The 288,358-nt window shown below is 39.1% G+C and overlaps 4 protein-coding genes, 1 non-coding gene and 2 pseudogenes across 9 annotated transcripts in view; 4 read left to right on the top strand and 3 right to left on the bottom strand.

The window, feature by feature from the left end:
• Positions 1-19,653: 19,653 nt before the first annotated feature.
• Positions 19,654-19,760, top strand: LOC122744883. Its single transcript, XR_006355220.1, has one exon. It is a non-coding gene; the product is annotated as a U6 spliceosomal RNA (small nuclear RNA).
• A 30,520-nt stretch (positions 19,761-50,280) lies between these two features.
• Positions 50,281-113,485, bottom strand: NDFIP1 (Nedd4 family interacting protein 1). The gene is made up of 8 exons (XM_043980158.1): positions 113,307-113,485; positions 85,822-85,909; positions 78,577-78,707; positions 65,553-65,640; positions 63,832-63,956; positions 62,496-62,562; positions 60,226-60,331; positions 50,281-51,302 (listed from the first exon to the last, which is right to left on the bottom strand). The coding sequence occupies exons 1-7, from the start codon at positions 113,349-113,351 to the stop codon at positions 60,228-60,230; spliced, it is 648 nt and encodes a 215-aa protein (XP_043836093.1). The 5' UTR covers positions 113,352-113,485; the 3' UTR covers positions 50,281-51,302; positions 60,226-60,227.
• Positions 79,202-79,549, top strand: LOC122738097 (annotated as a pseudogene).
• GNPDA1 (glucosamine-6-phosphate deaminase 1) lies at positions 112,677-240,255 on the top strand. 3 transcript variants are annotated; one of them, XM_043980156.1, is made up of 7 exons: positions 112,677-113,090; positions 225,046-225,175; positions 228,012-228,113; positions 232,757-232,939; positions 234,486-234,670; positions 237,174-237,348; positions 238,343-240,255. In XM_043980156.1, the coding sequence occupies exons 2-7, from the start codon at positions 225,052-225,054 to the stop codon at positions 238,435-238,437; spliced, it is 864 nt and encodes a 287-aa protein (XP_043836091.1). In that variant the 5' UTR covers positions 112,677-113,090; positions 225,046-225,051; the 3' UTR covers positions 238,438-240,255. The 3 variants fall into 3 exon arrangements, with proteins under 3 accessions (XP_043836091.1, XP_043836090.1, XP_043836092.1); XM_043980155.1 differs by lacking the exon at positions 112,677-113,090 and adding an exon at positions 223,053-223,152; XM_043980157.1 differs by lacking the exon at positions 112,677-113,090 and adding an exon at positions 223,307-223,421.
• On the bottom strand, positions 189,954-222,770 carry LOC122738786 (annotated as a pseudogene).
• A 2,067-nt stretch (positions 240,256-242,322) lies between the features above and the next one.
• Positions 242,323-266,287, bottom strand: RNF14 (ring finger protein 14). Of its 3 annotated transcripts, none has more exons than XM_043983971.1 (8): positions 266,200-266,287; positions 257,675-257,836; positions 256,551-256,702; positions 252,523-253,050; positions 251,782-252,010; positions 246,608-246,780; positions 245,293-245,423; positions 242,323-244,082 (listed from the first exon to the last, which is right to left on the bottom strand). In XM_043983971.1, exons 2-8 carry the CDS (start codon positions 257,826-257,828, stop codon positions 244,025-244,027), a joined length of 1,425 nt encoding a protein of 474 aa, XP_043839906.1. In that variant the 5' UTR covers positions 257,829-257,836; positions 266,200-266,287; the 3' UTR covers positions 242,323-244,024. The 3 variants fall into 3 exon arrangements, with proteins under 3 accessions (XP_043839906.1, XP_043839905.1, XP_043839907.1); XM_043983970.1 differs by lacking the exon at positions 266,200-266,287 and adding an exon at positions 265,948-266,182; XM_043983972.1 differs by lacking the exons at positions 242,323-244,082; positions 266,200-266,287 and adding an exon at positions 265,948-266,183 and having other exon boundaries at positions 245,291-245,426.
• Positions 266,288-285,042: 18,755 nt separating this feature from the next.
• Positions 285,043-288,358, top strand: part of PCDH12 (protocadherin 12) — a 16,317-nt gene continuing 13,001 nt past the window's right edge. Inside the window, exon 1 of the mRNA XM_043986621.1 lies at positions 285,043-287,907. Within this exon, the coding sequence (XP_043842556.1) occupies positions 285,043-287,907 (2,865 nt within the window). The remainder of the gene's footprint in view (positions 287,908-288,358) is intronic.

The following is a 288,358-nucleotide window of genomic DNA, read 5'->3' as shown; positions in this document are numbered from 1 at the left end:
CATTCTATAAATTGCTCCCCTAGTTCTGCTCACTTCATTCTGTATCAGTTTACTAAGGTTTTCCCAGTTTCCTCTGAAACTGTCCTTTTGATAATTTCTTATGGTATAGTAATGGTACACCAAGATTTTTTTAGTCACTAGTTTTCAATTTTTGGCTACAATGGAAAGAGCTGATGTAAATTTGTTGTTCAGTTGTGTCTGACTCTCCATGACCCAATTTGGGATTTTATCAGCAAAGATACCTGAGTGGTTTGCCATTTCCTTCTCCAGCTCATTTTACAGATGAGGAAACTGAGGCAAACAGGGTGAAGTGACTTGCCCAGGGTTACACAACTAGAAGGTATCTGAGGCAAGATTTTAATTCAGATCTTCCTGACTCCAGGCCACTGAAAAACCTACCTGCCCTGCTGCTATGAATATTTTTGTACAAATATGTCCTTTTCCCTCTTTTTTTAAATTTCTTTTGGATATAGGCATAGTTATGGTATGGCTGAGTCAAAGAGTATGAAGTTAAGTAATTTTTATTTTCAAAACTCTGCCAATACAAATCTATTCTCTGCCTTGGCCAGTTATGCTAGAATTAATAGTTTCACTTTATAAACAGTAAAATCAAATCTCAACTTGAATGAGTTTTAAAAAGTTATGTTTATGGGGGTAGCTAGGTGGCACAGTGGATAGAGTATGGGCCCTGGATTCAGGAGGACCTAAGTTCAAATCTGGCCTCAGACAATTGACACTAGCTGAATGACTCTGGGCAAGTCACTTAACCTTCATTGCCCTGCAAAAATAAATAAATAAATTACGTTTACTGACTAGCTTTTGAGAAAGCATTTTAAGATCCGTGGCTGATTTCTGGACAAAAAGTTTACAAATTAGGTTCAAAACACAAAGGGCCTTTTGCTTCTTCTCAAAGCCCTCAGCCTGACCCCCATGGAAATTTGCACTATTTCCCCAGAACAGCTGCAATATTATTAGTTCAGATTCACCCAAGATCTAAAAGGTTTTTCTTGTGAACTACTCTGCCCCCAGAAGAACATCAAATTTTTTAATGACCTAATTGTGCTTTATTAATTATTAATAGTCCTATTGACAAACCTTTCTGGCTTAGTACTGCTGTTTTGTTGAATGTTTCCTATTTTGTTCTTCACTATGGTTGAGTGGCTGAAGTCCCCAAGTAAGAGACTTTGCAATCCCTCGTTAATTAAAACATTCCATCATACAAATGTCACATGAAAAAAAAAAGCTTATGTACAAATTAGACAGATCCAAATGGTCACTACCTACCCCTAGACAGGATGGCCAAATTTAACAATAAAATATCACTGGGATCTAGCACTTGAAATTAATCTTTTCCCTTAGAATCAGAGTTTAGACAATTAAAAAAAAAAGGAGTGGGTCTATTTCCATTGTCAAGACCATGACCAAAATTCACAAAGTAGCCACCTTGTGCCTCAGTGATTGGGAGATAATGTGACGGTGGTGCGGGATCTGGAGTTGGAGGACCTGGATTTGGTTCTTGGTTCAGACACTTACTATCCCTGGAACCCTGAGTAAGTCATTTAATCTTTTCTGGGCCTCAGTTTACTCATCTGTAAAATGAAAAGTTTGGACTAGATAACCTTAAGAATTCTCCAGACACTAAATGTATGATCTTCAAATACTTACCTTTCTGCAAATTACTTTTCTTATACTCACCCATTTGTTTAATAAAAATCACCATCCCCAGCAAATTTCTAGACAGCAGCACTGGCCAATGGGAGAACCAGGATGGTCCTGGGTCCCTCACCCAGACTTCACTTTCTAATGCATCCAAACATGTGTTTCCAGTCATGTTGTTTGTGGTCGCTTTCGTCTCTTATCACTCCCCATGACCTTTGCTTGTTATAGATTTCCTGGCTGGAGCCAGTTGGATTTATTTGATTTTTGTTGATGGTTATTAGGAAAAGGAAGTGCCAGAAGGGATTACCTCAAGTTAAAACCGATTTCCATTAGAGTCATCAGGCCTTTAATTACATATCTTGGGTCTGTTTGGTAGAGAAATGGTCAAAGATGCACTTTTATCTCCCCTGGAATCTCCTTCTATGCTTTGTGGTCGTTCCATTTATGCCTGAAGTTCCTGTAAACTCAAGTCAGAAGCTAATATAGTTTTTTGTATGGGAACTGTGGACAAGAGGTTAAGATCTGAGATTGAGAGAAAGAAATCTGTAAATCACAAGTGGAAGGTGGAGTGGGGTGGGCTGGGGTCTTCTAGATCAGGTCAGGAAGACTACAGGGGAGATGAGATACCTGGCAAAAGGTAACTGGAAATGACATTTGTTGCCATTCAAAAGTTTTGTTTCCCATCCTTAAAGGGCTAATTGTTGTAAAGGAAATAGCAGTGAACGTGGAGTTAGAGGGCCTGTTTTGAATCCTGGTTTTGTTACCTGCTACCTTCAAGCTCTCTGTAGCAGCTCTCTGAGGCTCTATTTCCTCATCTGCAAAACAGTGAGTTGGGGGAAGCTAGGTGGGCAGTGGATAAAGCACGGGCCCTGGATTCAGGAGGACCTAAATTGAAATCCAGTCTCAGACACTTGACACTTACTAGCTGTGTGACCCTCAGCAAATCTCTTAACTCTCATTGTCATGCAAAAAAACCAGCCAAACAAAAAACACACAAAAAAACCCAGTGAGTTGAACTCAATCATCTTTAAAGTACCTTGTAAAAAAAAATAATAATAAAGTACCTTGTAACTCCAAATTCTGATCTAATAATTAGCAGCACCTAGTACAACACCGGGTATCCAACAATTGCTCAAACACTCCTGAACAATGAGAATAATCGCAATGTCTTGCCATATGTTCTTGAGGCATGAAATCTCTGAGGCACATGGCAAGTAGATCTGCTCATCACAAATTTCAGCCATATTGAGGAAAGAAATGACTAGGAGTTATTAACCACTCAGCTCTGGACAGTTAATCTGTAGACAGAACTGAACTTAATGTCAAAATACATGAGTTCAAATCCTCACTCTAATAATTCTTATACAGTTTCCTTACCTGTGAAATGGAAAGAATGATATTTACAATTCACAGTATTGTCATAAGGGAAAGTGATTTGGGAACTAATTTTATGACATTGTTGGGGAGAATCCATCTGAAATATACCTCACAGGGCAGCTAGCTGGCACAGTGGATAAAGCACCGGCTCTGGATTCAGGAGCAACTGAGTTCAAATCCGGCCTCAGACACTTGACCAAAAAAAAAAGAAAAAAATTTAAAAGCACTAAAATATGCCTTATATAAATCTGATCCAATATTACTCCATTTATGTGCATCATGAATCATGGAGACAGTGCCCTTCAGTTTGCTGAGTGGAGATAATCTAATAATCTAATCTAAGAATGGAGAGCATCTAGATTTTGTATGACTGTTATAGTCTCAGAATCCCCTAATTTCAAAAAACTACTACTAGAGAGATAATAGAGTTTGATGGCCCATTTTTTTTTAATTAATTAATTAATTAAATTTTTTTTAGTGAGGCAATTGGGGTTAAGTGACTTGCCCAGGGTCACACAGCTAGTAAGTGTTAAGTGACTGAGGCCAGATTTGAACTCAGGTACTCCTGACTCCAGGGCTGGTGCTCTATCCACTGCACCACCTAGCTGCCCCTGATGGCCCATTTTCAATGGGACTTTCTAGATAAATTTAACCCAGCCTTCTCTGATATTATCCAGCAAGTAATAGAATTAATTTCATAGGAATGGGGAAATGAGCTTCTCCTTTGTGTAGGGGCAGGATGGTTAAGTTAGTTTTCTTTGAGTAAGTGGTTAGTTAGTTAGTTTGTGGCTATGGCTTCCAAACAATCAAAGCTTTGATGGTGGTCCTAAGTAGAAAGGTGAAACACACCTAAGGAAACCACTTCTACCTTTACCGAAAACACAAAATCAGGAAGCTCAGCTAAATAGGTTTTGCCATGATTAGGTTTGGCAGCAAGTTTGGGAAACAGTAAATGTTTCTCAAATGTTTGCCCTAAAAAGCATGTCAGGTGCTGCCCCAAGAGAATCTGATTTTTTTTCAAATATTATTGTTGTTTTGTTATCGGTTTTTTCAGTAGTGTCTGATTCTCCATGACCACATTTGGGGTTTTCTTGGCAGAGATACTGGAGTAGTTTGCCATTTCCTTCTCCAGCTTATTTTACAGATGAAGAAAATAAAGCAAACAGGGTCACACAGCCAAAAAGTCTGAGGCCAGATTTGAACTCATGAAGATGTCTTCCTGACTCCAGGTCCAGCAACCTACCTGTCCTCCTTGTTCATATGGATCCTTACACTAAGTTTCTCAGCTTGACTCCCTTAAGTAGTGCAGGAGATAGAGCACAGGATCAAAAGTCAGGAAGACCTGAGTTCAAATTCAGTCTTACATACTTATTGGCTATGTGATCCTGGGCAAGTCCAAGTCACTTATCTTGTTTTGCTTCAGTTTCTTCATTTATAAAATGGGGATTAAAAATGGCACCCATGGTTGCTGTGAGAATCAAACGTAATAATATTTGTAAAGCTCTTTGAAAACCTTAAAACTTTATATAAATACTAGTTATTAGTTATTAGATTACATAGTTGCAGATGATGGCCTTCCAAAGTTTCTCTTTGAATTTCAGTCCTGAAATTCAGATAACTGAAGCATCTAGAAGTAAAAGGCCTAGCTGGAAAATAAAATAAATGTTTGTTGCTAAGAGAAAAAAAAAGCAGGCACAATTTTGGGGAGCTGAAGGTTGGGGTAGACTCCCAGGAAGAACATTTTTGGTTGACACCCTTATCACTTTACCTTGTCTAAACATATCTTACCTGGTGCTGCTTGAATTTTTTTCTTGCATTTCTTCACTGTCTGAAATTTTACCAATTAGAAGTAAAAGGCCTCCTTTGGGCTCCCATGGCCAGTCCTGACACAATCCTTCCTTGAGGTGGTCAATTGGCCCTAAACCTTAACCCCATTCAGATACTCGCCCTGTCATTCCCAGGAGGCAGCCCACTATTGAGGGCAGCTTGGCTCCTTTCTAAGAGACCTGAAGCTTCAGCAAAGCAGGCCAGTCATTTTATTCCTCATTCTAATATTCTATTTGGAAAGAGAACGTAGCCACAGGGATAAAGCGCCTGGATGACAAAGAAAAGCTAAGGGGAAGTCAGGCTGGGGGAGTGGGGAGTGGCTCAGAGAGGGTTGTGAGGAAACTCAACTAAAACTTTTAACCAGGACCGACATATCCCTGGCACCACATTTCCTGAGGCCCAGACATCCCACCACGTGGTAAATTTGAGAACGGCTGCCTGCTGAAATTGTGGTGGTCTAAAGACTCCATGGATCCAACTACACATGCCCTTTAAAACTTGCATCATTCCATGCCTACTGACAATCAAATGAGATCATGCATGTAAAAGCAATCTGAAAAGTTTACAAGTGGTATACAAATTCAAGGTATCTTATTATCGATCCACGAACCTTTCCCTTCTCTCAGGAAGGTTTCCCTTCTTTATAAATGTTTGTTTGTCTCCAAGGACAATTACTTAAAAAGGGAAAGGCAGGGGCAGCTAGGTGGAACAGTGGATAGAGCACCAGCCCTGGAGTCAGGAGGACCCGAGTTCAAATCCGACCTCAGACACTTGACACTAGCTATGTGACCCTGGGCAAGTCACTTAACCCCAATTGCCTCATGGGGGAAAAAAAGGGAAAGGCAAATGGTGCAGAACTATTAAAGGAGCCTTGCCACAGGAAATCATCTCTAGCAAAACTAGAGTTCACTCGGGAAGATAAAATGCAAATGAACAGGGAACTGAGGTAACAAGTGTGTATGTGAGTTTGAGAGAGGCTATGGGAGGCTTCCCTCAGCTGACCTCCTCCTCCCATAGATAGCCTGTCACATAGGGGCAGATCCAAGCCAGGGGTTGGTTCTCTTTCCACGTCCATTCATAAAAAGGCTATCACAACTTTATAATTCCACCCATTTGGGTGGAATGCAAATAAGCTGGAGGATACCACACCCCTGTTGTTCAATAAATGCCCTGTTCCCATAGTTGTTTCTTAAGAGTGGTTTCCTACTCAGAAAGATCAGAGTGGCCCAACCAGGTGATGCATGTGAAATTTCTAAGTTCCCCCTGATGTAGTTGGGTAAACTCAAGTGACTGGTGAGTGTACATGGAAAAACCTGGGCCCTGATAAGCTGCCGATACAGTGTGCCTAAGCTTCCGCCAGCTCTATTTAAACACTGATAGACTCTTGGGCAAACAAAAACGTTTTTGTCCTCAATGCATCCACAAACTGACATTCTCAGTTCTTTCTGAATATGGCACAGGCTTGGCAGGGGAAGGAGAGGATGGGATCAAGGGGGAAGCAAACTCTCTTTCAGATTAGATCCTCTACGTTTTCTGTATTTGAGATAGAGGCAATCTCTGGAACTCAGACATATGCTTGCCCCCAGATTACTACAGGTAGGATGTTTGAGCTGAGGACAAAGTAGTTACCCAACAAAGGAGTTACCCCTACGACCACCCCCTAATAAGAGGCAGTCAGAAAAGAGCTGGGAATCCAAATGGTCTGTATACATCTAATAAGGTAACCATAAGTCAGGTTTAAACCCATGGAAATGACAAGATTTCCAGTTTGACATGGTGCTGGCTTCATAATCTTATTAGTTCTGATTTAAGTGAGTGGATGGCTTTTTTACATTTACTATTTGAATTAAAGTAAAAAAAAAAATTCTTAAGTCTCTAAATTCCTCTCTCAATAAAGTGGTGATATATAGTTTGTGCTATAAAGATATAGGAAAGGTTAAAAAAATACCATTTTGTTGTTTTTGAATTATCTAGAAACTGTTTTGTCCATGTTCAAGGGTAAAGAGGAAGATTTTCACTTCATAGTGGTATAGAGAAAGCATTAGACAGAATTGGAGAGGTTTAGTAATGTCATCTTGAGCATGGCATGTTTCCTCATGCATAAAATTAAGGAACTGGACCAGCATTTAGAGTTGGGAGGGGCCTTAACGATGATCTAGTCAAATTCTTTCATTTAACAGATGAAGAAACTGAGGCTCAGAGAGATGAGATGATTTGTCCAAGTTCACAGATAGCAAAGAGCAGAGCCAGGATTAAAATCCAAGTTATTTGACTTCAAAATTCACAGCTTTTTCCATTACCACAGCCTGCATCTTTAAGGTTCCTACAAGCCTGTAATTCTAAATAAATGATATTGTGAGTGTTCAATTTTAATCAAGCACAAAGAACAACATGTCCTGATGTTAGCTCAGGTTTCAGCAAGCGGAGAGAGTTAGGGTGAAATCACATCCTTTAAGAATGATTCAGTAAATATTCTCACTTAGGCATTATAGTGTTGGACCAGAAATCAGAACAACTCTATAATTAACTAGCTATATGACCTTCGGCAAATCACTGATCTTGGGTCTTCTTTTTGGGGGGATTTAAAATGGAAACAACAAGAGTTTCAACTGTACAAGTGGTAGGTCTTAGGAAGGAGATGCCACATCTAGCGGGGGGCTGAGCCTAGAAAACTTGTAATGTGAGTAGTGAAACCACAAGGAGGTATCTTCCCATTTGGAGATGAAGTAGTACTAGAGATCAGTGGTAAGGGCAGAGAGTAAGGGGGAAATGCAAGGAAAAAGTTCAAGGGAAGTCAGGAAGGACAAGTTAAAGCTACACAAAGATGGCATAAAGTATACGTGGAAGTAGGACAAGCTAATACAAATAATATAAGAAAATAGATGAGAGATTTGAGAAGATTTGAGAAAGGCAAGGAATGGGAAAGATTAGAGTTTCCTGGGGGTGGGGGTACTGGGAAAGTTTCTTGGCTTGGTTCTTTGGTTGCCAGCAGTCACCAAAGCAGTGTTTGGAAGGGACAGGCTTGGATAAACTTGTAAATGTAAAATAATTAAAATAATTGTAAGGAACATATTAAACCTTTTAATTATTAAAACCACCACCACCACCATTCTAGATTAAAATGAAAAACGTGGAAGGGCTATGTAAATTCAAAGTGGCAGGATCCCACTTCTCATTCCCAAATGGAAAAAACAGCGAAAAAGATGGGGGAAAAAAGTGTATTCTCTTTTTTTTTCTTTTTTTTTTAGTGAGGCAATTGGAGTTAAGTGACTTGCCCAGGGTCACACAGCTGGTAAGTGTTAAGTGTCTGAGACCGGATTTGAACTCAGGTACTCCTGACTCCAGGGCCAGTGCTCTATCCACTGCGCCACCTAGCTGCCCCCAAAAGTATATTCTCAAAGGAGCTGGGGGACTTAGAGAAATAGATGGGTTTGATAGCAATTACACATACACACATACATATGTATATTTGCATGTGTATACCTACATACCTATATATGTACTATGCCTATGATTTCATTGGTTTATGGAACTATTAATAATGAAATTCCTTTAACAATGCAGATCAGGGGCAGCTAGGTGGCACAGTGGATAAAACACTGGCCCTGGATTCAGAAGGACCTGAGTTCAAATCAGGCCTCAGACACTTGACACTTACTAGCTGTGTGACCCTGAGCAAGTCACTTAACCTTCACTGCCCCACCAAAAAAAAAAAAAAGAAGGAAAGAAAAAAGAACAATGCAGATTAGCACCTTCTCTGCAATTATACTCTTTTTTTGTGGGGCAATGAGGGTTAAGTGACTTGCCCAGGGGTCACACAGCTAGTAAGTGTCAAGTGTCTGAGGTCAGATTTGAACTCAGCTTCTCCTGACTCCAAGGCCAGTGCTCTATCCACTGCGCCACCTAACTGCACCCTGCAATTATACTCTTCAGAGAACTGCCTAGGATACTGAAAGATCAAGTACCTACCTGTGAGAATTAGAGTGCTACCAACATGCTGAGAAAGATATTGCAGGGAAGCTCCGCCATGAGGAGAAAGCATGTGACTTGGCATCCACATGTGACTTAGTGTCCAGAAGTTACCACCTGTTAGTTGTGTTAATCAGTGCTACCAACCAATTAGCTTGGTGCTGTGTGTGGACGGCCCTGTTTCCTGTTTCACAGGAGGCTTCTGGGAGAAGGAGGGAGGAGTGAGGCCTTTTCGGTTCCTGACTTGGGCTTGGCAGGAGGAGAGATGCTGGGCTCTCTTAGAGATAGTTAGATGAAGTTTGCTTTTTTTAAAATTTAATTTAATTTAATTTTTTTAGTGAGGCAATTGGGGTTAAGTGACTTGCCCAGGGTCACACAGATAGTAAGTGTTAAGTGTCTGAGGCTGGATTTGAACTCAGGTACTCCCAACTCCAAGGCCAGTGCTCTATCCACTGCGCCACCTAGCTGCCCCGAAGTTTGCTTTTGACCTCTCTCTCTATTCACTAACTTCTTTTGTTTTGTTTTTTTTTTGGTGAGGCAGTTGGGGTTAAGTGACTTGCCCAGGGTCACACAGCTAGTAAGTGTTAAATGTCTGAGGTCGAATTTGAACTCAGGTCCTCCTGACTCCAGGGCCGGTGTTCTATTCACTGTGCTACCTAGCTGTCCCTATTCACTAACTTCTAATGCACTTTAATAAATACTTAAAGTTTAAACTCTTGCTAAAGCTTCTAATTTAAGGCAACCACTCATTAGATTTTAGACATCATAGCTAGAATTTCAGGCCCTTACATGCCTAAAGTCTCTGTTAAGGGTTAAAATTCTAGCTAGTCTGTCTAAAATATTTAATGAGTGGTCGCCAATAAATTATAAGCTTTAGCAAGAGTTAGACTTTTAAGCATTTATTAAGGAGAATAAGAATTTGGTAAAGAGAGAGAGAAAGGTCTAGATTCCTATCTATTAAAGGGAGAGCGCATTTCTAGCTCCCTTCTCCGCCAGAGTCCAGAGGAAAAAAAAGGCCCGAGACTCCGCGCCAGTCTCTTCCTTCCTCCTCCCACTAGTCCGCGTCACTTCCTGATACCAAAGACAAGACTCCTGGTCTTGCCCTCAAAGACCTTCGCTTCATGGGCAGAACTCTTCTACAGTTAGTATCCAGCAGGTGGCGTTATTCCAATCGTTACAGTCCCCCCTGTTGTTCCTCAAGAAGCAAAATGTTTCCTTGACGGAACAGTAAAAAGAATATAATAACTATTGATAACTAATAATATGTGAACAACAATATAGAAAAGGAAGAGAGGAAAGTTTTGTCCAGAGGGGCGATTTTTTTTTGTCCTCATGAACTGACGCTTTGACATTAGTCTTGCAAAGGGAGGGCCTCTGCAGAGAATACATATTACAGATGGTGTATATTATAACAGAAAGAGAAAAAAAAAAACAAAAACAAAAACAACAAATCAAAACTGTTCATTTAAAGTCTCTGAAAGTCTTTTCTTAGATGTCCTCTAGGTGTAGTCGTGGAATGGAAGTCTTTTCAGGGGTTGATGTGTGGATACTGGTAATCAGCCAGGAAATTTCCTACAAAATTGAGCTTAACACAACTTTAAAATAGCTTTGTCAATAATCAAATCAAACAATGAAAGTTCTCAAAAACATGTCTAAGGGAATTCAGAATCTTAGTTGTTACACATGAAACATATAATAAAACAAAAATTGAAACATTCTTTAAAATTATAATATTACTATAGTCCCCCCCTTATGGAGGGTAATTGAGAAGACAATTGCTGCGATATTAATTATTAAAAATAATTTTTTATCTTTGTTTCATCACTTTTTGCATCATCTGCCTAATTATCCTCATGCCATTATGAGAAATTAAAAAATCTAATATAATTGGTAACAGATGTCAAGGCCAAATTCAACACTGTATTTATCATGACACCTGAGATAATTATGGGGGTTACCATAAAAGAACAGAGAAATGATGGGATATGAGCATTCCCACACTTGAGCAGTATGTACTGCCCATACAGTATGCCAGGCTTAAAAGAGGTGGATGGAATATATGTCCATGCCACCGAACATATTGGAAGAAACTGAGTCAGACTTAATCAGATGCATGGGATTGAGATGTCCATGGCATCAGGCATATAGGAGGGAGCATAGAAGCCAGGTGTAGAAGTGAGATGGGTGGGATCAATACTTCCAGCCATCTGTACAATATTGTGGGGAAAAATAAAATAAAATATTAAACCAAGAGAATCCAACCTCAACATTTGTCAAAAGCCGTTCCCTTGGCCATACCTTGACTTCATGCATGTCTCCCCTCATGTGTATTCCTCTTGTGATTGGATGGCATCTTGGCCAACTGGCATCTGATAACTCAGAATAAAGGCAATTAATGTCTTAAATGATAAGTTCCCATAATCCAAGTCTCATATGTATTTAAAAATTGAGGATAATAAATGATTGCAAAAAATGTGAATACATCTTGACTCAGAACACAATATATAATTATGCAACAATTTCAAATAATACCCCTTTTTTAAAAACTTAGTATACAATTACTTTTGTGAAAAATCTGAATATATTTAAATACAAGTTAAAGCATAACAGAATCTCAAAGAACTTTTTTTTTTGAAAATAGAAAACTTTTACAAATGTTCCCCTCTTTTTTTTTTTTTTTTGGGAATATGCTTATCAAAAATAATACTTCTAGAATCAATTTACACTTGCCATGGCAACCAATTTGCCAGGGAAATGCTTTAAAGAGTTTGATCAAATAATCAGTTGAGAAAAAATAACAAAAACAAACAACTCAGAATATGGGAGCACAATACTCCTAGAATTAACATTGTATAATAAAATCAAAACCATCTTGCAATGTTTCAAAATTAGATAGACAAATGAATAGAAGAAAATACACATGGAACAATAAAAGACAATGAAATTCAAACTAAGGAAGTCTAAATGAATGTGAACTTAATATTAATAAGAGTATTATAAAATATAAACTTGATCACATGACTATAAAAAGCTTTTACAAATATTCTCCTTGTTTTAAAAACTAAATATAAAACACAATCTCAAAAGCATGAAAATCTCTATGAAAATAAACCCATACCATTAATTTCAAAATGTATATGTAATAGCATAGAAATCCTATGTAACCTCTGAACTGATATTAATACTCTGAGTGAATTCAGAACACCTTTGATTCCAATATCTAAAATCCCCAATACTCATATCAATACCTTGCTGCTTACTTCTACATTTCTGTAAAATATATACCCTTCCATGGCAAAAGAGGCAGAGTCTTGAACTATGTTGATTGTCATTCTTATTCAGCTTAAGTTTTTCTTCTTTAACCCCTCTATATTGTCTGTCAGTCTTTTCACCATACAAATGCTTTATAAGATTACTAATTAAAGACAAAAGCAGGTTAGCAAAATTATGAACAAAACGAGCATATCTGGAATTTAAAGAGTTTTCTAAGATTGTCTCAAAAGCACAGCCAGGCCGGGGAAGGGCTGAGCCTGAAGCTGCAAATGCAGGTAGAAAAAGTTGAGCATGCGCATCAGATCTCTGGACTTCCCAGGCAGGGGAAGCAATGGGCTTGGCCATAGGAGGAGTAGAGGGTGGGGTCTGGAGAGGAGGGGAGGGACCAGAGCAATTTGAATCAGACTTGATTTTGAACTCAGGCCTGGATTCCTCTTCCCCCACTTTGCCTCCAGGTGCTAGGGGATTAAAAGCTTCTAGAGGGTGGGTCATTGCCTCCAGGCATGCAAAATTAGAGCAACAATTAGTGTTAGAACTGGGAAAAGCTGCGGGAATCTCTTCAGGTTTCTCTGAAAAAGCATGGTTGGGAGAGGGAGAGATATTTCCTTGTGTGAGTAAGTTGCTGGCTCTTTTAACAAAAATAAAAAGAAAAATAGAAAATCCACAAAAACAAAGCATTAACATGATCTTATCTCCCATTTGTCTGGTTAAACAGACCAAAATCAAAAATAGGATAATTAGGGAGTTTAAAAGGTCCATTCGAAAAAATTCAAAGGAAAAACACAGCCAGTACACCAGTACTTAGCAGTTAAAGGGAGAGGGAGGGGAAATTTCTTACCCAACCAGCAGATCAGAAGAAGACTGAGGGTTAGCTTTCCTCTTCGTGGTCAGCCATCTGTTAAGGGTTAAAATTCTAGCTAGTCTGTCTAAAATATTTAATGAGTGGTCGCCAATAAATTATAAGCTTTAGCAAGAGTTAGACTTTTAAGCATTTATTAAGGAGAATAAGAATTTGGTAAAGAGAGAGAGAAAGGTCTAGATTCCTATCTATTAAAGGGAGAGCGCATTTCTAGCTCCCTTCTCCGCCAGAGTCCAGAGGAAAAAAAAGGCCCGAGACTCCGCGCCAGTCTCTTCCTTCCTCCTCCCACTAGTCCGCGTCACTTCCTGATACCAAAGACAAGACTCCTGGTCTTGCCCTCAAAGACCTTCGCTTCATGGGCAGAACTCTTCTACAGTTAGTATCCAGCAGGTGGCGTTATTCCAATCGTTACATCACACAGCCAATATGACTGAGGTGTTTAACTTGAACCCAGATCTTCCTAACTTCAAGGCTTACTCTCTATCCACCATACCATGCTGTATGTCTCAGCAATAATATTCCTTAAAACTTTTAATGTCTTCTTTTGTTTTTATATTATTTTCACTTCCAGACATAGAGCTATAGAATAGATATACCTCCTCCTTCTACCACCACTTGCCCAGAATTTTCCTAAAGATTGGATTTTGATCCTGGCTCTGATATTTAAAAAGAAAAAAAGGGCAGTTCAGCAAAATTAATCAAAATGTCACTAAAGTCAGATAATATATAGGATATTCCACATCACAGTCCCCATATCTCTGCAAAGAAGGGAGTAGAGGTTCAATTTCTCATCTCTTTGGCCAACCATAGTAATTATAACTACACAGCATTCATTTCCATTTCTATCGTGATAGTCATTGCATATATTGTTTTTCTGGTTCTGCTTATCTCATTTTGCATTAGTTTATGTGTTTTCACCCCTCCCCTTCTTTGAACTCTTCATCAGTTTAGCAATATTTTGCTTATGTAACATAATTTATTTAGCCATTTGTTGACTGATGGGCCCCTACTTTGTTTCTAATTCTTTGCTACCAAAAAGGTCAGCAATAATATTCAATAACACCTTTTACTAAATGAAAGCTATAAGATGTTAGGAAGAAAAATAAAACCCTCAAAGGTAACTATGCAAAATCATTTTCTTCAAGAGACTGGATCATTCATTTGTGTCGGGTTTTTCTTTTTTTTTTTTTTTCGGTCTTTTCAAGCAAAACAGGAACTGTTAAAAAAAAAAGAAAAATAAACATTAGAGTCTTTTTTAGCTTCTATCACAGGTAAGTTTAATATCATCAGCATTTCATCTGTAAATCTTTTCAGGAAGGTGAACAGGAATAAAGATTCCAAACTGAGGCAAAGCCAAGGAGAATGTGGGAATAAAAGGTCTTGGGAAGGTTTCTTGGCTTGTCTCTTTGGTTGCTGGGAGTCACCAAAGCAGTGTTTGAAAGGGACTAGCTTGGATAAACTTGTGACCTTCATCTGGCCTTGAATAGCTAAAATTTGGGAGAGTTTTAATTTTACTTTTTTTTTGTTTATTTGTTGTTTTTTTTTAATGGGAAGGCCACTAATAAACTACTTGTGTAAATCCTTCATCATCTAGTTGAAAAAAAAAACCTAATTAGACTGCTACTGGAGTTGGCTTGCAGTACATATTTTTTGCAAAACACATTTGTTTACCTTTCCCTCTAATAAACTACACCAACCTATAAATAAAAGGCGGTAAAAGTATCCATGGTGCTATTAAAATTTGTTGTAGTTAATGAAACTTCAATGGACTCCCTTTGAATGGGTCAGGTAATATTTGGAAATCATCAAGGAATGATTCAGATTGGCAACAGGGAACAAACAGAATCATTTGTCCCTAAATACAGTCTGTTTTCTTATAATTTAAATCTTCCCCTCTGACATATCAGATTTCACTTTAAAAAGGCCAATATACTTGCAGGAGTCTAGTTATGAGTCATTTATATTAAAAGCCACCATAAAACACATTAAAGTCTTTTTTTCTAAAAATCTACAGTTCAGTGAATTCCATTCACCACATTCTATTGCTTAAGTGCTACTGTGGAGGAATAGTCTTTGGAATTTAGGAGGGGGTGGGGACAGGGAGCAAAACTCCAAGAGGACCCAACCACTTCTAAGACACATAATCATGTTTAAATAAAAAATGAAGGAAAAATCCTTACTTTCCCACAGATTTGTTCTTAAATTGAGGCCAATCCTCTCTGGTATGGGGACTCCTAGCAATTAGCTGGCAACCTTTTACTGTGAATTTGAAGGATTAAAACATAAGGGAGAACAAAGGAACAGATTTTCTAAACTTCCCCCCTCAGTTTATCCTTTCTTCACAAATAGACTTCATTTCCTCTGGTGTCCTCCTCATCCATTCTAATCTCCTTCCTCCTCCCATACTTCCCTTAGGGGATTGTAAAAGATGACTTTGGGGAATGTTACCTGAATAGGATTGGATCAGAGTTCTGTGATCCTTTTGAAAATGACTTCAGAAATTGGAATCTGGCCAGTACTTCTTACAATGAGAGGAAAATTATACTTTATTGGGAATTTATCACTAATGTATCTATGTAAACAAAGTAACAGGTAAGAAGCCACAAAATTAGCTTGCCAGTGGTTTCAACTACTGCTTTCTTTCTCCTTGGAAAAGATTCAGGGCAATACTCCCAAAAGATGTCAGCTCTTAAAGGGAACGCAGATTAGAAGTAGTAGTACATCCCCAATCTGCTGCTCGCTGACTTGGACCACTGCTTTGAGTAACACACAAAATCCTACGGTTGTCACTGACATCTGACAGGTCAGCTAATCCAACCCTCTGCCTTTACCCTTAAGCCATTACAAAGGAATGAGAAGCTGTCCTCTTTTTAAAGGCCTCCAGAACAGATTTCACAATGTTCTCAGCCATTCACAAAGCCAAGTGTCATTTTAAATCTCCTAATGAGAAACTGACACAATAGAGAGTTAAGGGTGTATAACCTACACAAATTTGTTCTAATCAACCCTCTTCTAAAGGGGAAGTGGAGATTCAGGATGCTCACCCATTAGCCTACTTCTCTTGTTGGTGGAAAAACTGCAGCGAGGTCTGACCATTAATACCACAGAAGGCTAAGTGCTGGGGAAAGCATTAAAAATGGATTCTTGAGAACTCAGTCAAACAAAGCTTGGGAAACCATTAAATTAGAAAAGGGAGGGTCAGGTCCCATCTGTAAAAAAGACCCCATATGTAGACACACACCAAGGTCACATGTACTCTCAAAGGCCACTGCAACTATTAGAAAAGAAACTACTTTCTATATAAATGTGTGCTATCATTATTATTACTACATATGTAAAGGGATAACATAAGCCTGTTATTACTTCAGCATTAGAAGTTTTCCTTTACCCAAGCTGATCTATTGCAGATACACCAATCCATTCCTGATTTACTTAAGTCTTAGACTCTTGTTGCCTGAGGAAGAAAGAGGTTAAGTAACTTGCCTAGGATCGTACATCTAGCATCAGTACTCAAACCTTCCTAATTTAATTTACAGACACTAAAGACCATGCTGCCTCTATGTCATATGCCTACCTATAGATTATTATTATTATTATTATTAGCAGGGCAATGAGGGTTAAGTGACTTGTCCAGGATCACACAGATAGTAAGTGTCAAGTGTCTGAGGCCGGATTTGAACTCAGGTCCTCCTGAATCCAGGGCCGGTGCTTTATCCACTGCGCCACCCACCTGCCCCCCTATAGATTATTTTTTAAGACCTTCCAATGCCATACAAACAATCATGGAGACCCACAACCAATTCTTAAACAGAATTAAGTCAGACTAAAAAGTTATCCAGCTTAGAAACTATCTAAGAATGAGCATTTGTAAGGATTTACACAATGCTTAAAATCAAAAGCATAGGATATCAGAATTGGAAAGGGTTCTTAAGAATCTGGGGAGGGGGTCATCAATATCCATTGTTAATAGAGACATCATTAAATGACACAAGTAAGAAAGGGAAGGGCTGGTGAAAACACTGGTTGCCAAGGACAGTTGTAACAACTTTAATAACAACCTAAATTACAATACAAATGTTAGAAACAGTTGGAAAAGAAAATCCTAAATTGGGAAGGTAATGAAAAAAAGAGTGTGTCATTTAGTCCAGGGCTACTGTGCTTGAAAATGTCCTGTCGAAATAAAGATATAGAATCAGGAAGCAGTTGGCAAAATTCTTGTTAAAACCCCCATTTAAGGAGTCCATTTCAGGTATTTCTAACTGCTTTGCAAATGAAAAGAATGCTTCTTCATCAAGGGTAACTCTATCCCTGCTACGATAATGGGCTGTCTGAATCTTTTCTACTCAGCTCAGGAAGTAACTAGCTTAAATGGGGGAAAATAGACCTCTGCAGGGGGTATGAAAGCAGACCCCAAGGAAAGTAAAAATCATGATAGCTCTAGGATGATTTTCCATATGAAGCAAAGCGTTATTCTATAAGTGTATTGAGTTAATTTGGCTGTATAGAGAGTCTGGTAATGCTAAATTGAGAAACACCTGTAAGGTTTGGGGACTCATTTTCATATTTCTATTGATGGTGGGTCTTTCAGACAAGTAAGGAATAATCACGACTTTTGCAGCAGTCCTTTCTGAATACCATCTCAAAATCTTATGATTTACAGAACTTCACCTCACCCTCTAGAAGTCTGTTATTATGTGTAAATATTACATATTAAGGCAAGCTGTGCATCTCACAAAGCTTGTAAAATACTAATTTTTATAATCTTTCATATGAAAAACAACCACTTCTTTTTTCAGGAGGAGTACTAGATAAGCCAGAATAGGAAATTGCCTATTTTTCTCATAATTCATAGGTCACATTCTCTCACTTCTGCTTTATTGAAAGAAAACTCACTACACTCTAGCTGTACTCAAGCTTACAATCAAGATTTTATATTTAATTAATCTGACAAGTGGTCATGTTGAAGGCATAAATGGCTCACAAAAATTAGGGACCATAGTTTCTAATCAGGAGAAAAAAATAGCCTTAAGTTAGAGCTCAACAAGGAAAATGTAGAGAAAATATATTCACACCTGCACTTACTTCCATGAGAAAAATTGGGTATGTTAACTGAAGTGCCAATGGAATAAAAATGTTACTTAATAAATGGCCAAAGTCTGACTGCTGTTTCCTTTACATATTTTCATCAAGAATACCCTCAATATATACACAGTTCATTCTTAAAAAGATTGCAAAAGGCATATGGGTTTGTGGTTATCACAAGCCTTATCATATCTTTTTTGATAGTGTTTTTAGTATTGTTCATAAGCACTTCCATACTTTCAAAAATTTTTCTTTTGATATGCCTTTAAAATTCATCCCTAAGGGCCTTTAAAATTGTGTCAGTGCCACCCAATTGGGAGGAGTAATCTATCTAACCCTCCAGGGAAGTAGGAGGGGAAGAGGATAAGGAGGGAAGGGTGAAAAAAGGGAGGGCAAAGTGTGTGTGGGGGGGACAGTCAGAAGCAAAACACTTTTGAGGAGGAATAGGGTAAAAGCAGATAGAAAATAGAGTAAATATCATGGGAAGGGAATAGGATGGAGGGAAATAGTTATGATGATTGATTATAATGGCAAAATGTATGGTACCTACTTTGCTGGGCTATTGTGAAGAAAATTCTTTGTCAAATTTAAGGTACTATATAAAAGTTATGATGAACAGGATGCTATCAGAAAAACCTGGAAAGACCTACATGAACTGAAGCAGAGTGAAATGTACTGTATACAAAATAACAGCAATAGTGTAAGATGATCTGCTGGGAAGCACGTGGTTATTTTTAGCAAGACAATGATCCAATATAACTCTGAAGGACTTATGAAAATTGGAATCCAATGATGGTATCTGAAAGCAGATTGAAGCATAATTTTTTTGACAGTTCCTTAATCTGAAGTTTTGTTTTTATCTGTTTTCTCTCACAACTTAGCTAATGTTCTCCATGACTACTCACATATAACATATTGAATTGCTTGAATTCTTGGGGGTGGGGAGTGGGAAGGGAGGGAGGAAGAGAAGTTGGAACACAAAGTTTTTAAAAAATGATGTAAAAATGTGTTTTTACATGTAATTTGGAAAATAAAATTCTAAACAGAGAAAAAAATGTGTCAGTGCTTGTGGACTATCACCTTTATGATAGATTCCTTTGTACAGGATGCCCCAAAAGTCTTAGTGCATTAAGACTTTTGGGACAATCTGGATTTAGCTAATTCTAGACATGCTTCCTCATTTCATTTTCTTGAGTGCCATTTTTATGTCCTCATATAGCATACTAGTACAGGGTGTTGAGTTCAATTGTAATTCCACTATCAATAATGAGGCTAGTTATAGAAACATTGCAGATATGTTCCAATTCACATCTAATTGTTGTCTTAATTTCATAAATAAATGTTCTTGGGATAAATTGGTTTAACTGAGAAGCAACGTAGTATAATAAGATGTGACAAACATCAGAGCAATACTCCCTAAAGTCCAAACAAGTTTAAAATGTAATGGGGGGGGGGGGCAGCTAGGCAGTGCAGTAGATAAAGCACTGGCCCTGGATTCAGGAGGACCTGAGTTAAAATCTGGCTTCAGACACTTGACACTAGCTGTGTGACCCTGGGCAAGTCACTTAACCTTCATTGCCCTGCCCTCCCCCCAAATGTAATTAGGGGTGCTTGCTTTGGCAGCACATATACTAAATTGGAAAGATACAGAGAAGATTAGCATGGCCCTTGGAGCAAGGATGATATGCAAATTCGTGAAATGTTCCATATTTTTCTGAATACAGATTGAAATATAATTTTAATTGTTAATTCTTCTTTCTGAAGTTATTTTGTCAAAAAAAAAAAGGTTATTTTGTCTTTTTTCTTTCACAACCTGACTAATGTGAAGATGTTTTGCATGACTGCACATATATGACTTATATTGAATTGCTTGATTTCTTAGGGAGAGTTGAGGAAGGAGGGAGGAAGAAAATCTGGAACACAAAGTTTTTTTTGTTTTGTTTTGTTTTTTTTTAAGTGAGGCAGTTGGGGTTAAGTGACTTGCCCAGGGTCACACAGCTAGTAAGTGTTAAGTGTCTGAGGCCAGATTTGAACTCAGGTACTCCTGACTCCAGGGCCAGTGCTCTATCCACTGCGCCATCTAGCTGCCCCTGGAACACAAAGTTTTAAAAAAAATCAAGGTGGGGAGCCAAGATGGCAGAGGAAAGACATTAAATGCACACAAAAAATCAATGTAACTTGGGTAAAGCATCTATTCAGGAGGACCTGAGTTCAAATCTGGCCTCAGACACTTGACACTTACTAGCTGTGTGATCCTGGGCAAGTCACTTAACCCTCATTGCCCTGCCAAAAAAAAAAAATGTAATTAGGGGTCACGTCAACAACAAGATGGCATACTAGATATTTTCTAATTCCATATGACCTCTTAAATCTCTCCAAAACAGAAATTATATACTGAAGACAAAAGCAATTTCAGCTATTTCCATGGTCTAGGACACCCAGAATCCAAAAGAAGGTTAAAAACAAAACAAAACAGGAACAGATGCTCACTGACCCTGAGTTCATTCAGTACTTCCCCTCCCATTTACCATGCTACTGGAAGTGATGTTATACTAGGAGACCCAAGGACATCATACAGGTTTATATCAAAACCCACCCCCAAACCATGGTATTCCCCCCACCACCTCCCTTTTTCTTTTCTTTTTTTTTTGAATAAAAGTATTTTATTATTTTCCAGTTACATGTAGAGATAGTTTTCAACATTTTTTTTTTTTTAGTGAGGCAATTGGGGTTAAGTGACTTGCCTAGGGTCACACAGCTAGTAAGTGTTAAGTGTCAGAGGCCGGATTTGAACTCAGGTACTCCTGACTCCAGGGCCGGTGCTTTATCCACTGCGCCACCTAGCCGCCCCAGCAACATTTGTTTTTATAAGATTTCCAATTTCCAATTTTTCTCCCTCCCTCCCTTCCCTCCCCGCCCCCCCCCGCCTCCCCTAGACAGGTGATCTGATAAAGGTGTTATATATATATATAAGAATTAATTGTTATTTGAGGTTTTTATGACCCCATCTTTTGGCTAGAATTAAAAAAAAAAACCTTGGCGCGCACACTGGCCTCTGGGGCTCCGCAAATGGCACGGTGCTCCACCCACTGGTTGTAGCCATCCCCATGGTGCTGGCACCTCACGTCATCACTACTAGCTGACCCCTACATGGGCCTGGCAAAATTATAATGATTGGAAGTCCAGTGAGGGCAGTCATGTGACTGTCAGAGCGGCCAGCCAATTGGCTGGGGGACTGTGTGTGGTCAACCTGGGGTCTGCTGGGAAGAAGGGAGATTTTTTTTGCCATTCTAGCTTGAAGCTGGAAGGCAACAGGACACTGCTGTGTGTTCTCAGCTGATTCCTGGGCGGTTGTGTTGTTCAGGTTGTATAATTTCCCTTTCCCCATTTTATTTCCTTTCCCTTGATCCTACTGATTCTGTTTGTGTTTTTTTAAGTTCGTTCTTGTTAAATAAATCCTGCTGTTTTGAGGGAGGCTGCCAGTCTCCTTCCTTGCCCCAATATTGCGGCGAGCCACTTAGCTAACAGTCCCCAATTAAAAATTGGTCCCCACTATATATATACATATATATAATAACATCAAACATATTTCTGTATTAGTCATGTTATAAGAGAAGAATCAGAGCAAAAAGGTAAAACCTCAAAAAAGAAAAACAACAGCATCAAAAACAAAAGAAATAGTATGGTTCAATCAGCATCCATACTCCACAGTTTTTTGGTTTTTTTTTTCTGGATTTGGAGATCCTTTTCCATCATGAGTCCTTTGGAACTTTCTTGTACCATTGTTTTGGTGAGAAGAATCTAGTCTATTACAGTTGATCAACACACAATGTTGATGATACTGTGTACAATGTTCTGGTTCTGCTCATCTCATTCATCATTAGTTCATGCAAGTCCTTCCAGGTTTCTCTGAAATCTGCCTGCTCATCATTTCTTACAGCACAATAGAATTCCATTACATTCATATACCACAACTTGTTCAGTCATTCTGCAATTGATGGGCATCCCCTCAATTTCCAATTCCTTGACACCACAAAAAGAGCAGCTATGAATATTTTTGTACATGTGGGTCCTTTTCCCTTTTTTACGATCTCTTTGGGAAAAAGTCCTAATAGTGGTATTGCTGGGTCAAAGGGTATGTGCAGCTTTATAGCCCTTTGGGCATAGTTCCAAATTGCTCTCCAGAATGATTGGCCACCTCCCTTTTTCTAATGCCAGAGAGTCTCTGGCTCCAGACTATGGAATTATGGGCCTCAATAGCCATCTTGGCCATAGTACTTCAGGAGCAAAAGCCTGCCAGAGGCTGCAACCAGGAAGAAACAAGGCTGTAAAGCTCTGAACTGTTGGTGGTACAGGGAGGGGGAATGGGTAAGGGAAACAGGTTCCACCAGTGTCAGGGAAAGAATGTTCTGAACTACTCTGCCAGGCCAGAGAACTAAGAAACAGAGTAGTATAGGTCATCAGGGTAGGATGCTGTGCATGTAAGGAGCTGTGCAATACTCCATTAAGCCTGAGGGAAGAGTGTAGCATCCAGGTGGGTCCAGTTCAGACCACCTAAAAGTTAGCTGGGGCAGAAACCTAGGACCAGTGTGGGAGGAAGATGAGACACTTTGAAATGCAGCCCTTAAGGAAACCATAATCAGAGAAGGGGAGGGAGTTAAAAGTGAGCAATAAGGGAAATTGGGGGGGGGGGGTAGAGACTGAAAGTACCAAATATTCCAGGAAGAAGAAACCTCAAAGACCTTGAACATAAACAGATAAATCAACAGGAAAAACAATAACAATGGAAGGAAATATGGCCTCTAAGTAGTAAATGAGTTCAGGTATCTATGAATCAATACTGCAAAATCAAGTAAAATGCTCCAACATTTGATGAAACAGAGAATCCCATGGAATTTGAGAACATGAAACCACAACATGCTGTTCTTGGGTGGTTGAAAAGAGAAATGAGAGTTATAAGAGCACAATTTATGGCCAGCATGACAAAAATAATGAGCTAGAACAGAAAAATTTGAATCCACAATGACAAACCTCATGAAAGAAAGAAAGGAGAGAACAATATTTTGGGAATGCAAATACACAGATGTGAAAGCCAACCTAGAAGAAGAGAAGCAGAAAACAAGAACATAAAAAGAAAATATCCTCATGATTCAAGCAAAACATATATCTCAAAGAAAGGACATGTAGAAACAACCTAGGTGTCCCAGAAGAACATGACAAGACAAAAAATCTCACCACCATAATGAAGAAAATAATAGAAGAGAACTGCCCAGAACTTCTGAACCTGGAAAATGAAATTCCGACTGAATGAATCCAGATTGCCTCCAGAAAAAAGGCTGTAAACTTCAAGATACATAGTGGTTAAATTTAACAATTCAATTTGGTTCTCGGGTCAAATGGAGGGAAAGCAATGAGGGGAAGGTGACCTCTGTGGTCTGAGAAAGAAGAGTTTGCAGTGAAGTAGGTGAGGAGGAAGATGGAAAGACTGAAAAATGTAGGAAAGGAAGGATACCTTACTTTGGAAGCAAAAGGGAGTTCCACAGATGAATGCTCCCATGCATGAAGGTAGCTGAGTATCTTACATGAGATGAGGCCTGGGGGATTTGGTGCCTGAAAAGTCTACTTGCCTTAGGAGGAGGGAGACTTAGAACCAATGAGGGCAACTCACCTAGAGGCATAGAAATACATGGACACAGGGAGGAGACTGCCAGACAAATGTAGAGGGGGGAAAAATCAATAAGAGTGGATATAGATGGTGGGGGAGGGCATGCCCTACCAGAGGGTTGTGTCTTTCCTGATATCTGCAATAATTGGCATTGTTCTGAAAGTGAGGCACAATGGAAAAGCAGAATCCATGGGGTAAGCTGTTACAAGCAGTGCCAGAAAGTACCTACATGGCAGAGCCTATGGTGGATACCTTGGAAGCTTTGATTGTATGAAGAATATAGAGAAAAGAGAGAGACCAAATAATTATAGGGGTCAAGAATCAGAGAATGAGGGGCTAGAGTAAATAGGGAAAGAAGATAAATAATGAAGAGAATGAAAGAAATTCTTTTTGGCAAAGTGTCCAAAAAATTAAATTTTGGAAACTAATGAACAGGACTAGATCAAGGGAAAGAGAAGGGGGAATTTACCTGATGACTGAATGGAAAAAAGAAAAAAGAAATATATAACCAGATAAAAGCAGGAAAGTGGAATTAATACACTAAAAAGAAAGGGGTAACAAATGAAACAAGGAAACCAGGGGTAAGTGGAAAAGCACCAGTGAAAACAGGACCACCTTTAAAAAAAAAGGTGAGAGTAAAGCAACTGAAGGAACATAATACTGGGCTTTACAACAAAGGTGGGGGGATAATCATAACTTGAAAAAAAAATCACAATTTTAGGGGCGGAGCCAAGATGGTGAAGAGAAGCCAGTAAGCTGCCTGAGCTCTCCCAAATTTCCTTCAAAAACAACATTAAATCAAGCCACTAAACAGATTCTGAAACTACAGAACCTACAAAAAGAAAGAGGCTCACAATCTTCCAAACGGAGATAATTTAAAAGACTTCAGGAAAGGTCAGTCTCACTCAGGAAGAGGAAGCACAGCGCACCTCAGTGCAGCATGGAGGGGGTCAGGGCAAGTCAGCGGGAAGCAACTGAGGCCCCTTGATCCTGGCAAGTTGGGCTAGTGGAGCAGCAGGCCAGTGTTGAGATTCACCAGTGCCAGCTGAGAGGGCAGGCTGCCAGCTAGGGGGCCATGCACAGGGCGGGTGCAACCAGGCCTGGCCATCCCAGCACGCGTCGGGAGCATGCCTAGGATGGTGAGAAATCCACAAGCCATAGAGACCTCAGAGCAGAAAGCCAGCAATACAGCCCTTATCTCCCAGCACAAGAAGCTTGAAACAGTGACCCTGGTGCCTTAGGAGTGGACCTCAACTTAAAAAAAAAAAAAGCTGCAATATGAACAAGAAACAAAAAAGAGCTCTCACCAATGAAAGCTTCTGTATCAAAATGGAGGAGACAGAAACAAACTCAGATGAGAACAATACTCTCAAATGGCCTACATGTGAAGCCTCAAGAGGGAAGATGAATTGGTCTCAAGAACAAAAAGCCTTCTTGGAAGAGCTCAAAAAGGATTTTAAAAATCAACTGAGGGGGGCGCAGCTAGGTAGAGCAGTGGATAAAGCACCGGCCCTGGATTCAGGAGTACCTGAGTTCAAATCTGGCCTCAAACACTGGACACTTACTAGCTGTGTGACCCTGGGCAAGTCACTTAACCCTTATTGCCCCCCCCCCAAATCAACTGAGGGGCAGCTTGGTGGCACAGTGGATAGAGCACCAGCCCTGGAGTCAGGAGTACCTGAGTTCAAATCCGGCCTCAGACACTAAACACTTACTAGCTGTGTGACCCTGGGCAAGTCACTTAACTCCAATTGCCTCACTTGAAAAAAAATTTTTTTTAAAAGAATCAATTGAGGGGGAGCTAGGTGGCACAGTGGATAGAGCACCGGCCCTGGAGTCAAGAAGACTTGAGTTCAAATCCAGCCTCAGACACTTGACATTTACTAGCTGTGTGACCTTGGGCAAGTCACTTAACCCCAATGGCCTCACCCAAAAAAAAAAATCAATTGAGAGAGGTAGAAGAAAAAATGGGGGAGAGAAACGACAGCAAAACAAGAAAATTATAAAAAAAGAATCAGCAGCTTGGAAAAGGAAGCACAAAGATTGACTGAAGAAAACAATTCCTTAAAAAATTCATTTGGCTGAATGGAAAGGAGGTGCATAATTTGACTGAAGAAAACAATGCCTTAAAAATTCGAATTGGACAGTTGGAAGCTAAGGACTCCATGGGACACCAGGAATCAGTCAAACAAAATCAAAAGAATGAAAAAATAGAAGAAAATGTGAAATACCTCATTGGAAAGACAGCTGACCTGGAAAACAGATCCAGGAGAGACAATTTGAGAATCATTGGACTGCCTGAAAGCCATGATCAGAAAAAGAATCTAGACACCGTATTCCAGGAAATTATCAAGGAGAACTGCCCTGATATTATAGAATCAGAGGATAAAATCATCATTGAAAGAATCCACTGATCACCCCCTGAAAGATCCCAAAAGGAAAACTCCAAGGAATATTGTAGCCAAATTCCAGAATTACCAGGTGAAGGGGAAAATACTCCAAGCAGCCAGAAAGAAGCAATTTTAATATCATGGAGCCACAGTCAGGATTGCTCAGGACCTGGCAGCTTCAACATTAAAGGATCACAAGGCATGGAATGTGATATTCTGAAAGGCAAAGGAGCTTGGATTGCAGCCAAGAATCTATTACCCAGCAAAACTGATTATTCTCTTTCAGGGGAAAAGATGGACATTCAATGAAATAGGGGACTTTCAAGGTTTCCTGCTGAAAAGACCATTACTGAATAGAAAATTCAGTCTTAACATACAAGACTCAAGTTTAAAAAGGTAAACAAGGGGGGAAGAAAGTCATTCAATAAAGTTAAACTGTTTACATCCCTACACGGGAAAATAATACCTACAACTCTGGAGAATTGTAAATATATATATATATATATATATATATATATATATATATATATTTGTGCAGACAGAAGGAATATACACAGAGGGTATAAATATAAATTGTCTTTGAAGTGATGATGTAAAGAAAAGTAAGGGGTTAAAAAGTAGTTTATGGGGAGAAGAGGAAAGGGGAGGTAGAATGGGGTGAATTACATCATATGAAGAGGTGCAAAAAAGCTATTACAATAGAGGGAAATAAGGGAGGGGGAACATTGTTTCAAACTTATTCTCACTAGATTTGATTCAAAGAGGGAATAACATATAAGTTCATTTGGATAAAGAAACTTAGCATATTCTTTAAGGAAGTAAAAGGGAAAGGGGAAAAGAGGGGGCTAATAGAAAGAAGGGCAGAAGCAGAGGAGAAAAGGGTAAAGAAAAGGGAGGGGGGCTGATAAAAAGGAGGGCACATTGGGGGAGGTAGGGGTAAGAAGCAAAACGTTGGTGAGGAGGAATAGGGTGAAAGAAGAGGGGAAAAGTACAAAGGGGGCAAATAGAATGGAGGGAAATAGACAGCTAGTAATAATAACTGTGAATGTGAATGGGATGAACTCTGCCATAAAATGGAAGCAAAAAGTAGTGTGGATTAAAAACCAAAATCCTACAATATGTTGTTTACAAGAAACACATTTGAAGCAGAGAGATACACACAGAATAAAGGTAAAAGGTTGGAGCAGAATATATTATGCTTCAGCTGAAGTAAAAAAAAGCAGGGGTAGCAATCCTTGTCTCAGACAAAGCAAAGGCAAAAGTAGATGTAATTAAAAGAGATAAGGAAGGAAATTACACCTTGCTAAAAGGTACTACAGAAAATGAAGAAATATCCATACTAAACATGTATGCGCCAAGTGGTATAGCATCCAAATTCTTAGAGAAGTCAAATGAGTTATAAGAGGAAATAGACAGAAAAACTATACTAGTGGGGGATCTGAATCTTCCCCTCTTAGAATTAGATAAATCTAGCCACTGAATAAATAAGAAAGAAGTGAAAGATGTGAATAGAATGTTAGAAAAGTTAGATATGATAGATGTCTGGAGAAAACTGAATGGGGATAGAAAGGAATGTACCTTTTTCTCAGCAGTACATGGCACATGTATTAGGGCACAAAAACCTCATAGTCAAATGTAGAAAGGCAGAAATAGTAAATGCATCTGTGTAATTTAAGATTCTGAATATGGGTTCTAATCTGTTCCCCCAGTTTTGAGGGAAACTGACTAAAATCACTGATAAAACGAGTTTAGGTTTCTAAGGGTTTATTGAAAGATAGAAAGAGAAACACTGAGAACAGAATTCCAACAGCCTGGCATTCCTATCTTTCCTCAATTTTCCTGTGAAGTCCTCTGCCACTGCCACCACCACCATGAAGTCAGGAACCAAAAAGACACAGAGCTCTCCGCACAGGCCCTCCTTCCTCCTTCCTGTCCCCTCCCAGAAAATAGGAGGCTCCTCAAGTTGATTGGCTGGTAGCCTTGATAGACAGCATCCATGAGCAAACGTCACTTCCTGACGCCAAGGAAAAGGCGCATGGCCTTGCCCTCTGAGGCATTCTCCTCATGGTGGAGCTTTCCTATAGTAAGTCTCCAGTAGGTGGCGTCATTCCAATCATTACACATCCTTCTCAGATCATGATGCAATAAAAATTACATGTAATAAAGAGTCATGGAAAGGTAGACCGAAACTTAATTGGAAACTAAATAATTTCATTCTAAAGAATGAGTGGTTCAAACAACAAATCATAGAAACAATCAGTAACTTCATCCAAACAATGACAATAATGAGACAACATACCAAAATCTATGGGATGCAGCCAAAACAGTGCTTAGAGGAAATTTTATATCTCTAAATGCTTACATCAATAAAAAAGAGAAAGAGATCAATGAATTGGGCATGCAACTTAAAAAGCTAGAAAAGGAACAAATTAAAAATCCCCAATTAAATACTAAATTAGATATTCTGAAAATTAAAGGAGAAATTAATAAAATTGAAAGCAAGAAAACTATAGGATTTATCAACAAAACTAAGAGCTGGTTTTATAAGAAAACCAATAAAATAGATAAATCATTGGTTAATTTGATTAAAAAAAGAAAGAAAACCAAATTACCAGTATCAAAAATGAAAGGGGTCCTGGGCAAGTCACTTAACTCCCAGTGCCCTGCAAAAAACCAAAAAACCAAAAAACAAACAAAAAACAAAAATGAAAGGGGTGATTTCACCACCAATGAAGTGGAAATTAAAGCAATAATTAGGAACTATTTTGCCCAACTGTATGCCAATAAATTTGACAACCTAAATGAAATGGATCAATATTTACAAAAATACAAACTGCTGAGGTTAACTTAAGAGGAAATAAAATCCTTAAATAAGCCCATATCAGAAAAAGAAATTGAACATGCCATTAATGAACTCCCTAAGAAAAAATTTCCAGGGCCAAATGAGTTTTCAAGTGAATTCTACCAAGCATTTAAAGAACAATTAATTCCAATATTATTCAAATTATTTGGAAAAATAGATGAAGAAGGAGTTCTGCCAAATTCCTTTTATGACACAAATATGGTGTTGATACCAAAACCAGGCATAGCCAAGACAGAGAAAGAAAATGATAGACAATTTCCCTAATGAATATTGATGCAAAAATCTTAAATAAGATATTAGCAAGGAGATTACAGCAAGTGATCACCAGGTTAATACATTATGACCAGGTGGGATTTATACCAGGAATGCAGGGGTGGTTCAACATTAGGAAAACTATTAACATAATCAACCACATCAATAAGAGAACTAACCAAAATCACATGATTATCTCAATAGATGCAGAGAAAGCTTTTGACAAAATACAGCACCCATTCCTAATAAAAACACTAGAGAGCTTAGGAATAGGTGGTGCTTTCCTTAAAATAATAAGCAGTATCTACCTAAAGCCATCAGCAAGTATTTTATGTAATGAAGATAAGTTAGAGGCATTCCCAATAAGATCTAGGGTGAAACAGGGGTGTACATTATCACCTCTATTTAATATTGTAATAGAAATGTTAGTTTTAGCAATCAGAGAAGAAAAAGGAATTAAAGGAATTAGAATAGGCAAGGAGGAAACAAAACTATCACTCTTTGTAGATGATATGATGGTATACTTAGAGAATCAACTCAAAAATTACTTGAAACAATGAACAACTTTAGCAAAGTAGCAGGATATAAAATAAATCCACATAAATCATCAGCATTTCTATACATGACCAACAAAGTCCAGCAGCAAGAGATAGAAGAGAAATTCCATTTAAAGTAATGGTAGACAATATAAAATACTTGGGAGTCTACTTGCTAAGACAAACCCAGGAACTCTATGAACACAATTACAAAACACTTATAACACAAATCAAATCAGATCTAATTAATTGGAAAAATATCAATTGCTCATGGATAGGTCGAGCTAATATAATAAAAATGACAATTCTACCTAAATTAATTTACTTATTCAGTGCCATACCAATCAGACTACCTAAAAATTATTTTATAGAGCTAGAAAAAATAATAACAAAATTCATCTGGAAAAACAAAAGGTCAAGAATATCAAGGGAAATGATGAAAAAAATGCACAGGAAGGTAGGCTAGCTATACCAAATCTGAAGCTTTACTATAAGCAGCAGTCATCAAAACTATCTGGTACTGGCTAAGAAATAGATCAATGGAATAGGTTAGGCACAGGAGATACAATAGTAAATGACTTTAATAATGTACTGTTTGATAAACCCAAAGACTCCAGCTTCTGGGATAGGAATTCAGTATTTGACAAACACTGTTGGGAAAACTGGAAGAGAGTATGGCAGAAACTAGGCACAGACCAACATCTTACATCTTATACTAAAATAAGGTCGAAATGGGTACATGATTTAGACATAAAAGGTGATACCATAGGTAAATTAGGAGAGGAAGGAATAGTGTACCTATCAGATCTTTGGAAAGGAGAACAGTTTATGATCAAACAAGAGATACAGAATAGTATAAAATACAAAATGGATGATTTTGATTACATTAAATTAAAAAATTTTTATACAAACAGAAGCAATGCATCCAAAATTAGAAGGGAGGCAGAAAGCTGGGAAACAATTTTTATAGCCAGTACTTCTGATAAAGGCCTCATTTCTAAAATGTGTCGAGAACTAAATCAAATTTATAAGAATTTAAGTCATTCCCCAATTGAGAAACACTCAAAGGATATGAACAGGCAGTTTTTTGATGAAGAAATCAAAGCTATTTATTGCCATATAAAAAAATGCTCTAGGGGGCAGCTAGGTGGCACAGTGGATAAAGCACTGGCCTTGGATTCAGGAGGACCTGAGTTCAAATCAGGCCTCAGACGCTTGACACTTAACTAGCTGTGTGACCCTGGGCAAGTCACTTAACCCTCATTGCCCTGCCCAAAAAACCAAAACCAAAACCAAAAACAAATGCTCACTATTGATTAGAGAGATGCAAATTAAAACAACTCTGAGGTACCACCTGACACCTATCAGATTGGCTAATATGACAAAAATGGAAAATAATAAATGTTGGAGAAGTTGTGGGAAAATTGGAACACTGATGCATGTTGGTGGAGCTGTGAACTGATCCAACCATTCTGGAGAGCAATTTGGAACTATGCCCAAAGGGCTATAAAGCTGCACATACCCTTTGACCCAGCAATACCACTATTAGGACTTTTTCCCAAAGAGATCATAAAAAAGGGAAAAGGACCCACATGTACAAAAATATTTATAGCTGCTCTTCTTGTGGTGGCAAGGAATTGGAAATTGAGGGGCTGACCATCAATTGAGGAATGGCTGAACAAGTTGTGGTATATGAATGTAATGGAATACTATTGTGCTGTAAGAAATGATGAGCAGGCGAATTTCAGAGAAACCTGGAAGGCCTTGCATGAACTGATGATGAGTGAGATGAACAGAACCAGGAGAACATTGTACACGGTATCAACAACATTGTGTATTGATCAACTGTGATAGACTTGATTCTTCTCAGCAATACAATGATCCAAGAGAGTTCCAAAGGACTCATGATGGAAAATGTTCTCCAAATCCAGAAAATAAAAAAAAAGAAGTGTTGAATCTGGATGCAGATCGAACCATACTATTTCTATTGTTTTCATTGTTGTTTTTCTTTTTTGAGGTTTTTCCTTTTTGCTCTGATTCTTCTGTCATTACATGACTAATGCAGAAATATGTTTAATGTGATTGTACATGTATAACTTATATCAGATTACTTGCTGTCTTGGGGAGAGTGGGAGGGAGGCAAGAGAGAAAAATCTGAAACAAGAAATCTTATAAAAACAAATGTTGAAAACTATCTCTACATGTAACTGGAAAATAATAAAATATTTATATGGAAAAACAAAAAAATTACAATTTTAGAGGTAGAGGAAAATATAAATCTAACTCTTATAATTTTAAATGTGAATGGATTGGGGCAGCGAGGTGGCACAGTGGATAGAGCACTGGCTCTGGAGTCAGGAGTACCTGAGTTCAAATCCGGCCTCAGACACATAACACTTACTAGCTTTGTGACCCTGGGCAAGTCACTTAACCCCAATTGCCTCACTAAAAAAACCAAACAAACCAACAACAAAATAACAAAAAAAAATGTGAATGGATTAAACAAACCAATAAAATGAAAAAGAGTCACAGATTAGCTAAGAAAAGAAAAAACCTACAATCTGTTGATTACTAGAAATGTATTCAGGACAGCTGCATAGCTCAGTGGATAGACTGCCAAACCTGATTTCAGGAGGACCTGAGTTCAAATGTGGCCTCAGACACTAGCTGTGTGAACCTAGGTAAGTTACTTAACCCTGTTTGGCCTCAGTTTCTCACCTGTAAAATGAGCTCAAGAAACAAATGACAAACTACTCTAATATCTTTGCCAAGAAAACCCCAAATGGGAACACAGAGCATTGGAGACAACCTAACAACAATAAAGAAATACATTTTAAAAAAACAAATGGTCACTTTTTTCATATAAAACTAAGGAGATGAGGGAAAAAATCCCATATGCACCAAGTGAATACAAAAAAGCAGAATTTGCCATCATTCTATCAGACAAGGCAAAACCAAACACTCAAGGATTTTTTTTGGGGGGGGGGGCGGGGCAATGAGGGTTAAGTGACTTGCCCAGGGTCACACAGATAGTAAGTGTCAAGTGTCTGAGGCTGGATTTGAACTCAGGTCCTCCTGAATCCAAGGCTGGTGCTTTATCTACTGTACCACCTAGTTGCCCCTCATTCAAGAAATTTTTTAAAAAGGATTTACATATATTTATAAGAATCGAAGTCATTCCCCAATTGAGAAATGGTCAAAGGATATAAACAGGTAAGTTTTCTGATGAAGAAATCAAAGTTATATGTTGCCATATGAAAAAATGCTCTAAATCACTATTGATTAGAGAGATACAAATTAAAACAATTTTGAGGTACCACCTGACACCTATCAGCCTGGCTAATATGACAAAAAAGGAAAATAATAAATGTTGGAGAAGTTGTAGAAAAATTGGAACACTGATGCTTTAGTTGGTGGAGCTGTGAACTGATCCAACCATTCTGGAGAGCAGTTTGGAACTATGCCCAAAGGGCTATAAAGCTGTGCATACCCTTTGACCCAGCAATACCACTATTAGGTCTTTTTCCCAGGGAGATCATGGAAAAGGGAAAAGGACCCACATGTACAAAAATATTTATAGCTGCTCTTTTTGTGGTGGCAAGGAATTGGAAATTGAGGGGATGGATGCCCATCAATTGGGGAATGGCTGAACAAGTTGTGGTATATGAATGTAGTGGAATACTATTGTGCTGTAAGAAATGATGAGCAGGCAGATTTCAAAGAAACCTGGAAGGACTTGCATGAACTGATGATGAATGAGATGAGCAGAACCAGGAGAAGATTGTATACAGTATCATCAACATTATGTGTTGATCAATTGTGATAGACTTGATTCTTCTCAGCAATACAATGGTACAAGTTAGTTCCAAAGGACTCATCATGGAAAATATTCTCCAAATCCAGAAAAAAAAAAAGAACTGTGAAATCTAGATGCAGATCGAACCATACTATTTCTATTATTTTTTGTTGTTTTTTTTTCATTTTTGAGGTTTTTCCTTTTTGCTCTGATTCTTCTCTCATTACATGACTAATGTAGAAATATGTTTAATATGATTGTACATATATAACCTATATCAGATTACTTGCTGTCTTGGGGAGGGGGGAGGGAAAAGAGAAGGGGAGAAAAACTTGAAACTAGAAATCTTATAAAAACAAATGTTGAAAACTATCTCTAAGTGTAACTGGAAAATAATAAAACATTTATATGGAAAAAAAGGATTTACATGGAAACTATATTATGCTGAAAGCACAGACAACAAACCAGTATCAGAAATAAGCTTATACACTCCAAATACCTTAGCATCCAAATTCATAAAGGAAACATTATCTGAACTTCAAGAATAAATAAACAGTAAGACAATAATGACAGGAGACCTCAATATCCCCTTCTCAGTTTTGAGTAAGTGTAGCAGAAAGATAAACAAAAGGGAAAATATGGAACTGAACAAATTTCTGGAGAAACTGGAGTGAAAAAAACTTATGAAATCTAATGAGATAAGAAAAAATATCCATATTTCTCTGCACAAACTGGAACTTTTACAAAAATTGGCCATGTACTAGGGCACAAAAATATTGCAGACAAATGTAAGAAGGCATAAATAGTCAATACATCCTTTATAGACCATAATGCAATAAAAATGGGAATTGGTTCAGGGACCACAAACAAAAGATACAAACCCAAATGGAGACTTAACAATGAAATCTTAAATAATGAGTTGCTTTAAAGTAGAAATCACAGAAACAATATCTATATAAAATAAAATTATAATGATGAAACAATATATCAAAATTTCTGGGACACTGCTAAGGCAGCCCTCAAGGGAGAAAATCATATCTTTACAATCATATGTTAACAAAATAGAAAAAAGAGAAGACTAATGAACTGATTGTGAATTTTTTTTAAGTGAAGCAATTGGGGTTAAGTGACTTGCCCAGGGTCACACAGCTAGTAAGTATTAAGTGTCTGAGGCCAGATTTGAACTCAGGTACTCCTGACTCCAGGGCTGGTGCTCTATCCACTGCACCACCTAGCTGCCCCTGATTGTGAATTTTTATCAACAAATATGCAAAAAGAAGATATATCAAAAATTAGAAGGGAAATAAATTGGAAACAAAAAAATCATGGTAATGATAAATAAAATTAAAAGCTGGTTCTTAATTGATAAATATTTAGCTAGTCTGATTAAAAAGAGAGCAAAAAATCAAATCAATAAAATAGCAAATGAGCAAGCTGAAATTACAGCCAAACCATTAGAAACAGAAAGAACATATGCACAGTTACATGCTAATAAAACTGAGAACACAAAATAAACTTCATAAATATTAAATACTCAAACTTTATCAGAAGACCAGATTGGTTGTTGTTTGTCCTTCACTCTTGAAGTTGGGATGAGGGTACTGTAGAGTCTCTGTGGCTAATCAGGCCAATATGAACTCAGAAGGCTCTACCACAGGTCAGGTACAAATAGTCTATAGGGACATTTAGAGTGCAGATGCCTTTAAATTTGCACATTTCATATTTCCTTTAAGATACTGCAATTCTGCTTAGCTCACAGAGAGCATAGTGCCAGTGTCTCCCATGTCTCACAATTGATTCCAAAGTTCCTCAGAAAGATCTTAAGAGTATCCTTGTATTGCTTCTTCTGACCTCTATATGAGCACTTGCCTTGTGTGAGTCCACCACAAAATAGCCTTTTAGGTAAATGTATATTTGGCATTTGAACACCATGGCCAGACCTGAGTTGCAACTCTCTTAAGTAGAGTTTGAATGCTTGGCAATTCAGCTCTAGAAAGGACATCAGTTTCCCATACCTAATCTTGCCAGATAACCCTCAGAATCTCCCTAAAACAATTTAAATGGAATTAACTCCGTTTCCTTGCATGTCTCTGGTATACTGTCCAGGTTTCACAGACATTCAATAATGAAGTCAACACAATGGCTTTGTATAGACCTTCAGTTTGGTAGGCAGTTTGATACTTTTCTCCCGAACTTTTCTTTGGAGCTTCCCACACACTGAGCTAGCTCTGGTAATGCATGTATCAACCTCATCTATGTGGACATCCCTGGAAAGTATACTGCCAAGTAAATAAACTTATCCACAGCATTCAAAATTTCTCCATTTACTGTAACCAACGGTTCCAGATATGGATGATGCAGTGCTGGCTAGTGGAGAACCTATATTTTCTTGGGGTTGTCAGGCCAAAATTAGCACATGTGTGTAACGATTGGAATGACGCCACCTGCTGGATACTTACTGTAGAAGAGTTCTGCCCATGAAGCGAAGGTCTTTGAGGGCAAGACCAGGAGTCTTTTCTTTGGCGGGAGGAAGTGACGCGGACTAGTGGGAGGAGGAAGGAAGAGACTGAGGCTGACTCTGGGGCTCTTTCCTGAGGACGCTGGCGGAGAAGGGAGCTAGAAATGTGCTCTCCCTTTAATAGATAGGAATCTAGGCCTTTCTCTCTCTCTTTACCAAATTCTTATTCTCCTTAATAAATGCTTAAAAGTCTAACTCTTGCTAAAGCTTGTAATTGATTGGCGACCACTCATTAGATATTTTAGACAGTTTAGCTAGAATTTTAACCCTTAACAGATGGCTGACCACGAAGAGGAAAGCTAAACCTCAGTCTTCTTCTGATCTTCTGGTTGGGTAAGAAATTTTCTCTACCCTCTCCCTTTAACTGCTAAGTACTGGCGTACTGGCTGTGTTTTCCTTTAAATTTTTTCAAATGGACCTTTTAAACTCCCTAATTATCCTATTTTTGATTTTAGTCTGTTTAACCAGACAAATGGGAGATAAGATCATGTTAATGCTTTGTTTTTGTGGATTTTCTATTTTTCTTTTTATTTTTGTTAAAAGAGCCAGCAACTTACTCACACAAGGAAATATCTCTCCCTCTCCCAACCATGCTTTTTCAGAGAAACCTGAAGAGATTCCCGCAGCTTTTCCCAGTTCTAACAGTAATTGTTGCTTTAATTTTGCATGCCTGGAGGCAATGACCCACCCTCTAGAAGCTTTTAATCCCCTAGCACCTGGAGGCAAAGTGGGGGAAGAGGAATCCAGGCCTGAGTTCAAAATCAAGTCTGATTCAAATTGCTCTGGTCCCTCCCCTCCTCTCCAGACCCCACCCTCTACTCCTCCTATGGCCAAGCCCATAGCTTCCCCTGCCTGGGAAGTCCAGAGATCTGATGCGCATGCTCAACTTTTTCTACCTGCATTTGCAGCTTCAGGCTCAGCCCTTCCCCGGCCTGGCTGTGCTTTTGAGACAATCTTAGAAAACCCTTTAAATTCCAGATATGCTCGTTTTGTTCATAATTTTGCTAACCTGCTTTTGTCTTTAATTAGTAATCTTATAAAGCATTTGTATGGTGAAAAGACTGACAGACAATATAGAGGGGTTAAAGAAGAAAAACTTAAGCTGAATAAGAATGACAATCATCAACATAGTTCAAGACTCTGCTTCTTTTGCCATGGAAGGATATATATTTTACAGAAATGTAGAAGTAAGCAGCAAGGTATTGATATGAGTATTGGGGATTTTAGATATCGGAATCAAAAGTGTTCTGAATTCACTCAGAGTAATAGTATCAGTTCAGAGGTTACATAGGACTTCTATGCTATTATATATACATTTTGAAATTAATGGTATGGGTTTATTTTCATAGAGATTTTCATGCATTTGAGATTGTGTTTTATACTTAGTTTCTAAAACAAGGAGAATATTTGTAAAAGCTTTTTATAGTCATGTGATCAAGTTTATATTTTATAATAGTCTTATTGATATTAAGTTCATATTCATTTAGATTTCCTTAGTTTGAATTTCATTGTCTTTTATTGTTCCATGTGTATTTTCTTCTATTCATTCATCTATCTAATTTTGAAACATGGTTTTGATTTCATAATACAATGTTAATTCTAGGAGTATTGTGCTCCCATATTCTGAGTTGTTTGTTTTTGTTATTTTTTCTCAACTGATTATTTGATCAAACTCTTTAAAGCATTTCCTTGGCAAATTGGTTGCCATGGCAAGTGTAAATTGATTCTAGAAGTATTATTTTTGATAAGCATATTCCAAAAAAAAAAAAAAGAGGGGAACATTTGTAAAAGTTTTCTTTTTTCAAAAAAAAAGTTTTCTTTGAGATTCTGTTGTGCTTTAACTTGTATTTAAATATGTTCAGATTTTTCAAAAAAGTAATTGTATACTAAGTTAAAAAAAGGGGTATTATTTGAAATTGTTGCATAATTATATATTGTGTTGAGTCAAGATGTATTCACATTTTTTGCAATCATTTATTATCCTCAATTTTTAAATCCATATGAGACTTGGATTATGGGAACTTATCATTTAAGACATTAATTGCCTTTATTCTGAGTTATCAGATGCCAGTTGGCCAAGATGCCATCCAATCACAAGAGGAATACATGCAAGAGCAGACACTGAACTGTCACACGAGGGGAGAAATGCATGAAGTCAAGGTATGGCCGAGGGAACGGCTTTTGACAAATGTTGAGGTTGGATTCTCTTGGTTTAATATTTTATTCTCTTTTTCCCCACAATATTGTACAGATGGCTGGAAGTATTCATCCCACCCATCTCACTTCTACACCTGGCTTCTATGCTCCCTCCTATATGCCTGATGCCATGGACATCTCAATCCCATGCATCTGATTAAGTCTGACTCAGTTTCTTCCAATATGTTCGGTGGCATGGACATATATTCCATCCACCTATTTTAAGCCTGGCATACTGTATGGGCAGTACATATTGCTCAAGTGTGGGAATGCTCATATCCCATCATTTCTCTGTTCTTTTATGGTAACCCCCATAATTATCTCAGGTGTCATGATAAATAACAGTGTTGAATTTGGCCTTGACACCTGTTACCAATTATATTAGATTTTCTAATTTCTCATAATGGCATGAGGATAATTAGGCAGATGATGCAAAAAGTGATGAAACAAAGATAAAAATTATTTTTAAAAATTAATATCGCAGCAATTGTCTTCTCAATTACTCTCCATAAGGGGGGACTATAATAATAATATAATTTTAAAGAATGGTTCAATTTTTGTTTTATTGTATGTTTCACATGTTAACAACTAAGATTCTGTATTCCCTTAGACATGTTTTTGAGAACTTTCATTGTTTGATTTGATTATTGACAAAGCTATTTTAAAGTTGTGTTAAGCTCAATTTTGTAGGAAATTTTCCTGGCTGATTACCAGCATCCACACATCAACCCCTGAAAAGACTTCCATTCCACGACTACACCTAGAGGACATCTAAGAAAAGACTTTCAGAGACTTTAAATGAACAGTTTTGATTTGTTGTTTTTGTTGTTTTTTTTTCTCTTTCTGTTATAATATAAACCATCTGTAATATGTATTCTCTGCAGAGGCCCTCCCTTTGCAAGACCAATGTCAAAGCGTCGGTTCATGAGGACAAAAAAATCGCCCCTCTGGACAAAACTTTCCTCTCTTCCTTTTCTATATTGTTGTTCACATATTATTAGTTAGCAATAGTTATTATATTCTTTTTACTGTTCCGTCAAGGAAACATTTTGTTTCTTGAGGAACAACAGGGGGGACTGTAACGATTGGAATGACACCACCTGCTGGATACTTACTGTAGAAGAGTTCTGCCCATGAAGCGAAGGTCTTTGAGGGCAAGACCAGGAGTCTTTTCTTTGGCGGGAGGAAGTGACGCGGACTAGTGGGAGGAGGAAGGAAGAGACTGAGGCTGACTCTGGGGCTCTTTCCTGAGGACGCTGGCGGAGAAGGGAGCTAGAAATGTGCTCTCCCTTTAATAGATAGGAATCTAGGCCTTTCTCTCTCTCTTTACCAAATTCTTATTCTCCTTAATAAATGCTTAAAAGTCTAACTCTTGCTAAAGCTTGTAATTGATTGGTGACCACTCATTAGATATTTTAGACAGTTTAGCTAGAATTTTAACCCTTAACATGTGGCAGAGAACAGAACTATATACTCTTTTGCATCTCAGCCTCAGAGGCTGCACTGAGTGCAGAACCATCTGTGAACAAAAAGTCATGCACCAACTCTCCCTCCATAGTCTTGGCTTGTAGTTAGTTAGTCTTAGCTTGTAGCCTTTTCAAGTTATGTTATTTACTGTAAGTGTGGCAGCTGTTTTTGTCCCTTGTTGAAGACGTCTGAAAACATCATGCTAAAAAGCATGGGAGCAATACACATCCCTACTTCACTCCATTGGTGACTGGGAAAAAGTGAGAAAAAAAAACCCGGACTTAATGGATTCATGAGAGAATTCTATTAAACTTTTGAAGAACAGTTAGTACCCACACTTCACAAGTTATTCTCAGAAACCGAGGAAGAAAGAACCCTACCAAGATCCTTTTATGAGACAAATATAGTCCCAAACCAAAACCAGGGAAAGATAAAATAGAAAAAAAAGTATAGATCAATACATTAATAAACATTAAAACAAAAAAATTTTAAACAACATCCTATCAAATAGATTATATCAATTTGACCAAGAAATCATTCATTATGATCAAGTAGGATTTATGTCAGAGATATAAGATGATTCGACATCAGGGGGGAAAAAATCAACATAATTAACCACATTAAAAATCAAAACATCCAAAACCACATGATCAAGACTTTGACAAAGTACAACACTCATTAATGCTAAAAACCCTAAAAAGTATAGGCATCGTCAGACCTATTTTTTAATGTCATGAAAGCATCTATATAAAACCAAAAGCAAGCATCATATGCAATCAAAATACACTAAAATCTTTTCTAGTAAATATGGGAGTGAAGCAAGGATGCCCAATCTCCCCACTATTAGTTTATATAGTTCTAGAAATGCTAGCAATATCAATAAGACAAGAGAAAATAAGTCAAGGAATAAAGATAGGCAAAGAAGAGATTAAATTATACCTGTTTGCCAATGAGATGATGGTTTACTTGAAAAACCCCAGGGAATCAAAAAAAATTTTGAGACAATAGATTTAGCAAAGTTGCAGGCTGCAAAATAAATCCTCAAAAATCAACAGTATTTTTATATAATAATAACAAAATGTAAGAGACAATAAAAGAAAGGGAAATCCCATTCCAAATAATGACAAAATGGATAAAATATCTGGGCACTAACTTCACAAAGTACACAAAAGACCTGTATAGATCAAATTATTGAGTGCTCCTTAAAGAATTAAAAAACCCCACCTCAAACCTATCAGATTGGCTAATATAACAAAAAAGGAAAATAATAAATGCTGGAGATGTGGAAAATTGGAACACTAATGCATTTTTGGTGGAGTTGTGAACTGATCCAACTATTGTGAAGAACAATTTAGAACTATGCCCAAAAAGCTATATAACTGTGCATACCCTTTGACCCAGTGATACCACTACTAGATCCATATCCCAAAGAGATGATAAAAAAGGGGGAAAGATCCACATATACAAAAATATTTATAGCAGCTCTCTTTGTGGTGGCAAAGAATTGGAAATTGAGAAGATACCCATCAATTGGGGAATGGCTGAACAAGTTGTGGTATATGATTATAATGTAATACTATTGTGCTATAAGAAATGATGAGCAGGCAGATTTCAGAAAAACCTGAAAAGACTTAAGTGGATTGATGCCGAGCAAAGGGAGCAGAACACTGTACACAGTAACAGCAACATTGTGTGATGATCAGCTATGATAGAATTAGCTCTTCTCAGCAATATAATGATCCAAGACAATTCCAAAGGACTCGTGATAGAAAATGCTCTCCACCTCCAGAAAAAGAACTGTGGCATATGAATGCAGATTGAACCATACCATTTTCTACTTTTTTGTTTTTCTTTCTTGAGGTTTTTCCCTTTTTTTCGGATTCTTCTTTCATGACTAATGTGGAAATATGTTTAATGTGATTGTACATATATAACCTATATCAGATTGTTTGTCATCTTTGGGAGGGGAGAGGGAAGGAGAAACATTTAGAACTCAAAATCATTAAAAATAAATGTTGAAAATTATCTTTACATGAAACTGAAAAAATAAAATAATAAGATTTTTAAAAACAGGTAGAAAAAAAGAAAAAGGAAAAAACCCTAAATAGCTGGAGGAATATTCAAAGTTCATGGCAAAGTCAAACCAATATAATGAAAATGACAACACTAGCAAAATTAATTTACACTTTTTAAAGCTATACCAAATAACCAAGAAGATGCTTTGCAGAGCTTTGAAAAAGCACTTTAAAATATCAATAAATGATGAAAAGTAAAGATGAAGATGGAATAGCCCTTCCAGACATCAGACTATATTATAAAGCAGCAGTCATCAAAGACAACAGCGACTAGTTAAAACTGAATAGAGAGACAGATCAACAGAACAGACTAGGCAAGGGAGATACAGAACAATAAAACTCAATAACCCAGAGTTTGATAAAGTAGAAAAAAAGAAGTTACTTAGGGAAAAACTTCCCATTTGATTAAAAAAAAACTACTGGGAAAACTGGAAAGTAACATGGCAAAAATTAGGCTTCAACCAACACCTTATACCACACTCCACCAAACATTCTAAATGGATGTGAAATAAATATTAAAAGTCATACTATTAAAAGAGAGAGAGAGAGAGAGAGAGAGAGAGAGAAGAAACAGACCATGTACCTCTCACAGCTGAGAAACATTCCTTAAACAAATAAGAGGTAGAGGCAGTTACAAAAGGTAAAACAGATAAATTGTATTACTTCAAACTGAAAAGCTTTTGCAGACACAGCATTAATTCATCTAGTTTAAGAGAAGTGATGGAAAGGGGAAAAAACTTTTGATCAAATTTCTGATATAGGTTTGGTATCTAAGATGCTTGTGTGTATGTATTTACACACATATATGTATAGACATATGTATATATGTATAGACAGCCACTCCCCAAAAGAATATGAACAGTTCTCAAAAGAGAAACGGCAAAGTACTCACAACTACATGAAAAAAATGCTTCAAATAACTAAGAGAAATGCAAATCAAAATAACTCTGATGTTTTACCTCACACCTCAAATTGGCATAAATGATAAAAACTGTTGAAGGTATTTTGAGAAGATAGGCACATTAATGCATTGCTGGTGGAGTTGTGAAGTGGACAGCCATCTTAGAAAGCAATCTGGAATTCTGTAAAGAAAGTGTGTCCATATACTTTTTTGGGGTTGTTTTTTGTTGGTTTTTTTTTTTTTTTTTGGCGGGGCAATGAGGGTTAAGTGACTTGCTAAGGGTCACACAGGTAGTTAAGTGTCTAGTGTCTGAGGCCAGATTTGAACTCAGATCTTCCTAACTCCATGCCTGTCACTCTATCCACTATACTACCTAGCTGCCCCAAGTTTGATACCATTGATGTAATGGACAATGCCCTAGACTTGGAAGGCAGCAGAGATTTGCATTCTAATCCTTCTTCACTTAGTAGTTATGTGACAAAACGCAAGTTATATAACCTTTCAGAGCCTGTTAATTCAACTTCACATGACATGAAAACAAAGTCTTTCACCATTCTGGTCAGCTTCCTCTAGATTCTCTCTATCTTACTGACTTTCTTAAACTTTGGCACACAGAACTGAATAGAATACTCCAGATATGATCTGACCAGGGCCAAGTACAAAAAGAACTATCACCTCCTCTTTTCAGGAATTATGCCTCTCATTTTCCAGACTAAGATCTCATTAACTTTTGGGGTTATCATAAAATACAGACTCACATTACATTTACAGTTTGCTAAAATACTTAAATTTTTTTTCAAACTGTTATATGATCATGTCTCCCTTACCTGTAAAGCTGATTTAATACCAATACAACTTGACATTTATCCATATTAAATTTTATCTTCTTATATTCACCCCAAAGCTCTCAAATGCCAGGAAACTTTTTGGATATTGTTATCTAGTCTATCAGCTATTTTCCCCCACTTTGTGACATCTGCAAATTTGATGAGCATGCCTTCAAATACTTTTATTCAAATCAATGATAAAAATGTTAAAAAGCACAGATCGTTTGAGCACATCTCTTAAGGCTTCCTGCCAACCTGACACTGAACCATTAAGGACTACTTTTGTGAGTCCAGCCATTTAACCAATTCCAAATCTTATTTTTATCATTCAGTCCCTATTTCTCCTCACCTTTTCTACAAGAATAGGAGAAGATATTTTATCAAATGCTTTGCTAAAATCTAGACCTAATAATTTAGTAACTACACTAAAAAAAGAAATAAGTTTAAGTAGCTATGCTTTTTTGCTGATGAAGTCATACTGGCTCATTACAGTCACAATTTCTTCATCTAGATGTTCAATAACCATCTTTTTTAAACAATCTATTCTAGAATTTCCCCAGGAATCAACATCAATATCACTGGCCTATAGTTTGCAGGCACTATTCTTCTTTTTTCTATTTTATAAAATAATTCCAACATTTGCCCTTTTTTCCAGCCCTGCCAATACCTGTCCCATTCGCTGGGATCTTTCAAATATTGTAAATGGCTAGAAATTTTATATAACACTTAAAGGTTTGCAAAGTGTTTTATGAATCTCATTTGGGCCTAACAACCCTGTGAAATAGGTGCTGTTATGATCTCCACTTTACAGATGAAAAAACTTGAGGCTGGCAGAGGTTAAGTGATATGCCCAGTATCACAGTCAGTCTATCTGAAGCTGGATTTGAATGAATACAGGTCTTCCTGACTCCAGGTCCAGTGCCCTACCCACTGCACCCCCTGGCTGCCAAATATTTCCATCGACTCAGCAATCCTATCTGCCATTTTTTAGGACTGAGGAGTAATGAAATCACTAAGGCAATGTCTGTGCTCCTTTGGTATCTTCAGTGTGGCAATTTTTTATGTTAAACTTCTTCAAGTGATAGTGATAAAGTCATTACTTTTATCTTCATCCATCCACTTCCCATTTTTCTTTGTTTAGATGTCTAGAGCTATTAGAAATGTCTACTGTTTTCCTAATTTTGTTTCGTTTCAAATGTTAATGCTCAGCTTTACTTTAATCAGTTAATGATCTAACCCAACAGAGACAGCCAATTCTAAAATGAGTCCCACATCATTAAACAAGCATTTCCCCTCTGCTAAGATAGTTTTATTTTTGTGTAATGCTTAGTGCTCACCATGTCTGGCACCAACCAACTCTTTTCTTAAAAGTAATCATGAGATATAGGTGGAAACCTTCTACATCGATAAAACTTTGGCTTTGTTCATTTTAAACTATATTTTCCATGTATTTTTTTTTTTTTTTGTCGTTCTCATGCCCACCTTTACACTCAAATCAACAGGAACCCAAACTATGTTGCACTTGGTTTGAAGCGGGGGTTCTCAACATATTTTGTGTCACAGACCCTTTTGCTAGTCATGTGAAACCCATAGACTTCTCAGAATTGTTTTTAAATGCATAAAATATATAGGAATACAAGGGAAACGAATTATATTGAAATACTTACAAAAAGATGTTTTTAAGTATATGAACAGGTTAAAAATATCTACTTTGAAGAATAATGTCAAAATTCTTCACAGAATTTAGCTAACTTTTCATCTTTTGTAGCAGATAAGTTGCACCTTTCTTTGTGGTGGTCTCCTTGTTTGCACTAATCAAACTTCCAGTTTGCACAGGAAGACAAGATGACCAAGTGCCCTATAAAATGTTTCTGCTTGTTCTTGAATGTACAATGAAACCAAGTTCCCTAACTGCTTTATTCATCCAAGAACCTGTGAGCCATTGTTCTGTTTACCTATAATTTTGTCTCTGGCTTCATTTATAGTGAGAATATATGTAGATGTAGTTCAGTTCCTCTAATAAGTACATCTCACTGATGATTAAAAAAAAGTTGTTGCATTTAGAATACTAACAATTCATGTTTCAGACAAAAACTATGCTAATTCTTAGCACTCTGTCCCTTTTTTGCCATTTTACTAAATTCTCACTGGGGAAGCATAAGTAGTAAATGGGACTAAATACCATTTTGTATTTTGATTTGCTTGATGAGTTACCATGGTCCAAATGATTCATTACCTTGTGGCCAACTTACTTAGTAATGAGCAGATATCAGATGTTTATAAAAGAGACAAGGTTTTTAAGAGTAATTTAAAAAGGTAGATTGACACATTATTTCAATCAACTCACCCAACTATACTTAACTAGACCGATCCCCGAATTCCCTGGGATCTTACACAATTTTCTATAGTAGGCCACATCTTCATAATCACCCAACTGAGAGGTATGAAAAATACAAGCATATACTGTACTTTTGCTGATTACAGAAAGATATTCAGTGAAATAAGATATCCCCAAAGCCTTGCCTACAATGAGTTCTCTCCCATGTTAACAGCACTAAGACTCCTTGCTAGTTGCAACAACAGATAATTTTGTTCAATGTTTCTGTTATAGATAAAACTTAAAAGACTAAATGGAATGGTCACTCCCTAGACAAATGAGATTGCATAGACGTTTTTTGTGGCTGACCTACTGATTGCATTTACTCTTTCATTCACACAAGAAAATGGCCTAGAAATCCACACAGGAAAGCCAAGTAGATGAACACTTACTGACCAGTTATTGCTCACACATGGACAACCAGCTGACTTAATTCATCAATATATCATCCATGGCCATGCCCTGGGTCCAGAATTAAATAGGGGGAATCCAGTTGAACTATATACTGAAATTAAGTAATACCACTCCTTATCTCTAGTACTTAAATGGATGTGATTTCATAAATTTGGGAGTTCCTGCAAACAATACACATTGCAACCCATCCATGCCTACCCATCTATTGTTACATGGGATCCACCCAACTTGCTAGAGACCACTGTTTTTTCCCTACAAGGACAACAGTGAAGCACTCTGGCCATCTACCTGATGCCCATAAAACCAAAACATCTTTTCTTTCTGAAATGCAATTCCTTGATGACATTCTTTACTTCTGTTTATCTTTGGTATTCTTCATTGGTTTATATATGGCAAATTGTTCACACCTACCATGAGTCATTGCATTGCCTTCTGTGTGATGCTTAACTTCACTTCTTCAGAGGCAGTGGTGTTCTCATTGCCATACAGCAATCCTGGTAAAAATGTTGCTATTGAAAAGATAGGTATTTGAGCTTATGAGAAACTTGGAGTCAGCCACCAAATCACTTTTTTATTTAACCTTATTTATTTTTTCACTAAGGCTATCTGGCTGACAATCATGGAGTACCACAATCTCAGAAGAATCAAAATTGCAGGTGACCACCAAGGGCAATGGAATGGCATATAAGTAGACCACAGCATATTATTAACATGGACTTGTATTAAGAAATGTCATAAAAGATATCACCAAGGAAATGTAAGATCAGAAAAGAGTAGGCCAATCACTTAGCGAGAACAAGATGGAGAGCTTAAGTATTTTGTACTAGTATCCACAAAATATGACCCAGACAAGGTCTTCAGACCATTGGGTATGGTCTACAGAGGTAGGATACATTCAAGAATAAGGAATATGCACAAGATGACATGGATCTATGCCACTAATAAATGGCTTACTTCAAATTTTATATAGTGAAAATTCCCAGGAGAACACTGTATTTAAAGATCACCTCCTTAAATAGTTTCATTATTGATTCATTTTTGATAGAGGTAATCATTGACTCTAAAACTACAGAAAGCAATTTTAAGATCAGGAAGGCATACAAACTCATCACATTCTTATGGAAAACCTTAACTTCTACTCCAAACTTCACTGTTCCCTGAGTCTTCTCTGTAGTGCTCAGTGCTCCAAGAGGATATCTATTTTAGTTTTAGGTAACTTGGAAGAGTACAATTTTCATTCACTTAAGATTAACTCACAAAAATACTACTTTTTTGTGGCTGATCAGTATTTGTGCAAATAGGCACATTTATATATAAACATATAGACATATACAAAAGACAAAAATAAAGACTAAGTATATTCTTAAAGGTATATTACTAGGGGCAGCTAGGTGGCGCAGTCAATAGAGCACCAGCCCTGGAATCAGGAGTACCTGAGTTCAAATCCAGCCTCAGACATTTGACACTTACTAGCTGTGTGACCCTGGGCAAGTCACTTAACCCCAAATTGCCTCACCAAAAAAAAAAAAAAAAAAGGTATATTAGTAAACATCCCCAATCAATTCAACTTTAGAGAATAACAAAAAATAAAATATAAAATGCATCCTCACCAAAATTTCAAGATAATGAAATATATATAGATATATTTCAAGATAATGAAATATATCTATATATACATATTTCAAGATAATGAAATATATCTCTCTATACATATTTCAAGATAATGAAATATATCTATATATGAAATACCTTTAGAAACATATTTTGGCACTACTTGTTCCCCAAATCACCTAAGAAAACCTGAAAGTATATACGAGAAACTTCTATAATGGCTAGAAAAGAAATCAAGACAATAGTAAACAGCAAGAGGAAATCTTAAAAGCTTAAACTTCATTTTGCAAATGTCATCAATATTCATTTGTTTTTCTTGAGAGCCAAAGCCATGTATAAAAGTTAGTAGAGTCACAACTAGATTTGCAAATAACTTTATATTTTAAATGATTACTGGTATTAGGGCCATTTATACCAAATGATTTGTCATCCTGTACAAATTCCCGAGGAAGTGAGGGTCAAGAGATCGTTCAGCTTTAAACATATATGCCAAATTTAGGGTTCTATTGTACCCCTTTCTAGGATCCATTTCTGCAGCCTCCCACCCCAAACCTCTATTCCCTGGAAAATTGCATTATATTATCCCTTTCAGTTGCACCTGAATAGGACTCTCCTGAAGTGTGCTCTCTTGACTTTGTTTTTTTTCCCGTCTCTCCTATACCCTTGTGTTATACTCATATAACACTATTAAGTGTACAGAACAATAGGCACACAGAGTCAGGTAAATACAAAGTGTGAGAACAAAAAATAATCCTGTTTTACTCAGGGACAGCCAGAAGTTGGTAAACAATAAGAGAAAAGCAAACAAAATTTTAAGCATTAGCATATTTATCACCTAACTCCTTAAATATCTGACTTTTTTATATGTGCTGAGCTTTTAAATTCTGATCTCAACAATCAATTTCCTTTATTTCAATTTCTTGGAGCTTACTATCTGAATGTAATTCCCTTAAAACCCTCTTTCCCCACATGATTTGGTGTTCCCCCTTCTAGCTCCCCATAAAAGATGATAGTACACTACTCTGCAAAACAACATGAAACTAATTCTACATGATAATTATAATTATATAAATGTATATATGTGTGTGTATATATATATAACAGCCTTCTGAAGTGGTGAATACTAGACTGCTATTTTACTCCAACAGTCCCAACTGCTTTTTTTGTTTGTTTTTTGTGGGGCAACGGGGGTTAAGTGATTTGCCCAGGTTCACACAGGTAGTAAGTGTCAAGTGTCTGAGGCTGGATTTGAACTCAGGTACTCCTGAATCCAGGGCCGGTGCTTTATCCACTGCGCCACCTAGCTGCCCCTAGTCCCAACTGCTTTTGAAAGCCCCAAAGCACAAAGTTACTCACAAATTAACTGCTGATGACTCAATTTCTCTTTTAAAGAAAAAAGAGGCGGCTATTTTCTCTGCCAAGAGTATTAGAGAAAGGAATCTAAAAACTGCAAAAATGATACGTGAATTTGCACCTAATTTAGGTGAAATGTAGTAACCATTTTACACACACACACACACTCTCTCTCTCTCTCTCTCTCTCTCTCTCTCTCTCTCTCTCTCTCTCTCTCTCTCTCTCTCTCTCTCTCGCAAGCACAAGACTTCAATTTCCTGGGATGGCAGATCCCATCAGGAAAAGCAGTTAAGATTACTTAACTGTTTAGGAGGAAAGGGATAGTTGAAACCAACATCTAGAACTAAGTACTTTTAAAGACCATCATTTTAAAGACCCAATTGCAGACTTTTATTTGACAGTCTTATGGCTCACCAAATGAGCAGAAATTAGGAATGTCAAATATCCCAGTTCTCTGAATATACCAGACCAGATAAAGTACAAGTACCTAGGAGAATAAACAAAGGTAGTCTACTATGTTTGAGTTTATGTTATTTAGTGTTCTCTATTTTGTCCTGCAAGATAAATTAAGCAAGTCTCCCTAATATTTGTATACGCATATATTCATTAAAGTTACCATGACCTAAACAGATTTTAGAACATATGTATCTTTAGGAATTTAATGAATACCTGACCATGAAAACAATTGCTTCTCTATCTAATCTAATGCAGAATGGGAAAAAATGCTTAAAGGGCTATTAATAAAATCTCCTTTCAAAATATAACTTCTGGAAAGGAAATACTATATATAATCAGTAAGCTGGTAAGAAAGATAAATGATAGTACTATAAATCATGAATAAAACTAAATATCATGATGTTTCTGTACTCAAAAACAAACATTTGATATTTCCTGACTCATTTAGTAAAATATTAGAAACCAGGTACCTCAGTCATCGCCAATTACATACCAAAAGTTTATATTCAAAATTAAACACTAGTCTACAGAAAAAAATTGCTACATAAGTAACATTTATTAAGGTTCTGCTGTATTTACAGTTTTAACATAGTAAAACTCAAATTTGAATTACCACTCCGCAGAAAGCACATCAGTCTACACTTACATTGTATCATAGTTTCTCCTAACACATTATAAAAGCAATACAATTTATTAGGGATCATCTCAAAAGTCCCAAAGCCAAAACTCTGTTTTTCCCCCAATCCTCTAGTCTCTATATCCAGAGACAATAAAGTAAAATAAAATAAGAGGAACCTGTTTTGTGAGAGATGTAAAGAACTATACTTACTAATTTTGTCATCTTTGTCCTTGATAATATAACAATACCATATATAGTGAAAATGTTTATGAAATCCCCAAAGTACTGAATACAAAAGAAAAGCGTACTGTAAAATTTAGGTTACAGACTAATACTTGTATTACCTTGCAAAAAAGAACACTCATTCTTGACTACACCTTAAGTGAATTTTGTACTATGACTTTGTTTCCAGGTGTACACAAAACACAATTTAAGATTTATAGATTTATTTTTAACAGTGTATACGTATCATGAGCAGAAATGGAGTCTTAACAGTTTTCTAAACTTTTGAGAACATCCCTTCAAAATGGCCAGCATTATACATATCTTACACTGAAATATTTAATTCCAAATTCATTTTAAGATGGAGAATTAAATAAAGCAAGACTGCCCCCTACTGACTATAGGGACATAGCTCATGCTATTTTAAATGACTACAAACAATATATAAGGCATTATTAGTACATCACAGACTTGATTGCAATAGCTTTTTCAAACATTAACCACTAATGATTCAATGATTACAGAATTCTGCATTAACTATTAAAATTTTACACCTAAAAACAAATAAAGAGAAATGATCTTCAACAGTACTTTATTTATTTTTTAAAGCAGGTGATTATTTCTTCTGTGTTTTGAATCTTGATTCACTTCCTGCAGGTGTCCTGTTGCTTCTTGAGAGAGAATTCATAAATGCAGGAAGGCATTTGCCAGAAAACATCTGTCAGAAAAGGATATTGAATATTGAAACTATAGTTAGAAAAGGATGTAGTGCACAAAAGAATGCAGGATGTTTGTAGACATACAAAATGCACCTTAACATTGTTGTGGGATTACTATACGCTGAGGTCATAGTCAACAGATAAACATTTATTATTAAATTAGATCATTTAAAAATCTAATAAAGCCTCCAAAACTGAAATTCATAGGTCTTTTCCCTAAGGTTTGAGACAGGAAGTACTGTGTAGCCAAGACCGCCAAACTTAAAAAGTTTAGAGAGACCCAGGTTTAAATCCAGTGCTCAGCAGCTGTGTGAGGACAGAAAGTCACTTGCCCCGTCTAAGCCTCAGTTGCCTCATCTATAAAATGAAGATAATACCTATGCTACCTACTTTACAAGGTTCTTATGAAGCTCAAATGAGATGATGCATGTAAAACAACCCTAAAATGTTAATGTCAGATACTTATTATATTATTTTCTTCTTTTCTTTTCAATGGGGTTCAGACAGAAACCTATTATTACTATTATTATTATTATGGATTGCTCCTTTTTTCACAACCTCATGTACAAGGAAATCATGAAAATAGCCATTCATCCATACTATATTTAAAGAACTCTGGGAAAGCACTGGCCCTGGATTCAGGAGAACCTGAGTTCAAATCTGGCCTCAGACACTTGACACTTACTAGCTGTGTGACCCTAGGCAAGTCACTTAACTCTCATTACCCTACCCAAAAAAACAAAAAACAAAAATCAAACCTTCTGGAACATTTTGAATTCAACACAAAAGTGAGTGAGTTCCTCATCCTTGGAGGTTTTCAAGCAGTCTATGTAAACTTTTGGTGATTATGTCCTAGTAGGGATTCCTTTTGTGTATGGACTGCTGCTGAAGTCCCTTTTGACTCACACTAAGTTTTTTTAACCTCCCACATAAAACCTAGGGAATACTGTAACCACTACCTTTCTGACCCAATTCTAAACTAGCATTAAATCAGTGGTTCTCAAGGTTTTGTTTTTGTTGGGCTTTTTTCTTTTCTCAAGACAAAGTAATACACTTTGTCATAATCTTGTCAAGGAATCTTGGCATAATGTGTGGGGGGGGAGTCAAGAAGACTCAAGAATGAAAATATGAAATTAAATTTTATACAAATGACACATCTAGCAAAATACACTCTAAAGAAATATATGTTATCAAATGAACAAATAAAGACTAAGTGAATGCCAAGTACTTGGGAGGAGGCTAGAAACAGATCTACACATAAAATGTGACAACTATCACCACCTCACAGGGCATTGGTATAGGACTACTTTTTCTTTTTCCAAACCATTCTCTCTCTGTCTCTCTCTCTTTTTTTTTTTTTCAGGGCAATGAGGGTTAAGTGACTTGCCCAGGGTCACACAGCTAGTAAGTGTCAAGTGTCTGAGGCCGGATTTGAACTCAGGTACTCCTAAATCCAGGGCCAGTGCTTTATCCACTGCGCCACCTAGCTGCCCCTAGTATAGTAGCTTTGAGAGTGGTTTGAAGGGGCAGCAATCTGGAGGAGCTAAATTTAAAGCTCTGACCCCACTCTGCTTGTGTGAGCTGAGGCAAATGACTCATTCTCTCCCTCAGTCTCCATCTGTAAAATAAGGTTAGAAGAGGTGATCTCTACGGTGTCCCTTTCCAATTCTAAATGAAGTAAATCATAAAAGGTTAACTTTGCTTAGGATGAAAACATGTAAGCACATCAGAAAAGGAACTGTAATGACATTTTAGGAAAACAAACTAGTACAAAGGACAGACAGATGAGAAAATGTACACTTTGCAATGAAATTGCTATTCATTCCTATTGCTGTTTAAAGTAAATTAGGGGGCAGCTAGGTGGCGCAGTAGATAAAGCACTGGCCCTGGATTCAGGAGGTCCAGAGTTCAAATCCGACCTCAGACACTTGACACCTACTAGCTGTGTGACCCTGGGCAAGTCACTTAACCCTCATTGCCCTGCAAAAAATAAATAAATAGATTTTTTATCAGTTTCCATTATTATATATTAACTCATGAAATAAGTACTACTTTGTCACAACATTAATGTGCACTAACGTATGTGATGTAGTCCAGAAAATGACATTAGCCCTTCACTCAAAGGCTCATACTACTTCAGTTCAGGTAAATTAGCTTGGCTGAATTTCTTAAAGTCAGAATATGCACACAGTAAACATTAAAGAAAATTGGGATAGCTTTCAAAGGGTGATTTCAACTACTATACTAACACTTTACATATGAAAAGCTACATGCTTAGTTCTCAAGCTAACATTCAAGCAACTCATGATTTCATATTAGCCAGGGCAATGAGGTTTCTTCTCTGAGACAGAAGTGTTCATGATGAAATTAATGACAAGAAAGGCTTATGGAATATTAATATTATGTTGAATCTATAGATGAAATAGATCATTGTGAAAATGAATGGATTTCTAAAGCTTTGATATACAGGGCTTAAGACTTGAGATATGTGGCTAGATCTCAACCTTCAATAGGAAAAAAAATACTTTTTAAGGGATTGTGTGAAATTTAATTTTCAGCAAACCTTAAATGGGAATTTAAACTTTTCTACTTTAAAGTTACATTTCCCAATAAATCATTCAAGTACAATATTGAATAATAATCGTGATAATGGACATCCTTGTTTAACCCCTGAACTTACTGGGAATACTTCTAACTTATCCTCATTACAGATAATGCTTGCTGATGGTTCCAATAAATCATTCAAGCCTGGAACAAGCTTTTTTCTAAAAAAGGGCAGAAAAGCATATATTCATGCTCAGAAAAAGAAAAGGGATGAAGGTGATTATGCCTTCATTTAACTAGAAATGGAACAAAGCCTTCTATTTGTCAGGAGGCAGCACTTATCTTTCTAACCATGATATGCCCTGATTCATTTTGTTTATTATACTCAGGGATGATAAACGTAAACTCTATCTCTCCCAGTCTGTGATGTAATTACACTGATGTTTAAAAAAGACTGATTATATATTTCATATATACAAAAGGTCTCAATAGTATGAAGTTATTATATTTTATTTCACAGAAATAGAGACTTTTTTCTAAAAAAGGGCAGAAAAGCTAAATCCTGGTCCATAAAAGCAGGCTTCATCCTCTACAATGTTACCAATCATATTCTTGTCAGAATTAACTAACCCAAATCTACAAAGGTAACACAGGAACTCCTTAATTCAATCAATCAACAAGCATTCATTAAACACCCTCCTTGTGCCAAGCACTGCTTATTATTCTGCTCTAGCACAGTTATTAAAAAAAAAGGTCTACCCTTGCCTTCTTCTCAAGAGTTAATATTTAAACCAATCATTTCTCTAACAAAGATCATCAGCAGTTTTAATAATGTTAGAACCCACCTTCCAAATTTATTGAATCTATTCTCTGCTACAAAGAAAGTGAATGTAAGAAGTAGGAAGGCTTTTACAAAGAATTTTCTACAAAAACTATGTCCTCATAGTCACAGCTAATTAAGAAGTACAGAAAATAAAAGATTCTGCTATGTGTTTATTGTTTGTTGATTATCCCCCCCTTTAAAAAAAGCATTTCATTCAATAGAATAAAATATACTTCAGGAGGTAGGGGGAGCACCACCTAACAAAGTGTCTCTTCAAGATTCCATGATAAATGTAAACTAAGAGATAACCTTGCTCTATGATACTGTAAGACTAAACATCAAGCAAGAATTTGAAAAGGAGATATATTTGATTAGAGTCATGAATACAAACAGAAGAGTGTGTATATGAACATATGAATAGATATATATATGAAAGTGTATATAAAAGTAGATGATAAGATTCTCTACTTCCTCCTATTGCAGATAACATTGCACTTATCACATTTCAGAGCCCTTAAATACTATAGGGTCTCATCAGTAAAATCCCAAGACCCTCAAAGTGATTGGCCTAGCAATCTAATATAAGAAAAAAGTGACAAAGGCATATTGCCAAGATTTTAACACTTAGATAGCATTCTACTGAGTCCATCAGAACGCTGAACAGGAGATGAAGCAGGATCACATTTTGGGAAAAACATAGTTGTTTCAATGATCCCAGCCAGGTTGTTCCCTGACATCAGTGCACACACCCTTTTACCAGCAATACTCTATTGAGTATCATAGGACACCACAATCTCAAAAGAATTAATATCTCAGGTGACCCAAAGAACAATGGAAAGGTTCACAGTTGTGTGTATACAGGATGAAATCATTCCCAATGATAAAAGTACAAGTTACAGGGCATAAAACACATCATCAAGGAAGGATATTGCCTGAAAAGTAGGGAAGCTGATCGTGTATGGAAAAAAAGAGGAGGAGGATATTCCAAGTGCAGCACCAGTATATGCAGAATATTAATAAAGAACCAGAGGAAAGCTGGATTCTCTATATAGGATACATGGGAAGATATGTTCAAGAATAATACAGATGAGAAGGTATAGATGGATTGTGATATACTATAAATAAGAACATCAATCCACTGGAAAAACTCCAATATTTTTAGAAGGCAATTTTAAACATGATACTGCCTATCTCTTCAATGGGTAAAGAAAAATCAATTTTGTGGCATAACACAGCTGTTCAGGCTTCTTCTAAGGCTTAGAAATAGAATTCCAAAGGCTGTTTTAACTAACCATTCAAATTTTATCTCTCTAAATAATCCAGGAAGCACAGAATTACATTTACCAAAGGATATTTGGTGTGGCTGTTACTTTTGCAAAAAGAAACAATTAAATGCAATATATTACCCCTCAATGGAAGTCTATCCTATAATTCTGGGAAATTTTCTAGGAATGTAGATAATCTTTAAAAATACTCTGGACTACTGCTGATTATAAAATTTAAATAGTAAATCTATCTTGAAGAACCTTATTTTCCAAAGACTTTCTATTTCAAATCATAACCATGCAGTATGATAAATTTAGAAATTAAGCATCTCCAGTGAAAAACCTCATCAAGAATTTTGTAAAAAGTTACTAATTAACAAAAATAGAATTTAGAGAAATATCTCATCAAAGCTAGTCTTCACAGAGAAAAAGAGAATGAAGTCAACCCAAATTTCCCTATTACCTGGATACCCACAATAAGCAATTTGTTGTAACTAAGCAGATGGAGGAATATAATCATCTGGTAACCACTGAATAAAGATTAAGTGTTTCTTCTAACTAAAGAATCAAGAGAAAAGACAGAAGATTGGTTCAGCCCATTTAAACAAACAGGATAAAACTGTAACCAAGCACCTGGTCAGACACATTACTGAGAAATTAGTCTTTCAGTAATACTCTAAGTTTTAAGTAGAAGATAAATAAAACAAAAGTAAAAGGTTCAAAACTAGCTTTACAGCCAATTTTAGAAGCTACCATTACATCAGGCCTACAAAATTTATGGAAGAAAAAGAAATATTCTCAGCTATTTGGAGTAACAGATGGATTAAGAAATATTTGTATAATTTTTGGAATGTTTTAGACCCTCATTCTCACTCTCGAGGAACAGAGCTACAAGCCCAAAGGTTAAAAGGGTTAAAGTATCAAAAAGGCTAAGAATTAAATTTAGACTTGAAAGAACTATAAAATACCATTGTGAAAAAATAAAATAAAATACTGTTATTAACAAATCTGCTTCTAAGCTTTTTTTCCTAAAATTTTTTTAAATTTATTTTTGGGTTTTTAAAAATTTTTTTTAATAGTTTTGTTTTCTTTCTCTTTTTTTGTGGGGCAATGAGGGTTAAGTGACTTTCCCAGGGTCACACAGCTGGTGAGTGTCAAGTGTCTGAAGCCGGTTTGAACTCAGGTCCTCCTGAATCCAGGGACAGTGCTTTATCCATTGCACCACCTAACTGCTCCTGCTTCTAAGCTTTAAAGTGACAATGAACAGGAAAAACTGCAAAGGTGTATTATTGGTTTTAAAGCCTATGCCAGTGATTCACCAATATCTGCTTGTATGTCTGGAATTAAATTAAATTAAAGAAACATTAAAATTTTCAAGCATGTAACAAAAAGCTTAATAAGTTTTCTCACAGTAACTTTATAGACTATTCAGCAGTAGTTACTCATCTGTCTATGAACATTTTCTAGAAATAACAGTTAATCATTTCCTTGAAAAGATGGTGTTAACTATTATATGAAATCTAGTTTCTTTGCATGATTTTTCATAAAAAGCGAGATATTACCTTCCCATATAGGTACCTGAACATACATACCTTTGTTGTAATCATGCTCTCATTTAAAAGAAAATTATAAATTGTTAACAAGTTAGCAAAATATCCCTAATGTCTTTCTCCCCAGCATGACCAAGTGGCTCCATGGTCTAAAAATAATTATCAAAAAGGGCACCCAGTAGATCAATGGAATAGGCTAAGCACAGGAAATGCAATAGTAAATGACACTAGTAATGTAGTGTTTGATAAACCCAAAGACTCCAGCTTCTGGGATAGGAACTCAGTATTTGACAAAAACTGCTGGGAAAACTGGAAGATAGTATGGCAGAAATTAGGCATAGACCAACATCTTACACTTTATACTAAAATAAGGTCAAAATGGATACATGATTTAGACATAAGAGGTGATACCATAGGTAAATTAGGAGAGAAAGGAATAGTCTACCTATCAGATCTTTGGAAAGGAAAACAGTTTATGACCAAACAAGAGATAGAGTATATTATAAAATGAAAAATGGATGATTTTGATTACATTAAATTAAAAAATTTTTGTACAAACAGAAGCAATGCATCCAAAATTAGAAGGGAGGCAGAAAGCTGGGAAACAATTTTTGTGGCTAGTACTTCTGATAAAGGCCTCATCTCTAAAATACATAGGGAACTAAATCAAATTTATAAGAATCCAAGTCATTTCCCAACTGAGAAATGGTCAAAGGATATGAACAGGCAGTTTTCTGATAAAGAAAGCTATCTATTCCCATATGAAAAAATGCTCTAAATCACTATTGATTAGAGAGATGCAAATTACCTATCAGATTGGCTAAAATGACAAAAAAGGAAAATAATAAATGTTGGAGAAGCTGTGGGAAAATTGGAACACTAATGCATTGTTGGTGGAGCTGTGAACTGATCCAACCATTCTGGAGAGCAATTTGGAATTATGCCCAAAGGGCGATAAAGCTGTCCATACCCTTTGACCCAGCAATACCACTTTTGGGTCTTTTTCCCAAAGAAATCATGGAAAGGGGAAAGGGACCTACATGTACAAAAATATTTATAGCTGCTCTTTATGTGGTGGCAAGGAATTGGAAGTTGAGGGGATGCCCATCAATTGGGGAATGGCTGGACAAGTTGTGGTATACGAATACAATGGAATACTATTGTGCTGTAAGAAATGATGAGCAGGAGGAGTTCAGAGAAACCTGGAGGGCCTTGCGTGGGCTGATGATGAGTGAGATGAGCAGAACCAGAAGAACATTGTACACAGTATCATCAACATTGAGTGTTGATCTACTGTGATGGACTATATTCTTCTCACCAATGCAATGGTACAGAAGAGTTCCAGGGAACTCATGATAGAAGAGGATCTCCAAATTTAAGGAAAAAAAAAAAGAGAGAGAGAACTGTGGAGTATAGATGCTAAATGAACCATACTATTTCTTTTGTTTTTGGTGCTGTTGTTTTTTCTATTTTGAGGTTTTTCATCATTGCTCTGATTTTTCTCTTAAAACATGACTAATGCAGAAATAGGATTAATGTTATTATGTATATATATATATATATATATATAACCTATATCAGATTACCTGCTGTCTAGGGGAGGGGGGAGAGAGAGAGAAAAATCTGAAATTGAAAAGCTTGTATAAACAAAAGTTGAGAACTATCTTTACATGTAACGGAAAAAAATAAATTAAAAAAAAAAGGCACCCAGGTCTGGTTAATAAAAGTTGGAGAAAAAATAGTTTTTGTTCAAAAGAAGCTAGGAATGGGGAAAGCTAGATGGTGCAGTGGTTAAAGCGCTGGCCCTAGATTCAGGAGTACCTGAGTTCAAATCCGGCCTCAAACACTTGACACTTACTAGCTGTGTGACCCTGGGCAAGTCACTTAACCCCCATTGCCCTGCCAAAAAATCCCCCCAAAAAACAAAAAACAAAAAGAAGCTAGGAACTATATACATATATTTGTATCTATAAATATACATAGACAAACATATACATGTATACATACACACAAGAAGTGAAAAGGCTACTTAGTCTGGACTGAAATAAGGAGCAGACTAGAACTCTGCAAACTTGTTTGGGGTACAAGAAAAATGGGCCTTGGACAAAAACTAGGTTAGTCAGGAAATGTAAGATAGAGGAATCCTATCTTGAAGGAGTTCAGTAAGACATCCTTTAAGTTGGGCTCTCTATCTTCTATATGTACATGTAACAGTTTACCTGTATATATTTTCTACTCTCAATACCAAATGTAAAGACAGTTTTATGGCAATATAGAAAACTGGTCTGATAATGTATTTTACAACTATGAAGAATTACCATGAAAAGGTGAACATGAGATAATTGCTGGGAAAATAAGTTTACATTCCAGGGGCAACTAGGTGGCACAGTGGATAAAGCACTGACCCTGGATTCAGGAGGACCTGAGTTTAAATCCGGCCTCAGACACTTACTAGCTGTGTGACCCTGGGCAAGTCACTAACCCCTCATTGTCTACCCCCCCCCGAAAAAGGGAAAATAAATTTACATTCCCTAAAGTCATAATTGCAACAAAGAGGTCCAAACTCTTGAGTAACTACAAAGGCAGGGAACCTAGTGCATTCCACAAGAAAGTCTTAAAATATAACAGTTCTAAGAGGCAAGTGCTAAAATGACTTTAAGTATTTAATTTAGATGAAGCCCAAAAAACTAAAAAGAAATGCATGTACTAAGAACGTGACTTATAAGCAAAACTTTAATACCTTTAGTAAATAAAGAGAACTCTGGTCCTGGGGAGGGTTGAAAAAGTATCTGGCATCTTCCGAACCTTTGCATAATTGATAAATCCTCTGAGAAACAGAAGAAAGCCTAAAAATATTAAAAAAAAAATACAAAGTTTCATCACTATTATAAATAACAAGCTCACAGAAATAAAGGCCAAATATAATTTCAGAAATTACTAGGCAAAACCAATCTCCCCTTCAAATACATTTTGTGATGGCCACATAGCAGAAATGTCACCCTGAAATGAAGGAGAAGTTGTAACCATATCTCTGCTATAAGAAATCAAAACACAGAAATCTTCCCTTTACATTTCCAAAGTGGTTTGCATATATAGTTTCTATTAACCAAAGAACCTTGGAACCAAATTTTATAGGTACTTTTTATATATATGCAAGAAAGATAGGATGTTATTTAATTGGCCTAAATGAGCACATAAAGAAAAAACAAAAGTGGTATCATTATTTCTTTCTGGAGACTCAGTTCAGACTCATAAAAATACCTTCTTAAGCTTCAAAAAATATTCTGAGAGTTAACCACTAAATAGAACTGATAAATTTACAGAGTTTTTATAAATTACATTTACCATTTTCCATAACATTCTTCTGCTGACCAGTCAAGTTATTTCTGGTCTTATTAATACTCTCCACTAGATGGCAGGATTCCTTTACCTACAAAGCAGTTTTGAGACCATTTTCTCACAATCTTTTACAAAGGGGTGAGGAGTGAATAAAATGATCACAGGGCAGAGATTTGGGTTCTTGTTTTGTTTTTTCAAAAACTTAGCCATACACACAGACATATAAAACAAAGAAATCAATAATTTGTCAATGCTCAACTAACCTCCTAAAAGTGATTCAAAGAATTCTCATTTAGTAAAAGACCTAAGGGCAATTTAGGAGTACATTAATAGAAAAAAGAAAGGGTTTGTTTTCAGGTAATGTGGTGGCAGCCTCTTCAAAAATCTGTCAAAGGCAATTCCAAAGAACTCATGATGGAAAATGTTTTCCACATCCAGAAAAAAACAACTGTGGATTCTGAATGTAGATAGAACCATACTGTTTCTGTTTTGGGGTTTTTTTTTCCTCTTTCTTGAGGTTTTTCCCTTTTGTTCTGATTATTCTTTCACAATATGACTAATGCAGAAATGTGTTTAAAGTGATTGTACATATATAACCTATATCAGATTGCTTTCTGTCTTGGGGAAGGGGGAGGGAAGGGAGGACAGGAGAAAAATTTGGAACTAAAAATCTTATGAAAACAAATGTTGAAAACTATTTTTTACATGTAACTGGAAAATAATAAAATACTTTTTATGATTTAAAAAAATCTGTCAAAAGGTAAGCAAGGCAACTGCTTTCTGAAAACAGTATTTGCTGCTCCAACACTTTAACCCTTAAATGAGACCTTTCTATCCTCCATTTAAATTTCTACAACTCCCATGTCCTTCTCCTGGTAAAAATTATTTACAACCATTACACCATGGAAGACTTTTCTTTTTACTAGTAAATGCTATTACAGAGGTAAGCACCTTTTATTGGGCTGGTAAGAGCAAGGCATGATGGCTCCACTAAATACATGATCAGGTCTAGCACAGGCCAAATCATCATCATCATCATTGCCACTAGTGATGGCAAGGAGATACATGTCAAGTATTTTGTGAGTGAAGACAGCAAAGACTTGCAAGTACAATATTAATTCAAAAAACTATGGGACTACTTGATAACAGACATAATTTTGGTTTGCTTTGTGGAAAATGATCATGTCACAGCATGATTTTTAGTTTTATAGACACCTTCGTACTTAAATCCATATGGTAATTTGCTTCTAAATTACACATATAAGCAGCTAGGTGGCATAGTGAAGAAAGTGCTAGACTTGGAATCAGAAAGACCTGACTTCAAATTCAACCTTAAATACTGTGTGATGCTGGGAAGTCATGTAAATGCTTTAATTTTCTGGTATTTATGGGGGTTTTTTTGTTTTCCATAAAAGTATTTTATTATTTTCCAGTTACACATAGAGATAGTTTTCAACATTTGTTTTTATACGATTTCTAGTTTTTCTCCCTCCCTCCCCCCTCCCCAAGACAGCAAGCAATCTGATATAGGTTACATTTGTACAATCTATTTATATGTTTTTTAACATAATACTATATAACAAACTCTCAGAAAAGTTTGCTAACAATAATCTAATTCTGAAAATGCAGGAAAATTTCTTTGGGTTTTTTTTTCCCCATTTGTACACTTACCTAATATAAGGAAAACCCACCAGAGCCAGTACTGACCATCAAAGTAGCCAGGGAAATAAGTGGAAAACTGAAAAATAAAATTTTAAAATAATTTTTAGGTGCGTTACACTACAACAGAATTTCATACTTTATTATAAATACAATGAAAAATAGCCAAGAATTTCAGTAGAAAGTGAATTTTGGAGGAAACATATCGAAATTATATATGTAGAAGTAGTCTAAATGTAACTGTAACATGTGCAGTAAATGTAACTGTTTGATACTGATATGTAATGTTGGATTACTTTATGTGGAAAATATTCATTTAATGACATGGTTTCCATTTTTATAAACTCTTTTGTATATAATTTTCATGAGGTATTCTGCTTTCAAATAATATATATTCATATGTTATGGATTTATAATGTGCTAAAAATGAAATTTTTTTCCTAGAAAATAACTTTTTAAAAACTCTTTCATTCATGAATTTATCTAAGATTTAATTTATATGATGCCAAATCAAATGGTTGATTCAACCACTTCAGTTTTCTACAAAGCAGTCAAAATGCTCACTAGGTAATTTTTCTTTTTTTTAAAGTGAGGCAATTGGGGTTAAGTGACTTACCCAGGGTCACACAGCTAGTAAGTTTTAAGTGTCTGAGGCCGGATTTGAACTCAGGTCCTCCTGACTCCAGAGCCGGTGCTCTATCCACTGCGCCACCTAGCTGTCCCTCACTTGGTAATTTTAACAACAAATGACTAACTACATTCCCCTCTTCAGTTTCCACTGCTTGTATTGGTATTGTGCAGATACCACACAGGCCAAAACAGTTTAGGAAAGGTATGTTTTTACATTTTAATAAAACAATTTTGGTGTTTACTTTTACATTGTATGCAACAAATATATAACTATACAAAAAATTGTACAGAATGGGAATATTTACAAGTGGGAACTTTTTGGTATGTTATCTACTTTTCAGAGAGACATTAATAAACCTTTTGGAAATGAAAAAAAGCTACAATAATAACTACATGAAGATGCACTAATGAATTTAAAATACCATCTACAGAAAATATTTTCACTTATGAAATAACTATGAAATTATCAAATTTGAAATTAGGGGAATTTTAAAAGCTTAATCTACAATTCTTTTCAAATGTGAGTCATTTGTCATAAGATTGCCAACTGACAACAATATCCTCAAATCACTTAAGTCAAGTGCATGCACTTACTCTAAAAGCAGTGATTCTAAAGCTCTTTTGATTACCTGGATCATTTTGAGGTAGTGAAAAACCCTGACACAAATCTACTTTTTTCTACTTATCCCCCAATAACCTTTTATTCTATCGAACTTACCCTGACAATCAAGATCCACTTAATTAAAGAAAGGCCAAAACCTGAAATGGCCCCATATCTTCCAGCAGCTGAGGTGGTCAGACAGAAAGACAGGAAAAACCCAATCCAGTTAAAGAGGAATGCCACTGGAAAAGCAAGAAAAAATAGATATGAAAACATACATTAATGCAGGCACAAGATGAAACTGTAAACTTTTTTATTTTAATAATGTTCCCAAGGACAATGTTCCTCCCATTTTCTCATACCAAAAAATTCACCAAGAAAATATCCAAGCACTCAGCCTAATCAAAAACCTTCAGTGTCCCTAAGGCTTCTACAAGAAAATGCAAACTCTACCTGACTATTTAAGGCCCTCCACAACATGGTTCCAACCTACATTTTCAGCCTTATTTCACATTACTCCTGTTCATACAGTCTATATTCCAGTCAAACTGGACTGCTAATTATTCTCCCAAATCATGCCATCTTCATTCTGTCCCCCATGCTTGAAAAGAATTCTCATTTCAACCTTTAGGAATCCTTTTCATTCTTTGAGCCAGAGCAGAAGGGCTACATGTTTAATGTGGCCTTTCCGAATTTGCCCCTTTCATAAATGTTGTCTCCTTCCTCAAATAACCCTTACTCCCTGCGACTGGATCTCTATTTTGCTCTCAGCACTCCCCATCTTGTTTTCATACTGATCTGCGTACAAGTTATACCAGTCACTCCATCCTTTGCACTCTTCTCCAGTCCTTCCAACCCCATTCCTCAAAAAAAGGCCCCAAAAGAATAAGGACTGTTTTACTTTTGCTTCTGTATTCCCAAGGCCAAGCACATTTTTAAAATGTTTGTGGAATTGAAGGGAAAAAACTTTATTGCTAAATATGTATATCTGAACTTCTTTCTAGTCTAAATTCTTAGGTTTCGTTTGGGGGGGTTTTCTATTCACCTCCTACAAATATCTCTAACTTTGATTAAATTGGTGCATCAAATAATTCACTGAGTATTTAAAGTGTTCAAGTTCTTAATATTTCTTTCAACTATGAATAGTGCATTTCCCTTCACTAAACTTCTAGTTCTCCAAGATCTTTTTTTTTTTTTTTTTTGGTGGGGCAATGAGGGTTAAGTGACTTGCCCAGGGTCACACAGCTAGTAAGTGTCAAGTGTCTGAGGGTGAATTTGAACTCAGGTCCTCCTGAATCCAGGGCTGGTGCTTTATCCACTGTGCCACCTAGCTGCCCCTCTCCATGATCTTTAAAGAGACCATTAGGCAACATTGTCAATAAAATCCCTCGCTATTAAATATAGCAAAAAAAAAAAAAAAAAAAAAGGATTGCTACTCTCCCAATGGATGCTCCAGGAAAAGGAAAGAAGGGAGGAAGGGAAGGAAGGTGGCTGGCAGGCAGGCAGGCAGGGAGAGAAGCACAAGGAATCAAAAGAATAGGGTCAACTCTGATCTCTTAGTCAAAAAAAAGAATTCCTGGGGAAAACTGCTCAGGTAAAGACACTGTGTTCCTTTCCTGTTCTACAGGTCAGGTAGGGGTAGGAACAGTAATGAAGCATAATGTGTAAAACGGAAGCATCTCCATAAAGACCTTAATTATAGTTTTCATAAATATGCATGGGGAGAGAAGAGGAAATGAGAGAATACTAAAATATAAATATGATAATGCTTCAGACTATTTGTTTCCTCTCTCTGGAATAAACACAATAAAATGGTTCTAATCACTATATATACTTACTGAAAAAAGTTAACATGAATATCCCATCATTTCCTATCCTCAGCTGGTCAGCATCATCAAAATCATCCCTTGCTACAAAATCATCATCCTAATATGAAAAGAGAAAGGATAATGAAAATTCATACTCAGTGCTTCTTAAGGAAAACAAAAACAGATACAAAAATCAGCGTTAACGTGAGATTTCTTTATTTTATCTTGAATTAAGATGTTTATACATTAAGAAAAAGTATAACCTATATAAAATTAAATATTAGCATTTGACTATATACAATAAAAATAACATTTCTTATGAATGGAATGCTTTAAGCTTAACAAAGCATTTTCCTCACAACTATTTTGTGAGGTATGTAATATTATTATCTTCCCCCTGTTACAGATGAGAGAACTAAGGCTGAGAGATGTTTAATGGTTTGTCCATGGTCACACAGTAAAGGATTAGAGCCAGCATGCTAAATCATATACTCCTAGACACTATACCATACTGTCATTTACATTGCTTTTAAATGAAACAAGTTAAGATTGCAAAAAGAGAGATACCTGAAAAAAAAAGTTTTAATATGTCTGTGCTTTGTTAAATTATTAAAATGTTTTGGGTTACTGAGTAGCAGCAAATGAATATTAACATATACGAAGAACAGAAAAGAGAATGTTACATGAAATTGCCAATCTCCACTACACACAGCTTGTTTTTTGAAGTCTTTAACACATTTAGCATATTACTTCCAGTCCTATCCTGTTGTCGTTCCTTCCATATCTGCTTTCTGTTCCCTTTTTCAAATGCTTTGCTGATGGTCTTTATTCTCTCTCTTTTTTTTTAACATAACCATTATTCTTCTCCCCACCAAAGTCCATTATAAGTATGTATAGTCTTTAAAAACAAATTTCTGCATTTAGGAAAATTCAGTGTTATTTTATTTTTCTGCATTTAGAAAAATTCAGTATTATTTTAGTTCAACCCTTTATTTTATGGCACAATAATATTCCACTGTATTCAAATACAATAATTTGTTCTTTATCTATTTTTGAACAAATGAGTCTCTTCCTTCTTTGTCTTAAGATAAAGTGCCAAGTATTGATACTGCTGGGTCAAAGGGTATGCAACATTTACTGATTTGGGAAGAACAGTTCTGAACTTCTTTCCAGAATGGCTTTATCAGGTTCACAGATCCTTCAAAAATGCATTATCTGGATTGCACATCCTGTCCAACAACACTCCTTTCCCTTTTTCTGGTTATCTTTGCTAGTCTGATGGGTATAAAGTGAAACCTCACAGTTGTTGGGGGTTTTTTTGTTTGTTTTATTTTATTTTATTTTTTCCATAAAAGTACTTTATTATTTTCCAGTTACATGTAGAGATAGTTTTCAATATTTGATTTTAAAATATTTCTAGTTTCAATTTTTTCTTCCTCCCCCCTCCCCAAGACAGCAAGCAATCCAATATAGGTTATATATGTACAATTACATTAAACATATTTCTGCATTAGTCATGCTGTGCTAGAAGAGTCAGAGCAAAAAGGAAAAACCTCAAAAAAAGAACAACAAAAAAGAGATAGCATGTTCAATCTGCATCTAGATTCCATAGTTTTGGGGGATTTCTTTCCCGGATTTGGAGAGCATTTTCCATCATGAGTCCTTTGGAACTATCTTGCACCACTGTATTGCTGAGAAGAGTCAAGTCTATCTATCACAGTTGATCAGCACACAATGTTGTTGATAGCTCACAGTTGTTTTAATATGCATTTCCCTTATTATTCATGATTTAAAACATTTTTCATGTGGTTATTAAAAGGTTTTCTCCTCTGAGCAATTGACTAGTCATATCCTCTGGGTCGCCTATCTATTAAGGTTCACTATATACACTATCCTATCATCTGCAAAGTGATAATTTTGTTTCCTCTTTATCCATACTTATTCCCTCGATTTCATTTTCTTTTTTAACTGTTATAGAGGTAGCCAGGGGGCACAGTGGATAGAATGCAGCACATGGACTCAGGAAGACTGAGTTCACATCCAATTTTCCAAGACATTTCACTAGCTGTGTGACTCTGGGCAAGCCATTTAATATGTTTGCCTCAGTTTTTTCACCTGTAAAGCAAGAATAATAATAGTATCTACCTACCTCACAGAGCTGTTGTGAGGATCAGATGATATAACTGTAAAGTGATTAGCAGAATGTCCGACATATAGTAGGTGCTATATAATGCTAGCTATTAAGCTATTATTATAGCTATATAGCAGGCATTTCTAGAAATATGTTCAATAGTAATATTTGCATTAATCTCTAATTTTACTGGAAAAGCCTCTAGCATTTCACCATTACACACAATACTGGATCTTGATTTAAATATTATTTATCATATTAAGGAAATGTTCATTCATGCTTGTGCTTTTTAATATTTTAAAACAAATGGTTGTTGCATGTTGTCAAATACTGTCACAAGAAGAGACAGTGTAGTATAATAGAGAGTTGACCTCAAAGCCAAGAAGAGCAGGATTCAAGTCCTACCTCTGACAAATACTTGTTATATGACACTGGACAAATTATTTACCTCTCAGTACTCTTAGCAATTGTAATTTTTTTTCTTTGATCCAACAATTCTTAGGATTACATTATTTGGTCTCCATTTAAATTTGAATATTTTCTTCAAAGACCCTTTATTGAACGTATTTTATTGCACAGTGGCCAGTCAATATGCTTAGTATTTTTGTTATTCTATATTGGAGTTTTTACATCCTGGCATTATCATCAATTTCTGTAAAGGAACTATATATAGCTGAGTAATTTGTATATTCATTTCTACTCCCAAGCAGTAATCCCCAGAGATTTATCACATCTAATCTTTTAAAGATTTTATTCAGGTCCTTAATTTGTTTCCTGTTTATCTTTTTGTTAGATTTATCTAGGTCTGATGGGGTACACTTAAGTCCCCAAATAGTATGGTTTTGCTATCTATTTGTCCCTGTAACTCAATTTACTTTTTTTAGTTAGTAAGGTGCTATGCCATTCAATGCATATATGGTATTTATTTAATTGTTTAGGGTTCTTTTTTTTTTTTTTACGGGGCAATGGGGTTAAGTGACTTGCCCAGGGTCACACAGCTAGTAAGTGTCAAGTGTCTGAGGCTGGATTTGAACTCAGGAACTCCTGAATCCAGGGCCAGTGCTTTATCCACTGCGCCATCTAGCCGCCCCATAGGGTTCTTTTAATTATAATGTATTCCCTTTGTTTCTCTCTTTTAACTTTGTCTATTCCGATTGCTACCCATACTTTTTTTTTTTTAAAGTTCACCTGAAGCATAATAAATGCTGTTCCAGCCACTCATCTTAACTCTAAATGAATCTTTATTTCAAGTGTATTTCTTATAAACAACATATTATTGTATTCTTCTTTCTAATTTGTTCCATTATTATCTTCTGCTTTGTGAGTTAATTTCCTTCAAGTTCAGTCATGACTGTTAATTGTTTATTTCCCTCCATCATATACTCTCTTTGCCCCCTACTCCATTCTTTACAAAGAAGGCAGTAAAAGGAATGCAATGTGATCAACACTAGTGCTCAATAATCAAAATGTCTGCTTCTGCTCCACTGCCCTTACTCTCTTCTCCTCACCTAGACCCCAGTCACTATTTCTTACACTTATTTTCCTTTTAATCCTCCCTTTACAAAACTGATCTACCCTCTGAAATTGAAATTTGTTTTGCTTCCCTCTCCAACACTCTCCTCCTTTTTTTTTCCACTCTCCTCCTTTATAACCTCACTTTCCTCTTTTTCTGTTAATGTCATCTTTGCCAGTCTGATGAGTATGAGGTGAAACCTCAGCTCTTCGAGTGTGTGGGTATGTCTGTGTGTTTGAACCTTCTTCATCTGTTCATTTGGTTCAAAACAGACTTAGTGAGATTCAAATAATGTTCTTTAGTCCATATATGCATAATCTGCTAGAGCACCCCAGTTTTCCCTTCCTTGTTACTTTTCTGGTATATTCCCTTTTTCATCACTTTTCTCTCCTCTCTTAAGACCACCAAAACAGAACAAAACTACTCCCAAACCTTCTGTTTGTCTTAATTCCTTATGTGACCTTGAAATTATTAGGATTCTAAAGAGAGATGTGTCTCTTTTCCTTGAATGTAGTATGAAGCCCTTAACTGCCACTTAGCCCCTTCCAAATGTTCAAATGTCTTTCTATTCCCAGCTTTTCCTTGACTTCTCTGTTTGGGTTTTAAAGTTTCTACTAAGTTCTTGTTTTTGTTTTGTAATCTGGAGTGCTCAAAAATCTTCTATTCCATTAAAAATCTATTCCCCCTCCCCTTATAGAGGGGAAATATTAAAGATTTTTAAAGCTCAATCTTGGGGGAGCTAGGTGGCACAGTGGATAAGGCACCAGCCTTGGATTCAGGAGGACCTGAGTTCAAACCCAGCCTCAGACACTTACTAGCTGTGTGACCCTGGGCAAGTCACTTAACCCCCATTGCCCTGGGGGGCGGGGGGGAGAAGCTCAATCTTGCAGGGTAAAATATTCTTGGTTGTTTTCCTGCCTCAAGTCTCTTCCCACTCCAGTTCATCCTCCTCCATTTGGTCATCAAAGTGAGATTAACCATGTCATCCTACATACAATAAACTTCAATGGCTCCCTATTATATCTCCAGGATCAAACAGATCTTGTTTGACTTTTAAAGACCTTTTTAACCCTGCCCCTTCCTACCTTTCCACTATTCTTACACCTTACCCCTCCCTCCTCCAAGTACTTTGTGCTCCCGTGGCCATCGTGGCCATCATTCTTCTCACATAATACTCCATCTCTTGACTGTTCCCCATGCCTGGAATTCTCTCTCTCTTCATCTCTCCTTCCCAGCTTCTCTGGCTTTCTTTAAATCTCAACTAGAAGCCTACCTTCTGCAAGAAGCTTTTACCATAGTACCTTCTCTATGAGATGATCTCCAGTTTATGCTGTATTTCACTTGTATATTAGCTGTTTATATGTTGTCTGCCCCATTAGACTGTGAGATCCTCGAGAGCGGGGACTGTTCTTACCTTTCTTTGCATCTTCAGTGCTTAGCATAAGGCCTGGTATGTAACAGATGCTTAATATATGCTGGTCTTGGGAGTTTTTATCTTTTGGAATGCTGTATTCTAGGATCTTTTGTCGCTTAAGTAATAACTGCCAAAATGTGATCCTGACTGATTCCTTAGTACTTGAACTTTCTTTTACTACTTGCAATATTTTTTTGAGCTGGAAAGTGGATTTTGTCCTATGACAATTCTGAAGTTTCATTTTGGCTGACAGTGAATTTTTCCATTTCCACTTTACTCTTTGGCTCTAGTAAATCTGGATGTTTTCATTTATGATTATTTGAAATTGTATCCAGGATTATTTGTTAGTCATGCTTTTCAGAGAAACTGAGGACGATTCTTAAATTGTGTTGCTTAGATCTGTTTTCCAAGTCAATTGTTCTTGACAGTAACTTTTATCAATCGTTTATTTTGTTCTAACATTTCTTGTCTCGGGGAGTTAAAAAAAAACAACCAACTTTATCAGTAGAAGATGGGGGAGGAAAAAAAAAAAAAGAAGATGGGGGAGGTATGACTAGATAGTAGCTCACCCAAAAACAATATAGATTTTTTTTTTGGTGGACTGCCAGATCAATGAGCCAAAAAAACCAAAAACCCTAATGTGATAAAGGAAGGTGGCCTAGCCATACCAGATCTCATCAAAATAATCTGGTACTAAGAAACAAGAGTGGTGGATCGGTGGAATAGAAATAGATACACAATACACAGTTGTAAATTATTTTAGTAACAGTGTTTTTGATAAACTCAAAGATCCAACTTTGGGGACAAGAATTCACTACTTGACAAAAATTTCTGGGAAAACTGGAAAGCAGTTTGGAAGAAATTAGGTATAGATCAATATCTCATACCATATGCCAAGATACAGTCAAAATGAGTGCAAGATTTAGACACAAAAGGTGCTATCATAAGCAAATTAAGGAAGCATGGAATAGTTTGCCTGTCAGATCTATGGATAAGGGAAGAACTTAGGAGCATTACAAGATGTAAAATGGATAATTCTGATTACATTAAATTAAAAAGGTTTTGCACAAACTAATGCAGCCAACATTAGAAGGAAAACAGAAAACTGGGGAAATTTTTTAATAACAAATTTCTCTAATAAAGGCCTCATTTCAGAACTGAGTCAAATTTGTAAGAATACTTGTCATTCTCCAATTGACAAATGGTCAAAGGATATGAAGAGGCAGTTTTCAGACAAAGAAATCAAAGCTATCTAACAGTCGTGTGAAAAAAATGCTCTAAATCACTAATTAGAGAAAGTACAAAATAAAAATAAACAACTCTGAAATAGCACCTCATATATATCAGATTGGCTAATATTAACAAATTGGCTAATAATTAATGTTGATGGGGATGTGGGAAAATTAGGACACTAACGCAATTGTTGGCAGAGTTGTGAATTAATCTAACCATTCTGGAGAATAATTTGAAAATCTGTTCTCAGATTTCCTCAAAAAGCAATTTGTGCATACCCTTTGACCCAGCAATACCACTACTAGGTCTATATCCCAGAAAGACCAAAAAAGAAAGAAAAGACAAAAAAGAGGGGCAGCTAGGTAGCACAGTGGATAAAGTACCGACCCTGGATTCAGGAGGACCCGAGTTCGAATTCGGATTCAGACACTTGACACTTACTAGCTGTGTGACCTTGGGCAAGTCACTTAACCCTCACTGCCCTGCCCCCCCCCAAAGAAAGACAGAAAGAGAGAAAGGAAGAAGGAAAGCAAAAAGACCTATACATATAAAAATATTTACAAAAGTTCTTTTTGTGGTGGTAACGGATTAGAATTTGAGGGGATGCTCATCCATTGGGGAATGGCTGAACTAGTTGTGGTACATGACTGTTATGGAATTGTGCTTTAAGAAATGAACAGGATGCTCTCAGAAAAACCTGTAAAGACTTACATGAACTGATGTAAAAGTGAAATGAGGAAAACCAAGAGAACAGCGTACACAGTAACAGCAATACTGTATGACAATTAACTGTGAATGGCTGAGCTATTCTCAGCAATATAATGATCTAAGACAATCCCAAAGGACTGATGATGAAAAATGTTATCCACCTTCAGAGAAAGAACTGATGGAATCTAAATGCGGATCAAATCATACTTTTTTTTCCTTTATCTTTCTTGGGTTTTTTTTGGGGGGGGTCTTATTTTTTACAACATGACTAATAATGAAATATGTTTTACATGACTGCACATGTATAAACTAAATCAAACTGCTTGCTTTCTCAATGATAAGGGAAGGGAGAGGGGGTGGGAATTTGGAACTAAACACTTTTTAAAAAGAATACTGAAAAATATTTTACATATAATTGTAAAAAAAACATTTCAAAAACAAAACAAAAAACACTAGGAAAAAACACAACGTAACCTTGGGCCACATTAAAAGAAGTATGGTGTCTAGGACTAAGGAGGTGATAGTCCTGTACTCTGCTTTGGTCAAATCACATCATAAGTATTGTGTTCAGTTCAGATCTCCACATTTTAGCAAAGTTGGAGAATGATCAGAAAAGAGGTTGACCAGAATAATGAAAGTTCTCAAGTTCAAGCCAAATGAAGACCAGTTGAGGGAATTAGACAGGTTTAGCCTGGAGAGGATTCAGGAGAGAACATGAGAGCCGTTTTTGAAGACTGTAACAAGGAAAACAGATTATTAGACTTGTTCTTCTTGGACTTGAGAGAAAAAAACGGAGTTAACAAAGGGACAGATTTAGACTTGATGTAAGGAAAAACTTCCTAACAAATAGAACTATGCAAAAATAGAATGGGCTGCCTTGACTGTAAGACAAATTATTGGATATGCTGTAATGGGACTTTGTTCAGGTATAAATTGTACTAGATGGGCTCTGAGGTACCTTCCAACTGTTTATTCTGTAAAGATTTATTTGACCTAGTATATAGGTCCAAAATAACTTCTATCATCTTATTCCCAAATCACAGCTTTCCCATTCTTTAAAACATAAAATATTTCAAAACTAAAGTTTATGTTGGTACCATTAATACCATCTCCTTCAACATAGCTTTCTTCCTAAGAATAGCTTCCATTTAAAAATTCATTTGCAGAGTAAGCTCAATACTTACTCAACAGAACTATTTAAGAACATTCAAAACCATAAGAATGGTTAATTCTAACTTCAGATAAGGATAAATAAGCCTTTACCCATCCAATTACTTTATTTTTTGACTAATTCATCAAAAATTTTCAAATATAATTCAAAATTCGTTTCCTAGTAACACTGTAATAATCTCCTAAAATGGTTTCCCTGTTTCATCTCTCCCTTTTCTGATTTAATTGTATTCATCAACTATTCATTGCCTAGAGAATAAAATCCATACTACTTAATCTAGCATCCAAGGTCTGCCTCCTCCTCCCACTCATAAATCTGGACCTAATCTACATCTTCAATCTTATTTTCTTTACGGAAACTGTTTCTGAGCCAAACTTTTTATACTTTCCTAAATCCATGTCTTTATTCATATCTTTCCCCCTTGGATGAAATCTGGAGAACTAAAAGCATGCTCCCTTCATCTTTCAGAATTCCCTTGATATCCAACAGGTCCTCATTAAATACCATTAATAATAATGACAAATGTACACCACAATACCACTGGGGTATTACCTAGCTTCAAGATTTCAAATAAGAGATGAAATACTCCATCAGAAAGTCTCCTCACTATCAAATTTTGAAATAAAAATCACTGTATATGCCACCAAATTCTTATTTAAATGTTGTCACCTTTCTGGTCCCAAATTCTTCATGGATATAGACAGGAGCTATTAAGATCTTTTTTTAGCACTAAAATAATGTCTATGGCCCTAAAATTCCATAAGCTCAACTTACTACGAGTAATTTATTTCCAATAATCTTTAAAAACATCGATTTCATTAAAACATATAAAATCTATTCATGAACACTATTAATTCAAAATATAGCCAAAATGGCACTACTAAACAACTATTAGAACATTCAACTATTATAACAGATTATAAAAGGAAACCAAGATGCAGCATCATAGCATATAAGAGTTTTATAAAAGGCCAATCTTAAGAGTCGAGGAGACATGAATTCAAGTCCTGCTTCCAAGACATACACTAAGCTATATGCCCATTGACAATTTACTTAACTTCCCAGTACTCAAGCAAAATGTCAACATGCACCAGTAAAGGGTTTTTCCCCCCAAATGAAATCAGAGATCCTAGCACACACCCCTCTAGCACACATATGTTCATTCTAGTGCTCAGAACAAGAGAATATTTCATATTGCAACACAGCCCTGTGTCTATTTCCCCCTGCTGGGTACAATCACTGATTCAGCTTCAATGCCTTGTATTTCCTGTGCTTTCTCACTCACCCATTCTATGCCAGGTCAGCTATCTGCATTTAAGTAAGTATAGAGGAAGATGGAGGAAGGGAAAGGTGATAGAGACAAGGCTACTTGTTCAATGAAACTGTTGAAGGTAATGTCCTTCTCAGAGATGCCTTCATATTAATGGGTACTCAGGGTGATCTGGACCTTTTTATATTACACTGAATCATTTGGGTTGATGGCTAGTTTTTCATCTTGTAGAGAGATTCTTGTCATGAACCCCCAAACCCAGCTGAAATCCTTACAGTAGAATTGCTTGAAAATGGCATCTCAGCCTTTCAACTCACTCTAGCCCACAAACTTGAGGTTAGGCAGCAGCTGATCCTGTTCCACATAAGTACTGAACAGCTTGAGGTAAAAGCTTTCTGGCTGCTCTAGTCATCTCATTACCATTTGGCTATGGAGAATGGAGAACAAAATAACTTGTTCCTCCCTGACTCAGTTCCTGCCAGAAATATAAGTATCAGGAGAGAGGGTACCAATAAGTCATGTCCTGACAAAATAGCTTTTTAAAAATTAACATGACTGGATCTTCTTGACTCAAAGCTGTCTTACTCCTTTAAAAAAGGAAAACAATATTCAGACCTTTCAGATCTGACATAGAGCTTGGAATGTAAAAAGTATGATATTGGCTCCAACCATCAGAGAGTACTAAGAAGGAGATTAGAGTTGTTCATTCATTTCACTCATTTCTTACTCTTCATGACCCTACTTTGGGATTTTTCTAGCAAAGATACTGGAGTGGTTTGCCAATACCTTCTCCAGCTCATTTTACAGATAAGGAACTTAGGAAAACATGGTTATGTGACTTGTCCAGGTCACATCACTAGTAAATATCTGAGGCTGGATTTGAACTCATGAAGATGAGTTTTTCTGATTCCAAGCCTAGTGTTCTATTCACTGCACTACCTAACTACCCCCAGCAGGTTAAAGAGATTCTAGAAAAAAATGAAGATAATTACTAGTCCACCTAAACAACAAGTAGTCTCTCTCTCTCTCTCTCTCTCTCTCTCTCTCTCTCTCTCTAGCGCTTCCCTCCCTTCCTCCCTCCAGAGTTAAATGTCTCTAAGCCCATTTGAATATAATTACTTATTAAATTTGTATGTATTCTTTTATTAAGAAACTTATCTATGAATCCAATAGGGTGCAGACAGCCAAGAGTCTTTTGTCTTACTTATAAAGATGTTAAACAAAATCCTTTCCCAAAAATAACTGCCTTGACAACTTCACAGAATCACAGAATTTGAGAGTTGGAAAGAAACTCAATGGCCACTGAGTCTAACCCACACACTAAAGAAATTTCCATTGTAATTTACCCGCCACCAAGAGGTTATTCAACCTCTGCTTGAAGAGCTCCAAGGAAGGGACATCACTCACCTCGACAGCCCATTCTACTTTTAGACAGCTCTAATCTTCAGTAAATTTTCACTGACATAGAGCTTAAAAATTTGTCTTTTTGCAGCTTTCACACTTTGCAGGCCATCACTGCTCCTGGTTCTGACCACTGAAGCCAAAGAGAACAAGTCTAATCCCTCTGACACATGACCGCCCTTCAGATACTTAGATGGTGATTATGTCTGCCCGGCCTTCCTCCCCTTCACCCCAGTCTTCTCTTCTCCAGGCTAACTATGGACAGTTCCTTCAACTGATCCCCGTGGGACACAGACTCAAGATTCTTCACTATCCTGCATGCCTTCTTCTGGATACTCTATAAATTATCAATGTCCTTCTTAAAATGTGGTACCCAAAACACAATATTTCAAATAAGGTCTAATGAAAGATTATCATGGGATTATCTAATGGGATTATCATATATCTGTTTCTGGAAATTATGCCCTTCTTAATACGATCTAAGACTCTATTAATTTTTTTTTAACTGCCACATGACAGTTGACTCATACTGAGTTTGCAGTCCACTAAAACCTCCAGATTTTCTTCAATCGCTATATAACCATGCTTTCTCTTATCTTATACTTGTGAAACTGATTTTTTTTTGGAACCCAAGAGCAAGACTTTAGCAACCCCTCTTGAATTTTTCTTACTCAGTCCAATGTTCTAGCTCATCAAAGTTCTTTTGGATGCTGACTCTGTTATCCACTGTTTGGTATTATCTTAAAACGTATACAATAAAATAAAACATAAATTTTATCTAGTGATAAAAATATTAAAAAGCATAGAGCCAAACATGAATTCCTGGGGTACTACATTGGAAACCTCTAACCCCAGTGACACTGAACCCTTAACTATTCTCTGGGTATAGCCATCCAATCAGCTCTGACTCCATCTGACTATATTATTGCTTAATCCATATTTCTCCGTCTTCTTCCATAAGAACAGTCGCAATATTTTATCAAAAACTTTGATAAAATCTAGGTAAACTATATCCATAATATTCCCCTCATCTACTAGTTCTGGAATCCCATTGAAGAAGGAAATAAGACTGGCAATACCTGTTATTGAGGAAGTCAGAATAACTACTTGTAATCACCACTTCCTTGTCTAGATGTTCCCCAACCATCTCTTAAATGAACTGTTCTAAAATTTTCCCATGAACTAAAGTCAAACACACTGGGCCTATAGTCTGTTCTACTTTTTGAACATCATAACATTTGTTTCTCTAATTTTTCAGTACAGCTTTCATTTTCCTGTGATCTTTCTGGTTCAACGATCAAGTGGCCAATTCTTTCAGAACCTGACAATGTAGTTCATCTGAACTAGGTAACTGGAATTTATCAGGGGTAGCCAAATTCTCTCCTTATTTTGGGCATCAACTAATTGCTAATCTATTTTGTTATATCATTTTCAGTGTAAAATTTGTTACCCTTGGCAGAAAAAAAAAAGTAGACCGGAACAGCTCTGGAAGAAAAAAAGGAAGAAGGAAGGAAGGACAGACTTAGTTGTCTTAGCTTTCCTTACTGGCTTTGGGTCATTCTGAGACTGAGCAACTCTGACACTATTTTTATAGCACTGTGACACATTTTAATATTCATTATTTTACCCAGTCTACTGTACATTTCATTTTTTCTGGACATTACATTCTTCAGTACATTTTGTTTTTAAATCCAGATTGGCTGGTCTTCAGACACATCCCACTTTTCCTTTTCATTGAAACTGTTCCCCTTTATGTCTTCCAAATCTTATCACTGAGCATCTCCCACATCCCTCCTGGTCTTACTACTCCTAAATAATTTTACTACTTCAGAGTCTATTTTTCTTCTGTATCCTTTAAAATCTGATTTCTCAAAACCATGGGTGCATGTCAAACTATGCTCAGATTTTCTTTCCTTCTCTAACACAAACTAGAGAATGGACTAATCACATCCTTCCAAGATCCCTATCATTGCCAGGCCAGCAACTAGGTCTTCCTTCATGGTGAAAGTTCGATCCAGAAAAGAATTTCCCCTTGTTGGTTCCACTATTTTTCTTTATATCATCATTAATAACAAGAGATGAAAGCCCATTCTTTTTAAAAGGCCGTAATTTTTAAAAAATTACTAGTATTTTTAGTAATCGCTTTCCTCATATCTAATAACTAACTAAATAAATGTAAGTCCTACACAACAATAATTATGTCCAATACTCACTCTCCCAGGAACCAAGGGGATGGTGGCTTCAGCCTTGGTCCTTTCTGCTTCATCATAAGTAGGCAATGTGGTAGCCACATTGTAAGAAGGGGGCTTGGGAAATCCAGATTCATCTTTGTAGTCAAAATATGCTGTAGAGAAAGGTTAAAAAAAAAAATCATATACAGAAAAGGAGCTTAAGATAGCATATTTATTGCTTATGCCATGAATTCTCTCAATGGGTATGATTTTTAAATGATTTCTATATAGATCATCAAAAAATAAATTTTGAATCTAAGATCATCTTCTCCCTGTTGTGTTTTTGAGCAACTTATTCCAGGGTTATTTCCTGTAATTTTCAAAATGCAAGCTACTTTTAAAACTAGCTTAAAGAAGAGGCAGCTAGGTGGTGCAGTGGATAGAGCACCGGCCCTGGATTCAGGAGGACCTGAGTTCAAATCCCGCCTCAGACCCTTGACACTAGCTGTGTGACCCTGGACAAGTCACTTAACCTCAATTGCCTCACCAAAACCAAACCAAAACAAAACAAAACAAAAAAACCCTAGCTTAAAGAAAAACATATCCAACAAGCTAACCTAATGTATAAAAGTAATACCACAGCTTTTTTCAGCTTCTGACTTACAAGATGACCAAGAAGAGGAGGAACAACGGGTGCGCCAAGAAGGGCCACGGCCACGTGCAGCCCATCTGCTGCACCAACTGTGCCCGCTGCATGCCCAAGGACAAGGTCATCAAGAAGTTTGTCATCCGCAACATCGTGGAAGCCACAGCTGTCAGAGACATCTCTGAGGCCAGTGTTTTTGACTCTTATGTGCTCCCCAAACTGTATGTGAAACTGCATTACTGTGTGAGTTGAATGATCCACAGCAAGTTAGTGAGGAATTGGTCTCATGAGACACAAAAGGATGGAACGCCCCCACCCCGCTTCAGACCTGCTGGTGCTGCCCCCAGACACCCTCCGAAGCCAATGTAAAGATCTATCTGCCTATCAAAATTCCTGAACTAATCAGAGGAAAATAAAATGGTTGGTTTACCTTAAAAAAAAAAAGTAATACCACATACTAAAGGAAAAAAGAAAATTTTTTTTTAGAAGATTATGGTTTTTCCTCCATTACAATAAAAAATGGATATTTTAAATAACTGGTAAAATTCATATGACAGTATAGTTGTTAATTGTAGGCATATGCATTTTGCATGTTATTTTGAGAAGTCATTATTAGATAAAATATTTAGAAGACGTTTCTAAAGTCATCTAATCCAATTCCCTCATTTTACAGATAATGAAACTGAGGAGCTTGAGAGGTTAAGGGACTTATCCAAGGTTAAAACAGGTAGTGATCTGAAGATAGATATTCAGACTCCAAATCCAACACATTTCCGTGGTGCCATGTTGATATTTTATGAGGTTTGTACTGCCATCATCACATAGATATGGAAACATTAATATGACTTCAGAGTCAAAAGACCTGTACTCAACTCTCACCTTTATTACTATCTGTAGGACCTCAAAAAAGCCAATGAAATTCTCTAGGCTTCAGTTTTATTATCTGAAAAAGGAAGCATCTGGAATAAATGTTCTCCAAATCTATGAACCTATCATACATCTGACATGTCTAATACACCGGCAGAACCACACTTTATGTAAAAAGTTGATAACATAGGCCCGGAACCCAAGCATAACATCTATTATCTTTCTTTTCTCTTTTTACAATGAGAAACTTCATGATCAATGCCCCTTATTATCAAAGGCTCAAAGAAAAATTTATTTAAAAAACCTAATCTCTCCCTACATTCATGCTTTTTTTTGGGGGGGATGAGGCAATTGGGGGTTAAGTGACTTGCCCAGGGTCACACAGCTAGTAAATGTTAAGTGTTTGAGGCCGGATTTGAACTCAGGTCCTCCTGAATCCAGGGCCGGTGCTCTATCCACTGCACTACCTAGCTGCCCCCATTCATGCTTTCTTAATTAAATTCCTACAATATCCTGTGGGGAAATGAAAATGTCCTACAATTCATCAAGATTAAATTTTCATTTTTTAAAATTTTTCTCTTGCTTTATTGAAATTAGAAAAGCTATACAGTTTCAAGACCTATGCAGCTTGGCTCTTATATTATTGTACTGACATTTAAAAAAAACTATCTGTATGTTTTTCTATAAAATATTTAATTCTTTTCTACCTGAAGACACAATCCATTAAAAATTAATCTAAAATTATCCAACTTCTACACACAGGGCTAAGAACATGTTTAAAACATCCAACTTTAAAATGTTTAAAATATTTTAAATAGCTATGCCAAGCTCAATGAAATTCCGCTACAGATTTTTTCCCTACAAAAATCCACAATAGGGGCAGCTAGGTAGCACAGTGGATAGAGCACTGGCCCTGGAGTCAGGAGGGACCTGAGTTCTCCTCAGACACTTGACACTTACTAGCTGTGTGTCCTTGGGCAAGTCACTTAACCCCAATTGCCTTAAAAAAAAATCCACAATACTACCTAAAATAAAATGTCAAATCAATATTCATATATTGCTTGATATCTTAATGATGAACTAAGATTCTGAGATCTGAAAAAGAAAGGAGTTCTAAAAATAAATAGCCTTTATGAAAACTACTTCCAATTCCAAAAGACATGTAATCCATTTTTAAACATCTAAATAAAATGCTTCAAATTACCTTAAATTCTTTTGTACATTTAACAACAATATTTATCAGCTATATTTGGCACTGCTTAAAAGGCAAAAATATAATCATTGCTCAACTAGCCAACACCATCTCAAGGTCCACATACTAGAGCACAAAGAAAAAAGCAGAATAATTTGAGATGTATTGTAAAAAGCCCTTTATACCTCAAAAGTAATTGTAAGCAATACTGTATTATAGCAAAAGCCAATAACTTATGTTCATGACAAAGACTCTAAGTTATCAAGAAAATATTAAAATATGTTCACTAAACTCTACATTTTGGTAAGATTTCCTACCAAAATAGTTAAATTTAAAAAATATGTTGGTACCCAAAGGAATACATTTTAACCTATTCAGAAAATGCAGTTGTCCAGAACAGTCTATCCTTCAAAGACTCCAGATAGTCAAGATAAAGACTTTTACTCTTTAAAATAATAAACCAGTTGTTCATTAACCAACTGAAAATTTTACAGCACTGCTTGAAGTTATAAATCAAAGTGTGTGTGGGGTGGGGGGTGGGGGGCAGCCCTCTGGTTGCTTTTTAGATAGCCTCAGTTTTGCTCTGCCTCTCCTAAACAAATAGAAATTTAATGAGGCTAGCCAAAAAAGCACTATTCAAACATTTTTTCCAGTCCCCTAATTTCAGGTCAGTCATCACCCTCATTCAAAAATGAAGACAGCTGGTAAATTCCCCTGTTACTAAGGTAGTTAGTTACTTAAAGGGGAAAAGGAAGCAAGAATCAGGGTTAGTATCTGGCCATTCACTTACAGTGGCAATAACAACTTCAAAAGCATTCCATGTAACCCACACAATCCCAGTGTGAGTAGACTGGTCTAGCCAGATGAACACCTGATTACAAGTTAAGGCTATTTGGAGGAAGGATCTACTAAGGCTCAATAGCCTGGGACCTAACAAAATGATGTTTTCCTTTTTCTTATTCCTCTCATGTATTTGCTGAACTCAAAAGAGATGTTTCAATAAGGGAAGATGAGAGGTTCAATATGGCCCAGGTTAGATTGGATATTGTTTTGATTCCTTTTGTTCCTTTTCAAGTGTTGTAAGAGATGATCAGTAAGTTGTATTTTTGCTCAAGTTTTTAATTTATTAAGATTCTATTAGCATAAAACATCATAAATAAGCCTATATACTGTAAGCATTAGAAATGAGTACCATTTCATAAATGAATCATAAATAATATGACTAATTAAACTATGAAAAAAAATTATGTAAATAGAATCGAAATAGACAAATCAAAAAAGACTACAGTTTCAAGGCTCTTAAATTTCTATTCAATTAGAGCATTTATTGAAGCCTTGACTGTATACTTTACTTTTTAGCATTCTGAATTCTTGATTTTATTCTCTTAACCAGCAGCATTAAAAATAAGCCTTTAATAAGTTTTATAAAAACATGGACTGAAATGTATGTCATAATAAAGAATCTTAGATACCATCTAAAGCAGTATGTTACTGAGGATGCCTTCATGTAAGATAATCATGGTCTTATGACTATTAGTCACTTCATCTCTGAAATTCTTTGTTCTAAGAATCCTTTTAATTCTTCATTTCTATGTTCCAAATATAGCTTTATCTAAAGTCCCCTCTGATTTTTTAAAATTAATTTTTTCCCAATTAATAAAAATCCAACTTCTCTCCCTCTTAACTCCTCAAGGAACTTCTTATGAGTTCCCCTCCAATTATTTTTAAACTAAGTTTTATTTTTTCAATTAACAAAAATCTGCTCTTTCCCCTCCCACCTCTTTCTTCCTCCCTTGAAAAAGAAAATAAAAACAAACCCCTTTTTAAGTCCTTCAAAAGTGATTTGTCTGTATAATATTATTATTATTGTATAAACTGTTCTTCTGGTTCTGCTCACTTCACTCTGCATCATTTCATAGAATTCTTGCCAGGTTTCTCTTGTAATATGCTGTATGTATTAAGTTTAAATCTGTTCTATATGAGTTATATTCTGAAGAACTCTCACTGTTTAATTTGATCATTAACAATGCTATACTAAAGATTAGTGGAAATCCAGCAGTTCAACAGCTAAAGAAGTGGAAGTATCCAGAGACAATAAGAATCCGGAATCCAGACCAGAATTCAAATTCCCTGATGGCATCATAACACTCAACGAAGACTTTAAATAGACATTTTTGTTTTTTTCCTTCCGATATTATATTCACCATCTGTAATATGTATTTTCTGCAGAGGCCTTCCCTCTGTAGACATTGTCAAAGCGAGAGTCCATGAGGGACTGCCCCTCTGGACAAAATTTTCCCTTTCTCCCTTTCCTACAGTGTTATTAGTATATTGTTTGTTAGCATAGGTTATGATATTCTGTTATTTTTTACTGCTACATCAAGGAAATACCCTGTGTTTCTTTTTTTTTTTTTAAGAAATATGTTAATGGCAATGCTTTACTTTTTTTTTTTTTTGCGGGGCATTGGGGGTTAAGTGACTTGCCCAGGGTCACACAGCTAGTAAGTGTCAAGTGCCTGAGGCCGGATTTGAACTCAGGTACTCGTGAATCCAGGGCCGGTGCTTTATCCGCTGTGCCACCTAGCCGCCCCCGTGTGTTTCTTAATGAAGCAAAGGGGGGAATGTAAGGAATTAATTGTGATTTGGGGTTTCCATAACCTTATCTTTGCTTTATTATGGTCAGACTGAAAAAATGTATGCTTAAAAGTCTAAGAGAGGATGGGTATATACTTTCAGAGACAATTGAACAAACAAGAGGAACTCTGGCCACAGGGAACATTTATTGAAACTAAGCAAGCAGCCCTCTAATAGTTTCCCCATGCCCACATGGGCCTGGCCAGATTATAATGGGGACAGCCCATGTGGGTGTGCTGAGCCAATTGGAGACTCAGCAGGACTAAGAACTGCCCCTCCCCTTCCTGTGGGGGAGTCAGTTAGATTCAGTTAAAGAAGTGGTTAGAGAGGGTTCTAAGGAAAACAGGGAAGGAAGGAAGGCAGACAATTAGAGAAGCTGCAGGTGTTTGACCTTTGGACCAAAATAGAAGAAACTGCAAGCTAATTCTCCTGAGAGCTACAGATTTCGGGTGTGGTAAGGTTTTTTGTTTGTTTGTTTGTTTTTAGGTAGAGCTAGCTATTTGGGGCTGGCCGGGCTGGAAGCAGGTTTGGGTGCCTGGGGCTTTTTTACCCCAGAGATTTATACATTGTTTATACATTGTTTCTAATTCTATTAATCTCACTTATGATTCAGAAATTGTTTTACATTTGTTCCCATTAATAAACTTGTTTTGTTTTTGAAAAAGGCTGTTTCTTTTCTTACCTCAATATTAAGGTGAGCCACCCAATTAACTCTTCCCGTACTAAATTTGGCCCTTACACTCTGAAACCATCCCCTTCATTGTGTCATAAACACAACAGTATTCTGTCACTGATAAACCATAACTTACTTCAGCCATTCCCCAAGTGATGAACACTCCCTCAGTTTCCAGTTCTATGCCACTACAAAAAGAGTTGCTATGTTTTTTTGTACATATCCTCTCCAACTCTTAAAAAAAGTTCTGTGCCTAAGACAAAAACAAAGTTTATTGCTAATGAATGATTTCTTGAAGGTGATATATGGAAGGAGAGCATTTTATTTAACTAGTCTGGGGATTATTAGAATCTTCTAGGGCAGAGGTATCAAACTTCCAAGTCCTGTAAAACTCCTGAGTGATCCCAGAATCAAAACAGATTAAAATATAATGGGGGGGGGCAGCTAGGTGGCGCGGTGGATAAAGCACCAGCCCTGGATTCAGGAGGACCTGAGTTCAAATCCGACCTCAGACACTTGACACTTACTAGCTGTGTGACCCTGGGCAAGTCACTTAACCCCAACTGCCCTGCAAAAAGATAGATAGATATAGATATGATAAATATAGATATAGATATATAAAATTTGGATAGGTTTAACAAAATAAATAAAAATACAGCATAGATAAAGTTAATTTGTGGTTTTCTAAGTCAACATTCAGCCTATAAACATCCTTTATAGTTGAGTTTGACACCACTATCCTAGGATACAGAATCAAAAGAAGAAGATATCATGGTCAAACATTACAAGATTTCTAAAGAACCAATAATAATCAACTGGGGATTTCTCCTTCAGGTAAAAATTGGACTAGGGGCAGCTAGGTGGCACAGTGGATAGAGCACTGGCCCTGGAGTCAGGAGGGCCTGAGTTCAAATCTGGCCTCAGACACTTGACACTTACTAGCTGTGTGACCCTAGGCAAGTCACTTAACCCCAATTGCCTCACCCCCCACCCCCAAAAAAATTGGACTAGATGACCAACTGATCCTTTCCAATTTTGAGATTCTATGTATGACTCTAATATTGTGAAAAGTAATTCGGGCCCCTCTCTAAGCCAAAATGTGGTAAGGTTATGAAATGGAAAAGTATATCCCTAAGGTCACAAACCAAAAATTAGGTCAGTTAAAAAACAAAAAACCAAAAACCTAACAGGGCAATCATTTGTGAAGATATATTAGAAAAAGAAAAGTTCCTGGGTAGTAAAAAGAGTGAGGCGATTCAGTCCTTTTCCATTTACCTGCACTCTCAGCAGAGATGCTGCTGTACGGGGGAGGAGCATCACTAACAACTCGCTCAGGCTCTCCAGACTCTTCCTCATTCTGCAACTGAAAACAAATGTAATTTTAACAAATGATGTAATTCAAAGTTCTCTGATACAGTGACAATGCTGTATATAATCTGTGCTTAAATGTTTGATAAATGAATAGTTCACTATCCCTATACCGACATGCTTGATCCAAGTAAGCCAGGTTCTCCAGAATTAAGTTAACATTTATTTTACATTCTACCTTAAAATGTTACAGAAAAATAACACAATCTAAAGCTTAAATACAGAAAGACCAAACCTATCTGTTAAAAGCAACCATCTCAATCCTCTATTTCCTATTCACTCTATGTGGTCATTTAAAACAAGATGCAAATTTCTAAGTGCTAACTAGTATTACCAAATTTTTCATTTCAAATTCTTGGACACAAGCCTCATTTTCAAAGTAAAGTCAAACCATATAATTATTCAACCACAAACATTTTAATGAATGAATGAAGCATTTATTAAGTGTGTTTGTGCAATGCACTAGGAATACAAATAGAAAATAAGACACAGTCTTTGCTTTCCAGGAGCTCACATTCTAAGGTGAGAGATAATACATATGGAAGGTTTCAGCTGCAGATGAGATGAGATGGAAAAGTCCCATGGTCTTTAGGGATATTAGCAAAGCACATGGTAATCCTTGTTTCATTAATGTCATTTCCGTTATAAAATGATATCCCTTTCTGAGGTTGAACCATCTGACAATGCCAAAGACTTTGGTAGCAAGAACCTTCTTTTCTGGGTCAGCATCAGCTAGGGCTGCAGCACGTACAAGAGCAGCTGCTAGGCTGCATATCCACAGGGGTCACTTCCCAGGATGATGGCTAAGGATTCAGTTGGAGGCTTGCCTGCCCTTTAACTGGCTCCCTTCTCCACAAGAGTTACTTCTCTGGATAACTGTGGTGAAGACGACTGTAAGCAGGATCAGTCGTAGTAGTACTGCCACTCCCAGGGACCCTGTGCCTAACATTAAACTTGAGTCAAGATATACCCCAAATTATTTAATTTTAACCAAAAATCAATCTTATAAAACACTCAAAAATATCTATATGTAAAGCAATAACTCCACAGAACACCAAGACGCAAACCTGCATATAAAAATGTACATATTTACCTTAATTAGCTTCTGCAGTGAGAACATGCAGCGTGCCCACAGCTCTGGCAAACATTTCAAGATCTAGGTGGAATAAGTCCCAGGAAGGCAGAGGATATTCCAGAGTTACATCTACCTTTCCTTTCTCATTCTTTTTTTTTTTTTAATTTTTTGTTTGTTTTGGTTTTTTGCAGGGCAATGAGAGTTAAGTGACTTGCCCAGGGTCACACAGCTAGTAAGTGTCAAGTGTCTGAGGCTGGATTTGAACTCAGGTCCTCCTGAATCCAAGGCCAGTCTTTATCCACTGCGCCACCTAGCTGCCCCCTTTCTCATTCTTGTAAAATCTTTCAACCTCCATTTTTTGCAATAAGATGAGACAATTTTTCAAAAAAGTTTGTGATAATACTGCCTTAATATGCTGAACTAGAATACCTCAAAATATTTGTAATTTTATGCACTTGCATACAACCTCTCCCTGTCTTAGACGAGTAGGTCATCTCTGAGGTCCCTTCCAGTTCTAAATCCTAGAATACTATTGCCTTCCAGATGGGCAATGAATTCTTAATTAAATAAAAATAACTGCTTCTAAACTTCATTATTTACATTTTATGACCATGATGCAAACATTAGTGAATTCTGCATAATTTATCTGCACAATAATTCTAAAAACTACCTAAGTTCATAGACTAAAGAGATTTTACATTCAATGCCATTAACTATGAGATAGAAGTTTCCTAATAATCTTTAAGAAAAAAACACATGATCTCACAAGTGAAAAACAGAATTCTGAAAAAAGATATTACCATCTCCTCAGAAAATGTCATCTTTTTGAAAAATAACAGAATGCTCATTTCCATGGAAAGTAAAACAATCTCTCTATGGTGAGATTAGTGTCTCCATTTCATTCAAATTTAACAAATATTTATTACATATACTATGTACAAGACACAGTAATAGGGATGGGAAGATAAAAATAAATGTGACTAGACTCTATCTCAAGGAGTTTTGTCTCTAAAGGGGATGAAGTGAATTGGGAAAGTAGAAGAACGATAGAAAAGAATGTTGTTTGTCCTTCATTCTCAAAGAGGACTGTGACATCGGGAAGTGATGTCATGACTTTCAGTGAACTGGATTTAAGTGAGGGAGGGCTGTGCAAAGTCACCAGCTTCACTCTCTCCTCTAGAGCCATCTGGGTCCAGTGTCAAAATAAACATCAGGGCAACTGAAGATGGCACGGAATGTTTGAGGCAATTGGGGTTAAGTGACTTGCCCAGGGTCACACAGCTAGTAAGTATCTGAGGTGAGATTTGAACTTAGGTCCTCCTGACTCCAGGGTCAGTATTCTGTGTCTTTTGAAATATCGGGGACTAGCCTTTTTCTGCCTAAATTATTGGGGAACTTGGCTGGGGTTTTCTAAAATATTGCTACTTATAAATGAGAGGCTATTGCACCAGTTTTGGCAGCAAGCATTTATTATTAATTTGACCACATGTCTGAATAACTTCCCCACTAGTTTTATACCCAGCGTGGAGTCCCAGGCTGGGAAGAGTAAGCCCAGAGTAAGGGAGTAAGAGAAGCAAGTAAGAGAGTAAAAGAGCAACTCTCATGTCCCCAGGGATTTTCATCCTACTTCAGGTATAGGAGGGTCACCACACATTGATCTAAGCTAATTGGTTAGCATCATTCAATTCCATTGATTGACATGAATTGGGGGGGTGGTCAAGGTATGTTTCCACCCCACCTAGCTGATCAGAAAGGTCAACCTACATTCTTTTTGTTAAACTGCAGGTTCTTCCCAAACTGGGGAATGGGAGAAAGCAGCTTCTGGATTTTTTCTAGAAATTCATTATTAATAATTATTTTCTCATAATTCTAACCATTTCATCACCTAGCTGTCCCACAAGAGAATGTAGGATAAGTGTAAAGGTTAAAAAAGTTATATGAGAAATAAATTTAGAGAATTAAAATCGTTTTCTTCTAATGTATTCAAATTTCACATAGTATATAGGTTTATGAATCAAGTACCACAGTTGCAACTCAAAAACTTAATACCTAGAGGCAGCTAGGTGGCACAGTGGATAGAGCACCGGACCTGGAGTCAGGAGGACCTGAGTTCAAATCCGGATTCAGACACTTGACACCTACTAGCTGTGTGACCCTGGGCAAGTCACTTAACCCCAATTGCCTCACTAAAAAAAAAACAAAACACCTTAATACCTAAAACCTACCACTTTGGGATTGTAACATATATTCAGTAATATATATCTAGCTGGAAAAATGTTTCCTAATCAATTGTTTTCCTGTAGAGTACAGCTGTCCTTGACAGTAAAGAACTCACCATAAAAATTTTTGTAAGGGGCAGCTAGGTGGCGCAGTGGATGGAGTGCAGGCCCTGGAGTCAGGAGGACCTGAGTTCAAATCCGACCTCAGACACTTGACACTTACTAGCTGTGTGACCTTGGGCAAGTCACTTAACCCCAACTGCCAAAAACAAAAACCAAAAAACTTTGTAGATTTTTTTTTATCTTATTTTCTTTCCAATTTCATCCTTAAACATCTTGTCTCAGGATGATAGCTAGCAAACTTCTTTAAAAGTTTTTATCTCTACTGTTATACCATGTACACCTAAATTCTGAACTATCTATATCCATAAGATTTAACAAACAATTTTAAAGAAAAAGATTTTATCAATTAATTATCTACAGGTCATGGGATCATAGCTTTAAAGATAGAGCAGACCTTAGAGACCATCAAGCCTAACTTCCACACTTTACAGACAAGGAATTTAAGGCCCACAGAAGTTAAGTTCCTAGAATATATAGTATGTGTCTTCATACAGAATTTGAACCATGCCTTCTTGAGTCTAAGTCCAAGACTCTAGTTAATACATCACACATTGCCCTTCTATTCAACTCTGAGTAAGAATGATGAAATAGTTTTTGCAATAAATAGTTTGACTTATTTTTCTAAGAGTCGTTTAGTTTAGGTGAGCCTCTCCACGTGTTTTGTCTAATCCACTTAGGTATTCGTGGCACACATTTATAAGGCAGCTGTGTAGTGAATGACTCAAAAAAAAGATTCTCTGTGTTAACCCTACTGCTTCATATTGGTGGCAATTCACTGACCTCATTAGTACCATATTTTTACCAGGTGAGCAATTATGTATAAAACATGATATAATTTGCTATTGCATATATACACACACATACATATGTACGAGAATTTTTAACAAGATTTGTACCATATAAGAGAAGACACTCTACATGAAATACTGCTGTTTTATGGCTATAAAATATAGCTCTATGTAACTTCTACAAGAGCTTTAAAACATGATTTACTTGATTTTGACACTTTTGTAAAGATGAGGAATGTGAAATATCACCATCTCTTCTGTACAGATTTAATAACAGCAATAGAGAAGTCGTCTGAAATGAGGAACACTAACAATCATTTTCTTTTATTTTAAAATACTAATCAAAGGTAACAGAATTTCTGCTGGAAAATTATTTTAATAGCTTATCTATTTAGTAGTTCATATAAATTCATAAGTCAGATTTCATTTTGAACTATTAATTATATTTTTGGTTTTTGTCATCTCTTCTTTTAAGAATTTTTTATTGCTGACTTTGACAAACATCAACAAAATGAACATTTCCATATACAAAAAGAAAAAAGCAGCAAAAGAACTACAAATAAAATGACATCTCTATCCCATACAGTTTGTATTTTTTAAGAACATAACAATTTCAATACATTCGTTTCAAAGTTACGTTGCTTGTCTTTTCTCCCTCTAAACTTCCTTCTGTTCCTTGTCTGCATTTTTTTTTCTGTGAGGCAACTGGGGTTAAGTGACTTGCCCAGGGTCACACAGCTAGTAAGTGTCAAGTGGCTGAATCCGGATTTGAACTCAGGTCCTCTTGACTCCAAGGCCGGTGCTCTATCCACTGTACCACCTAACTGCCCCTGCATTTTTTAAAAACCAACTCAACTACTCTTTCTTCCATTTCTCCTTCTTTTGGATATCATTAATCTCTTTTGTAACAAATTAGTAGAGTTAAAAAAAAAAAAAGGCAAAGTCAAGCAAAATCAACTATTCTATTGGCCACATACAAAAATGTACTTCTCTTTGAATCTCTAGTCCATCACCACTCTGTCAGGACACGAAAAGCAAGCTATATTGGTTGGAGTCATGGTTGGTTATTGCATCAACCCAAATTGTCTTTCAGATGATTTTCTTTAAAATGTTGTACTTACTGTATAAACTTTTCTCCTTACTTCACTCTATATTAGTTCATACATATCTTCCCAAGATTCTCTAAATTCATCCCTTTTGTCATTTCTTGTGGTGTAATAAATATTCCATCCATTACATTCATATACCATAATTCACCTATTTCCCCAACTGATCGGCAATCCCTTAACTTTCCAGTCTTTTGCTACACCACTAAGAAAGGCCACATTGAGTACACTATGTATGTTGTATGTAATTTATTTTAAAATAAAACTTTTGGAACATAATTTTATTTCCAAATAAAACACATGCATTATATGTTAAATAAAATGAAACTTGAATTTACAAAGCACTTTCTCTTTTCTTTCCCCTTTGAAATCTAAGGTATTTGGAGCCATGTATATAACTTGTAAATTAAAATTAATTGTGATAACCTGAGATTTCTAATAGGTAAGAAATATTTCAAACTGATTGCTTTTCCAAAAAATGTTATGACATAAAAATATTTAACTTCAGAGTACAATTGTGATGTTCATAGTAATTTATAATTTTTAGAGATATAATTGACAGCTTTGCTTGGATAATCTGCTCCTTTGCTTAAAGTATGATTAATTTTTTCAGGATGTAAGATGAACATATATTATCTGATATAAGAAATACAATTGGAGGTATTTTAACTGCAATGTTTTTTAAAGTTATCAAATTTTTAAGTTTTTAAAAGAAGAAAAGTTAAATTAATAAAGTTCAGTCCTGGACTAAATAGTTCTTCAACACCAAGGATTTTGTGAGGTTGATAAAAGTTTTACCTTTAAGTATTATGTAAACATTATTACTACTATTATTATCAATCCAAATATTCTCGACCATGCTTCCTCACTGTTTTCTGGATTTTCTCGCATATTCATGTAAGCAATAATATACACAGCTATAAAAAAAAACCCCAACACACACACACACACACACACACACACACACCCCAAAGCTACTCAGCTTCTTACTATATAATGCTACTCTACCATCCATTATAGTTATCCTACTCCATTTGAGTCAAATATACTCTTCCAGAGTACTTTTTCAATGAGTCCCATCCCATTCAACCAGGTCTGAGAAGTATTACTTCATGATAGCTAGTTTGCCGTGCTCATTATTCATCTTTGGTAAATGAGAATAGTCATTTGAAATCTTGTGTTTTATTGCATGTTTCTTTTTTGAATTTCGAGTTGTTCAGGTTCAGCATGTCAAAGAACAGAGCCCTCATTAACCTGCATGAGATTTTGTCTCTTGTGAATTTCTGGGTAATTCTCTACTGATACTCTTCCAATATTATAGTTACTCTCTATGGTATCTAGCTTGGTAGAGATACATAGATATCATGAAGATAATATCTGTCCCTTTAAAGTCTTCAACGTCTTGCCTAAGACTTCATAATCTTTTTTTTTTTTTTTGGTAGACAATGGGGGTTAAGTGACTTGCCCAGGCTCACACAGCTAGTAAGTGTCAAGTGTCCCAAGGCCGGATTTGAACTCAGGTCCTCCTGAATTCAGGGCTGGTGCTCTAACCACTGTGCCACCTAGCTGCCCCAGACTTCATAATCTTTAGGAATGTTTTCTAGGTTACTACTCTGTCTCTAAAATTACTAAAAGATTACCTTTCAACTTTTTCATTAAAGATTTTTTTTTACCATAACAGTAACATATATTAGTAAATTTAGGGGTTGAAAACCAGTTATTTCAATAAGGTACCTATTAAATGTAATGCTTTAGACATGCCACTATTTGTAAGATCATAGACTGAGAATCAGAAGATACTTTGGATATCAAGTCCAACTTGCTTATTTTACAGAAGAGAGAACTGAGGCCCCAAAAGATTAGGATTACATAGCTTGCTTCTCTAGTTAACTATGAATAACAAAATAGTTTTTGCATAATTTACAAGCAGGCCAAATTTAACACATTATCATCCTTTTATGTTAAAAAAAAGGGGGGAGACCACTTTTTGACTATGATAAACTTTTTCCTTAGGTGTACAGCTTGACTATATGCTTATTTTCCCAATGGGCATACACTGCATTTCCAAGAGACCACATACTCACTCTTATCAGTGAATTTCTCCAAAAAGGAGGATATGTAGCAAAGTCATCCTTAATTTCTTTAAAAGCAGGCATGGAAACCTTGTCCTGCAACACTGGAGATAAGGCAGCTAATTCTTAATGCTATGTATCTAAGCAATGACTTTAAATTAACTGAAACTAATCTCATTACTTGCTGAAACATCAAAAAACCCCAAATAACTTGTAGGCTAAATTACTGGGCAACACATGAAATGTAACATTTTGCATTACTGCTATAGCTGTAGAGGAAAAAATGACTAAGGTTCTACTCACAATTGCAGGAGCTCCACCCACTTCGCTCTTTCTTCCATCAGTTCTCAAATGATTTACCCAAATAGGCATAATGTGTATGGGGAGGAAAGGCCTTTTCAAAACAACTAAAATAAAAGCATCTTTCTAAATTTTCCCTTTCAAATTCTTTTACCCCTGAGCATAATAAAGTGGTGCTATGGAAGGAGTATTAAATGTGGAATCGAATGATGTTCAGTAAAATTCTTTTTCACTATGTTATGACCTATAAAACACTGACCAACTCAATTAACCCTTTTGGGCTTAAGACCCTTTTATCTGTAAAATAAGGGGTTGTACTAAATGATTCATAAAGTCCCTTTTAGATCTAAATCTATCTCATATCAACCTCCACAGAAGTCCCATTCCATAGTCTCATCATGGTATAGAGCCTACACTTCCAAAGGTTCTTGAAGATAATCCTACTGAGCCAAGAATTCTACCAAAAGAATGGAGAGAACTGGATTCCAACTGGAAAACTGCAATATATTCAATGACTATAATCTGCTCCCTAAAACAAATCCTCATCTTTTTAGGAGGCAGATCCGTCACATTTCAAAAGTGAATAATAAAACCTGTGTGCTCCACTGGTTCCCACTTAAATGTTAAAAGATTTACAGGAAGACTTTCAGCATATTAGGTAGATCCTTTTTTTCTATGAAGGAATTACAAGATGGCATGGACAACAGTTGCACAGAATAAGAAATCACTTATGGGCTACCATTGGAGAGGATACTCTCATCTATGATATCAGTCCCACTTTAGTACTGTTCACTTGAATACTATATCCAAGTAATTAACAGTGAATTCATTTTTTTAAAAGGATGACTGAGAAATGGAACAACAAACTACCAAAAGAAAGGTTAAGCTTCAAGAATGAATAATATTAAGCAGGAGAAAAAATTAAGGAACTGACAAAAGCCACGAGCACAGCTGACCCAGGTAAACTTAACACTCCCTTCCTAATAATTACAATTTTGATTTCACTAGAATTCCTAGAAAGTCTGAACTTCCAAAAATGTAATTAAGTTGTTGGCCTTGAAATTCTAAATTATTCCTGGAGGTACACTTCAAATGCTAAATGAAAGTGTACAATTATTAAAAATAATGGATAATCTTACATTAAATACCCTCTAAATTAACAGAACCCACTAAATCTGAACAAAAAGTATTTGTAGGGGCAGCTAGGTGGCACAGTGGATAGAGCACTGGCCCTGGATTCAGGAGGACCTGAGGTTCAAAGCTGACCTCAGACACTTAACACTTACTAGCTGTGTGACCCTGGGCAAGTCACTTAACCCCAATTGCCTTTAAAAAAAAAAAAGAGTATTTGTAGTTTTTCACACAATAACACACACACACACACACACACAAGGAAAACAATTTGAAAGAAAGAAAAAAAATACAGAGGGCTTTTTTTAAAAGTTTCAGGTTAGACAAAAAAAGACCTAAAAAAATGAGTCTTACTATATTATAAAGTTAACAATCCTGAGTTATTTTCTATATTTAATTTAGCACATGGAAATATTAAACTATATTTAAAACTTTTAACAAGCTAATTTGCACTAAGTGCAAATGAAACAAAATTTTTCTTGCATGTACAGCACAAAGATGTTCTGAATTCATCACCAAAATCTAAGTGCTCAGTAAAGAAACAGTGAGGGTTTATGTGGTAGGAAGAATAAATCATCATTTTTCACATAGACTAACATTGCCATGATTATAGTAGGCCAATATTTTCCACCTGAAATAGCATTTAATATGCCCTTTCTCCCCTTTAATTTCCTTTTGAGAGAGGGATAAATTAGGTTTTTAGATCAGGTTTAGGAAAATTTCTTTTAAATATATATTTTAGGTTATATAAATTTTAACTTCCAATGAAAAACCTGGAAAGACTTACATGAACTGATGCTGAGTGAAGTGAGCAGAACCAGAACATTATACACAGTAACAGCAACATTGTGTGATGATCAACTATGACAGACTTAGCTCTTCTCAGCAGTGCAATGATCCAAGACAATTCCAAAAAACTCGTGATGGACAATGTTCTCCACATCACAAAAAAAAAGAACTGTGGATTCTGAATGCAGTTTGAACCATACTGTTTCTACTTTTTGGTTTGTTTTTCTTTTCTTTTTGAGGTTTTTCCCTTGTGTTCTGATTCTTCTTTCACAACATGACTAATGTGGAAATATGTTTATTATGATTGTACATTTAACCTGTATCAGATTTCTTTCTTTCTTGGGGAAGGGAGAGGGATGGAGAAAAATTTGGAAGTAAAAATCTTATGAAAACAAATGTTGAAAACGATCTTTACATGTAACTGGAAAATAATAAAATATTTTTATGATAAAATAAAGTGTCAGTTCCTTAAGAAAAAAAGCATATACTGAAAGAAAACAAAAAATTCTAAAGCTCATAATTTTGTTTTAAATGCTCTTAACCTTTCCTATGTATTGTTACTGTCATTATATAAAATGAAAATTATAAAGTAAAACCTGAATGGAAATGTAAATAACCAAATTCACCCAGTCTTGCTAACACATATTTCCAAATATGTCATATTCCACTAATAGACATATGTTCGAGTTACTTTCTAGTTTATAAAACTGTAAGGGTAAATTTTTTTTTCTTTTTTAAAAGTTATACTGCATACAGTACAGTGTGTTCCCTTAAGAAGAATATTTGTGAAGTGAGGAAAAAACCTAGTACAGATCTCCAATTTCATCAAAAGCAGGGTTTTGTAATGGGAAAAAAGCACTAGATTTGGAAGTCAGAGAAGATCTGAGTGATTCCTGCCTCACAGTCATTTATTAGCTGTGTGACCCTGAACAAGTCCTTAACCTCTCTAGGCCTCAATTACTTCATTCATAAAATGAAGGTGATGAATTTAATAACACCAAAAGCTCCCTTACAGGTCAAATTTATTATCATATGATCTTCATATGCCAGACACTATGTCAGGTGCTGGGAATACAATGACAAAAATTAAACAGCCCTTATCTCTAGAAGCTTACATGCTAAGTGGGGCAGGGAGGAAAAGATGGCATTTACATAAATAAGTATATACAGATAAATACAAGGTTAAGTTTTGTTTGTTTCTTTGAGGGGGAGGAAATACATACTAGCACCTGGAGGGATTAAAAAAAAAAACACTTTGCAGAGGCAGCACTTGGGCAAAGTTATGAAAGGAACAAGATTCCAAAAAGAGATGAGGAGGTATGCACAACAGGTATGGGGGGGTTGGGGGGTGGGGGAGACAGCCAAACTGCAGTAAGGAGTAGGGAGATGGAGTTGGGCTCAATTGCAGCAAGGTACAAGTAACATATAACAAGATTAAAAAGGCAGGCTAAGAGGGCAGCTAGGTGGCGCAGTGGATAAAGCACCAGCCCTGGATTCAGGAGGACTTGAGTTCAAATCCAGCTTCAGATACTTGACACTTAACTAGCTGTGTGACCCTGGCCAAGTCACTTAATCCTCATTGCCCCCCAAAACCACAAACAACAACAAAAAGACAGGCTAAGGGTAGGTGATGATAACCCTTAAATGCCAAACAGAGGAATTTCTTGGGAATCAGACCCACAATTCAGATAATCTCATAAAGGAATTCTGTGCAGGATGGCTAAGGGAGAGACTTGAGACAGAGAGAGCAGAGGAGGTTACTGTAGTAGTAGAGGTAAGCAGTAGGTACAGTGAAAAGAACATTCAGAGGACCTGGATTCATAGGTTACCTATATGACTCTGGCCAAGTCACTTAACCTCTATGGGCCTCAGTTTCCTCATCTGTAAAATGAGAGAGCCCTTGAAGTCCCTTTTAGCTCTGAATCTGAGACAACTCAATCATTACCTGCTAGAGGAAGCCCTTCACAATCCACTCAGCTGCTACTGATCTCCTCAAAAATGACCTTTCCATTTACTTTGTATGTATCTTAGCTATATACTTCGATAAGTATGTGTTTCCCCCATTAGAACGTAAGCTCCTTAAGAGCAAAGACTATTTTGGGGTTTTGTTTTTTTCTTATCTATAAGCACAGTATTTGTTACATGGTAAAGCTGGTAATCAATTCTTGACTGATTATGATCCCGAGATCCAGACAAGAGATAATCATTTCTCTATGAAGCCCAACTCCTTTTATTCACTTTGCAAAGTTGCCTTCCAGTTAAAAAAAATTAAGGGAGAACACGAAGTTAAATTCTTGGCATATAAGGGGGCTTTAAATATGGAATTATTAGCTTTGATGATTTAGTTTACCTTCAGATAAACAAATCTTTCAGCAACTTAAATGGCGGTTTTAAAAATTATATGCATTTTGCAGGGCAGCTAGGTGGCGCAATGGATAGAGCACTGGCCCTGGATTCAGGAGGACCTGAATTCAAATCTGTACTCAGACACTTAACACTTACTAGCTGTGTGACCCTGGGCAAGTCACTTAACCCCAATTGCCTCACAAGAAAACAAACAAAAAAGTAAGTCAATTAGTTAAATTATATGCATTTTGCTACAAAATAAATAACAATGACTATGGAGAAAATGCTTAAATTTTTAAATTAATAAAACTATTAAACATTTCCTGAATATTCAAAATATTAAATGCAGATGATGATAAAAGTAGTATGTACTAAAGAACATCACATTTAACTAGAATTGTAATAATAAAAATGATCCAAATTAAAATAATTTTACAAGGAATTTAAAACCTGCTTTTCCAATTTTTAAATTTTATCAAAACATTAAGATAACATACCTGGCCAAAGTGAAATTTTAAAATAAATGCAGAATGTTAAAGTATTCCAAAAACTAATGCCAGTGTGACCTAGTAGCAGCCTCATGGAAGGGTTTGGAAAGACAATACCCAATCCCAAAGACAAGTACTCTTATGTTACTCTTCCTCCTACAAGTAAAAAGCTTCTGGATATAGAAAAATAATCACTCAAAATTTGAGGTATTTCAAGAACATGCCCAAAGAATGCTATAATGAATTGGAGATTTTTCTCCACACCAGTGTCCTCCAAAATATTGCTTAAAACATCAGGGGCAAAGCAAAGGACCTCGGTAATAGTTAGAGCACATTTTGCTGGAAGAATACCTCCACAATTATCTTAGCATATAAAAAATGTTAATTATTTAGGTCCTCTTTTCTAACCTTTCCCTTCTCTTTTACACCTCACTTACCAATCCAACCATTATTAAACACATACTACATTCAAGGCTCCCTCTGAGGAGCACAAAGTGAATAGAAGGGCTATGACCTAGACCTGTAATTTCATTAGTATTGGTAACTCCCAGGTGTGGAAACCCCTGCTACCACTGTAGATCTTAGAAAGAGCTGCCTAGAGTCCTGAGAAATTAAGTGATTTGTCCAGGATCGTATAAGTGGTATGTGTCAGAAGCAGCAGATGAATCCAAATTTTACCTGTTTTAAGGACAACTCTCCCCTCAATATACTAGTCTCTTTTTTGCCAAAGACAAAAACAAAATACTCCCTGCAATCAAGGACTTACAAGGATTTACAAGTTTATAGTCTATCTTACATGTAAAAAGTTAAGTTTAAATAGGATAATTTCAAAGAAAGTAACATTTAGCAAGATCAAGAAAGGCTTCCTTTGTACAGGGTGGTCATGAGCTGAGAGCCCTGAATGATGTTAAAAAGTTGAAGTAGTTGAAGTAAGGAGTCCAGGCATGGGGGACAGTCTATGCAAAGGTAGAGATGGGAGATGGAATGCCAACTTTAAGGAAAAACAAGATCAGTTGGGTGGAAGTAAATTGTGAAAGTCTTTAAAATGCAAAGCTAAGGGGGCAGCTAGGTGGTGCAGTGGATTCAGGAGGACCTGAGTTCAAATCCGACCTCAGACACTTGACACTTACTAGCTGTCACCCTGGGCAAGTCACTTAACCCTCATTGCCCCGCAAAAAAATGAATTAATTAATGAATAAACAAATAAAATGCCAAGCTAAGGAGTTTCTATTTTATCCCACAGGCAGAAGGCTCATGATGGGGGGGGGGGGGGAATCTCTCTAACACAACTTTGAAAAAAATCTAAATCATAAAATCATCCAAGAAGAGCTAAATAATAATTTTACTACCAAGAGAAAAATGCAGTCGACTAATTTTAAATATGTATAAGTATATAAAATGTGTATGTATAAATAAATATATACATACACATACGTATGTAATCGATATGGCTTATTAGAATACAATTACCATATACAGATTTACAGATTTTACAGAAAGCAAAGTATTATGGCTTAGGAAAAGCTTTAAAATGTTAATTCTAAAATCTATTTAAAATATATAAACTAAATCACCAAAGTGCTGTTAACCTGCCTAACAATTAAAGATGTTAATGACTTCCTTCTTTTGTCTGTCTTTCACTTAGCTGGCCATTTTGGCTAGAAGTGAATTCTATCAACATTATTCAAACTCAACATTACTCAAACTCATGAGACTCAATGTTCAAAATGCTATTAGTTATGTTAATTCATTCACCTAAGACAGAGCCAATGATGTAAAAATATCTCTCATATAGCTAATGTCTGCCTTTATATCAGCATAAACAAGTAGAAATGATGTTAAGCATATTTTAAGTATACCATGCAGGTTCCAAGTCAGCTATACAAGGACAAAATTTTACTGAAGTCTTTTACCGTTGACGCACAAGATTCAATAAGACTGCAGATAACCCTCTTCAAATCATCCATCTCTATGTTGTTACCATGGTAACTGGGTGAGTTTTCTAAAAATCTCAGGCAGACAAATACTGGGCCAAAAATGTATAAAAATCAATATAGACATGAAATAGCAATCCTCCCTTTTGCAAAAAATGAAATGAGAGAAACTTTGAAAAATAATTTCCAAGTTATTAATTGTTTCTAACTACTAATAAATGTTCCTATTTATGAGATTTATTATATTTCTTTGAAACTGAATTACTTTTTTTAAACACGATTTAGAACCATAATATCCTGACATCACTCTTCCCAAAATACACCACACATGGTTAGATAACTGCTTTAAAAATAAGTTTCATAAAACATGCTACACAGACCTTTTCCATTATTTTGCTTATTTTAAAGATAAAGAAACAAAGGCCCATATAGATGAAACTCACTTGTGACCTTAATTCAAATTTCAACCTTGCCATTTTCTGTTTGATTTTGGACAAACTACTTACCTCACAGTTTTCGTGAGGATAAAATGAGAGAATGCGTAAGGATTTTATGAACCATAAAATGTTATATAAATGTCAGCTAGCTATTACTATCAGAATCATAAAATTTCAGACCTGGAAGGGATATAATAGGTCCTCTTGCTAGCCTATACCTAAAGCAGGCATCCTTTGCTTGTCATCTGGAAAATGTCAGTTCTTTAGAAATTGAGGTACTTAATCTTGCTATCTTCCTCATTCAAATTTCCACCTAATAAACAACCCTCAGAAAAGTAAGTCATCAAGTTTCCCTCCAAAACACCCTCCCAAGAAGGCATTCATTAGGACTAAATATTTTTCCCTAAACAACTTTCAGAAGGAGGGCCCCATGGAAAAGGAAGGAGAGAAGACTTTAGATCATAAAATAATGATAGCTATTATTTATATGGGTGCCTACTACATGCCAGGAATTGTCCTAAGAGCTTTAAAATATTATCTCATGTAATCCTCACAACCACCTTGAGAAGTAGGTGCTATTATTTTAGAGTTAAGGAATTAGAAGCAGACAGAGGTTAAGGGACTTTTTACACAGGACCACATAGCTACTAAGTGTCTGAGAAGATAAAATAGTACTAGAGAAGGGTCCTGTGAATAAGAATGTTGGCTCTGAAAGGAATTTAGAATATAGTTTCAGGAGGAACTGAGTTCAAATCTGGCCTCAGACACTTTACACTTAGTAGCTGTGTGACCCTGGGCAAGTCACTTAACCCCAATTGCCTCATTCCCCCCCCCCAAAAAGTAAGAAGAGTCTCTTTAAGAAATAAGACAAGTAAAGGTCTTGGTGAAGTGGTATAACTTAATCTTAAAATTTTTTCAATGAAGTTAGTAAAAGAAAAAATTAGGAACTCAAAAGACTGAAAAATAAAATATATAACCAAAACTTCAATAAAATTGTAAAGAATTGTATTTGCTGTATTTCATATATTCCCAAAAATTTTTAATCTAGATTATAAGTGGAGTCCCAAAATGCATTCAAACATTAATATATAAAATTGTTAGTAGGGATAGACTGGACATGTTACTGACTTCATTAATCAGGTATCTCCTTGTGGAAACTCCTTCCTCCAATTAAGGTCAGCCCCTTCTCTGCAATTTACAGTCTTAAGAGAGCTTCATAGAGAACTGGGAGGTTAAATAATTTATCCAGGATCACACAGCCAGTAAGTCGGAAACAGGACTTGAATCCCTGGTTTCAAAACTAGCTCTTGATCCACTATTCCACAACAGTCTCAAGTTTTTTCCTAATAAATCTTAATGTTTTCCTTGATTAAATATGGGATCTGTTGAGTCTTTAATCTCTTTTAAGTCTACAATGTATATTAACTACTGACTGTTAATATTATACCAAAAAAAAAAGACAGCAAGGCCAAAAAAATGTGTCATATTGACTGGGGGATATGACAAATATTGCACAAAGGGAACTGTTTTAGCCAATTAGTAAATATTTTACTAAAAATGTCCTTGGACCTAGTCAGCAAAACTTTTAACTATCTATACTGCTCAGAAAAATAAGGTGACCCTAAATGTAACAGCAAGAGATACTGGGTGATGAAGTCAGTCATTAGAGTCAAAAAGAGAGCTGACAGATCCAATGATAGTCTTAATGTGGGTGGGTACTCTTCCAAAGGACAAAATGGGTAATTCCTCCAAGGAACCATGTGATTAACTCCTCCAAGTGATTATGTGGATAACTCTTCCGAAGGACTATATGGGAACTCCTCCCATCTTAATCACATCTACACACCTTTCCATCCAATGAGAATCTTATCCCTAAATCTTCTAGGAAGAAGTCCAACTACTGTACTGGTGATTTTTTTCTGTATCTCTTGACATTATGTTAATGCCACTCCTTCCCTTGTCTCCACCTCTTAATGTATAAGCATTTATTGAGCAATTACAATATGCCAGTCAAGGTACAAAATACTGAGGATACAAAGAAAAAGCAAAAACAGTCCTTGCTCTCAAGGAGATACAGCATGTATATAAATAAGTACATATTAGATACCTGCAGAGTGGGTATAAGGTAACCTTAAAGAAAAAGGCACTAGCAGCCAAGGTAACCAGCAAAGTTTTTGTGCATTTCAAAAGGTGGCATTTGAGTTGGGTCTTGAAGGAAGCCGGAGTCTAAGAGGCAGAGGTGAGGAGGGAGAGCATTTCAGTCAACAGGTCAACAGCCAGTGCAAAAGTACAGAGAAAGGAAGTGGAGTACTGCATGTGAGAAACAAGCATAGCAAAAGTTCTTAACACGGGATCTATGACTGATTTTGTAAAATGTTTTGATAATTGTATTTCAATATATGTGGTTTCCTTTGGAACCTCATATATGTCATATCATACATTCAAAAACATTATTCTGAGAAAGGGGTTCATAGGCTTAACCAGATTGCCAAAGGGGTACATAATGCCAAAAAAGGTTAAAAAACCGTGGTAGAGACAGACTGAAAAGTGCATGGAAGAGAGTAATTTGTATGAAGTTATTTACACCATGACTTGCCAAGGAAATAACTTTTGGTTTTTTGTTTTTTGTTTTTTTCGGTAAGGCAATTGGGGTTAAGTGACTTGCCCAGGGTCACACAGCTAGTAAGTGTTAAGTGTCTGAGGCCAGATTTGAACTCAGGTACTCCTGAATCCAGGGCTGGTGCTTTATCCACTGCGCCACCTAGCTGCCCCGGAAATAACTTTTAAATGCCAAAAAGATAAGTTTATATTTAATTCTAGAGGTAATGAAGAGCAACTGGAGTTTACTGAGCCAGAGATGACACATGATCAAACAAAGGCTTTAGGAAAATTAATTTTACAGCTGTGTAGAGCAGAGGTGTTAAAATCTCAACTCATAGAACTCCAAGTGTTGCAGGACCAGACTAAAATATAATCGGCACACCTATGAGATTGACTAACATGACAGAAAAATAAAATGATACATGCTAGAGGGGATGTGGTACACTAATGCACTGTTTTTGGAGTTAACTGGTCCAACCAATCTGGTGAACAATTCGGAACTGTGCCCAAAGAGCTATAAAACTGCATACCCTTTGACCAAACAATACCACTACTAGGTATGTATCCCTAAGAGATCAGGATAAGGACCTATATGTAAAAAAATATTTGTAGTAGCTCTTTTTTTTTGGTGTCAAAGAATTGGAAATTGAAGGGATGCACATCATTTGGGGGAATGGCTGAACAAACTGTAGCATATGATTGTGATGGAATACTACTGTCCTAAAAGAAATGACTAAGGATACTTTCAGAAAAACCTGGGAAGACTTAAATCAACTGATGCAAAGTGAACTGAGTTGGGGCAGCTAGATGGAGCAGTTGATAAAGCACCGGCCCTGGATTCAGGAGGACCTGAGTTCAAATCTGGCCTCAAACACTTGACACTAGCTGTGTGACCCTGGGCAAGTCACTTAACCCCTACTGCCCCACAAAGAAACCAAAACAAAACAAAGTAAACTGAGTAAAGCCAAGAGAATACTATACACAGTAATAGTAATATTGGAACTGTTCAAGACAATGCTCTAAGATAATTCCAAAAGACCTAAGATGAAAAATGCTACCCAGTTCCAGAGAGAACTGATAAACTATGAGTGAACATTGAAGCATGTTTGCATGTTTTTTTCACCTTCTATGTTTCTTGCTTTTTTTTTTTTTGGTAGCATGGTTGATAGGGAAATATGTTTTGCATGACTTCACATGTAAGATTTATATAATATTCCTTTGCCTCTCAATGGGAAGGGAAGGTGTGGGAGGGAATTTAGAACTCAAAAAAAATTTTTTTTAATGAGTGTTAAAAAAGAGTTCACCTTGAAGTGCTGGAGGTGATTCCCACATGACCCTGATGTTCAAACCCTGATTTAAGTTTTGTTTCTTGAAAAGTTATGGGGGGCAGCTAGGTGGCACAGTGGATAAAGCGCCGGCCCTGGATTCAGGAGGACCTGAGTGCAAGTCCAGCCTCAGACACTTGACACTTACTAGCTGTGTGACCCTGGGCAAGTCACTTAACCCCAACTGCCTCACCAAAAAAAAGAAAGTAGGAAAGAAGGAAGGAAGGAAGGAAGGAAGGAAGGAAGGAAGGAAGGAAGGAAGGAAGGAAGGAAGGAAGGAAGGAAGGAAGGAAGGAAGGAAGGAAGGAAGGAAGGAAGGAAGGAAGGAAGGAAGGAAGGAAGGAAGGAAGGAAGGAAGGAAGGAAGGAAGGAAAGGAAGGAAGGAAGGAAGGAAGGAAGGAAGGAAGGAAGGAAGGAAGGAAGGAAGGAAGGAAGGAAGGAAGGAAGGAAGGAAGGAAGGAAATGTATGTTTATGTATGTTAACATAGCACTGTTTTAGTGAGAAATGGACATTCTTGCCCAGAATAAGGTTATGGGCTGGTATTGTATTTTGTACAATCTGATTGGCCGACTGGTACCACCCGATTGACTCTTAGCACTACGATTGGTCTACTTGGTATAATCTGATTGGTTGACTGGGGGAAATAGGATGCAAATAAGGTAGTGTAGAATACAAATATGATTGGTCAGGAAGGACCTCTCGGTGGGTATAAATCACAGTGCATCATGGTGGGGGACCTCGCTTCAGTGCACTCTCTGGCACATTCAGAAGAGTGCCCACCTTCAGGAATATAAATAAAGAAGCCTTCAACCACATTCTGCTGTCTGCTTGGATTCTTTGAGCTGTTTTTTGGTTTTTTTTAGCTGTTACCAACACTTAAGCTGCTACTAACACTTGAGCTGTGCCAACACTCTTGGAGCTGTTAGCTGCATTCCTAACTACTTTTAAAAGTTAATATAGGAAGCACATGGTAGGGATTCAATTTACTGATTAATCCATTCCTCCTCCCCAATTCTGTTTCTTTTGGACGATTTATGAGTAATATGCAGCAACCTATTCATCTCCACCATGGACCACTCCATTGTCCTTTGATGATCCATATTTTAACTTCAGAGATGTTCCCTGATTCATACCAACATCATATCATTACCAAAAGAATACAGTTGTTTAAAAATGGGCCTTTAAAAAGAGAAATATGGGGTCATTAAAAGCATTGTGAAATTTCCTAAATTTAACATAGTCTTTTTTCTCTTTCCTTATATCCAATTCTGGGGTCAGTTCACTGTTCATCTGAAATGTCTGTCCTAAGCTATATGTACTAAAGGACCAGCTCTATGAGTTATTCATCCAAATGCATATGATCATCTGGACAAACTGGCATACTTTATCCCCTTGGATTTTCCCTGTATGAATAGTCAGGTTATATTCATTAAAAAAGATTATGTATGTCATTTAGGAAACTCTAATGTTCCAGAGCTTGAAGTAATCAACATAATATCATCCTACCCTATATCTAAAGAATCTCACCACATCTATAGGGAATTTTGCTTTCAACTGGAGTCTACCCTGATGGAATCTTCGACGGCAGGAGTAATCACCTTTGGGAAGGATAGGTAGCTCAGTTTTATGTCTTATTTGGTAGTAAAAAATCATTGGGTTTTCAAACAAAGTTACCTTTTGTTGCATGTTTCAAGGAATGTTTGAGTTTAAATCTTCTATGAATTTAGGTTATGAATGAGAATATAGCAATATCTTCTGTTTTTTCTACTAAGCTAAATATAAGAGTTGAGAAATTAAAAAATATAAAAACCCTGGTAAACTGCTATTCACTAAATTTCTTGCTTATTGGAAAAAATTACTTTAAAGTGACCTAAAGTACTACTAACTATCAAGCTGACTACCAGAATCTACATCCCAAAGAATGCAGTATTACTACTGTAGTTCTGTTCAAGGATAAAACAAGGAAAAATAATCAATTAAGTAAACTGAAACCAATATTTTAAAGAGCTAAATATAAAAGCATAATAGGGAGCTACTTAAGAAGATCAGGACTTTTTTTTTTAAGAGTAACAAAGCAATTTTCAAGGCAAATTTTACATCTTCCCCCTAATAGATAAGACAACTAAGAAAATTATAGAATTCAGAAATGCACAACTACCTTTGAGTGTTGCCCAGTTTTTTTTCTCCAGATGAATCTGTTCTTATTACCTCAGTTTAAAGCATGATTTTTAATGATGAATCCAGGGTTCTGGTTTTGAATCCTAGAGTCGACCAGTTGGTTTAGCCTGATACATTGGCTACAACTAAGATCTTATCAATCAGTTCTTCTCTAAACATTTAAGACTAAGTAAGGTAAGAGAGGGAGAATAAAACTACACAAATCCATCACTCACTAACTGTGGAAAAAAATTCAGTAAGTGGCTTGGGAATAGCCTCTAAGTGGGGTCATTTTCTTATATAATGACTAAAAGTCATTAATACATTATTATTTGCAGATGTACAAATCCAAAACACAACAGAAAGATAATTACTTCCAAGATAAATGATGTGACTACAGTGATTCACCATTTCATAAAAATGGCTTAAAATCTAACATTCAATTAGGAAATCATTCTAATCATAATCAGTTTTTTTTCTGCAAAGATTTGCCTAGGTTTTGTCTTTCATATTCATAACTGATGCTTTACTAAGCCAAAACAGGCTCCTAATATACCAAGCAGGTGAATATTTTTAATTCTAACAAAAAACCTACTATGTACAAGGTATTATATTTTTATATAACATTCAAGAGAACAGTACAGCATATAATTGTAAAAAAAATAACTACTAAAAAAACACAACCAACTACTAATAAAACATGCAAATATCCACCATAATCTACTATATCAAATTTGTAATATCCTGTAACATCTCCTGTGTCTACCTGGTGTAATATCCCATCACCATACTGGTAGTATATGAGAAAGGTCAATATATTCTTTCCTTGGTTCATACATAATGTTCACTTATAAGCCAGAGAAAAATGTAATAAAAAATTATGAAATAAATCCCTACACCATCCTAATCCCACTTTATGAGTTCACTCATAAGCCAGAAAGACCTACTAGAAAACAGAAGAAATTAATATTTGTTGAACTGTTTAATTCAACACTCATACAATCTCATTTTTTGCCAAATCTGCAATCCCTACAATAACATTATATGTGAACACCCCTAATTAAACTCAACAAATATTTGTTAAGTACCTGAAAGGTATAAGACATTGTGGTAGATTCTATAGATGCTTCAAAAATACTTTAATTTCCTCTTTCTGTCAAGAGCATCACAATCCACCATCTTGGCATTATTATAAACTCTCACTCTTCTTCAGCCCATAAATCCACAGTTGCCAAACCTTGTCATTTTTAATCTCCACAATTTCTCTCACATATATCCCCTTTCTCTTTACTTAAAGATCACCACCACTATTCAGGCCCTCATCTCCCCACTAGCTAGACTACTATGCAACAGCCTTCTAGTCTCCAATCTATCCTCCACAAAGCTGTCAAAGTGATTATTTTCTCAAAGTAAATGCCTGATTATGTAATCTTTTCCAGCTACAAGTGTTCCCAACTGCCTCTAGAATACAATGCAAGTGCCTCTGCTTGGCATTTAAAGCCTTTCACAAACTGGCTCCAACCTACCCCCATCAGCCCTATTATATATTATTTCCCTCCACATACTGTACTGTACTGAACAGTCTAGCCTTTTTGCTGTTCCTTGAACAAGACACTTGTTTACATCTTGATGTCCTAGCCTAGTTGTGTCCCATTCCTGGAAAGGGTTGTCTCCTAGCTTTGTCGTTTCCTTGAAAAATCAGTTCAGAGGGCAGCTAGGTGGCACAGTGGATAGAGTACCGGCCCTGGATTCAGGAGGACCCGAGTTTAAATCCGGCCTCAGACACTTAACACTTACTAGCTGTGTGACCCTGGGCAAGTCACTTATTAACCCCAATTGCCTCACCAAAAAAAGAAAGAAAGATAAAAATGTTGCAGAAGCAGAGATGTAGAGGAAGTATATTATAGGTAGGTCAAGATCAAGGAATAAACAGTCCAGGCTGACAAGAGCAAGGCTTGTAGTAGATATAACTGAAAAGATAATGCAGCCAGATTTTGGAGGGCCTTAAATGCCAACACAAAATTTGGTCTTTTATCCAATTGTAGGCAACAGAGATCCACTAAAACTATTTGAGAAGAGAGTTGGATAGACCAATTTGGTTAGGCAATTGGAGTGACCACCTGCTGGAGAGTTACTGTAGGAAAGCTCCGCCTTCTCATGGTGTCTGAGGGCAAGCCATGTGGCTTGGGAGGTGAGTTCCTTGGCATCAGGAAGTGACGTTTGATGTTTCCGGGTTAGACAGGATGCTTGTGGGACAAAGAAGGTGTGGTTCACGCTCTCTTGCCAGGACCTCATGGGGAGGGGAGCTAGAAATGCTGGCTCCCTGAGACAGATAGCTGTAGGCATCTAGGCCTCTTTCTCTCTCTTCACCAAACTCTTATGCTCCTTAATAAATGCTTAAAAGTCTAAACTCTTGCTAAAGCTTATAATTTTTGGCGATCATTCATTAGATATTTTAGACAGTATAGCTAGATAGCAACTTTACATAAGACTTATTCATTAGTGTAACGATTGTAAAGCTTGTATAAACAAAAGTTGAGAACTATCTTTACATGTAACGGAAAAAATAAAATACCTTATATATTAAGACTTATTCATTAGTGTAACAATTGGAATGATGCCACCTGCTGGAGACTTACTATAGAAGAGTTCCGCCCATGAAGCGAAGGTCTTTGAGGGCAAGACCAGGAGTCTTTTCTTTGGCATCAGGAAGTGACCGGGCTAGTGGGAGGAAGAAGGAAGAGACTGGCGCTCGCTCTCGGTCTCACGCTCTTTCCTGGGGGCTCTGGTGGAGAGCGGAGCTAGAAATGTGCTCTCCCTTTAATAGATAGGAATCTAGGCCTTTCTTCTCTCTTTACCAAATTCTTATTCTCCTTAATAAATGCTTAAAAGTCTAACTCTTGCTAAAGACAGACTAGCTAGAATTTTAGCCCTTAACATTAGGAAGAATCTTTTGGAACCTACACAAAGAATGAATTGGAAAAAGAGTTAAGAAATTATTACAATAATTTAAGCAAGAGGTGGCTAATGTGGGTGGCAGTTTGAAGAGAGAAAATGAGGTGGCTGCAAAAAACCTCACCAAAGTAGAAGCGACAATACCTGAAAACTGGGGTTTCAAGAACGGTACCATCAGAAAAAAAAGAGAAATTAGGCTATTGGAGGGTAGAAGGAGAGATGAAGATTTAAGTTTTGGATGAGGTTCCAGTAGATCAAGACAGAAATGAGACACCAGACTGAAGCTCAAGGTTGACATCTGGCTTAAAAAGCTGTTAACTCCTTTAGGAGGCTATAAGCCAAACCTGAGTAACTAAAAATTGTGCAGTCTATTTTTAATAATAAATGCTAATCTTACATTTAGAGTGTTTCAAAGTTTACAAAATGCTTTACATATCGATCACTGACCTCCATGAAATAATCTCATGAGACAAGTAGATAATATTAAATGTCATTTTAAGTATTAAGTTCCAAAGTATGTATATATATATATACACATACATACATACATACATATACATATATATATATAGTATGTGTGTGTGTATACACACAGATATAGCTAATATCTGTTCTATCAAAAATATTATTCCCCTGTCACAGATGAGAAAATTGAGGTTCAGATATGTTAAGTGACTCATCCATGATTACATAAGGGAAAGTAGCCCAAGAGCTCCAGGAGAACAGCACCAGTCCCCTTTACTCCTACTGCAACCCCCAAAGAAACCATCCAAGGAATCAATTCTTGTGGAGATACAACCTGGCAACTACCTCAGTAAATTCTGCAGTCCCTGCCTCCTTAGCCACCATAAATAAAGTTCTCATCATAAAAGTCTTTGGCACTATTGAATGGTTCAACATCAGATTTACTCATGAAGACATCCAAGAAGATGCACTATCACCTGCCTTACCTAAGGATCTGATCTAACCCTCCTGTATATGTAGCACTTCTCAATATTTACCTGCAACTCCAGGAGGGCAGTTATAGTCTTAACTTTTCTCTGCTATCAGCACAGGTCTTTGCAGATAATAAGCTCTTATTCTCTTAGCTAGTGTCAAAGGCAGGATTTGAATCCAAATCACTACCTAGTTCTACTGTATCATCACATAATTTACACTGGATCCAAATCCAAGGAACTCAACTCAAAGCTCATTACAAACTTTAAATGGAAACAAACGATAGTTTGTTGAAATCACATTGTAGGTTAAGGAAAGCAAATCAACTAAGGGAAACTTGGGAACAGTCAGCAATAGAAATCTGGTATCTCAACTCCAGTGTCAAACTTCTTCAAATGTTTTGCAAGTAGCATGATACAGAAATTGCATTTTTTCTAATAAACTGTTTTTAAAAGATATTGTGGGGACAGCTAGGTGTCACAGTGGATAAAGCACCGGCCCTAGATTCAGGAGTACCTGAGTTCAAATCTGGCCTCAGACACTTGACACTAGCTGTGTGACCCTGGGCAAGTCACTTAACTCCCATTGCCCCGCAAAAAAAAAAAATAGATATTGTGGATTCACTATTTTCAGTATATATTAATAGATTTAAATGAATGTATCCTAAAACAAACACACATAGTTTACTCAAATTTGTGCATTCCACAAACAACCATTCATTCAATAAACATTTATTAAGCACCTATTATGAGCTAGGCACTGGGAATACAAAAACCAAAAAAAAAAAAAAAATTGAAATAGTCTCTGTCTTCAAGGTGTTTACAGCCAGATGCTAAATTTATGTTGGTCTTTTCCACAGTCCTTAACAAAGATCTGGAGAGGCAAAACACTATTCAAATATATTAGTAGACACATTCACTCTGTTTCATACTATTTATTAGAGGAATAAATAAATTTAATCAATTACATCAAATTTAAAGGGAAAGCCAATTTTCTAATTTATGCAAATATACTAATATCTAAAATTGACCTAATCCTGACATATCACACTTTTATGTATTGAAATACTGCACTCAATTATATGTAGTTATATAGCTGCAGTTTTTTCTAAAGATTAACTTGCCAACAGTCATCTGGGTAGATCGAGAAGATGGTAATTAAAAGAAAATGTACGACTTTTTAAAGAAATCTATAATTAACATTTAAAGAATCAATAAAAACAAATCTTTGGGAAATCTGAGATTAATGAACATCCTGGTGACAGTTTTATGACATAGGTCATTATTTACTTTGTATTAATGGAGACACCCAGGCACAGACAGCAAGAATGACTTGCCCAAGGTCATATAAAAAAATCTATTTCAGACTCCAGATTAGGCTTTAGGTGGCTTAATCCAGTCTAACGATTTATACACTAGGCTATACAATTTAAAATTTTTTGTGACAATCTACCCAAATTCCTAAATAAACTCATCTTAATAGCCTGAGAAATGTGATAGAGGAAATGACAATATACGGATGATGAAAACAAAAACAAGAGAATGGATTATGTAAGGTTTAAACTTCCTGTTTTAATCTTTTTGTGGTTTTCATTTATTCTGTGGAACATGGAAAACATCTAACATACTGACTTTATATGGAATCCTTAGCATTATTATTCAGATTTGTATTGAGGGTCCTTTAACATTACTAGACCGCTGGCATTTGTGTTACAATTAAACTTCAACAGCTAGAATCTAACTGTATTCTGAAATTTGATATAGATGTTCGGCTATATCATTAAACGTTTCCAGAAAAATAAGATACAGTAGCATCCAAAAAAAATTTCTTCCTACAGCCTCAATTTCTAAATCGATTTTAGATAATGAGCCAATCATCAACTATTCATTTCTTCCCATGTTTGTTATGAGAAAGTTATATCTTCTTTCATTATCATTTTCAAGTGCTTAAAATACAAACCTTCCACGGACACGTCGCCATTTCTGAGGATACATGCAACAAAAGATGGCCTTTAAAAAAAAATTACAGGCCATCCTCTCTGGGTCTCTCTCTTTTTAAATTGTCTTAAAAGCGAAGGAGAGAGGGATGGCAAAAACAGAGCCAGCTTTGAGGCGTGAGTAATCCCATCTCACAGCAGGGAGCGCTGGGCGCAGCCACAGATTTCAATCCATCTCTCAATTCTCTTTTCCAGTGGATTTCTACCCCCTCCCCCCCCTTTTTTTAAATTGACAATCTGACAGCAGGGGAAACCAGAAATAAAAGAGGAGGGGGGAGCAAACGAGGGAGGGCAGTCCCCTTCCATCTCAATTCGCAGGGTCCCCAGCCAGACGAAGGGACCCGCCCGCCCCTGAGAGATCGTATCGGAGAGGACCCTCCGGCAAGTCGAACACCAGGTCGACGGGGGGCAGGGCGGGGGAGGGGGCGTCGCGTCCATTCCGGGCTTGGGGAGGCCGGGACCAGGCCCAGTTCTGTCCAGGGCGTTCCGCTCGGGGCCTACTGAGCCTCGGCGTCGCGTTCTAGGGCCTGCCGGGGAGGAAAGCGGGGCCCAAAGGGTGGCAGGGTCGGGCGGGGCAGCGGTCGGGAGGGGTGCGGGCTGGGTCGTTGCTCACCTGCTGGTATCTGCTGCCACTGCTGGGCTCGGCCGCCGCGGCCATGGCGCAGCCGGGAGGGCGGAGGGGCCGCTGCGGGGACTGTGGCGGGGGGCCGCGGCGGTGGGGCTGCTCTCGTGGAGGCCCGGGGCTGGGGGAAGGGGTCTGAAAAAGGGGTCAACGGGAAAGGCGAGGATCGCTGGGTGGCCCCTGCGGGAAGCAATCGGAGGCCGCGGCTTCCTACGCGTTCTCTGCGGACCGCCCTTCCTGGGCCTGACAGTGCAGCTGTCGAAGCACAGCCGCGGTCTCTCCGAGAGGAGGCGGAGACCGAGACGAGACGAGACGAGACGACGAAGCCGATGCGCTGCGTAGCGCTCCCCTCCCCTTCCCTCCCTGCCTGGTTTTCTAAGCGCGGGCGCGAGCCCTCCTCCTCGCTCCCCCTCCCTTCTCCCTTCTCCTCCTCGCTCCCCCTCCCTTCTCCCTTCTCCTCCTCGCTCCCCCTCCCTTCTCCCTTCTCTTCTGGGCGAGCTTTCCTCCTCCCTCCACAGCCTCTCCTCCTCCCTCTCTTCCCTCTCCTTCCCTTCCTCCTCCCTCTGGTTCCCCTCTTCCTCCTCTTCCCTCCTTTCCCTCTCCTCCTCCTCCTCCTCCTCCCTTCCCTTCCCTCCCCCTACTTCTTCCACCCTCCCTCAGCAGGGGTGGAGGGTGGTTCTCAGCCTCTTACTCTCCCCCACTTTTCCTCCCTCTCCCTCCTCTCCTTGTCTCTGTGCCATTCTCAGCCTCTTCACTTTCTTCTCAGGCCTAACTCTGCTTCATTAGTCTCAGGCCCTCCATCTTTATTTCCTGCTTTCCTCCTACCTTCAGAATTAGAGGGAAAAAATCCTTCCACAACCATCATCACCACCTATGGGGACCTCTGAGGCCAAAAGAAGTGCTTAGCCCTGCATGGTTGACAGGGAAAAAGAAGGGAGATCTAGTTACTTTGTCCAGGATTCAGCAAGAAATCTCATAGATCACCTCTTCTTGGCCATCGAAAACATGGGCTATTATATCACCAGCTCATCTCTAGGAATATGTTGGGTTTTTTTTCCTTTTAAGACTGCCGCTCCTCTGACCTGGAAAAGATTGTCCTATTATAATCAAAGGGTTTTTTTTTTGTTTGGTTGGTTGGTTTTTTTAATCCTCATTTTGTGTGTCCATGAGCTGGGTGCTTTGTAGACATAAAAGAGAAGCATAAAATACAGCTCAGCTCCTACCTGCAAGGTAGAAGACAAACTCTCCAAATACTAGGTAGAAGCCCCTACACCCACACACCCCCACACGGATATATGCATATATGTGTAAATTTTTATATATGTATGTTTTTGTATACGTATATGGGTATGCACATGTGTACATATATGCATGCATTACACAGTGTTGAGTGGAAGGGGACTTTTCAGGGAGCAACTTTGTGAAGAATAATGGCTCTAGGCTTGAATACCAGCTCTCCCATTTATTAACATGATTCAGCAAGTTACAACCTCTCTGAACCTAAATTTCTTTGTCTGTAAAATAAGGATTCTTGCACAACATTGCTCACATAGCTCTATAAACTATAGTTTTAAAAGATGAGCCATTATTATGGTATTTTCTTTACCAGACCGGTGATTTCATCCACCCTGCCTGCTGTTTTCTGAAACCTCAGATCAGAGGCCTGGCTCTCTAGGACTCAAGCCTCGACTGTAGAACTCTGTCCTAGGGGTTGAGAGGTTCTATGGACTGGGCCCACAGGTGTACCTTCCAGCGGAAGAGACTTTTGACATCTACCCTGCTGCCTCTCCCATACCCTCTCCCTCTCCCACCTTCTAGTTCTGAAACTAACCACAATCAAATTGATACTGCCATTTCTACTGGATGACTCTGCTTACCATCCCTGACTTCCCAAACCAAAACACACTACCCTACCCAATACATTTTGTTTCCCCCATTCCCTACTATCCCCATGTAGAATGGAGGCTTCTTGAGACCAAGGATCACTTCAATTTTGTATGTGTATTACAGGCACTTAGCACAGTACTTAGTCCAAGAGTGTTGAATAAACCCTTTTCACTGGTTCAGTGAGGAACTCCCTCTACCAATGCTAATTATATCCCCCTCCTTTGTAGGTTTAGAAAGTTGTCTGAAGGGCAGCTAGGTGGCGCAGTGGATAAAGCACTGGCCCTGGATTCAGGAGGACCTGAGTCCAAATCCAGTCTCAGGCACTTGACACTTACTAGCTGTGTGACCCTGGGCAAGTCATTGCCCTGAAAAAAAAAAGAAAAGAATGCAGGAAAGTTGTCTGAGGCACCAAGATGTCAAGGGACTGAACAAGGATGAGAGATGGGGGGTGGGAAGGATTTAAACCTAGATCTCCCTTACCCCAAGTGCCATCTCCCCATTCACTAAGCACAATACCTAAATTATCCAATAACCCACAGTAAGTGGTCCATTGTGCTCTGTAGTGGAAAGAGCATTGAATTTAGAATCAGATCCAAGACAATATCAAAAAACTTATGGTGGAAAATGCTTTCCACATTCAGAAAAAAGAACAATGGAGTCTGTATGCAGATTGAAGCATATTATTTCCATTTTTGCTGTTGTTGTTTTGTTGTTGTTTATTCTTTCTTGATGTTTTTCTTTTGTTCTGATTCTTCTCTCACAACATGACTAATGTGGAAATATGTTTAATATGATTGTAATGTATAACCTATATCAGATTGCTGACTGGCTTTAGGAGGGAAGGGAAGGAAGGTGGGAGAAAAATTTGGAACTCAATATCTTTACATGTAATTGGAAAAAAAATTTTAATTTAATTTAAAATACATATATATATATATATATTTTGGAATCAGAAGCCTGAGTTTAAACCCTGGATCTTCTCCTTATAACGTGCAAGACTTTGGGCAAGTTACTTAATCTCGGGGCAGCTAAGTGGTGAAGTGGATAGAGTACCAACCCTGGATTCAGGGTTGACACTTGACACTTACTAGCTGTGTGACTTTGGGCAAGTCACTTAAGCCTCATTGCCCCACAAAAAAAAGTTAACTTAACCTCTATGGGCCTCTGTTTCTCTCAAATAAGGGGATTGAACTAAATTTTCTAAAGTTTCTTTACCTCTAAATCCTATGATCCTATAAAGTACAGTAGGAATTCAAAGAAGGGATTGATCACTGGAGGAGTCAGGATAGGTTTTATGACAATTTGGAGGCAATGGGGAAGTAGAAGTAGGCACAAAGTGGATCAACCAATCAATAAACATTTATTAAGTGCCTACTATGTGTCAGGAACTGAGCTAAACAATGGGGATACAAAAAAAGGCAAAAGACAATTCTTGCCCTAAGGAAGATTATAATCTAGTTGAGGAAACAACATGCAAACAAATATATACAAAGCAAGCTATATACAGAATAAATAGAAAATAATTAACATAGGGAAGGTACTAGACTTAAGAAGGATTAGAGAAGGCTTCCTATAGAAGGTGGGATTTTAGCTAGGACTAAAAGGAAGCCTGGGAGGTCAGAAGTCAGAGCAGAGAGTGTTCCAGGCATAGGGGCTAGCAAGAGGGAATGCCCAGAGCAGAGAGATAGAGTGTCTTGTTTGTGAAACATCCAGGAGGCTGGTGTCACTGGACAGAAGAATATGTGTAGGGGAATATAAGAAGACAGAAAAGGTAGGAGGGGGCTGGGTTATGAATACAAAATATTGAATACCAAACAGAGCATTGTACATTTGATCCTAGAGGCATTGGGAAGCCACTGGAGTTTATTGAGTAGCAGCAGGGTAGCATGAAATGACCTGTGCTTTAGGAAAATCAGTTTAGTGGCTGAATGGAGGATGAATTGAAGTAGGAAGAGACAATCCAGGTATGAGGTCATAAGGGCCTGTACTAGAGTATTGGTAGTGTCAGTGGAGAGAAAGGGGCTTATGTGAGAGATGTTGCAAAAGTGAAATCAACAGGCCTTGGCAATAGCCCTGCAATGTTAGAGATAGTGAGGAGGGGCAGCTAGGTGGTACAGTGGATAGAGCACCAGCCCTGGATTCAGGAGGACCTGAGTTCAAATCCGGCCTCAGACACTTACTAGCTGTGTGACCCTGGGCAAGTCACTTAACCCCAATTGCCTCACCAAAAAAAAAAAAAAGAGAGAGAAATAGTGAGGAGTCCAGGATGACTCCTAGGTAGTGAGCCTGAGAAACCAGGAGCATAGGTTGCCCTACATAGTAATGCAGAAAGGTAGGAGGGGTGGTGGGGAGGGTTTAGTGGGGAAGATAATATTTTTGTCAGAAATAACGTGTATGTGGAAGGAAGTATACGCCTCTCAGTTTGTTTGCTTTGGAGGGTTGATTTTTATATTTCAGTCCTTGTTAGAAGTCTCAGTAAGTATCCCTTTGTAAAAGCTAATTGATGTTAATTAGTTAGGAGATATTGGGAGATGTTAACTGGTTAAATGTTAGTGGGGGAAGCAAATGTATGGGGGTCCTTGAGCATTCATTAGAGAACTCCAACCCCTCAGGCTAAAATCTAGAATCCCCCCACTGGGAACCCAACCTGCTGATCAAATATGAGTTAAGAGAGTTATCCCAGAGCCTATGCTTCATGTATCAAAGGTTTCCTTAATAAAAGCATGAAAAGATTAGAGACAGGCTTTAACAAACTATATTCTATAGTAGGTTATATCTTTATAGTCACATTATTGACTGAAAGGCATATGAATACAGAATGATACTGTTTATTATTTGTTGACCATGCAAAAACATTTTGAACAAAATGTTGCCGTAAAGACTCTCTCCCAGCAATACAAAGACGACTTTATTCAATAACTCTCTGGCTATTATTATCAAGAGAAGCATAAAACTGGAAGACATAAACTTGCCATACATATGTTGCCAGTCCGCAATAGTTTTTGCCAAAGAACTAGGCATAGACCAACATCTTACACCATACAACAAAGTAAAGTCAAAATGGATACAAAATCTAGACATAAAGGCTGATTCCACAGGTAAATTAGAAAAGGAAGGAATAGTTTATTTGTCAGAACTGTGGAGAGGGGAATAATTTATGGTCAAAGATGAGATTAGAGAACATTATGAAATGCAGAGTGGATCATTTTGACTACATTAAATTTAAAAGGTTTTGCATAAACAAAACCAATACAAACAAGATTAGAAGGAAAGCAAAAAGCTGGGAAACAATTTTTATAGATAGTGTTTCAGATAAAGGCCTCATACCCAATATATATAGAGAACTGAATCAAATATATAAGAATGCAAGTCATTCCCCAGTTAAGAAATGGTCAAAGGATATGAACAAGCAATTTTCAGATGATGAAATTAAAACTATCTACAGCCATATGAAAAAATGTTCCTAATCACTACTGATTAGAGAAATGCAAATTAAAATTACTCTGAGGTACTACCTCACACCTTGGCTAATATGACAAAAAGGGAGAATAATAAATGTTGGAGAAGATGTGGGAAAATTGGAACACTAATACACTGCTGGTGAAGCTCTGAATTAATCCAATCATTCTGGAGAGCAATTTGGAACCATGCCCAAAAGGCTTTAAAACTGTGCATACCTGGGCAGTTAGGTGGCACAGTGGATAAAGCACCGGCCCTGGATTCAGGAGTGCCTGAGTTCAAATCTGGCCTCAGACACTTGACACTTACTAGCTATGTGACCCTGGGCAAGTCACTTAACCTTCATTGCCCCACCCAAAAAAAAAAAAAAAACAGAAAGAGAAAAACTGTGCATACCCTTTGACCCAGCAGTACCACTACTAGGTCTATATCCCAAAGAGATCATGGAAAAGGGAAAAGGACCCACATATACATAAATATTTATAGCTGCTCTTTTTGTGGTAGCAAAGAATTGGAAATTGAGGAGATGCCCATCAACTGGGGAATGGCTGAACAAGTTGTGGTATATGAATGTAATGGAATTCTGTTGTGCCGTAAGAAACGTTGAGCAGGCAGATTTCAGAGAAACCTGGAAGAACTTGCATGAACTGATGATGAGTGAGATGAGCAGAACCAGGAGAACATTGTACACAGTATCAACAACATTTTGTAATGATCAACTGTGATGGACTTGGCTCTTCTCAGCAATGCAAAAAGACTTATGGTGGAAAATGCTCTCCACATTCAGAAAAAAAACTATGGAGTCTGAATGCAGACTGAAGCATACTATTTTCACTTTTGTTATTGTTCTTGTTTATTTTTTCCGTGTGTTTTTTCTTTCCTTTTGTTCTGATTAAAATGGAAATATGTTTAACATGATTTTATGTAAAACCTATATCAAATTGCTTATTGGCTTTGGGAGCAGGGAGGGGAGGGAGGGTGGGAGAAAAATCTGGAACTCAAAAAATATCTTTACATATAATTGAGAAAAATTAAAATAAATAAATAATTTTTAAAAAAACAAGTAGAAAAAGGGTTCCTTGTAGAACTGGAAAAGTACTCCAAATTCCTTTATATATGGATACTATTATATTGATTGCATCAAGCCTGACATGATTGCAGAGCCTCCTAAATGAAAGCTATAATCACTCAAAAGAATTCTTCCTCACTATCCACACAGTAAAAACTAAGTGGGTAAATAATGTCTATTGTCTACTCTATAATATTCCATTAGATGTGCAAACCCTAGAGCTCTCCACATCAAAAACCAGCTGACCCCAGAATTGAGTAATAGGAGAAGAGTAGACTGGATCATTCTTTGGAAACTGCATAGCACTTATAATGAGCCAAGATTCTCTCTGAAACAAAGACCTATATTTTTAACATCAATATTAATACAATGAAATGACATGACCGTAAGTCATAGAATAACCCAGTTCCTGAAGATCAACCAGAGATTAATGGCATAACTTACATTAAGTTGTAACACATTTTGAATGAAAAACTGGGCAAAAGAAGAAATATAAAGGATTTTAGCAGAAAAAGATCAGAAAAAGGGTGGACCAGTTAGGTTGTAAAAGAGGAATAACCCCAGAATGGAATGTACATCCCATCAGGAGCCATCCACTATGAAGAGATCTAGAGGAAGCCCCACCCCGCCCCCAGTAGGTTATATGGATACCTGTAGAGGAGTTAAGGTAAAATATGGACTAGAATAAACAGACTTTCACATTAATGAAGTCTGAAATCTAAGTACTTTAAATTCTTGAAAATTGTTTGTTTGTTCTAGTGGAGTTTTTTGTGTGGTGGTTGTCCTTTTATTCTTGTGCATCTTGTGATTTTTATCACTTTGGATAACTGTGATGTGGAAACTCCCTCCACCAATTCAGATTAGGAAATTGCTTATGTAATCTATAATTTTCTTTAGAAAAAAAATTTATGAACTTAAGACACAAAAGAAAATTAGTATTTCATATGTAATGTGGAATTTAAAGAAGGACTACATATTAAACCAATAAACTACTATATATAACTTGTTTTTAAATATGCATAATAAATATATAATATATATAATTTATTACTTATATATTTTGGTACTTTGTGATCTCAGTGTATGAAGGTAGGCCCAGGAAAAGATGGTAAAAAGAAATGAAAAAGCACAATCTCATTTGTTAATCAGAACCTTAATACCTACATAGCATACCTTCTTCCAGAAGAAAGTTTTTGTGAATTGTATCACAGAAAAATGCAGTTGGCTCTATGTTAACAAACAGGGAAAAACTGGCTATAGATGAAGGAGTAATTTCAGAATCAGTTGTCAGTGTACACACCATCAATTAGAGCAAAGGCCCAAATCAACAAATTAAGAAGAAAATGAAAAGACCCTTCATAAACTGAAACTGACTCAAATTGACATATTCAAACAGGACATCAATGTATAAAAGTAGGGCATGGAAAAAAGGCAAAGATGTTAACCTTCATCATCATCATTTCCTGTGTAACTTTAACAGGTATAAAGTAATTGCCACAATGCAGAGAGCAAAAGAGCCTCAAAGCTGCCTTAGCATACACTAGATCTCCAGGCTACATGGAAATGTTAGCCAGAGGCAACATCACTTTAGAATACAAACTATGTGTAAAACACTACAGAGGAAGAAGAGTTTGAGCAATATCACCTTGTTAAATGACAAAAAGCAGTGGAAACAAAAATAAGTTTATAGAAATCTTGGCATTAGACCCAACTAGGCCACATCATCCTAGGAGGGTTCAAAGATGAAATTGGCAGGAGAAATGGGCATAAAATGTAAATGTTTGTCAGCATTTCCAGAATAATCTGTTTTCATTATCAGTGACACAGAAACCATCATATTTGGACTCTTAACACCTCAGTCCACAAAGTATAAAATGAAGACAAAGAAATGACACTTAACAAAATGAAATTGGGAAGAAAGATTTGGACCAGATCAAGTAAATTCCATGGAAATATGTTCTGGAGGCAACACAATTTTGAAAGTTTTAGGGGCAGCTAGGTGGCGCAGTGGATAGAGCACTAGCCCTGGATTCAGGAGGACCTGAGTTCAAATCTGACCTCAGACACTTGACACTTACTAGCTGTGTGACCCTGGGCAAGTCACTTACCCCCAATTGCTTCACCAAAAAAAGAAAGAAAGAAAGTTTTAGGAGATAATTTTACAAGATATCTCAGAAAAGGTAAGATACCAAAAGAATGGGGGGAGGGGAGGAATCATAGATGCTGTTAACATCAACAAAATTATTATACATTAAAGGCATATGAGACCTCAGAGGTCATCTAGTCCCACCACCACCTTCCCCAATTTTACAAATGTGGAAACTGTGGTCCAAAGATGATAAATGACTTACCCATGGTCACAAAGGTAGTGAGTAGAAGTTTCAGGATTTTCACTCAGGTCTTCTGACTCTAAAGTCATTCTTTCTACCACACCAACTTTAATACAGAGAACATCAGTAAATACTACTTTTCCATTTTTATTAAATCTTCTTGGGGATATCAATGACTAATATTTCTTCCTTTTTAATAAATCTATGCTTCTACCACATAGATATGCTGCAAGATAGTAAGAAACGCTCATAGATTATGTAGAAAATGAAGTGAGCACAGTGCCAGCCTTGGGATAAGTTTAAGCCCTGCCTCGGACACTCACTAGCTGTGTGACCCTGAAAAGTTACCTCTTTCTGTTTGAGTTTCCTTATCTGTAAAATGGGGTTAATAATAGTACCTACCTTACAAAAAAAGAAATAATGTGTAAAATGCTTTGTAAGCCTGAAAGCAATGTTAAATCCTAGATGTTATTATTAGATGGGATCACTATGTAAGGCTTCATGGAGGAGGTTAAATTTTGAGAAGGATTTTGAAAGAAAGCTCAAGTGAAATGACTTACCTAAGTTCCTACAGGCAGTAAGTGGCAGAGCCAGGATGTGGACATATCTCTCAATCCAAACCTCATGATCTCTCCTACATGATGCTACAGAGGTATGTCTAGATGGAAAGGAGGAGTGATTGCATTCCCAGGCAGGAGAAAGGTCACAAAAAGGCAAGAGCAAACATATAATATTCCTAGTCCTGAAACAGAAGGTCTGACTCAAGGAACGAGGGAAAGTGAATAACTAGATAAGGAGAGTTAGAAGTAAGAGGCAATTTGTGATAGGCTTTAAAGTACAAGGGGCTAAGAGATTTTTATAAAGACCGCCAAATGAGAGAAGGGAGGCAGGAATAGAACCGAAAAAATATTTCCTTAATTTACATCTGTGATCATAGAACATAGTTGATTTTTTCTAATAATTTAGAGTATGGAGTAATGCATAAGATGCTATGAGTTCCTGTGCCAGGGTCCCATGGGGGCCCAACCACCAGGATCTCACTACCTCTGACACGGGTATGCCCGAGATAATAACAAATAATAATGATAGCAATAAAATAGCTGACATTTATATAACACTTCTGGGAATAGTTCAGAAAACATCAAGGGCTAAGTACTCTGGGAAAGAAGGAATATTTGTATGTCTGAGGCTACAGGGGAATGCAGCTGCCAGCTATTCCCTGAGCCTATTAACCAAAAAGTAGCCTGATGCTGGTCATTCATTCATGGTTAAAAACCAGCCTGGATATGGTGAGAAAGAAATATAGATGAAGAGCATTGAGAACTCATCTCAGAAGGGCTGAAAGTACTGTTCACCTACAACACAGGAACCATGAGCTGAGCAGGGTGAGGAGAGAACTACCTTCCCCTCCCCCCTCTTTGGCTCTATGTCCCTAAGAAATGGCCTTCAGGGGGGCAGCTAGGTGTCGCAGTGGATAAAGCACTGGCCCTGGATTCAGGAGGACCTGAGTTCAAGTCTGGCCTCAGACACTTGACACTTACTAGCTGTGTGACCCTGGGTAAGTCACTTAACCCTCATTGCTCCACCAAAACAAAGAAAAAAAGAAAAAGAAAAAAATGGCCTTGAGGTTTTGGTCTGCTCTGTTTCATTTGTCTTTTTCAGTTCTAGGTGCAGGTGGTAGAGAACCCAGATCCAGAATCAAGATAGGGCATCTGTGGATGTGGATTCAAGGCCTAAGATTGTAATTGGTCCAGCAGCAAAGCCCTTAGAAGCCAGTGAGGAGATTTGGACTTGGAATTTGGTGGTGTTGTACTACATAGGAACTGAACTAAGCTGTGAACTTAGTCCCCTACCCTTTCCTAGAGAAGGAGGTAGTAAAAGGTGGGATTATGCCTTCTACAAGTTGGGGAGGATATTTGTGTGTTTATTGCTGTATTTTTTAAGTAGATGTTCCTTTGTAAAAGTTCATTTGACTGTTAGTGGTTAAATGGAACTGGGTTGCATGGACTCCTTAAAATTGGGGGGATATCTCCAAAAAACAACCAAATAATGCCACAGGACAATGCCTAGAACAGCAAAACCCACAGAAGAATGTGCTGAAGTCATCTTCTAACCAAGAACAGCTTGGAAGGTCAGAAGGAGGGAGCTGCTGTTCTGAGACAGGAGTGGAGCCCAACCCCACAGTCACCCTGACACAGATCCAGTCCCAGGAAGGCCTCACCAGAGAAGGAGACCCTCAGAGCCTCTGAATCAGCTGAAGCACCAGTGTCGTCTGGAACTAAGCTCACAGTCTGGTGAGAGGGTTGAGCCCTTGGCAGGGGGGAGACTACAGGGGTCTATGCTGGTGCTAAGGCAGAACTTGGGTTTTTCACCCCTGCTGGGAACCAGGAGGTAGGTTTGGGGAGCAATGGCCCAGGTTGGGGAGGGGCACAGGCTCATCAGAACTGAGAACCACAATACACAAAGCTGGTTGATTAGCAAGTTGGTCTGGGGTCATCTACTGACCAAGGAACAGTCCAGGTGAGTGAAGAACCTGATCCTCCTTAAATCATACCACCTGGGACTTCTGAAGCTTGGGATACTGCAGCCTGGAAACAGTGCCCCACTTTGAGGAGCTAAAAGTCAAGTAAAAGAAAGGCAAGATGAGCAGACAGAAAAAGGTGAGGACCATAGAAAGTTTCTTCAATGACAAGGAAGATTGAGGTGCACCCTCAGAGGAAGATGTCAACATCAGGGCCCCTATATCTAAAGCTTCCAAGAAAAATATTAGTTGCTCTCAGGCCATAGAGGCACTTAGAAAGGACTTTAAAGATAAAGTTACAGAGGAAGAGGAAAAAAATGGAAAGAGAAATGATGGTGATGCAGGAAAGACATGAGAAAAAAAGTCAACAGCTTGAAAAGTCAAATTGGCCAAATGGAAAAGGAGGTACAAAAGCTCTCTGATGAAAATAATTGCCTAAGAATTAGGATTGAACAAATGGAAGCTAGTGAATTTATGAGAAACCAAGACACAATAAAGCAAATCCAAATGAATAAAAAAATAGAGGGCAATGTGAAATATCTTCTGGGTAAAAACTGCTGACCTGGAAAATAGGTCCAGGAGAGATAATTTGAAAATTATTGGTCTACCTGAAAACCATGATCAAGGAAGGAGCTTAGACATCATTGTCCAAGATATTCTTAAGGAAAATTGCCCTGAAATTCTAGAAGAAGAAGCTAAAATAGAAATTGAAAGAATCTACCTATCACCTCCAGAAAGAAATCCCAAAAGGAAAACTCCTAGGAATATTATAGCCAAATTCCAGAGCTCTCAGGTCAAGGAGAAAATATAGCAAGCTGCCAAAAAGAAAGAATCCAACTACTGTGTAGCCCCAGTCAGGATAGCACAAGATCTAGCAGCTTCTACATTAAAGGACCAGAGGGCATGGAATATGATATTCCAGAGGGCAAAGGAATTGGGATTACAACCAAGAATCACCTACCCAGCAAAACTGATATTAATCTTTCAGAGGAAAAAATGGGACTTTAATGAAAAAGAGGACTTTCAGGTAGTTGTGCTGAAAAGACCTGAACTGAATGGCACATTTGACTTTCAAATACAAGACCCTAGCGAACCATAAAACACTGGAGTTGGGGGACATACCTGGAGTTGTGCAGTGGGTGACTGTCTTGTGTCTGAGGCTGGGTTTTGGCTGGCATCCGCCTGGATCCAGGGTGGATGCTTTGCCTTCTGCATCACCTAGCTACCCCAAGATGACATCTTTTTTTTTTTTTAATTGTATAAGGTATTTTATTTTTTCCGTTACATGTAAAGATAGTTCTCAACTTTTGTTTATACAAGCTTTACAATTTCATATTTTTCTCCCTCCCTCCCCTCCCTCCCCCCTCCCCTAGACAGCAGGTAATCTGATATAGGTTATATCTATATATCTCTATACATATACATATACATATACATATATATATACGCACTCATATATATATATATATATACACATAATAACATTAATCCTATTTCTGCATTAATCCTGTTACAAGAGAAAAAAATCAGAGCAGTGTTGCAAAACCTCAAAATAGAAAAAAAAAAACCAACAGCACCCAAAACAAAAGAAATAGTATGGTTCAATCAGCATCTATACTCCACAGTTCTTTTTTTTTTTCTTGGATTTGGAGATCCTCTTCTATCATGAGTTCCCTGGAACTCTTCTGTACCATTGAATTGGTGAGAAGAATATAGTCCATCACAGTAGGTCAACACTCAATGTTGATGATACTGTGTACAATGTTCTTCTGGTTCTGCTCATCTCACTCATCACCATGATGACATCTTTAGGGTTAAATCGAGGGGTGAGGGGAATTGCACTGGGGAGGGGGAAGGGCAGAGGTGAAATCCTACATGAAAGAAACAGAAAAAGCCTTATGGAATGGGGGAATAGATGGGGAGGAGCAGGGCAGAGGTGAAATCCTACATGAAAGAAACAGAAAAAGGCTTATGGAATGGGGGAGGAGCAGGGCAGTTAATGAATTTTACACTCATCAGAAAAAGCTCAAAGACCTTAAACTCATCAGAATTGCCTCAAGGAGGGATTAACACACACACACACACACACACACACACACACACCCAACTGGATGGAGTAATCTATTTAATCTGGGCAGTAAATTAGCCTAATACTCAACAGAATTGGCTCAAAGACCTCAATCTCATCAGCATTGGCTCAAGGAGGGAATAACATACACACTCAATTGGGTGAAGTAATCTCTCTAGCCCTGCAGGAAAATAGGAGGGGAAGGGGATAAAGAGAGAGAGGCAAAAGAAGGAAGGGCAGATTGGGGGAGGGGACAAATAGAAGCAAATCCCTTTTGAAGAGGGATAGGATGAAAGAAGATGGATAATAGAATAAATATCATGGGGAAGGGAAGAGGATGGAAGGGAAACAGTTAACAATAGTAATCATGAAAAAGAGAAAAGGGGGAACATTGTACAAAAAATATTTATAGCAACTCTTTGTGGTGGCTAAGAATTGAGAATCAAGGGAATGTCCATTAATTGAGGAATGACGGAAGAAGCTGTGGTATATGATTGTGGTGGAATGGTCTTGTGCTATAGGAAATGACAAATAGGATGATCCCAGAAAAACCTGGAAAGACTCATGAACTGATGTATAGTGAAGTGAGCAGAACTGGGAGGACATTGTGCATAGTGACAGCAGTATTGTTCAATGAGCAATTGTGAATGACTTAACTACTCTCAGCAATGCAATCATCCAAGACAACCCCAAGGGACTAATGACAAAGCTTACTATTCACCCCCATAGAAAGAACTGATAAAAAGAGCACTTGTGGATTGTATATATATATATATATATATATATATAAAACCTGGTTGCTGTCTTGTGGAGAGGGGAGGAAAGGGAGGGAGGAAGAGAGAAAAATTTGGAACTCTAAATCTTATGAAAATGAATGTTGAAAACTACACTTACATGTAACTGGAAAAAATAAAATAAATGTTTGTTGCAAACAAACAAAAAAAAAATTGGGGGAATATTATTGGTGGAGGTTAGAGCCAATGGACAAAGCCTCCCAGACCTCAAGAGGGCACTGGAGAACACAGGAGAGGTCAAATGGTATTGTTAAAATACCCTATTAGTGAGGCAGCTCGGTATTGCAGTAGTTAGAACACTGGGCCTGGAGTCAGGAAAACCTGAGTTCAAATCTAGACTCAGACACTTACTAGCTGTGTGACTCTGGGCAATCACTTGTCCTTGTTTGCCTTAGTTTATTCATCTGTAAAATGAGCTGAAGAAGGAAATAGCAAACCACTCCAGTGTTTTTGCCAAAACAAAAACAAAAATTTTTTAAAAAACCCACCCCAAATGGGGTCACAAAGAATCAGATGTGACTGAAATGACTGAAGAACAAACCCTACTAGTCACTGTTTTTTTGGTTTGTTTTGTTTTTTGTGAGGTAATCGGGATTAAGTGACTTGCCCAGGGTCACACATCTGGTAAGTGTCAAGTGTTGACCCTGAATTTGAACTCAGGTCTTCCTGACTCCAGGGTGGCAGCTCCCCCACCTATTAGACACTATTACACTACAAATGCCAATTTCATGAAAAGAGATGCCAAAGCCAACCTCCCAATAATCAGCAGAGAACATGCTTTGAATTAAAATCCTTATAAGCAGTACAATGTGATAAAAGAAAAAGTGAGTTCTAGTCAAGACAGTGAATAAGTTCATTATGGGACTTTGAACAAGGAGGTACTTCCTTACCCTGGGCTTCAGTTCCCTCATCTGAAACATGAAGCGGGCTGTGTTATCTGAGGACTCTATTAGCTCAAAGAATTCATGATGTTGAACACTTATATGGAAAAAATTCCTTATATCCCCTGATGATGGATTTCCAGAGTCATCTGACCTGAATCCTCCTTTTGAGCAGCTACATGCATTGTTGTTTTTTTCTTTGTTGTCTCTTTTTTTTTTGGGGGGGGTGGCAGCAGCAGGGCAATGAGGGTTAAATGACTTGCCCAGGGTCACACAGTTAGTAAGTGTCAAGTGTCTGAGATCACATTTGAACTCAGGTCCTCCTAAATCCAGGGTTGGTGCTTTATCCACTGCGCCACCTAGCTGCCCCAGCTACATACGTTGTTGTGAGGGTCTGCTAGGGTTAGGGGTACAGAGGGGTGATGCATGACAGTACCACATTAGCGAACACACTTGGGAATCAAACTTCTTGAACCTTAGTATCATGAACAGTGTGTTCTAACCTGCTGAGCTAATTAGATACAGGCATTTTAAAAACCATTTAAGAGTTGGAAGCAGGCTTACCAGCCTCAGGGGCCTTAGCAACAATTGTGTTTTAGAAGACATTGGGTGAATGGAGTGTTCTTTCCATTTCCTGTCTTTCTTATGGAAGGTAATTTTCTCCCTGTGTTTAGGGACTATCATGAGAAGCCGGGACACACAAGGGAGATATTATAGGCAGACATTGTATTGCGTGTGGTCTGGCAAGGGAAAAACAATGCACATTAATTATCAGACACAGGAGAAACATAACTGAAGTTAGGGGAAGGAGGGGCGCTGGTGGAATAAATTCATGTTGCTGTTTGGTAAACCTATAACAGCTGTTTGTAGATGGGAGTATAGTGTTCAACCTTATGGGTCTTTGGGGAAGCATGGTCATGTGATAGAGATCAGGCCTGAGGCCTCTGTTTGGAGTTTTTGCCCTTGTATAAGCAAATGGTATATGAGGGAATCTTTACTGCTAATTGATATTCCATTAAACTGACATTTAATATTGGAGACAGCAAATATAATAGAAAGAGTTCTGGATCTGGAGTCAGAAACTTCCTAACTCTGTTACTTACTTCCTGTGTGACCTTAAACAATGAGAAGAGAAGGTGAAGGGAGAAAAGTATTTATTAAGCACCCACTATATACCAGGCACTGTGATAAGTATTTTACAAACATTATCTCGTTTGATCCTCAAAACAACCCTGGAAGGTAGGTGCTATTATCATCACCATTTTATAGTTGAGGAAAATGAGACAGATAAGTGACTTACCCAGGGTCATAGAAATGTGTCTAAAGCTGGATTTGAAGTCGGGTCTTCCTGATTCTAGGCTCACCACTCTATCCACTGTACCACCTGGCTAGCTGCCTATTATTGTTTAAACTCTCTGAAGTGTTGTTTCCTAGGTTTTCTCTCTTTTGTTTTTAAAGCCCTTTACAATCTATCCCAGGACTGTCTTTCCAGCATCATTTATTATACATTATTCTTCTTGTTGAACTCCAGCTAAACTAGGCATCCCCCTGTCCTTACCCACTATACTCCATCTCCCATTTTTGGGCTCTCCCTCTTTCCTGGAATGCATTTTCTCCTGCCCTCGGCCTCCTAGAAATTCCACACTTCCTTCCACATGTGACTCAAGTACTACTTTCCCATTGAAACTTTCTCGGTTAAGTGCCCTTCTAAGTACCTTCTATTTAACTGCCTTCATTTTCTAAGCTGTAACACCTTGGCCAAAATGCACTGCAGCAATGCCATCTTTGGGGCCTGTTTCCTGAGATATTCTTCGAGATGCCACTGCTTCTTAATGATGTCCTTTGCTACCCCAGTAATTAAACCCCATAAAGGGAATCTAAGACAGAACTATTTTTATATCACATTTTGTCCTATAGTAAATAGTGTTGTAGTGAGCTGTAATGTCAAGTTGTTCTCAGTCACATGCCCAGAATCAAGGTGGTAGAATTGCCAGATTTGCTACAAAATTTCAAACTTGGATTTTATATTTATTATCCCATCAGCTTGGGAGTTCAAGGGGAAAAGCCAGTTGAGCTGTTCCCTTCGGCTTTCAGAGTACTGAATAGTGTTGTGGTTCCCACATCAGTAATTCATAAACATTAAGGATCGTAGTGTCTGGCATTTTCACATGACTTTATCAGAAGTAGTGGACTTGGACCCTTAAAGGCCAGGGTTCAAATTGTGGAAATTTATTTTGATTTGGGGACCCTACCTTTAGGCTGAGATTAGAAAGCCTTAGGCCCTCAGGGTCTCCTCTGTGTGGGAGGTGCTGGTGCCCCTCCCCCTCTGCTTCAGCTGAGCCAAAAAGCCCCATGAGATGTACAAGACACCAGGTCAGACAGCTGGGGGGAAAAAGCCCCCAGCTCCCTCCGACCTGAGCGGAGGTATCTGAGAGATCCCAGGCTCGTCCAGGCCTGGGCTCTGGCGTGGCCTGGGCTCTGGCGTAGCCTGTGCTGAGGCACGTGATGCTCAAGTGTCCCCCCCCAGCCCCAGTCACAGCTCTCACTGGCGGATTAGTTTGGTGGGTGTGGGGGCGCAAAAAGCCACAAGATTTGAGTGGAGAAAAGAAAGATATATATAGACCTGGGGGTTAGACTCAGGGGGGCTTAGATCAGAAAGGTTGGAGATAGAGAGACGGACAAGATTAGAAGGAGGGCAGACGAGAGACAGGGGGCTACAAGGACGCAGGAGAAGGCTAAAGGACTAGGAGCAAGGAGGAAAGGCTGGCAGATGAGAAGGAACGGGAACAGAGAAAAGAGAGGCCGAAGGGCAGACTGACGGAGCAGACAGACAGACAGACAGAAAGTCAGTGAGAGAGAAACACAGGGGTTCAGTGGTGGCAGTAAGGAGAGGAAAGTTAGAAGCATGGGGATTTACAAAGTGAAAGGGGCTCGGAGTTAGAATAAAGGACCTGAGTGCCCTAAGGCAAGAGGCGGCTGAGGCCCTTATTATATTAAAGAAGTTCCAGGCGCAGCAGGTGGGAAAGAGATGCAGTGGAAAGAGACGCACCACAATACAGTCAGGTTGTACATTTTATTTCCCTGTATTCTTAATTTTAAATAGTATCTCATAAATAAACTCTGCTTTGATTATTTAGTTAAGAGGCTTCTTAATATTTTGCTTATCAATTTGGGAGTGGAGGAGTGTGGTGGAACTTTATAAATGGCCAATGCTAAATTAATAGCAGTCAGATAGCCAAATAGTCAAAAGTTCCCAGATTAAGTACCCCACTCAAATTAGCCCTCAAATTAGGCCTAGTCATCAAAAATATTTTCACAAAATCATGTCTCAGACCTAACTGTATGACCTTAAGTGAGTCATTCCTCTGTGGACCTCAATTTCCTCATATGCAAAATAATTAGACTGGATAACCTCTAAGGTCCCTTCCAGTTCTAATGCCATGATCTCACAATCACCCTACAATTTCTACTATATCAGCTTTAGATAATCACTCCGAGAAATATCTCTTCCTCCTTACAAAATGTTTGACTATTAAACTGAAGATTCAATACATCTGAGTGGGGAAGTACAGAAGGAAGAGGGATGGAGTTAAGTGAAAATGACTATGGTATAAAAAAAGCAACAATAAATTTTAAAAATATGAATATAATAGAGTATTATTGTACCACAGGAAACAACATAAGAAATCTGGGAAGCCTTATAATGTTAATGCAGAGTGAAATGAACAGAACCAGAAAATATATATAGAGAGATATAATACATATATGTATTATGTATATGTATATATTATACATATATGTATATATATATATATATGGTAACAAGGAAGGAAGGAAAGAACTTTTTAAAGTTCTTATTCTATGCAAGGCACTGTGCTAAATGCTTTACAGGTACCCTAAGAAGTAGATGCTAATATTCTCATTTTCAGTGAGGAAACTGAGGTAGAGGTTAAGTGATTTTTCCAGGGTCACACCACTAGGTGGTACCTGAGGCCAGATTTGAATTTAGGTCTTCCAGATTCTAGGCACAGCACTTAACATTGTTAACAAAAACGGGGAGAAAACTTGGAAGGAAGCATAGAAAAGCAGGGTAGCTTTGAAAATGATGAGTAGTTTTATTACATAATTTTTTTTAAAAAGCAAACATTGTGAAATGGAAATTTATGTTTTTATACTAAATCCTCTTTTTGTGTGTACATGGAACTGTTCTTTTTTTGTGTGTGTTTTTATATTTAAGTTCAAGATGAATTAAAAAACATTTTAAAAGAAAGAAAAATAGGGGGGAGCTAGGTGGTACAGTGGATAGAGTGCTGGGCCTGAAGGCAGGAAGACATCTTCCTGAGTTCAAATCTGGCCTCAGACACTTATTAGCTATGTGACCCTGGGCAAGTCACTTGACCCTGTTTACCTCAGTTTCCTCATATATAAAATGAGGTGGAGAAGGAAATGGCAAACCACTCCAGTATCTTTGCCAAAACCCCAAATGAAGTCATCATGAGTCAGACGTGACTGAATGACAACAAAAGAAAAACAACTTTGAAAGATAAGACCTGTATTCAATGCAATGATCAAAGGCTCTAGAGGATCTATAATGAAACATACTACCCACCTCTTGACAGGGAGAGACCCAATAGACTGAGTCTGCTGAATGAAGCATACATTTTTGGACATGGAAAATGCTTGCATTTGCTTTGTTTGACTATGCTTATTAGTCACAAGGCTATTTTTTTTTATTTGAGAGGAAGAAGGGAACTTAGCAATAATGTTTTACAAAAAAGAAAAAAGGGGGAGGTGTTGAAGCATCTTTTAAAAATACGTACAAAAGAACAGAAAAAGTTCAGAAAGAAATATAGGCAAACAAGACCTTTTTGAAAGTTACTTAATGTTGACTTTATTGTATACTGAGGAAATTAAGGGAATTAGGACAGCAAGCAGTTACTTGTGGGAACTGAGTGAACCACAGTGACTCTATCTTGTGACTCAATTCTGGAGCTAGCTCAGTTCTCTTTCTATTCAAATATGGGTCTAGTCCAAATTCTGTCTTGTGAGAAAACCTTGTTCAATTGTGGGAATTGGGAAAAAACCTTATTGCATCGTTTGAACCTAGCCCTGAGCATCTGGGCAGCTGGAGGCCCTCTCCTTCCTGCTTAAAGATCTTTAACTAAAGACTTATATCATGCTGACTAGAAACCCACACAGATCCAAAGATTGAAGCAAGGAATTGTCTCCCAACTATACATCTCAAGTAATTCATAAATGTTATCTGAAAACTGGCCTCATACTGGTCAATCAATTATTGTTTCCATGTTCCTATGCTTGTTTACAGACACCTGGGGCGGGAGGGGTATGCACCTCCTTTTCTGATTTCAGGAAATTGCACCTGTTCATTCTCCCCGTCCCAACTTGAAAAGTCCCTAACCTTCCTTCCAATTAGAAATCAAATTACCTGCTGTTGTATTTTTCCTTTTAATTAGTTGGCCTTAATTGATTAATTATTTTTAATCTATAAAAGTCTCCCTGTATTCCTGGTCTAGGCCTAATCTGATGAGATCTGGTTTCAACTTGTTGGGCAATTGGCATGCAGTGCTTAATAAATCAAAATGCTCAGAAGATCGAACCTTTGTTTCCTCAGTCATTTCATCTTTCACCCACTACAATTTTTTTTAAAGTAAACTGTATGTAAGAGATTCACAGTTTCACATGTAATCCTCTCAGTTCCCTTTTTTAGTTAAATTTAGAATTAAAAAAAAAAAACCAGGGAGGGTTCCATGTCCAAATGTCCAATTGAGGACGTAATGGAGGGACAGTTAAAGTAAAAATGACTCTGGTATTAAAAAAATGAAAAGACAACAATAAAACTTTTTTCAAAGTTTGTGAACCTACGACTGTTTCAATAGACCCTATAATGTGGACAAAAAACTTAGCTTTGGAAATGTTCCCTAAAAAAAAAAGAAGAAAAGAAAATGTTCCCTTTTGGCTAGACATTAATCCAGGCTAACCACAATTCAGGGTGTAGTCTTTCACAGCCAATTTGTACCATAGGGCCCTAGCCTCCTCCCACTGGTAGATAGATTTCCTCCTTAGGAGCAGATAGTAATGTCTCCTGTAAGCAGAGAGCAGAGAATTTCTATTTGGACTTTTAAAAATGTTCTCATGTTTTCAAGGAAAAGGGGTACAACTTCTGTAGATATAATGTCAGTGACTCAGGTTTTCTAAATAGAGGCCCAGAGAGTATTGTAGGTCTAGGATTTACTAGGGGTAACTCCTTGTGTATAGCAGTAATGAGATTAGGCCTCTAAGTATAGCCACTGGCACTGTGACTAGGAGCTAGGACTAGGCCCTTGAAAGCTAAAATTAGCCACTGGAGATTAGAAATGAGGTTGAATCCAGCCAAAAGAGAAGGACCAAGGAAAGACTTGATTTGTTATATAGCAGAAGGTTATTTTGACTATGAAGACACCAAATGCCTTAAGAGACTCTACTCAAGTGTGGAGAAGAAACCAAAAGTGCCTTGATTTCCCTTGCACATGTGCACATTAGACAAACTCTCTTCAATTTTAATGCCTGATAGCTAGGTTTCCCTTTTCTTCCCTGTCCTGAACCCAGCATCACAGAATTTTACAGCTGGAAAGAAAAATCTAGTCTAATTTATACCCACAAAAGAATCGTCCCTGTAACACATTCAATATTATCTAGACTGTGCTTGAAAACTTCCAGTGAGGGAGAACCCACTGTTTCTCAAGGAAGACCATTCTACTTTTGCATAGTTCTAATTGTTCAGACATTTCTCTTTATGACAAAAGTAAATTTGTCTTTTTTGCAATTATCACTTACTCTTTTTTTTTTTAATTTTAGTGAGGCAATTGGGGTTAAGTGACTTGCCTAGGGTCACACAGCTAGTAAGTGTTAAGTGTCTGAGGCCAGATTTTAATTCAGGTACTCCTGAATCCAAGGCCAGTGCTCTATCCACTGTGCCACCTAGCTGCCGCATCACTTACTCTTACTATTTTTCCCTCTGGAAAAATGTAAGCTCATTGCAAGTAGGAATTGTTTTATTCTTTGTGCTTGTATCCACAGTACCTAACACAGTGCCCAGGCACATAGGCAATTAATAAATACTTGTTGATTGACTGGGGCAAGCAAAATGAGTGTAACCAGTTTTCCACATAATAATAATAATAATAATAATAATAATAATAATAATAATAATAATAATAATAGGTAATACTTATAAAGGACCTACTATGTGCCTGCTATACTAAATGCTTTACAAATATTATCTCATTTGATTCTTACAACAACCCTACAAAGATAGGTACTATTATTATCCCCATTTTACAGATGAGGAAACTAAAGCAAATAGAATTTTGAGGGTTTTTAGTGACTTGCCCAGGGTCACATAGCTACTAAGAGTCTGGGGCTAAATTTGAATTCAAATCTTTTGGACTTGAAGACCACCGCTAGCCACTGTACCACCTAACTTGAAGATACCTATTGTATTCTTTCCTGACTCTTCTCTTCTCCAAGTTAAATGTACTCAGTTCCTTCCATTGATCCTCATATTACATGAACATGATCTATTTCACCAACCTGGTCACCTTTCTTGGGATGCTTTTTATGCATTTCTTTTTTTTTTTTTTTTTTGGTGAGGCAATCGGGGTTAAGTGACTTGCCCAGGGTCACAAGCTAGTGAGTGTCAAGTGTCTGAGGCTGTATTTTTCTTTTTTTAGTGAGGCAATTGGGGTTAAGTGACTTGCCCAGGGTCACACAGCTAGTAAGTGTTAAGTGTCTGAGGTCAGATTTGAACTCAGGTCCCCCTGACTACAGGGCCAGTGCTCTATCCACTGCACCATCTAGCTGCCCCTTATGCAATTCTTAAAATGCAAATTTATTAATTAGTTAATTAATTAATTAAAAAAAACATTTTTAAGCACTATATGTGCCAAAAAATGCTATCTGCCCCCAGAGAAAGAATTGATGAACTCTGAATGCAGACCAAAACATACTATTTTTCACTTTCTTTTTTTCAAGTTTTCTTCTATAAAATGATTAATATGAAAATATGTTTTACATGATTGATTACACATATATAACCTATATCAGATTGCTTACTCTCTCATGGAGGGGGTAAAGGAGGGAGAGAAGGAGAGAATTTAGAACTCAAAAAAATTTTTTAAATATGCTAAAAATTGTTTTTACATGTAATTGGGGAAAAATAAAATATTATTGGGGTTTGTTGTTGTTGTTTGTGGGGCAATGAGGCTTAAGGGACTTGCCCAGCTAGTAAGTGTCAAATGTCTGAGGTCAGATTTGAACTCAGGTCCTCTTGAATCCAGAGCCAGTTCTTTATTCACTGGGCCACCTAGTTGCCCTCTCCACCCCTTTTTATGTACTCACCCTCACACCTTCCTGAAGAAACAAAGCAAATTATAAATTTGATGCGAGGCAGAGATTTCACCATCCTATAGGTCTTATTTGGAAGAATCATAAGATTGTAGATTAAGGGGCAGAAGCAGCCTCAAAGGTTATCTAGTCCAACCCCTTTACTTTTCAGATGAGAAAACTGAGGCTCACAGACATGTAGGTTTGTCAATGGATGTACAAATATTAAGTGGCAGAACCAGAATTTGCATCCAGCTCTTTTGTCTTCAAACCCAATATTCTTTTCACTGAACCAATCTAAAAACAATAGATGATAGAAAAGCAAATATGATTCTTAACAGCAATTTTTTTTCTTTCCTGGGTCATTTTGAAAGAAAGGAAAAATAATTCCATACTTTGGAGTTTGAACTGAAAAGGGGAGTAGGATGCAGAAGAAGGGAAAGTGTGCAATTGAAAGTAATGAAATGAGATAACTTGACTAAGTTCCAAAGGTGGTTAAGTTGTGGTTGGGGATGTGACCAAATATCATATTGTAAGTTGTACCATTCCTCTCTGCTCCTCCTGACCCCTCAATACCATCTAATTACAGTTCTGAGAGAAATGAAGAATTAAGGCAGGGTACAGATTGCTATTTGAGGCATAAAGACCAATGGGTAAATTCTGCAACTTGACACCTGGTTATATGCAAGAAATATCTTTATGTACATAAGGGCTATGTACCTATCAGTCACTGAATATAAATTGGCCAGAGTTGTCCTGCAAGCCCTTTATTGTGTTTCTTTTTTTTTTTTTTTTAGTGAGGCAATTGGGGTTAAGTGACTTGCCCAGGGTCACACAGCTGGTAAGTGTTAAGTGTTTGAGGCCTGATTTGAACTCAGGTACTCCTGACTCCAGGGCCCATGCTCTATCCATTGCGCCATCTAGCTGCCCCCTGCGCCATCTAGCTGCCCCCTGCAAGCCCTTTATTAGGAAAAGGAGGTCACTTTGCCCTTCATTAAATTGTGGCAGACACACCCTTCCTAAAACAACATGCAATGCTCTGGGAGTGCCTAAAGAATCCCCTTATGCTCCTATCTCCACCTCGACATGGCAGTCCAGGAACCGGAACATGTAATAAAAATTATGTAGTTACTTTCCCATGATAACTAATATTTATATAGTGTGTTAAGGTTTGAAGCATACTTTACACATACCATCTCAGTTTATCTTCATAACAATCCTGAGAGGTAGGTATTATTGTTATCTCCATTTTACATATGAGGAGACTAAGGAAGGCAGGGGCTGACTTGCCTAGTAAGTGTTTGAGGCAGACAGATCAAGTCAAGTCAAATCAACACTCTATTCACTAGGCCACCTAGCTGCCACAACTTCTGTGAGTTCCGGATCCCTAAAAGGACCTTGGCAGAAGGTAGGCAGGTAGGCAGGCCCACTTTATGAGAACAATGTGTGGAATAGCAGCAGTAAGACATTAGACTAAAATGTCTGCCATTTCAGTATCGAGCACTTTAACATTTTTCAAAGTTGTTTCCCCTGTACTATCTAATGTGACCCTTATATAACAACCCTGAGACGTTGTTAAGGCAAATGAGGAAGCTGAAGCATAGAAAAATAAAATGATATCCTTTGACCCAGAGATGCCATTGTTAGGTATATACTCCAAGGGAGGCATTGATGTAAATCTGGAATAGAAAAGGAGGCACTAACCTTGTAGGCCACAAACAACATATGAATATGATTTTTGTCTTATCATATCTTTATTTTGTTAAACATTTCCTAATTACATTTTTTTTTAATTGAGGCAATTGGGGTTAAGTGACTTGCCCAGGGTCACGCAGCTAGTAAGTGTTAAGTGTCTGAGGCTGGATTTGAATTCAGGTCCTCTTGAATCCACGGCCGGTGCTCTATCCATTGCGCCACCTAGCTGCCCCTCCTAATTACATTTTAATCTGGTTCTGGCAGCACTCAGGAATGTTGTAACAGGTCTACATGCCACCTACAAGTGTGTGTTTGACATCTTTCCACCAAAGTATTTACAGAATCGTTTTTATGATAGCAAAGGACTTTTTCCAGCAAAACCTATGGTCATTGATTGGCATATAATTTAAACAAATTTTAGTACATGAATGTAATAAAGAATGTAATAAAGAATTCAGAGAAGTATAGGAAGACTGGTATGAACTAATGAAAAGCAGGGAAAACAAAATAAGAAAAGTACTCATTAAGTACTTACTATGTGCCAAGCATTGTGCTGAGTTCCAGGGAGCAATACAAATACAAAAGTAAAGTAACTCCTGCCTTCCCTTCCAATGGGGAAGACATAACAGTGGTGGCCAGGGAAGGGTGTTTTGGTTAGGAAAGTCACTGGGATGATGAGTGGAACAACAGAGCAGTCAATTGATAGGCCCTTTCTAGAGGTAATGATAGAGTTGAACTGAATTCAATTCTCAGAGTAAGAAGCAGAAGTAGGGATGGTACAAGATGCCTCAGGCCAGAAGATGGCTGGAGGAAGAAGAGACTGGGTGATCCAATGACTACAACTAAGTAAATGAAAAGAACAAAAACCAAAAGTGAATGCAATGTGATTACAATGACTAAACTTGACCCTGAAGAATAGATGAGCAAATACACCTTCCTTCCTTCATTGAAGAGGTAGAGTACTATGGGGGTGTGGAACATTGCATACACCGTCAATCTTAATTGAAGTATTGGTTAGTTTTTCTGATCAGCCTTTTTTCTTTTTTCTTATTCTTTTTTCTTTTTATGCTACTTGCTGAGGAAGATGGGGGAAGGTATGTATTCAGAAAAGAAACTAATACAAAAACAAAAGTTAACAATAAAAGGTTGTTTTGTTTTGTTTTTTTATTTTTAAAAAGTTACATAACTAGCCTAAAGGTACACAGCTAATTCAAGAGAGGATGAAGACTAGACGAGAACTAGGCCATGCTACCTCACTGCCTTGGTCCAAGAGAATACATTTTAAAAGTATATTAATATTCACCCCTTATGGTTAATCTACCTGATGATTGATATAGAGAAAGAGAGACAAAAAAAGTTCTAGGATGTACAGAGCTCCTCTAAGGAATCTTTTCTCATGGGCAATTGTCCTAAAGCACAGGTTCTTAAACTGGGGTTCATGGAGGGGGTCTGTGGATAGATTTCAGAGGTCGCATGAACCTGGGACTTTTAAAATTTTGTTAGCTGTATTTCTTTCTTTCTTTTTTTGCAGGGCAATGGGGGTTAAGTGACTTGCCCAGGGTCACACAGCTAGTAAGTGTCAAGTGTCTGAGGTCAGATTTGAACTCAGGTACTCCTGAATCCAGGGCCGGTGCTTTATCCACTGCGCCACCTAGCTGCCCCTTGTTAGCTGTATTTCTAATATGCTAGATGGCTAGGTGGCACAGTGGGTAAAGCACTGGCCCTGGAGTCAAGAAAACCTGAATTCAAATTTGACCCGGGACACTTTGATGCTTTATCATGGCAACATTTAATATAATAAATAATACCATAACAATAATAATACCTACTATTTAGATAGCACTTTACAGTTTACAAAGTGCTTTACAACTATTATGTCATTTTATTCTTACAACAATCCTATAAATTAGGTACTATAATCCAATTTTACACTTGTGGAAACAGAGGCAGACAGCAGTTAAGTGACTTGCCCAGGATCACACAGCTGTTAAGTGTCTGAGGTCAAATTTGAACTCAGGTCTCCCTAACTCCAGGTCCACTGCTCTTATTCCCCTGTACCTCCTAGCACACACAGTGCTTTAGGGTTTATAAAGTGTTGTAACGATTGGAATGACGCCACCTGCTGGAGAGCTATCGTAGGAAAGCTCAGCCATGAAGAGAAGGCACCTGAGGGCAAGCCATGTAGCTTTTCTTTGGCGCCAGGAAGTGATGTTTGCTGGTGGGAGGAAGAAGGGGTGAGGCTGGCTCTCTTGCTCTCTTTTGCCAGGACTCTCATGGAGAGTGGAGCAGAACTGTAGCTCTCTGAGATAGATAGCTGAATCTAGGCCTCTTTCTCTCTTCACCAAATTCTTATTCTCCTTAATAAATGCTTAAAAGTCTAAACTCTTGCTAAAGCTTATAATTTATTGGCGACTACTCATTAGATATTTTAGACAGACTATCTAGAATTTTAACCCCTTATAGTGTTTTTAATATACTAATTTTACATGTACAAATATATATATATATATATTCTTTTGAGGAAGGCATTACAATTGTTATTACCTACATTCTACTACAAGAAACAAACTCAGAGAGGTTGAATAACCTCTGCCCATGTGAAAATGACCTACAAAGCACAAGTCATGTTTGCCTTTTTAAGCTATAGACAATGCTGGGAGTTGGGATGGTCATCCTAAAACAGGTGGCTGACCAACATTGAAAGACAGTTCTAATCCCAATACAGTCATACACTTAGTGCTTGAAGATATCCCTGAACAGAGTTGTATCAATACAATTCTGAGGCTTGAAAAAAAAAAAAAGCTCTCCCTCCTCAACTCCCCCTGAAAAAAGGACTAAATGAAATTAATTACTGGGGGACAGCCAAGTGGCAAGAGCACAGGTTGTAATACACTGATGGAAAATAGAATGTAGAGACCCAGTGAAAGAGAGAACAGCCAAACTGGCAGCATCTTAGGCCAATGGGGATCCCCTGCTGCAGAGTGGCCAATCAACTCAAGACTGAGAAGAGAATCTAGCTAACCAAGAAACACATTCCTACTTCAGCTGACCTCGGCTCTCAAGAGGAAACCCAGGAGAAAGGCATTCCTTGGAAGTCAGAAAAGGAATTTTTTCCTTTTACTACATCCCCACACATTGGCTGCTGATATATTCCCTTAATATTCATTCCACCTGCCCCCTTTCCTAGGATCCAGTGCTGGCATCTTTCTAGATCTTCTGCACTATCCGGTATGTGGTGTCTTTGGGTCCCCTGTTTACCAAGCCCTGGGACTAAAAGTTTGTTAATTGGCCTTCTTAGGTATAGTTTTATGCTTCATTAATCAATGAATCACTAAAAGTATGTGAAGAGCAAAAGTGAGTAAATCAATCAATTATTCAAAAAGCATTTATTAAGGAGGTACTAGTCGCAGGCCCTGGACCATTGAATTGATTGCTATAGGGAACTCCTGGAAGATGAGAAAAGTCCTGCAACCAATGTAGAAGTCAATGCCTTTTTTGAAACTTAGAGTCTCAGAGAGTTGCCTAGAGCAGAGTCCTCAGATAGCTGCCCTCTGTCACATAGCAACACTCCAGTGTATCACAAGAACCAAATTAAACTATAATTTGGAAATATTTAACAAAATAAGTAAAAATGGAAGAAAACATAGATAATGTCAATATGTGATTTTCTAAGTCAATTTGCAGGGTTTAAGGACCCACCTTTTTTATTTGAGTCTGACACTACTGACTGAGCACTGAGAGGCTAAGTAAGCTCAGGGTTACAGAGCTAGTATGTATCAGGGGTAGGACTTGAATCCAGATCTTCCTGATTTAGAGGCAGGATCTCTATCCCCTATGCCACACTGCCTCTCACAAAGACAAAAAAGAAGTAGTCCCTACCCTCAGGATTTGCATTTTATTGGACAGTGACAACTGAACTGATGATGAACATTTTTAGCCACCTATACAACTTCCCTGGTGAGGTAAAAACTCCCCCTGAAGAATGGTGTGAGTCATTCCTCCAAGGAAGAGAGCATTAGATTGGAATTAAATTATCATTCTGAAAGATGGAATATAATAAAAATACAAGTTAGAGACTTTCAGGAAATCACACTTTCTGGAAATCCTGAAGACTCTGTCAAAGTCTCAGAAAAATGAGGAGATGCACCAATAATAATGAAGAAAAGCAGGTTTGGCCTAATTCCAGAGAACCAACAAGGAAATTTGTTGCCCACTGTGAGATTTAGAGTGCTAGCAACCTGTTGAGAAAGATATTTCAGGGAAGCTCCGCCATGAGGAGAAAAGCATGTGACTTGGAAACCATGTGACTTTGGCATCCAGAAGTTGTATCTGCCATCTGTGGGTAGCTGTCAGTCAGTACTACCAACCAATTAGCTTGGAGTTGTGTGTGTGTGTGTACGACCCTGTTTCCTGTTTCACAGGAGGCTTCTGGGAGGAGCAAAGCTTTCTGGTGGCCTGCTGGGGGCTTGTCAGCAGAGACAGGCAGGAGAGAGAGAGAGCAGGCAAATCTCATCCTTTATTCATGTGTTTCTCTTTGCTAACCTGTAATATAAAATGTAAAATAAATACTTAAAAGCCTAAATTCTTGCTAAGGCTTCTAATTGAAGGCAACCACTCATTAGATTCTAGACATCATAGCTAGAATTTTAGGCCTTTATACCACTATGGTACCTACTTCTTGATAGAGGATGATGGACTCAAAGTGCAGAAAGAGACATACATTTTCAAATATGGCCAATGTGGGAATTTATTTTTCTTGACCATGTATATCTATTAAAAAGGTTTTATTCCTTCTATTGGAGGAGAGAGATGAACAAGAGAGAAAAAGAAAAAAGAAAAGAAAAAGATCATTAGGGGAATTTTTTTTTTTTAATGCACAGAAGTGAACAGAAGGAAGTCCAGGGGAAAAAAAGTTGACAAGGGGCCACCTTTGAAAACTATATGTTGAAGGGGCAGCTAGGTGGCACAGTGGATAAAGCACTGGCCCTGGATTCAGGAGGACCTGAGTTCAAATTTGGACTCAGACAGACACTTGACACTTATTAGCTGTGTGACCCTGGACAAGTCACTTAACCTTCATTGCCCCACAAGGGGAAAAAAAGGAAAAAAAGAAAGAAAATTACATGTTGAATTTATTATATACTTAAAAAGAAAAGCTAACTGTAGAGATTCAGTTTAGTAAATAACCCTTTTTTTCTGTCCTATAATAAATATAGAAATGTTCACTTTGATATTCGATAAGTTTAGAATTAAAAAAAAAACACTTAAAAAGAAAAGTAGTTTTGGAATGATCCTCTATATCTCCTTTCTATAGTTTACTAATTCTAAATTCCTTTAGCTTATCCCCCCAGGACTAAACCAAGAAGGCCCCAAGTGCAGGCTTAAAACAACATTTTTGCCCAACACAGATGGTATCTTTGCCCCTCTATCTATCCTGTGATCACAAATAATGCTCAGGAATGATCAGCATGGGCCCCTGCAGCATGAACTGGGGCCAGTTAATGTGCAAGTAGTTCTGCTTCCAAATAACAATTAGAAAGTCTTATCTTGCTTCATGTAAAGTTGATATTCCTTTGTTTGAGAAATTTAATTCAGACTCCTTGCCACACCCTCCTTCCCCACCAAAAACAAACAACAATAACAACAGAACCCCATAAGCATATCATCTAGGCTCAGTAGAAAGGACTAAAGGCTCAGTCACCTAGTTTTATATGTAGCTCATAAAATATGGAACAAACACATAAATGTCAGACTACTTGTAGCTCAGCTGAATTGCAGATCAACATCCCCAAGTAAATGTATTGATGTTATTGTAGTGTATCTGCTTCCTTGTTGATTTACTACAATAGACAAGTCAGAAGTTGTACCTGGCTGCCCTTTCCCTTCCAACCTTCCTCCCCTCAACCTAAGCCATAGAATAAAAATTTGGGATGATAACATTCAGAAGATGTCCAAAAGTGCTAGAAATGTTATTGTGGCAGATTACAGTCTTTTCTTTTTTTTCCCTTTTTTTTGGTGAGGCAATTGGGGTTAAGTGACTTGCCCAGGGTCACACAGCTAGTAAGTGTCAAGGGTCTGAGGCCGGACTTGAAGTCAGGTACTCCTGAATCCAGGGCTGGTGCTTTATCCACTGCACCACCTAGCTACCCCAAATTACAGCCTTTTCTAGCTACAGACTTTCCCAGTCAGTTGGGGCACAGGATAGGAAAGGTCTGAATTGATATCTTTTCAGTTGTGGGCAGTGAAGGATTGGATTATATCCATAGAACCATAACTAGCAATTTTTGTGTCCGGAGCAAGCCGCACAAAATATACCCTCAAATGCTGGAGGACATCATCATAGGGTAGGGGTGTGGGAAAGAACAGAAAGCCCAGGAAGAGCTCATTATCTTGTAACTTCTTTTAACTGACTGTTAAGCTCAGCTGCTTCCCCTGCTACCAAAGGACTGGAAGAGCTGTCAGATTCCACTGGATTTCAATATCCTGGGACAAATCCCCAGTTGCCCCATCTTGGTTACAGGTCTGTATATCTCTCCGACAGGATAATTACCATGATGCCAGGCCACAGAGACAAGACTGAGGTCAGGATTTTCATATCAAGACTTCTTTGTCCAAGATGATTTCTTAGACTTGAGAATAGACTAGATAATGTTACAAGTGAGGAGAGCTAGAAATAGATATAGAAGTAGTACTCACTAGCTAGTGGTCATGTTTCTCTCCCAAAAAAGTACAGGCAAATGCCCAAATGCCCTCTGGGATAATTCAATCCTTGAAGAATAACAGAACAACCGGAGGGATTTGGGGATCAAGTCTTCTGACCTAAGCCCCAGCACTGATTTAATGCACAAAGGACCTTGGATAAACCATCTGGCTATTCCAATAAAGTAGAGATAATGGCCTGTCATGACTCCCTAGGGTGCTATGTAGATTGACTACTTAATGGGAATAAAGTCTATCGAATAGGCAAAAGGTCTAATAAAATCTCTATGTAATTTTCCTAACACAGAGAATAGAGAAAATCTTGACAATAAATATTATAGGAATGAGATTCCCTCAGTGTAAATGATTTCTATCACCTTTAAGGATTTTTTTAAAAAAAATTTATTTTTACGGGGCAATGAGGGTTAAGTGACTTGCCCAGGGTCACACAGCTAGTAAGTATCAAGTGTGTGAGGCTGGATTTGAACTCAGATCCTTCTGAATCCAGGGCCAGTGCTTTATCCACTGCGCTACCTAGCTGCCCCACCTTTAAGAATTTGACTAGAAACACTGAGGCTCCAAGAAAGTTGCCATGACCTTGACTGGTGAAGGTACAAGACCAGATGATGTATTTCTCTTCCAATTCAGACTCACTTTAGAGGTGCCAGTCTCAGATAGGACATGTTTTCTTGCATCAATAATACCTTTCTTTCTTATCCATCATTCAATATGAGTAGGTAGGTGGGAATGTTACCATAGAAAGTGAAATTACAGTAACTCCCTCTACTGGTGGGTGGAATTCAGGTGCCCTTTTAATGTCATATCAGAAGAATCCTATTCTATCTATAAAAAGTGATCTTAATGGTCTGTTCCCATGGATTCTGTCATGGTGATGAATATAACAGTCCCAAGAACAAAAAGAAATTTTAAAATATATGGTATCTATGTTGGCAATAATGACCTAAGGAATAACAATCTGCATTTTCCAAATGGATGGCAAAAATCAAAGCATTTCTGTGATTTTTTTAAGTCAGTACTAGGACATTTCCCCCTTATTCTTTTCCCATTTGAATTACTAGTTCCTCCAGTCCTCTCTCCCACTGGAGGAAAATATCTATTTTGTACATATTTTGTATTCATCTGTGTACATGTTGTTTCTTTCTGTAGAATGTTAACTCCTTGAGTTGTAAACTCGCTTTGGTTTTGGATCTTGGTGTCTGGTGTGTAGCAGGCACTTAATAAATGCTAATTTAATTCAAAATAAGGTTTAACCACCCCAAAGCATATGCAAGATGATGGGGTGGGATTGGAATTTGAGGGAGCCTGAAGAAAAAGAGGAGAGAAAGGACAAATAGAGAGAGAACTGGAGAGAAAGAAGAGAAGAGAATTATTGTAGAAGGCTTTTTTTTTTTTTAACACCTGGCTTGCCCCCAGTTAAGAATGACATTGGGACTAACAGTGGCAGAGAGAGAGAGAGAGAGAGGAGAGGGAAGAGAGGAGGAAGAGAAGGAAGGAGAGAGAAGTAAGAATGGAGAGAGAAAAAAAAAGGAGGAGAGGGAAGGGGGGAGGTTATCCCAGGAGGAACAGGCTCTGAAGAAGCCTGGGTGAACATTCTGTCAAGCAAAGTTTCTTAAACTGTGGGTCACAACCCCATATGGGGTCTCATGACTGAATGTGGTGGTCTTGAAAAATTTGGCAACAGTAAAAACTTACGTATACCTCTTTTGTATACCTATATACCCCCAGGGTTGTGTAAAAAATTCTTGGGCAAAGAGGGGTCCTGAGTGGAAAATGTTTAAGAAGTTCTGCTGTAAGGAATGTTGCTTTTAGGTTGATGGAAGATGATTGGGAGTAGGTCTTGTGAGTAGACAAGTCTTATTAAGAATATGATTATTGGGGGGGGGGGCAGCTAGGTGGTGCAGTGGATAAAGCACCAGCCCTGGATGCAGGAGGACCTGAGTTCAAATCCGGCCTCAGACACTTGACACTTACTAGTTGTATAACCCTGGGCAAGTCACTTAACCCTCATTGCCCCACAAAAAAATAAAAAAGATTATCATATATGTATAACCTATATCTGATTACTCACCACCTTAGGGAACCCAAAACCATAAATAGAATGTTTATTACTTTAAAAATATGATTATTATGAATAATATTAGTTAGGTTAAAGAGTATGTTTAGTTTTATAGTAGGGCTAATATTATTCATAATAATCTTATTCTTTTTTTTTCTTTTTAGTGAGGCAATTGGGGTTAAGTGACTTGCCCAAGGTTATACAGCTAGTAAGTGTTAAGTGTCTGAGGCCAGATTTGAACTCAGGTCCTCCTGACTCCAGGGCCAGTGCTCTATCCACTGCGCCACCTAGCTGCCCATAATCTTATTCTTAATAACAGATACATAGAGGACACCAGGAATGTCACTTGACCTTTATGGGTCTGTAAAATACAAGGGAGGGAAGGCTAGTTGGCCTCTGAGGTCGCCCCCCAGCTCTGGCTTGAAGATTTATGAGCCCGGGTTCTTGAAGGCCTTGACAGCAGATCACAAACTCTGGCAGCTTCTATGGGACTGGAGTTGGAAATATTTTACTGAGAATCTGCTAATGGATGGACATCTGTTGCAAAAGTACCAGTCCAGGTAAGTCTGAACAGGGCCGACTCTAGGATGCTGTTCACAAAGGGTTCACAAAGACTCAATCAATAAACATTTATTAAGCTCCTACTATGTTCCAGACACTGTGCTAAGTCATTAAATATTATCTCATTTTTTTCCCCTCAAACCAACCCTGGGAGGTAGGTATTACTATTATCCTCATTTTATAGTTGGGGAAACTAAGGCAGATAGAGGTTAAGGAACTTACCCAAGGTCACATAGCTAGAAAGTGTGCCAGGACTCCAGGCCCAGTCCTCTATCTAGTGTGCCTCCCAAGGTTATATATACTTGGTCTGTGACAAAGTCAAGACCAAGAATCTTTTTGTTCTTAGCTCAGTGTTCTTCCTAGGTTTCCAGACTCCTTCTAGCTACATTGTTCTATTTACATGTGCTGTAGGGCTGAATAGGGAGGTTCCAACTGGAAAAGAGATACATAAGCAGACTGTGGACTGGTATGAAATTAATCTGAGGAAAATGGAAATAACCCTATCTCATTTGTTTGTAAATACTGTCCCTTTTAGCCTTCACCTACAAATTATTTCCAATGAAGTGCTTTTGAGTTGATGCTAGTGTTGGCTTCCAGGGCTCTCTAGGATGAGCTCGCATTTCTATCTGCCTTGGTGTGACTTACAGCAGCTACAGCAACTTGAGCAGCAATTGCCTTCTCTCCTTTCCTAGGCTAATTCAAGGGAAAGCCTTTCATCTCTCCCTTGGCCAGGGGCCCAGCCACATCAACAGCCTAAGTCATAGAGACTTCTGACCTGTAGTGGGGGGATGGGAGAGAGTGGCTGGCTTCCTACCTTGTGGGGAAAGGGAACAAGTCTCATTTCTGCTCAAGTATGGATAGGTCAGTTACCAAGCCCTATATTTGAGGCCAAAGCCATGGGTTCAATCTCTATAGGTGCCAGTTAATTTTTTCTGTGCCAAGGCCAATGACTGTACTGCTGGCAATCAGCTCATAAATGGGTGACCTCATTCAAAGGAGCATCAGGCAAGGAAGAGCCAATGAATCAGAGCCAACCAATCCTTACTGCTAGAAAACAAAAACAACTTGATGAGCATGCCCTAATGTTGAGATGATACATAAGACCGTCCCAGACTGAGCCCACTGACTTCCAGCCAAGAAAATGATACAGTCTTCTTGCCTATTTCTTGCTGTACTTTCTCTTTAGTATTGTTAGATCCAAAAAAAAAAAAAAAAGAGTACCTTAACTGAAGATTTCCATGGAAGGTCACCGATTGAGTTTCCATTTAAGTGAAATCTTTCAGCTTCCTTTTGAAATAGACCAGAGAATTGACTTCTGCTGTGAGGCTGAATATGATGCAGTCAGTTGATCCCTGTTCAGAAGGTCTAGGCCAGAAAACCTCGTTACCACACCTGTAAACTTGAAATCATGCTCTGCTCTTCTCCTTGAACCACACAACATGCAATCAGTCACCAAATATGGTCATTCTACATCCATGACACCTCTTGCATCTGTATACTTCTCTCCACAGAGTTTAGTTTCTACTTCTGGTCCCTTCTCACCTCGATTATTGCAATAGCTTCCTCATTAGTCTCCTTGCTTCCAGTCTCTTCCCTCTCCAACCACCCCAGCAGCCTAAGTCATAGAGACTTCTGGCCTCTACTTTAAGATGGGAGAGAATGATGGCTTCCTACTTTGTGGGGAGGGAGGAAGTCTCATTTCTGCTCAGCTACCAACATGGTATTCCTACAACACAGACCTGACCATGTTACCTCTCACCCTCACTCAAAAATCTTTGATGATTCCTTATTACCTCTAGAATAAATACAAAATCCTCATCTTGGCATTCAAATTTCTCCACAATCGAGCTCACACCGAGTGTTCCAGCATCATTTACAATTACTCCCCTTCATGCACTCTCCATTCTAGCCAAAACCTGCTTCTTATATACAACATTTCATCTTCTACTTAAGTACCCTTGATGCCCTGTTTCTGGAATGCACTCATTTCTCACCTCTGCTTTGGAGAATCCTTAGCTTGCTTCAAAGCCCAGTTTATCCTATGAGACATTTTCTGATCCCTCTTCCCCTCCCCCTTGCAATGACTAGCACTCTATTCTTCTGGAAATTACTGTTTCTTGTATATATTTTGTTTTTACTTACTTATATACATGTCATATTGCTGCAATAGAGTGGAAGTTACTTCAGAGCAGACTCATTTTTGTGTCTATATTCCCAATGCCTAGTATACAGTAAATAAATGCTTATGGAATAGTATAATATTAATAATCCATGCTTCTATGTCAAGTGAACAAGAATTTCATATCATGTCATTCCGAAAAGGATAGAAAGAAAACCATGAAGAAAAGATAACTACAGGCATGATGTCACAGTATAAAGTGACATTTTCTCATTCCCCAAGTGGGAAATGGTCAACAGAAGAACAAGCAGTTTTCAGAAGAAATCAAAACTATCTATTGCCATATGAAAAAATGCTCTAAATCACTATTGACTTTTTTTTTTTTTTGCAGAGCAATGGGGGTTAAGTGACTTGCCCAGGGTCACACAGCTAGGAAGTGTCAATCAAGTGTCTGAGGCTATATTTGAACTCAGGTCCTCCTAAATCCAGGGCCGGTGCTTTATCCACTGTACCACCTAGCTGCCCCTCTAAATCACTATTGATTAGAGAGATGCAAATTAAAACAACTCTGAGGTATCACCTCACACCTATCAGATTGGCTAACATGACAAAAAAAAGGGAAATAATAAATGTTGGAGAAACTGGGGAAAAAACATTGAACACTAATGCATTGTTGGTAGAGTTGTGAACTGATCCAACTATTCTGGAGAGTAATTTGGAACTGTGCCCAAAGGGCTATGGGACTGTGCATACCCTTTGACCCAGGAATACCACTACTAGATCTGTAACCCAAAGAGATCATAAAAAAGGGAAAAGGACCCACATGTACAAAGATAGTTATAGTATCTCTTTATGGTAGCAAATTGGAAATTGAGGGAATACCCATCAATTGGGAAATGGCTGAACAGGTTGTGGTGTGTGAATGTAATGGAATACTATTGTGCTATAAGCAATGATGAGAAGGCAGATTTCAGAAAAACCTGGAAAGACTTAAGTGGACTGATACAGGTCCTGTTGGAGCTTAGAATTTAAAATACTTAACAATCTGTACAAATAGGAGGGAACATAGACACACATACAACAGTCCAGATTCTTTGAAAATAAATAAAGGTTGTCCCGCCCCCCCCCCCCAAATGGCAGGTGCAGCTAGGTGGCGCAGTGGATAGAGCACTGGTCCTGGGGTCAGGAGGACCTGAGTTCAAATCCAGCCTCAGACACTTGACATTTACTAGCTGTGTGACTCTGGGCAAGTCACTTAACCCTCATTGCCTCAAAAAAAACCCCAATCAAATCTGTTTGTATTCTGCAGTTTAGAACTCCCTAGCTCAAGTAATCCACCAGCCCTAGCCTCATCTGTAGCCGGGACAATAGGCATGGGCCATACCCAACAAGAGAAGGGTTCTGAAAGTCTCTTCAAGGGTATAGCTGTCACTGACTTTTTGACACAAAGTTATCATCTTTGTATCCCTAATACATAGCAAGGTGGGCCTGGAGTCGGGAAGACCTGAGTTCAAAATCAATTTCAGATTCTTACTAGCTGTGTGATATTAGACAAATCCCTTAAACTTGTTTGCCTCAGTTTCCTCATGTGTAAAATGAGCTGGAGAAGGAAATGACAAACAACTCTAGTATCTTTGCCAAGAAAACCCCAGATGGGATCAGGAAGAGCTAGACACGACTAAACAACAACAAAATCCCTAACATGTAGCCCAGTGCCTAGTACCTACTGTGTACTTAATAAATGCTTGTTAACACATTAGCCAACCATTTTGTATATTTTGTGACTGAGACTTCAAGGAGCTTGTAGCACTGCTCAGTGTTCAAGACTTTTGAGCGACACACACAACACAGACTCATCGTGAAAAGCCATCTAAGCAACCAGATTTCCCAGAGCCACACTGCTCTGCCACAAAGTCTTCTATAACCCTCTCGTTCTTTTTTAAACAATCAGTTCTATAGCCATAGTATAAAGACAAGTTTAGGAATTCTAACCCGGAAGCTTGGGCTGCCCCTTCTTGTTATATATGTTGCCTTCAGGCCACCTCAGAGTGGCAGAGATGCTGATGTTTTTTATTAGCACTTGACATCATCTTCTCCCCTGAACAACTTCCTGCCTCTCTGATTATGGTAATTATCAGAACTGGCTCTTTTAAATTTTTGTTTTTAATTTGCCCCATTCCCCTATAGATAGTCCACTGTAGATATGATGCTTTAATATAATAAACTAACTTATAACAACCTTTTGCCCAATTGAATACCAGGTAAAATAAGTTAGCTGCCCAGGGATATAACTTTATTTTGAGAGTGGGAGGGTGAGCTAAGTAAACATTTCGAATCTTCAGTTCATTGGTCCTAACCTAAGTACTGTGTCCAAAACACAATGAGCCAGAATAAAATCCAGTAAAAACCTGCCCCTGCTCCCTTACTTCACAGAAACAAGACAGAAAAAACACATTGAACACCTAATATGAGAAGATGTTGAAGAAGAGGCAGGGGTCCTCTTGGAGCCAGAATAGACCCCACCCCTTCTTCTCAATCCTACAGGAAGGCAGCCATCTTCACTATGGAGACTAATGAGCCCAAACCAGCTGCCAGCAGAAGTTCTGAAAGCATGGAGAGCCTTCTGTGGGTGGAAGCCTTCATCTCTTATCCCTGAGTACAGCTCTGTCCTATAAATTGGAAACATCATGGCTGCCTCTGCAAAAGAGCACAGCTGTCATGTCCAGAGTTGATTTCCATGCAGCCTGTGTCTCCTGCATTCGGGGAAGGATTCAGAGGATCCAGGTTGTCATGGTAACAGAGAAAGAGCCTGAAATACAAATAAGGCTGCCTGCAGTCTCTCAGTTCTTGTTCTTGGTTGGCCAGGGACAACACCGAAATTTTGCCTTTGTATAGATGACTTGAATCATCCATAAATTATATCAGAAACACAAATATCATAGAGTCTCACCCCCCTCCTCACCTCCGGTCTTCATTTTTCTTTTGGGCAAGGGGAGGGGAAGAGCCCTCTTATCCCTATACCCCTTTTAGAAGAACAGGTTAAGAGAACAAAGGAAAATAATTGACTGATGAGAAGAAGCCAAATTTCTAGATAATCAGAAGCTACTCTGAAAAGATATTTATAGAAATATCACCTTAGGTGGGGCAGCTAGGTGGCACAGTGGATAGAGCACCGGCCCTGGATTCAGGAGGACCTGAGTTCAAATCCAGCCTAGACACTTAGTAGCTGTGTGACTCTTGGCAAATCACTTAATCCCAATTGCCTCACTCCCCACCCCAAAATCACCTTAAGCTCATAGATTTAGAGGCTAGAAGGGACCTTAGAGGCCATCTGGTCTGATGTCCTCATTTTATAGTTGAAGGGACTTGACTGAGATCACACAGTTAGGATATAGCAGTCAGGATTAAAACCCAGGTCTTCTAACTGCCACTGCAGTACTCTTTCCACTGTACTACAATGCCATGAAAAGAGCTAGGGACTGGCAGTCAGGAGACCTTGGCTCTACTTCTGGCTCTGCCATTTTACCTCCATCGGCCTCAGTTTCCTCATCTGTCAAATGAAGGGGTTGCATTAGATAAACTCTAGTGTCCCTTTCAGGTTTAAATATTCTGATTCCTGTTAAGGGCTAAAATTCTAGCTAAACTGTCTAAAATATCCAAAGAGTGGTCGCCAATAAATTATAAGCTTTAGTAAGAGTTAGACTTTTAAGCATTTATTAAGGAGAATAAGAATTTGGTAAAGAGAGAGAGAAAGGCCTAGATTCCTATCTATTAAGGGGAGAGCACATTTCTAGCTCCGCTCTCCACCAGAGTCCAAAGGAAAGAGAGTGAGAGCGAGTGCCAGTCTCTTCCTTCCTCCTCCCACTAGCCCGTGTCACTTCCTGATGCCAAAGAAAAGACTCCTGGTCTTGCCCTCAAAGACCTTTGCTTCATGGGCGGAACTCTTCTACAGTAAGTCTCCAGCAGGTGGCGTCATTCCAATCGTTACATTCCAGGAGTCTAGTCTTATTAGTCACATTGTAGAGTCATTGGAACCTATGGTCATCTACATTTTGGGCCCCTTTGTAGTTGCTCAAAGAAAAAACAACCTGGTTTTTACACAGTGGTATACAAGGCTCATTTCCCCGAACTGTCCTCAGGGTATAATGACAAGCTAGGCCTGGCAAATGACTCCTCATTCCTACCTCTGTCCCCAAATGTACTGTAGTACAAAGCTCTTCCCTTTCCATATAGCTTCTACCAGATTCCTCTCATCCTCACTGTGCCCGGATACTGCAGGAGGGTGTTGTTAGCTTCTCTCTCTGAAAGGAACAAAGAGTTCATTTTCAAACCCTTCTTTTAGAAACCTTGACTCCTGTCCATATAATGAGGCCCCTTGGATTGGCTGTTACCAAGCCAACCAGCCACCATTAGGAGCCCACATTGTCAGCACTGAACTACGGTGCCCTGTGAATCAGCCCTGACTTGCCAGCTGGGGACCAGCCTCTCTGACCTCTGGGTGGTTCTTAAAGCTTAAGAGTTTCTAATTACAGCTTCCTTTGCTATGACAGAGCCTAAGTTCTTATAAGCTGCCTTAAACTACTCCTTAGACATCCCTCTGGTTGGTTATCCCCTTGGGCTACCCGGCTCATTATTGCCTGTTTATGAAACACTGACTGAGTACTCAGAATTGTATAGCGTATGTGCAGAGAACTGGTCCTGCTTCTATGGGACAGAGATCACAGGCTTAGATGTCATCCATGATCAGCTGACTGACACTATGGAGAAGTCTTTCTGTTGTATAACCAGATGAATAGAGGACATAGCAGCCTGATTTCATCATGACATAGATTTTTTTTTTTAATTTTTTTTCGGGGGCAGCTAGGTGGTGCAGTGGATAAAGCACCAGCACTGACTGGATTCAGGAGGACCTGAGTTCAAATCCGGACTCAAACACTTGATATGTACTAGCTATGTGACCCTGGGCAAGTCACTTAACCCTTATTGCCCCACAAAAACAAACAAACAAACCAAATAGGTCCTTTTCCCTAGTAGTGGTATTGCTGGGTCAAAGGGTATGCACAGTTTTATAGCCCTTTAAGCATGAAATCTGATCTTAAACGAGAGATAAAGAGATGGGTCTATTGGGAAGTTCTTATACAATGTATTCCTCCAAGTTTTTCAAGTTCTCCACTCATTCCCTTAGGGTTAGATTGGTGTCAAGTGTTTTGATCCCAGTAGAATCCCCTATACTATCACACCCAGGGTGTCACATTTCCCATCATCCCTGAGGACATAATGAAAAAGATGAAATGCACCAATATTGTAAAGAGGTCACTGACTTCATCAGATTGAAAAGAGACAGAGGGTCCTGCTAGAACACTGGAAACAATTCTTACCTTTCACATTTGAGAGTTGGGAAATATGTTTGTGTTTCCCTAGCCTGCCCTTTTCACCTTCAAATTTCAGGGACCAGAAAATACTGAAATTGTGTAACTTGGGACTCAAGCCTATAATTTGCATAAGTGAAGGGAATCCATTCCACCCCCCATGTAAGCACCACTGAGTAATATTTTCTCTACCAATGAGAGTCTCTTTCCATATGGGAAAAGGCTGTATGCTTGGCAAATGTCAAACTTGAGCCTCTGGTTATAATTCCAAAACAGCTTCCTGGAAGACTTCCCATCTAATATTTAGACCCACAAGAGCCAGGGAGGCCAGGTGTTTGGTATGCTTTTTCCATGCCAGTTTCTAGCTCTTTAAAGCTATCCTGTCAATAAAAAGGATCTTCTTTGTCATCCTGAAGCCCCAATCCAGTTTAATTCCAGCCCTAAGGGAGGGGAGATGCAGAATCACAGACTTTCTGGGTTGCAAGGGACCCTAGAGGCCATTCAGTCCAGCCCATATCAGAAGCAGTCCCAGTTATTTTGTTTTATTTTGTTTTTGCGGAGCAATGGGGGTTAAGTGACTTGCTCAGGGTCACACAGCTAGTAAAGTGTCAAGTGTCTGAGGCCAGATTTGAACTCAGGTCCTCCTGAATCCAGGGCCAGTGCTTTATCCACTGCGCCACCTAGATGCCCCAGTCCCAGTTATTTTGAAAATTTTGCCTCAGTGATCCCAGAAGAGCCCAAAGGAACAACTTGGGGTAGAGTGAGAATTGAGGGTTCTTTCTGAGCTTCTAGATTCCTGAGAGGCCCCAATGCAGGCATTAGCTGCCTCAGTGCTGGGAGGCAGAAGACATCAGATTTTGTGAAATTCATCCTGCCCCAAACTGGCATGGAGGATAAATATGAGGAGCAACCTAATTCCATGAAATAAGAGGTTGGCAGATCTGTAGCACAAAAGAAAAAGAAATCCAGAAGAGGCTCCTTGTTTGGCAAAACTTAGAGCTAGATGCAAGGAGTCCAGCTGTTCCTGGCTAAGGCACGGGATCTCTGGAATATGCTGATAATGATGGAAGCAGAATCTGGGTGCGACACTGTTGACTGAGAGCTATGGAAGAAGGCCTAAGCCAGGAGCTGAAGAACTTCAGGCAGAGTGATGAGGCATGGAAAGCGGGGAGGGGAGATGATCCGAGAAGGGGTGGATTGGGAATACAACAATTCTTGCCTAGAGCTGAAAGGCATGGAGAATTATATGCCAAGCATAGATTAAATTCCCTTTGACCACAGGGAAAATGAAGCAGAATGGCAATGCTGAACAACCAGAGGCCCCTTTGATGGACAGGCAAAGTTTGTTTCAGGTAGAGGGGAAATCTATCCACTGTGAAGTCAGACCGAAGGCCCTATATCACCTGCAGTGAGCCTTAGCTGCTCCCTGAGGGCTTCCAAAAGGCTCCACATAGAAGGTGACTCTAGAGCTGAGTCACATAGAAAACCAAGGAATCTAAAAGTGGAGGTGAGGGAGGAGTACATGCCAGGCAAGGGAGTGGCCAGGGCAAAGACTCAGAGATGGGAAAATGGAGTCGTTCCTTTGAGGAACACTAAAAGACCCTATTGAGTGATAAAAATAACAACTAATAATAGCACTTTATGGTTTGCCAAGAGTTTTCCATGTATATTAACCTCTTGATTCTCACATCAACCCTATGTGGTAAATGCTATCACTATTCCCATTTGACCCATGAGAAAAAGGAGGTTAAGAATTTAAGTGACTTGCCCAAGGTCACGAAGCTAGTAAATCATTAAGGCAAGTTTGAAACTCAGGTCTTCCTTACTCCAAGTCTGGTACTATGCTTTCTGGTTGCCTGGAGGAAGGGGAGTAATGTGTAATAACTCTGGAATAGTAGGTTGGGGCCAGGTTGAAAAAGGCTTTAAATGCTGAACAGAGGAATTTATATGTGTTTCTAGAGATAACAGGGAACCACTGGAGTTCATTCATTAGTAAAGCGCATTAGGAGAGTCACTTTGGCAGCTATGTGAAGGATGGAGGGGTCAGATTTACTGGACCTTAGGATTTGTGAAGGAGAAATAATGACCACAAATGACAGGCCTCTGGGGAAGGATTGCTCTCCAGCAGGTATTGTTACATCCTAAGCTCTGTCCTCAGCCCTAATGGTTTTCTTTGACTTGTAAATAAACTTGTTCATTCTTTGAGCCCAGTGAACTATATGTTTACCAGGGGAGTTTTGACAACATACTCCTTGATATCAGATAGTATGTTTCCAAGACTTACTGGATGGGGACAATAAGACAGAGAAGTACAAAATCCCCCCAGAGTGAATCTGGCCCTTCATGTCAAGTGAATTCTAAGAGTGCATTAGGAGGCTGCATGTTGATGTGTAAAGAACTCAAGGGAGGGAATCAGGTCTGCCTTCTGTTTCTGGTGCTTCTGTCTACCAGCCTTGTGAGCTAGGGGAAAGTCATTTCCCTTCTATGTGCCTCAGTGTCCTCATGTATGAGTTGGGCTAAATGACAACTCTAAGGTCCTTTCATGTTCCCTAATGTTATGGGCCTGGGTACCTCAGAATTTTTCTGGGGTAAACCAAAGAACCTTCTCCTTGAGAAACTAAACCAAAGGACAGACACACCTAAAGAGATAAGTGGCAGCAGATCCAGACTGAATTAGCACCAGGACCACCACCCTTCATTCCACTCTCTCCCAGCCCTTGGGGAGATAAGATTAGGTGTGGCTGCTGCCTTTGTGGCATGAAGGGGAGAGAGATGGCTTGAGAGATCTGCAGCCACCCTTCACCCAACTTCCCCAGCCACCACCAGTGGGGGATGGTCCTCCCCCAAAAAAGGAACTTTCCACAATCAGATGATCACCCCATCAGACCACCATCATTCCTCTATAAAAGTATCTGCCTGTCTCCTGCTCGAGGAGAAAGGTATCTCAGAGAGCCACGCCTCTGTGTCATGCCTTCTCCTCATGAGAAGAAGTCCAAGGACTTCTCTCTTGGTTTCCTTTCCCTCATACCTAAATAAAATATTATTTTATTCTAATTGGATTTGTGCACAAGAGTATGTAATTCTTTAAATAGGAATTCCTAAGAACCCCTATTTCAAACCCCCACCCAAATCCCCCATAACACCTAAGTTTTTATGATCACATTATGATGTTTTAGTAACCACAAAAAGTAAAAACAATTTTAGAGAAGAAAATGTATCCTGAGCTGAGAACCAGCATGACCCTTGGTGTGAAATGGTTGCGTTTTGACAGCTTTCTCAATCCCATCATCAAACAGTTTACACTTGCTGCTTCCATGACCTGGCCTTGGCTTCACTCTCCTGAACCTAAGAGGTCTGCAAAGCTCTGTGGATTGCTTCCCTCTCCCACAGGCACAGCAGGCTTCTACTGAGAGGCACATCATTTTACAGAGGCCTTGGGGTCAAAGGTGGACCTGTTTTTGTGGTACTTCCCCCACGGGGTCAACAAGGCCAGCTGAGAATGGGCAAAACCCTAACCACGGGTCACTAGGGGTTTCAGGTCTCATTCTAAACAAACAAATTCTTCTCTGAATGATTGGACCAAATTCTTTGTTGTGATTGGCTGCCTCATCTGTTTCCCATCATCCACATTCAGTCCCTTGCTAATAGTATTTGCTTGACAGGACTAACAAAGGCCCTGAATGCTTTATGAGTTGCTTTCTTTTACCTTGGATGAAGCCAACCAGGGAGAGAGCTAAATGTAAATGAGGAGCCTCCTTTTCTGGAGAAGAGGAGATGATGTAATCATCCTAGGACTGAATTCACAGAATGGTCAAGGATGGCTTTATAGATTTGGAACCAGGTTAGGTTCAAATAACACCTCATTAGAGGAGAAATTAACACCCTCCCCACTCCCAACGCATGCATTTATCCTTGAGATGTGATTGCCTGAATGGGCTGGGAGAAAAGAAAAATGAGGAGAAAAAAAAGATAAGGACCCCTCTCCCCCACCCCACACACAAGGTTATTTGTATCTCCTGAAGGAAAAAATAATGCCTTGTCAACTGAAAGCTACTCAGAGCTTTATAGCATTTGCTCTGTAAGGAGAGAGGCCATCTACAGGGGCACTGAAGTAAACACCCAGTGTTTGCACCACCTGCTTATAGCCCCCAAGAGATGGTATATTTAAAGGTGGAGAATGCTACTATATTGTAATTTATATTATAGCTTTTAAAACTGCTGATCTGCCTTTTGTGGTCTAAAGCAGAGGTTGGAGAGTGGGAGTAGTTGTAACAGAAGGAAGAAAGAAGGTCTATTGAAGTAGAATTTGTTTATACCAAAAGCCCTAGAAACAGGGAGATTCATCTTCCTGAGTTAAAATCTAGCCTCAGACACTTATTAGCTGTGTGACCCTGGGTAAGTCGCTTAACCCTGTTGGCCTCAGTTTCCTCATCTATAAAATGATCTGGAGAAAGAAATGGTAGGGGCAGCTAGGTGGCGCAGTGGATAGAGCACTGGCCCTGAAGTCAGGAGGACCTGAGTTCAAATCTGGCCTCAGACACTTAACACTTACTAGCTGTTAGGCAAGTCACTTAACCCCAATTGCCTCACCAAAAAACAAAAAAGAAAAAAAAAAAGAAAGAAATGGCAAACCACTCTAGTATCTTTGCCAACAAAACCCAAATGGGGTCACAAAGAGTAGGACACTTCTGAAATGATTGAACAACAACATACCATTCAAACCCAACTAGTTGAAAACAGAAAAAGTCCAGTCAAACCAGAGTCTTTTTTTTTTTTTGGTGGGAGCTTCCCAGATGCCAAAGAAATTAAATGTGAGGACTGATTCTCACTTTGTAAATTCCCACAGTATTTTCTTTGTATATATTTTGTATTTGTTATCTGTATACTAATTGGTGTTACTTCCTACTAGAATGTAAGTTCCTTGAGGCCAGAGACTGGCTTATATATATTTTTTCTTTTTATTCCCAGTCCCTTACACATAATAGGCACATAATAAGTTCATATGGAATACATAGGTGAATCTGTTATTTTGATGCTGTGTAGAAACAGCCAGAGAATAATAAAAAATAAGAAAAAACTCACTAAGCCATGTTGACATGTCAGCACTCACCCCCAAGCCCTCTTTGGTTCATTTGGCCAAATCAATTGTCTCCAGACTTTTCTGATCATGAACCATTATTAGTACAAAAATTTTTAGCTTGTATCCCCCAAATGTGTCTATTTATTTACTTATTTACAAAGTATATACACATACCACTGTATAAAAATCATTGATTTAGATCTGGAAAGGATCTGAGGTTAGGTCCAAGCCCTTCATTCTACAGATGAAGAAACTGAGATCCAGAAAAATGAAGTGACTTTACCTAGGGTCACACAGCTATTAGAGTCAAAGGTGGAGTTTGAATCCCAAGGCTTTCTGATTTCATGTCTTGTGTCTTTATGTCCTATCTACTATACCATATTGCTTTGTTGTGATCGTGTACATTATAAAACTTAAATAAAAATAGAAATCTTAAGAAAAGATGTGATGAAGATTCAAAAATATTTGATCACAGAGTCCCTAGAGAGCCACTAGATTTTACTGAGAATGGGATTGACATGTTCAGATCTATGCTTTAGGAAAATCACTTTGGCAGCTACGTGAAGGATGGATTTGAAAGGAAATACTCTTTTTTTTTGTTTGTTTGTTTTGTTTTTTGTTTTTTTTAGTGAGGCAATTGGGATTAAGTGACTTGCCCAGGGTCACACAGCTAGTAAGTGTTGTATCTGAGGCCGGATTTGAACTCAGGTACTCCTGACTCCAGGGCCGGTGCTTTAATCCACTGCGCCACCTAGCTGCCCTGAAAGGAAATACTCTTAAGGCAACAAGGTAGTTCAGTGGCCAGAAGTCAGGAAAACTCATCTTCCTGAGTGCAAATTCAGCCTCAGACACTTACTGTGTGACCCTGGGAAAGTCACTTAACCTTGTTGCCCTCAGTTTCCTCATCTGTAAAATGAGCTAGAGAAGGAAATGGCAAACCACTCCAGTATCTTTGCCAAGAAAACCCCAAATGGGATCAAGAAGAGTCAGGCATGACTGAATAACAAAATCTTAAGGCCAGTTAGTAAACTGTTGTAATACATATTCCAGGAGAGAAATAAGGGCCTGAACTATGTGAGCAAAGAGACAGAGACAGGTATGAGAAGTGTTGTGGAGTGAGAAATAACGATTTAGCAACTGATTAAACATGTAGGGTGAGTGAGAATGAGGAACTGAAGATGACACTAGGGTAGTGAACCTGGGTATCTGAAAGACTGATGGTCCCTTTGACAAAAATAGAGAAGTCTGGAAGGGAGAAGAAAACATAAAAAAGTCTGATTCAATTAAAAACTCGTCCACACCTGTTTAATCAGTGTGACTCACTCTGTGCCACTCTAAAGCAAAATGGGGGAAAGCTGGGCCTTTATTCGCCAGAGCCTTCTCTTTGAGGGGCATCTGCTGCAGCCACAAATGACTGGTGGTCAGCCAGTAGATAAATATAGATGTAGGAGAAAAAGAACTATGGAGTCTGAATGCAGACCAAAGCATACTATTTTCGCTTTTGTTGTTGCTTTGTTGTTGTCATTTCTTTTCTCTTGTCTTTTTTCCCCTTTTGTTCTGATTCTTCTCTTACAACATGACTAATGCGGAAATATGTTTAACATGATTGTAACATATGACCTATATCAGATTGCTTGCTGGCTTTGGGAGGGGGGAGGGAAGGGAGGATGGAAGAAAAATTTGAAACCCAAAATCTTATAAGAGTTAATGTTTAAAACTATCTTTAGGGGCAGCTAGGTGGCGCAGTGGATAAGGCACCAGCCTTGGATTCAGGAGGACATGAGTTAAACCCAGCCTCAGACACTTACTAGCTGTGTGACCCTGGGCAAGTCACTTAAACCCCATTGCCCTGAAAAAAAAAAAAAAAAACGAAAACAAAAACAAAAACAAAAAAACTATCTTTACATGTAATTGGGAAAAAAAATATAGATGTAGGGTTTGAGTAAGAGGGGAATAACATGGGAGAAGGGGATATTTTTCCCAAGATCACTTGTGCAGCAGTTGCTGAAGTAGCTATTAGAAGTGCCCCGTAGCAAGGGTAGCTATTCCAAGTGCTCTGAAACCCAGCTTAGAAAAGGGGACTTTGGGGGCAGCTAGATGGCACAGTGGATAGAGCACTGTCCCTAGAGTCAGGAGTACCTGAGTTCAAATCCGGCCTCGGACACTTAACACTTACTAGCTGTGTAACCCTGGGCAAGTCACTTAACCCCAATTGCCTCACTAAAAAAAAAAAAAAAGAAAAGGGGACTTCGGAAGCTTGCCTACCAGGTGAGGGTATAGAGTTATTAGGGGAATAATGTTAAGTGTGGTTGTGTTGAAGACAAGGCCCATGACTGACAACTGCTAAGAGGGTGAGATGAGACCCATCTTCTCACCTTCTGATTGGTTAGTCACATGCCTCTTTGGGCCAGGCCACAGTCCTCCTTCCATTAGGCCATAGACTCTCATGGGGCCATAGCCCCAATTTTGGAGACTACTGGCCTAGATAATATAGATAAAAACAAACTGTTTTATAGCTTTGTAAACATAACTTTGGGAAGACACAGCATTGCTTAACTTGGGAGCTTTCCAGAAGCTGACACCAAATAATAGATCATGTTAAAAATGGGTTAAAATAATTAACTGATTATGAATAATTCACAAGCCACCCCTGTTACCCATAACATTTTGTTCAATATAATTGCTTCCTGGAATTCTGTTCCCAGCGCAGAGAATTGGGACTGTGCATGAAATTGGATATTTCTGCTGTTGACACATGAATTTAAACAAACTTGTAAATTAGTATGAGACTTTTGTTGCCTGTCCCTTTCAAGTTGATAAGACAAATCATTGTCCTCAACAGAATGGCTAAGGGACAAGAAGTATCTAGCTCCTTCAACAGAGAAATCACTCAAAGAGCCGATTTATACTAGGTAGGATCCCATAAATATCTTTGGGGATAGCTTTGGAAGACTGGGGATTCAGGAGTTGGTGGGATTTCTGGGATTGGATCAAAGAGTAACAAGTGGATACCTGCCAATTTTCAAAATGTATTATTCCTGGTCCCACTTTTGAAACTTACTACCTGTGTGACCTTGGGCAAATCATTTAGCTTCTGTAGGCAACCATTTCCTTATCTGTAGAGTGAGGGGACTGAACTAGATAGTTTCTGAGGTACCTTCCAACTATGATCTTATGGTCCTAACCAAGAGAGAGTTAGTGCTTATGATGGTGCTGTGTGCCAGGTACTCCTCTAGGAACAGGGGACTGAGCTCAGTCTCTAAGGAATGGACATTTCACTCTGGGCTAAATCTATTATCATTTAGCTCCTTGAGAAGGGACTGTGAAGGACCAAGCTGCTACCCTGATCCCTAGTGGTTTCCTTGGCATTTTCCTCCCACACTTTCTGACACATGATGAATAGCATCAAAGACTGGATGGCTTGACATCTGAACAATAGAACTATTGTGGAAAGCTGAACTTACCTTAATACTTCCTCAACTTTAACCCAGGTATCATTCATTTTGATGCGTTCTACTCTTTGTGACCCCATGTGGGTTTTTCTTAGCAAAGATACTCAAGTGGCTTTCCCTTTCCTTCTCCAGCTCATTTTACAGATGAGGAAATGGAGGCAGACAGCAGTTAAGTGACTTTCCCAGGATCACACAGTTAATAAGTGTCGCAGGCTGGATTGGAATTCAGGTCTTCCTGATTCTGGGCCCAGCATTCTATCTACTGCCAATAATAGTGAATAATATATGGCATTTATATAGTGCTTTAAGGCTTGCCAAGCACTTTACATATACTTTCTCACTGGATCCTCACAGCAACCCTGTAAGGTAGGTACTATTATTGTCCTCATATTACAGATGGGGAAACAGAAGCCAAGAGAGTTTAAATGACTTGTCCAGGGAAACACAACTAGCAAAGGTCTGAGGCAAGATTCTAACTTGGTTCTTCTAGACTCTAAGACTGGGACTAGATCCACCATGCCACCTAGTTGCCTACCTTGGACACGTCACTTTGCCTTTCTCAGTTTCAGTATGCTCATCTGTAAAACGGCCGCATTTACCTCACAGAGTTCTTGTGAGGCTCAGTGAGGTAGGAGATGTAAAGTGGTTGGCAAACCTTAAAAATGTGAAGGTTAGAGGGCAGCTAGGTGGCACAGTGGATAAAGCACTGGCCTTGGATTCAGGAGGACCTGAGTTCAAATCCGGCCTCAGCTACTTGATACTTACTAGCTGTGTGACCCTGGACAAGTCACTTAACCCTCATTGCCCTGCACAAAAAACCCCCCCAAAACCCCCAAAACAAACCCCCCCACACAAACACTTGAAACTTACTCCTACTGGTGTGCCTTCTCTCTCACTGATTATCAGTTTTATTAATTTGTCAGCCAATTGGCTTTTAGAAAGAGGTATTTATTTACTAAGATAGAATGATAAAGAACAGTTGGTATAAAACATCCTCCCAAAAGCCTGTAACATACTCTTCCACCAGTACATAGGGTCTTGGAAAAAGTGAGCTCAAGTTTAGAGCCTATAGGACAAATAGGTAACTCATAACCTTTGGAAATTTATTCATAGGAGTCCTCAAGATATTCGGGTTAGGTCTGCTGTAGCTCCCTTTGCTGGGCTTCTCACAGAGCCTTCAATCTATCTTTCTTCACTGTGTCCAGCTTGTCCATGCCTCCAAAAACAGACAGTGCCACCAGTCACTGCTGTCCTGAGGACACTGGTAGGATGCCCATAAGAAATTTCAAATCCTCTAACTCTGCTCAGAAGTTTATGGGGTCCTCCTCCATCTGTATAAATTAGGGGAAGGAGAGACCAGGGTTATGTCACTCTCTTCTCTCTTAAGCTATTCCTTCTCAGGAGTATGGCCAGAGGCTTCAATCTCTAAGTTGCTAGATGTAAACTTCCCAATTCCAATGAACTTCTTTTTTAAATATGTTCCTCAGAGGATATGACTAAGATAAAAATACTTCTTGTCCTTGCAATCATACCTACTTGAAATATCTTGATATTTCATGTTATTTGATGTCCAGGCCTTGTCCGCACTTCTGACTGAATGATGCAATTGAGATGTATTCTCACCCTAGGGCTAGTGGGTTTTGGTTGTTGTTGTTGTTTTCAGTGACCCAAAGTGAAGGTATTACTCACTTTTTCACATCTCTAAGTGAGGTGGGAGTGATTTCACTGATGGACGCAATCAGTCCCCACTGGCATCCCACAAATATTTATTCAGTACTTCCTATGAGCAAGGAGACTACTAAGGTTCTGCTCTGATGAATCATCTTAGTATAGAGGTGACCCCTGAATTCTTGGAGGCTATTTCAGCAAAGTACAACCTCTGGAAAGTCCTACTGAGATAAAAAGGTATTAGCCTGGAAGCAGAAGTGGCAAAGGCGGATGATGAGGGTAGGTCTGAAGATCATTCTTGTTCAGTTATTCAGTCATGTTTGATTCTTTGTGACTCTGTGGGTCATACTGTCCATAGAGGTTTTCTTGGCAAAGATACTGGACTAGTTTGCCATTTCCTTCTCCCATGGATTAAGGTTAAATGACTTCCCCAAGGTCATACAGCTAGTAAGTGTCTGAGGCCAGATTTGAACTCAGGTATTCCTGACTCCAGGTCCAGAACTCTATCTACCAAGCCATGTAGCTGCCTCCATGTTTGAAAATTAGAATGGTAGAAGAAATGGTAGAAGAAAAAGGGAAAAAGGGATTTAAGGGTTGATGATGGTATGTAGTTCAACCTGATGATATATAGTTAAACTGGTTAACTACAGGGGCAAAACTTGGATGGGAGGAGAGTAAAGCAAGAACATGGATGATGGACAGGGAGATTCAGAAGGTCCAGAGGTCACAATGAAGGAGAATAGGTTTAAGAGTAGTTTTTCAGAGGGAGAGATGAGAGGACCAGAGAATATGGTTAGAAGGGGAATTTCAGAGTTCAAAATCACAGCAGTGATTGTTTTGAGAAGTTCCCAGCACAACTTCCCTGATATTTTCCAATGTCTTATTGCCACTAATTTCCCTGTTATGCTCTCCTTTGATTCAACTTATTTGATTGTAAAACTTGTGGTTAGAAGCTTCCTCCTGACATAAAGGTTCCTGACCCACTTTGGGAACCTCTTACTTTTCTGTTTTAATGTACATCAGATCCCTGTGGAGGAACCTAGGGACTTTAGGGAATGACCCTCCCCAAAGGGTAACCACTGGCTTCCGTTATAAGCCTTCAAGGCTCACAAAGCTCAAAGCATAGTGTAGTCTTATTTTCAAATTAAAGGATATAGAAGGGACTTTAATTCAAGGCCAAGGTGAGAAAAAAGACCCTCTGGTAAGCCATTCTCTACCAAGACCTTTATAGTCCCTGTTATTTACAATGCTAGGCCAATATTCATTCATTGTTTGTCCTTCATTCTGGAAGAGGACCATGACATTGGGAAAGTGATGTCATGACATGTAGTGAATCGGATTTTAGTGGGGAAGTGGGGCTATGCAAAGTCACCAACCTCATTCTCTCTTCCAGAGCCATCTGGGTCCAGTGGAAAGATATACATCAGTATGACTGGAGAGATGGCCCTGGATGTTTAAGGCAATTGGGGTCAAGTGACTTGTCCAGGGTCACACAGCTAGTAAGTGTCTGAAGTGAGATGTGAACTCAGGTCCTCCCAACTTCAGGGTCAGTGCTCTATCCACTGCGTCACCTAGATGCCCCAGGGGGGCAATATATATTCCTTCATTAGGGACTCTGTGCATCATTATTCTATTCACATTTCTTCTCAATGTTCCCCATCAGTAGAGCCCCAGTAGATTGCCACCTTGCTCTGCTCCCAAGAGGTGCTACAGATTCTTTTTTCACTGTTGTTGCCCAGTAGCTTTCCTATTCCCAGATATTGGGTTCTCTTCATTACAGGCGTTACAATGGATATGGCACTGGGTTCAGAGGCAAGAAAACCCGAATTCAGATCCCCTCTCAAAAACTTCTCAGCTGTGTAACCTTGGGCAAGTCATTTAACCTCTGTTTACCGAGAAGGAAATGACAAACCACATCTTTGCCAAGAAAACACCATGGACAGAGGTCCTCAGAGTCACAAAGAATCCTAAACAACTGAACAACAACAATACAATGGTGCTAATTAGCTCCCCTCCTGAGACTGTGTTGAGCATTGGCCTACTTAGTAATTACACTTGACATGTAATAGCTATTTCAAGCCTCTAGAGGCCAGAGTATCTCTAGCCTCTTTACAACACCTCCTCCTCACAAAGGACATCCTCAGGGTGGGGTATAGCAGTGAGAATAGATCCTTTCTCTGATGAGTCTAAATTATCTATAGTTATTTAGCTCCAAGATGAGGGTATTTAATCTTTTTTTTAAAAAATGTTATACATGCCTTTGACAATCTGGTGAAGCTTTTGAGTGCCTTCTCAGAAAAATGTTTTAAATAGATAAAATGTCTAAGATTACAAAGGAAATAAATAATATTAAAATGCAGTTATTAGGGGGAAACAGTTTAAGAAAACCCAGTCGATGTTAAGAGGTTAAACTACTTACATTCCTACATGGGAAGATGATACATCTAACTCATAAGAAATTTCTCAGTATTAGGGCAGAGGGCACAGATGGGAAGTGATTATGAAGGGATGATATCTGTAAAGCATTTATTTTTTTGTTTATCATTTTTTTTGTGGGGTGGTCAGAGTTCAGTGACATGACTGGGGTCCCGCAGTGGGTGAGTTTCTTGTGACTGGGTCTGGATTTGGGCTTGGGTCCTCCTGGGTCCAGGGTGGGTGCTTTGTCCACTGTGTTGCCTAGCTGCCCCATGATGACATCTTTAGGGTAAAATTGAGGGGTGAGAGGATTGCACTGGGGGAGGGGGAAGGGGAGAACTAGAATGGGGTAAAATCCCACATGAAAGAAACAGGAAAGGGTTTATGGAGTGGGAGAAGAGATGGGGGAAGAGCAGGGCAGTGAAAGAGCCTTAATCTCATCAGAGTTGGCTCAAAGAGGGATTAACATAGGAACTCAATTGGGTGGAGTAATTTGTCTAACCCTGTAGGAAAGTAGGAGGGGAAGGGGATAAGGAAGAAGGGGTGGAAAAAAAGGGAGGGCAGATTAGGGGAGGGAGCAGTCAGAAGCAAATCCCTTTTGAGGAGGGATTGGGTGAAAGAAGATAGATAATAGAATAAATATCATGGAAAAAAGAATAGGATGGCAGGAAACAGTTAACAATAATAACTGTGAAAAAGAGAAAAGGAAAAAAGAATTGTACAAAAAACATTTATATCAACTCTTTGTGGTGACTAAGAATTGGAAATCAAAGGAATGCCCATCAATTGGGGAATGACTAAACAAGCTGTGGTATATGATTGTAATGGAATATTATTGTGCTATAAGAAATGACAAGCAGGATGATTTCAGAAAAACGTGGAAAGACTAATATGAACTGATGTATAGTGAAGTGAGCAGAACCAGGAGAACATTGTGCACAGTGACAGCATTATTGTTCTATGAGCAATTGTGAATGACTTAACTATTCTCAGCAACACAATGATCCAAGACAATCCCAAAGGACTGATGATGAAGCATACTATCCACCTCTAGAGAAAGAACTGATATTGATTGAACACAGACTGAAGCATGCTATTTTGTGTTCTTTTTTTTTAACTTGAATCTTTTTATATAAAATGACTAATATGGTAATGTTTTACATAATTGCACCTTATAACCTATATCTGATTGTTTACCAACTCAGGGAGGGGAGAGGAGAGGGATGAAGGGAATGAGAGAGGGATAGAATTTAGAAAAAATATGAAAAAAATTACAAATATATATATAAAAGAAAGAAAAAAAGAAAACCCTGTCCATGGGGCAGCTAGGAGGACCTGAGTTCAAATCTGGTCTCAGACACTTGACACCTACTAGTTGTGTGATCCTGGGCAAGTCACTTAATCCTATTTGCATCAGTTTCCTCCTCTGTAAAATGAGCTGGAGAAGAAAATGACAAACCACTCCAGTATCTGCCAAGAAAACCCCAAATGGGGTCAGGAAGAGTCATAGACAACTGAAACTACTGAACAGCAATGTGTTTCTATCAGGGAGTGCTAGATCTTCAACTCCTTTGCTTTGTGTTGCAAACTAGCCAAAAGTTAATAGATTCCTCTGTACAAATGTCTGTTCCAGGTGTAACAGACTGACATACATTTATGCTTGAAATCTATTTCAAGGCAACTAGAGAATTCAAAGAAGGTGCATATGCAGGGTGGAGGGGAACCCAAATATAGATGAGGAATGTTTCAGCATCCAGATGAACTGCTGATTATGTAAGGTGGGAAAGGAGAAAATAATGAGGTTTGGGGGGGCTTTTAATTTTTTTTTTTGCAGGGCAATGAGGGTTAAGTGACTTGTCCAGGGTCACACAGCTAGTAAGTATCAAGTGTCTGAGGCCAGATTTGAACTCAGGTCTTCCTGAATCCAGGGCTGGTGCTTTATCCACTGTGCCACCTAGCTGCCCCTCTGGTTTGGGTTTTTTTTTTATATGGAATCGGGGGACTGATTTGTGTTACATTGTTAACATATCACTCCCCCAAGGTACAATATCCACTTTTTTTTTTTAGTGAGGCAATTGGGGTTAAGTGGGGTTAAGTGACTTGCCCAGGGTCACACAGCTAGTAAGTGTTAAGTGTCTGAGGCCAGATTTGAACTCAGGTACTCCTGACTTCAGGGCCGGTGCTCTATCCACTGTGCCACCTAGCTGCCCCCAATATCCACATTTTTAAAAGGAGTTTCCTAGATATATAAGACTGATACAGATGCCAGGCATTTCCAGTGTGGGGATAAACTAGTGGGAATATATTTTTGAGGAGAGGGATCTTTTGTCATCCCTTCTAAACCTTGGCACCTAGAAGCAGCCCACTCTACCCATGAATGGGACCATTTTGTTGTAAGCCATCATGTTCCTACACTGTATCTGTACTTTTTTTTTTTGGTGGGGCAATGAGGGTTAAGTGACTTGCCCAGGGTCACAGAGCTAGTCAGTGTCAAGTGTCTGAGGTTGGATCTGAACTCAGGTCTTCCTGAATCCAGGGCTGGTGCTTTATCCACTGTGCCACCTAGCTGCCCCTCTGGTTTGGGTTTTTTTTTATATGGAATCGGGGGACTGATTTGTGTTACATTGTTAACATATCACTCCCCCAAGGTACAATATCCACTTTTTTTTTTTTAGTGAGGCAATTGGGGTTAAGTGGGGTTAAGTGACTTGCCCAGGGTCACACAGCTAGTAAGTGTTAAGTGTCTGAGGCCAGATTTGAACTCAGGTACTCCTGACTTCAGGGCCGGTGCTCTATCCACTGTGCCACCTAGCTGCCCCCAATATCCACATTTTTAAAAGGAGTTTCCTAGATATATAAGACTGATACAGATGCCAGGCATTTCCAGTGTGGGGATAAACTAGTGGGAATATATTTTTGAGGAGAGGGATCTTTTGTCATCCCTTCTAAACCTTGGCACCTAGAAGCAGCCCACTCTACCCATGAATGGGACCATTTTGTTGTAAGCCATCATGTTCCTACACTGTATCTGTACTTTTTTTTTTGGTGGGGCAATGAGGGTTAAGTGACTTGCCCAGGGTCACAGAGCTAGTCAGTGTCAAGTGTCTGAGGTTGGATCTGAACTCAGGTCCTCCTGAATCCAGGGCTGGTGCTTTATCCACTGTGTCACTTAGCTGCCCCCTGTATCTGTACTTTTAAAGCTATGAAGAAGCTCTTTGAATTACAGCAAACCCAGACACCTGACAGTGTGCAGCCTCATCACCCCCAGCTCGGTTATTCTAATAGATCGGCAGTTCTTTCTTTTCTAAATGAGTGGTACAGACTCCTTTTTTAAGAGGGTGAAAAATCTTTGAATTATTAGGCAGTATTCTATTTTACTCTTAGGGGGATTTGAAATGTGGTGGTTTTTTTCTTTCAGTGACTCTTTTTAAATTCCTCAAATATAGTGAAACAGGAAATAACAGGGAGATCAAACGAGCTGAATCATCAAGACCAAGTTGCCACTCTTTGCTAAAAATAAGGAAGTACAGCTCAGAATGGTTGCCTAGGCCTTGACTCTAAGGCTCTGTCTTTGCCAAGATCAATCAACTATTTCATTGAGTTAGCTCCCAGGGGAAATCACTCAGCCCAGGCCTGAGGCTTCATGGGAACAGAAACAATGGGCTGATGGAATAGATATCTGACCTGTTGACCAACTATTTTAGTGCCACACCACCTTACATTTTAGAAAATGTTTCTTACTGAAATCAATTCTAAACATAAAATTCACAAAGCTGTACAGATCAAAGGAAGGATTGTTTCTTACCTTGATGCCAATACCTATTTGGCACCATCATTGCACAGCAAAAATAGATCAGTGGTATTTGGTGTAGTGTGAAAGAAAAGGGAAAAATGAGGAAGAGAAGAGGGAAGCAGAGTGGCAATGAAAGAGGTGGCTGGAGAGACAGAAGGTGGATGGGAAAAAGGAGAGAAAGAAAGGGAGGGACAGAGGTGGGGAGAGATGAAGAAAGAGGAAAGTAAGGGAGGAGAGCAAGGAGAAGAGATGAGAAAAAAGGAGAAAAAGGAAAAGAGAGAGACAGAGAGGGGAGATGAGAGGAGATGAGAAGGGAATAGGAGAAAACAGGAAGGAGGGAGAGGAAAGGAAAAAGAGAATTAGAGTGAAGGAGGGACATGAGTGGAAGAAAGTGAGAAAGAGATTTGGAAGTAGGAAAAAATAAATATTTATTGAGTGTTTATGTTGGGGTCTGGTAAGGAAACAGTCAGGAAAACTCCGATCAATTGGTTTCATCACAGCTCTGTTGATGAAATTACAGAATGTAAGGGGCAGGAAACAGAGATAACAAGGTATTTGTGTATTTTTCCCCTCAATTAGAGTAACGTTCCTTGAAAGCAGTCATTATCTCAATTTTTCTATTTGTATCCCTAGAACTTAGTGCTTGTATTGACTGGCTGATTATCAAATGTAACTGTACTGGTAGGGGCTTATGAGCTACAGTTCTAAGAATGTACCTCCAACATGGCATAGTCATTTGTCTAAGGCCCAAACTGTGAGTGTGAGTTAGGGAGGAGAGCTCACAGGAGTCACTATGCTTAATATGTACCAGATATATTCCAGGTGCCTACAGGAAGATTTAAAAGTCCTGCTCACAAGATGTTTATAGTCTAGTCACGGATATAGCAAAAGAGCTTCTACCCAATCTTGCCAGAATTATTTTATAGGAGGTCAGTCTAGGAGAATGTGTATGATGCCCACTTATTGTATTACTAAATTTTTGAGTGGGATATGGTGGACTTGAGTCAGTTCAGACTCTGAGGCTGGGGTCTGGAAAGTCCCCAGCCCCCAGTCCCTGTTATTGTTAGACCATTCTGTCCACATTCCATCCCATTGCTAAAACACACCTCTTCACCCCCTTGTTCTGTGGCCAAGCAGGAGAGCTGTCTCCTGTTAGTGCAGACCCACCCTGATGCTGATATAGGAGGCAAAAAGGGGTTAACAGAAAAACCCAAGACCCAAGCTTGAATTCAGATATTAGCTCTAAAAGGGAGTCAGAGCCCAGTTAATAGATAACTTACAAGTCAGGATGCTAGGTTATCTTACCCACAGTGATCAGTAGCCATAACAAGACCATAAAGGGTCAGGTCATATAACAATAAGACCTTAAATAAAATGACAGGGTATAGAAATTCTAATGAAAAATGTGAAACTAGCCATGGGAATCAGAAAGAGACATGTGCAGGAAAGGCCAAATTTGTCCCTAGATTCACCTTATGACGTGTAAACTCCAAAAACACACCTCCACACCGCCTCGGGGGTTGGCTTAGGACCCCAGGAACTCCAAATTAGGATAAACTCTCCCCTGTACCTCCCAAAGGTGGAGAATATTATAATGAGACTGATAATCAATTTATCCATACTGTAAATATAACTGTATTTCCTTTCCTTATTGGAGAGATACCTTTCCACTATTCTGGTTCTCTCCCTGTTGTCACTCACAGTATTGCAATAAAACTTGGGAAACTGAGTCACTGAGTCTTGTAATTCTTTTGGGATGACTCATAATCAATTTGACCCCAAATTCCAGCCCACATCAATATTACCTCTCCCTTTTTGTATTCCTAAGCCCTAGCTCCTGGTACCAGCTCCTAGTACCATCTCTCTCTTCTTCCCCTTTGCCCCCTCCTTATGAGGGTGGAGTGGTTTCACCCTTTCCCCCTCTCCTTCCCTCCAGCTCTAGAGCCTAGCCGAGCATGCATTCATACCATGATCATACACTGAACACTCATGCTGGGTGAGACAGAATTGGATGTTAGACTGTGAGCTCACCCTGTGCATGAAGGGACTGCCACCTCAAACTTCCATGAAAACCCAATTCATGAGCTCATCAGCACACTCCCCATCTCTTGCATGGGTTCACCCATTCTCATGAGAATGAAATAAATCTGTCTCTGCTTGACTTGGTGGTCTCCTCAAATTATTTGGGTAAACTGAGGCAATTGTCCCATATAAGTTTTCTAAGTAGTTTTACTTGTTTTAAATGCCTTTCAGCCGAGATCACCAGGCAGTGACTCTATGAGTTAATCCTTGCCATGATAATTTTTCTCTAAAGAGAAAAGATTATTCCTCTTTTGTGTTACTAACCAATTAATGGGGAGGGGGGGGGAGAAAAAGGTTTTTTTCCTTCCTATGTCCTCATTTAAAGTCCTGTCTCTCAAGATTACTGATCTTGCCCCAAAATTTCTTGTTTAGGTGGAATGGAAAAACTTACAGAGAGAATCTAATCTGGGTGAATTCCCAGCCCATTGCATTCTACTCAAACAGGCTTGAGTAAAGTGAGTAATTTTGACATACTCACAGTCATATTCCATAGCCCCTCATTAGAGTAGGTTCACCTCTCGTTACAATATTAATTCTCTCAATTGTCAACCAATCAGAGATGATTCCTGCTTGTCAGGAACACACACTCTCCCAAGGACATGTTGTTATTGTTGATATTTGTCCTTCAAAGAGAACCAAAGCCATCTGGGTCCAGTGGCAAGATATACATCAGGACAACCTGAGACTGCCCTGGATGTTTAAGGTGATTTGGGTTAAGTGACTTACTCAGAGTCACACAGCTAGTATGTGTCTGAGGTAAGATTTGAACTCAGGTCCTCCTGCCTCGTGCTTTATCTACTGTACCACCTGGCTACCCAAGAGCATATAAGCAGTTTCAAGGCCTCCATGATTCCTCTTTGGTTTACAACAGAAATCGAGATCTTAGCTTAAAAGCCCAAGGTCTCTCACTGCATCTAGAGACATCTCTACTTGTTCTGATATATGTCTTTCCACTGAACCCAGAAGGCTCCAGAGGAGAGAGTGAGGGTGGTGACTTTGCACAGCCTTCCCTCATTTAAATCCAATTCATTTCAAGTCATAACATCGCCTCTCCAATGTCATGGTCCTCTTCAAGAACAAAAGACAGGTGCAGCTAGGTGGCACAGTGGATAAAGCACTGGCCGTGGAGTCAGGAGGACCTGAGTTCAAATCCAGCCTCAGACACTTGGACACTTACTAGCTGTGTGACCCTGGGCAAATCACTTAATCCCTGTTGCCCCGCAAAAAAAAAAAAAAAAGAAAAGAAAAAGAATGAAGGACAAACAAGAGAAAACCGAATGACTATATTTTTATGAATTGTTCTCTAGCCATTAATAAAATGGTTACCCAGAAACTAATTTTTCCTTTGTCACACTGTAGTTTTGAACAAATTTTCCCAGAATAGCACCAATATGTCTTTTGTTTCTATTTTGTATGCCTGTTTACCCAAGACATCATGACTCCTTAAAAAAGGATATACAAGGGGCAGCTAGGTGGCGCAGTGGTTAAAGCACTGGCCCTGATTCAGGAGTACCTGAGTTCAAATCCAGCCTCAGACCCTTGACACTTACTAGCTGTGTGACCCTGGGCAAGTCACTTAACCCCCATTGCCTAAAAAAAAACAACCCCAACAACAACAACAAAAAGAAAAAGGATATATGTATTTTCCCCCAGTTTAGGTTTATTTTTCTGGAAGAATTCAACAATTCTTCCCTAAGTTCAGGAGAATCTCATTGGATCATTAAATGAATGAGGCAGAAGCTAATCAGTGAACCAAAAAAAGATTCAGCCCCATGTTCTTTCTTCTGAAGTTTCCAGTCTACTTCCCCCTATAGTTTTTTGTTTTGTTTTGTTGGTGAGGCAATTGGGGTTAAGTGACTTACCCAGGGTCACACAGCTAGTAAGTTTTAAGTGTCTGAGGCCGGATTTGAATTCAGGTCCTCCTTACTCCAGGGCTGGTGCTCTATCCACTGAGCCACCTAGCTGCCCCTTACTTCCCACTATGTTGTATGTGACTTTAATTCAGTTGGTTATCACTACATGCGGTTGAGGTCATATCCTCTCTCATACCTTTGTGTTACCCTGTTCCATGTACTAACAGCACTCATCTTGCAAATACAAGAGGGACTTGGCACAAGCATATGGATGGTGAAGTGTAATCAATCTAATGGGAAGTATTTCTTAGTGGCTGCTCTGTATCAGGCACTGCACTGGTATTGGGCACACAGAGACAAAACAGTTCCTGTCTTCAAGCAACTTCCTTTCTAATGATGCAAATATATTACTGTTATGTCTACGCCTTACAGGTGGTGGGGCTGTACTGATGACTGAGATCAGTGGTAGTAGGCAGGAGTGTTTGGGGAGCAGGAGCTCTCCAGATTTCTCTTCCAGCCCCATTGTTACTGGCAGCTATTCTCCCTCAGAGATAGAGGCCAGAAAAAAAACCAACAAAACAGAACAAAAAACAAATATGGTTTAAAAATTTATTTGTTTATCTGTTTGTTTTCAGTCTTAATAATATTTTTTCCAGTTACATGTAAAGATAGTTTTCAACATTTGTTTTTATAAGATTTTGAGTTACAAATTTTTCTCCCTCCCTCCCTTCCCTCTCCCCCTCCCCAAGGTAGAAAGCAATCTAATATAGCTTATATATACAATCACATTGAACATATTTCTGCATTAGTCGTGTTGTAAAAGAAAAATCAGAAAAAAGGGAAAATCCTCAAAAAAGGAGTAGAAATTGTATGGTTCAATCTGCATTTAGATTCCACAGTTCTTTTTTTCTGGATGTGGAGAGCATTTTCATCATGAGTCCTTTGGAATTGTCTTGGATCATTGCACCAAGAAGAGCTAAGTTTATCACAGTTGATCATTACACAATGTTGTTGTTACTGTGTACAATGTTCTCTTGATTCTGCTCATTTCACTCAGTCTTTACAGGTTTTTCTGAAATCTGCCTGCTCATCATTTTTTTAATCATAAGAGTATTTTATTATTTTCCAGTTACATGTAAAAATAGTTTTCAACATTTGTTTTCATAAGAGTTTTAGTTCCAAATTTTTCTCCTTCCCTCTCTTCCCTCCCCCCTCCCCAAGACAGAAAGCAATCTGATATAGCTTATATATGTACAATCACATTAAACATATTTCTGCATTATTCATCTTGTGAAAGAAGAATCAGAACACAAGGGAAAAACCTCAAAAAAGAAAAAAAAACAACCAAAAAGTAGAAACAGTATGGTTCAATCTGCATTTAATATCCACAGTTCTTTCTTCTGGATTTCTTTGAGAAGAGCTAAGTCTATCACAGTTGATCATCACACAGTGTTGCTGTTACTGTGTACAATGTTCTCCTGGTTCTGCTCACTTCACTCAGCATCAGTCCACTTAAGTCTTTCCAGGTTTTTCTGAAATCTGCCTGCTCATCATTTCTTACAGCACAATAGTATCCATGACATTCATATACCACAACTTGTTTGGCCATTCCCCAATTGATGGGCATCCCCTCAATTTCCAATTCTTTTCCATTAAAATTTATTTTTTAAATAAAAGTTTTAACTTTATTGGTAAAGGGTTAAAAATAAAATGAAAAAAGATGAAGTTGGAGAAAAAGAAAGTAGTTGCAAAGGAAGAGAGACTCCCTCGTGGAAGAGAGGACATTGTCAAGATAGCTGCTACCGGGGCAGCTAGGTGGCACAGTGGATAGAGCACTGGCCCTGGAGTCAGGAGTTCAAATCCGGCATCAGACACTTAACACTTACTAGCTGTGTGACCCTGGGCAAGTCACTTAACCTCAATTGCCTCACTAAAAAGAAAAAAAAAAAGATAGCTGCTACTAAGAGATACTGCAAAGCCACTTAGACACTTCAGCTTCCAGGCCCTAGAAGGACTCTTCACTCTGTCTTTGTACTTTCTAATTTAATATGCATGAAGGTAGTCAACAAACCTAGTATTTTAATTTTGTTTTGTTGTATTCCCAGTTTATCTTTTTATTGGCCACATTAGCCAAAAGCATAGCACATCATTGTCAACTCTATATCCCATGGAGGGAAGAATAAGGGATGCTCATACTATCTAACAGTCAGAAGTGGAGAGTGGAGTTCTATCCCATGGTGGGTTGTCATCTGTCACCTGACACAGGACCATCACTACCATTGTGAAAGAGTGGACAAAATGGGGAGCAGATGAAAAGGTGGAAGGAGAGCAAGCTAAAACCCTAAAGTCAGGCCATCATCATACTAGGATGTTTATGAAGCACCAAAATTTCAGGGGTTGAGATGAGGGGGAAAAGAAGTTGTGAGAAACAAGGTTCAGACTGGGCAGTCTGCCTGAGATCAGGTAGGAAACTTTAAGGAATGCTAGAAAGTTGCTTGCTTTCCTTATCGAAATTGCCTGGCATTTCTGTACATTAGCAGTATTTTCCCCCAACACACAATATGGTCAACATGATCAGGGGGAGGGGTAATCAGGTCCTTTCTGATGCAGTCACACCCGCTGGGGCCTGGGATCATACACCCTCCACACAGGGGGGGTGGGAAAAAAACACCATAGCACCGCAAAACTCTTGATCCACTTAGTCTTGGGAAGATGAATCCCCTGTGTCTGCTCCTAACATCAGCATCTTTACTCAGGCTTTGTACTATATATTTGTTCAAATGCTGTTTCCCCAATAAGATTGTAAACTCTTTGAGTGTAGGAACTGTCTTCTGCCTGCTCTTGTATCCCAAGTGCTTAGCACAGTGCCTGGCTCATAGTGTGTATTGTTTGTTTGTCCTTGGTTCCTAAAGAGGACCATGATACCAGGGTTGATGTCATGACTTGCCCTGAATTGGATTTAAATGAGGAAAGGCTGTGCAAGGTCACCAACCTCACTCTCTCCTCCAGAGTCACCTGGGTCCAGTGTCCATATACATATCAGGATGACTGGAGATGGTTCCAGATGTTTAAGGCAATTGGGGTTAAGTGATTTGCCCAGTGTCACACAGCTAGTAAGTGTCTGAGGTGAGATTTTAACTCAGGTCCTCCCAACTTCAGGGCAGTGCTCTTATCCACTGTGTCACCTAGCTGCCCCCTGGTGCATAATAAGCATATAATAAATATTTATTGATTGACTGATTGAAATGTACTCACCTATGAAGTAAACCTGAAAAACCCAGCCCTGGAGGTGTCCTCTAATTACATATTGCTGAATCTAGAGGGAAATCCAGTTAGGTGGTGCAGTAGATAAAGCACCAGCCCTGGATTCAGGAGGACCTGAGTTCAAATCTGACCTCAGATACTGCTGAGATGAATCCCACAGGTCAGTCCTTGGTGGCTATGCCTCAGATACTTGACACTAGCTGTGTGACCCTGGGCAAGTCACTTAACCCTTATTTCCCACCAAAAAAATAAATAAAATAAAAGCAATGAGGGATCATAAAAATATCGGTTGATTGTTTGCTAGGAAAACCAAAACTTTTATTTTAAAATTCATTTTAAGTGATTTCCTCATTCGATTTATTGATATGTTTTGTTTTGACATAATAGATTCTCAGCAAATACTCGAACCCTGTAAAGTCAAAAACCAAGACCTCTACAAAAGTAAAAAATAAAAATAAGCAGCTTCAGTTTTCCCCAGGAAACTTCTAGCATATTTTTGTTCCATATGTTCACCTTCCTTCTCTACTTGTTACAGCTATGAGTTTCTTTGTCTCTCTGTCTCTTCTCTTCATTCTTTCCTCTCATGCTGTTTTATTACTGACTTCAGGTTGGGAACTGACCATGCTGGTGGTGGGCTATTTATTGTTGGGCTTGCTCCTAGAAGAGTTATAATGTGGAGCAGATGTAGCTATTCTGTCACTGTTTCTTGTCAACTTAACGCAAAGTGAAAAAAGCAAAAAAACTTTTAAATCGCCTACTAAGCCAGAACTAAGTGTGCATACAAAAATCACTAATAGGTTAAATAGAGCTTCCTTGGAGGCAAAAGAGTGGGGGAAGACACTTGGCCCCTTTTCCACTGGTTCATGATGAAGTCCAGAATGACCTTTTGAGCTTGGAAAGGTTGAAAGAGCCACCAGAGGTTCAGTGATGGGAGTCTGTAGTGGGGTTTTTGGGGAGCTGAGCTCAGTGGGGAGCATAGCCACCAAGGAATGACCTGTGGGATTCATCTCAGCAGTGAATCTAGCCAGCAGCTGAGACACTATGCCCTGCAAACAAAGGTGGCTCATCCATCAGCTATGCCACACCTTGAAGTGAAGTCAGTGGTGAAAATGTTTGCAGTAATCACTTTAAGTTTGAATCCATTCTCTCCAGGGACCAAGGTGGGAGAGGGGAGAGGGTTTGAGGGATGTGTCTGTACTTCTGTGTGTGTGCACACACGATACATATATATGTATATGTACACAATGTGTGTGCATGTGTATTGTGCCATGTATGTTTTGTTACATGCTTATTTATCATGTATGTGGGTATATGTATTCACATATGTATTGTGTATATATGAATATATAACTTTGTTTAAAACTAATCAATGTAAATCAGTTAATTGATAATGAAGAGAAAGCAAATGGTCATCTTGACATTTTGAAGATATTAATTGGCACTGGTGATTGGTACTGGGGGAACAACCTGGAATGGGGATTTGAGTCAATAGTATTAGAAAAACCCCATTCAACCTCAGAGATCCCAGAACCCTGTTGAGCTTTGGGGACCAAACCTGTAAGTATGCCTGTGGGTTGGGAGAGTAAGTCCAGTCTTCATTCATGTCCTAGTAACACCTCACAACTAAACTCTCCCTTGTGCAAAATAGACAGTTAAGCAAAACCAACCAATAGTTTGTCACTAGGCTCTCTGGACAAAATCAACACAAACTACTCTGGTGCTTGGGATATCTCTAAAAATGTTGTTCTTACAGAGCCTAGCATAGCAGGCATTCAGTAAATGTGGCAAATTGAATTCTTGTCTCCCTGCCTGCTTACCTTATGCATTAATCAGTTAAATTCAACATATTTTTCTGGAGCACCTACTATACGCCAGTCACTTGGCTAGGCTGGCTGACTGCTGACTGACAATGTATAGCATTTTAAGGTTTACAAAGAACTCTCCTCACAACACCTATGAAATGGATAGCACAGATGTTATTATCACTGTGACAGTATAAAAAGTTTGAGACACAGTTTCTGGGTAATTAATCATTTTATTAATCATGCTAGTGTACAATTAATAAAAGAGTCAGTGCCAGTCTCAAATGCTAAAGACCCCTCATGGCACCCACTCAATGCTTGTATGCCCTTGGAAGGGTGGGTGTTTCTGTGGGTGTTCTGATTGGTTAACGGTTAATGGGAATAAATATTATGAGAGGTGGACCCATTCTAATGAGGGACTGGGGGATGTGACTTGGATCACTCTTGCTCCCAGACCAGAGCAAGCCTCAGGCAATCTAGACAAAGGATCTACTTCTACTGGGACCTAGCTGAGTGGAAAGCAAGGAGCTGGAATTTATCTTAGATTAAATTCTTTGTAAGGTTCTCTAGGTGGGTGGGGTAACAATTCCAAGATTCCATCTCATCTTCCACCTGGCTCTTAAGAGAACTAAGCTTTGACCTAATCTCCAAATGAGGAAGGGGAAAAATCCTTGATCTCCCTAATATTTGGTTATTTAATAATAATTTCTCTCATCACCATGTTACAAGGGAGGAAACTGAGGCTTACTGAGAGTGACATGCCTCTGCTCGAATAGCTAATATAGCAGTGGAGCCAGGATTCATAAAATTTAGACTAAGAGTTGCTATTGTTGTTCAGTTGTGTCCAACTCCTCATGACCCCATTTAAGGTTTTCTTGGCAAAGATACTGGAGTGATTTGCTGTTTCCTTCTCCAGCCCATTTTACAGATGAGGAAACTGAGGGAAAGAAGGTGAAGTGACTTGCCCAGGGTCAAACAACTAGTAAGTATCTGAGGCCATATTTGAATTCAGGTCTTCCTGACTCCACTCTATCCACTCTATCCACTGTGCTGCCTTACTTTCTCTCTTAGACCAAGAGACAGAAGGGACTTTACCACTGAGAAGACACTTAAGGGTTAAGTGATTTGCCTAGAGTAGCCCCAGTAATCACTAGGGGAGGCAGGATTCATATTCAGGTCTCTTGTTTCAATGTACCCTTCCCTTTCTACAGCCCCATACGGCTTTTGACTGAGGGCCTGCCTGCCTGTGCAGTTGGACTGAGGAGCTCACTGACCTGGAAGGACATTTGGAAGCACACACCCTATAGACATAACCCAGCTAGCTCATTGGAGCAGCTGAGGATTCTGAGACTCAGTAGATTGATTGAGATTCAGTAGAGTCCTCTTTTTTCACTGGGTCCATGTAGTAGACCATCAACGGAAAAAACTAATTGCTTTTCTTTCTTTCTTTCTTTTTGAGGGGCAATGAGGGTTAATTGACTTGCCCAGGGTCACACAGCTAGTAAGTATCAAGTGTCCAAGGCCAGATTTGAACTCAGGTCCTCCTGAATCCAGGGCTTTATCCACTGCACCCCCCAATTGCTTTTCTTTCAGCAGATTCTGTTCATCTATCAGTGTCTGAAGTTTGTTTTCTCCTCCCTCTGTTAAAAAAGATCTTGTTGGGGCAGCTAGGTGGCACAGTGGATAGAGCATGGGCCCTGGAGTCAGGAGGACCTGAGTTCAAAACCGACCTCAGACACTTAATACTTATCCTGGGCAAGTCACTTAACCCCAATTGCCTCACCAAAAAAAAAAAAAAAAAGCTTGTTTCTCTACCACTAGGCTAAGACTTCTTGAAGTGTGGTCTGGGAATTCCTGGGGATCCCCAAGAGCCTTTAAGTGAGTCTGAAAGTCTCATGAGTCTGATAATAATTATGACATTTTAATTTTGAATATGATAAATATTGATAGTTATAACTCATGTAAACAAAAGTTTATTGGGGTACCAAATAATTTTTAACAGTATAAAGGGGTCCTAAGACCAAAAATGTTTCAGAATCATTGCATCAAATATTCTGGGCCCAAATTTGCAATCATAAGAGACAAGTTACCCTGGAGTAGTGGCAATAATCCATTGGTAATTTTTTCAAAGAGCACTTGGAAGTTGCCAATTATTTTTGGCAGGTAAACTCCCAAGTATTTTATACTGTCTGTCTACAGTTATTTTAAATGGAATTCCTCTTTCTATCTCTTGCTACAGGACTTTGTTGGTCATATATAGAAATGCTGATGATTTATGTGGGTTTATTTTGTATCCTGCAGCTTTTTTAAAGTTGTTAATTGTTTCAAGTAGTTTTCTAGTTGATTCTTTAGGATTCTCTAATCACATCAGCATATCATCTGCAAAGAGTGATAGTTTTGTTTGTTCCTTGCCTATTTTAATTCCTTCAATTTCTTTTTCTTCTCTTATTGCTAAGGCTAACATTTCTAGTACAACATTGAATAATAGTGGTGATAGTGGACATCCTTGTATAAAGTTGCTATCTAGCTATACTGTCTAAAATATCTAATGAGTGGTCGCCAATAAATTATAAGCTTTATCAAGAGTTTAGACTTTTAAGCATTTATTAAGGAGCACAAGAATTTGGTGAAGAGAGAGAAAGAGGCCTAGATGCCTACATCTATCTATCTCAGGGAGCCAGCATTTTTGCTCCACTCTCCACGAGAGTCCTGACGAAAAAGAGAGTGAGAGAGCCAGCCTCGCCCCCTCTTTGTCCCACAAGCCTCCTCTGAAACTGGGAACATCCCATTCACACACACACACACACACACACACACACACATACATACACACACACACAGCTCCAAGCTAATTGGCTGATAGCTTTGATAGACAGTACCCATGAGCAAATGTCACTTCCTGACACCAAGGAACTGACCTTTTAAGCCGCATGGCTTGCCCTCAGACACCTTCTCCTCATAGAGGAGCTTTCCTACAGTAACTCTCTGTAACGATTGGAATAACACCACCTGCTGGATACTTACTGTAGAAGAGTTCTGCCCATGAAGGGAAGGTCTTTGAGGGCAAGACCAGGAGTCAGGAAGTGACGCGGACTAGTGGGAGGAGGAAGGAAGAGACTGGCGCTCAGTCTCGTGCTTTTTTTTCCTCTGGACTCTGGTGGAGAGCGGAGCTAGAAATGTGCTCTCCCTTTAATAGATAGGAATCTAGGCCTTTCTCTCTCTTTACCAAATTCTTATTCTCCTTAATAAATGCTTAAAAGTCTAACTCTTGCTAAAGCTTATAATTTATTGGCGACCACTCATTAGATATTTTAGACAGTTTAGCTAGAATTTTAGCCCTTAACAGATGGCTGACCACGAAGAGGAAAGCTAACCCTTAGTCTTCTTCTGATCTTCTGGTTGGGTAAGAAATTTCCCCTCCCTCTCCCTTTAACTGCTAAGTACTGGTGTACTGGCTGTGTTTTTCCTTTGAATTTTTTCGAATGGACCTTTTAAACTCCCTAATTATCCTATTTTTGATTTTGGTCTGTTTAACCAGACAAATGGGAGATAAGATCATGTTAATGCTTTGTTTTTGTGGATTTTCTATTTTTCTTTTTATTTTTGTTAAAAGAGCCAGCAACTTACTCACACAAGGAAATATCTCTCCCTCTCCCAACCATGCTTTTTCAGAGAAACCTGAAGAGATTCCCGCAGCTTTTCCCAGTTCTAACAGTAATTGTTGCTCTAATTTTGCATGCCTGGAGGCAATGACCCACCCTCTAGTAGCTTTTAATCCCCTAGCGCCTGGAGGCAAAGTGGGGGAAGAGGAATCCAGGCCTGAGTTCAAAATCAAGTCTGATTCAAATTGCGCTGGTCCCTCCCCTCCTCTCCAAACCCCACCCTCTACTCCTCCCATGGCCAAGCCCATTGCTTCCCCTGCCTGGGAAGTCCAGAGAACTGATGCGCATGCTCAACTTTCTCTAACTACATTTGCAGCTTCAGGCTCAGCCCTTCCCCAGCCTGGCTGTGCTTCTGAGACAACCTTAGAAAACCCTTTAAATTCCAGATATGCTCGTTTTGTTCATAATTTTGCTAACCTGCTTTTGTCTTTAATTAGTAATCTTATAAAGCATTTGTATGGTGAAAAGACTGACAGACAATATAGAGGGGTTAAAGAAGAAAAACTTAAGCTGAATAAGAATGACAATCAACATAGTTCAAGACTCTGCCTCTTTTGCCATGGAAGGGTATATATTTTACAGAAATGTAGAAGTAAGCAGCAAGGTATTGATATGAGTATTGGGGATTTTAGATATCGGAATCAAAGGTGTTCTGAATTCACTCAGAGTATTAATATCAGTTCAGAGGTTACATAGGATTTCTATGCTATTACATATACATTTTGAAATTAATGGTATGGGTTTATTTTCATAGAGATTTTCATGCTTTTGAGATTGTGTTTTATATTTAGTTTTTAAAACAAGGAGAATATTTGTAAAAGCTTTTTATAGTCATGTGATCAAGTTTATATTTTATAATACTCTTATTGATATTAAGTTCATATTCATTTAGATTTCCTTAGTTTGAATTTCATTGTCTTTTATTGTTCCACGTGTATCTTCTTCTATTCATTCATCTATCTAATTTTGAAACATGGTTTTGATTTCATAATACAATGTTAATTCTAGGAGTATTGTGCTCCCATATTCTGAGTTATTTGTTTTTGTTATTTTTTCTCAACTGATTATTTGATCAAACTCTTTAAAGCATTTCCCTGGCAAATTGTTTGCCATGGCAAGTGTAAATTGATTCTAGAAGTATTATTTTTGATAAGCATATTCCAAAAAAAAAAAAAAAGAGGGGAACATTTGTAAAAGTTTTCTTTTTTCAGAAAAAAGTTTTCTTTGATATTGTTGTGCTTTAACTTGTATTTAAATATGTTCTGATTTTTCACAAAAGTAATTGTATACTAAGTGCAAAAAAGGGGTATTATTTGAAATTGTTGCATAATTATATATTGTGTTCTGAGTCAAGATGTATTCACATTTTTTGCAATCATTTATTATCCTCAATTTTTAAATCCATATGAGACTTGGATTATGGGAACTTATCATTTAAGACATTAATTGCCTTTATTCTGAGTTATCAGATGCCAGTTGGCCAAGATGCCATCCAATCACAAGAGGAATACATGCAAAGAGCAGACATTGAACTGTTACATGAGGGGAGACATGCACGAAGTTAAGGTATGGCCGAGGGAACGGCTTTTGACAAATGTTGAGGTTGGATTCTCTTGGTTTAATATTTTATTTTATTTTTCCCCACAATATTGTACAGATGGCTGGAAGTATTCATCCCACCCATCTCACTTCTACACCTGGCTTCTATGCTCCCTCCTATATGCCTGATGCCATGGACATCTCAATCCCATGCATCTGATTAAGTCTGACTCAGTTTCCTCCAATATGTTCGGTGGCATGGACATATATTCCATCCACCTATTTTAAGCCTGGCATACTGCATGGACAGTACATACTGCTCAAGTGTGGGAATGCTCAAATCCCATCATTTCTCTGTTCTTTTATGGTAACCCCCATAATTATCTCAGGTGTCATGATAAATAACAGTGTTGAATTTGGCCTTGACATCTGTTACTAATTATATTAGATTTTAAAATTTCTCATAATGGCATGAGGATAATTAGGCAGATGATGCAAAAAGTGATAAAAGAAAGATAAAAATTATTTTTATTACTTAATATTGCAGCAATTGTCTTCTCAATTACCCTCCATAAGGGGGGACTATAGTAATATTATAATTTTAAAGAATGTTTCAATTTTTGTTTTATTATATGTTTCATGTGTAACAACTAAGATTCTGAATTCCCTTAGACATGTTTTTGAGAACTTTCATTGTTTGATTTGATTATTGACAAAGCTATTTTAAAGTTGTGTTAAGCTCAATTTTGTAGGAAATTTTCCTGGCTGATTACCAGCATCCACACATCAACCCCTGAAAAGACTTCCATTCCACGACTACACCTAGAGGACATCTGAGAAAAGACTTTCAGAGACTTTAAATGAACAGTTTTGATTTGTTCTTTTTGTTGGTTTTTTTCTCTTTCTGTTATAATATACACCATCTGTAACATGTATTCTCTGCAGAGGCCCTCCCTTTGTAAGACTAATGTCAAAGCGTCGGTTCATGAGGACAAAAAAAATCGCCCCTCTGGACAAAACTTTTCTCTCTTCCTTTTCTATATTGTTGTTCACATATTATTAGTTAGCAATAGTTATTATATTCTTTTTACTGTTCCGTCAAGGAAACATTTTGTTTCTTGAGGAACAACAGGGGGGACTGTAACGATTGGAATAACGCCACCTGCTGGATACTTACTGTAGAAGAGTTCTGCCCATGAAGGGAAGGTCTTTGAGGGCAAGACCAGGAGTCAGGAAGTGACGCGGACTAGTGGGAGGAGGAAGGAAGAGACTGGCGCTCAGTCTCGCGCTTTTTTTTCCTCTGGACTCTGGTGGAGAGCGGAGCTAGAAATGTGCTCTCCCTTTAATAGATAGGAATCTAGGCCTTTCTCTCTCTTTACCAAATTCTTATTCTCCTTAATAAATGCTTAAAAGTCTAACTCTTGCTAAAGCTTATAATTTATTGGCGACCACTCATTAGATATTTTAGACAGTTTAGCTAGAATTTTAGCCCTTAACATCTCCAGCAGGTGGCATCACTCCAATTGTTACACTTGTTTCACCCCTGATCTTATTTTGAATGTCTCTAACTTATCCCCATTGCATATAATGCTTGCTGATGGTTTAAGATAGATACTGTTGGGGCAGCTAGGTGGTGCAGTGGATAGAGCACCGGCCCAGGAGTCAGGAGTACCTGAGTTCAAATTCGGCCTCAGACACTTAACACTTACTAGCTGTGTGACCCTGGGCAAGTCACTTAGCCCCAATTGCCTCACTAAAAAAAAAAAAAAAGATAAATACTGTTTATCATCTTAAGGAAAGCTTTATTTATTCCTATGCTCTCTAGAGTTTAAAATTTTTTTAATTAATTAATTTTTTTCTGTTTTTCTGATTTATTAAGACATACCCCAAGATTTCTTCAATTAGAAATTCTTTGAAACAATACAATCCTTTTTTGCCAGCCGGAGAATAGAGTCATCAGATTCTCCCATTCTACAAATTGCTCCACAAATTACATAAGTTTTGGGGGTTTTTTTTTTGGTGAGGCAATTGGGATTAAGTGACTTGCCCAGGGTCACATAGCTAGTAAGTGTTAAGTGTCTGAGGCCAGATTTGAACTCAGGTCCTCTTGACTCCAGGGCTGGTGCTCTATCCACTGCGCCACTTAGCTGCCCCAAATTGCATAAGTTTTAAATTGGCCATTGAATCTGCCTGTGACCTTGTCAGCCTCGGCCACATTCATCTGGATGGACATGTGGTCCTTGGCCCCAAAGATCCTGTTGCTCTCGGAGCATTTCCAAGGCATCTACAGGTCCACGAACTCGTCAAACTCGTTGGCGTCATTCTGCAGGTTGGCAGCTGAGGGAACCGAGTGCAAACTCAAAAGCAGCAGAAGAGAAAAAGCAGGCAGCACTTCTCCAAGCTCAGATAAGAGAAGGTCTCAAGTGTTTTTAATAGGAATGGGTGCTGCATTTTGTGAAAAGCTTTCTCTGCATTTATTGAAATAATATGATTTTGGTTAGTTTTGTTATTGATGTGGTCATTTATTGTTGATAGTTTTCCTAACATTGAACCAGCCTGAATTCCTGGTATAACTCCCACGTGGTCACAGTATGTTATTCTGGTGATAAATTGTTGTAATTCTCTTTGTTAATATTCTATTTAGAATTTTTGCATCTATATTCGTTAGGAAGATTGGTTTTGTGGTAAGATTATTGGATTTGGCTGACTCATTGGGAGGGTGCCACACCTGGCCTGCCCTGAAGAAACGTATGCTACTGATGTCAGAAGGAGAAACCATTCTCCACAGGCAGTTTTGAAGGACCTCCCCTTTTGGGGGAGGAAGATTAAATGCTTGTTGAAGGGAGTCTGAGTTTCTTCCGGAGTCTCTTTTTTTTCCCAGTGGTGCAAGCAGCAGGAGCAGAAGCCCCAGGTGGTGAATTAACATAAAAGCCCTGCTTTCTTTTGAATTAGCTGAACTGGAAGCAAGTTGGGGATTGTATAGATTTAGGTTAGCACTAAGAGGATTATCTGTATTTCTTTTTTCCCTGTTCCCTTATCTTTGATTTTTATTCATTTCATCTTTGCTGTTTATTGTATTCCCAATTAATAAAATCTGATCCATTTGTGGGAAAGAGGCTGTAAGGCTCCTTTCTTATTGGCCTGGGAGAAATATCTAAAAAGGCAGTTTCGGAGAGGAGGGAGCTTTGGATCTAGAGGTCCCTCATTATTTCTGGGACCCAATATTACAGTGAGCCACACAATTAACTCTCCATATATTAAATTTGGCTCTCACGGTTTACAATTTTCTTTCTCAGTTTTTGCTCTTCCTGGTTTAGGTATCAGCACCATATTTGTCTCATAAAAGGAATTTGATAGGATTCCTTCTTCACCTATTTTCCCAAATAGTTTGTATAGTATTAGAATGAATTGTTCTCTCTCTCTCTCTCTCTCTCTTTTTTTTTTTTTGGTGGGGCAATGAGGGTTGTGACTTGCCCAAGGTAACACAGCTAGTAAGTGTCAAGTGTCTTGAGGCCAGATTTGAACTCAGGTCCTCCTGAATCCAGGGCCAGTGCTTTATCTACTGCCCCACTTAGCTGCCCCTAGAATTAACTGTTCTTTAAATGTTTGGTAGAATTCACTTGTAAACTCATCTGGCTCTAGAGATTTTTTCTTAGGGAAGTTCATTGATGCCTTGTTCGATTTCTTTTTCTAAAATGGGTTTATAAGGATTTTATTTCCTCTTCTGTTAATCTGGACAGTTTATATTTTTGTAGATATACATCCATTTTATTTAGATTGTCAAATTTATTGGCATATAGTTGGACAAATTGCTCCTAATTATTGCTTTAATTTCTTTTTCATTGGTAGTAAGTTCACCCTTTTTATTTTTGATGCTGGTAATTTGTTTTCTTCTTTCTTTTTTGTAATCAAATTAACCAAAGGCTTACCTATTTTATTTTTTTATAGATCCAGCTCTTAGGTTTTTTTTTTATTAATTCAATAATTTTCTTACTTTCAATTTTATTAATCTCTCCTTTAGGTTTTGGAATTTCTAATTTGATGGGGTTTTTTGTTTTGTTTTTTCTGTTTGTCAAATCTTTATTGGGTAAGTGGGGAAAGGCATACAGGGTCCAGCTTAGTCCTTCTTGGCAGCAGCCTTCCTCATGGCAGCCAGGACGTTGCTGAGTTCCTCTCTCTTCCTCTTGGCTTTGATGTGAGTTCCCACCCTTTTAAAAAATAAACTTTAGGTCTCACTTATCCTTGGAGACCTTTAACAATTCCATGGTATGCCTCTTATAAGGGGCAAGCCCACACACCTCCCAGATCATATCTCTCAAAAACTTGGTGTGTTTGGTCAGGTGCCCACAGTGGTGGCGGTGTTGTGGCTTCGAAACATTCTTGGTAACTTTGTGGCCCTTGTTGAGGCCCACGGCCATGGGGTAGCAGATGGCCGTGGCTGAGGCGCAATTGTAGCCTCAACAGCAGCCACAACAGAAGGCCTAATTTGGTGTTTAATTGGGGATTTTTAATTTGTTCTTTTTCTAGTTTTTTTAGTTGCATACCTAATTCATTGATCTCCTCTTTCTCTATTTTATTCATGTAGACATTTAGAGATATAAAATTTTCCCTAAGAACTGCTATGGCTGCATCCCATAAGTTTTGGTATGTTGTCTCATTGTTGTCATTCTCTTGGACGAAGTTATTGATTGTTTCTATGATTTCTTTGACCCAGTCATTCTTTAGGATGAGATTAGTTAGTTTCCAATTAATTTTTGGTCTATCTTTCCATGGCCCTTTATTACACATAATTTTTATTGCATCATGATCTGAAAAGGATGCATTTACTATTTCTGCCTTTCTGCATTTCACTGTGAGGTTTTTGTGCCCTAATACATGGTCACTTTTTGTGTACATGTACCTGAGAAAAAGTCATATTCTTTTCTATCCCCATTCAGTTTTCTCCAGAGATGTATCATATTTAATTTTTCTAAAATTCTATTCACCTACTTAACTTATTAATTTTGTGATTAGAATTATCTAGTTCTAAGAGGGGGAAGTTGAGGTCCCCCACTAGTATAGTTTTGCTATCTATTTCTTCCTTGTTATGGGGTGTTAACCTGTAAATTAAGGAGACAATCAATATAGGAGAAAATAAGGTCTTTAATCAGGGCAGAGGAACTATAACTTGTGGTATCTCAAAGCAAGAAGCTAGGAAGATCCAAAGATGGGAATCAAGGACAAAATTTTTGTGGGGCAACAATAAAAGGGAACCAAAAGACTGCTCCAGGAGTCACCTACAAAAACCACTAACTACTTAATGTAAATGAAGCTTTAACAAAAGAAACCATAGAACTGCTCCTGAGTTAAGTATAGACACTATTTAACTCTAAATAAAAACTACTTAATGTAAGGTGGGGAATTTTTGGGAGGGGATAGTTTGTTTGGGGGAGATCCATAAGGCAATCAAGAGTCTAGAACTGACAAAGATTGGTTAGCCCCAAGCAATTCATTGACTTGTGAATGGAGAGTAGGTGGGGATCAGTCAGTTCTCAGTAAATTTGTAGTTATCAGGGGGAAATTGATGGGGGTTTGGGGTAGGGGTCCTTAGGAATTCCTCTCTAAAGAATTATACCCTCTTGTGCACAAATCCAATTAGAGTAAAATAATAGTTTATTTAGGTGCTAGGGAAAGGAAACCAAGAGAGAAGTCCTTGGACTTCTCATGGGGAGAAGGCATGGCACAGAGGCATGGCTCTCTGAAATACCTTTTTTCTCAAGCAGGAGACAAGCAGATACTTTTATAGAGGACTGATGGGGTGATCATCTGACTGTGGAAAGTTCCTTTATTGGGGGAGGACCATCCCCCATTCCTGGTGGCTGGAGGAAGTTGGGTGAGGGGTGGCTCCAGATCTCTCAAGCCATCTCTCTCCCCCTCATGCCACAAAGGCAGCATTCATACCTAATCTTATCTCCCCAAGGGGTGGGAGAGACTGGAATGAAGGGTGGTGGTCCTGGTGCTAACTCAGTCTGGATCTGCTGCCACTTATCTCTTTAAGTGTTTCTGTCCTTTGGCTTAGTTTCTCAAGGAGAAGGTTCTTTGATTTCCCCCAGAAAACTTCTAAGGCACCCCAGGCCCATACCATTCCTGTAACTCACTTAACTTCTCTAAGAATTTGGATTCTGTACCTCTTGGTGCATATGTGTTTAGTATTGATATTACTTCATTGTCTATGGTACCTTTTAGCAATAAGTATTTTCCTTCCTTATCTCTTAATTAGGTCAATTTTTTGCTTTATATAAGGACTGCTACCCCTGCTTTTTTTTTTTTACTTCAGCTGAAACATAATATATTTTGCTCCAGTTTTGTACCTTTACTCTGTGTGTATCTCTGCTTTAAATGTGTTTCTTGTAAACAACATATTGTAGGATTCTGTTTTTTAATCCACTCTGCTATCTGTTTCCATTTTATAGGAAAGTCCATCCCATTCACATTCACAGTTATGATTACTAACTGTATTTCCCTGCATCCTATTTTCCCCCTTGTTTGTACTTTTCTCTTTCTTTCCCCCCATCCCTTCTCACTAGTGTTTTGTTTCTGGCCACCTCAGTTTACCCTCCCTTCTATCAGCTTGACCTCCTTTTTGCCCTTTCCCCTTTCAATTCCTGGTTTTGCCCTCCCTTATATCATCATACTACTCTTTTCTTTCCCCTTTCCCCTTTCAATTCCTGGTTTTGCCCTCCCTTATATCATCACACTACTCTTTTCTTTCCCCTTTCCCCTTTTGCTTTCCTATAGGGCAAGATAAAATTCTATACTCAATTGAGTGTGTATGTTATTCCCTCTTTGAGTCAAATCTGGTGAAAGTAAGGTCAAAACAATGCTCACCCCTCCCTTTTTTCCCTCTATTGTAATAGGTCTTTTGTGCCTCTTCACATGATGTGATTTACTCCATTCTGCTTTCCATTTCCTCCTCTCCCAGTATAATCCTTTTTTGTTTTTTTTTTAATATTATCACACAATATTATTAATATTATCACATCACAATCAACTTATACCCACACCTTCTGTCTTTATGTACTCCTCCTATCTTCCTTAATAAGATACAGTTCTCAAGAGTTATAAGAATCTTCATCAGGTGTAGGGATGAAAACAAGTCACAGGGTTCCCCCTCCCCCTTTTTACCTTTTTATGCATCTCTTGAGTCTTGTATTTGTAGATTGAATTTTGTGTTCAGTTCTGGGCTTTTCATTAGGAAAGTTTTAAAGTCCCCTATTTCATTGAATGCCTTTATTTTCCCCTGAAAGATTATGCTTAATTTTGCTGGGTAGCAACTTCCTGGTTGTGATCCAAGTTCTTTTGCCCTCTGGAATATCATATTCCAATCCCTCTGATCCTTTATTGTTGAAGCTACCAGGTCCTGTGTAATTATGATTGTTGTTCCTTGATATTTAAATTGTTTCTGGCTGCTTGTAGTATTTTCTCTTTTACTTGATAATTTTGGAATTTAGCTATGATATTCCTTGGAGTTTTCCTTTTGGGGTCTCTTTCAGGAGGTGATGGGTAGATTCTTTCATTGAATACTTTTTCCTCTGGTTGTAAGACATTTGGGCCATTTTCCTTGATAATGTCATGAAATATGCTGTCTAGGCTTTTATTGATCATGGTCTTTAGTAGTCCAGTTATTCATAGGTTGTTCCTCCTGAATCTATTTTCCAGGTCTGATGTTTTTCTGAATAGATATTTTACATTTTCTTCTACTTTTATATTCTTTTGATTCTTCTTTACTTCTTCCTGTTGTCTCAATGAGTTATTAGCTTCCATCTGTCCAATTCTGATTCTTTTTTTTTTTTTTTTTGGTGAGGCAATTGGGCTTAAGTGACTTGCCCAGGGTCACACAGCTAGTAAGTGTCAAGTGTCTGATACTGTATTTGAACTCAGGTCCTCCTGACTCCAGGGCCAGTGCTCTATCCACTGCACTACCTAGCTGCCCCCAATTCTGATTCTTAAGGAATTCTTTTCCCCAGTCAGTTTTTGCACTTCCTTTTCCATTTGGCCAATTGCTTTTTTTTTTTTTTTTAGTGAGGCAATTGGGTTTTAAGTGACTTGCTAAATCCAGGGCTGGTGCTCTATCCACTGTGCCACCTAGCTGCCCTGCATTTTTTTTTAATGAGTTGTTTTCCTTAGTTAATTTTTGACTTTCTTTTCCCAAGCCATTGACTCTCTCTTACATAACTATCAATTCTTTTCCTAATTTTTCTTCTACCTCTCTTATTTGGTTTATAAAAACCTTTTTGAGCTCTTCCAATAGGGCTTTTTGGTCTGGAGATCAATTCTTCTTCCCCTTTAAGGTTTCATATGTAGGCATTTTAACATTGTCTTCCTTCGAGTTTATGTTTTAATCCTCCCTATCACCATAGTAATTGTCGATGGTGAGGATACTTTTTTTTTTTCATATTTTAGCCTCTTTTGTGCCTTTTAAGGTTGACTTTTTCTCCTGGGGTACAGTGTGCACTGTCCCAAGGTTCTTTTGCTGGGGTCCAGGGGCCAGGTCACCAGTTTTCTGATCTGAGACGTCGAAAGCTTGCAGCTTGCTCAATGAACTGGAGTGGCCCAGCCTAGTTAGGCCTGTTGGGTAGCAGATACCCCAGCTGACAGATTTCTTTCTGCATTGGAGCTGGAGGCCTCACAACTGGCCTGCTGCATGACCCTGGGCAAGTCACTTAATCCTCATTGCCCCGCCCTGGCCCCCCCCCCCCCCCCGCCCCAAAAGTGACTTGGCCAGGATCACACAGCTAGTAAGTGCCAAGTGTTTGAGGCTGAATTTGAGCTCAGGTCCTCCTGAATCCAGGGCTGGTACTTTATCCACTGTGCCTTCTAACTGCTCCAAGAGTCTTTTGCTGGCTTGCCCAGACACCCTCTGTGCTGAGGTGTGTTCCCCTTTTACCCACATGAAACAGACCTTTCTTGAAGATCTTCTGGGTTATCTTAAGTCAAGATCATTTCACTCTGGGGTGTTTTTTGGTTTTTGGTTTTTGTAGGTTTTGCAGCTCTAGAATCTGTTGAGAGGCTTAATTTAACATTGTTTCTAAGGGAAATTTGGCAGAGCTCAGGCAGCTTCCTTGTTTCACTCCATCATCATGGCTCCTGCCAATTATTTTTAATTTATTATTTCATCTGAGTTTCACAACAACCATGGGAGGTAGACACTACAAATGTTATTACTTTCATCCTGTAGAAGAGGAAATTGAGGTTCAGAGAATTTAAGTGAGCTCTCCACAGTCACAAAGTAAGTGACAATGGAAGGATTTGAACCTATATCTTCCTATTTCCAGATTGAACATTCTGTCTACTATACAAGGTGTTAACTTGTGGGTCATGACCCCAGATGGGGTCACATAACTGAATGTGGGGGGGTCATGAAAAATTTGGTAGTAAATGTTTGATTTGCATATTTATTTTATATACCTATATACCCAGGGGTCACATAAAAATTTCTTGGGCAAAAAGGGGTCATGCATGAGTGGAAAAATTTTAAGAAGTCCTGTACTACACTATGCTCATTTATGTGGTGCTTTAATGTTTACAAAGCATTCTCCTCACAAATACCTCACAAATAATGCCCTCCTGAGGTAGGCATTAGAAGTTCTTATCCTCACTTTATCATACATATTATTACTAAAAACCCAACATTTACTTAGCAATCACTATTTAACCAACAACTGAACCACACATGAAGTATTTCCAACCCAAACAATAGCTAGCATTTGTACAATACTTTAAAGTTTGCAAAACACTTTACATGTTATTTCATTTGATCCTCACTATGACCCTATGAGGTAGGCACTATTAGTAACCCCATTTTAAAGATGAGGAAACTGAGGCTGGGAGAAGTTGTGGATCTTGCCCAAGATCACACAGCTGATAAACTCTATAGCAAGATTTGAATTCAGGTCTTCTTGATTCTAAGTCTGTTATATGCTCTCTGCTGCCATCTAGCTGCCTCTATAAACAAGTCAACAAGCATTAATCTCTTATTATGTACCAGGTGTTCCAATAAGTGCTAGAGATAGAAGAAAAGGCAAAAACAGTCTTTTAAGGAACTCACATTCTACTGGAAGAGAATCAATCAAGCAAGCAAGCAAGCATCAAGCATGCATTAAGCACCCACTATGCGCTATGCAATCTGCTAGGCACTGAAGATCCAAAGACAAAAATGAAAGTCCCTGTTTATCAAGGCACTTACATCCTATTGGAGGAGACAACTAGTACACATAGCAGAATATACATAATTTACACAAAATAAACAAAAAGAAATGTGGAGGTGTGTGAAACAGGAAAGTCTTCATATTGGAGGTGACATGTGAGCTGAAATCTGAGGGAAACTAGGGATTCTAAGAAGCAGAAAAGAGGAGGGTGTACATTCCAGGCATAGGATGCAGCCTGGACAAAGGAGAAGAGGCTGAAGATGGAATATCATGGGTGTAGTATGCATGAAGAGGAGGTAATTAGAACCATTTACATCTTAATTCATAGGGGACCATCACACAAATCTGAAAGGAGATTTGAGATAAACAAACATATGCATCTATATGTATTTTTTTCTGTTTGTTGGTTAGTTTTATTGGTTAAAGTCTAAGACATAATATTTCTCCTTATCTAATTAAGATGTAAATTATTCCAATTCCACACCCCTCCCTCCCCACCCAGCCAACTTCATGTGCTGGGCTGAGTCAAGCAAGAACATCTTGTTTCCCTGGGAGAAATTTATCTTCAGGAGACCTATGTGTTCCAGCTATTAGCTTTCAGTCTTTGTAAAAAGCCCCTCTCTACAGGTGCTCATCAATTGGGGAAAGGTCAAACAAGTTTATAGTATGTAAATGTGACAGAATACCATTGTGCTGTGAGAAATAATCAAGAAAACCTCAGAGAAACCTCAGAAGACTTGTATGTACTGATGAAGAGTGAAGTGAACAGAATCAGGAGAACAATTCATACAATGACAACAGTATTATAAAGACAAAAACAATTTCAAAGATTTAGCATGACTGACCACAATTTCTGAGGATTACCTCCTGATAGAGAAGTAAAAACTCAGAGAAAAGAATGAAATATGTATGTCATAGTGGATGGGTTTAATTGATCAGATTGATTGTGAGGTGTCCCAAAGAATTATAAGACTCAGTGACTCAGTTTCCCAATTTTTATTAGAAGACTGATGACCAACAAACATCCCTTTATAAAAACTAATTGATGTTAATTTGCGGCAGCTAGGTGGCGCAGTAGATAAAGCACTGGCCCTGGAGTCAGGAGGACCTGAGTTCAAATCCGGTCTCAGACACTTGATACTAGCTGTGTGACCCTGGGCAAGTCACTTAACCCCCATTGCCCCGCAAAAAAAAAAAAAAAGAAGACTGATGACCACAGGGAGAGCCCCCAAAAGAAGAAAGAAAGGTGTCTTCAATAGGGAGAGGAAAAATGGTTATATTTATAGTGAGAAAAGTAAATTATCTCCTCATTATCTTAATCGCTTCCTTGTGGGAGGGTCATATCCTAATTTGAAATTCTTGGGGTGATAAGACATCCTCCAAGGCAGGTACCTTTTTCCCTAGGGATGTGTTTTGGGGGTTTTAATGTCATAAGATGAACCTAAGGACACATTTGGTCTTTCTGCACATGTTCATAAAAACAAGTTTAAACTAGCCAGAGGGTCTCTCTATTTACGATCTCTCTTTACTGTAAGATCTAGTTTCTAGGTGCAATTTCTGTTTCCTGTCATGCAGGATTATTAATCCCTGGCTACTGTGTAAAGCTTCTGTTGATAGTGTTGGTCGATAGGGACTGGAACCTCTGTTACTGTACTGTTGATAAGAACACAAACCTTAGTTTATCCGTTAACCCTTTTAGCTTCCTCCATCATGTACATGTATGTATGTGTGTATATACATATATGTGTTATGTATATGTATATATATGTGTGTGTATATATATATATATATACACACACATATTTGACTTTGGTCATTGGGGAAATTTGTTTTGCTTGTCTATATTGTTTATGTTTATTTTACTTATGTATTTATTTGTAGCTATATGTCTATTACAGGGATTTTGTTTTCCTTTCATCCTCAATTGAGGGGGATAGGATGAAGTGAAAGCAAATTTTTGCTGATTGAAAAAAAAAATTTAATTAAAAAAAACACTCTTCAGTACAGTCAGCAGACGGTCAATTTCTGAAAGTCCAGATAATGGATAGATACTCAAACTACAGAAGACTGCCATGTAGGAAAATGGGAGAGCAGTCTAGTCTGCTTCTGGTGATGGGACAGGCAGAGAAGGAACAAAGAACAACAAAAAGGGGAAGAGTAGACACCAGGAGGCAGTGAGCCACGTCACACTGCCACACTCAGGGAGTCAGGCCACAGGCCTGGGGGCAAAATCCTTACCCTGATGAGTTACAAACTTCATGCTTTCCTATGATGCTGCATATAACTTGCCTTTTTATGATAGAGGTCATTCTTTTACACCATGTTCTACCCCTCACTCTACTACCCATCCCCCCCCCCTGCTTTCTCTCCATTGGTTCCTTCCTTTCCCCAGCTGACTCTCTTTTGCTCCTCACCCTCCTGCATATTCCTGGAACAGCTGATAGCAGTCTTCTGGTTAAGTAGCTAATAACATCACACTGGTATGGAAAGTAATGGATCTGACTCCTTCCTGCCTAGTGGTGAGTGCTCTTGAAAGATTAAAATAGACTCTAATGGGGCTAGAGGATCTTCTTTACATCATTGTCCAGGAGGAAACAAATTCTCAAGGGGCAGACCTTATTCCTTGGAAACTTGAGCCTAATGAAAGCCAACTGCAACTTCCACAACAGGGCATTCATCATCCCTTAGGATCTGTTGCCAGATTCCCCCAATTCAAGGAAGTAGAGTGAACTGAGCACAATTCAGCTCAGAGAATGGAGGGTGGTGAGAATGTCAAGTTTCCAGGGTGAAGGTGAGGAATTTCCCCAGGAGATATCCCTCCCTCCTGAGTTTCATTTTCTCTTTGATATGATTTTCAGAGGATTCTTAAGTGAGGGTAGTGGGATGAAATGTGAGACTGTCACTCGAAGGATCACAGCATCCAAAAGGAGGACACTAGGAAATAGCCCAGTTGTATACTGCCCTGGTCAGACCATTCCCCTGAAATCCATGTTCAGTTCTGGGTACCACATTTTAGGAAGAAATTGACTGGCAAGCTGGAACACAATTAGAAGAGAGTGACTAGTAACCATTCCATATTCAATCCAATCCAATCTAACAAGCATTTATTAAAAGCCTACTGTAAGAATTGGAATCGAACCCCCTACTGGAGAGACACTGTAGGGAAGCTCCACCATGAGGAAAAGGCATGTGATTTACAAGCCATGTAGCTTCAGTGTCAGGAAGTGATGTTCATTCATGGGTCCTGTCGATCAGAGCTACCAGTCAATTAGCTTGGAGCTCTGTGTGTGTGGATGGCCCTGTTTCCTGTTTCACAGGAGGCTTCCGGGAGGAGGAAGGGCAAAGGATCTCTCTTTTCTCCCAGGACCCAGTTTGAGTGGAGCTGAGATGCTGGCTCCTTGAGATAGATAGATGAAATAATCTTGGTCTCTGTCTCTCTCATCACCAAATTCTTATACTCCTTAATAAATACTTAAAAGTCTAAACTCTTGCTAAAGCTTATAATTTATGGCGACCACTCGATAGATTTTTAGACAGTTTAACTACAATTTTAGCCCTGTACAGATAGCAACTTTATAGATGGCGACTATGAAAGGACAAGCTGAACCTCAATCTTCTGATCTTCTGGTTGGGTAAGAAATTTTCCTATAGGCTGTCCCTTTAAATTCCAAAGTAGTGCTAAATACCGACAGGAGATCGATAGTCAACAAGTACCACAGGGAAAGTTGAAAAGAATTTTGAAGAGAGGGTTCTAAGGGAAATGGGGGAGGAAGGAAGGCAGACCATTAGAGAGGATGCTGGTGTTTTGACCTTCTGATAAAAACAGAAGAGGCTACACAGCTAATTCTCCTTAGAGCTATAGATTTCGGGTGTGGTGAGTTGGTTTTGTTTTTTGAGGCAAAGCTAGCTTGGCTGGAGGCAGGTTTGGGTGCCTGGGGCCTTTTTACCCCAGAGATTTATACATTGTTTCTAGTTCTATTAATCTCACTTGTGTTTTTAACTTGTTACCATTAACAAACCTGTGTTTTGTGTTTTTGAAAGAGGCTGTTTCTTTTCTTACCCCAATATTAAGGTGAGCCACCCAATTAACTCTTCTCATACTAAATGTGGCCCTTACACTACTATGTGTTCAGCAATTTCCTAGGTGCTAGGGATACAAAAGAAAATGTGAAGTAGCTGCTACCTTCAAGGAGGTTGCATGCTATACACAAAGATAAATAGAACTTAAGGAGAGACTTCCTAATAACTAGCAGGACCAGGAAAGGCTTCATAAAAAGTAGCACCTTAGAGTTTTTAAGGAAGCTAGGAATTCTTTTGAGAGGCAGAGATGAGAAAAAGTGCATACTAGGCATGCAAGATGGCTGGCACAGACATTTGGAGATGTGGGACATGGAATATAAAATATAAGACAGAGCTTGTAGGTTGATTTATCAAGTTCACAAAAGAGCTGGAGCCATCTAGATAGCGCTTTAAATGTCAGGTTGATGCATTTATATTTTATTCTGTTGTTTTTGTTTGTCCTTTATTTTTGGAGAGGCCCATGACATTGGAATGATTTCATGATTTGCAGTGAATTGGATTTTAAGTGAGGAAAGGCTGTGCTCACTCTTTCCTCCAGAGCTATCTGGGTTCAGTGGTAAGGTATATATCAGGATGACTGGAGATGGCTCAGAATATTTAAGGCAACCTGGGGGGTTAAGTGACTTGCCCAGGGTCACACAGCTCATAAATATCTGAGGTGAGATTTGAACTTAGGTCCTCCTGACTCCAGGGCCAGTGCTCTATCTACTTCACCACCTAGCCATCCCATATTTTATTCTTTTTCTTTTCTTTTCTTTTCTTTTTTGTGGGGCAATGAGGGTTAAGTGACTTGCCGAGGGTCACATAGCTAGTAAGTGTCAAGTGTCTGAGGTCAGATTTGAACTCAAGTCCTCCTGAATCCAGGGCCAGTGCTTTACCCACTGTGCCACCTAGCTTCCCCCATATTTTATTCTAGAAAGAATAGGGAGACTTAACTACTCTCATCAGTGCAATGATCCAAAACAATCCAAAGGAACTAATGAGGAAGCTTACTATGCACCCCTATAGAAAGAACTGATAAAAAGAACACTTGTGGATTGTACATATATAACCTGATTGAGATCTTGTGGAGGGGGGAGGAAAGGGAGGGAGGGAGAGAGAAAAATTTGGAACTCTAAATCTTATGAAAATGAATGTGGAAAACTACCCTTACATGTAAATAAAAAATAAAATAAATGTTTGTTGCTAGAAAGAAAAGGGAGTTATTGAAGATTGCTTTTTTAGCAGAGCCCTGGCATGGTCAGACTTGTCTTTTTTTTTTCTATTTTAATAGTATTTTATTTTTCCCCAATTGCATGTAAAGATAGTATTCAACATTCATTTCTGTAAGATTTTTAGTTCCAAATTTTTCTTCCTCCCTCCATTCCCTCCCCTCTCTTGAAGCCAGCAAGCAATTATATATAGGTTATACATTACAATCATATTAAACATATTTCCACATTAGTCATGTTGTGAGAGAAGAATCAGAACAAAAGGGGAAAAAATCACAAGAAAGAGGAAAAGGGGCAGCTAGGTGGCTCAGTGGATAAAGCACCAGCCCTGGATTCAGGAGAACCTGAGTTCAAATCTGGCTTCAGACACTTGACACTTACTAGCTGTGTGATCCTGGGCAACTCACTTAACCCTTATTGCTCTGCAAAAAAAAAAAAAGAAAGAAAGAAAGAAAGAGGAAAAAGCCAACAACAAAAGTAAAAATAGTATGCTTCAGGGGCAGCTAGGTGGCACAGTGGATAAAACACCAGACCTGGATTCAGGAGGACCTGAGTTCAAATCCAGCCTCAGACACTTGACACTTACTAGCTGTGTGACCCCGGGAAAGTCACTTAACCCTCATTGCCCTGCAAAAAAAAAAAAAAAAATAGTATGCTTCAATCTGCATTTAGACTCCATAGTTCTTTTTCTGGATATGGAGAGCATTTTCCATCATGAGTCTTTTAGAATTGTCTTGGATCATTGTATTGTTGAGAAGAACTAAGTCTATTACAGTTGATCATCACACAATGTTTCTGTTACTGTGTACAATGTTCTCCTGGTTCGGCTCACTTCACTCAGAATCAGTCCACTTAAGTCTTTCCAGGTTTTTCTGAAATCTGCCTGCTTATCGTTTCTTATAGCATAATAGTATTCCATTACATTCATATACCACAACTTGTTCAGCCATTCCTCAATTTATGGACATCCCCTCAATTTCCAATTCTTTGCCATCACAAAAAGAGCAGCTATAAATTTTTTGTATATGTGGGTCCTTTTCCATTTTTTATGATTTCTTTGGCATATAGACCTACTAGTAGTATATCTGGGTCAGAGGGTTTGTACAGTTTTATAGCCTTTTGGGCATAGTTCCAAATTACTCTCCAGAATGGTTTGATCGGTTCACAACTTCACCAACAATGCATTAGTATTTCAATTTTTCAACATCTCCTCCAACCAGACTTGAGTCTTAGGAATTTTATTTTGGCAGCTGTGCAGAGGATAGATAGTAGAGAATAGAAGCAGAGCAACTAATTAAAAGCTTACTTCGGGAGCAGCTAGGTGGTGCAGTGGATAAAGCACTGGCCCTGGATTCAGGAGGACCTGAGTTCAAATCTGTCCTCCGACACTTGACACTTACTGGCTGTGTGACCCTGGGTAAGTCACTTAACCCTCAATGCCCAGCAAAAAAAAAAAATCAATGTATTTTGGGGCACTTAGGTGGTGTAGTAGATAAAGCACTGGCCTTGGATTTGGGAGGACCTGAGTTCAAATCCAGCCTCAGACACTTGACACCAGCTGTGTGACCCTGGGCAAGTCACTTAACCCTTATTGCTCCCCCCCACAAAAAAAGCAAACAAATGACACCCTTGCCCTCAAGGACTTTGCCTTTTAATGGGAATGGAAAAAAATATAGAGAACAGCTCAAGGTAGCATAATGTGAGGATAAGTAAGAAGGAGAGAAAGGGTGGGGTGGGGAGAGGCATTTCTGGACCAGATCAGGTAAAAAGCTTACCTATCAGGGACCCAGCATTCCAGAAGTGGAGTCCAAATTTCTGGATAGGGATGATGGCCAAAATTCAAGCAGCATAATATGGAAACTAGATTATCTCTGAGGTCCCTTCTACTCCTTTCTATAATACTATGATTATCTCTCTCAGAATCACTGCTGAAAAGCTACAAGGCTAAGGAGCAGCTAGGTGGTCCAGTGGATAAGGCACTGGTCCTGGATTCAGGAGGACCTGAGTTCAAATCCAGCCTCAGACACTTGACACTTAAGTAGCTGTGTGACCCTATGGCCCTGAAAAAAAAAAGCTGCAAGGCTAAAAAACTGCTTCTGAAGACAAGGTATCACTAAGGCTACCCATTGGTTCTTTGCCCAATATTTCATATCCAAAAATGGAAATCATAATAATAATAAGCCTATCCCCTTCAGCTATCCACTAGGAAACCAAAACCTACCTAGGTGTCCTACTATATGGATATCCCCAACACTACCCTGCAACTCACACCTCTTGCTCTGGGAATAATAACCAAACCAGTGCTAGTGAAAAGGACATGATCATGGGCAACCATATAGCTCCATTCACAATCCCTGGACCTGCCATGTTAGCTATTTCTTGAATTAGAATGTAAGCTTCTTGAGGGCAGGGACTGTCTCACTTTTATATTTGTATCCCTAGTACATGAGGTAGGAGTGAGATCTAGAATGACTCTTTTTCCCCCTCTGATTCTTTCTTCTCAAGTGACTAGCCTCTCTCCATCAATCTCTTCCTTTGGAAGTTTTACTTATGTATTTTTGCTTGTGATCATCAGGTCGATGGAACAGAAGCCACTTTTTAAAAAATCATGAATTGGTAGGAGTCTAGCATGAGCCATTCCCCAGCCCTGCACTCAAATCCCTAACTAACTTGGCTCCCATGAAGATGGAACAGCAGTTGAGCTCAAGGATTGTAGAATTAAAAAAGTAAGTTTGAATTCTGGCATCTGGGGCAGGAAATGGAAATATTATTTTCTTTCTGTCTTCACCAGAAACAGGGAAAGAAGACAACCACAACAGATATGTGCTTCACTTTTTAAAGAACGTTTGAAGATCTCTGTACTTTCAGAGAATCACAAATCTTAGAAGTTTGGGGGGGGGCGGGGAGGAAAGAGTTTTAAACTTTCCTCCCAGCCAGTTTCTCTTGTATACAATAAAACTATTCTTTTATTCCTAATTTTAAAAAAAAGAAGTTGTGGGGGAACCTCTGAGGCTGACCAATCCAGGAGCCCCTTCTACAACATCCCTCGTGAGAATTTATCAATCCTGCAAAATAAGACTACCAATGAACAAATGCAGCAACCTCTTGCATCAGCTCATTCCCCTTTTGGACAGTTCTAACTGAGAGGAGGGTCACGAGGTGGCACAGTGGACAGAGCACCTGGCCTGGAGTCAGGAAGACTCTTCTTAATGAGTTCAAATGGGGCTTAGATACTTATTAGCTGTGTGACCCTGGGCAAGTCACTTAACCCTATATTTGTCTCAGTTTCTTCATCTGTAAAGTAAACTGGAAAAGGAAATGGCAAATCACTCCAGTATCTTTGCCAAGAAAATCCCAAATGGAGTCACAGAGTTAGATATGACTGAAATGACTGAATGACAACAACAAACAAAAGTGTGATGTATGAATATGATGGAATATTGTACCATAAGAAATGACAAAATGGACAGTTTCCAAGGAAACTAGGAAGACTTCTATGAACTGATGTAGAAGGAAGTGAACCAAATTGGAGAACAGTTTGTATGAACTGATGGGATATTTCTCATATCTATCCCCTCTTCTCCTTTCATACTACAACATTCCACCTATTTCAAGAGACCCTACCAAATATGTTTACTTTACTACTCATTCAAAAGACACAACTGATTCAAAGTAAATGCATTTAATGGAAATATCAAACTAAGTAAGGAAGAAATAGAACATTCTCCCCATAAACTGGGGACATAATCTTCCAAAAACATATATATACCATCAGTGGAAAGAGAGGATGCGAATGGGGGCACACATGCATGGTGGGGCAACTCATGTCTCTGATACAAGATCACTAGTGTCTTCTGGTGGCCTCATGACAATGTATACAATGTATAACAATGTATCCTTGATAGCCATCACATCTATATTGATCCCTAATAGGTTAATACATCTAAGGAGCCCCACTACTGGGGTCTCAGCTGAGGTGCTACCTCTTCCCCAATGGAGAAAGAATTGTTTCTGTCATTTTAAAAAAGTTTTATGGTCTAGAGGCTAAGCTTCAGTTCCTTAGTGAAGAAATAATGTCTTTATATACCCAGAGAAGAAAATTATATACATTTATACACACACACAAATATATATGTAAGTGTATAAGTACAGGATGGGCCAAAAGTCATGGTTTTATTAACTCCTTTATTTTTTGTTTTTAATTTATAACACCATAACATGAGATACACTATACATAGGAAATGAATTTACATTACATGTGAACATTCAAATCTTGTAAATGATGTAAATTATTTGAAAATAATTTTCAAAATGTTATTAAAACATCAGATCCCCTTTGTGACTTTTGGTCTACCCTGTATGTGTGTATGTATTTATATGATGTATATGCATATGTGTGTATATATATATATATATATATATATATGTATTCCAGAGGCCTAGCTTTACTCTTTAGTGAAGGAAGGTCTGCATATACCCAGAGAAGGAAGGAAATACGTACACACACACAATATACACACACATGTACACATACATATATATTGGTGTGTATGTGTATATATCAACATATGTATCTGTGTATTGTGGTGAGTAAAACTATATGTGTGGTCTTATTACTGTCCCAAATGTAGGGAAAATTAGCTAGGGTTCCTAATATAGTTGTTACTTATAAATTAGAAGCTTTAGCACCAGCTTTGGGGCATTAAGCATTTATTAATGTATATTAAATATTAGTAAAGAGAGAACACCTGGCTCAAAAAGTTAATAAAAGGCCTATCTAGCCTAGAGGAAAGAATAGAGCTCAGCCTGGCCTGCTTCTTCCTCCAAGTCCTCTGCCACCAAGAGTACCTCTGAGAGTCTAACTGTGAGTAACTGCATGTGGAAGCCTTTTCTGGGTCAGGAGGAGAGGTGGTCCTTACACATTGCTTAAAGCTAGTTGGCTAGCATCATGCAAATCTATTGGTTTACTAGACTTGAGTGTGGTTCCCTGTTGGGGTCAGAGTTCACACCCTCTGAGAACACACCCTCTTGAGGGACAGGCAGGTGTGGTTTTAATTGAATTAACTTTAAGTGAGTTAATCAGTGAAGTCAGTCAATCCAGTCAATCTTAATTCAATCAATCCCCTCAAGCAGGAGCATTCCCCAAACCCTATTATTTTCTCACTGTATATATAAATGTGTACACACACACACACACACACACACACACACACACACACAGTCCAGAGGCTAAGCTTTACCCTTTAGTGAAGGAAGGTTTGCATATGCCTAACTGCTTTCTCTCCATAAAACGCTTTACTTTTTTTTTTTTTCCAGTGAGGCAATTGGGGTTAAGTGACTTGCCCAGGATCACACAGCTAGTAAGTGTTAAGTGTCTGAGGCCGGACTTGAACTCAGGTCCTCCTGACTCCAGGGCCGGTGCTCTATCCACTGCACTACCTAGCTGCCTAAGACTCTTAAGCTCAGGAACTAAATTCTTTTGAAACATTGACCACTAGACCAGTTAATTAGAGCCCATAGGCATTTGGTCTGTCTTTTGAATTTACTTCCTTCCTTCATATGGTAGGATTTACTTCCTTCATATGGTAGGATTGAAGTACTGACTTAAGCCGCCATCTGATTTGGGCTGAGGAAGTTCCTTCAAGTTCTAGTCAATTCCTAAATTTTTTTTTTTAATTCCTAATTTTTAACCCTCATTTCCATCCTCTCTAACCTTCCCAACAAACTGCAAAGGTCTGTGAAGTACCTTCAAGGTACTTTTTGGATCTGTCATGCTAGAATTTGAGAGGGATCACAGTTTTAGAACTACAAAGGGCCTTAGAAACCACTGAGTACAATCCTGTCATTTTACAGTTGAAGAAACAGGCAGTTAAGTGGCTTGCCCAGGACTACACAGATAGTCATTCTCTGAGGTAGAATTTGAACACAGCATCACGAAAATTTCTAAGTCTGACGAAGAAAAAGAAATAGTGACGTCTCCAAGCTGTAGAAAGATAGGTTTATTGAGAGAGGGATCCTGTCTCACAATAAAGCCGGTCTCAGGTCTAGGACCTGAACACCCTGAATATAGGGATCCAGGTTGTTTTATGCCCCTACAGGCACCTCCCATTGTACCCTCAGAGCACATTCCAAATTGTACAGAGGGAATACATAGAAACATGATCACCAATAAACAAATCATACACATGAGCATTTAGTGACAGTGACAGTGTCACCAAATATGACTGGCACTCAGCCAGCTCGCTGATCCAGCCCAGACTATATCACATATTGTGTCACAGAATGCTATGGTCCTGAGTCTCAATGCTTATTGGTTCATTCAGCTTAGAAGACACTATTTCTAGAATTATGGTTAACCACAATGCCCCTTTTAAAAAGGGACATTATAGGGCAGCTAGGTGGTACAGTGGATAGAACACCGATCTTGGAGTCAGGAGTACCTGAGTTCAAATCCAGCTTCAGACACTTAACACTTACTAGCTGTATAACCCTGGGCAAGTCACTTAACCCCAATTGCCTCACTAAAAAAAAAAAAAAAAAAAAAAAAGGGACATTACAACCAAGCTGGTATGACTCTTGGTTGAACATGTAATCACAATGGAGAGAAACAATGGTCAAGAGACAAGTTTACAAGTACTGCATTAGCTTAAACCACTAAGGAATATTCAGAACACATAAAGAACAAGTGATATAATATCCACACTGACTAATTTAAGAGACTAAAGAATACTTAGTCACCATTTATCTCATATAATACTGATTATTAAAACACTTAAATCACTGATATTTAAGGGGTGGAGAAAATCTCACTCACAACAGGTCTTCCTGACTCCAAGTCTTATGTCCTATCAATTAGGCCATTCGACTTCACTATTAGGTAAGAAAAGGCTAGATGGAAGTATGGTGAAATCTTCCCCCTCAATCCCTTCATTTTAAGTTCCTGCTTTTCACAGGCTAACAAATCTGCCAGGCTTTGAGCCAATCTCTTTGCTTATCCTCCCAAGAGATATCTGCCCCACTCCAGTCTCTCTTCTCCCCTCTAAGTTCCATTCTTTCTATAGTTGCCAAAAATTTCTGAATGAATAAGTCTAATTAAGTCATTTCCCCTGTGTAAAAGCCTTGAATTCTCTACTGTAGCATGAAAGCAGCACATTGTAATGGAAAGAAGGCTGGATCTGAAGTTAAAAAATCTGATTTCTAATCCTGGATGTGTTTGTTGCCTTAGAAAAGGTGTTAATCCTCTTGAGGATCCCAGGTTCCTCAATTCTGATGAAACACAAAGTCTGAAATTTAAGTAAGTTCAACCACTTGGTTCAGCCCCATCCTTCTAGCTTTTCCCTGACATTTCTCCCTTCATGCCCTCTACCTTTTCACTAAATTGGATGGTTTGTAAGTTCCCTTTCTTGTCCTGACCTCTCCTTCCATGCCTCTGTCTTTCATATCTGATCTAGCACCCAACCCTCCATCATATAACCCTAAGGGGGTTATTATTGTACAGTCATTTTCAGTTGTGTCTGATTTTTCTTTTTCTTTTTTTTTTTTTGGTGAGGCAATTGGGGGTAAGTGACTTGCCTAGGGTCACACAGGTAGTAAGTGTTAAGTGTCTGAGCCCGAATTTGAACTCAGGTCCTCCTGACTCCAGGGCCAGTGCTCTATCCACTGCGCCACCTAGCTGCCCCAGTTGTGTCTGATTCTTTATGACCCCATTTGGGGCTTTCTTGGCAAAGACACTAGCATGGTTTATCCAGTTCATCTTACAGGTGAGAAAATCCTTCCCCAGGGGTCACCCAGCTGGTAAGCATCTGAGGTCATATTTGAACTCAGGAAGATGAGTCTTTCTAATTCCAAACCCAGTGCTCTATCTACTGTGTCACCTAGCTGCCCATCTAAATTATAAACTCCTTCAGGGGAAAAAAATCTAGGCTGTTTTTTTGTTTTGTTTTAGCTCTGTGTAGTACATGGGCATACTTGGCTTACTCTTCCACCTCATACTTGAACTGGCAGGTTGGGTCCCCTGATCAGAACTACTTCTCTTTCTTCTCGGGGATCTAGGGGGTAACCATGAAGGGTTTGGGGAATCCTAATACTATTGCTCAGGAGCCATCATCCACTCTCTTCCATTCAATATCAATCTCCAGTTAGTATCTCCCCAATATAAATGGAACTAGTTGGTCTCTTCTCAGTATCAATTAGCCAATGAACATCAATTAGTATTTATTTATAAAGGGAAATTTACCAAAGGACATAAAAGGAACCTAAGTATAACTACTTCACAAACTAAGAGACCACTACCACTTCAGTCCCTGTGGAGAATGGACTCAAAGTGGTTACCTTAGAAAAGGTGTTAATCCTCTTGGGGATCCCAGGGTCCTCAATTTTTATAGAACCCAAAGTCTGAAATTTAAGAAATTCAACCATCTGATTCAACCCCATCCTTCTAGCCTTTCCCTGACATTTTTCCCTTCATGCCCTCTACCTTTTCACTAAATTGGATGGTTTATAATCATTCTTCCTACCGATTTCACAGTGGACATAAACAGGTCACTTACTTGCTTATGGGACTAGGTTTTTCTGCTACCAGGCCAATCTACTCCTGGACTGAGTTAATCAGGTTATTCCTTAGAGCTGGTTCTTCATTGACATGGCTGCTATAGTCACCACCAGAATAATATGGACTCCACTTGCTGGGCCTATAGTGCCACTTCCAGCTTTTCAAAGCTCAGAATCATAACCTGATCTGCCCCATCTCCAATACATACTCACCTAAGATTAGGAAAGAGTAAATGTAACAGAGTCAGAAAAACAACAGAACCTTGCTTTCATGGCCACGTGGTGACTGGGTGGGTGAGAAGACCCGAGGCTTCTCCCTTTTCTGAAGAGGCTCACTCAAACTCCCCTATCTCCTCACTTGAGAACCACTGGAGAAGAATAGGAAGACATCTCATCTATTTAAGCTTTTTTTATGCTCACTCAGCTCTGGCTCAGCAGCCAATTAAAAAGACCACCACCATCACACAAGCTGACAGGAAACAAGATACCTGCATATCCTCTGAAACAGACAGGGAAAGAACCACCCCCACCCCCGTCCCCATCACCCATTTCCAGAAGCAGGCTCACCAAGGTTCCACATGGATTGGCAGTAGGTAGAACATCTTGTGGCAGCTAGGTGGTGTGGTGGATAAAGCACTGTGCCCACAGTCAGGAAGACCCAAGTTCAAATATGACCCCAGACACAGGTGAGGATGAGTCGGACAAGACTGAAATAAAATGACTGAACAACAACACAGAACGTATTGTACATCCTCTACCGACGGAGCCCCTATTAGCCTGCTTCTCTATTACATCTGTATCCCCAGTAGCTGATACATTTTATATCTGATTAGTCAGTCTTTTTGCTTATCCTTCCTTCTCCTAGAGGACCTTGTACATAGTCCTTAATGAATGACTGTTGAATCAATTAAAGAAGTTCTTCCTGGCATCAACCTGAACCCTGTGTCTGCAATTTCATGCTTTAGAAAAAGATTTTTTTCGTGAGTTCACATGGTATCTTTTTTTCTACAGAGCTCAAGGCACCTTACAGATGCTTTCATTCATCCTAGGAAGTACTTCATTACTTTCCTTACAGAGGCAAAAATGGATGTCTTGGAAAGACAATATTCCCAAAGCAAAAACAGTTCCAGGAAGAGCAGCCAGGCTTAACTATATGGTCCCTGCCTACTGGCCACATTGTCTCTACTTCTCCTGGTTCCCTAAGGACTCTATTCTCTCCTGAGGGGAGATTCAGGTTGTCATGCAGAAACTGAATAGAATATTTAATAATGTGGAGCAGGGGCACGAGTAATCCAAAGGTCCTTTTTTATATATTTGGGGGAAAAAATCATGCAATTTTTTTCTCCACACATTCACAGAATTTGAAAGTTAGAAGGGACTTAAGTATGCAACTAGTCCAACTCATACACAAGAGGAATCTCCACTAGACAGACTCAATATTTGTCATCTGCACTCTGCTTGGAGACCTCCAAGACTGCTGGCTTTCTAGGTATCCCGGTCCACTTTTTTTTTTTTTAAGTGAGGCAATTGGGGTTAAGTAACTTGCCCAGGGTCACACAGCTAGTAAGTGTTAAGTGTTTGAGGCTGGATTTGAACTCAGGTACTCCTGACTCTAGGGCTGGTGTTCTATCCACTGTGCCACCTAGCTGCCCCCTGTTCCACTTTTGAATAGCTCTGATTGTTACAAAATTTTTCCTGATATCAAGCCTAAATTATCCTCTTTGCAACTCCCCCTATTACTGCTCCTGGCTTAGTCTTCTGAGATCAGAGTCTTGTGGAGTTCTTCCATATGATTGCCTTTCTTATATTTCCACCCTCTTCCATTCTTTTTGTTTGTTTGTTTGTTTTTTTGCAGGGCAATGAGGGTTAAGTGACTTGCCGGGGGTCACACAACTAGTAAGTGTCAAGTGTCTGAGGCTGGATTTGAACTCAGGTCCTCCTGAATCCAGAGCCAGTGCTTTATCCACTGCTCTACCTAGCTGCTCCCCTGCCTTTCTTATATTTAAGGAGAAGCTAGGTGGCTCAGTGAACAGCATGTTGCGCCTGGAGTAAGGCAAACTTGAGTTCAAATCCAGGTTCAGATACTTACTAGCTTTGTGATCCTGGGCAAGTCACTTAACTACTATTTGCCTCAGTTTCCTCATCTGTAAAATGGGGATAACAATAGCACCTACCTCAGGGTTGCTGTAGCAAATGAGATCATAATTGGAAAGACGCCTGGTACCTACTAAGCCCTATATAAATGTTAGCTATTACAATGATCATTAATCACAAAAATAAAAACTCAAAATTATAGAGCACTCTGAAGACTGCAAAGCACTTTCCTCATAGCATCCTCCCTGAGATCAAAAATACAAACAATGTCTCTGAGATTGTTTTCCATTTACCTGGATATATCTTGTATGGACAGACTTGTTTATACATTTTTTCTTCTGATGGAATAGGAGCCTGACAGTGTAGGCAGTGCTGGTGCCTTCTAGTTCTCAGCACAGTACTCAGCACACAGGGAGCCATACATGTACATAAATGCTTGTTGATAGACTGAATACAGATACCCATAAATACATATGAAATGGCAGTGAAATAAAACTATACACACCAATGTATCATGGCCTCCTTTAGCAGTTTGGTGAAGTCTGTGAACCCTTTTTCAGAAGAATGTTTTTAAATTCATAAAATAAAATACATACATCAGGTTACAAAATCAGGTACATTAAAATAGTTCTCAAAATATTTAGAAATAAGTTTCAGGGCCAGGTAATATGTATACATATGCATACCTACCCACATGTGTATTTATATACACATGCATGTACTCACATAAGTGAACACATGTATATATTATATGTATGAATGCACACAGTGCATTATTATATATGTAATTAATGCTGGATCCAACTTGCACTGTCTAACTTGCACTGACCTTTCATGGGAGTTCCTTAAGGCTCTGTTATGGGTCCTCTTCTTCCAATAGGAGTCTTAACCTGGTTATCTTCAAATTTGTTTTTAAAATAATTTGATGGCTGTAGTTCAAATATAATTCATTTCCTAGGTATTTATTTCATGCATTTAACACTTGACTCTGAAAAGGGCTCCATAAGGCTTTACAAGACTGGCAAAGGGATCCAAGACATAAAAATGGTTAAAGATCCTTTCTTGCTCATACACTTGTTCTCTTTGGTGATCTCATCTACTCCCATTGGTTCAATATTCATAACAATTTGAATGATTTTCACATATTCAGCCCTAATCTCCTTTGTGAACCTTTGTATCCTCTTCTTGCCAACAGATGCCACATAGCTCCACTTGATGATCCATCAGCATCAATATGCCCCAAATAGAACTCATTATCTCCCTCAAATCCATCCCTTGTCCAAACATTCTTATGTCTATTGAGAGCACTATGTTCCTTCCAGTCAGTCACCTAGATTGTTAGTCTGAGTCATCTTTGACTCTCCCCTTTCCCTTACCCTGGTACATCTAATCAGTTGCTGCCTCTTAGCCATCCTCCCTCCACATCTCTCCCATCAAACCCCTCTCTCTTCACTCACATTGCCACCACCTTAGTTCAAGCCCTCATCACCCTTTCTTCTGAACTGTTGAGGCAGCATCTTAATCACAGTACTTGGTATACAGTAGATCCTTAATAAATGCTTGTTGATTTATTGGTCTTCCTGCTTCCTGGCTTCCTTTTCTCCAAACTGTCTTTCACACCAATATGAGAGGCATCATGGGATAGTGCACAGAGAACTGTCCTCAGACTCATATAGTGGTTGTGTAACCTTCTGGGCAAGTCTCAACTTCTCAGTTGCTCCAGGCAACTTAACTTCTCAGTTGCCCCAGGCAACTCTATGATGATCATAATAGCTAGCATGTATATAGTGCTTAACCATTTTGTAAAGTGCTTTACAAATGTTATCTCAGTTTATCCTTACAACTGAACCAGGAGGTAGGTACTATTATTATTATCATCTCCATTTACAGATAGAAAACTGAGGCAAGCAGAGGTTAAGTGACTTATCCAGGTCCACACTGCTAGGAAGTATCTGAGGTTGGATTTGAACTCTGATCCTTGTGACTCCAGCTCTAGCTCTCTATTCATGTCCAACACTTTGTGACCCCAATTGGAGTTTTCTTGGCAGAGATACTGGAGTGGTTTGCCATTTCCTTCTCCAGCTCATTTGACAGATGAGGAAACTGAGACAAAGAGGGTGAAGTGGCTTGTGCAGGGTCACGCAGTTAATAAGTGTCTGGGGTTACATTTGAACTCAGGAAGAAGATGAGTCTCCTTGACTCCAGGCCCAGCACTCTATCTACTGGGCCACCTAGCTATCTCTAAAACTAGAAGATGCCGCTGGAAGCTCCCTACACTGATAAAATCACAAGAAAGATTAAAACAAAAAAACCAACAATAAACCTCTCCTCCATTTCAAAATTCTCAATGGTTCCCTCTTGCATATGGAATTATAAAACAAAACTCTTCAACCTGCCACTGATAGCCCTAAAAATAGTCTGGCAGTCTGGCTTTCCCTCTTAACTTATTCTCTATTCTAGTCAATCAGACCTACCAGCTATTCCCTGAACTAAATATTCCACCTACTACCTCCATGCCTTTGTCCTGACTGCTTCCCATGCCTGCAATGATCTTTCTCCTCTACCTTTACCTCTTAGAATCTTCTGCTTCCTTCAAGGCTTAGCTCAGGGGCCACATCCTAAGCAAAGCCTTTTCTTATGCTCACCAGTTGTTAATGTTCTCTTCTTCCTCAAATTATCCTGTAGGTATTTATCTATTTACAAATTATATCTCCCAGTAGTATTTACACTCCTTGAGAACAGGGACTATTTAATTTTTGGGGTTTTGTATGTCCAATGCCTTGGACAAAACAGATACTTAATGCTTACTGAATTGAATACTAATCATATTTGGTTAGTATATTATTAAACTTGGTTTGTATTCCCTGAGCATGCTCAGAATGGGAACAGAAGAAAATAAACTCAGATTAAACATTTACCACCTATTAAATGGTTAATCAGCACATTCAGAGTATAAGTTTAAAGGAAAAAAGTCTTTGGTTTCTTTTTTTTTCTTTTTTAGTGAGGCAATTGGGGTTAAGTGACTTGCCCAGGGTCACACAGCTAACAAGTGTCTGAGGCCAGATTTGAACTCAGGTACTCCTGACTCCAGGGCCGGTGCTCTATCCACTGCGCCACCTAGCCGCCCCAAAGTCTTTGGTTTCTAAATTGAGGTTCCTAGTAATAAGACTTTCTCCAAAATATTCCCCCCTACACTTTCTTCCGTATTTTTTTGGGGGGAGGCAACCAGGATTAAGTGACTTGTCCAGGGCCATACAGCTAGTAAGTGTCTGAGGTCACATTTGAACTCAGGTCCTCACACTTCAGAGTTGGCATGCTATCCAATGCACCCCTAGCTGACCCTCCCTATTACTTTCGGTGGGTATTGTTCCAATGACCTCTGTTACAGTCTGTGCTATAGGACTTTAGAGACTTTCTGTGATAGGTGGAGAAAAATGTCATTCACAGCACTATATAATTAGGAAAGAACAGACATTGCTCTCTATATGCCATCTCCAGCAGCCTTCCCACCCTGGAGATGCCTCCCCATTGTTGAGTCCCTAGCCTGGACCACCATTTCATGAGGTGCTCCATCTGACTTGACTTCCTCTCTGGAGTTCTCTACCTCCTTGCCAAGCCCCCCAGTCCTTGCATGGGTATCTTTATATGAGAAATGGGTAGTTGTCTCCTCTCAATGTGGATATAACAGTCAGTCATACTCCCCCTGACCTGTTTGTAGGACAAAGGTCTCAGATCCCCTCCTCCCCCTCAGGTTAGCAAGGTCACATGGTTCAAGGAGCCCTGGTCTCAATAAGGTCCACTCCAGAGTTGTGTCCATATAAGGAAGTATAAGGTCCACTCCTGAGTCATGCCCATACAAGGAAGAGGGGTGGGAATACTGTGTTCTGATTAACTAGTTTTCGAGCATAGATTGTAACCCCACCAGTGATGAAAAAGGGGAAGGTCCATTTGCGTTAGGGACTAGGGTATAAAACAGGGCCTTCGAGCCCCCTTTCTGGGCACCCACCAGCTGCACACTAGGGTGCCTCCTTCTCATGAGAAGAAAATAAAGCCTTTGTCACTTCGCTGCTGAGTTCCTGAGAATTATTGAGAAGAGGATGGATTTTTCCCTCACACTTTACAACTCCACCCTCCCCCCACCCTGTCCCCTCTAGCTTTCCTGTTGTCTCCCCACACTAGAATGGAAGTTTTTCAGTGGAGGGACTCTGGTTTGCTTTAATTTGTGTTGCTAGTGCTTACCACAGTAACTGGCACATACTAGGCCCTTCAATTTTCTTTGATGTGACCCGCAGTGTTACCAAATATGCAAAGCTTCCTATCCGGGTTATGACCTGACTTTATGGAATCAGATTTAGTGCTGGGAGGGAAGTTAGAGGTCATCTATACCAATGTCCACATTATACAGATAAGAAAATGGAGACCCAGGGAGATTGTGACTTGCCCAAGGTCACCTTAAAAAGGTAATATTTGACACCACTCCAGAGTCAATGTGCTTTTTCTGCTGGGCTTTTCCTCAATCAGTCAATAAACATTTCTTATGCACCTATTATGTGCCATATACTTAGCTCAGTCTCTGGGGATACAAAAAGAGACAAAAGACAGTCCCTATCATTAAGAAGCTCACAGTCTAATGGGGGAGACGATATAAAAACATATATACAAAACAAACCTGTAGACAGGATAAATAGGAAATAATAGAGGGAAAGCACTAGAATGAAGAGAGTCATTGTGATAGGCTTTCTGTAGAAGGTGGGATTTTATTTGGGATTTAAAGGAAGCTGAGGGAGGTTGGTAGAGCTGAGGAGGGAGAACGTTCGAGACAAGGAGGACAGCCAGAGAAAATATCCTTCCTGACCCGAGGGATGGAGAGTGTTGTCTGTGGACCAGCCAGGAGTACGGATGGGAGAGGTGTAAGAAGACTGCCAAGGCAGGAGAGGGGCTAGTTTATGAAGAGTCCTGAATGCTAGATAGAGCATTTTGTATTTGCTTAGCAGCCCCAAATAGAGAGGCCTCATGAAATCCTGAGGACTCTTAGTGTTTCTCTTCATTCTATTTCTGATTACAGGCAACTGGAGTTCCAAGGAGATTGATTCCACAAGGGATCATTTGAGAGATGCCTGCCTCCGGCCTTGACTGGTCTTTATTATATTCTTTAGGAACTCGACCTTCTTCTTTTGGTGATGGTGATAACACTTCACTCCTCCAAAGGGAACAAGGACCAGCCTGAAAAAAGCAAAAACTAGGCCTAAAGGGATGGAGGAAATTTGATTGTGCCTCCTGCACAATCTGCTACTGCTCTGCAGGTGAGACTCTGCAGTTAGTGATTTAGAAAAGCCAAGTCAGAGAGCAGCTCCCCAATGCAGCCAAGGAGTGGCCCATGTCACAGAGCTGTCTGGCACCACAGCAGAAGTGACAAGACACCTCAGCAAATTACAGCAGTGCCTTCCCCCACCGCACCAATTCAATCCTCACAATCCATTCTCTCTGCCCAGAAACCAATTTGAGCTTCTTGCTAGTGAGAAGGCTACAAGGTTAGATTTTAAAGGTCCCCACTTTCAAGACTATTTCTCTTTTGCATGGCATACCAATGAATATTCGCATGTGCTGGATACAGTTCTGGGGACCCACACCCTCCGGTTGGTTTAATAGGAAAATTGGGCCCTATTATAGATCCCCTGGAAATGGGGGACATTTATAGTTAGCAGTGCATATGGCCATCTTCTGGCTGGTAGTGGTGTCTACCAAGAGAAGAGTGAAGTAGAGATTCAGCCAATAATCTAGTTTTCCAGATCAAAGTAGGCTTCTCCCAGGATGTGGCCTCTCTTCTATCTTCCCTGAATTACAAAGAATGAGAGCTCATTAAAGAGAGCACTGGGTTTTATTCCCAGCTTGGCATTTAAGAAAGGGCCTAGTTAACTGAACTAGGACTTTGTTTAGGCTTTGATCACTGAACACAGGGAACTCCCCTGATTGGTTTGAAGTGGTTTGTATTGCTAACAGCCACACTTTTTCCTGGATAAGGAAGCCTAGAAAATTCTGTAAGGTGACTTGTCCCCAGGTCCCACGTTCCAGGTCCAAGACACCAAATTCAATGAGTGCTTTATGCAGGTGATAGTACCGCTTGCTAGACAAAGACAAAAGTCCTGGAGGAGCTAAGCGTTTACATTCTTTTCCCCTAATCTGCAAAACAAGATTACCCTGATAGATAGCAATGTTGGAGAGAAAGACAAAAAGCCCTGGGAGGTACCTGTAGGCCCAGGCAGCTAAAAAAAAAAAGGATTACACCCACCAAAGAAGATAAATCAAGGAAACCCTAGGGATTGGCCATAGAAACTCTTTTGGGGCTTCTAACCCTGTCTATTCCTTATACCTTAGGCCACGCAGGTACTGGATTTCAACAATTTTTGAATAAAGGTATCAGAACCAAATGGTGCAGAAGGAATCTCACACACACACACAATATGTATGTATATATACACACAATATCTGTGTGTATATACACACATGTACACATTCACACATGTGTATATAATCACTAAATATATTTGTGTGTGATTCACATATATACTCTCTCTATACACATATATATGCTATATAGATGACATAGGGCTTAGGACAAATCAGAAGTTTCTTCTATGAGAAGCAAAACCAAAAATGACCAAATAACAGGACAGACATATCAAAGAATCAAGGGACTATTAACTAGATATCAGGACCAACACACCTTAGAAGTAAGGGGAGAGGGGCAGCTAGGTGGCGCAGTGGATAAAGCACTGGCTCTGGATTCAGGAGGACCTGAGTTCAAATTTGACCTCAGACACTTGACACTAGCTGTGTGACCCTGGGCAAGTCATTAGACCCTCACTGCCCTGCAAAAAAAACCAAAGAAGTAAGGTGAGATAAAATTCTATAGCAGGAAAGTCAATTAGGTGTGATAACCCCAAAGGTCAGGACCATCATTCCAAAAAAAATCCCCATTGACTCTCAGAAATATGACCAGCATCCAAGCTTTCCCCGCCCCACCCCAAAAGGGAATTTTCCAGTTTTCAAGTAGACACCCCATCTATCCTCTGTAAAAGCTTTTGCCTTCCCTCTCTTCAAGAAGGAGGAGAATGTTTCTAAGGTGTTTGACTTTCCACTCAGTTAATTTCCCTAATGCCAACTAAAAGACCACTTTAATTCCAATTGGACTGTTTTCGAGAGTGTAATTCTTTATTTATTTTTTGTTTGTTTTTTTTTCTTTTTTTTTTTGTGGGGCAATGAGAGTTAAGTGACTTGCCCAGGGTCACACAGCTAGTAAGTGTCAAGTATCTGAGGCTAGCTTTGAACTCAGGTCCTCCTGAATCCAGGGCCAGTGCTTTATCCACTGTGCCACCTAGCTGCCCCCTGTGCAATTCTTTATTGAGGAATACCTAAGAGCCACCACCTTTCATGTGACATATATATACACACACACATATATTCATACATATATGCATATACACACATTCAGATCAGTCCGGTTATGTTTTTCTTTTTACTTAAATATACTTTTTGCTAAAGGAGAGGGTTGGATCATTGGGAAGTGACTTTAGTACTTTAAAAAAACATCAATAAAATATTTTTTGTGTGGAAGAGACTTCCTTATGTATCTTAATTCTGTGAAAGAGTGGTCAAAACCCTCTTACCCTGCTTGTGCAGAATAATCAAATATGAATTTATTAAGTCCCCTCCACTGGGGTCAGTTTATGAGCCAGGGACACAAAGACAAAAATAAAAAAGGTCCTGCCCCCCAACATTCCACTAGGGGAGACAACATGTACTTTTGTTACTATTGTCAAATATCCAACTCATTGTGATCCCATTTAGGGCTTTCTTGGCAAAGATATCGGAATATTTTATTGTTTCTTTCTCCAGCTCACTTTACAGATGAGGAAACTGAAGCAAACAGGATGAAGTGACTTGCCCAGGGTCACACAGCTAGTAAATAACTGAGTCTGAATTTCAACTCAGGTTTTCTCAATTCCAGGCCCAGCACTCTAATCACTTCACCACCTCCCTTGCCCTACACAAAATGAATACAAAGTAATTTTTAGGTTGGGGAGCACCAAGCTGTTGGAAGATCAGTTAAGGCCTCAAGAACAAGGGTTCTTCTTCTTCTTTTTTTTTTAAACAAGGGTTCTTCTAAGGGATCTGCAGACCTGCTGATCTTTTATTACTTCTTTATTTCCTTCTTCATTCCCTGCCTCCCATACACAGAAACAAACCCAACAACCAGTCTACAGCTCTGGGCATAGTACCTTGGAGCTTAGGGACAAGCATGGATGTACTGTCTTCTCCCCACCTTTCATCCATCTTTTTCTACTTATCCTCCCATTCTTGGATGATCTTGATGTGGGATGGAATTAGGGTCAAATTGATCATGAGTCATCCCCCCAAAATTATAAGACTCAGTGACTCAGTTTCCCAAGTTTTATTACAATACTGTGAGTGAGGGGCAGCTAGGTGGTGCAGTGGATAGAGTACTGGCCCTGGAGTCAGGAGTACCTGAGTTCAAATTGATATGGGGGGGAAACCGATAGGAGAATGCACGTGGGTCCTTAGGATTCCTCTGTAAAGAATTACACTCTCGCACAAGACCTAATTAGGAATAAGAGAACAGGTCTATTGGGGTACAAGAGAAACTGGCCGGGAGGAAGGTTTTGCCAGAACAAAACGCTCCCCCCCCCCCCGGCTAACTTGTGGGGTGCTATTTTATAGGGTTTAGATGGGGGTGGGTAAGAGTCTCTTATTGCATGAGGGGCTGGTGGTCTTCCCGCGTTGCGCTGGGGTTGGAAGAATCCCTCGTGAGAGATCTGGTGGTGCGTGTCAACTTTGTCTTGATGGGTCTAAGCAGTCTGCTGATGGGCGGTTCCAGGTGGTCTTCTCCTGGATTACCTCATCCAGATGCTTAGAATGACTGGAATGTAGGGCGATGGTCCTGGAGCATGCTCAGTTCGATCTGTGCCGCTTATCTCCGTTAGGTGAGTGTGTGTGTCCTTGATTGTGTTCAAGGAGAGGCCTACTTGATTTCAAGGGAAAACCCCTGAGGTTTCAAGAAAAAAGTTCCTTGAACCCCCCAGAGAATTGTTGGGGTGACCGGGGCCCATAATCCTCCCATGACAAAATCCAGTCTCAGACACTTAACACTTACTAGCTGTGTGACCCTGGGCAAGTCACTTAACCCCAATTGCCTCACTAAAAAACAAAAAACAAAAAAACTCCAATACTGTGAGTGATCACAGGGAGAGAACCAGAAAAGTGGAAAGGTATCTCTCAAATAGGGAAAGAAAAGACAGTTATAGTATGGATAAATTGATTATCAGTCTCATTATAATAATATCTACCTTAGGGACGTACAGGGGGGCAGCTAGGTGGCACAGTGGATAAAGCACTGACCCTGGATTCAGGAGGACCTGAGTTCAAATCTTACCTCAGACACTTGAGACTTACTATCTGTGTGACCCTGGGCAAGTCACTTAACCCTCATTGCCCTGCTAAATAAATAGATAGATAGATAGATAATCCCAGGGACGTACAGGGGAGGGTTTATCCTAATTTGGAATTCCTGGGGGCTTGAGCCAACCCCTGAGGTGGGTACCTTTTTCAGTGGAGGTGTGTTTTGGGGGTTTACATTTCATAAGGTGAATCTGGGGACAAATTTTACCTTTTCTGTGCATGTCACTTTTTGATTCCCATGTTCAGTTTTCAAAATATCTTCATTTATCAGTTTGAATTTCTATACCGTCAGTATATCATTGTTATTGTTAAAGCCTTTATGACCTGCCTCTTTATGTTCTTGTTATGGGTACTGATTTGTGTGGGTACACGAAAACCTAGGCCTTGACTTATATTAATGAAAACTCAGGTCTTAAGTTATCCATTAACTGGGGTCTGAATTCCTTTCAGAGCTCAGATATAAATTAGAGTTTGTGTCTTCTATTAACCCCTTTTTTTGCTTCCTACATTAATCTCATGCTATTAGGCCCAAGGAAGGATCACTGGCGTATTTCCTGCACTCAACAAAACGGTGGGAGGCTTTTTTGAAGGTTACTTACCCTCTCTGGGCCTCCCTTCCCTCTTCTATGAAATAGAATGTAACCTAGCTTGATGGTCCATGGGTGTGACTCAAGAAGAATGTGTAAAACTGACTGCCTAGGTTATGTTGCTTAGTTTTTCTGAACTGTTTCCTTCCCCCCTTTCTCTTCCCCCTCAACCTTTTAAAATCCTGTTATAAGGGATGGTTCTCTAGGAAGGGGAGGGAGCAGGGATACATTGAGAAATGAAAGTTAGGTGAAACAAAAGATTTAAATCAGTTACTAAGTAACTGAGGCCAAATTTGAACTTGGATTGAGGCACCTGCCTGCCTCCAAACGTGCCTAGTACATAATTGGTAAGTATTATGTCTCACATTAATAAGTGCTTGTTCCCCTTCCTCTCACACTGCTGTGAAATATCTGAGGTGGGATTGGAACTCTTAAGTCTTGACTCCCAGTGCAGCCTTCAGATATTATCTAGTCCACCCTCATTTTCCAGGGAGCAGGAAAGAAGTGGGGGTGATTGAGGTGTATGATCGAGGGGGCAGAGTGATGTAATAAATAGAATGGATTTGGAGTTACAAGATCTTGGAATGAGACCTTGAACACCCTCCCCCTACCCCCAGGTTTCCCTAGTGTAAAATGAGGGGCTTGGACAAACAGTAGTTCTTAACTTAGCATCGTTAACTTTTTTTAAAAATGTCAATTATGTCAATATAAACGGCCTACTTTGTAATCTGTGTTTTATTTTGCGCATTTCGAAAGAGTAGTCAGAAAGGGGGTCGGTGAGTTGCACCAAGCAGGGGTCCAAAAGTTAAAAAACCCTCCTCGGCCGGAGGAATCTCTTGGGGAAACCCCAGGATCCCTAGGGAGACTGCTCCAACGCTAGACTCTGCCCCAGAGCTTTTAAGAAGCAAAGTCTGAATCCCGTGCCTGGTCCTTAGGCGAGTGTTGGCAGCCTGGGCGCGGCCCAGGCCCGGGTAGGGAACCGGGGTCGAATGGAAGGAGGAAGAGTGGGAGGAGGATGCTGAGTCAGCATCCCCAGCAACGTGACCTGATAGTCATATGACTTTAGCCCGAAAGGAGGAGTTGCACTCGCACAGTCTCCGGCGTAGCAGGAGCCCAGGAGCTGGGGACGAGTAAGTGCGGCGTGCGGGGTGCGGGGGAGGCGAGGGCGCGCGCAGCAGGGCCGGGAGTGCGCGCGGCAGCGAGCCCGGGTGCTGCTGATGCGGGGGCGCGGGGGCGCGCAACCCTAACCTCTGCCGGGGGACCGGTGGGAGGCTGCAAACTGGACCAGGCTGCGGCTTCTCCTGCCCTCTCTCAGTCCCCCGGGACAGGGACTGCCCAGGAGCTGACCTGAGGCCCCAGATCCCAGGGACCCGGGAAACTGAGATCCAACAAGAACTGGGTGCTCGGCTTCTGCTTTTCAGCCCCAGGGTGAAAGAGAAACTGGAGGGGCCATGGGGACCTGAGAAGGAAGCTGCCCTTTTCTCCTACTTGTGTGCCTTTAGCGGCCCCTTCAGAATCAAGTCTAAGAGCATGTGCCGGGTGGCAGCTAGGAGACGTAGTGAATATTGCCAGGCCTCGGGTCTGGAAGCCTTGAGTTCAAATCCACCTCAGACACTAGCTGTGTGACCCTGGGCAAGTCACTTAATCCTGTTTGCCTCAGTTTCTTCATCTGTCAAATGAGCTGAAGAAGGAAATGGCAAACTACTCCGGTATCTTTGCTAAGAAAATCCCCAATTCGGGTCACGGAGAGTCGGACAGGACTGGACAACAACAAATGTGCCAGGCACTGTGCTAAGCTGGGGAGATCCAAAAGGCATTGACCATCGTAATAAACATTTTCCATTTCCTTAGCCGATTTAATTTGTAGAGTGTTCTCACAGGGATTGTTTTATGTGACTCATACCTGTGAGGTAGGAAGGACAAATGTTGAATAAAGAGGCTTTTGGACCTTGAGTCATAAGACCTGGGTTTGAATCGCAGAGGCCACCCAAGTCAGGTCACAAAGGTTGGATAGAGCAGTTTTTGTTGTCCAGTCGTGCCTGGGGTCACACAGCTAGTAAATGTCTTGAGTCTGGGTTTGAATTCAGAAAGATGAGTCTTCCTGACTCCAAACCCAGTGCTCAGTCCACTGCTAACCTTCTTGCTACCTGTAAAGAGCAGAGCCAGGATTTTTAAGTGTTTTGTTCTACTAACTCCAACTTCCACTAAACACACTGTCCCCTGCTCTAAAATCAGAGCTTGGTATTGCCAACCCAGATCCCTTGGAAATCACCCACAAGTCAGAATGGGGTGCTGGATTTAGAATCAGGCAGCTGGGGTTTGAATCCCGGGGCTCTTTGCAGTGGAGAAAGAAGGATGGTAGAGCGTATTGCATACTACAGGAACTGTGAAATGATCACTTCTCCTAGACAGGGACATTTGAGACTTACACAATCTTGGAACTTGTAAAGTTCTTTAGTTCAACCCACTTCCAGATGGACAAGTCAGTCATCTATAGATAAGGTCCTTGAGGGCTCTAGCTACTTTATTTTTGTCTTTGGACTCCCAACATCTGAGCACAGTGCCTGGCACATACTAAGTGTTTAACAATGCTTGTTAATTGACTAATCTGTCTCCCATGTAAACATTTGTTACCTCATTTGTTCAAAGGCTCTGATTTTCTCTGGTCCTCTGAGCAAATGAAATGAGTAGGGTGGGGTGGTGGAAGGGGGTGGGGGGGAACACGCAATTTACATGCCAGCCATTATTATTTTCTAGGATGTCCCATCCTCAGCCAGTTGTCCCCAGGGTCCTTAGTCTCCAATACTGGGCAGCAAGCGATGAGGCCTGACAGGATAGACCTTTTAGATATGTGGGTGGACATTGGGGGGGGGGAGTGGGGCTCTCCTGGAAATAGGGTAGGAGGGTTGTAGTAGATTATAGATTGTAATAGATGCATAACTCCCTGGGGCTTCCTTGCTGGCTCTTGTAAGGGGGACCATTTGTTTCAACTATTTTTTTCTTCCTTGTAAATCCCCATACAGGGCACAATGAAACTCATCATCCTAGAAGATAACCTTCAGGCCAGTGAATGGGCTGCCAAGTACATCAGAAACCGAATTGTCCAATTTCGCCCAGGGCCCAACAAATATTTCATCCTGGGACTTCCTACAGGTGGGTCACAGGGCCCTTTTGAGGGGTATGGCGGGGTGGTAGAAGTGGGGAGGATAAGCTATCTGGAAATGAGAAGTCTAGGCAGTTTTGTTCAGTCAACAGAAGGATTTGGGGTTCCCTGGTATAGCCTTTCTTTCCCCTGCAGAGGCTCTCAAAGCAGCAATGGCTATGGGGAGGGACTGCAAGGAAGGGCCAAAGCTGCTCCGTCTATTTCTGCCTCCACACAGGACACCCCTTACACCACTCTGGAAAAACAACTGGCTACATTTGCTGCTCTGGTTTGGTAGAGCTTTCTGGGGTTAGGAGTAACTTTTTTGTTTGTTTGTTTTTGGGTGAGGCAATTGGGGTTAAGTGACTTACCCAGGGTCACACAGCTAGTAAGTGTCAAGTGTCTGAGGCTGAATTTGAATTCAGGTCCTCCTGACTCCAGGGCTGGTGCTCTATCCACTGCGCCACCTAGCTGCCCCTGGAGTAACTTTTGATTGAGCTTACATAGTTAAACTAAACTAACAGCACTAAAAAATTATCAACAGCTAAGGCATTTTACTTTTGGCAACCACTTTCTCAAGAAATAGAGGGAAACAAGACAGGGTCCTTGAAGTGGCAATTGAGTTGGATTCATTGGACATAAACGGGAAGGGAGGCAGGGAGCCTTCCCCCTGTAGGCCACAGATGTGCCAGATCAGCAGGGACCAGGTTGGGGTAGCCAGGAGATGAATGGAAGCACTTGGGGCAGACACCACCATTATCAGGACAACAGAGTAGTTTACTTATTGGAACTGAGACTGGGCTGGTGCAAGACTGGGGTTTCATAGCCTCTTGTGGCTACAGCATCTCATAACTTTTCATTAATTTTTCCTCCCTTCTGTAGTTAAGTGTTTTTTTCCTTTTAATTTTTATGGGGTAATGAGGGTTAAGTGACTTGCCCAAGGTGACACAGCTAATGTCAAGTGTCTGAGGCTGGATTTGAACTCAGGTCCTCCTGAATCCAAGGCCAGTGCTTTATCCACTGAGCCACCTAGCTGCCCCTCTCTTCCTCCCTTCTAACCTAGATTACATCTCCACTTTTAGCCCATTCCCTCCTGCCCTGTTTTCTTTGCAAATGGAGAGTGGTTGTTTACTGCTTTGTCTGGAATCCTATTAAACAGAAAAGCAAACATGACCCACTGAGACTAGTCAAGAGACTAATAATGTTGTTTTTGTCTTGGTGTAATGGACAGAGTGCTAGACTCAGGAAGACCTGAGTTCTAATCCCATTTTAGATATGTGCTAGCTGAGTGGCTCTGGGTAAGTCACTTAACTTTGAGCCTCTGTTTTCTCATCCGAAAAATGGAGATAATAATAGCACATATATCAAAGATTGTTGTGAGGATGAAACCAGGTAGGCAGAGTGCTTGGCAAACCTTAAAGTTCTATATAAATGTGAACTGTGATTATTTATCCAAAGAGGATTCTGTAAAGTTACTGACTTAGCAGACATGAGGCTTGTGCACTGAAGTTTTTTCTTTCTTTCTTTCTCTTTCTTTCTTTCTTCCTTCCTTTCATTCTTTCTGTGGGGCAGTGAGGGTTAAGTGACTTGCCCAGGGTCACACAGTTTTTAAGTGTCAAGTGTCTGAGGCTGGATTTGAACTTAAGTCCTCCTGAATCCAGAGCCAGTGCTTTATCCACTGCATCACCTAGCTGCCCACCTGAAGTATTTTTCTTACAGTGAGGATGGATTTTATATGGAGCCATTACGACTCTCCTACCTGCTTTCCATTGCATTCCGTGGGCCAAAAACGTTCCTTGTCCACAAGGGCATCCGGTCTTTGATCTTGATTTCCCATTAGCTTGGTGTTCTAACCATGGAGAGAAATGGCTGTAGCCTTGTTCAAGAAGCTGTTGTCACATGGAGGTCATCTGATATCTTCTGTGGGCACCAGCTCTGTAGGAAATGACTGCTCCTGGGCCCAATTCATCTCTCATGAAGCATATGAAGGCTCTGCATCAGTGCTGGGCAGCCTTCTACAGTCATGAGTGTGGGTTTCTTTCTCAGAAGCCTCACAATCATTAGAGCTGATGGCCAAGGGCTATACCGGGCAGTGACTCTTTTTGTTTTTGTTTGTTTTGTTTTGTTTTTTCAGAGCAATGAGGATTTAAGTGACTTGCCCAGGGTCACACAGCTAGTAAGTGTCAAGTGTCTGAGGTCGGATTTGAACTCCGGTCCTCCTGAATCTGGGGCCAGTGCTTTATCCACTTCACCACCTAGCTGCCCCCGGGGAATGACTCTTAAGGAACAAGGGCAGTGGAAAGGTCAGAGTCTCACTGGGGGTCTCTGGAGCCCCAAAGAACTATGCACAGTAATCCCTCCTTCTGCCTTGTATGTGACCGGCCAGCCCTGTGCTGTGGAGAATACAAGAGAGACAAGATACTGTGTACCTAGCGAGGGCTTATAGTGTAGTGGGAGAAAGAGACGTATAGGGGGTTTGGGGGGGGAGGCTGTTATAAGAATGTGTTAAGTTGTGTGATACACAGTCACACAACAAATATGTATGAAATAAACTCAAAAGGAGTTAGAGAAAGAAGGGTTCAGGGTGGGCTTGAGTTGAGCTTAATTCCAGCTTCAGCTAGAGAGACTGCCTAGTAGTGAAGGCACAGGGGTTGAGAATTCCCCAGTCAGACTTTTTGGAAGGATAAAGAGGTAGTTAGTTGGAAAGAGGAGAGTAGGGCTTCTGATCTGACCTGGAAGCCTGGTCCTAAGAAAAGGTCTCTCAAAGTCACTGTTTCGGTTCCTGGGCAATGCTAACAAACCCCTGGACCTCTAGAAAGGACATTCACTGACTTCCCTTTCTCCTAGGGAGCACTCCTCTTTATTGCTACCAGAAGCTGATCGAGTATTATAAGAATGGGGACCTCTCCTTCCAGTACGTGAAGACATTTAACATGGACGAGTATGTGGGTGAGTGTTTTTTCTAGGGTCTAGGGTGGGAAGATGGTGTCTGAGACGATAGCAGCCTCCTGACCCTGGCTTGGGGCTCCCAGGGGCCTTTCAGTCATGTGAATGATAAGCAGGGCAAGGTTGACAATGGGGGCTCAAGGCCTGGGCCTGCTAAGTAACTTACAGCACAGTGTCTGCCACTGAACTTTGTGCTTCTGTCTCCAGGAGAAATGATTGCAGAGGAGTTCATGGCAGGATGTATCCCCCAGTATTATTATTTAGACCATCCCTTCTCTCCTCCTCCTCTATACCCAGTCTGCTGGGGATATTAAACAGGAGACTGGGAAAAGGCTGGGACCTATTTTGTTCACTCTGCCATGTAAAATACTTTACCAACCCCCTTTCTGTTTTTGATGGATTTTACTTTGAAAGTTCTTTGGTTCGTGTGTATGTGTGGTATCCCAACTTGGAAGCCTGACTGCTATTTTAGCTATTAAAGGGGTGCAAAGGTCGAGTGGGGGGACGGTACACGCTAGAAGGTCAATGAGTTTGCACTTGAAATATTCCCAATTTAACCTGCAATTTTGCTAGCAAGCCTCTTGTGGAAGAATTCAAAAGCATTTTTAAGGATATCAGAAGGTAGCCAATACCTTTTGTTTTCCTTCATGCCCCTCCCTTCCCTTGCCTCACTCAAGCCCTGTGAGGAAGATGGGGAGGGAAAGAGATGCAGGAGAACTTAGGAGAGAGGTAGACAGAGACAGAAAGACAGACACACAGACACACACAGATGGAGAAGACAGAAAGACACACACACACACACACACACACACACACACACACAGATTGAATGGAATTTGCAGGTGCATTGCCACTCTAGGACCTCTCTCCTGTGGCTGGGGGGATAGGTTTCCCTCATGTTTGGTTAACCTTTCCAGGTTGGCCCTAGGATCTCTAGTAAAGAGGAGTGGTCATTAAACTTTCTGCTTCAGGCATTTATCCCCAAGGAGTATGGCGAGCAGGGATCTTTAACCTTGGGGTTTATGAACTTGGTTTTAAAAAATATTACAAAAACTCTATTTCAATAGAATTGGTTTGCTTTGTATGTATTTTATCATAGGCATTTAAAAACATTATTCTGAAAAAGAGTCCATGAGCTTCCAAGAGTACACGACACAAAAAAGTTTAAGAATCTCTGGTGTCAGGAGTGGATGTGGTCTGGCCAAGACAGAAGACTGAGGGAAGGGGGGGAGGTGAGGGGGCTGCAGGATATGACTGTCACCTCCCTAACCATGGATGTTAATGCTTATCTTAATGCCAGCCTAAAATTTCATTAGTTCATTCGGCTATCATGGAGCTTAGCAGGCCACTAGAATCTCCAGATCTTTTTCAGAAAACCTGTTGTCTGGCCATGCTGTCCCTATCACTTCTGGAGTATAGTGTTTTTTTCTGGATCCCACATTTTAGGAAGACTGCTTCCCCATTTATCGGCCTCAATTCCTGTGATCTTCACCTTTACTCTACCTCAGCTGTACACATTGCTCATCATCACCCCCAAATGTTCTACCTCAACAATCCCAAACTCTGAAATTCCTTTATCTGATCAAAACCTCCTGTCTTTCCATTTTCCCCTGTACCTTACCCCTTCTAAACCTATTATCTATCCTCTTTACAACCTGTAGTCACTCCAACCCTTCTCCTAGGGTTTATTTTCTTCTTTAAAATCTTGACCCTTTAGTTAACCTGTCAACGTTACATTGTCTTTGAATCCTTTGTATCACTATCTTCCTATTCAGTATCCAACGCTCTACCAACCTGACATTTCATCACCTTCTAGAGCTTGCCCTTTTTTTAAAAAAATTTTTTTTCAATTTATTTATTTTTATTTATTTAGAATTTTCCCCCCATTACATGTAAAAACAAATTTTAACATCGATTTTTAAAACTTTGTGTCCCAAATTCTCTTCTTCCCTCCCTCTCCACCCCCTCTTAAGAACTCAAGCAATTCAATGAAAGTTATACATGTGAGCTTGCCCTTTTTATCGTGCCTTCTCCCTCCCGAATTTTCTTAAAATAGATTTTAGTGACATCTTTTGTTTTTCCATTACCTAGATTTTTCCATTTCTTATAACCCTCTCGAGAATCATCCCTTATAACAAAAGAATTTAAAAAGAGAAAAAAAGAATTCAGTAAAACCTATTAGCACGTTAAAAAAACATCTCGTGTTATCTGCGGTGTTCCATAAATGCAAATCTCAGTCTCCACAATGGAGTAGGAAGAGGGGTCTTAGCCAAGTTTGTTCTTTATAATTTCAAAACATTTAGGTTCAGTTGTAGCTGTTGTTGTTTTTATTTTCATTGTAGTCTTTATGTAAATCGTTTTCCTGGCTCGTCACTTTCACTTTGTATCAGTTCATGTAAGTCTTTTCATGTTTTCCTGTATTCATCATGCTTGTCAATTTCTTACAGGATAATAATATTCCCTTTCATTCATGCACCTGCCAGCCGATGGGCATATACTTTGTTTCCAGGTCTTTGCTACTACAAAAAAATCTGCCATAAATATTTTGGTTTATGGAGCTTTTTTATTAAGTTGCCCTCCTTGGGGCTATGCCTACCATTGGGATCACTAGGTCAAATCTCTACTTAATTTTCAGCCTCTGTCTATCTACTGGCTTCTTGTCTGCTGCCTACAAAGATGCCCAGATCTCCCCTGTCCCTAAAAACAAAAACCAACTCTTCATGTGACCCCATCATCCCTTAAGCTATTAGCACATTCCTTTTGCCTTTCATAGCCTAGTTCCCACTCTGTTTTTGACTCTTCGAGGCCTGGATCTGGTCTCTAGCACTTGCCTAATTATTGCATCCCCCAGGGTTATCAATGATCTTCTTATTGTTCAATCCAGTACTCTTTACTCAGGCCTCATCCTTGCTGTGGTCCTCTCTACAGCGATTGAAAATGTTGACCTCTTGGACCCTACTTGCTAGATATCCTTTCTTCCTTGGATTTTCATGTTATCTGTAATGAGGACTCTCAAATCTGTATACTAGCCCTCATATCTTTCCTGAGTTCCTATCCCACGTTTCCATCTACTTCCTGGACACCTTCCTGGATGTCCTATGAGCATTTCAGTTAACCTGTTCAAAACAAAATTTATGTTTCCCTGAATCCATCTTTTCTCCTAACTTCTTGATTTCTTTTTTATTTTTAGTGAGGCAATTGGGGTTAAGTGACTTGCCCAGGGTCACACAGCTAGTAAGTGTTAAGTGTCTCAGGCTGGATTTGAACTCAGGTACTCTATCCACTGCACCACCTAGCTGCCCCTTGATTTTTTTTTTAAGGTACCAGCATTTATGCAGCTACCCCGGTGTGCAACTTCAGAGTAATCTCCATCTCTTTTCTTCAACCCTCATGGCCAATTAGTTGCCAGATCTTATCATTTCTCCCTCCTTAACCTCTCTTGCATTCATCCTTTTCTTTCTACTCACAGCAAAGCTGCCATTGATCAAGCCCTCATCGATTCTTAACCTGGAATACTGCAATCAATATCTTCTTAACTAGTCTCCTTGTGTCCAGTCTCTCTCCTTTCTCCAACGAACCCTCCCCCAAATGTTATTCTCCTAAAGGCAGCCCAAGTCTGACCATGTTGCCTCCTGGCTCAAGAAACTTCACTGGCTCCCAATTCCCTCTAGAATATAATTTCCTCTGGTCTTTAAAGCCCATAACAAGTCTGGCACTAGCCTTTTTTTCCAGGCTGATTACACATCATTACTCCATTTCATATACAACTAACTTGCTGATCCACATACACAATATTCTATAACCTTTGCCTAGCCTGAGCCCATGGCTAGATGCATTTTTTTTCCTCTTAGAACCCTGGTTCCCTTCAAGACTCATCTCAAAATCCACTTCAAGGAACCTTTCCTAATTTTCTTGTTGGTACTCTTTCCAAGGCTCTCTCCCTACTCCCAAACGTGTGTGTGTTTTGTATGTATCTTATGTTTGCTTATCTGTGAACATGTAGAGTATAAGTCCCCCTGAGGACAAGGACCATCTTTAATGCTTGGCACATAGTAGGCACTTATAAAACGTTTGTTGATTGATCAGTGGACATTGATAGGCTTGAAGGCATACAGGAGGGTAAAAAGACATAAGTCATGCCACATAAGGATGGGTTGAAGGAATTTGGTTTAGAATGCAGAAAAAAAGACTTGGGGAGGCACAAGTTACCTGTCTTCAGATACTTAAAAGTTGTAATTTGAAAAGGGAATTAAGCTTCAACTTCTTGGCCTTGGAGGACAGAACTAGAAGCAGTGGGTGGAAAGTGCAGAAATAGATGTAGGCTGAACAAGGAACAATTGAGAGCTTTCCAAAATGGAATGGGCTGTCTTGAGAGGTGCCAGGCATCTCTTCAGAGAGAGAGAAAGAGGGAGAGAGGAGAGAGAGAGAGAGAGAGAAAGAGGAAGGGGGAAAGGAGAGGGGGGAGGGAGAGAGAGTGTGTGTGTGTGTTCTGGTAGAATGTAGCCTTCTTAAGAGTACCTCCTGTGCCTAACCCACAATAAGGGCTTAATAAGTACCTGTTGATTGATTACTAGGTTCTGTGAGCTATCCTTGTTAACTACTTTTGGGGAAGTACAAGAAGTTAACAATGGTCTCTGGTTCCCTAGGCCTCCCACGTAACCACCCTGAGAGCTACCATTCCTTCATGTGGAATAACTTCTTCAAGCACATTGACATTTGCCCTACAAACACTCATATCCTGGATGGGAATGCAGCTGATCTGCAGGCAGAATGTGATGCTTTTGAAAAGAAGATCAAGGAAGCTGGAGGGATTGAGCTTTTTATTGGAGGTGAGGTCAAACTGGATGGATGGTGGTTCTGTCAGTATTCAAGAGGAAAGAGCAGAGTTCCTGTCCTGGGCCCTCGCTCCTTTCTTCCTCTCCCACTCCACCACCCTGACATTAAAATTTACCCATCCTTTTGTTGTCCTGCTTCCTACTAGAAGCAACGAACAGTCCATTATGTTGGGAAGGCCATATGGCATGGAAACTGCATTGTACAAATCATTTCTATATCCCTGAGTTCCCCCATCCACAAATTAAGGGAGCTGGATTAGATGATCTTAAGGTCCCTTCTGGATGAAACATTCAGTGAATTAATTCAGTGAAATAATTCATTGGCTACATTATTTTATGTTCACAGTGTTTTCTCTTTGAGGGCAAAATGGTGCAGTGGAAAAAGCAGTGGATTTGAAGTCAGAAGATGTGGGTTCAGATCCTAGCAGTGCCTCTACTATTGTTAAATTGGGCAAGTCACTTGACCTCCAGGCTTTGGTTTCCTGATTGGACTAGATTATCTACCATAAAGTCTCATGCAGCTCTAAATTCATGTAAATTGCCCAAGTTTATCCCCAGCTATGTGCAGTAAGAACAGAAAGTATTAGTTTATTTGGTGAATAAAAAGTCTGAGGGTGAGGATATCAAGTACAAGGGTACTCTATTCCAGTTCTTGGTCCCTGCATCCCCACCAGACAGACTCCTGAGCTTAGTGTGGCAGTTCTAGTGTGCTTAAAGGGATCAGTAATTTCTTCACCAAATGGCTTTGGGGACAGGGGAAGGGACTAATTTTTCAACCCCTAAGTTATGAAAGAATTAGAAAGGAAGTGTTTGCCAATTGTAAGCCTGTTGAGGGCAGGTATAATTTGTCTCCAGGGCCTACCTAACAAGGAGCATGGCACACAAATGGTTGCAGTACATTGTCTAGGAGCAAAGGATGGCTTAGCTGAATTATTTTGTAACATAATAGTTAACCCTTATGTGTGCATGCACATATCCTATCATGTTCTGTGTACTTTTAATAAGCAGCACACCCTTTTTTTCTCCAGTGTTGTGAGCTCTGAGATTCACTTGATAAACTTATGAATGAAAGAAAGCTCTTTTAAAATATAATCCACAACGGGCCAGCTCTGAGCTCATTATGTCTGAAAGTTTGCTGTGCTAGGCTGAGCTGTCAGTTACATAAGCAGGAAATAATGTGTTTGGTAGGGTCAGATATTTGTATCATGATTTTCACTTTTTTCAAAAGTACTTAATTTATACTCTCATCTTTATCTTCAAACTAGGCCTGTGAGGTGGTTAGATAAGGTATTCTTTCCACTTTAATAGATGAAGAAAGTGAAGCAGAGTGAGACTATACAACTTGCCCAAGTCACACACAATATAGCTAATTAACAGAAGAACTTGGATTTGTTTTCCACTGTACCATGTTCTTTTGGTGGCTCTTTGGTCAATGTGTCCTAGTGTTTGTGATCTTGTTGGTTCAGGGAAATCTCCCCTGTTGATAAGGGAGTTTTGACTTCATGTCAAGTTTTCCTGGCACCACCTATTTCCTGTACAGGTATTGGCCCTGATGGGCACATCGCCTTCAATGAGCCAGGCTCAAGTCTGGCGTCTAGGACCCGAGTGAAGACTCTAGCTATGGATACCATCCTAGCCAATTCCCGGTTCTTCGATGGAGATCTCTCAAAAGTCCCCACAAAGGCTCTGACTGTGGGTGTGGGTACAGTCATGGATGCCAGAGAGGTGAGATGATGATAATAAAAGGGCCCTGGATCTCCTTGATTCTTCCTCTGGGAACCTTGTCCATAGGACAGGGCTTCTCTTAAAAGAGGAGTGTGATTCCTTCTCCTTTCTGATCCAGAATAGTGTTGGCTACCTCTCTGGGAAGGGTGGCAGACTCATTGTTTTGGGGTTTCTCTTTTGATGTGATGTAGAATTACACCACAAGGGATTTAAGGCTGGCATGTGAGATAGAATGTGCCCAGGGTCCACGCCACTTCTTGTTTTCCTTTTTACTGAATTTCAGGTCTGTATTGGGGGAAGTTTTAGTTGGTTTCAGCAGACACCTGTGTCCTGATTGGAGTGGTAAATGTGGGTAGGGCAAATTGGATGCGGTTGACCTTCCAAATAGGTGTATTCAGTTTGTTTCAAGATGAAATTCTTGTCAATAGAATCCAGCGTTTGCCACAGATACTTTAAAATTTCAGAGATGCTTTATTCTAATTCCTTCAACAGGAAGTGGCTTTAAGTACTTTTGATCTTCTAGTTGAATTGCTTATCTTAAATGTGCTATGTATGTTAAGGAATTGTCTACATCCCTTTGCAAGGTGGAAAACAACTCTTCCCTTCTTCCCCTCCCTTGCTTATTGTTTTTAAACTTTTCGGGTGGGTTCATTTGGACCTTGAACCAGTAGCTGGTTTTGACACTATATTTTTAGATGTCTCCTGAAGTTTGTAAAATGTTGGTGCCTTAAAGGCCTTCTTCCGCCTAGCATTGCAAAATGATGTCATAACTATGACTTGATGGAGAAAAGCCTCACCATGGAATTTTGTAAACCTGGCTTCTATCCTAAGTTTACACTACTGCTGGTGGCATAAAGTCACTTCGACTACCACTGTATTGGTTTTCTTATTTTAAGTCAGGTATAATAATCTCTACTTAGAGCAGTATGTAAGAAAAAATCAAGATAAAAGCCTTTGGGGGCTCAGAACCTAGATGCAATTGTAGAATTTTTGTTTTTGTTTTTTAGCGAGAAGGGTCTTTGGATATCATTTATTCACTATAATTATTTTATGTTTAAAAAACCCCAATAACAAAAAAACTTTAATGAAGGAAAAGCAGCCCCAAAGCTTGCCTCAGCTCCTGAGTTGGATGGTTAGTGTTGACTAGTGTGTATTTCCTGGAATTATAAGTAGACCGAGAATTATAGAGCTCTGAATCAAGCACTTGTTGCTTGCTTGTCCACTTCTTTTCCCTGAGCCTTCATTTATACACACATACACACACACTTTGGGGGGGTGGGGCAATGAGGGTTGTGTGACTTGCCCAGGGTCACACACCTACTAAGTGTCAAGTGTCTGAGGCCAGATTTGAACTTAGGTCCTCCCGAATCCAGGCCTGGTGCTTTTATCCACTGTACCACCTAGCTGCCCCCGTCCTCATATATTTTTAAATCTCAGAGAATGCACCAGGAAGCAATATAGAAGAGTCAGTGTATTATCCCCTTCTTTATAGTTGCCCTTAAAGGGTTTAACTATCAGCTCTGGTATTTGGGCCATGAGGTTTGGTTACAATATTAAAACTAAGGATTTTGATATTTAAGAAAAGCAAGTTGCCCAGTGATTTTTTGGTAGGCATTAACTAAAGCATCTAATTCCCAGCTGGTGACTAGTGACTAGGGTTAGGATAACCTTTTGGATTTTACAATCACTCCCTGGAAGCCTGTGATATGATAGGTTTTTTTTTTTTTTTAGGTGGGTAGAGTGCCCTTTTTACATACAGCTTGGAATATTGAGGCTTAGGGGATACTGAACTGGTTGGAGAGATGTATGTGGCTCACAAGTGCCCATTTGCCTCTGCACAAGGATATATTATCATAATAAGTGACAGCTAAAAAGGACTTTAAAGGGTTGTACATACACAGATGCATTTGAACCTCATTACCATGTGAAGTATTAAGGGTATCATTACCCTCATTTTACAGCTGAAGAAACTAAGGCCGAGAACTGAAGCTACTTAGAAATGGTCACACAAATAGTGCCAGAGGTGTGATTTGAACTCAGGTCTTCACAGAACCACAAAGATGCTAATACCCAGAAAGAACCTTTACCTCCATCTAGTACAATCTATATCTATATAGGAGTCTTCTCTACTTGATCATCTGCCATCCCCTTGCCAGACCTCAAATGAAGTAGATAATATCTTGTCCACGGCGTCCAGAAGCAACCACTCCCCATCTCACTCGAGCCTCCTTCAAAGAGAAGGCCTTTCCTAATCCCAGCACTGTTTGCTGCTATACTGTGTGGTATCAGTGGCATGAATATCAGGTAGTTTATTTGCTATTAACTTTCTAGGATTTTATGAACTAAGAGTAGAGAGATTTTCTACTCCAACACCCCTATTTTATATCTGGACAAATAGGCACAGAGAAATGGTTAGTGACAGGCCCACATCAGGTTCTTGGGCCTCAGTTCCCTCCTTGTCCAGTGACCTCTCTTAATGACACACTTGTTTTCTAATCTCTAGGTCATGATCTTAATTACGGGGGCCCACAAGGCATTTGCACTACATAAAGCCATCGAGGAGGGGATAAGTCACATGTGGACTGTGTCTGCCTTCCAGCAGCACCCCCGTGTAGTATTTGTGTGTGATGAAGATGCAACACTGGAGCTTAAAGTGAAAACTGTTAAGTATTTCAAAGGTGAGTATTCCAAAAGGAGGTTGATAATGGAATTAAAGAGGGGGAAGGAGTGAATTTTACTTGCCAACTTTGGCTGATATAAGCAAAACCACAACCTTATAAAAGTTGGCTTCCCTTTTCATTCCTCTCCATGCTTGTTGACAGAACTTGTCCCTCAAGAAGAGGGCATGGGAGCTAATTGAGAGTGGAATTTTTTTTTTTTAAGAATGGAGAGAATTATAAAGTTAAAATATCCCAAATATTATGGATAATAAAAGGCTCCCCCCTACTATGGTAAGGATCCTCAGTTCTTACGCTGTTACAGATTGAGTGCCTCACATTGCTAGATCACTACACAAAGGAAGGAAGGCATTAGTCTATGTGCCCTAGGACTTTTCACATAATACAAGGATGCTGTGGCTTCAGTTTAAGCAAACTGATTATGGGAAAATCCAGATTTATGTACACCATCACCAGAATCCTACATTCAGATGTCTCATCATGGTGTGCATCTAACCCTGGGTTCTTTGAAGGCTAGGCCAGTAGAGAGCTGGTGATATTAGTAGACTTCAAGCTTAATAGCCAGAGAAACAACCAGTGCAATCTGGGGCTCCATAGAGACTAAATCCGGAATGAGGGAGTTGATGATTCCATTATGTTGTCCACTTCTTCAGAACACCTCTGAGCAGAGATGGTCTTCAAGATAGATGGGGTTTCTGTTCTAATATGTACTGGATCTGATGGCCCTTTTGCAACTGAGTTAGGAAAATTGGGGGCAGTTCTTACCAAGCTGAAAAGGCTTAATGAACATACCTGGTGTGTATTAAATGACTTCCATAATTTGATACATTTTATATATATAAAGTTGCCTTGAACTGAGTACATGCAATTCCTACCCGAAGGGTATTTATGATCTAGAAGAAGAAATGGTCTCTGGGGATGGGCTCTGAAAACTACTCTGGTGTACACCTCAACCTGGGCTAACTGTTTTTGTTTTTGGTCTGTTTTTTGGTAGGATTGATGCTTGTTCATAACAAGCTAGTGGAACCGCTGTACAGTATGAAAGAAACAGAGGAAAGCCAGTCTTCCAAGAAACCATATAGTGACTAACTTGCCCTCGGAGCCAGCTGTCCAATTCCCCAGAGATACACTTTGAGGGAACAGGTCTTGGGGATAAAATTATTTCATTGATCAAGAAAAAAAATATATGCCCACTCCAAACAATGTTTTCTTTGCCTTTGATGAAAATGAGTGTAGGTGAATATTTTGTACTTGGCTGTAAGGGATGAAGCTTACAGAAATGGGTGTTTTGTGCTGTAATTTTATTTTCTCTGAAGCGTATGTTATTTCCTGTATTCTACTGCCATGTTCTACCTGCTAGGTGAGGGAAAGTGGACAAAGAAATGCCCAACATGAACATTTTTTTAAAAAGTGCCCCCAAGGCACCAGGGAGAGGGAAAACACACTGACACTCACTCTTTCTGTTTAGAAGAGGTCTCTGTGGTATCACTTGGGGAAAGTAGGCACTTTGACCTGAACAGGTCTTTTTCAAAGACCCCTTCCTTCTTGGGACTGAGTTTAGTCATAGAATATGAATGATGTTTCACTCTTGAGATTTGTGAGTGCAAGGCTATACAATGTGGAAAGGTCTACTTAGTGAAGTTTGCCTGCCCCTATTTAAAATGCCTCTGCACTTTGCCTTTATGTAATACATTTATCATCATCCATTATGGACAATGAACTAGGCACTGAGGGAGATACAAAGTTAAATCAGGTATATTAATAGTCTCCTGTTCTCTAGGACCTTTCTCCATTAAGAACAACTTAGTCACATACCCCAGATATATTTGGCTAAATGTAGGATATTCTGTGCTGTTGTCCCTCCTCTAGAGAATGCTCATTCCACTGCTGTTAGGTTGGCCATATTCATTCTACTCACTCTGTAGCCTTCTTACATGTGCCTATGATAAATTGCTGCTGGTGCCATTTGGGGGGAGGGGGCAGAAACCTAGTGAGTCTGAATCAGGTGCCTCTGACAGAACTTTTGAATACTGTGTTTTCTACTTGTATTTCAATTTTAGCTTTTGTGTGATTAGTAAAATTCTGTTTTAAGCTAATGGATAAATGGGACTTGTTTACAATGTGATATTTTCTATTAAATTCAATATTTTCAAATGGAATGTGGTGAAGAGTAATGAACTTCCTCTTTAACCCTTCTTAACAAAGATCACTGGCATGTTTACTTTAAAGCAAAATGTTTTGCAACTACTCACTTCTCATATAAGCCTAGAGATTCAAAAATCATACTTGTCATTTAGAACTCCAGATCTTTTCTCCTTAAGATGGCTTCTTTTTAGCCATTAATTCCCTTGATTTATATATAGATGAAAAAAAATGAAGCACAAAGAGGCTGTAACTTGTCCAGGGTTGTACAAGTAGTGACAGTTGAGATTTGGATTCCAAATAATACCTAGAATGTGATAGAAGTACAGTGGGAATGGTATAGGGCCACTATAATTTTTCCAATTATATTTTAATCTGGTTGGCCCATGTGTTTGACACTTATGGTATAGCCTTGAGCACATCTTTACTACTGGGCCTCTTCCAGTTTAAAATTTATTTTGGAAAGTGAACACTTGGCAAATAACACCAATGAAACTGATTACTTAGTTTAATCTTATTATGTCCATATAACTACCCCTTGCCTCCTTCTGTCATTGCAGTCAGAGAAAAATGAAGTAAAGATAGCAATTCTGTCTTAATCTTGTGAAAGCTTAAAGTTCATAATCATTGTTAATATTGAAACCACCCTACGGAAGCTTCCATAACTAGTTTTCTGACCACAGAGATCTGCTTGCTGATTTTATTAAACTTGGATTCATGAAAGATGGTCTGGCTATTGTTAAGTCTGAGAGGTAGTGTTATGATTCTCTTACTAATTTATTAAAGATGTTACTTGTAACTTAATCTTTACTTCATTCTGTGCCTGCAGAAGTTTGGAGTTCAATGGTTTGCTTACACGGCAAAATACGCTGCCAATGTTGGTGTAGTCTAGACTATCCTTCATTTTTCTAACATAATCAGTTGGCACACCTGCCATTGTGTGCATCTGGTGTGCATGTGGTATGTGCCTGCATGTGCATGGGGGGGGGGGGAGGAAGGGGGTAGTGTGGTAGTGTGGCATAGTGGTAAAAGCCGACCTTAAAGTCTGTCTCTGAGTGGTTATAAAAACCTAGCATCTCTCTTAAGTCTTCAGTTGCAGAGGAAGTTTCCAATAAATACACAAGTTTGGTTCCTATTTCATGTGTATATAAACACACAAGAAGGGGGGGGAGAAAGAAGACAGGGAGAAAATCAAACGAATGGTCAGTTAATTGCATCACTAATCCATTTAATCAATTATGCTCTATCATCCTGCTGTAGTTTTACTACAGCATAGAAACTCGTGCCATCTATCTATATCTTTTGTCATTTGAGTTTAAAATGTATTTAACTAGAATGTGGCTCAGTGACCAGAAATCCTTTCCTACCACTCAAATCTCAGGTTCTAAATATGTTTGTAAGGCATGTACTCTGCAATCTGGTTTGAAGCTCCATTCTCATGAACTTCAATCTTTCCAGGAAAAGGCTGCCTTACTGTATAAAATGTTCCCTAAATGATTTATCTCTGTCTTTATAAAACTAAGGATAATAAAATAATTCGAGAAAACCAATTGGAGCATCGGAAAAAAACTGGTATCCGGAGGCAGGGCACTAAAAGTAAAAAACTCAAAATAGATTTTGGGGTTGGGTTTTTTTTTGGGGGGGGGTGTCAAAATATGATTTGTTGAACACCCTTGCATTATAACAAAGGAGTGATGACTACTATTTTCAGCTCCTTTCCATGGGATAAAGAGTAAAAATATGGACCTCGAAACCTGAATTGGGCTTTCTCTACTTCACCATTGAACCTGGATACAAATCCAGTTTCAGGTAATTTAATATTTGTGCCTGCTACCTCTTATTTTGGCCTGTTTAGGGAGAAAAGCTGCTTGAACGGAAGGATAGTCTCAGCTTACACACCAAATGTAATATTTAGCACATTATGACAAATAATAATTACACCATGCTGATAACACACACTGTAAGCAGCCAATGGAAATCTCCTGAGAAAGTGGAGAGAGCCTTCTAATATGCTTTTTTAAAATAAAAAGTATTTATTCATTTGTATTACATTCTCATTTTTAACAGAACTAGACTCAAACCCTTTTTTACAAAATTAAGAGGAATGTGGTTTCTTCTAACCACTGTGTTAGGCTTAATAAACAGCAGATCATTTCTATCACAAATATTCAGAAGTTTTCATTGGGATTCAGTTAAGCTATGGTAAAGCATCTTGCTCAGTAACCAAGGCCTTCATGAAACCAAACTAAAAACATGAATAAAAACTATTTTCTCTAATTTGTACTTCCTAGATGAAGAATTCCTTTCCAAAGCATTTGTAAGTATCTTATTTTTTCCAGTCACTCAGAAATCAAACAAGTAGAAGCTAAAAGCTGAAGCCATGTTAAAACTAAGTTTATAAATCATGCCAAAAAATAAGGACTCTCCTTCCAATGTCTATGGCTAAGGGTAAAAGCTTTAAATCTAAGAACATTCTATTACATTATGTAAGTATGTAAAGCTGGCTTCTCTGCTGTCTTTACTCACTAATTAACAGTGTATTTTATTCAACTAATACAATCATTTGCATAAATCTGACAACAGATTTGAAGCACACATTCTGAAGGGACCAATTGCTGCTTATAAACCAAAGCTTAATTCCCCACTCAGCAGCCATTTACACTGATATACACCAGATAATTAGTTTTCTGAATTCACATTTATAGTGTTATATTTGTTTTACAAAGTGAATTTAGTGTTTGTAAGAAGGCAGTGTCCTTGAAAACAATCAGTTTTGTCAAAACACTGGTCCTAGAAATCTAACTCCAATTAGAAGTCCAGGACAAAAAAGGCTCATTCTATGATTTTATTTTGACCTCTTCCCGAGTATCCAGTTATAATACCCATTTATCTAGTGTGGACAACTGCTTTAGGACTGAATTGGCAACAACTTGGCTCACGATAGCTGAGGGATGGTTAAATTACCCTTTCTTAACATGGGGTGTATAAACCAATCACATAAAGAAGAAAAGCTAACAAATTCCATTGCCAATCAAAAGCTATATGGTCCAAGATGTATCTCTAGAATCACAATAAAACAAAAAGTAATTTTATTCTCAGTAACTTGCATGCAGCTGGAAAAGGACTGGCTTCACAAACAGAAAATGAAGATACTGTAGGCCTTCTTCGGCCAGAAAAAAATTACTTGAAGCTTTATAGTAACTATGCTATCGAGTCACTCCTACCAAGCCACAGGAGGGGGGAAAAGTTAATTTCTAAAAGCTTGCAAAAACTGAATAGCAAGGCTCTGTATTTCAAACTATAAATCACTGCAGAAATTATGGTTTTCAAAAGCAGAATTCAAAGTCAGGGTTGGAATTATCACCTTGATTAACTGCTAATGGGAATAGCATTCTAAACAGTCACAAGCAGCAGATAACTCAAAATAATTTTTATTCACCTTGGAAATATATCAATTTTTCCCATACCTGGTTTCTTCCCCCCGCTTCCCCTTGGGTTTAACTAAAAGAAACCTCACTCTCTGCCTCACTGATTTCATTCATAATGTTTTGCTTAGGATAACATTAAAATCAGTTTGCTTTAATTACCAACCCAACTTAAAAGGTTTGTGTGAGAGATGGGCTGGAAGGGTAGTAGGTGGCCTGAGGGAAGTCAATGTTTAATTTTATGACAAATAATAATGGATTAGAGTTGAATATAAACCATAATTTTAAAGTGAAGGGATTCACTCATCTTCTTCTGATTCTATAACAATTCACTGAACTCTACATTTGGCCCAAATCCATGGGATCAATAAATAAGAAAACAGGTATCAGATGATCCACAAATATTTGTGGTATCAGAAAAAAGTAAGTGATTTCTGACAAACTGGAAACATGTCCATATTCTCTTAATTCTAAAAGCCAGAAATGCAAGAGGCCAATGGAAGATCTGATCAAATGAAAATTTACAACTTTATCACTATTCAACAATACCAACTTAGCAGGAAATAGATTCCTACTTATGGGACTGATATGGCAGGCATATGACCTGGAATCGGAGGGTAAGGGCACATCTTAGGCTATGACTTAGCAGTATCCCCTAGAGTGTAAAGAGCAGTACTGAATGGTGCCAGTGGGAAAGGACCCCAAGGAATGTGCTTTTGTTATCATACCCTGAAGAGCAAGATGCCTTAGAGATATGAAAAAGGTCTTTAAAATCTTACATTTTGACCCTTCTCCCTCTGAGCCTGGGTAATAAAGAAAACATTTACAATTCAGAATCTGGGGCACATTATGATATTGAATACTTTTTCTAGTTTTTGCTAATGTTTTCTAAAACCTTTGGCTTATAATTGTTCACATTACACAACACTGGAAAATTATACATGTGCCTTAATCAGCAGAAAATGAAAATAAAACCATGTTCTTCCACACTTCCTACATGGGAAGAATGAATGGTTCTCTAAACCTCCTGCAAGGTTACACACTGTACTCAACAAAAGAATAGGGCAAACCATTCCACTTCTATAGCTTTGAGCAATAAAGTAGTTTAACTAATCTTCAATCTCATCTTCCCAAATGTCACCATCAATATCCACAGCTTGAAATAACCTGGAAGACCATAAAATAAAATGCATTTTTATGCACTGGGAAGAAATGAAAAATCGCTCCTTTTCCCTTTTTTGGCCCCTCTTTCCTGATAACTCCATTAAAGAACTTTATTTCTAACTTTTTAAGCACAGAAGGAGGAACTCAGTTTCAAGTATCAGCTATGGAACTTGTCTTGAAAGGGTTTGTTAAAGCACCCTTATAGTGGCAGCATAATATAGTTCATTATAAGGCATTCATCATAGAGTCTGCAGGCCTGGGTGCAAGTCTAGTCACTGATACTAAGTTATGTGACCTCGGACAAGTACATTAATTAATCAACTTATTTATTTATTTTGCAGGGCAATGAGGTTTACGTGACTTGCCCAGGGTCACACAGCGAGTAAATGTCAAGTGTCTGAGGCAAGATTTGAACTCAGGTCCTCCTGAAACCAGGGCCAGTGCTTTATCTACTGTGCCACCTGGCTGCCCCCAAGTACATTAATTTATATAATCTTTCTTCATCTAAAAAACAGGGCAAAATACTTGCTTTATCTTCTTCCTTAGCATAGTTGTGAGGAAAGTGCTTTATAAACCTAAAAAGGAGTATAGAAATTTGAACATGTGCTTTCCTCCAGGATCCAAGGCCAGGGCCAAGGATGAAAGACTCTTTAACTGTGTGCACCTTCACAAGTATGTTCAAATTCTTTTTTTTTTTTTTTTGCGAGGCAATGAGGGTTAAGTAACTTGCCCAGGGTCACACAGCTAGTAAGTGTCAAGTGTCTGAGGCCGTATTTGAACTCAGATCCTCCTAAATCCAGGGCTGGTGCTTTATCCACTGGGCCACCTAGCTGTCCCTAGCAGATATTCTTAACTTGAAGTACAGCAGAAATAAGGACACCTCATTATAACAGAATTTGTTATTACATGGGTTTAGACAGATACCACAAGTCAAATAATATTTACCCTGAAACATAATTATACAAAAAGTGTTATATAGCATAACCTATAAAGTAAGGGGTTAGTTCTGCTCCCAGATACCAGCATTAAAAAGTACTACTGTAGCAAACTTAAAAAAAAAAATTGGAACCCTAGCAGCTTCTAAAATAACCCATATCCAGGGAACTGTTTCCTAACCAAACAGATATGGTCCAGTTTACTGTATTTATTTGAACTATTCTAAGAAGTACTGGAAATTACTGCTTGCCTTAGGCCATTTCTGTATAATACATACCGGTTGAAGCAAGGGGAAGATGGATCATTGAAATGTCTATAAGGGTTTGCTCTAGACAGACAACCCATGCAAATCCAGCAGAAATATTGCATACAGCCAGTACATGTCATCTTGTTACACCCATCTAATTTCTACTGAGAGAGAAAGAAAAAGTAGAAATAACAATGCTATAAAATCAAAGAGGAACACAACACACACAATACTCTGCATGACATCTAACCAATTTTACTAGAATATCTGATAAGTCTTACTCCCTATTCTCACATTGGGGCTACACATGGCAATTTTAAAATTTCACTTCACTTTAATGCCATTTGTTTTGTGAACCTATAAAAAGCAAAGGAAATTTTCAATAAGCAACCACATACTTTTTTTTTTTTGGGTGAGGCAATTGGGGTTAAGTGACTTGCCCAGGGTCACACAGCTAGTAAGTGTTAAGTGTCTGAGTCCGGATTTGAACTCAGGTACTCCTGAATCCAGGGCCAGTGCTCTATCCACTGCGCCACCTAGCTACCCAACCACATACTTTTTACAGCAAAAACTTTTGGTTGGTGGCCAATACAAACCAAGTAACACCTGGCCTCTAGAACTGAAAAATACAGTAGTTTGAACCTAAATAATAAAAAGCCCATCAACTCCAATATATGGCTCTTTGGATGACAGTGTCTATTGGCTCTAAATGGCATTTTTCTCACAGGAATTGTAATACAGGCAGCCATATCATTAGGTAGAGTTCATTCTGTTTGAGCTAATTGGGGGAGAGGTGGAAGAGGAATTCATAGTAGAGTTAACAGAAATCATTTTTATTTGGCTTCATAATACATTTTGATTCTCCTCTTCCCAAGCAGGTTTACTCTTCCTATTTAAGTTGTCTTGGGTTTATATGAAAATTCATTTGTATTTCCTGAGCATATACTTAAAAGGTACCAGCAGGGTGAGGGAGAAATGTAAGTGGCAGAAGGCCAGTTTATGATAAAAATAGGCCTAGAATAATACATAGGCCTATAAGGACCATAGCTACAAGGTGATCACCTCTGAAGTCAGGTCACCTTTATGTGGTGGATATGGTAGAATGATATTATCAAATGAGGTCCAATATGAAGAAAGTACTTTGAAAAATATAAAGTGACATATAAACATAAAACATGCAAATTATTCAATAGTGACATCTGTATCTGTCAGATAGTAAGATTTAATAAATGCCAAAGGGTTTATGAACTTGTGCATAAGTTTGTGAACTTGAACAAGTTTAAGACAGAGGGACCAGTCACATGAGGCCCTGCCTGCATCATTCTGTTTGGCCCCACACACTCACCTCTATATGGGTGCCACAGCAAGGACAGCTCTTGGAGTTCTTTTCTAGCCACTCTTTACTTTCCATTTCTTCTAGTGCTTTCTGAATCACCCTTTTACCATACCTCTGTTCCAAAAATCGTTTATTGGTGTCATCTGCTTCAAGATACTCATTTCTCAAGTCAATTAGCTTTTCTAGAAAGTGAAAAGGAAAAGAACATTTTATCTAAAGGCAAATTGTTCAAGTGTGCATGTTTATCAATTTCTCCAGTCAGTCACCTAGTGAAATTATGACCAAACGTATATACAAAAACAACTTTTGCTTATACACACGTTTATCAGTTCAACTGCCCATCTTGGGGCCTAAAGGAAATACAATCTATCATGGAACCATATCTCACACTGAAGTCTAATCTTTCACATACAAGTTTAACCATACATAGATACCTCTACTTTCCATTAACCTTCTTTCTCATATGATCAATGAGCAAGGATTTATTAAGTACTTACTATATATGTTATATGCTATATACTGGAGAACGAAATGGCAAACCACTCTAATATCTTTGCAAGGAAACCCCAAACGGGGTCACAAAGAGTCGGACACAACTGAAGTGAGCGAAAAACAACAGCCACAAATATACCAAGCATTCTGCTAAGGGTTGGGGATAGAAAATCAATAAACAGAACCTGCTCTCAAGAAGCTCACATCTATTAATAGGGTAGACAACTACATACAGAGATATACAGGATAAGTTTGAGATAACAAAGAAAAGACACCAATTAGGAGGGGTGAGGAAAGGATTCTTGTAGGTGGGATTTTAGCTAGAACTTAAAGGAAGTCAGGAGGTAGATATAAAGAGGGTGGCACAAGGGATATCCAAAGAAAATGCATGAAGCCAGAGTCTGGGAGTATTTTATACAGGAACAACAAAGAGGCCATGTCACTGGACTGCTAAGGGGTATGTGTTTATGTGTCCTTGACAGGTGAGTGGAGGATGAATTGGAGTGAAAAGGCCAACCAGCAGGTTACTGAAATGGTCCAGGCCTGTGATAATGAGGGCCTATACCAGGGTGGTGACAGTGTCAGAGGAGAAAAAAGGAGAGATCTGGGGAAAGAACTGGGCAGATATATGTTGCAACAGTTAAATTGATAGGACTTGGCAACTGATCAGATATGAGTATAAAGTAAGTGAAGAATCAAGGATGACACCTAGGCTGTATGCCTGGCTGCCTGGGAGGACGGTAATGATAGCCAATAGCAAAGTTAGGAGGAGAAAGATAATGACTTCAGTTTTGGGTATGCTGAGTTTAAGATGCCTACAAGCCATCTAATTTGAGATGTCCAAAAGGCAGTTGGAGATGTGAAAATGGAAGTCAGGAAAAGAGATAAGAAGCAGATAGATAGATAGATCTGAGAATCATCTGCATGGAAATAATTTGGAGCTGATGAGATCACCAAGTGATACAGAAATAGAGGGAAAAGAACTGAGGGCTCAGGAGTGAAACTTGGCGGGGACAGTGGAGGTTAGTGACTGGGACCTGAAGATCTGGGAAAAGAAACTGAGTGATAAGACAAGTGGAGAAGAACTGGGAGAAAGTAGTGTCAGGAAGACCTAGAGAGAAGAGAAATGACTGACAGTGTCAAAGGCTGTAGAAATGTCAAGTAGAATGAGGTGATAAAGGGCCATTCACCAGATATAGGGATTTAAGAAATCATTGGCTGGGGCAGCTAGGTGGTGCAGTGGATACAACACAGGCCCTGGAGTCAGGAGGACCCGAGTTCAAATTTGACCTCGGATACTTATTTAGCCACAAAAGGCAGGAGAAAGAGCACGATGGCTAGCAGGGTTGGGCAGATCAAGTGAGTTTTTTAAAGATGGAGGAGACATGGGTATGTAAGCACTAGCGAAAGAGCCAGCAGACAGGGAGAAACTGTAGATGAGAGAAAAGGGATGACAAGAGAGGCAATCTGTTGGAGATGGGATAAAATAGGATTACTGGTACATGTAGGGCTTTGTCTTGTCAAGAAAAAGTCCACATATCTGTAGGAGACTGGAGTAAAGGAGAAGATATGAGGATGAGGGAAGAAGAAAATGGCCAGTTTTCTCAGTGAAATAAAAGGCAAGGTTCTCAGTTAAGTAGGTAAAAGGAGAGGGGAGCCATGGGAGGTTTGAGAAAGGATTTAAAAAGTTTAGAAAAGCCACATGGTAAGTGGGATAGGTGATCCAGTTGAGATTGTATAACATGATTTGTAGTAGACCCAATTTGTAGTTTCATGATTTTTCTGCAGCTCTATGCAGCAGTACACGAGTAGAAGAGAAGGCAGCAGGTGGTGGAAGTAATTCAAGGTTGAGGCTTGACAGAGGAGGATCATCAATATTTTTCCCAAAAAACTTGCCCTGTACCTCTCAACCAACTTCCTTTTTACCATCAAGGGCACCACCATCCTCCCAGTCCCTCAGGTTCACAACCTAGGAGTCATCCTTTAACTCCTCACTATCTTTAAATATCCAATGTTGTCAAGACCCTGTTGAATTCATCTTTGCAACATCTCTCAAATACACCCCCTCCTCTTTAACACAGTCACCACTCTAGTGCAGGTCCTCATAACCTCATGCCCAGACTACTACAATAGCATGTTGGCAGGTCTGTCTGCCTCACTGTCTCTCCCCATTCCAATGTACCCTCTATTCAGTCACCAAAACAATTTCCTAAAGTGCAGATCCAACCATATAGATGTTCTACTCAAACTCCAGTGACTCTCACCTTTCCAGGAGAAAATACAAAATTCCTTCATGACTTTTACCCTGCCCTTCCCACCTCCCCTCACCCCTGGCTGCCCAGACTCCTTACACTCTGGCACTGGCCTCTTGGCTGTTCCACTCCATCTCTTAGCTTCAGGTATTCTCTGGTGCTCCTCGTGCCTGGAATGTTCTCCTTCCTCATCTTCCCGTCCTGTTTTCCTTCAAGTCCCAAATACAATCCCATCTTCTTCTTCTTTTTTTTTTTCTTTTTGGTTGGGGCAATGAGGGTTAAGTGACTTGCCCAGGGTCACACAGCTAGTCAAGTGTCAAGTGTCTGAGGTTGGATTTGAACTCAGGTCCTCCTGAATCCAGGGCCAGTGTTTATCCAATGTGCCACCTAGCTGCCCCTCATCTTCTAGAGGAATCTTCTCCCAGCCCCTCTTAATTCTGGTGCCTTCTCTCGCTGAATTATCTCCCATTTATCTTGTATACAGCTTGTTAGCACCTATTTGCTTGTTGTCTCACTCATTAGACTGAGAGCTCCTTGAGGACAGATATTGTTTTTTTGCCTTTGTATTCCCAGCACTTTGTATAGTGCCTGGCACATAGCAGATACTTAACAAATTCTTATTGACTGACTGACTGACTGAATAGGTAAGGGGGCAAGGGAATTAAGTGAAAAAGAGACTGTAGAGTTAAATTTTCACCATGAAGTCAAGAAGGGCAGCCCTGGGCAAGTCATTTAACCTGTTTGCCTAGGAGGCAGCTGGGTGGCTTGGTGGATAGTGCTCTGCACATGGAGTCAGTTAGACCTGAGTTCAAATCTTGCCTCAGACACTTACCTGCTGTGTGACACTGGGCATGTCACTTAACCTCTATTAATCTCAACCTCTGTTGCCTCAAGACATTGGCGAAGGAAATGGCAAGCCATTGCAGTATCTTTGCCAAGAAAACCCCATGGACAGTATGGTCTACCAAGTCATGAAGAGCCAGACATAAGTGAACAACAACAACAACAAGAAGGGGAAAGGAGAATATTGCTAGGACAGGGGTATTACCCTGGGGGAAAAGAACTGAAGGGCTCAGAGACTGGAGGTTGCAGTGAAAACAAAGTACATATAATATAAAGCACTAATATAAGATTAATAAATGCAAAAAAATGTGAAGTAGTTGAATGCACAGTAGTTTTGTAGGGTTAGTGGGTGGGAGAAATCAGGAAAGGCTTTATGTAAAAGATGATGTCAGGGTGGACTATTAATTAAGGTCCTCTGGTACCAGAACCTATTTCCACTGTACCACTCTGCCTCCCCAGTTTTGATTCCCCATTCCACTCGAATGACCTTAAATTTAAAAATACAAACTTATTCAGCAATCCTGCTTATTTAATCTTTCAACAGCTTCAGTCTTCTGTAATCTGTTTGCTTGACAATACTGCCTTAATGCTTTCTTCAATTTTTCAAGCTACTCTTTAGAGTATCCTCTTCTTAATGCAATGGGTTCTGCTTAACGACATTTTGCATTTTCATTCATTCCAATGCTAGTGGAATTACTCATCTAACATTTTTACTTGTGAGCTCCCTGCCTCTAATAATTAGAAACATTTCCTTTTTTTCTTGACATCTCTACTTTAGCATGATTGTGTCAACAGGATACGCCAGTAATCTCAAAATAAAGGTAATCAACAAATTAATATTAGCATTGGATTTTTAGGCTTCTTCTCAATTTTATTAATATCCTAAACCTCCGTGTATCCAGTTTCCATCTCTACCTCAGTATAGCAAGTTGAAAGAATTAAAACGAGCTTTAGCTTCTACCTCTAGGGGAAAAAATGAGACACACATAAGTAAAAGATAACATAGGTACTTGAGTTAATTTTGTAATTTTGTAGGGAAAATAATAAAAAAATTCAACTTACCTGAGTTTAAGTTTAAGATCATGGAACACAAAATCTATTTAATACAATTTTTAAAAACCCCTTTCAGTTCTGTACGATGTCCAATGCAGCCCTACAGTGATGATGTAACTGCCTCAGCCTTTTCCTTCCTAAATGACATCACCAAAATTTTACTCTGGTCATCTTTCTAGGGTCTAATGTAGTGTTTTTCCTCTCAATATCTTCTGGGAATTATAGTGAAAATAATTGTGATAGGCCTGATTATGACACTTGGAGGCTCATATGACCACAAGAACTTCCCTTCAGATCTGAACGTATTTTATTTGTTAATCTAACTGTTGAAGAATAAGGATATATGACTGTTAATTTTAGAAAACTTGCCATGGTCTAGATGAAATGAAGTTTAAATTCCCCATCCTTGCTCTAGACTATGCTGTATTAATAAGTAGAAAACATTTTTCTAGAAGCCAACTTAAATAGCTCTTTCTTTTATACCTCCCCCCACCAAAGCTCTAAGAATCCTTTTTGATTCCATTTCCAAATTAATACAATTACCTGCAGTTACTTTACATGGAGAAACTCCATGATAAGTCATTTTACAAAGTGTACAGAAGGCATAATTGCAACTGGAACAGATGCCCATGGTACATCCTGGTTCCTGCATGACAGGAGTCTGGCAGCATGGCCTGGGACAATATACTACATCCGCCATCAAGTCCAAAGTAGACTGTAGAAGAAGGCGGTCATAACGTGCAAACAACTCTTCTTCTACCAGTTCTTTGACCTATAAGGAGAAGGAAGAAACATCTGGTTGGATCTACATACTAATTTTGACACTGACTCTGGATCATCAGGAAATCCTTAGGATTCTGGTCCAGAATTCATGAGTCTGTTGCTCAGAGATACGTTAAACCCTCTGTCACCTTCAGATCAAGACAATGATTCATGTTCAGAAGGGCAAAGAGACAAAGTGTTGCTTCTTTGGGTTTCTTAAACCCATCATGCTCAGTTCAGAGACAAATTAGAAGACCATCAAGTGATAATGTAATCCCAGGACAAACCTAGAGTTACTAAAGTTTACAAAGTAACTCATTTCACTGTCAAGCTTATTACAAGTCCACCCCAGGCAGCCTTAGGGTTCATTTTAACTAAAATGATAGCATATAATTTCAGATGAATAGATTAGATAAATTTATGGGCTTTAAGTAATAAATGATCTTGAGGATTCCAAGGGAGCCTCTTGCTATACTTGCTTCCCGGTCAGAAAAAGAGGCTCCCCAAAAGATAATCAGTTACCTGGCCAGGAGTAGCAACAGAGGAGCACTTTGGTTCTGGACAGTTGAGACAGTGCACCTGGCCATCCCTGATCTGGATTTCAAAGTAGTCCTTCAAACAGGCTTTGCAGTAGACATGCCTGCACTCCAGGAAGTACATACACTCGCTGCCCAACTTCTCACAAAAGCAGATATTGCACAGGTACATCTTACTGTTAAAGCACTTTTTCTGCTGAGCTTGATCAAAGTCTAAGATTTCCCGTATCAGGCTGGACAAAGACTCCACATCCTGCACAGCTCTCTCATCCACAAATTCTTCCTGGTCTACTGTAGTGCCAGCTGCCCCCCCAAAATCTAGTTCTGTGTTAGGAGGAGCCAGAGATGTCCTGCTCTGCACATTCCCCTGGGGGCCCATTTTGAGCTCGTAGGGAGAGGCAATGTTCAGGTATGCTAGGGTTTCTTCCTTGAGAAACTGCATCCAGGCAAACAGGACCACACAGCCACGATGTTCTTCCCACAGGTTGTCTAAGTGCTTGCACAGAGCAGTTAGCTACGACAAAAAGGTAACATCATTGAGTATAGGAAATAAAAATGCTATTTTAAGAAAAAACCTAACTCAACTCAGAATGATTTCCTTTTTAAGCCTTTTAAAACTATAGCATTATTTTCCATAGCTGTGACATGCTGCAAAATTACCTGGAAGCCTTATCATTAGTTCATCCTCTGAAGAATAAGCCCCTTGTGTCTAAATATACCACAAAGTTAAAAGCTTAGAGACTCAAGAAACCTCAGTGAATATACCAAAAGTACAGATTTACTGTAACAGAGATCATCTAATATGCTATAATATGTCCTAAAAAGACTAAGAATTTAGTTCTAGAATACTTCAAGATCCTTTATTGTCCTAGCTCTTTTATGTGTCCTAGAATAGGTTAAAAGTTGACAAATTCTCCTTGCACAATGCAAAAATTTCATCTGCATTATGATTAATAATGAAGTAAAAACAGGACCAAATTTTTTGTTAAATTATTTTAATTATATAATGAAGAAATCACTAAAGGAACATCCTTGTGTGGTCAAGTGCATATTTTGATTTACAACTTCATTTCACTAACCTGTGTGTGTTTAAAACAAAACTAAGTTAGTGAAAAGAATTAGATTAATGTTGCAGTACAAAAATAGGTCAATGCAGCTTGAATGCTATATAAAATGCCTTTTTTCCTACATCAAGGAAGTTAAAACTATCTGATTTTTTTTCTCCTTAAAAAATAGGGTCTGTTTAGACTGAAAGGCAAATATAAGCATCTCCCCACAAAGACCTCTAAAATATGCATGACAAAGTTACAGTAATAAGAAGTGTTTAAGGTAAACTATTTCTTTAAAAAAGGCAAACAAATCTTGATTACAATTTAAATCAATACCGACTGAAAAGGGACAGCATCATTTCATGTTACCTTTCCCACAGTGTCTGATATGGAACACAGACGGGCCCTTAATACTTGCTCATAATAAATCCAGTGTTAAACTAAGAAATCTTTCATTTAAGTATGATTTTTCTCATATGAAAAAACTATGTTGTTGCTGGTGCTTAATTCTATATAACAGAAATGTCATAATACTAATAATCACAAGGTTAACTGCTCTTTGAACCACAAAATTAGACGACTATCTTCTTAACTATGTTGTTTTTCCGTCACTTCAGTGCTATCTGACTCTTTATGACCCCGTTTGAGATTTTCTTGGCAAAAATACTGGAGTGGTTTGCCGTTTCCTTCTCCAGCTCATTTTACAGATAAGGACTTGAGGCAAACAGGGTTGAGTCACTTGCCCAGGGTCACAGCTAGGGAGTATCTGAGGCTACATTTGAATTCAAGTCTTCCTGACTTCAGGCCCAGTACTCCATCCACTGCACCACCTAGCTGCCCCATCTCTTTATCTCTTCCAATTCCCTTCTTTCTTCCTTCTTTTTTCTTTCAACACTTCTGAAAAGGCAGTTGTTTTGTCCATAGATTTGGGAAGAAAAGAGGAATCCTACTCTAATTCCTTATCACTGCCACCCCAGATTAAATACTGTTAACTCTATCTTGGATAAGATAGGTCAAAGCATCATATATAGAACTAAAAAAGTATAAATGAATATTTAGTAATAGGTATTTTGGATGTCTAAACAATGAAAGTTGTAAACAAAGTCAAAGGAGCTGAAATAAGAAATGTGGATTTTTGTTTTCACCGGAAAGAAGCCTGGTGTTCTAATTACCTTAGATACAGTATGAACATTATAACGGGATCAAGTGGATTATTCTCTATGGCTTATGTTATAAAACCACAAACCCCTAAATTTCCTGTCTGCCTTTCTCTATCTCTCTTTTTTCTATTTCCTGTATCCCTACTAATTTTTAATACTATACTGATTAAAAATAACTATTTTAAACCATTTATACAATTAAAAATATTGTAAAACATACATTAAACTTTTTGTAGAAATAGCACCAAAAACCCCTACTAAATTAATTCAACTCCAATTATCTACATGCTGTTACCAAGTTGCCAGGCAGTCCAGACTCAAGTAGGTCACTATCTTCTATTATCTGACTTAATAAAGCTCTCTGCCACTAGCTCAGACATTAAAATTTAAAGTACTATTAACAATTTTTAAAGGTATAATAATCTTTTTACAAATTCTGAGATGGCCTATTTTAAGCTTGGAGCATATTTCCTCGTTCTCTATATGCACTGTCATAACTTAGCGATATTCTAAAAAGCAGAGCTGGAAGAGATGAAAACTACAAGACCAACAATGAAAAATGGGCAGACTACTTTTTTTTTGCACTCAGAAAATGATAGTTTATCTCTTAACATACTTCAGCCTATCAATCTCCAAAAGGATTTCGACAAGTCTTGTTGCTATTGAACCAAAATCTGTGCCTGAATGTTTTACATTATGCCCAGAGCCTTTTTTGTAAATCCAAAATAGAATGAAGTTGTGGTATAAAAATAATATAAATTGCAGAGGAAATGCAGGCACTTAATATGAGGTGTTTGGCCTTAAAGATACATGAAATAAATATTTAAATAAATAAATAAACATCTTCTAAAACCTTATTACTGCTTTTATGAATTCAAATATAGGGTCCAATTAAGAAATGTTTATTTCTACAAAGAGCAAAAAATAAGATGAAGCCACTTTTTATGTTTACTTAAGAAATTTTCTGGGGCAGCTAGGTGGCGCAGTGGGTAGAGCACCGGCCCTGGATTCAGGAGGACCTGAGTTCAAATCCGAACTCAGACACTTAACACTTACTAGCTGTGTGACTCTGGGCAAGTCACTTAACCCCAATTGCCTCACAAAAAAAAAAAAAAAAGAAATTTTCTTCTTACAACATAAACTCAATTTTTAGTCCTTTGCAACTAAATGAGATTTCCTTTGAAAAGAAAAAAAAAAAAACATTTATCTGAGAAGCAAATACAAAGGAAGAAGCAGTACTAACTCCTAAAGAAAAAAAGACAGTGTATTAACTTTGAAGAAAGCACATTTTTTCAATTTAAATATGGATATAATTAGAAAACTGCAGGATGATAAAAAGGAAATATTGTTGATTTCAAATTATTTCTACTGCAATCTATGATAGGCCTACATTACACTATAAAAATTAAAACATTTTAACTACCTCCTAACAACCAAAATTATTTTCAATTATAGAGTAACAGAATATCTGAGTTAGAAAGAAAGCTTGGAGATTCTATGATCATCATTCAGTCCAAAACTTTCATTTTACACTTGAGGAAACTGAGGCCCAGAGAGGTTAAGCAATGTACCTAAGACCGTACTACTATAGTCATCAGAGCTATGATTAGAACCTGGGTCTCCTGATTCCGAGTCTAGTATATCAATCAGTTCCTCATTAACAGCAGGCTTTATAAAGGTAAAAAAATTTACAAAGCTACTCCTTATTGTACTGAATTTCTTTAATGCAATGAAGGTGAACATCAATTAAGGAAAGTATTCATGTTCCTGAAAACGAATAAGAAAAAGTAAGTTTCAAACCTAACCTGAGTTGGTGAAAGCCATTTGCCACTGAGGGTGAATGCTGGAGGGGAGGTTGACGGATAATCTGGTGGAAGTTCAAAATTCAGCACAAGTGGAGGCAGAAAGCAAATTGTATATTCAAAGCCACCATTCTGTAGACATTCCGTTGGATTGCCTGAACCAAAAACAGGGAATTCAAGGATCAGTCAATATTTGAGGGCCCCACTGTGTGCAAAACAATGCACTGATACGGTGGGAGGGAAAGGAAGAGGTGGTCAGTGATGGTGGTATAAGGAAGAAAATAGAATTTTTTCCCCCAAAGAAAGAAATCTCTCAGTCCCCTATGTCTAAGTCTCTATCCTTGCTTCTTTAATTTTTAGTTTTCCTTTCAGGGAGAAAAAAAATCAGCCTTTAAAAATCAAGCAAAGCACAACGACCTGTTTAGTAAAAATATAACTTACTCTAGTATACAATTTGGTGGGACTCTGTATTTTAATGGGTCATTAAATTATACACAATATTTTAACAGCAGAAAATTAAATAAAAAGTTCAGAAAAAAGGGAAATATTTACCCTTACCGAACAGTTGTATGAAGCACTAAGATTAACTGGGGCTGGGTGTCATGGTCCATTTAGATTAATATATGCCAACTCGCTGATCTTCCATCTGGAGAGGTATCTTGCTCATGCAGGCCAGCATTTCCACAACCAAAGTTTCACTTGTATTACCTTACTTTCTTTTCTCCAGTTCTCCTCTATACTGTAATAACTTTTGCGGAAAAGTACCCTGAAATCCTTCTGTGAAGTTTGTGATATCCTACTGCTACTTTGTTTTCTGTTTTTAAGCAACAGTTACTGAGTATGGCAGCAAACATAATGGGAAGTTAGGAAGAATTTTGGAAGCCATCTTGTGAGAAGCATAAACTATCTAGAAATGGTATTTGGCATTCAAGGAAATAGCAACCAAAAACCTACTCACCCCCTTTTTTTAGATTATCAATGAGACATGCAGAGAGTGGTTAAACCACTCTCCTAATAATGTCCAACACTTCAAACTATAATGATGGCATCAACATGTCTGCCAGGAAAACCAGAAAATATTGCATTTAGAAAAATCTCTTTAACAGTGAACAAGAATCATAACTCACCGCTCACAAATATTTTGAAATTTTGGGGCAAATCCAAACAGATTCTGGTTTCTCCACCTTGAACAGACTCTGCTTTTTTAAATTCATCTTCATCATAAATACTTGCCAAGGCCAGCAATTCATCCTCCTGGGCTTCTCGGTCTTCTGACGACATTTAATTTTCTGTAGAGTTAAGGATGTTTACTTACATCATTAAGACTGAAAAAAGTGCCAAAAAAACAAAAACAAAACCCAAAACAAAACCTAGCACTAAATCCTACACAATTGCAAAGCAATTAATAGTGTCACTGTTGTATAAGTTTGAAAACAATGCAGCTATAGTACTACAACATTTCCTTATTTCTGCAATAAAAATAGCTATATTAGAAACTGTTTCTTGTTGCTAACGTTGATTAATTTGGTGTTTCATGAGGACTAATTTTAGAATAATCAGCAACTACAATATAAGTTCTTATGCTCTTAATAGTACATAGTATGTCTCCTACTACTCTGTATCATAGTTTAGAGCAGTGTCTATTGCTAGGATTCAATGTATCATTGATTTTTACATAAAGATAAATGGACAAAAATTTATTTTTAAAAAGTCACCAAGGAATTTAAAAGTAGAAAAGTGATGCAATATTGCTAGTAACTAAACTGACAATGATTTTTTTTAAAATGACAGCTTTTAATAAATCTACTATAGGTTAGTCTAAGACTTAGATACACCCTTAGTAAACATACTGACATCTAAGAATAGCTGCCCCACCAGGGTAATCACAAGAATTCCCTTTTCCTCCCACCTGCCTGGGGCATTCCCCATCCCTTTCTCTAGAACTCTGCCTCTATTTATTAGAGAGGTAATAACAGAGGGAAGGAGATTAAAGGTACAATCCCATATTCTTTTCCCCAGAAGACTTGTCCCCCCCCCCTTTTTTTTTGCAGGGCAATGGGGGTTAAGTGACTTGCCCAGGGTCACACAGCTAGTAAGTGTCAAGTGTCTGAGGCCAGATTTGAACTCAGATACTCCTGAATCCAGGGCAGTGCTTTATCCACTGCACCACCTAGCTGCCCCTATTACGCCCTTTATAAAAAAAATTGTGAACTTATCAAATAGGTACATTTCAGTGTGCAAAGATCAAAAAAGATGATGATTGGTTTCATATGAAACAGTAAACTTGCTATGTATGCAGTTTTTTTTTTTTACTGGAAATTTTCTTTATTGTAGAGGAGTAGTATGCGGGATAATGCGGGACAATTCGGGTTTAGTGAGTTGCTAATGGTCACATGGCTATAAGCGTCAGGAGGACCTGCACCACCTAGCTGTCCTGGATACCGTTTAGATGATTCCAATTTTGCTGGCAACATCCAAAGCATCATAGTCTGGAGCCAGTCGGACAAAAGCCTTCTTGTCTCCATCAGGCCTGATCAGTGTGTTGACCATGGCCACATCGATATCATAAAGCTTCTTTACAGCATGCTTAACCTGTTGCTTGTTGGCCTTGACATCCACAATGAAGACATGGGGGGCTTTTGTTTTCTATCTTCTTCATAGCTGACTCAGTGGTCAAAGGAAACTTAATGATGGCATAGTGGTCAAGCTTGTTTCTCCTCTGGGCACTTTTCTGAGGGTATTTGGGCTGCCTTCAAAGTCTTAGAGTCTTGGGTCGCTGTAAGGTGGGGGATATTTGGATCTTCTTTTTGTGGCACACCCTTCAATACTGCCTTCTTGGCCTTCAAGGCCTTGGCCTTGGCTTCTGTCTTGGCAGGAACAACCGCTTCCTTCCTCGCCTTTGGCGCCATCTTAAGGAAAAGCTATGTAGTTTTTAAAAGTATATGTTATAGGGGCAGCTAGGTGGCGCAGTGGATAGAGCACTGGCCCTGGAGTCAGGAGTATCTGAGTTCAAATCCGGCCTCAGACACTTAACACTTACTAGCTGTGTGATCCTGGACAAGTCACTTAACCCCAAATTGCCTCACTTAAAAAAAAAAGTATATGTTTAACATGGTAATAAGAAATCTGCTCTTTATGTATCCCTTTGTAAATTTGTTTTCTTTTGTGCATTAAAAAACATTTTTATTGATGCTCTTTTGGGGACATCTCTATCACTATCCATTAATTCACATCCTTCAAACAGTATCTCTTTTCTAATAGTCAAGCAAAATAATTTTTACATTCTTGTTCAGTTGTTATGAAAAGCTCATTAAGACTGTCTGCATGTTATTTTATTTTATTTTTTTGGTGAGGCAACTGGGGTTAAGTGACTTGCCCAGGGTCACACAGCTAGTAAATGTCTGAGGCCGGATTTGAACTCAGGTACTCCTGAATCCAGGGCCGGTGCTTATCCACTGTGCCATTTAGCTGCCCCTGCATGTTATAATAAAATGTGGATGAGCTTGTTTCATTCTTCTGTGTGGCCAAAGATTCACTATTATTAATAAATAACATATACCACTTTCTTTCCCATAGGATTACAAGTGGGAAAAAGAGAAGAAGCATCAAAGAACCCAGTTTCCTATTGCTGCTAGCAGTAAAAACTCTTGGAAAATTTCAAAGGCACAGTTCATTTGCTTCTGACAAGGATGGGAAAAGAGATAAGATTTATATTCTGCCTGGTACCATGGAAAAGAAATACTGGTCAGAAACAACAGGTTAACTAGCAGTGGAAAGTGAAACAGAAAGACCAATTCCTGAGGCCCTCAGAAGAAAATGGGGATACCAGGAGTCAGATCAGACTGAGAAATGTTGAAGAACTATGAAGATATATAATACTAACTACCATTTTCCTTATCTGAAATCTGCTACAAGCCAAAGCAGTTTAAAAATAAAAGGGAGGCAGGGGTGGAAGAAGAGTACCCATTTTCATAGCTCAGGAAGTTGTAAGAGAGGAATACTGTTATAAGATACATTGGGCAGCTAGGTGGCGCAGTAGATAGAGCACCAGCCCTGGAGTCAGGAGGACCTGAGTTCAAATCCGAACTCAGACACTTAACACTTACTAGCTGTGTGACCCTGGGCAAGTCACTTAACCCCAACTGCTTCACTTTAAAAAAAAAAAAGAAGATACATTAAAAAAAAAAGGTTGCATATGATGTTTGGTTCTATATTATCAATAATAATATATTATACTTAAGGAATATTGGTTAAACAGACTGGAGGAGGGCAGGCAGGAATTGTCTGGGAACCTAGGTATAATTTACAACTTTCTAACATGTTTTTTGTGGAAAAAATGAATGTTTCAAATACCCGATTATATATTTTTAGAACATAAAAATTAGGAATTTTCTATAACTATATGCAGCTATTGGTGCAATGGATAGAAACTGGGCCTGAAATCGGGAAGGCCTGAATTCAAATATAGCCTCAGACATTTACTAGCTCTGTGACCCTAGTCAAGTCACTTAACCCTGTGTGCCTCAGTTCCTCATCTGTAAAATGAGCTGGAGAGAGAAATGGCAAACCACTCCAGTATCTCTGCCAAGAAAACCCAAATGGGATCGTGGAGAGTCGGACATGAGTGAACAACAAAATAGCAATGAAAACTTAGGAATAAGATTGTAATTACTGATACTTCTTACTTTAAGAAAATCCTAATTTACAAAAATCCAGCTTGATAAAAATGGAAAAATTCATAAGTAATCATTCACATAACAAGAAGTTTCACCTCAAAGTTCCCTTAAATAACAAATAATTTGACACAGTTTGAGCTGGCCCTTACAGATTATTTAGTTTAGTCCCATCATTTTACAACTAGGGAAAGAAGGGCCCAGAAAGAATGATTTATACAAGGTTATATAACTAGTTAGTGATAGAGCAGGCACTGTAACCCAGGTCTTCTAACTAAACTGCCCAGTGAACACTATCTCACCACATTGTCTTTCAAGTCAAATGATTGAGAAGTTATCCTCTATATAGCTTTTTACAATACCTATTGTGTAAAGCAGAGATAAATATGTGTGTATGTACTCCTACCCTAGTCTAACATTTTCTAATATTGTTCACAAAAAGAACAAAATGGCAAAAATGATTTGTGCAAGATTATTCCTTATCAAAATGCTATCATTCTCAAGCTGTATGTCTATCTAGTATTAAGTAGCAGGTTTCAAAATATTTGCTTTAAGTAATCATTAAATAACTTTTCTCAGAAAATGATACCCAATATTGTAATTTGCATTCTTGGTCCAGGTAGCTTGAGAATGCCATTAATTTCTTGTTTTCTGGCAAGATACCTAAAAAGGAACTGCTAAAACTGGAAACTAAAGTTGGTATTGTGGAACTCATACTGGACATTCTGCTGAAATCATCATTCGTAGAAAACAAATAATTATAGTAATGGGTATTTTATATTCTGAATTCTCATTACCTTTCCTTTAAATGAAACACTACACATAAGCCCGAATTGAACTGCCAGCTTCCAACTTGGTAGTATAACTTGCTGCAGCAATGAAATACATTACCCACCTGCCTTTGGCTTTGAAAATGATGACTTAAGGAAAGGGACCAAAAGGCTATCTAGACAGTAAATAACCTCAGAGTAAAAATTTGAACCACTCAGTTTTCCCTTTACATCACAAACCCTAGATGCCACTTTAATTTTTCTCCCTCTTCTTTTCCCCTTCCCCTTCCCCTTTTCTTTTCCTACTCTTTCCTGCATATGGGCATGGCTTGAGAATGATTGTAATCAAAGCTACAAAGACTTACAAACACACACACACACACACACACACACACACACACACACTTCTCATATTCCAAAGGTCCTCCCAATTCTTAATTTCATAACAATGCCTTTCTCTGTCCAGAATATAAACTATGTTAAGAAAAAAGTCAAAAATGTGCCACATATTTAGTTGTCTTAATTATTTGAAAGGAACCTTATGGAGCTCAGGTTTTGGTTGTGAATTGCGGCAAATTTCTTCTATTTTGTAAAAAAGGTATAGCAAAAATCATATTAGTTAATCTCTGACAAGTCAGCTGCTTGATATGTTGCATTCTGTATGAAGATAAATTTTGCTAAACAAAGTAGAGATGAAAACAAGATAATAATTGCTTTCCAAAATATGCTACTTATGAAAAATTAATCTATTCATTAAAAACAGGTTTTACTAGTACTCTAAAAACACTTTGTTAGTAATTATTTTAAGGCATAATATATGTATATATTATAGACACAGAATAGTGTTCCATTCAGTAAAATGTGCGTGTTTGCATACATATATACACAGAACACTTCTTTAAGCAAATCCAACATGAAAGCCTAAGTTTGCCAAAAACCCCCCACCAAAAACCAGGTGTGATTATTCACACACAAAAATATTCACCAGAGGATTTCTAAACAGCAAAATCTTTCAATTTATAAAAATCAGATAAAGCAGGGCGGCTAGGTGGCGCAGTGGATAAAGCACCAGCCCTGGATACAGGAGTACCTGAGTTCAAATGTGGCCTCAGACACTTGACACTTACTAGCTGTGTGACCCTGGGCAAGTCACTTAACCCCCATTGCCCCTCCCAATCAGATAAAGCACATATCAGAAAAATATCTCTTGCATTCAATAATTTACATTTGTTAAAAGTAAAAAAACAAAACTCCACTTGTTTTTTAATACCCCACAATTCCACCATTCCCAATTAGTTCATGCTTTCTTAGTTAAGATCATAGTATTATCTTCTATGCTAACTTCATCTTTTTCCCAATACCCTCTTCAAATCACATACACTCTATAAAGGTGTGTTTTTTTTTTTCAATCAGCCAAAATAACCTCTCACCTCCTATGAAGGAGTTTCACATTAGCAACTCTTTGACAGTTTCTATACCATTGATTTGGCACTTAATGCTGCCTAATATTAGAGATTTTTTCCCCTCTAATATTATTTTCCTAATTAGACTATGAGTACCTAGAAAACAAAGAAGCTAATTTCATAGACTTTGTAATCCTACAGTGTCAGCACAATAAACACTTATTTATTGATGGTGGGATAATTTTATTACTGACTGCTACTACTAATGAAACTTTGATAATTTACCTTTACCTTAGTTTTTGGAGATAATATGACATTTTAAGAATGTAATATTTGTTTAAATGCCTTGAACTCCTATAAGAAAAGTATGTTTGAATTTATGATCTCCCTAGTAGCATGCTACATTAATACCTTGATGTAAAGCAATTGAGAAAATCTAAGATGAAACAAACAAAAAACCCCAAGTATTCGTGATCAATTCAAAGTACTGAATTTTTTTGGAATTGCCAGATTCAGTTTAGGTTAAGTCACTTGAGCCTTTCTGAGCTTCAATTTCTTTTGCAATACCTTTCTTTGTCTTTAGGCAGTTGATGTTGGAATTGTGTACTCAGAATGTTTTGAATTCCTTGAAGAAAAATCGACAAAAAACTCCCAACAATGTTTTGTTTAGATTCCTAGTCCATTTTCCTTACAAAATTAACTATGTGAGAAGTGAAACACTTTGTAAGCAATTAATTTTAAGGTCATCATCTACCATCTTAAAATTTTCATCTAACATACAACATAAAATAAGCTAAGCAGTCAGTGGGTAGGCATATTTAAAATAACCATCTCAGGAGGTTATATAATTAAGGGCTAATGTTATGATGAAAAAATTATTCTTGGTCCTTATTCTCATTAAGTATTTACAAAGTATTGCCACACTAAAAACATTACCTAAGCTCCTTGTCCTCCCCTGAAGCAATATGGTATAAAAACAAAAATATAAGAACTTACTATTTGAATTGCCAAATACACCAGAGAGAAAATAATAGCACCCTCCTAACTTTTGTCCATTTTCAATGAAATTGAGTAATACAAAGTTCCACACCTGCCCAGGTCATTCTTGCAATTAACAAGAACTACAAAAACCCCTCACAAGAACCCAAAAAATAAAACAAGAATTACAAACTTGGTGCTTGGGTAGGCAATAGGGTGATACCATAGATGATGGAAATTTTCTCTATTTCAATGAGCTTAAAGAATTAATTCAGTAGGCACCCTCAACTTCCTCTCCCAGACCACCTGGCAACAAGGCAAAAAAATCTATCAACCCTACTTAGGGTTTTGCTGTAATGCACTATTTTTTTTTTTTTTGGTGAGGCAATGGGGGTTAAGTGACTTGCCCAGGGTCACACAGCTAGTAAAGTGTTAAGAGTCTGAGGCTAGATTTGAACTCAGGTACTCCTGACTCCAGGGCCGGTGCTCTAACACAAAGAATATAGGCCTTCAGAAAACATCTCAATTACAGTATCCATTTCTGTTGGAGGAAGCTCATTCCAAATCACCAGATTTATCTTTAATATAACATAAGTAATACAATGATACCAAATGGGGCCGGGATGGCATATATGATATATATGATAAGAACTGGATGGCAGTCAAGAGCAATTAGATTCATATCTGGTGTCTGCTGTGAGACTTCGGCCCAGTCATTTCTCTTTCCTCTTATATAAAATGACAGAAGGTGGACCAAATGATCTCTGGGATGTCTTCCAGATCTCAAGAACCTAGGAGATATTAGGTACTAATCAAAAGTATTCAAAGCCTAAAGTGATGGATTAAGCGTTTTAAGTCTGAACGGTTTGTATCTAAGCTGTTTTCCTCACAAAGTAGAGGTAGGAAAAAGTGCTTTGTAAACTCTGAGCCCTATAAAAAGGTGAATTATTCTCCTTAAAGCCAGCCACTGAGTGAGGAAAGTAATTTATTCCTAATTTTTTCTCTACCTCCATCCTTAATAACGGTAATAGCTAGCACCTTAAGGTTTGCAAGTAAGTACTGCCTCCTTTTAGCCTTACAACTCTGAGTGAGAGGTGCTGTTACTACCCCCACTTTACAGATGAGGAAACTGAGGCAGGCAGAGGTTAAATGGCTTGCCCATGGTCACACAGCTACTAAGCGCCTGAACTCAAATCTTCCTTTCTCCAAGTCCAGAGCTTTATCCATCTCACCACCTAGCTTTACTGGAGATGGGGCTCCCTTCCTCCTAGAAAAAGGGGCCAGTCTGCAAAGGAGGGATGGGGAGGGGGACGCCGTCAGTCCTGCCCTTTCCCACGGGGGCGCCTCGCTTTCGTCAACCCCTGACGTTGCGGGGAGGGATTCGAGCAAGCAAGAAGGGCTGCTTTAGATGTTTCAGGGGGGTCTCAAGACCCTCACTAGCAATCCCCTCCCCCTCCCTTACGGGCCCCCATCCCCGCCGCACCCTTAGCAGGCAGCCCCGCCAACCGCCCAGCCCCGCCTCGTCTCTTGTCTCCCCTCCTCTCCAGAACAGGCGCCTGGGGGCCGGCGCCCTCACCTTCCGGTGGCACCCCGAGCTCGGCCCCAAAGGTTCCGCCCCGCTCTCCCCTCCCCCCCTTCACCCGGCCGGTGCGCCCGCGCGACCAGCGTCTCGGCACGGGATGAGTGAAGGGCGGCCGCTGCGGCGGTAGCTACGGCCGTATGAAACGTCTCCGCCGCCGCCGTCACCTCTCAGATAGGCCCCCACCCCCCCAGAGGGAGGTCGGCGGGGAGGTCGGCGGCGACTTCCGCTCCCTGCCGTCCACCTCACCTGGCCCGGCAGGCAGCTTCCTCTAACACACAGAGCAACCGAACGGAATCGGATGGGATGGGATGGGGCGGGGCGGCCAAGGGTGGGGTGGGAAGGGCGGGGCCGACGGCCGGAGAGAGGGCGCCGCGCAGCCGCCGAGGCTCCGGGAACTGCGCCCCCTGCAGGGTGGAGGTTGTCAGAGCCGGAACGGCCGGAAGACGGAGAGCAGGGAAGGAGGAAGAGGAGGAGGAGGAGGAGGGAGTAGAGATGGAAACCGAGGGCATCTCCAGCACAGCTGGGCCTTGGAGTTTAGAACTGGGTGGGTGAGTGGGCAAGTCCTGGTTGGTTGGTTAGCAAGGCAGACAACCCCTTCCTCATTTTACAGAGTAGGGAGCTGAGGCTCAGTGGCTTGCCTAAAATCATACCAGAGAATAGAGCTTTCATCCATCCATCCATCCATCCATCCATCCATCCATCCATCCATCCATCCATCCATCCATCCATCCATCCATCCCATTCATTCATTTCGTTCATAGGCATGGTTCTAGGGCTCTTTCTGCTAAGCTACTTCTAAGTGCCCCCAGCAAGCTCCCTAGGTCTCTACAGTTTGTTTGCTCCCCCCTCATTTGCTCTGATATCATGGAGAACCTCAGACATCATCCCACATTTGCAAATGAGAAAATGGATGTCAAGAGAAGTCGTTTCCACTATGTTTGCCTCTCTGGTTGGGGTCCCTGATGTCACTCATTAGCTGTGTAAACAAACCTTAGCAAAGTCACTTCACCTCGGGCCAGTTCAGGGAGTTAGTTGTACCTTACAAGGCTTGTTAGTATCAAAGGTCTTCAAACACTTCTTAACCTGTACACCTAAAAACTGACCCCTTCAGCATCCTGTTTCTCCCTTCTCTCCAATTCTTGGCCAAAGTCCTGCTAACTAGATTAAGCAACGATGAGCTTCCAGTTGAGAACCCTGTTGAAGGTAAATAATAAGATTCCCTCCAACTCTAAAATTCTATGGGTGGAGCTCAACAAAATGGTTGTTAAACTGAAGTGAGGCCACTGAGTTAAAGGAGTTAGCCATACATACCCAGAGCTCAGATCTCTTTTCTTTCCAGGATTTCCATTTCTCTGTATTTGGGGGAAGGGAAAGTTCACTAGACATTTTCCTCCTTGACCAGTGAGGGTAGCAAGAAATTCCCCTTTATCTTTGTTGACAATTTTTTTCTTTACTGAGGAGGCATAATAACAATGAGCTGACATTTATATATAGCTTTAAGCAAAGCAAATGTTACTTCATAACAACTCGGTTAAGTAAGTACCTATTTTATATACCTATGCCCATTTTATAGATGAGGAAACCAAGGTTCAGAAGGATTAAATGATTGATTCCACAGTCACACATTAAGTATCAGAAAGAGTATTCAAACCCAAAGATTCCTAACTCCAAGTCCAATACTATCCACTGTATTAAAACCCAGGTCAGATCCCAAGGGGTGAATTTACATAAACAATCATCTAAATGAAAAAATTCTGCATGTTGTTAGACCAGGTCATGATGGATATTGATCAATAGAAGATGAACAGAAGAAGCTGTCTTAACTTCACAGATGAGTTTTCCTTCATATGATGTACCAAGTACTCAGGTATAAGCAGCTTCATTTTAACAAGCAATTACCAAAAACAAACTTTAATTCTTTCAGTTCCAAATAGGAAGTAACTGGTTTTTTTCTTAAACGGAATTGGGAAGAGTAAGTACATTTAACAGCAAGAGAATATTTCACTGAAAACATATCCCATATAAGAATCATAGAATATTATTGGAAATTTGGAACTAGAAGGAACCTTAGGAGTTATGTAGTTCATCCTCATATTATAGATGAAGAAACTGAGGTTCAACTCTATGAATTACAGAATCAGGATTTCAACTCAGCTCCTGACTCCATCAGTATTCTTCCCACTACTTCATAATTAAGCTGTTCCTATATTATGCTGTTATAACTATTAATGTGCTAAAACATTAGGCAGTCATTTAATATTTGTATTTACATTTCCTAAAAATTGGTTTTCCTAGTTTTTAACAACTAGAGAATTCCTAATAAGTACATAGGAGAGAAGAGATCTGTAATATAGTCTTAGCAGTATGACTAACTTGTGGTGTGACCCTTGAGCAAGTCACTTAACATCTGTAAAATGGGATTGATAGTAGTTGTTTTAAGTGTTTTATATGGCTATTGTAGTACTAAGGTGTGATATTGGACTTTAAAATAATAAAAAGTAATGATAGAGCATCATAAAAAAAAACAACAAACAACCCAGGTCAGGCCCAGTACTATCCACTGTGGTACCTTCTGGCTCTAAAAGAGAAATTAATTTAAGACTCTCAGTGGTAGAAGGTAGCAGCTGCAGTGAAGCAGTATTCTAAGCAATCCCACTTCACATATGCATGCCCTCAGAGTCTATCTTCAATTCTGCTAATTATAAAATACAGGGGGAGAGAAAGAGGAGTTAGAGCTCAGAATTCTTATTCCAATCAGCTAGGGTTATACTCATGAACTGGTGACTGGCTAAGACAGTATACAGTATAGATTGATATCACAAAAGTGCCACAAGTACAAAAGGAATTAATAATGTAGGCCTGGGGGGGGGGGGACACGGAAGGGCTGAAAGAGAACTTCAAGATTGGTCTGATTAAAGCAGATTTCTGAATGTCTCAGTATCAGCATTTTTATAAAACAATTACCCCTTCCCCATTTGCGTTTTATAAATCTGAATTTTCATAGATCAAGTTTGATTAAAGCTTTGTCTGCAATTGAAATATAGCTCTATGATGGAAATAAAATCCTAGAAAAATCAGGAAGAATGAAATTCATTTGACCAAATTCACTAATGTCATTTTCACTAACAATCAGTGTAGACAAAAAGGAGAGAAAAATCCTTGCCTCCTCCCTATCTCAGTACAGAAAACAAATGAAATGCTCAGCTAGATGCTATTAGTAATTCAGCCTAAAGGAAAGTGTCTGGGCCCCATGAAAGAGCTCATACCTTCTCCATCACAGGCCAGTAGAGCTTTATTATTACACAGCAATCCTTGTGTCATTGGTATGCTTCCTTGTACCCTTCATCACCAGATACATGTATGTGAGATTATGTGATCCAGCATGAGTCTATAGGATAACCCATAAGGATTTATCTAAAACAGGTGTATAGTCATAGGTTTAATTGTGATGTCATGTGATGTCACAGACAGTGAATGGAAATAATTGAAGGTGATGGCCCCTGAAGTTGGAATTTTGTTGTCAAGGTGGTTGGTTAGTATTGATAAGCATTGTAAGTAACCATGTTCCTATTTAGATTTTAAATTGTTTTTGAGAGTATGGTTAGAGATATTTTTAAGGTTCAGAACTGAATTGAGGACAGAATTTAGGAAAGTGTTTGAGTTAGCTAGAATCTGATTACATTACAAATAATGAGATTTCAGGTGTTCTGATTCTAAGGGCAATACACTTTCCAGTATATTATGCTACCTCATCATGACCTGTTTCTTGGCCCAGATTGTGAGAGTAGCACATCTAAGATTCAAGTTTCCAACTTGAAATCCACCTTTTGTCTTGTTAGGTTAATAGCATTCAAATGTATGGCTCTTGAGGCAGATCCAGTCACTTAAACACTGAGTATCACTTTCCTTATCTGTGTAATGGGAATAATGTTTTGCATGTAGGATTTCACGCCTGCCCTCCCCCCTCCCCCAGTACATTCCCCTTACCCCTCAATTTAACCCTAAAGATGTCATCATGGGGCAGCTAGGTGATGAAGTAGACAAAGCATCCACCCTGGACCCAGCCAAAACTCGGCCTCAGACACAAGACAGTCACCCACTTTACAACCCCAGGCATGTTCCCCAACTCCAATGTTTTATGGTTCTCTAGGGTCTTGTACTTGAAAGTCAAATTTGCCATTCAGTTCAGGTCTTTTCAGCACAAATACCTGAAAGTCCTCTTTTTCATTAAAGTCCCATTTTTTCCTCTGAAAGATTATGAAAGTTTTGGTGGGTAGGTGATTCTTGGTTGTAATCCCAATTCCTTTACCCTCTGGAATATCATATTCCATGCCCTCTGGTCCTTTAATGTATAAACTGTTAGATCTTATGCTATCCTGACTGGGGCTACACAGTAGTTGGATTCTTTCTTTTTGGCAACTTACAATATTTTCTCTTTGACCTGAGAGCTCTGGAATTTGGCTATAATATTCCTAGGAGTTTTCCTTTTGGGATCTCTTTCTGGAGGTGATCGGTGGATTCTTTCAATTTCTATTTTATCTTCTGCTTCTAGAATATCAGGGCAATTTTCCCTAAGAATATCTTGGAAGATGATATCTAAGCTCTTTCCTTGATCATGGTTTTCAGGTAGACCAATAATTTTCAAATTGTCTCTCCTGGACCTATTTTCCAGGTCAGCAGTTTTTCCAAGAAGATATTTCACATTGCCCTCCATTTTTTAATTCATTTGGATTTGCTTTATTGTGTCTTGGCTTCTCATAAAGTCATTTATTTGTTCAATCCTAATTCTTAGGAAATTATTTTCAACAGAGAGCTTTTGTACCTCCTTTTCCATTTGGCCAATTTGGCTTTTCAAGCTGTTGACTTTTTTCTCATGTCTTTCCTGCATCACCCTCATTTCTCTTTCCATTTTTTCCTCTACCTCTCTAACTTTATCTTCAAAGTCCTTTCTGAGTGCCTGTATGGCCTGAGAGCAATTAATATTTTTCTTGGAAGCTTTAGATATAGGGGTCCTGATGTTGATATCTTCCTCTGAGGGTGCTCCTCGTTCTTCCTTTTTGCTAAAGAAACTTTCTATGGTGCTCACCTTTTTCTGTCTGCTCATCTTGCCTTTCTTTTACTTGGCTTTTAGCTTCTTAAAGTGGGGCACTGTTTCCAGGCTGCACTATTCCAAGCTTCAGAAGGTCCCAGGTGGTATGATTTAAGGAGGATCAGGTTCTTCACTCACCTCACCTGTTCCCTGGTCAGTAGATGACCCCAGACAAACTTGCTAATCAACCAGCTTTGTGTGTTGTGGTTGTCAGTTCTGATGAGCCTGTGCCCCTCCCCCACCTGTGCCACTGCTACTCAAGCCTACCTCCTGGTTCCCAGCAGGGGTGAAAAACCCAAGTTCTGCCTCAGTACCAGCATAGACCCCTGTAATCTCTCCCCTCCCAGCCTTCTCACCAGACTGAGCTTAGTTCCAGACGACACTGGCACTGCAGCTGATTCAGAGGCTCTTGGGGGTCTCTTTCCCTGATGAGGCCTTCCTGGGATTGGATCTGTGTCAGGGTGACTGTGGGGTTGAGCTCCACTCCTGGCACAGCAGCTCCCTCCTTCCAACCTTCCAAGCTGTCCTTGGTTGGAAGATGATTTCAGCACATTCTTTTGTGAGTTTTTTATTTTTATTTTTTAATTTAATTTAATTTTTTTTGTGGGATAATGAGGGTCAAGTGACTTGCCCAGGGTCACACAGCTAGTAAATGTCAAGTGTCTGAGGCCAGATTTGAACCCAGGTCCTCCTGAATCCAGGGCCAGTGCTTTATTCACTGTGCCACCTAGCAGCCCCCTCTTCTGTGGGTTTTGCTACTCCAGGAATTGTAGTATGGCATTATTTGGATGTTTTCTGGAGTGATCGTGTCATGAGTGTGAGAGCTCACTGCCTTTCCTCCGCCATCTTCTACAATGCTCTTTCCAATACATTATTCTGCTTCTCAGTATTGCAGGTACCTAATGGGTAGTGTATAAACTTGGTCCTCTCTGAGAGTGAATTTGATTAATTGATTAGAGAAATATTATAAGACTAAGATCAAGGTTTTGGATAATGACTTAACTTTTTTCTAATAGTATTTTATTTTTTCCAATTACATATAAATGATTTTCAATATTTCTTTTTGTAAGATTTTGAGTTTCAAATTTTTCTCCCTCCCTTTCCTTCCCCTTCCCGCCTCAAGCCAGCAAGCAATCTGACGTAGGTTATACATTACAATCAAGTTAAACATATTTCCACATTAGTCATGTTGTGAGAGAAGAATCAGAACAAAAGGGGAAAAAAAACACAAGAAAGAAGAAACAAAAAAACCCCTGAGGGCCCAAATCGGATATACTGAGAGCTATTTGGGTGACTCACCTTAATATTGGGGTCCCGGAAATATGAGGGACCTTTTTTTAGGTTTAATCTCCCCTCTGAATTATTCTTTTTAGATACTTCTCCCAGGTCAATAAGAAAGGAGCCTCTAAGCTTTAGTTCCCAAAAGGATCAGATTTTATTACTTGGGAATTGATTAAACAACAAAGGTGAAACTAATAAAAAAATCAAAGATAAGGAAATGGGAAAAAAGAAATACAGATGGATGCTCTTAACTCTAAACTTAGCCTAAGCTGGTTCAAAGGAATTTAGGGTTTTCCATGAGTAACTCACCCAAGCCTGAACAATCAGCCAGTCTAAGGTTGCTCACGCAGAGACAGCCGTTGCCCAAGACAGAGCACAAGCAAGTGCGCCTCCATGATCACAGTCCCCAGCCAAAGAGAAAGCACAGTGCCGCCAGCCTCCGCTTCCTCCTTCATGTTCCCCTCCCAGAAATGGGAGGCTGCTCAAGTTGATTGGCTGGTAGCCTTGATAGACAGTACCCACGAGCAAACATCACTTCCTGAAGCCAAGGACCTTGACCCCATGGTTTGCCCTCAGAGGCCTTCTACTCATGGCAGAGCTTTTCTACAGTAAGTCTCCAGCAGGTGGCATCATTCGAGTCGTTACAACCCCAACAACAAAAGTGACAAGCTGCATTCAGATTCCATAGTTCTTTTTCTAGATGTGGAGAACATTTTCCATCATGAGTGGATGAGGGACTTTAACTGATAGATATCACATGAGGAACCATTCAGGGTGTAACCCATTCTCATTTGGAATCTAGACAATAGTGAGGTGAGTAGACAAATTTGGAGACTTTAGATTATGAGACACAGTGAGTTTAGGTTACAGTCTCACTGGCCATTCCCAGGTCAAATCACCTTGTCATTTGTTACAGCCTCAGAACTAGACTTCCAAAGGTGAGGTCATAGAGGAGCTAAGTTCCTCAAGTTTTGGAGCCCTGGGTCTTGAAGCCACACTGTTTTAATTAATGAGAGCCAACCCCAGATAAGAGCTTGCCGTTTGGCCAGGCCATCTCCTTGCTATCAGTCGCTTGAGCAGCATGAACCCACCAGACACCCTGCTTATAGGTCTGGTCTTTCTCTATTACAATGTAAGCTCTTTGAGGGGCAGGGATAATAAATGCTTTTTAATGCATGCCTTTTAGAGCTAATAGGTGTGTGTTGATAATTGGGTTGTGTAATTGGGCTGTGAGATAGATAAATATATATGTGTGTGTATGTATGTATGTGTATATGTATATGTATGTATATACACAATTGTAAGTCTTCTTTGAACTCTGGAAGCAGAGTACATTGAGAAATGAAGGCTCAGAAATAAGGTAAAGGAATTTTCCCTTCACATTGGACTCTAAAACCATAGACCCAGTTTTGGAGTGATACATAGTTGCAGAGAGCAACTCTAGGTTATGTCATTTCAGGAGAAGATTCCCAAGTGCAGCTGTGGCAGAAGAAACTTCATAGGATCATTATATCTAAAAGACTCAATGTCAATTTAATGTCTTTTAGTGTCATTATAAGGCCCATTTGAAGCACTGGATCTAGAAAAAAAAACTGTTGAGGGTATTAAAAAAACATATGGAGACCTTGATAATAATAGAAATTAGTGGGAATGTCTATATCTTTCCACGGCCCCAAGGATGAATTGTTGGTCCTAAAGTTGTGTATATAGAACTAGTAAAAGCAACTATGTCTTTTCTCTCTTGATTTTAATTTTTTAAAATTATTAATATTTTCCAGCTCATCTTCAGATGACCTTTACATTCATAAGAGACTGAACAGAGGGAATATTAGAAGCTTTCCTGATAAGAATCTTTTGCAGTAATGTTCATTTTCTATTGACACCTCATTGCTTTCATGATACTTAACTGTCTCCAACTCATTTTCAGCCTGAACATTAGGTCTCAGTTAAAACTTCTCCCTTAAAAGCAGGCAACAGTGAAAGGTCTCAGATCAAGCCCAGAGTTTCTTTCTCTGCTTGGTTTGGAGCAGAGAAGCCTTCATGTCTTCAAAGACTTAGAGGAAGTTTTGCAAAAAAGGAATAAGGAAGCAAGCCAGTGATGTAGAGTACAAGAGACCTGAATTAAACTGCATCTTACCACACAAAAGAGGTCTAAAATGAAATACATTAGGGATGGGAACGGAGGACAGGGACAACAAGGAATGGATACAATCAGGGAAGGTGCCAGACCTCAGGGGTGACATTTCTCCATAGCAAGAAGAGGAAATTGGAGGGTGGGGGGCCGTGGGGTGAGAGGGAATAATGGACAAAACTGCTCTTTGAACTAGCTTCATCAAATATGTCTCTTCTTTCATTTCTAGTCAATATGGGAGATTAGCTGAGGCCGTTTCCTTCAACTACACAGAATCAAAAATAACTCTCTAGGGGCAGCTAGGTGGCGCAGTAGATAGAGCACTGGTCTTGGATTCAGGAGGACCTGAGTTCAAATCCAGCCTCAGACACTTGACACTTACTAGCTGTGTGACCCTGGGCAAGTCACTGGACAATAAGGGTTATGGATATTGGGGGGGATGAGGAGGGGGAAGGAAGGGAGCAGATCTCATCTGGGCTCATCTGATTGGCTTCCCACCTCTGATGACATAAGCAAGGAGATGCCAGGAATTTGCCTGGGAAAAATACCTACTGTATAAATATGAAACATTGAAGTTTCCAGAAAAGGGCATTAAACTTAGGCATGCCCTGAAGATGGGGGGAGCATGTCTGGAGTAGAGGCAACCTCTTCAAGAGACACCAGATCTCTCAAAATCAAAGAAGTTATTTTGGCATGTCAACATCATATCAAGATCAGTCCACCTGGGCCTAAGAGAGGTAGTTTCATACTGTTTTGTTTTGTTTTTTAATTTTTTGTGGGGCAATGAGGATTAAGTGACTTGCCCAAGGTAAGTGTCAAGTGTCTGAGGTCGGATTTGAACTCAGGTCCTCCTGAATCCAGGGCTGGTGCTTTATCCACTGCGCCACCTAGCTGCCCTCTTCATACTGTTTTTAGGAATGTTATAATCACCTATTTATATAATCTGGACAAAGATAAGAACATGTTAGTATTTAGTCTGAACTTCAGGTACATATATATCATGATTCAGAGATCTGTGATGTCATCAGTATGTTAATCACCACAGAAGGTAACCATAGTAGATAGTTGTCATTAGTTGTGGTAGCCAAACTGGTGGTGATGAAGCTTTGAATTTAGCTAGGCTGGTCCTTGAATAATAGACAATACAGTCTGTTGTGCCTATAGTAGAAGCCTTTCTAGCTTGATGGGACCCTATTTGTTGGCATAGTATTTAATAACCCATGGTTAGCACTATGCTATGAAAAGGCATCAGAGTAGGTAGGATTTCAGGAGTGCAGGACATTATAATGATAACAGCTTAAAATTTTATAGTGCTTTGAGGTTTGCAAAGTGCTTTCTCAAAACCATCCTATTATAATTATTCATGTATATGATTTGATTAAAAGGCAAAGGAATGTTGCAATATAATAAAAGCCTCAGGATTATGCTGAGCTATATAGATAAGGCAACAGCATTTGATACCAAGTGAAACATTCTAGGACATTTTGGCACATTGTAGAAAGTAAGTAGAATCAGGATGGAGACAAGTATGATACAAGGACACAAATGTGATACAAGGAAACTTCCCTGTAAAGAAGTGGAAATTTTTCTTGACTGCCCTGAGACATTCTCCAGCCTGTTGCACCAAGTGCAATATTAAAGTATTTCTCAATATGATTCACTTTCTGAGAGTCCAAGTGACTCTTTGTCCCAAAAGTCATGGATGGCTAGGGCAGCTCTTCTTCTCATAAGAAAAGTTGAACCAATAGGAGGAAAGAAGATGCTTTGTAGATAAGAATAAGTTTTTTAAAAAAAGAACTAATGTGATGGAGGAATTTCATGGATGGCTCTTTCAATTTAAAAATGCAATGATAAAGGCATGTGAAGATGATGAATATATAACAAGGTTAATCAACAGAGTCAACTCTTGAATATTCATGCAGAGATGATGTACATAGCAGACCTGTTTTATCATTGTGTTTCCTGATATATTTTTCAAATTTACTTTGCAAAAAAAAAATTACTTTGCAATAACACCTTAAAATAAGCATATGAAAGGAACCTATTCTGAGAATATACAAATTAAAAAAAATAAAGATCTAATTATCCAGTCCTGACCTCTCTCCTGACCTCCAGGCTTGCATCTAGATAAGTATCTTAAAATAAATGCCAGTAGATGTCTTGAACTTATCTAAAATTGAACTCATTCCGCCTCCACCCCACCAAGTCCTCACCTCCTTTCTTCCTAACTTTCTTATTGTTGAGGGTACCACCATCCTTTCAGTCACCCAGGTTGACAGTCTAGGTGTCATCCTAGGCTTCTCTCTTATGCACTATAACCAATCTGTTAGCAAAGCCTGGTGCTTCTACCTTTATCCCCTTGTATACTCCTGGTACAGGCTCTCATCACCTTACACAAGGACTATTGAAATAACCTGCTGGATAGTTTCTCTTTCTCAAATCTCTCTGCACTCCAACCATTCTCCACTCAACTGTCAATTTGATCTCCCTAAGGCCCAGGGCTAACCATGTCACACCCTTATTCAATAATAAGCTCCCTATCACTGTACCTTCCCCTTACCTCAAAGATTAAATAAAAAATCCTCTGTTTTGGCCCCAGGGGCAGCTAGGTGACTCAGTGGATAAAGCACGGCCCTGGATTCTGGAGTACCTGAGTTCAAATCTGGCCTCAGGCACTTGATACTTACTAGCTGTGTGACCCTGGGCAAGTCACTTAACCCCCATTGCCCAGCAAAAAAACCCCAACAACAACAACAACCTGGCCCCTTCCTACCTTTCAGTTTCCTACTTCTTTTGTATATACTTTTTGGGGGGTGGGGTGGGGCAATGAGGGTTAAGTGACTTGCCCAGGGTCACACAGCTAGCTTGTGTCAAGTGCCTGAGGCCGGATTTGAACTCAGGTCCTCCTGAATTCAGAGCTAGTGCTTTATCCACTGCACTACCTAGCTGCACCCCCGCCCTTTCCAGTATTTCTTCTACATACTCAATGATCCAGTGACATTGGTGTCCTTGCTATTCCTTGCATATGACACCCCATCTTCTTTCTCTAGTTATTTTCACTGACTGTTTTTTAAAAATTATTTATTTTCATTTTTCTCAATTACATGTAAAGATATTTTTTTGAGTTCCAAATTTTTCTCCCACCCTCCCTTCCCTGCTCCTTCCCAAAGCCAGTAAGCAATTTGAAATAGGTTATACATCACAATCATGTTAAACATATTTCCATATTAATCAGAACAAAAGGAAAAAATACAAGAAAAAATAAACAAGAACAATAACAAAAGATCAACAACAAAAGTGAAAATAGTATGCTTTGGTCTGCATTCAGACTCCATAGTTCTTTTTCTGAATGTGGAGAGCATTTTCCACCATAAGTCTTTTGGCATTGTCTTGGATCATTGTATTGCTGAGAAGAGGGGAGCCCATCACAGTTGATCATCACACAATGTTGTTGATACTAGGTACAATGTTCTCTTGGTTCTGCTCATTTCACTCAGCATCAGTTCATGCAAGTCCTTCCAGTTTTCTCTGAAATCTGCCTGCTCATCGTTTCTTACAGCACAATAGTACTCCCATTACATTCATATACCACAACTTGTTCAGCCATTCCCCAATTGATGGGCATCCCCTCAATTTCCAATTCTTTGCTACCACAAAAAGAGCAGCTATGAATATTTTTGTACATGAGGGTCCTTTTCCCTTTTCCATGATCTCTTTGGGATACAGACACTGTCTGTTTTTCAAGCCTGGAATTCTCTCCTCATCTCTGTCTCCTGGCTTCCATCAAGTCTCAGCTAAAATCCCACGTTTGATCAGAAGCCTTTCCTAGTTACCCTTAATGTTAGTGTCTTCCTTCTGTTGATTATCTTCCATTTAGCCCATATGTAACTTGTTTGTATGTACAATCAATCCTGGGTTTAACTTTTCCAGCTTCAGGCATTCTTGGGGGTTTTTTGTTTGTTTTGTTTTGTTTTTTAGTAACCTCATTTTCACTTTCCTTGTTGGCAACTGTGCACACTGGTGACCACACTTCCATACTCTGACACCCTTAAGGATCTCAAACAGAGCATGAAGCAGAAGTTGTTGACAGGTTATTTCAAGCTGCTGTGTCCTTCATGATGGCTGTGAAGGACAGAATGGCAGAGGTGATGTCTGGACCTCACTAGTCTCAGCATCTTCCCACAGCAGCAACTCTCCCTTGTTTTTCAGAGAGTGGTCAAGGAAGAGAGGTTTACAGCAGTATTACAATACCCTCACATTTCCATCTGACACCATGAAAGATCAGGTTAAAAATGTTTTAATTTTTTTGTTTTGTTTTGGTTTTGCAGGGCAATGGGGGTTAAGTGACTTGCCCAGGGTCACACAGCTAGTAAGTGTCAAGTGTCTGAGACCGGATTTGAACTCAGGTTCTCCTGAATCCAGGGCTGGTGCTTTATCCACTGCGCCACCTAGCTGCCCCCTTAAAACTGTTTTAATTTTAAGAATTTTGTTGGCTGCTAGGTGGTACAGTGGATAGAGTGCCAGACCTGGGTCAGGAAGAGTCATCTTCCTGTGTTCAAATCTGGCAGCAGACACTTACTAGCTGTGTGACCCTGGGCAAGTCACTTAACTGTTTGCCTCAGTTTCCTCATCTCTAAAATGAGCTGGAGAAAGAATGGCAAATCATTCCATTATCTTTGCCAAGAAACTCCCAAATGAGGTCATGAAGAGTCAAACACAACTGAACAGTATCAGATATAATCTTTGGTATTTATGGTACTGTGGATTTCATGTGCAATAAAAAGTGGATATTCATATTGTCTGAAATCAATTTTTTAAGTAAACATTTTATTTAAAGTTTTGAGTTCCAAATTCTATCCCTCCCTTTCTCCCCACCCCCCTTCCTGAGGTTGTAAGCAATCAGATATAGGTTATATATTGCAACTATGTAAGCATTACTATATTAATAATTTTGTGTAAGACTCGAATAAAAGAAAAATAATGAAAGAGTGAAAAATAGCATGCTTCTGTTATGGGGAAAGCATGTGGGTGTTTGGGGATAGGGGTTTGGGATAGGAGTAGGGGTCCTTAGGAATTCCTCTTTAAAGAATTACACCCGGGGCAGCTAGGTGGCGCAGTGGATAAAGTACTGGCCCTGGATTTGGGAGGACCTGAGTTCAAATCCGACCTCAGACACTTGACACTTACTAGCTGTGTGGCTCTGGGCAAGTCACTGAACCATCATTGCCCTGCAAAGTTAAAAAAAATAATAATTACACTCTCTTGCACACAAATCCAATAGAATAAGATAATAGTTTATTTAGGGGCTAGGGAAGGGAAACCAAGAGAGAAATCCTTGGACTTCTCATAGGGAAAAGGTATGGCACAGAGGCATGGCTCTGAGATACCTATCTCCTCAAGCAGGAGATAGGCAGATACTTTTATAGAGGACTGATGGGGGTGATCATCTGACTCTGGAAAGTTCCCTTATTGGGGGAGGACCATCCCTCACTGGTGGTGGCTGGGGGAGTTGGGTGAGGGATGGCTGTGGATCTCTCAAGCCATCTCTCTCCTCCTCCCTCCACAAAGGCAGCACCCACACCTAAATCTTATCTCTCCAGGGGTGGGGAAGACTGGAATGAAGGGTGGTGGTCCTGGAGCTAGCTCAGTCCCAATCTAGTGCCACTTATCTCTTTAGGTGTGTCTGTCCTTTGGTTTGGTTTCTCAAGGAGAAGGTTCTTTGATGTACCCCAGAAAACTTCTGGGGTGCTAGGCCCATAACACTTTAGTCTGTGTTCAATAAGTATCAGTTCTTTATTTGAAGGGTAGATAGTATATTTCATCATTAGTCCTTTGGAATTGTCTTGGATCATTGTATTGCTGAGATAGTTGTTATTCACAGTTCTTCACGGAACAATATTGCTGTCTCTGTTCACAACATTCTCCTGGTTCTGCTCATTTCACTATACATCAGTTCATGCAAGTCTTTCCAGGCCTTTCTGAAATTATTATGCTTGTCCTTTCTTATAGCACAATCATATTCTATTACAGTCCTACCACGGCTTGTTTAGCCATTCCCCAATCCAATTCTTAGCCACTACAAAAAAAGAGCTGCTATAAATGTTTTTGTACAAATAGGTCTTTTTTCTTTTTGGGGGGATGCCTTTGGGATATAAACCTAGCAGTGTTATTGCTGGATCAAAGGGTATGCACAGTTTATAGCCCTTTGGACATAGCTCCAAATTACTCTCTAGAATGGTTGGATCATCAATTCACAACTCTACCAACAGTGTATTAGTGTCCCAGTTTTCCCATATCCCCTCCAACATCTAACATTTTCCTTTTTTTTTTTTTTTGTTATATTAGTCATTCTGATAGGTGTGAGATGGTACCTCAGAGTTATTTTAATTTGCATTTCTCTAATCAATAGTGATTTAGAGCATTTTTCATATGCCTATAGATAGATTTGATTAAATCAATTAAAAAAATTTTATTGAGTTAATACAAAAGAATTCTAGGGAATTACAAAGAACAAATGTTTTACATGTTACCAATTTTATTTTGTGTACTGCATTTTATGGGTCATTTCATGGTTACAGTATTAGGAAAAGTGCATATTATTAGAATTAATATTTTGTTATAACATTTGTATTTTCAGCAATCTCTAGCAAAAGATTAGTTTTTGGTAGTCAAAGGAACCTCACCCCCCTATTTCCCATAGGTTCAATGTATTAACATTTGATTTTGTTTTTTACTACTTGCCTATGGTTTTCTAGAACCTTCAACCCTGGGAAAGTTGAGGATTGTCTATAGTTGTTTTTATGTTGTCTCTCCTCTTAGACTGTGAGCTCCTAGTGGGAAAGGTTTCTTGTGTGCCTTTCTTTGTATCCCCAGAACTTTTCGAGGCACCTGACATATAATAGGTGCTTAATACTTGCTTGTTGCCTATCTGCCTGGCCCATTATGATGTTATACAAATTAAAGGTATTTTAAAAGTTTTTTCCCCATTTTGACAGATCAAATACTCCACCACTTTCCCTAAACAGAAGAGCTATTAAAAATATGAAGTGTAGAATATATGAAAAAACCCTACATATATATATTAAATAACATTTAATGAGAGACATAAAAAGTTTGGGTAGAAATACAAGTTGTAAAAGAGATATGGATATCTGTTTTATAGTTTTAAAAGTTATAATTGAATAAAATGGTATATGACATCTTTTGTATGTGTTTGTGTTATAATTTATTTTGCTATCTCCCAAATACATTTTTCTTTTTAATTTAGAATTTTATTTTCCCCAAATTACATGTAAATACAAATTTTGATATCAATTTTTTAAAACTTTGTGTTTCAAATTCTCTTCCTCCCTCCCTTCCCCCCTCTAAGAACTCAAGCAATTCAATATAAGCTGTATATGAGCAGTGTAACGATTAGAATGATGCCACCTGCTGGAAACTTACTGTAGAAGAGTTCTGCCCATGAAGCGAAGGTCTTTGAGGGCAAGACCAGGAGTCTTTTCTTTGGCGTCAGGAAGTGATGCGGGCTGGTGGGAGGAGGAAGGAAGAGACTGGCACTCGGTCTCACGCTTTTTCCTGAGGACTCCGGCGGAGAAGGGAGCTAGAAATGCGCTCTCCCTTTAATAGATAGGAATCTAGGCCTTTTTCTTCTCTCTTTACCAAATTCTTATTCTCCTTAATAAATGCTTAAAAGTCTAACTCTTGCTAAAGTTTATAATTTATTGGTGACCACTCATTAGATATTTTAGACAGTTTAGCTAGAATTTTAGCCCTTAACAGAAGTCATGCAAAACATTTCCACATTAGCCAGGTTGTGAAAGAAAACAGACGAAAACAAAACTTCTGATAAAGGAACTAACAAAAGTTATGCTTCAATCTGTATTTAGATACCATCAGTTCTCTCTCTGTAGATGCACTGCATTTTTTTTTTTGGCAGGAAAATGAGGGTAAATGACTTGTCCAGGGTCACACAGCTAGTAAGTGTCAAGTGCCTGGGGCTGGATTTGAACTCAGGTCTTCCTGAATCCAGGGCCAGTGCTTTATTCACTGCACCACCTAGCTGCCCCCTGCATTTTTCATAAGACCTTCAGAGTTGTTTTGGATCATTGCATTGCTGAAAATAACCAAGTCATTTACAGCAGAAAATTATATATGACATCTTGTGTTTGAGGTTTAATATGCTATTCATTACCTGAGGAAAACTTGTAAGGAAGTGAGATATGTTTTTCCCACTGACACCAGCAACAGTAAATAATATCTCTAGATAATAAGTATGTGGTGATGCTGCTAGTATAAAAGCATATGATTATAAAGTAATTAGGCTGGGCAGCTAGGTGGCGCAGTGGATAGAGCACCTGCCCTGGAGTCAGGAGTACCTGAGTTCAAATCTGGCCTCAGACACTTAACACTTACTAGCTGTATGACCCTGGGCAAGTCACTTAACCCCAATTGCCTCACTAAAAAAAACAAATAAAAAATAAGCCTACTGGAACTTCTACATACAAATGAGTACTATTTCCTTCAGAGCAGTTCCCTGAGAAAGCTTTTTGTTTATTAAAACAATTCTGGCTTTACCTAAAACATTTCTGGCACTCAATTTGATCTTCAAGTCCTCTTTCTAAGTCTTTGGCCACCAGATGGCAATTGGGCAACACTGTGGGAGTGTTATAAAAGCCTGTGGTCAGCAGATGGCAGTGAGTGCTCAGCACTATCTATCTGCTCTCTAGCTCCTTCAGGGACACAAAAGTTACACGGCGGGCAGCCTTTTCTTGTTTCTTACAATTAAAGTGATTCATATTTCTGAAACCAAGAATTGGAACACATGGTATGACATAAGATCTTCCTTTTGAAAAGCCCCACAAATGTATAGTTCCTTTTCTTGGAAGCAGGACTTTTATTTTATTATTATTTTTTTTTTTAGAAAATCCAAGATGTATAATCATTGTGCCAAAAATGGATAGGGTGGGAGCCATGGGCATCTGCATTTTCTTGGACTGGAGGAAGAAATGAAAAATGGGCTTACCCTAGGCAAGAAAGCAAAACAAAAAGAAAAGGAACAAGACCATCTTTATTGTGTGTATATGATCTGTGGAATCCAGGGAATTTAAAGGATTGTTACCATGTCAGTCAACTCCTATGACACTAGAACCCCCAGGTTGAGGAGGAAAGTCATGAAAAATGAGCTGATCCTAAAAGAACTATACAAAGTTACATGCACACCCTTTTCTCCACCCAACCTACCTTCTAACCTAGCTTCCTTAGAGGCAGATGTTGGTGCAGTAGATAGAGTTCTAGGCCTAAAGAAGTCAGGAACCTGAGTTCAAATCAAGCCTCAGACATTTATTGGCTAGGTGACCCTGGGCAAGTCACCTAACATCAGGTTTCTCAACTGTAAAAATGGGGATAATAATAGCACTTGCCTGCTCAGATATTAGCACAGTACCTGGCACCTCGTGACATATAAATGCTTATTCCCTTCTTTTCCTTCCCTCAAGTGTGGGAGGAAGGTGAAGAGTGGGTATACCCACACAAAAGTCAATGAAAAGTGTTTGCAGGAGTTGGTGGGGGAGGGACTAGAGATCAATGGAAGAGTTCGTCATAACTAGGATTAAGGAGAGAGAAGAAACTGAGGAAGGGAAGTTGGGAGAAAAGGAATAGATTAAAATAGCATGATAAAATATGGTAAAATGGAAGACTTTGGGGGGAATTCCCCAGATGAAAATTAAAAACAGGACAGAAAGAACAATGAGCCTATGTGATTAGCAATTGGGGGAGGGGTAATAAAGGGAGAATGGAGTTAAATAAAGAATGTGGTAGTTAGTGGCTGGACATAAAGTCATGTCAGGGGGTCTTTTAAGGCAAGGGTTCAGCATGCCACAGTGGGGAACAGGTGAGGGAGTGGTTCTCTGGGAAGGGCAGGAGTGGCAGCTGTGACCACACTCTGGGGCATGGCATGCAGAAGGGAATAGTTGGAGGGAGAGCAGCATGGACTAGGAAAAGCTAGCCCCAAGTAGCCCTTCCCTCTGGGGAAAGGCATTTATTTCTGTCTGGAGCAGTAGTCACCGGGCCATGTGGACAGCACCTTCCCATCCCAGGATCTCCTGAGCCCGTGCCGGATTCTCATGCTCAGCCTTCATGGGAAATGCTATTTCTCTAACTGACATTTCAACTCACAGGCCTCCCTTTCCTGTAGGTGGGGTTTCCATAGGAAAAAGCAGCCTCTCTATTTCCTTGCTCTCGCAACTGTTTGGAGTCCGAATCCCCCACGTCCCACATCATTTGGTAAAGTCCCTTTTTCAGCAGGACTTTCTCCATCCTTTGCACAAGTGTCTGGACCGGAGCGAAAGTGAAGCTTCTCTGATTCCTGATTCCCTCCAGGCTTGGGGTTCACGGCTCTCTTCAAATGAAGATGGACTTGCCTGGAAATCTTGCTCTTTCTTTCAGCATCTGAATATGGGACCCGAGCATGCCAGCAAGTTTGGCCGCAAGAGGACAAGGCCAAACAGCCCCTCCAGGAAACACCCGAGGACTTTTCCAGCCCCTAAGGGACTTTATCCCTTCCCAAATTCCATCTGATAGGGTGGTAAGCATGGCCTTCTTTCTAAGGTTTCAGTTTTCTGCTTTATGCTGGTTCTTTTTGCTTTCAGCAGACAGTCAGGAGATAGCCACTCTCACTGTGAAATACCAAGTTTCAGAAGAAGTACCATACGGAACGGTGATAGGAAGATTGTCTCAAGAACTGGGCCGGGAGGGGAGAAGCAGGCAAGAAGGGGCTTTCCAGATTTTGCAGCCACCTCAGGTGCTTCCCATTCAGGTTGGCACTAAAGATGGTTTGCTCAGCACGGGGAGGAGGCTCGACCGAGAGCAGCTTTGCAAACAGAAAGATCCTTGTCTGATATCCTTTGATGTGCTGGCTACTGCGGGCTTAGCTTTGATCCATGTGGAGATCCAGGTGCTGGACATCAACGATCACCACCCCCGCTTCCCCAAAGCAGAGCAGGAGTTAGAGATCTCTGAAAGTGCCTCTCTTCGGACCAGGATTCCCTTGGACCGAGCCTGGGATCTTGACACTGGCCCTAATACCTTGTACTCTTATTCACTTTCTCCTAGTGAGCACTTTGCTCTGGAGGTGATCCTGGGGCCTGATGAAAGCAAACATGCAGAGCTTGTGGTGGTTAAGGAACTGGACCGGGAGCTGCATGCATCCTTTGACCTGGTATTAACAGCCTTTGACAATGGGGATCCCCCCAAGTCAGGCACCAGCTTGGTTAAGGTCAGTGTTTTGGATTCCAATGACAATAGCCCTATGTTTGCAGAGAGCTCCTTGGCTTTAGAAGTTAGGGAAGATACCATCCCTGGCACCCTTCTCATAAACCTCACAGCCACTGACCCTGATGAAGGACCAAATGGGGAGGTTGAGTTTTCCCTCAGTAAGCACATGCCATCAGATGTGCAGGACACCTTTAATATCGATGCCAAGACAGGTCAGATCATTCTGAGTCAGCCCCTGGACTATGAAAAAACCCCTGCTTATGAGATAGATGTACAGGCCAGGGATTTGGGGCCCAACCCTATTCCAGCTCACTGCAAAGTCCTCATCAAGATTCTAGATGTCAATGACAACTCCCCAAGCATACATATTACATGGGCCTCTCAACCATCTGTGATATCCGAAGCTCTTCCCAAGGACAGCTTCATTGCCCTGGTGATAGCAAGTGACCTGGATTCTGGGGACAATGGCCTGGTTCACTGCTCCCTCAGCCAAGGACAGGGACATTTTCAACTAAAAAGAACCAATAGCAACACTTATATGCTCCTGACCAATGCCATGCTGGATAGGGAAAGGTGGCCTGAATATAACTTGACATTGTTAGCCCAAGACCAGGGACAGCAGCCGTTATCAGACAAGAAAGAGATCACGATTCATATCAGTGACATCAATGACAATGCACCCGTGTTTGAGATGAGCAAGTACAACATCTCCATTGGGGAGAATAATCTGCCTTCTTCCTATCTTATCACTGTGAAGGCTCACGATGCTGACTTGGACTTCAATGGAAAAGTCACTTACCGCATTCAGGAATCTCCTTTTTCCCATCTGGTAACTATTGACTCTGACACTGGGAGGATCTCAGTATCTGCTGTACTGGACTATGAACAAATGACAGATTTTCAGTTTCTGGTAATAGCAGAAGATAAGGGTCAGCCTCAGCTTGTGTCAAGTGCCTCTGTAAGGGTCGGCCTCCTTGATGCCAATGATAATCCTCCCATAGTGGTGAGGCCTGTCCTTAGTGATGGGGCAGCCTCTATTTCTGTGTTTGTGAACTCTTCCACTGGTCACCTTATAGTCTCTTCTGAGACCCCTGACTCCTTTAGAGCATCTAGCTCTGACTCATCTTTGGTGGTCTCTAGGTCACAGCTGTTTCTCTTAATGACCATTGTAGCTGTTGATGCAGATTCTGGGGACAATGGAAATCTTCTCTATTCTATTCAGAGAGGAAATGATGCTGGCCTCTTCTTCCTTGACCCTCACAAGGGGCAGCTATACATCAATGCCACTAATGCCAGCAGCCTCATTGGCAGCGAATGGGAACTGATGGTTGTTGTCACCGATCAAGGAAGTCCCCCCTTGGAGACCAGTGCTTTGCTGAAAGTCACCTTCACCAATAGCCTTGATCAACTGAAGAACTTGGCACAGGAATCTAGCCCCTTGAGCACCTCAGTAGTGACAGTGATTTGCCTGGCTGTGTTGTTGGCTATCTTCTTGTTGATTCTTGTTCTGATTGTGTCCTTCTGTAGAACTGATCGTAAAGAGAACAGAGCCTATAACTGCAGAGAAGCAGAATCAACCTACCGACACCAACCCAAGAGGCCCCAGAAACAAATCCAGAAAACTGACATTCACCTAGTGCCAGTGCTCAGGGGCCAAGCAGAGGAGCTTAATGAAGTTGGGCTGCCCTATAAGGATTCAGGAAAGGAAAATGTCCCAGAAACAGGTTGGGACTCTCCACTGCAGGCTCCATACCTAACCCCAACCTTGTACAGGACACTTCGAAACCAAGGGAACCAGGGAACTTCCCCTGAGGATAGAGAGGTATTACAAGATACCTACAATCTCCTTTTCCACCATCCCAGGCAGAGAAATGCCTCTCGAGAAAATCTGAGCCTTCTAGACCCCCAGCCAACAACATGCCAACCTCACCCCAAGGCCTCAAAGAATGTGGGGAGCCCCCAGATGAAGCCAGCCTTAGAGCAGAGGAATGAAACGCCAGTGCCAGCCCATCCAGCCTCCACTACCACTCTTAGGAGGCAGCGAAATCTGAATGGCAAAGCTGACCCAGACAAAGAACATCACCCCCACCAGATCCTGCGCAGCCTGGTCCGACTGTCTGTGGCTGCCTTCACAGAACGCAACCCCATGGAAGAGCTCACCATTGACTCCCCTCCAGTTCAGGTAGTATCAACACAAGTACCCTCTTAGGGGAAAAAGAAACATTCCATACAAAAGAGTATGGATTCTGTCTCAGTTGTATTGGTGTCATATTTGGCCCAATTTCTGTGTTGTTGTATAATATATATGTATGTGTGTGTGCGTGTGTGTGCGCGCGCGCGTGTGTGTGTGTGTGTGTGTGTGTGTGTGTGTGTGTGTGTGTGTGTGTATCAGGCAGAAAATGACTGGAAATAAGGATTCCCTTAAGTAAAACTGCTACCCAATTCAAATGGTGCAAGTTCACTGGATATGTGGCTCTGCCCAATATGGATAAGGTTGTACTTTATTTTATTTTTAAATTTTATTTAAAATTTTCCCCAAGTTACATGTAAAAACACATTTTCACATCGATTTTTAAAAACCTTTGTGTTCCGAATTCTCTTCCTCCCTCCCTCCCCACCTCTCCTTAAGAACT

Source organism: Dromiciops gliroides, chromosome 2 (assembly GCF_019393635.1).
Source record: "Dromiciops gliroides isolate mDroGli1 chromosome 2, mDroGli1.pri, whole genome shotgun sequence".
Lineage (NCBI taxonomy): Eukaryota > Metazoa > Chordata > Mammalia > Microbiotheria > Microbiotheriidae > Dromiciops > Dromiciops gliroides.
This window is presented reverse-complemented; position numbering and strand designations above follow the sequence as displayed.

Excerpts from the sequence above, each read along its gene's own strand:
- NDFIP1 (XM_043980158.1), bottom strand. The coding sequence starts at position 113,351 with ATGGCCGCGGCGGCCGAGCCCAGCAGTGGCAGCAGATACCAGCAG. Across the intron at positions 85,910-113,306 it reads GTGGCAGCAGATACCAGCAG|TTGCAGAATGAGGAAGAGTC; the intron begins GTGAGCAACGAC and ends ATTTGTTTTCAG. Across the intron at positions 78,708-85,821 it reads CATCTCTGCTGAGAGTGCAG|CATATTTTGACTACAAAGAT; the intron begins GTAAATGGAAAA and ends CTTTCTCTACAG.
- GNPDA1 (XM_043980156.1), top strand. The coding sequence starts at position 225,052 with ATGAAACTCATCATCCTAGAAGATAACCTTCAGGCCAGTGAATGGGCT. Across the intron at positions 234,671-237,173 it reads CAGTCATGGATGCCAGAGAG|GTCATGATCTTAATTACGGG; the intron begins GTGAGATGATGA and ends TCTAATCTCTAG. Across the intron at positions 237,349-238,342 it reads AACTGTTAAGTATTTCAAAG|GATTGATGCTTGTTCATAAC; the intron begins GTGAGTATTCCA and ends GTTTTTTGGTAG.
- RNF14 (XM_043983971.1), bottom strand. The coding sequence starts at position 257,828 with ATGTCGTCAGAAGACCGAGAAGCCCAGGAGGATGAATTGCTGGCCTTG. Across the intron at positions 256,703-257,674 it reads TTTCAAAATATTTGTGAGCG|GCAATCCAACGGAATGTCTA; the intron begins GTGAGTTATGAT and ends TTTTTGGTTCAG. Across the intron at positions 245,424-246,607 it reads GCTGTGGCACCCATATAGAG|AAATTAGATGGGTGTAACAA; the intron begins GTGAGTGTGTGG and ends CTCTCTCAGTAG.